The sequence below is a fragment of the Salmo trutta genome, unplaced genomic scaffold (assembly GCF_901001165.1).
Source record: "Salmo trutta unplaced genomic scaffold, fSalTru1.1, whole genome shotgun sequence".
Classification (NCBI taxonomy): Eukaryota; Metazoa; Chordata; class Actinopteri; order Salmoniformes; family Salmonidae; genus Salmo; species Salmo trutta.
Window position 1 is genome coordinate 61,354 of NW_021822662.1, and position 288,358 is coordinate 349,711.

Sequence of the window (288,358 nt, forward strand, 5' to 3'; positions counted from 1 at the left end):
AGAAGGGCAGCCCGGGCCCTTCTCCAGGTGCGATGACAACGACACATATGGTCATGGATTGAGGGAACCACCACCTCGGCCCCTTGGGCAGGGAACAAGGGGGGATGATATCCCAGAGCACACTCAAAGGCTGACATACCTGACAAGGTGTTGATGAGGGTGTTATGGGAATATTCCTCCCAGGGTACCTGAGCACTCCAGGAGGAAGGGTTAGCTGAAGTCACAGTGTAGGGCAGTCTCCATCTCCTGGTTGGTCCATTCGGTCTGGTCGTTGGTCTGGGGGTGATATCCAGATGAAGACTGACATTGATACCCAGTGCTGAACAGAAGGATCTCCATACCTGGGATGTGAACTGGGGTTCCGTATTGGAAACAATGTCAGTAGGAATGCCATGCAGACGAAACACATGGGACACCAGCAGGTCCGTAGTCTACCTGGAGGACAGAAGCTTGGAGAGGGGAATGAAGTGAGCCACTTTGGAAAATCTGTCAATAATGGTGAGGATGACTGAGTTACCATTAGATGGGGGAAGGCCTGTGACAAAGGGGCGACTGGGTATGGGAAGAGGGTGAAGCAGACTGGAAGTGGGTTTAGCAGAGGTTTTGTACAATGGGCCCACTGAAGAACTTCAGAGCGAACTGAATCTAGAACAAACACAGCCTTTCTAGGACCATTACCTGGGTCAGGCTGGTTCGTGCGAATACGGGACTCGATCTCCTAGGAGACAGCGGCACAAATGCAGGTGGATGGCAGAATGGTCTCTGGCTTGGAACTTGTGTTGTCGGCAGTGAACTGGCGGGAGAGGGCGTCAGGCTTGGTATTCCTAGATCTGGGGAGATAAATGAGTGTGATGTTGAATCTCCCAAAGAACAATGCCCATCTGGCTTGCCTGGAGTTCAGACGTTTGGCGGTCTGGATGTAGGACAGGTTTTTGTGGTCCGTCCACACAATGAAGAGGAGAACCGAGCCCTCCAGCCAGTGACACCGTACCGCAAGAGCTAGCTTCACTGCCAGGAGTTCCCGGTTACCGATGTCAAAATGTCTTTCTGCAGGTGAGAGCTTGCAGGAAAAGAATGCACATGGGTGGAGCTTCTGATCAGAGGGGGAACGTTGAGACAGAACAGCACCTACCCCGGTGTTGGAGGCGTCCACCTCCACGATGAACTGGAGTTCTGGGTCTGGCTGGGTGAGGATCGAAGTGGAAGTGAAGCGGTGCTTGAGTTCCCAGAACACTGCCTCTGCCTCAGGGGTCCAGTGGAACGGAGTGGAGGTGGAGGTGAGAGTGGTGAGAGGTGCTGCCAAACGGCTGTAGTTACGGATGAAACGTCTGTAAAAATTGGCAAACCCCAGGAAACTCTGTAGAAATGTAGCGGAGAGAAAACAGGATCTATGCATGAGCCAATGGCTAAAACACAGACTGACTGAGCAGAGAATATGATCTGGCAGCGTGGAAGTGGCAGGGCAGAGTATTTGTAGAGGTCTTTATTATGGAACAGGTGGCAGCGGTTGGGGATCTGCTCTGACTCCAGCACACCTGTCTCCACTCACACAATCACACAGAGAGAGAGAGGGAGACAGGGAGAGAGCACAGGGGGAGTGGCAGCAGGTCAAGGAGACACAGGATGAGCAATAAAGGGCGTGGCAGGAGCAGATGTAACACCGGTGAGTCCAAAAACATAAACACCTATCGTCGAAACGACATAACCTGTTTCAAAGCCGGGTGTTTGCAACCTAATGGGCCAATCTTAATTGAACTTGCAAACTTCCCAAACCTCAAAAACTCACGCTCCAATAGCTCATTGAGAATAAACAGCGGTAAATTTGAAATCGTTACCCTTGTTGACGGAGAAAAAGTGGCTTAACTTGAATAAAAATACCTTGAAGGAGTACGCCATGCTCAACCATCCAATCAACAAGATGCTCTTCTTTAAGAAAAACAACCACCTCTTTATTCATCTGCGACGCATAAGCAACATTTTCATAGACTACTTTCTCTCCAACGGCGACCAGAAACTCCTCCACAGTGATAGTAGCTTCAGTAACACACCTAAAGCCATGCCGAAGTGACAGGGACGGCGTCCCCATGTGGGTCGCCATCCCCGCCAAATCCGACAAGAAAAACAATATACTTAATTCTACCACATCAAATAAATAAAAGAAAGAAATAATCACCTTAATCATTCATAGAAAAAGGAAAACCAAGAAAAGGAAAACTAGAAAGAAAACACAGGCAATCCAACTCCAGGCAACACTCGCACTCGCTCATACAATTCCTAACATACACCAAACACTCCCAGCATTCAGAGAGAGAGAGAGAGAGAGAGAGAGAGAGGGGTAGAGAGAGAGAGAGGGGTAGAGAGAGAGAGAGGGGTAGAGAGAGAGAGAGGGGGTAGAGAGAGAGAGAGAGAGAGAGAGAGAGGGGTAGAGAGAGGGGGTAGAGAGAGAGAGAGTAGAAGAGATAGAGAGAGAGAGGATAGAGAGGAGAGAGAGAGGAGAGAGAGATAGGAGAGAGAGAGAGAGAGAAGAGAGAGGGGAGAGAGTAGAGAGAAAGAGAGAGAGAGAGGGGGTAGAGGAGAGAGAAGAGAGGTAGAGAGAGAGAGAGAGAGAGAGGGGTAGAGAGGATAGAGAGAGTAGAGAGAGAGAGAGAGGGGTAGAGATAGAGAGAGAGAGAGGGGTAGAGAGAGAGAGAGAGAGAAGGGGCAGAGAGAGAGGGGAGAGAGAGAGAGAACCAGATAGAAGGGGTAGAGAGAGAGAGAACCAGATAGAAGGGGTAGAGAGAGAGAGAAGGGGTAGAGAGAGAGAGAGGTTAAGAGAGAGAGAGAGGGGAGAGAGAGAGAGAGAGAGAGAGGGGTAGAGAGAGAGAGAAGAGAGGTGTAGAGAGAGAGAGAGGTATAGAAGAAGAGAGGGGGTAAGAGAGAGAGGAGGTAGAGAAGAGAGAGGTTAGAGAGAGAGAGAGAAAGAGAGGGGTATAGAGAAGAAGAGAGTGGTAGATATAGAGAGAGTAGGTAGAGAGAGGAGAGAGAGAAGAGGTAGAGAGAGAGAGGAGAGAGAGGTAGGAGACGATTGTAGAGAGAGAGAGAGAGAGAGATAGAGAGAGAGAGAGAGAGAGAGAGAGAGGTAGAGAGAGATGTAGAGAGAGAGAGAGAGCGAGAGAGAGAGAGACACCTACCTGGAGGGGACAGCATTCTCTCCACCATATGCCCCCCTAGGCACAACTATGACAGCATAACCAACAAAAACATGTCACAACTCCTGCAGCTCTGTCACACGCTGGGTATGTACATAGTCAATGGTAGGCTTCGAGGGGACTCCTATGGTAGATACATATATAGCTCATCTCGTGGCAGTAGTACTGTAGACTACTTTATCACTGACCTCAACCCAAAGTCTCTCAGAGCGTTCACAGTCAGTCCACTGACACCCTTATCAGATCACAGCAAAATCGCACTACTTGAACAGAGCTTTCCTCAATCATGAGGCATCAAAGCCAAAGGAGCTGAATAATATTAAGAAATGCTATAGGTGGAAGGAGAGTAGTATTGAAATCTACCAAAAAACTACTGGGCAACAACAAATTCAATCCCTTCTAGACAATTTCCCAGACAAAATGTTTCACTGTAATAGTGAAGGTGTAAACCTGGCAGTAGAAAACCTAAACAGTATATTTGACATCTCAGTTTCCCTATCAAATCTAAAAATGTCAAACAGAAAACTGAAGAAAATTAACAACAATGACAAATGGTTTGATGAAGAATGCAAAAACCTAAGAAAGAAATTGAGAAACCTGTCCGACCAAAAACATAGAGACCCAGACAACCTGAGTCTACTCCTTCACTATGGTGAATCACTAAAACGATACAGAAATACTCTATGGAAAAAGAAGGAACGAACAGCACGTCAGAAATCAGCTCAATGTAATTGAAGAATCCATCAAATCTAACCACTTCTGGGAAAATTGGAACACAATAAACAAACAACAAATCGAAGAGGTATCTATCCAAAATAGAGATGTATGGGTAAACCACTTCTCCAATCTTTTTCTCTCTAAAACAAAGAACAAACAGCAAAAACATATACATGATCAAATACAAATCTTAGAATCTACTATTAAAGACTACCAGAACCCACTGGATTCTCCAATTACATTGAATGAACTACAGGACAAAACAAAAACCCTCCAACCCAAAAAGGCCTGTGGTGTTGATGGTATCTTCAATGAAATGATAAAATATACAGACAACAAATTCCAATTGGATATACTAAAACTCTTTAACATCATCCTCAGCTCTGGCATCTTCCCCAATATTTGGAACCAAGGACTGATCACCCCAACTAGCAAAAGTGGAGACAAATTTGACCCCAATAACTACTGTGGGATATTCGTCAATAGCAACCTTGGGAAAATCTTCTGCATTATCATTAACAGCAGACTCGTACATTTCCTCAGTGAAAAAAATTTACTGAGCAAATGTCAAATTGGCTTTTTAACAAATTATTGTATGACAGACCATGTTATTCATCCTGCATACCCTAATTGACAAACAAACAAACCAAAACAAAGGCAAAGTCTTCTCATGCTTTGTTGATTTCAATAAAGATTGACTCAATTTGGCATAAGGGTCTGCTATACAAATTGATGGAAAGTGGTGTTGGGGGAAAAACATACGACATATTAATTAAAATCCATGTGCACAAACAACAAGTGTGTGGTTAAATAGGCAAAAAAAACACACATTTCTTCCCACAGGGCCATGGGGTGAGACAGAGATGCAGCTTAAGCCCCACCCTCTTCAACATATATATCAACAAATTGGTGAGGGCACTAGAACAGTCTGCAGCACCTGGCCTCACCCTACTAGAATCTGAAGTCAAATGTCTACTGATGATCTGCTGCTTCTGTCACCAATCAAAGAGGGCTACAGCAGCACCTACATAGATCTTCTGCACAGATTCTGACAGACCTGGGCCCTGACAGTAAATCTCAGTAAGACCAAAATAATTGTGTTCCAAAAAAGGTCCAGTCGCCAGGACCACAAATTCCATCTTGACAACGTTGCCCTAGAACACACAAAAAACTATACATACCTTGGCCTAAACATCAGCGCCAAAGATAACTTCTACAAAGCTGTGAACGATCTGAGAGACAAGGCAAGAAGGGCATTCTATGCCATCAAAAGGAACATAAAATTCGACATACCAATTAGGATCTGGCTAAAAATACTTGAATCAGTTAAAGAACCCATTGTCCTTTATGGTTGTGAGGTCTGGGGTCCGCTCACCAACCAAGAATTCACAAAATGGGACAAACACCAAATTGAGACTCTGCATGCAGAATTCTGCAAAAATATCCTGTGTACAGTACATCGTAAAACACCAAATAATGCATGCAGAGCAGAATTAGGCCGAAACCTGCTAAATATCAAAACCCTGAAAAGAGCCGTTAAGTTCTACAATCACCTAAAAGGAAGCGAATCCCAAATCTTCCATAACAAAGCCATCACCTACAGAGAGATGAACCTGGAGAAGAGTCCCCTAAGCAAGCTGGTCCTGGGGCTCTGTTCACAAACTCAAAGTCTCCTCAGAGCCCCAAGACAACAACACAATTAGGCCCAACCAAATCATGAGAAAACGAAAAGATAATGAATCAATCATTCAGTGAAATTTATTTGTAAACTATAATATTATGAATACATTATGTATTTTATCAACTATAAAATATTAATACATGATGTGCTTTATCAACTATAATATATTAATACATGATGTGCTTTATCAATCAATAAAATGTATTCATGAAGAACTTCTTACATCAGCTGATGTCACAAAGTGCTGTACAGAAACCCAGCCTAAAACTCCAAACAGCAAGCAACGCAGATGTAGAAGCACGGTGGCTAGGAAAAACTCCCTAGAAAGGCCAGAACCTAGGAAGAAACCTGGAAGGAACCAGGCTTCTGGCTGTGCCGGGTGGAGATTATAACAGAACATGGCCAAGATGTTGAAATATTCGTAGATGACCAGCAGGGTCAAATAATAATAATCACAGTGGTTGTCGAGGGTGCAACAGGTCAGCATTTCAGGAGTAAATGTCGATTGGCTTTTCATAGCCGAACATTCAGAGTACCTCTACCGCTCCTGCTGTCTCTAGAGAGTTGAAAACAGCAGGTCTAGGACAGGTAGCACGTCCGGTGAACAGGTCAGGGTTCCATAGCCGCAGGCAGAACAGTTGAAACTGGAGCAGCAGCACAACCAGATGGACTGGGGACAGCAAGGAGTTATCAGGCCAGGTAGTCCTGAGGCATGGTCCTAGGGCTCAGGTCCTCCAAGAGAGAGAAAGAAAGAAAGAAAGAGAAAAAGAGAGAGATTTAGAGAGAGCATACTTAAATTCACACAGGACACCGGATAAGACAGGAGAAATACTCCAGATATAACAGACTGACCCTAGCCCTCGATAAATAAACAATTGCAGCATAAATACTGGAGGCTGAGACAGGAGGGGTCGGGAGACACTGTGGCCCCGTCCAACGATACCCCCGGACAGGGCCAAACAGGCAGGATATAACCCCATCCACTTTGCCAAAGCACAGCCCCCACACCACTAGATGAATATCTTCAACCACCAACTTACCATCCTGAGACAAGGCTGAGTATAACCCACAAAGATCAAAGGTGCTAAATTACATTTTAATGTCGTCAGACCGAGGCTCTGCTTCTGCCCTCGTGCTCTTAGACCTTAGTGTTGCTTTTGATACCATCGATCACCACATTCTTTTGGAGAGATTGGAAACCCAAATTGGTCTACACGGACAAGTTCTGGCCTGGTTTAGATCTTATCTGTCGGAAAGATATCAGTTTGTCTCTGTGGATGGTTTGTCCTTTGTCAAATCAACTGTAAATTTCGGTGTTCTTCAAGATTCCGTTTTAGGACCACTATTGTATTCACTATATATTTTACCTCTTGGTGATGTCATTCGGAAACATAATGTTAACTTTCACTGCTATACGGATGACACACAGTTATACATTTCGATGAAACATGGTGAAGCCCCAGAATTGCCCTCGCAAGAAGCCTGTGTTTCAGACATAAGTAAGTGGATGGCTGCAAATGTTCTACTTTTAAACTCGGACAAAACAGAGATGCTAGTTCTAGGTCCCAAGAAACAAAGAGATCTTCTGTTGAATCTGACAATTAATCTTGATGGTTGTACAGTCGTCTCAAATAAAATTGTGAAGGACCTCGGCATTACTCTGGACCCTGATCTCTCTTTTGACGAACATATCAAGACTGTTTCAAGGACAGCTTTTTTCCAGCTATGCAACATTGCAAAAATCAGAAACTTTCTGTCCACAAATGATGCATCCTAAGACAAGGCCGAGTATAGCCCACAAAGATCTCCGCCAATGGCACAACCCAAGGGGGGGCGCCAACTCAGACAGGAAGATCACGTCAGTGACTCAACCCTCTCAAGTGACGCACCAATCATAGGGACGGCATGGAAAAGCACCAGTAAGCCAGTGACTCAGCCCCTATAATAGGGTTAGAGAGAGAATCCGGCCATGCAGAGACAGCAAGGGCGGTTTGTTCCTCCACTCCTGGGCCAGACTACAATCAATCATAGGACCTACTGAAGAGATGAGTCTTCAATAAAGACTTAAAGATTGAGAACGAGTCTGCGTCTCTCACGTGGATAGGCAGACCAATCCATAAAAATTGAGCTCTATAGTGGAGCTCTAACTTCTCTGTCCCGAAGAAATCACTAGTTAGCCTGGAGCTATCCCCGAGCTAGGCCCACTTCCCGGCTAGCTGAAGAGGTCCATCAGCCAATTTCTTGGGCTACAATACCTATTTTGCCAATTGGCCTGGACCCTTTTACTGCCTACACGGAGCCCCGCCTGTCCAACTTAAGCCGTACTCTTATCCTACTCCTCCTCTGTTCCTCTGGTGATGTAGAGGTGAATCCAGGCCCAGCAGTGCATTGCTCCACTCCCGTTCCCCAGGCGCTCTCATTTGTTGACTTCTGTAACAGTAAAAGCCTTGGTTTCATGCATGTAAACATCAGTCAGGAAAGCAAAGACTAGCTTTTTCAAACAGAAATTTGCATCCTGTAGCTCTAACTCCAAAAAGTTCTGGGACACTGTAAAGTCCATGGAGAATAAGAGCACATCCTCCCAGCTGCCCACTGCACTGAGGCTAGGTAACACTGTCACCACCGATAAATCCACGATAATCAAGAATTTCAATAAGCATTTCTCTATGGCTGGACATGCCTTCCTCCTGGCTACCCCAACCCCGGCCAACAGCCCCCCCCCCCCCGCAACTACTTGCCGAGCGTCCCCAGCTTCTCCTTCACCCAAATCCAGATAGCTGATGTTCTGAAAGAGCTGCAAAACCTGGACCCATACAAATCAGCTGGGGTAGACAATCTGGACTCTCTCTTCCTAAAATGATCCGCTGCCATTGTGGCAACCCCTATTACCAGTCTGTTCAACCTCTCTTTCATATCGTCCGAGATCCCTAAAGATTGGAAAGCTGCCGCGGTCATCCCCCTCTTCAAAGGGGTTGACACTAGACCCAAACTGTTATAGACCGATAACCATCCTGCCCTGCCTTTCTAGTCTTCGAAAGCCAAGTCAATAAACAGATCACTGACCATTTCGAATCCCACCATACCTTCTCCGCTGTGAAATTCGGTTTCCGAGCTGGTCACGGGTGCACCTCAGCCACACTCAAGGTACTAAACAATATCATAACCGCCATTGATAAAATACAGTACTGTGCAGCTGTCTTCATCAACCTGGCCAAGGCTTTCGACTCTGTCAATCACCGTATTCTTATCGGCAGACTCAATAGCCTTGGTTTCTCAAATGACTGCCTCGCCTGGTTCACCAACTACTTCTCAGACAGATTTCATTGTGTCAAATCGGAGGGCCTGTTGTCCAGACCTCTGGCAGTCTCTATGGGGTACCACACGGTTAAAATCTCGGGCCAACTCTTTTCTCTGTATATATCAACGACATCGCTCTTGCTGCGGGTGATTCCCTGATCCACCACTATGCAGACGACACCACTCTGTATACATCTGGCCCTTCCTCGGACATTGTGTTAACTAACCTCCAAACGAGCTTCAATGCCATACAACACTCCTTCCGTGGTCTCCAACTGCTCTAGTAAAACCAAATGCATGCTTTTCAACCGTTCGCTGCCAACACCCACCCGCCCGAATAGCATCACTACTCTGGACGGTTCTAACTTAGAATATGTGGACAACTACAAATACCTTGGTGTCTGACTAGACTGTAAACTCTCCTTCCAGACTCATTTTAAACATCTCCAATCACAGTGCCATCCGTTTTGTTAACAAAGCCCCTTATAATACCCTGCACTGCGACCTGTATGCTCTAGTCGGCTGGTCCTCGCTACATATTCGTCGCCAGACTCACTGGCTCCAGGTCATCTATAAGTATTTGCTTTGGGAAAGCTCCGCCTTATCTCAGCTCACTGGTCACCATAACAACACCCACCCATAGCACGCGCTCTAGCAGGTATATTTCACTGCCCATTCCCAAAGCCATCACATCCTTTGGCCATCTTTCCTTCCGTTCTCTGCTGCCAATGACTGGAACGAATTACTAAAATCGCTGAAGCTGGAGACTTATATTTCCCTCACTAACTTTAAACATCAGCTATCTGAGCAGCTAACAGATCGCTGCAGCTGTACATAGCCCGTCTGTAAATAGCCCACCCAATCTACCTACCTCATCCCCATATTGTTTTTATTTACTTTTCTGCTCTTTTGCACACCAATATTTCTACTTGAACATCATCATCTGCTCATCTATCACTCCAGTGTAAATTTGCTAAGTTGTAACTACTTCGCTACTATGGCCTATTTATTGCCTTACCTCCTCACGCCATTTGCACACACTTTATATAGACTTTTCTATTGTGTTATTGACTGTACCTTTGTTTATCCCATTTGTAACTCTGTGTTGTTGTTTTTGTCGCACTTTTTTGCTTTATCTTGGCCAGGTCACAGTTGTAAATGAGAACTTGTTCTCAACTGGCCTACCTCATTAAATAAAGGTGAAATAAAAAATAAAAACATAAATAAAAGTAAATATATACATTGCAATTATTCTCGAATGAGCAGCCGTTCATGTGCAAAGGATTAGCATTTCAAAGAGTATAACTATCCACTGTGTGTAGTGAATCCATTTGATCTTTCCTGCTCTCTCAGTCCCCACCACTTTCCTTTGTCTACCAAGCCGTCAAACAGGCTTTTCCGCTAGGGACTTTTCTTTGTATCATTGTTAGTAACCAATATCTACTGTTTGTTTGTTTGTGATGTATTTCTGTGATTATTTAGTTTGTTACTAGTCAGTGGAATAGAAGACTAACCTTCCAACATTCTGATAATCAGAGGAATTGAACCCTAACCTACCAGAAGAGTATATTCTACCAGAACACAAATATTAAAACGAATAGAACCGTAATGTACCAGTATGCTGATATTCAGCAGAATAGAAAACTAACCTACCAGTATACTGATATTTAGTGCAATAGAATCCTAACCAATCAGTAAACTGATTTTCCGAGGAATAGAACGCTAACTCACCGGTATACTGATATTCAGAGGAATAGAACGCTAACCTACCTTTGAACAGATATTTAGATGATTTGAACCCTAACATACCAGTGAACAAATTTTCAGAGGAACAGAACCATAAACAACCAGTATACTGATATTCAGAAGAATAGAACCCTAACCCACCGGTATACTGATATTCAGAGGAATAGAACCCTAACCCACCGGTATACTGATATTCAGAGGAATAGAACCCTAACCCACCGGTATACTGATATTCAGAGGAATAGAACCCTAACCCACCGGTATACTGATATTTAGAGGAATAGAACCCTAACCCACCGGTATACTGATATTCAGAGGAATAGAACCCTAACCCACCGGTATACTGATATTTAGAAGAATAGAACCCTAACCCACCGGTATACTGATATTCAGAGGAATAGAACCCTAACCCACCAGTATACTGATATTCAGAGGAATAGAACCCTAACCCACCGGTATACTGATATTCAGAGGAATAGAACCCTAACCCACCGGTATACTGATATTCAGAAGAATAGAACCCTAACCCACCGGTATACTGATATTCAGAGGAATAGAACCCTAACCCACCGGTATACTGATATTCAGAGGAATAGAACCCTAACCTACCAGTATACTGATATATTTAGAGGAATACAACTCCAACCTATCATTATTCTGATATTATCAGAGTAATAGAAGCCTAACCTACCAGAGGAGTATTTTCAGAAGAACAGAACCCTAACCTACTAGTATGTTGATATTCAGTGGAATATAACCTTAACCTACCGGAATACTGCATTTCAGAGGAATAGTACCCTAATTTACAAGGATACAGATATTCAAAAGAATAAAACCCATACCAACCAGTATACTGATTTTCAGAGTAATATAACCCTAACCTACCAATATACAAATACCAGTACACTAATATTAAGATGAATGGAACCCTAACCTACCACTATACTAATATTCAGAGGAATAGAACCCTAACATACCAGTATACAGATATTCAGAGGAATAGAACCATAAATATACCAGTGCAGAGATATTCAGAGGAATAGAACCCTAATCTAACAGTATACTGATATTCAAGGAACAGAAACCTTTGACCTCCTACCTAAATGCTATCTCATCATTGTCGATGATCAGGCCTACCACTGTTGTGTCGTCTGCAAAATGAATGATGGTATTGGAGTCGGGCTTGGCATAGCGGGACTTATAAGCTTCTGGGTTAGAGTCCCATACCGTGAAAGCAGCAGCTCTAGCCTTTAGCTCAATGTGGATGTTGCCTGTAATCCATGGCTTCTGGTTGGTGTATGTACGTACGGTCACTGTTGGGATGACGTCATCGATGCATTTATTGATGAAGCCAATGACCGATGTGGTCTACTCCTCAATGCCGTTGGAGGAATCCCGGAACATATTCCAGTCTGTGCTAGCAAAACAGTCCTGTAGCTTAGCATCTGGTTCATCTGACCACTTTTTTTATTAATCTAGTCACTGGTGCTTTCATTTTTGCTTGTAAGCAGGAATCAGGAGGATTGAATTATGGTCAGATTTGCCAAATGGAGGGCGAGGGAGAGCTTTGTATGCATCTCTGTGTGTGGATGAGAGTTTTCTTGTTTGCTTATGGCAGAATACAGCTCATTCCATGCTATCTTAGTGCCAGCCTCTGTGGTGGTATGTAAACAGCTACAAAGAATACAGAAGAAAACGCTCTAGGTAGGTAGTGGGGTCTACAGCTTATCATGAGAAACTCTACCTCAGGCGAGAAATAGCTCGAGACTTCCTTAGATATCGTGCACCAGCTGTTGTTTACAAAAATACATAGACCGTCGCCCCTTGTCTTACCAGACGCCGCTGTTCTATCCTGCCGGTACATTGTATAACCAGCCAGCTGTATGTTGATGTTCTCGTCATTCAGCCACAACTCCGTGAAGCATAAGATGTTACAGTTTTTAATGTCACGTTTAATCTTAAGCGTAACTAGTCGATTTTATTGTCCATAGACTGCATATTTGCTAGCAGAACTGAGGGAAGTGGGGGTTTAGTCGATTGCCTTTGACTTCTCAGAAGGCAGCCCGCTCTCTGGCCTCTCTTCCTCCACCTCCTCTTCACACAGATCACAAGGCTCAGGGCCTGCTCCTGAGGTAGCCGTATATCCTCCGCCTCGGGCTCCTCAGAGTCCTGAAAGAAGAAAAAGGATTCTGCTAGTCAGTGGTGAGTAATCTCAGTCATGATGTCTAGAAGTTATTTTCCGTCATAAGAGATGGTAGCGGCAACATTATGTACAAGATGAGTAAAAAAACAAGTTACAAACAACACATTGGGTTGGGGGCATGTAAAACGTCTGCCTTCTTCTCCGGCGCCATCTTATACTATCATATAGGGTGTGGATAGTGTTTGACTAACAGAGGACATACATATAGGGTGTGTATAGTGTTTGACTACCAGAGGACATACATATAGGGTGTGGATAGTGTTTGACTAACAGAGGACATACATATAGGGTGTGGATAGTGTTTGACGAACAGAGGACATACTGTATAGGCAGGATTATAAATGTGCCCTTTGTGTTCTCCACAGAGCCTGACCTGACTCCACCACACCCTCTATAACCTTTCAACCCAAGCCTCAGCCTACCGTCCATCACCTGCCACAGCTCTAACCCCCTCGGCAGAGCAGCCCTCACTGTACTGTTGTGTAATCTGCGTCCCACATGGCACCATATTCCCTATATAGTGCACTACTTTTGACCAGGGCAGATAGGGCTCTATTAGGGAATGGGTGCCATCTGGGATGCAGACTAAGTGTCTACTTGCTCCATGTCTACTTGCTCCCGGATCAGTCAAACACATCTTCCATGTCTACTTGCTCCCGGATCAGTCAAACACATCTTCCATGTCTACTTGCTCCCGGATCAGTCCTGTCGACCTGGAACATATCTTATTTCTCTGCTAGAGTTGGTAGGTTTACTACTGAGCAGTCTAAACATAGAGTGTTTTTCTGTTCTCTCTAACTATTACCCTTTCTGGAAGAAGAGCGCTGGATAATTTTCTCTAAAACCACACCACCGAGTCGCTCTATTTATCCAACCACTGATTCATTATAATTCAGCACTTTGATGCAGTCAGGCCATAGGAATGCTGCTGGGGTCAGCAAGTCAAGGAGCAAGGGAGAGGAGGGAGGGAAGGAGGTGGGGAGAGTAGGGATGGAGAGGGAGGGAGGGAGGAGAGGAAGGAGAGGAGAGGAGAGTGAGGAGGGAGAGAGGAGTGAAGGAGAGGAGGGAGGGAGGGAGAGTAGGGATGGAGAGGAAGGGAGGGAGAGGAGGGGAAGGAGAGGAGAGGAGAGTGAGGAGGGAGAGAGAGAGGAGTGAAGGAGAGGAGGGAGGGAGGGAGAGTAGGGAGGGAAGGACTGTGGTTTAACATATAGCCCATCATATCTCTGTGATTTAGGGGTTCACTTCTTTGACCCAAGCCTCTGCGTGAAACAGGTGAAGGATAGTACTGATCTAAGCACTGGAGGTTGTCTTTGTCCACAACTCATATTGTCATCATACTGTAATACAATTAGATTAATGAAAAAGGAGACAAATAAAAGGAATTAGTTTGGTATTTAATCACGTGAGAGAACAACATGTCTCTAGTCCAATGGGAGAGTGAGAGGCTCAATGATACATAGCAGATAATGTTTCACCTTCACAGAAGGAGGCTACATATTCAACAATAAATTGTGACTTATCTGAAATATAATGTACACCTTCCATATTATCACACATAGGCCTTGTATAGAAGGCTCTGGGTATACTGAAAGAGAAGGAATGTAGATTAATAGTTATTTTCTTTTACAGAAACTTAGACATTAATGCCATAGTTGCACATTTTTGGTGAAAATCACTGCAATACATGTGTTTTAGCTGTCATGGCTACACTATCAAGCTACTTCCCTCTCCTACTGTCCTGATATTGGCTCCACTATCTAGCTACTTCCCTCTCCTACTGGCCTGATACTGGCTCCACTATCTAGCTACTTCCCTCTCCTTACTGGCCTGATATTGGCTCCACTATCTAGCTACTTCCCTCGCCTTACTGGCGGACAGCAATGTACAGTAAGCGGGAGCGATTGAGCAGTGTATTAGACTGTGTTGTTGTGTTTTACTCTCCACATTGAGCAGTGTAGTAGACTGTGTTGTGTTTTACTCTCCTCATTGAGCAGTGTAGTAGACTGTGTTGTGTTTTACTCTCCTCATTGAGCAGTGTAGTAGACTGTGTTGTGTTTTACTCTCCTCATTGAGCAGTGTAGTAGACTGTGTTGTGTTTTACTCTCCTCATTGAGCAGTGTAGTAGACTGTTGTGTTTTTACTCTCCATATTGAGCAGTGTAGTAGACTGTGTTGTTGTGTTTTACTCTCAAATCAAATCAAATCAAATTTATTTATATAGCCCTTCGTACATCAGCTGAAATCTCAAAGTGCTGTACAGAAACCCAGCCTAAAACCCCAAACAGCAAGCAATGCATGTGAAAGAAGCACGGTGGCTGGGAAAAACTCCCTAGGAAAAACTCCTGAGAAAGGCCAAAAACCTAGGAAGAAACCTAGAGAGGAACCAGGCTTTGAGGGGTGGCCAGTCCTCTTCTGGCTGTGCCGGGTGGATATTATAACAGAACATGGTCAAGATGTTAAAATGTTCGTAAATGACCAGCATGGTCAAATAATAATAATCATAGTAATTGTCGAGGGTGCAACAAGCACGTCCGGTGAACAGGTCAGGGTTCCGTAGCCGCAGGCAGAACAGTTGAAACTGGAGCAGCAGCATGGCCAGGTGGACTGGGGACAGCAAGGAGTCATCATGCCAGGTAGTCCTGAGGCATGGTCCTAGGGCTAAGGTCCTCCGAGAGAAAGAAAGAGAGAAAGAGAGAATTAGAGAGAGCATATTTACATTCACACAGGACACCGGATAAGACAAGAGAATACTCCAGATGTAACAGACTGACCCTAGCCCCCCGACACATAAACTACTGCAGCATAAATACTGGAGGCTGAGACAGGAGGGATCAGAAGACACTGTGGCCCCATCCGATGATACCCCCGGACAGGGCCAAACAGGCAGGATATAACCCCACCCACTTTGCCAAAGCACAGCCCCCACACCACTAGAGGGATATCTACAACCACCAACTTACCGTCCGAAGACAAGGCCGAGTATAGCCCACAAAGATCTCCGCCACGGCACAACCCAAGGGGGGGCGCCAACCCAGACAGGAAGACCACGTCAGTGGCTCAACCTACTCGAGTGACGCACCCCTCCCATGGACGGCATGGAAGAACACCAGTAAGTCAGTGACTCAGCCCCTGTAAAAGGGTTAGAGGCAGAGAATCCCAGTGGGAAGAGGGGAACCGACAAGGCAGAGACAGCAAGGGCGGTTCGTTGCTCCAGCCTTTCCGTTCACCTTCACACTCCTGGGCCAGACTATACTTAATCATAGGACCTACTGAAGAGATAAGTCTTCAGTAAAGACTTAAAGGTTGAGACTGAGTCTGCGTCTCTCACATGGGTAGGCAGACCATTCCATAAAAATGGAGCTCTATAGGAGAAAGCCCTACCTCCAGCCGTTTGCTTAGAAATTCTAGGGACAATTAGGAGGCCTGCGTCTTGTGACCGTAGCGTACGTGTAGGTATGTACGGCAGGACCAAATCGGAAAGATGGGTAGGAGCAAGCCCATGTAATGCTTTGTAGGTTAGCAGTAAAACCTTGAAATCAGCCCTTGCCTTAACAGGAAGCCAGTGTAGGGAGGCTAGCACTGGAGTAATATGATCAAATTTTTTGGTTCTAGTCAGGATTCTAGCAGCCGTATTTAGCACTAACTGAAGTTTGTTTAGTGCTTTATCCGGGTAGCCGGAAAGTAGAGCATTGCAGTAGTCGAGCCTAGAAGTAACAAAAGCATGGATTAATTTTTCTGCGTCATTTTTGGACAGAAAGTTTCTGATTTTTGCAATGTTACGTAGATGGAAAAAAGCTGTCCTTGAAGCAGTCTTGATATGTTCTTCAAAAGAGAGATCAGGGTCCAGAGTAACGCCGAGGTCCTTCACAGTTTTATTTGAGACGACTGTACAACCATCCAGATTAATTGTCAGATTCAGCAGAAGATCTCTTTGTTTCTTGGGACCTAGGACAAGCATCTCTGTTTTGTCCGAGTTTAAAAGTAGAAAATTTGCAGCCATCCACTTCCTTATGTCTGAAACACAGGCTTCTAGCGAGGGCAATTTTGGGGCTTCACCATGTTTCATTGAAATGTACAGCTGTGTGTCGTCCGCATAGCAGTGAAATTTAACATTATGTTTTCGAATGACATCCCCAAGAGGTAAAATATATAGTGAAAACAATAGTGGTCCTAGAACGGAACCTTGAGGAACACCGACATTTACAATTGATTTGTCAGAGGACGAACCATTCACAGAGACAAACTGATATCTTTCCGACAGATAAGATCTAAACCAGGCCAGAACTTGTCCATGTAGACCAATTTGGGTTTCCAATCTCTCCAAAAGAATGTGGTGATCGATGGTATCAAAAGCGGCACTAAGATCTAGGAGCATGAGGACAGATGCAGAGCCTCGGTCTGACGTCATTAAAAGGTCATTTACCACCTTCACAAGTGCAGTCTCAGTGCTATGATGGGGTCTAAAACCAGACTGAAGCGTTTCGTATACATTGTTTGTCTTCAGGAAGGCAGTGAGTTGCTGCGCAACAACTTTTTCTAAAATTTTTGAGAGGAATGGAAGATTCGATATAGGCCGATAGTTTTTTATAATTTCTGGGGCAAGATTCGGCTTTTTCAAGAGAGGCTTTATTACTGCCACTTTTAGTGAGCTTGGTACACATCCGGTGGATAGAGAGCCGTTTCTTATGTTCAACATAGGAGGGCCAAGCACAGGAAGCAGCTCTTTCAGTAGTTTAGTTGGAATAGGGTCCAGTATGCAGCTTGAGGGTTTGGAGGCCATGATTATTTTCATCATTATGTCAAGAGATATAGTACTAAAACACTTTAGTATCTCCCTTGATCCTAGGTCCTGGCAGAGTTGTGCAGACTCAGGACAATGGAGCCCTGGAGGAATACCCAGATTTAAAGAGGAGTCCGTAATTTGCTTTCTAATGATCATGATCTTTTCCTCAAAGAAGTTCATAAATTTATTACTGCTGAAGTGAAAGCCATCCTCCATTTGCGAATGCTGCTTTTTAGTTAGCTTTGCGACAGTGTCAAAAAGAAATTTCGGATTGTTCTTATTTTCCTCAATTAAGTTGGAAAAATAGGATGATCGTGCAGCAGTGAGGGCTCTTCGATACTGCACGGTACTGTCTTTCCAAGCTAGTCGGAAGACTTCCAGTTTAGTGTGGCGCCATTTCCGTTCCAATTTTCTGGAAGCTTGCTTCAGAGCTCGTGTATTTTCTGTATACCAGGGAGCTAGTTTCTTATGACAGATGTTTTTAATTTTTAGGGGTGCAACTGCATCTAGGGTATTGCGCAAGGTTGAGCAGTGTAGTAGACTGTGTTGTTGTGTTTTATTCTCCACATTGAGCAGTGTAGTAGACTGTGTTGTGTTTTTACTCTCCTCATTGAGCAGTGTAGTAGACTGCATCAAAGTGACAGCTGCTCTCCTACTCCAAATAAAATCAAGAGGGATGGAACCAGCCACACCCACTGGGGAGCCAGGTCAACCCAATCAGATGACGCAACAACAACAACAAATATGCGTTCCAAACAGGACATTTTTTGTATTTTGCACTCAAACATAAACAGATATAATCAGATATAATTCGTAGTTAGCTATGCACTGGAATGACATTCACTCTCATGGGATGGGTGATCAAATATACCCAACTGATAGCCACACCCCCAAGTAAGCATGAATATGACTGCATTGAGGCATATGTCACTGTGCTTCTATAGCTATATGCACCATGCCACTGTGCTTCTATGGCTATATGCACCATGTCGCTGTGCTTCTATGGCTATATGCACCATGCCGCTGTGCTTCTATGGCTATATGCACCATGCCACTGTGCTTCTATGGCTATATGCACCATGCCACTGTGCTTCTATAGCTATATGCACCATGTCGCTGTGCTTCTATGGCTATATGCACCATGCCGCTGTGCTTCTATGGCTATATGCACCATGCCGCTGTGCTTTTATGGCTATATGCACCATGCCGCTGTGCTTTTATGGCTATATGCACCATGCCGCTGTGCTTTTATGGCTATATGCACCATGCCGCTGTGCTTCTATGGCTATATGCACCATGTCGCTGTGTTTCTATGGCTATATGCACCATGCCGCTGTGTTTCTATGGCTATATGCACCATGCCGCTGTGCTTCTATGGCTATATGCACCATGCCGCTGTGCTTCTATGGCTATATGCACCATGCCACTGTGCTTCTATGGCTATATGCACCATGCCACTGTGCTTCTAGGGCTATATGCACCATGCCACTGTGCTTCTATGGCTATATGCACCATGCCGCTGCCTAATTCATTTGATCATTTAGCAAACAAGACAGCTCATAATACAGTGCCTTTATCACAGTCATAATATTTTTTTGTTTTAATTAGCTTTAGAAATTAAACATTTGCTTTCAGCCTTATGTCAACATGTGTCAAATTGCAGGAAATTAGCTTTCAAACCACAAAAGATAAGTTGTAAAACTACACATTTTTCTCTTTGCCCCAAATTTTTGTTTAGTTTTTAACCACTCACATTTCTGCAGGCACACCCACTAACCAATTTCTGGCTACGCTACTGGATGGAACAAATTGGAGATGGTGACCAATACTAAAAGTTATTTCTACCCCGCCCATCATAATAAACATCACTTTCGGTGTAACAAGTGCCATGCTGGTGTTTTTGCCAGCGAGCCACAATAAAATAGCTTGGAAGGACAACTGACTGAACCGAATCCATTCGTCAGATAATACTTGCATTTCCCTTTTGACCCACTTAGACAATCAGGGGAAATTCAGAATATCGAAAGCGTCACACAAGCATGAAGATAGCGTTCTTCAAGGTAGGCCGTTCATGCAGGAACCAATGGGATGCTAGGGGGGGGGGGGGGGGGGGCGTTCCTGCCCCAAACTGCGGACCCCAATCACACACACTATTGTCAATTTGTGCACCAGGCATGTCCAAATAGTCTCTCCTGGTCCTACACTCTTAGAAAAAAGGTTCTGTATAGAATATTTTGGTTCTTTGGACACAATTAATGAACCCTTTACTAAAAAAGGTTCTATATATATATATATACATACACACACACACACACACACATACACACACACACATATATACACACACAGTTGAAGTCGGAAGTTTACATACACCTTAGCCAAATACATTTAAACTGACATTTAATCCTAGTAAAAATTCCCTGTTTTAGGTCAGTTAGGATTAACACTTTATTTTAAGAATGTGAAATGTCAGAATAATAGTTGAGAATGATTTATTTCAGCTTTTATTTCTTTCATCACATTCCCAGTGGGTCAGAAGTTTGCATACACACAATTAGTATTTGGTAGCATTGCCTTTAAATTGTTTAACTTGAGTCAAATGTTTCAGGTAGCCTTCCACAAGCTTCCACAACAAGTTGGGTGAATTTTGGCCCATTCCTCCTGACAGAGCTGGTGTAACTGAGTCAGGTTTGTAGGCCTCCTTGCTTGCACGCGCTTTTTCAGATATGCCCACAAACTTTCTACAGGATTGAGGTCAGGGCTTTGTGATGGCCACTCCAATATCTTGACTTTGTTGTCCTTAAGCCATTTTGCCACAACTTTGGAAGTATGCTTGGGGTCATTGTCCATTTGGAAGACCCATTTGCGACCAAGCTTTATCTTCCTGACTGATGTCTTTAGATGTTGCTTCAATATATCCACATCATTTTCCATCCTCATGATGCCATATATTTTGTGAAGTGCACCAGTCCCTCCTGCAGTAAAGCACCCCCACAACATGATGCTGCCACCCCCTTGCTTCATGGTTGGGATGGTGTTCAACGGCTTGCAAGCCTCCCCTTTTTTCCTCCAAATATAACGATGGTCATTATGGCCAAACAGTTCTATTTTTGTTTCATCAGACCAGAGGACATTTCTCCAAAAAGTACGATCTTTGTCCCCATGTGCGTGGTCCCATGGTGTTTATACTTGCGTACTATTGTTTGTACAGATGAACGTGGTACCTTCAGGCATTTGGAAATTGCTCCCAAGGATGAAACCGACTTGTGGAAGTCTAAAATTTTCTTTTCTGAGGTCTTGGCTGATTTCTTTTGATTTTCCCATGATGTCAAGCAAAGAGGCACTGAGTTTGAAGGTAGGCCTTGAAATACATCCACAGGTACACCTCCAATTGACTCAAATTATTTCAATTAGCCTATCAGAAGCTTCTAAAGCCATGACATCCTTTTCTGGAATTTTCCAAGCTGTTTAAAGGCACAGTTAACTTAGTGTATGTAAACTTCTGACACCCTGGAATTGTGATCTTGTGAATAATAAGTGAAATAATCTGTCTGTAAACAATTGTTGGAAAAATTACTTGTGTCATGCACAAAGTAGATGTCCTAACTGACTTGCCAAAACTATAGTTTCTTAACAAGAAATGTGTGGAGTGGTTGAAAAACGAGTTTTAATGACCCCAACCTAAGTGTACGTAAACTTCCGACTTCAACTGTACATGGGACACGACAAAGATGAGGACAAAGACGTCTGACTGCTACGCCATCTTGGTTAAAAAAATCAAGATACCTGCAGAGTTTCACTTTCCTCTATACTCTGTGTTGTGTTGAAGAGTAAACTGGAGAGGAACACTGAGAACAGACAACAGCAGATGTGGATGATCTTCCTGCTGGATTGAAGAAGCAAGAGGGTGAGTAATGGGGGAGGAATGGAAGGGTGAGTCTAGTAAGTACAGGCTGGTGTTTTGAACAGAGGTTACGGTAAGAGAGCTCTGTCCAGTTATAGCCTGTCTAACCAGAATAACATACTACACGCACACACACATAAACACACACACAGGCATTTGCACAAAAACACATAGTTTACATAAGAACACATTTAATTTACGAAGGAGGGTAGCAGACAAGTGTTTTCTTTCTCTCTTTTCTTGGGAACGGTAGAAAGTCATGGCCACACTGAGTGGTCAGGTCAGGGCTCTGTATATACTGGACAGATATAGGCTCTGTTCATACCCTTCCTTCCCCTCCACCCCCTTTCCTCCCCGTACCCTCTGGGTTTACAGCCACAGTGCAGGAGCCGATTACATAAAACATCTTAAGCACAGTTTCCCCTTATCTTTTCCCTTCAAGTTTCGTTAACTTAAGTCAGATGCACAAAACATTTTAAGTCGAATTTCCCCCTCAAATTAGGTGAAAAAGTTAAGTGCTTCATTCAGTATGGATATCACTGGAAACAGCATAACATCTTGTCAAATTTTATGGAAGTGAATGTTGCTTTCCTCTGCCCTGGTTGCAAAAGGAAAACATTAACCAGCGAGCTAGGTATATATCTAGCTAACTACATTGCTAAACAATTGAAGGTGCGAAATCCATAGCTACAACGCTAGCTAACTACCTACTCTGTAAGAGTAGCTTGACATGCTGAATCAATTTGTTTCTCCTGTCTTGAATGTAGAAGTTCTATTTTTCTATCTCCCTAAATAAATGTGATCTCTTTGATGAGACATTCAGTCAGTGGTAACCAGAGACTCATTCTGCCGTACATGCTTTTAAACTACCATAAAACAATTTAAGTATGCCCTTAACAAAGGAAAACATTTGAGTGTCTCTATTCAACGCCCTTAAACAATACCCTCAGGTAAGGGAAAATGATTCCGTAAGGTAGGGGTATTCAACCAGGGGTTAACCTTCTAGCTAATAGGCTGTTTACACATCCTCTTGTTGTTATAATGTTAGGAGGTCAAAATAATGACAACCTATAGAAAAAAATCTGTTCGTTTGAAAATGTTAATTATTTCTCCTTGCCATTATCATTCACCTGATAAGTAAAAAGAAAATCATCACCAGTTTGCCTCGGAGGGGGTCCCTGGGCAATAAAAGGTTGGAGACCCCTGCCTTAAAGTAAACAATTAAGATGTTTTACCCAACAAGGCCCAGTTATCAGGCTGGCCCTCCTATATTATAATATATAACCAGCGGTGGAAAAAGGACTCAAATGTCATACTTGAGTAAAAGTAAAGATACCTTAATATAAAACAACGCAAGTAAAACTGAAAGTAACCCAGTAAAATACTACTTGAGTAAAACTCTAAAAGTATCCGATTTTAAATGTACTTCAGTACAGTGGTGAAAAAAGTACTCCATTTTCAAACTTGAGTAAAGTACTAAGTAAAAGTAAATGCTATACATCAAATTCGTTATATTTAGGAAATCAGACGGCACAACTTTGTTTTTTATAACTTTTGACAGCCAGCGGCACACTCCAACACTCAGACATCATTTACAAAGGAAGCATTTATGTTTACTGAGTCCACCAGATGTGAGGCAGTAGGGATGAACAGGGATGTTCTCTTCATAAGTGTGCAAAGACCTTTTTCCTGTACTGCTAAGCATTCAAATTGTAACCAGTACTTTGGGTGTCAGACAAAATATATGGATTAAAAAGCATATAATTTTCTTTAGGAATGTAGTGAAGTAAAAGTTAAAGTAGTCAAAAATATAAATAGTAACGTAAAGATACCCCAAAAAATGACTTAAGTAGTACTTTAAAGTCTTTCTACTTAATTACTTTACACCACTGTATATAACTCAAGCCCTGGTCAGACTCAGGTCAGAGGACCCAGTTATCAGGCTGGCCCTCCGATATAATATATCACAAGCCCTGGTCAGACTCAGGTGTCAGTAATAGTCTCTGTCCCAAATGGCACCCTATTCCCTATATATATCACTACTTTTGACCAGGGTCAATAGAGTTCTATATCCAGAATAGGGTACCAGTGGAACAAAGCAACAGCAAAATATCTGTGTAGAGGCAGTCAGAGAAGGTGTACTTTCCAGTCTGTAGGAAGGATGTTGTCACACCCCTTTGTGTGATCATCTCACTCTGTGTGCTTGGTGCTTTCAACATGTCAATACCTCTCACAAATACAAGTCAATCGCTACTCTATTTTGAGCCAGGAGAGATTGACATGCATATTATTGTTTGCTCTCTGTGTACATCCAAGTGCCAGCCGTGCTGCACTGAGCCAATTGCAATTTTCCTAAGTCCCTCCTTGTGGCACCTGACCACACGACTGAACAGTTGTCCAGGTGCGACAAAACTAGAGCCTGTAGGACCTGCCTTGTTGATAGTTCTGTTAACTTCTTTGGGATAGGGGGCAGTATTTTCACGGCCGGATAAAAAACGTACCCAATTTAATCTGGTTTCTACTCCTGCCCAGAAATGGAATATGCATATAATTAGTAGATTTGGATATAAAACACTCTAAAGTTTCTAAAACTGTTTGAATGGTGTCTGTGAGTATAACAGAACTCATATGGCAGGCCAAAACTTGAGAGGATTTGATGCAGGAAGTGCCCTGTCTGACAATTTGTTGTCCTGGTGTTGCATCTCTATCAAAAATACAGCATCTATGCTGTAACATGACATTTTGTAAGGCTTCCATTGGCTCTCTAAAGCCACCAGAAAGTGGAATGGGGTGTCTGCTGTCTCTGGGCGAAGAACAGCAGCAGAATTTGTGAGTGGTCAGCATGGGGACAGTGACACTGGAGATGCGCGGTCACGAGACTACTCCAATTTTTTCTTTCAGCCTTTGAATGAATACAACGTTGCCCGGTTGGAATATTATCGCTATTTTACGAGAAAAATAGCATAAAAATTGATTTTAAACAGCGTTTGACATGCTTCTAAGAACGGTAATGGAATATTTTGAATTTTTTTGTCACAAAATGCGCTCGCGCGTCACCCTTCGGATAGTGACCTGAACGCACAAACAAAACGGAGCTATTTGAATATAACTATGGATTATTTGGAACCAAAACAACATTTGTTGTTGAAGTAGAAGTCCTGGGAGTGCATTCTGACGAAGAACAGCAAAGGTAATCCAATTTTTCTAATAGTAATTCTGAGTTTAGGTTGTCCCAAACTTGGTGGGTGTCAAAACAGCTAGCCGTGATGGCCGAGCTATGTACTCAGAATATTGCAAAATGTGCTTTCGCCAAAAAACTATTTTAAAATCTGACACCGCGATTGCATAAAGGAGGTCTGTATCTATAATTCTTAAAATAAAAGTTCACATTTATATCAAAAACCAGCTTTTTACATTAGCATGTAACGTTCAGAACTAGCATACCCACTGAAAACTTCCGGTGAATTTACTAAATTACTCATGAAAAACCCCTATCCCAAAGAAGTTAACAGGAAGCCAGTGTAGGGAGGCTAACACTGGAGTAATATGATCACATTTTTTTTGGTTCTAGTCAGGATTCTAGCAGCCGTATTTAGCACTGAAGTTTATTTAGTGCCTTATCCGGGTAGCCGGAGTGTAGAGCATTGCAGTAGTCCAACCTAGAAGTAACAAAAGCATGGATTAATTTTTCTGCATCATTTGTGGACAGAAAGTTTCTGATTTTTGCAATGTTACGTAGATGGAAAAAAGCTGCCCTTGAAACAGTCTTGATATGTTCTTCAAAAGAGAGATCAGGGTCCAGAGTAACGACGAGGTCCTTCACAGTTTTATTTGAGACGACTGTACAACCATCAAGATTAATTGTCAGATTTAACAGAAGATCTCTTTGTTTCTTGGAACCTAGAACAAGCATCTCTGTTTTGTCCGAGTTTAAAAGTAGAAAGTTTGTAGCCATCCACTTCCTTATGTCTGAAACACAGGCTTCTAGCGAGGGCAATTTTGGGGCTTCACCATGTTTCATTGAAATGTACAGTTGTGTCATCCGCATAGCAATGAAATTTAACATTATGTTTTCAAATGACATCACCAAGAGGTAAAATATATAGTGAAAACAATAGTGGTCCTAAAACGGAACCTTGAGGAACACCGAAATGTACAGTTGATTTGTCAGAGGACAAACCATTCACAGAGACAAACTGATATCTTTCCGACAGATAAGATCTAAACCAGGCCAGAACTTGTCTGTGTAGACCAATTTGGGTTTCCAATCTCTCCAAAAGAATGTGGTGATCGATGGTATCAAAAGCAGCACTAAGATCTAGGAGCACGAGGACAGATGCAGAGCCTCAGTCTGACATCATTAAAAGGTCATTTACCACCTTCACAAGTGCAGTATCAGTGCTATGATGGGGTCTAAAACCAGACTGAAGCGTTTCGTATACATTGTTTGTCTTCAGGAAGGCAGTGAGTTGCTGCGCAACAGCTTTTTCAAAACATTTTGAGAGGAATGGAAGATTCGATATAGGCCGACAGTTTTTTATATTTTCTGGGTCAAGGTTTGGCTTTTACAAGAGAGGCTTTATTACTGCCACTTTTAGTGAGTTTGGTACACATCCGGTGGATAGAGAGCCGTTTATTATGTTCAACATAGGAGGGCCAAGCACAGGAAGCAGCTCTTTCAGTAGTTTAGTTGGAAAAGGGTCCAGTATGCAGCTTGAAGGTTTAGAGGCCATGATTATTTTCATCATTGTGTCAAGAGATATAGTACTAAAACACTTTAGTGTCTCCCTTGATCCTAGGTCCTGGCAGAGTTGTGCAGACTCAGGACAACGGAGCTTTGGAGGAATACGCAGATTTAAAGAGGAGTCCGTAATTTGCTTTCTAATGATCATGATCTTTTCCTCAAAGAAGTTCATGAATTTATTACTGCTGAAGTGAAACCCATCTTCTCTTGGGGAATGCTGCTTTTTAGTTAGCTTTGCGACAGTATCAAAAATAAATGTTCAGTTGTTCTTATTTTCCTCAATTAAGTTGGAAAAATAGGATGATTGAGCAGCAGTGAGGGCTTTTCGATACTGCACGGTACTGTCTTTCCAAGCTAGTCGGAAGACTTCCAGTTTGGTGTGGCTCCATTTCTGTTCCAATTTTCTGGAAGCTTGCTTCAGAGCTCATGTATTTTCTGTATTCCAGGGAGCTAGTTTCTTATGACAAATGTTTTTTTGTTTTTAGGGGTATGACTGCATCTAGGGTATCGCGCAAGGTTAAATTGAGTTCCTCAGTTAGGTGGTTAACTGATTTTTGTCCTCTGACGTCCTTGGGTAGGCAGAGGGAGTCTGGAAGTGCATCAAGGAGTCTTTGGGTTGTCTGGGAATTTATAGCACGACTTTTGATGCTCCTTGGTTGGGGTCTGAGCAGATTATTTGTTGCGATTGCAAACGTAATAAAATGGTGGTCCGATAGTCCAGGATTATGAGGAAAAACATTAAGATCCAGAACATTTATTCCACGGGACAAAACTAGGTCCAGAGTATGACTGTGGCAGTGAGTAGGTTCGGAGACATGTTGGACAAAACCCACTGAGTCGATGATGGCTCCGAAAGCCTTTTGGAGTGGGTCTGTGGGCTTTCCATGTGAATATTAAAGTCACCAAAAATTTGAATATTATCTGCTATGACTACAATGTCCGATGGGAATTCAGGGAACTCAGTGAGGAACGCTGTATATGGCCCAGGAGGCCTGTAAACAGTAGCTATAAAAAGTGATTGAGTAGGCTCCATAGATTTCATGACTAGAAGCTCAAAAGACGAAAACGTCGTTGTTTTTTTTGTAAATTGAAATTTGCTATCCTAAATGTTAGCAACACCTCCGCCTTTGCGGGATGCACGGGGGATATGGTCACTAGTGTAACGAGGAGGTGAGGCCTCATTTAACACAGTAAATTCATCAGGCTTAAGCCATGTTTCAGTCAGGCCAATTGTTACATATCCCTTTTGTCCCTGCAGTCTAGGGGGGATGGATACGAGACCCGTAACATAAATCATGCAAATTATAATCGTGACAAGTAACAGTGAGAACAAAAACCACAGACAACGGAAATCTACCGTCAAACACTCAGGGTTTATTTTAAACACACGGTAAAGGGGTGTGAGAAAAGGGGCTGAGCTGGACCCAAGCAAAGAAACATTAATCCAAAACACCTCTAAGCTAGACTAGCCTACTTCAAGAACAGCTAGCAAACTAACCAAAAATACAGTGGGTGGTCTGCCCAGTTCTAACTAGGGTACTTAGACACAGTATTCCTACGGGTAATGTATGCCCATGGGCGACTTGTCTTGGTACCCCCTTTTCCCACCAAACAAACAACAAACAACAAAACAATACTCACAGGATTACCGGACATATGTGACATGTAGTTGCAAAACAAAAGAGATCAATGCCGAGATATAGAGAGCTGGGGACACAGAGAGAGAATGAGTTACAGATTGAGTTAGAGAGATTGATCTGGGGAGAAAACAACTGACTGGGTTTTTAAACCAAGGGAAAGGGGATGTGAATGGTTGAGGGAAAAGGAACAGGTGTCTTCTGATTGGGGACTGATTGGTGAGTGATGTTTGTCACCTGTGAGGAGGAGAAGGAGAGAAAAGAAATACACATACAGGATACACACTCAGGATACCTGTATCCGTAACACCAATAATATCAAGATTATGATCAGTGATTAGTTAATTCACTATAACTGACTTTGAAGTGAGGGATCTAACATTAAGTAGCCCTATTTTGAGATGTGAAGTATCATGATCTCTTTCAATAATGGCAGGAATGAAGGAGGTCTTTATTCTAGTGAGATTGCTAGGGCGAACACCGCCATGTTTAGTTTTGCCCAACCTAGGTTGAGGCACAGAAAGGTCTCAATGGGGATAGCTGAGCTGACTACACTGACTGTGCTAGTGGCAGACTTCACTAAGCTGGCAGGCTGGCTAACAGCCTGCTGCCTGGCCTGCACCCTATTTCATTGTGGAGCTAGGGGAGTTAGAGCCCTGTCTATGTTTGCAGATAAGATGAGAGCACCCCTCCAGCTAGGATGGAGTCCGTCACTCCTCAACAGGCCAGGCTTGGTCCTGTTTGTGGGCGAGTCCCAGAAAGACGGTCAATTATCTACAAATTCTATCTTTTGGGAGGGGCAGAAAACAGTTTTCAGCCAGCGATTGAGTTGTGAGACTCTGCTGTAGAGCTCATCACTCCCCCTAACTGGGAGGGGGCCAGAGACAATTAATCGATGCCGACACATCTTTCTAGCTGATTTACACGCTGAAGCTATGTTGCGCTTAGGGACCTCTGACTGTTTCATCCTAACATCATTGGTGCCGAGGTGGATAACAATATCTCTATACTCTCTACACTCGCCAGTTTTAGCTTTAGCCAGCACCATCTTCAGATTAGCCTTAATGTCGGTAGCCCTGCCCCCTGGTAAACAGTGTATGATCGCTGGATGATTTGTTTTAAGTCTAATCCTGCGGGTAATGGAGTTGCCAATGACTAGGGTTTTCAATTTGTCAGAGCTAATGGTGGGAAGCTTCGGCGTCTCAGACCCCGTAACGGGAGGAGTAGAGACCAAAGAAGGCTCGGCCTCTGACTCCAACTCCCTTAACGGGGAGAACCGGTTGAAAGTTTCTGTCGGCTGAATGAGCGATACCGGTTGAGCATTCCTACAGCATTTCCCTCCAGAAGCCATGAGAAAGTTGTCTGGTTGCGGGGACCGTGCGAGGGGATTTATACTAACGTTACTATCTGTACTTACTGGTGGCACAGATGCTGTTTCATTCTTTCCTACACTGAAATTACCCTTGATTGCGTCTGAAGCTGAGCTTGCAGCACAGCTATCCTCGCCGTAAGGCGATCGTTCTCCTGTATATTATGAGTACAACGACTGCAATTAGAAGGCATCATGTTAATGTTACTACTTAGCTTCGGCTGTTGGAAATCCTGACGAACCGTGTCCAGATAAAGCGTCCGGAGTGAAAAAGTTGAATGAAAAAAGTTGAGTGAGGGTAAAAACTAAAAATATAAACAGTAATTAAAAAGTCAAAACCGTAAAGTTGTCAGGTAGCAAAGTAAGGTTGGCAACAAAACGCCCAGTAGCACGTAAACAAGTCTGCAAGAGATAAGGTGACAAAACACAGATCGCAGAGCGAGTGACGTCACCACCAACATAGATCTTGTGGTTTGGATTCTTCTCATTCTGCTCATTTAGTCTCCTCAGGTTCCCGTGGTATTGGGATTCTCCTGGCTCCAGTGACACAATTCACTCATTGACTGGTCTGCTGGTGCCATCATGGGCTGGAGCCCGTTCTGCCACAACCATTGCCTGAAGTCAGCAGAGCCTGCCCGGGGACAACTTCCTGGGAGCTCGGAAGTTGCCCCGGACCTCTCCGCCAGTCCCACGGAGTACCAGGACCTCCGGGAGGTGTTCAGTAAGGCCCGGGCCACTTCACTTCCACCGCACCGACCTTATGACTGCGGGATTGACCTTCTCCCAGGCACCACTCTGCCCCGGGGACAACTGTACTCTCTGTCACGTCCTGAGACAAAGGATATGGAGACCTACATTGAGGACTCCTTAGCTGCTGCGTTCATCCGTCCTTCTGCTTACCCCGCCGACACAGGGTTCTTCTTTGTGGAGAAGAAGGACAAAACCCTGCGCCTGTGCATCGACTACCGAGGTCTCAACAACATCACTGTGAAGAACCGCTACCCCCTACCTCTCATCTCCTCAGCCTCTCGAGCTGCTCCAGGTCATGCCATTTGGTCTTTCCACCACCCCTGCTGTGTTCCAGGCTCTTGTAAATGATGTTCTCTGTGACATGTTGAACTGGTTCCTCTTCGTCCACCTCGATGATATCCTCGTCTTCTCCCGCTCCACCCATGAACATGTGTTCCACATCCGACAGGTTCGCCAACATCTCTTGAAGAATCAGCTTTTTGTAAAAGCAGAGAAGTGTGAATACCATTGCTCCACCATCCCATTTCTGGGTTACATCATCGCTGCAGGAAGTGTACAGATGGATCCCGGGAAGGTGAGAGCAGTGGTGGATTGGTCCCAGCCTACATCCAGAGTACAGCTGCAACGTTTCCTGGGATTCGGCAACTTTTATCGCTGCTTTAAACGGGGCTAAAGCACCCTGGCTTCCCTCCTGTCTGCACTCATCTCGCCAAGGTTCTGTTCACCTGGTCCCCAGCTGCTGACCGGGCATTCCGGGATCTCGAACACCTCTTCACCACAGCTTCCATCTTGGTTCATCCTGACCTGTCCCGCAAGTTTGTGGTGGAGGCCGATGCTTCGGATGTCAGGGTGGGGGTTGTCCTGTCCCAGTGGTGTGCCCTGGACGTCAAGTTACATCCCTGCGCCTTCTTCTACCACCGCCTCAATGCCACGGAGAGAAACTACGATGTGGGGAATCGCTGATGGCGTTGGAGGAGTGGAGGCACTTGCTAGAGGGGCGGAACATCCTTTCCTTGTGTGGACCGACCACAAGAACCTGGAAAATCTCAGCACCGCCAAACGCCTCAATTCCAGGCAAGCTAGGTGGGCCCTACTGTTCACCCGGTTCAACTTTACCCATTCATACCGGCCGGGATCCAAGAATGGCAAGCCGGATGCACTGTCACGCCGCTATAGCCCCACAGCTACTACCACGGAACCCGAGACCATCGTTTCCACCTCGTGCCTGGTGACGGCACTCAGCTGGGGAATAGGGAAGCATGTTCGTGAAGCGCAGCGTTCCCAGCCGAACCCCGGGTGGGCCCAGAAAACTGGATGTTTGTTCCTGACGCGATCCGCTCCTCGGTCCTGGAGTGGGCCCACTCCTCCAGGCTTGCCTGCCATCCGTACTTCCGTCGGACCCTGGCTTTTGTGCGACAACGCTTTTGGTGGCCTACCATGGTTCCTGACGTCTCCGCATTCGTCGCTGCTTGCACGGTCTGTGCACAGAACAAGACTCCTCGGCAAGCTCCGGCTGGTCTCCTCCAACGTCTGCCTGTCCCTCAATGTCCCTGGTCTCACATCTCCCTGGACTTTGTCACGAGTCTCCCCCATCTGATGGCAACACGGCCATCCTGACCATGGTAGATCAGTTTTCCAAAGCCGCCCACTTCATTCCTCTCCCCAAGATACCCTATGCCAAAGAGACGGCCCAGCTCATGGTGCAGCACGTCTTCCGGGTCCATGGACGACCAGTAGACATGGACGACCAGTAGACATGGACGACCAGTAGACATGGTCTCCGACCGGGATCCTCAGTTCTCGGCCTGGTTCTGGAAGGCGTTCTGCACCCTCATTTGGTCGTCAGCCAGCCTGTCCTCTGGGTTCCACCCCCAGTCCCACAGCCAGTCGAAGCGAGCCAACCAGGACCTAGAGACTATTCTGCGCGGTCTGGTCTCTGCCAACCCCACCACATGAAGCCGGTAGCTTGAATGGGTCGAATATGCCCGCAACACCCTTCCTTGCTCTGCCTCGGGTCTATCACATTTTAAGTGTTCCCTGGGGTATCAGCCCCCGCTCTTCCCTGAGCAGGAAGAAGAGGTTGGCACCTTCTGCCCAGATGTTTGTCCATCGCTGTTGTCGTACATGGAGGCGAACCCGGTCGGCCCTCGTCAAGACCACCTCCAGGTATCGACGACAAGCGTATCGCCACCGGACTCCGGCTCCCCGGTATCGTCTTGAGCAGGAGGTATGGCTATCCACACGGGACCTGCCCCCCCGGGTGGAATCCCGCAAACTCTCCCCCCGGTTTATTGGCCCTTTTCCCATCTCCAAAGTCATTAGCCCCTCTGCTGTTCATCTTCTGTTGCCCCGTACCCTCCGTATACATCCCGACTTTCATGTGTCCGGAGTTAAACCCATGTCTCACAGCCCTTTGTCTCCTGTCCTGATCCTGAGACTGTAATGGTCGTCGTATATAGTGGACCAAGGCGCAGCGGGTTGAGTGCTCATATTAACTTTTATTAGAACACTTAACGAAACAAAACAAGAAAACGAACAAACACACAGTATTACAGGCCAAACACAGCAGTGCAAAAACAACTTCCCACATGTGAAAACAGGGCTACCTAAGTATGACTCCCAATCAGCAACAACAATGTACAGCTGTTCCTGATTGCGAGCCATACCAGGCCAACACAAAGAAATACACAACATAGACAGATCATAGAAATACAAAACATAGAACATAACCAAAACCCCGGAATACTCTAAACAAACACCCCTCTACATAAACACATATCCCAACAAACCCCAAACCACATAAAACAAACACCCCCCTACCACTTCCTGACCAAACTACAATAACCAATAACCCCTTTACTGGTCAGGACGTGACAGAGACTTCTTGCCGTTCTGGACCCTTCTCTGGATTACTGACCCCTGCCTGCCTTTGACCTGTCGTTTGTCTACTCCTGTGTCAAAAATAAATGTATATTTCTTCAACACATCTGGGTCATACCTGAAACGTGATAATGAGATCATCTCCAATCTTTACAGGAATGTGGTTCTGAATATAAACAGCAGCACTTCCACCACTGGCATTTCTGTCTTTTCTGTAAATGTTATAACCTCGTATTGCTACCACTATATTATCAAAGGTATTATCTAAGTGAGTTTCAGAGATAGTCAGAATATGAATGTCATCTGTTACTAGCAAGTTATTCATTTCATGAACCTTTTTTCTGAAGCTACATATGTTAACATAGGCTATTTTGAACACTTTTCTGGGATGCTTGCTGGTTTTCATTGCTTTACTGGGAAACTTAGCAGAAGTAGATATTGTCATGTTATTTATGTTAGTGCAGGATGAGCTGCACATAGTGGACTTCCAACTAGGGCACACCGCCTCAGTGCTAACAGCATAAATCTGGTTCATAGAGCAAAGGCATTCAGGGCAGTTAGAGAGAGATACATTTGGTTACTTACATTGTGTCTACCAATGCCCCTGGTATAATGTACATTTGCTAAAACATTATGATGACTCAGCAACACAATGCTAGGAATTAACTGAGCTGGGCTTGGGTCATTGATAAGTCATTGTCTCAACACAGATGTATAATGCTGTGAAAGGATCCAGGAACCCAAATGATTTAGGTGGATACCATCCTCCTTATAATACAAGCCTTATAATACGAGCCTTGTGCAGACATTAACCAGGCGTTAGTGGTGTGTGTGACTGTGTCTATGTGCATGCGTGTGTGTGCGTGCTTGCGTGTGTGTGTGCATTTGTGTTTGTGTCAGTGGGAATTTATTGGTTTCTTCCTGGCAGTGTGTGTGAATCTCTTAGACGCCATGTTAACTGTTTAACAATAATAGGGGAGCTGTGTCATTATGCAGCCTGCCAGTCTAGGTAATAAAAGAGGAGAGGGGGTCAGCAGGAAGAAGTGGCTGAGGTGGGTCGTTAGCTGGCCTGTTAGCTGGCCTGTTAGCTGGCCTGTTAGTTGGCCTGTTAGTTGGCCTGTTAGCTGGCCTGTTAGCTGGGGTGTTAGCTGGCCTGTTAGCTGGCCTCTTAACTGGCCTGTTAGCTGGCCTCTTACCTGGCCTGTTAGCTGGCCTCTTACCTGGCCTGTTAGATGGCCTCTTTGCTGGCCTGTTAGCTGGGGTGTTAGCTGGCCTGTTAGCTGGCCTGTTAGCTGGCCTGTTAGCTGGCCTCTTAGCTGGCCTGTTATCTGGGGTGTTAGCTGGCCTGTTAGCTGGCCTCTTAGCTGGCCTCCTCTTGCCTACTCCTCACTGCAGTAAAATGACAAGTGCTACTGTTGTAACTGTAAAGACCTTCACAGATATGTTCTTTGTTACAAATGGCACTCTATTCCTCATAGGGTCCTGGTCAAAAGTAGTGCACTATATAGGGAATAGGGTGCCATTTGGGACACATCCAAGACTCTGCCTGTTATAACAGTAAAGTGCTGGGCCTGAGCTCTGCCTGCCACAGACATTTGCAAGACAATGACTGGGGCACATCCAGTACCGCACGCACGCACGCACACACGCACGCACACACACACACACACACACACACACACACAGAGAAACTCTCTCTCCCTCCAAGAAAAATAAACGAGCAACATGTTTATAGAATTGTGTTCGGGCAAGCAGACATTGTTTATTGTTTGTTTATTTTCGCAATGTGAAGAGTTCAGATGAAAATAGTTTGTATTGTTTATATCAGAACATTTAGGTCCGTCCGTATAGCTTCCTGCGTTGGGTTCAGTGTAGTCCTACCTGTAGTCTTACAGTATCTAACCCTACCTACCCATACCTACTGTTCCTAACCCCTAACCCTACCTACCCATACCTACTGTTCCTAACCCCTAACCCTACCTACCCATATCTACTGTACCTAACCCCTAACCCTACCTACCTATATCTACCTATATCTACTGTACCTAACCCCTAACCCTACCCATATCTACCTATATCTACTATACCTAACCCCTAACCCTACCTATATCTACCCATACCTACTGTTCCTAACCCCTAACCCTACCTACCCATATCTACTGTACCTAACCCCTAACCCTACCTACCTATATCTACCTATATCTACTGTACCTAACCACTAACCCTACCCATATCTACCTATATCTACTATACCTAACCCCTAACCCTACCTATATCTACCCATACCTACTGTTCCTAACCCCTAACCCTACCTACCCATATCTACTGTACCTAACCCCTAACACTACCCATATCTACTGTACCTAACCCATAACCCTACCTACCTAAATCTACTGTACCTAACCCATAACCCTACCTACCCATATCTACTGTACCTAACCCCTAACCCTACCTACCCATATCTACCTATATCTACTGTACCTAACCCCTAACCCTAACTATATCTACCTATATCTACTGTACCTAACCCCTAACCCTACCTACCTATATCTACTGTACCTAACCCCTAACCCTACCGATCCTATATCTACTGTACCTAACCCCTAATCCTATCTACCTATATCTACCTATATCTACTGTACCTAACCCCTAACCCTACCTAACTATATCTACCGATATCTACTGTACCTAACCCCTAACCCTACCTACCCATATCTACTGTACCTAACCCCTAACCCTACCTACCTATATCTACTGTACCTAACCCCCAATCCTACCTACCCATATCTACCTATATCTACTGTACCTAACCCCTAATCCTACCTATATCTACCTATATCTACTGTACCTAACCCCTAATCCTACCTATATCTACCTATATCCACTGTACCTAACCCCTAACCCTACCTACCTATATCTACTGTACCTAACCCCTAATCATACCCACCTATATCTACTGTACCTAACCCCTAATCCTACCCATATCTACCTATATCTACTGTACCTAACCCCAAATCCTACCTATATCTACCTATATCTACTGTACCTAACCCCAAATTCTACCTATATCTACTGTACCTAACCCCTAATCATACCCACCTATATCTACTGTACCTAACCCCTAATCCTACCCATATCTACCCATATCTACTGTACCCAACCCCTAACCCTACCCATATCTACCTATATCTACTGTACCTAACCCCTAACCCTACCCATATCTACCTATATCTACTGTACCTAACCCCTAATGCTACCTACCTATATCTACCTATATCTACTATACCTAACCCCTAACCCTACCTATATCTACCTATATCTACTGTACCTAACCCCTAACCCTACCTATATCTACCTATATCTACGATACCTAACCCCTAACCCTACCTACCTATATCTACCTATATCTACTGTACCTAACCCCTAATCCTACCTACCTATATCTACCTATATCTACTGTACCTAACCCCTAATCCTACCTACCTATATCTACCTATATCTACTGTACCTAACCCCTAATCCTACCTATATCTACCTATATCCACTGTACCTAACCCCTAATCCTACCTACCTATATCTACCTATATCTACTGTTTGTTTATTTTCGCAATGTGAAGAGTTCAGATGAAAATAGTTTGTATTGTTTATATCAGAACATTTAGGTCCGTCCGTATAACTTCCTGCGTTGGGTTCAGTGTAGTCCTACCTGTAGTCTTACAGTATCTAACCCTACCTACCCATACCTACTGTTCCTAACCCCTAACCCTACCTACCCATACCTACTGTTCCTAACCCCTAACCCTACCTACCCATATCTACTGTACCTAACCCCTAACCCTACCTAACCATATCTACCTATATCTACTATACCTAACCCCTAACCCTACCTATATCTACCCATACCTACTGTTCCTAACCCCTAACCCTACCTACCCATATCTACTGTACCTAACCCCTAACACTACCCATATCTACTGTACCTAACCCATAACCCTACCTACCTAAATCTACTGTACCTAACCCATAACCCTACCTACCCATATCTACTGTACCTAACCCCTAACCCTACCTACCCATATCTACCTATATCTACTGTACCTAACCCCTAACCCTAACTATATCTACCTATATCTACTGTACCTAACCCCTAACCCTACCTACCTATATCTACTGTACCTAACCCCTAACCCTACCGATCCTATATCTACTGTACCTAACCCCTAATCCTATCTACCTATATCTACCTATATCTACTGTACCTAACCCCTAACCCTACCTAACTATATCTACCGATATCTACTGTACCTAACCCCTAACCCTACCTACCCATATCTACTGTACCTAACCCCTAACCCTACCTACCTATATCTACTGTACCTAACCCCCAATCCTACCTACCCATATCTACCTATATCTACTGTACCTAACCCCTAATCCTACCTATATCTACCTATATCTACTGTACCTAACCCCTAATCCTACCTATATCTACCTATATCCACTGTACCTAACCCCTAATCCTACCCACCTATATCTACTGTACCTAACCCCTAACCCTACCTACCTATATCTACTGTACCTAACCCCTAATCATACCCACCTATATCTACTGTACCTAACCCCTAATCCTACCCATATCTACCTATATCTACTGTACCTAACCCCTAATCATACCAACCTATATCTACTGTACCTAACCCCTAATCCTACCCAAATCTACCTATATCTACTGTACCTAACCCCAAATCCTACCTATATCTACCTATATCTACTGTACCTAACCCCAAATTCTACCTATATCTACTGTACCTAACCCCTAATCATACCCACCTATATCTACTGTACCTAACCCCTAATCCTACCCATATCAACCTATATCTACTGTACCTAACCCCTAATCATAACCACCTATATCTACTGTACCTAACCCCTAATCCTACCCATATCTACCCATATCTACTGTACCCAACCCCTAACCCTACCCATATCTACCTATATCTACTGTACCTAACCCCTAGCCCTACCCATATCTACCTATATCTACTGTACCTAACCCCTAATGCTACCTACCTATATCTACCTATATCTACTGTACCTAACCCCTAATCCTACCTACCTATATCTACCTATATCTACTGTACCTAACCCCTAATCCTACCTATATCTACCTATATCCACTGTACCTAACCCCTAATCCTACCTACCTATATCTACCTATATCTACTGTTTGTTTATTTTCGCAATGTGAAGAGTTCAGATGAAAATAGTTTGTATTGTTTATATCAGAACATTTAGGTCCGTCCGTATAGCTTCCTGCGTTGGGTTCAGTGTAGTCCTACCTGTAGTCTTACAGTATCTAACCCTACCTACCCATACCTACTGTTCCTAACCCCTAACCCTACCTACCCATACCTACTGTTCCTAACCCCTAACCCTACCTACCCATATCTACTGTACCTAACCCCTAACCCTACCTACCTATATCTACCTATATCTACTGCACCTAACCCCTAACCCTACCCATATCTACCTATATCTACTATACCTAACCCCTAATACTACCCACCTATATCTACTGTACCTAACCCCTAACCCTAACTATATCTACCCATACCTACTGTTCCTAACCCCTAACCCTACCTACCCATATCTACTGTACCTAACCCCTAACACAACCCATATCTACTGAACCTAACCCATAACTCTACCCATATCTACTGTACCTAACCCATAACCCTACCTACCTATATCTACCTATATCTACTGCACCTAACCCCTAACCCTAACTATATCTACCCATACCTACTGTTCCTAACCCCTAACCCTACCTACCCATATCTACTGTACCTAACCCCTAACACAACCCATATCTACTGTACCTAACCCATAACTCTACCCATATCTACTATACCTAACCCCTAACCCTACCTATATCTACCTATATCTACTGTACCTAACCCCTAACCCTACCTATATCTACCTATATCTACTGTACCTAACCCCTAACCCTACCTACCTATATCTACCTATATCTACTGTACCTAACCCCTAATCCTACCTACCTATATCTACCAATATCTACTGTACCTAACCCCTAACCCTACCTACCTATATCTACCTATATCTACTGTACCTAACCCCTAATCCTACCTACCTATATCTACCTATATCTACTGTACCTAACCCCTAATCCTACCTATATCTACCTATATCCACTGTTCCTAACCCCTAATCCTACCTACCTATATCTACCTATATCTACTGTTTGTTTATTTTCGCAATGTGAAGAGTTCAGATGAAAATAGTTTGTATTGTTTATATCAGAACATTTAGGTCCGTCCGTATAGCTTCCTGCGTTGGGTTCAGTGTAGTCCTACCTGTAGTCTTACAGTATCTAACCCTACCTACCCATACCTACTGTTCCTAACCCCTAACCCTACCTACCCATACCTACTGTTCCTAACCCCTAACCCTACCTACCCATATCTACTGTACCTAACCCCTAACCCTACCTACCTATATCTACCTATATCTACTGCACCTAACCCCTAACCCTACCCATATCTACCTATATCTACTATACCTAACCCCTAATCCTACCCACCTATATCTACTGTACCTAACCCCTAACCCTAACTATATCTACCCATACCTACTGTTCCTAACCCCTAACCCTACCTACCCATATCTACTGTACCTAACCCCTAACACAACCCATATCTACTGTACCTAACCCATAACTCTACCCATATCTACTGTACCTAACCCATAACCCTACCTACCTATATCTACTGTACCTAACCCATAACCCTACCTACCCATATCTACTGTACCTAACCCCTAACCCTACCTACCCATATCTACCTATATCTACTGTACCTAACCCCTAACCCTACCTATATCTACCTATATCTACTGTACCTAACCCCTAACCCTACCTACCTATATCTACTGTACCTAACCCCTAACCCTACCTACCTATATCTACTGTACCTAACCCCTAATCCTATCTACCTATATCTACCTATATCTACTGTACCTAACCCCTAACCCTACCTACCTATATCTACCAATATCTACTGTACCTAACCCCTAACCCTACCTACCCATATCTACTGTACCTAACCCCTAACCCTACCTACCTATATCTACTGTACCTAACCCCCAATCCTACCTACCCATATCTACCTATATCTACTGTACCTAACCCCTAATCCTACCCATATCTACCTATATCTACTGTACCTAACCCAAATCCTACCTATATCTACCTATATCTACTGTACCTAACCCCAAATTCTACCTATATCTACTGTACCTAACCCCTAATCATACCCACCTATATCTACTGTACCTAACCCCTAATCCTACCCATATCTACCCATATCTACTGTACCCAACCCCTAACCCTACCCATATCTACCTATATCTACTGTACCTAACCCCTAACCCTACCCATATCTACCTATATCTACTGTACCTAACCCCTAATCCTACCTACCTATATCTACCTATATCTACTTTACCTAACCCCTAACCCTACCTATATCTACCTATATCTACTGTACCTAACCCCTAACCCTACCTATATCTACCTATATCTACTGTACCTAACCCCTAACCCTACCTATATCTACCTATATCTACTGTACCTAACCCCTAACCCTACCTACCTATATCTACCTATATCTACTGTACCTAACCCCTAATCCTACCTACCTATATCTACCTATATCTACTGTACCTAACCCCTAATCCTACCTATATCTACCTATATCTACTGTACCTAACCCCTAACCCTACCCATATCTACCCATATCTACTGTACCTAACCCCTAACCCTACCCATATCTACCTATATCTACTGTACCTAACCCCTAACCCTACCCATATCTACCTATATCTACTATAACTAACCCCTAATCCTACCTACCTATATCTACTGTACCTAACCCCTAACCCTACCTACCCATATCTACTGCACCTAACCCCTAATCCTACCCATATCTACCTATATCTACTATACCTAACCCTTAACCCTACCTATATCTACCTATATCTACTGTACCTAACCCCTAACCCTACCTACCTATATCTACCTATATCTACTGTACCTAACCCCTAACCCTACCCATATCTACTGTACCTAACCCATAACCCTACCTACCTATATCTACTGTACCTAACCCCTAACCCTACCTACCCATATCTACTGTACCTAACCCCTAACCTTACCTACCCATATCTACCTATATCTACTGTACCTAACCCCTAATCCTACCTATATCTACCTATATCTACTGTACCTAACCCCTAACCCTACCTATATCTACCTATATCTACTGTACCTAACCCCTAATCATACCCACCTATATCTACTGTACCTAACCCCTAATCCTACCCATATCTACCTATATCTACTGTACCTAACCCCTAATCCTACCTATATATACCTATATCTACTGTACCTAACCCCAAATTCTACCTATATCTACTGTACCTAACCCCTAATCATACCCACCTATATCTACTGTACCTAAACCCTAATCCTACCCATATCTACCCATATCTACCCATATCTACTGTACCTAACCCCTAACCCTACCCATATCTACCTATATCTACTGTACCTAACCCCTAAACATACCTACCTATATCTACCTATATCTACTGTACCTAACCCCTAACCCTACCTATATCTACCTATATCTACTGTACCTAACCCCTGACCCTACCCATATCTACCTATATCTACTGTACCTAACCCCTAACCCTACCTACCTATATCAACCTATATCTACTGTACCTAACCCCTAATCCTACCTACCTATATCTACCTATATCTACTGTACCTAACCCCTAATCCTACCTATATCTACCTATATCTACTGTACCTAACCCCTAATCCTACCTACCTATATCTACCTATATCTACTGTACCTAACCCCTAATCATACCCACCTATATCTACTGTACCTAACCCCTAACCCTACCCATATCTACCTATATCTACTGTACCTAACCCCTAATCCTACCCATATCTACCTATATCTACTGTACCTAACCCCTAATCCTACCTATATCTACCTATATCTACTGTACCTAACCCCTAATTCTACCTATATCTACTGTACCTAACCCCTAATCATACCCACCTATATCTACTGTACCTAACCCCTAATCATAACCAACTATATCTACTGTACCTAACCCCTAATCCTACCCATATCTACCCATATCTACTGTACCTAACCCCTAACCCTACCCATATCTACCTATATCTACTGTACCTAACCCTAACCCTACCTACCTATATCTACTGTACCTAACCCCTAACCCTACCCATATCTACCTATATCTACTGTACCTAACCCCGAATCCTACCTACCTATATCTACTGTACCTAACCCCTAACCCTACCCATATCTACCTATATCTACTGTACCTAACCCCTAATCCTACCTACCTATATATACCTATATCTACTGTACCTAACCCCTAACCCTACCCATATCTACCTATATCTACTGTACCTAACCCCTAATCCTACCCACCTATATCTACTGCACCTAACCCCTAACCCTACCCATATCTACCTATATCTACTGTACCTAACCCTTAATCCTACCTATATCTACTGTACCTAACCCCTAATCCTACCCACCCATATCTACCCATATCTACCCATATCTACTGTACCTAACCCCTAACCCTACCCATATCTACCTATATCTACTGTACCTAACCCCTAACCCTACCCATATCTACCTATATCTACTGTACCTAACCCTAAACATACCTACCTATATCTACCTATATCTACTGTACCTAACCCCTAACCCTACCTATATCTACCTATATCTACTGTACCTAACCCCTGACCCTACCCATATCTACCTATATCTACTGTACCTAACCCCTAACCCTACCTACCTATATCAACATATATCTACTGTACCTAACCCCTAATCCTACCTACCTATATCTACCTATATCTACTGTACCTAACCCCTAATCCTACCTATATCTACCTATATCTACTGTACCTAACCCCTAATCCTACCTACCTATATCTACCTATATCTACTGTACCTAACCCCTAATCATACCCACCTATATCTACTGTACCTAACCCCTAACCCTACCCATATCTACCTATATCTACTATACCTAACCCCTAATCCTACCCATATCTACCTATATCTACTGTACCTAACCCCTAATCCTACCTATATCTACCTATATCTACTGTACCTAACCCCTAATTCTACCTATATCTACTGTACCTAACCCCTAATCATACCCACCTATATCTACTGTACCTAACCCCTAATCATAACCACCTATATCTACTGTACCTAACCCCTAATCCTACCTATATCTACCTATATCTACTGTACCTAACCCCTAACCCTACCCATATCTACCTATATCTACTTTACCTAACCCCTAACCCTACCTATATCTACCTATATCTACTGTACCTTACCCCTAACCCTACATATATCTACCTATATCTACTGTACCTAACCCCTAACCCTACCTATATCTACCTATATCTACTGTGCCTAACCCCTAACCCTACCTACCTATATCTACTGTACATAACCCCTAATCCTACCTATATCTACCCATATCTACTGTACCTAACCCCTAATTCTACCCATATCTACCTATATCTACTGTAACTAACCCCTAATTCTACCTATATCTACCTATATCTACTGTAACTAACCCCTAACCATACCCACCTATATCTACTGTACCTAACCCCTATATCTACTGTACCTAACCCCTAACCCTACATATATCTACCTATATCTACTGTCCCTAACCCCGAATCCTACCTATATCTACCTATATCTACTATACCTAACCCCTAACCCTACACATATCACCCATTATCTACTGTACCTAACCCCTAACCCTACCCATATCTACCTATATCTACTGTACCTAACCCCTAACCCTACCCATATCTATATCTACTGTACCTAACCCCTAATCCTACCTACCTATATCTACCTATATCTACTGTACCTAACCCCTAACCCTACCCATATCTACCTATATCTACTTTACCTAACCCCTAACCCTACCTATATCTACCTATATCTACTGTACCTAACCCCTAACCCCAAATCCTACCTACCTATATCTACTGTACCTAACCCCTAATCCTACCTATATCTACCTATATCTACTGTACCTAACCCCTAACCCTACCCATATCTACCTATATCTACTTTACCTAACCCCTAACCCTACCTATATCTACCTATATCTACTGTACCTAACCCCTAACCCTACCCATATTTACCTATATCTACTGTACCTAACCCCTAATCCTACCCATATCTACCTATATCTACTGTACCTAACCCCTAATCCTACCTATATCTACTGTACCTAACCCCTAATCATACCCACCTATATCTACTGTACCTAACCCCTAATCCTACCTATATCTACCTATATCTACTGTAACTAACCCCTAATCATACCCACCTATATCTACTGTACCTAACCCCTAATCCTACCCATATATACCTATATCTACTGTACCTAACCCCTAATCCTACCCATATATACCTATATCTACTGTACCTAACCCCTAATCATACCCACCTATATCTACTGTACCTACCCCCTAATCCTACCAATATCTACCCATATCTACTGTACCTAACCCCTAACCCTACCCATATCTACCTATATCTACTGTACCTAACCCTTAATCCTACCTACCTATATCTACCTATATCTACTGTACCTAACCCCTAACCCTACCTATATCTACCTATATCTACTGTACCTAACCCCTAACCCTACCTACCCATATCTACTGTACCTAACCCCTAACACTACCCATATCTACTGTACCTAACCCCTAACACTACCCATATCTACTGTACCTAACCTATAACCCTACCTACCTTTATCTACTGTACCTAACCCATAACCCTACCTACCTATATCTACTGTACCTAACCCCTAACCCTACCTACCCATATCTACTGTACCTAACCCCTAATCCTACCTACCCATATCTACTGTACCTAACCCCTAATCCTACCTACCCATATCTACTGTACCTAACCCCTAACACTACCCATATCTACTGTACCTAACCCCTAACACTACCCATATCTACTGTACCTAACCTATAACCCTACCTACCTTTATCTACTGTACCTAACCCATAACCCTACCTACCTATATCTACTGTACCTAACCCCTAACCCTACCTACCCATATCTACTGTACCTAACCCCTAATCCTACCTACCTATTTCTACTGTACCTAACCCCTAATCCTATCTACATATATCTACCTATATCTACTGTACCTAACCCCTAACCCTACCTACCTATATCTACCGATATCTACTGTACCTAACCCCTAACCCTACCTACCCATATCTACTGTACCTAAACCCTAACCCTACCTACCTATATCTACTGTACCTAACCCCTAACCCTACCTACCTATATCTACTGTACCTAACCCCTAACCCTACCTATATCTACTGTACCTAACCACTAACCCTACCCATATTTACCTATATCTACTGTACCTAACCCCTAATCCTACCCATATCTACCTATATCTACTGTACCTAACCCTTAATCCTACCTATATCTACCTATATCTACTGTACCTAACCCCTAATCCTACCTATATCTACCTATATCTACTGTACCTAACCCCTAATCCTACCCACCTATATCTACTGTACCTATCCCCTAACCCTACCCATATCTACCTATATCTACTGTACCTAACCCCTAATCCTACCTATATCTACTGTACCTAACCCCTAATCCTACCCACCTATATCTACCTATATCTACTGTACCTAACCCCTAACCCTACCTATATCTACCTATATCTAATGTCCCTAACCCCGAATCCTACCTATATCTACCTATATCTACTATACCTAACCCCTAACCCTACACATATCACCCATTATCTACTGTACCTAACCCCTAACCCTACCCATATCTACCTATATCTACTGTACCTAACCCCTAATCCTACCTACCTATATCTACCTATATCTACTGTACCTAACCCCTAACCCTACCTATATCTACCTCTATCTACTGTACCTAACCACTAATCCTACCTACCTATATCTACTGTACCTAACCCCTAATCCTACCTATATCTACCTATATCTACTGTGCCTAACCCCTATCCCTACCCATATCTACCTATATCTACTTTACCTAACCCCTAACCCTACCTATATCTACCTAAATCTCCTGTACCTAACCCCTAACCCTACATATATCTACCTATATCTACTATACCTAACCCCTAATCCTACCTATATCTACCTATATCTACTGTACCTAACCCCTAATCCTACCTATATCTACCCATATCTACTGTAACTAACCCCTAATCATACCCACCTATATCTACTGTACCTAACCCCTAATCCTACCCATATATACCTATATCTACTGTACCTAACCCCTAATCCTACCTATATCTACATATATCTACTGTACCTAACCCCTAATTCTACCTATATCTACTGTACCTAACCCCTAATCATACCCACCTATATCTACTGTACCTAACCCCTAATCCTACCCATATATACCTATATCTACTGTACCTAACCCCTAATCATACCCACCTATATCTACTGTACCTACCCCCTAATCCTACCCATATCTACCCATATCTACTGTACCTAAACCCTAACCCTACCCATATCTACCTATATCTGCTGTACCTAACCCCTAATCCTACCTACCTATATTTACCTATATCTACTGTACCTAACCCCTAACCCTACCTACCCATATCTACTGTACCTAACCCCTAACCCTACCTACCTATTTCAACTATACCTAACCCCTAACCCTACCTACCCATATCTACCTATAAATATACTGTACCTAAACCCTAACCCTACCTACCTATATCTACCTATATCTATTATACCTAACCCCTAACCCTACCTACCCATATCTACTGTACCTAACCCCTAACCCTACCTACCCATATTTACCTATATCTGCTGTACCTAACCCTTAACCCTCCCTAACTATAACTACTGTACATAAACCATACCTACCCATATCTACCTGTATCTACTGTATACCTCCCTACCTATATCTCAATCAATCAATCAAATGTATTTATAAAGCCCTTCTTACATCAGCTGATGTCACAAAGTGCTGTACAGACACCCAGCCTAAAACCCCAAACAGCAAGCTACGCAGATGTAGAGGCACGGTGACTAGGAAAATCTCCCTAGAAAGGCCAGAACCTAGGAAGAAACTTAGAGAGGAACCAGGCTATGAGGGGTGGCCAGTCCTCTTCTGGCTGTGCCGGGTGGAGATTATAACAGAACATGGCCAAATGTTCACAGATGACCAGCAGGGTCAGATAATAATAATCACAGTAGTTGTCGAGGGTGCAACAGGTCAGCACGTCAGGAGTAAATGTCAGTTGGCTTTTCGTAGCCAATCATTCAGAGTATCTCTACCGCACCTGCTGTCTCTGAAGAGTTGAAAACAGCAGGTCTGGGACAAGGTAGCACGTCCGGTGAACAGGTCAGTGTTCCATAGCCGCAGGCAGAACAGTTGAAACTGGAGCAGTAGCACGGCCAGGTGGACTGGGGACAGCAAGGAGTCATCAGGCCAGTTAGTCCTGAGGCATGGTCCTAGGGCTCAGGTCCTCCGAGAGAGAGAAAAAAGAAAGAAAGAGTATATTTAAATTCACACAGGACACCGGATAAGACAGGAGAAATACTCCAGATATGACAGACTGACCCTAGCCCCCGACACATAAACTATTGCAGCATCAATACTGGAGGCTGAGATAGGAGGGGTCGGGAGACACTGTGGCCCCGTCCGACGTTATCCCTGGACAGGGCCAAACAGGGAGGATATAACCCCACCCACTTTGCCAAAGCACAGCCCCCACACCACTAGAAGGATATCTTCAAACCACCAACTTACTACCCTGAGACAAGGCCGAGAATAGCCCACGAAGATCTCCCCCACAGCACGAACCCGAGGGGGGCCGCCAACCCGGACAGGAAGATCACGTCAGTGACTCAACCCACTCAAGTGACGCAACCCTCCTAGGGACGACATGGAAGAGCACCAGTAAGCCAGTGACTCAGCCCCTGTAATAGGGTTTGAGGCAGAGAGTCCCAGTGGAGAGAAAGGAACTGGCCAGGCAGATGTTCGTTGCTCCAGGGCCTTTCCATTCACCTTCACACTCCTGGGCCAGGCTACACTCAATCATAGGACCTACTGAAGAGATGAGTCTTCAATAAAGACTTAAAGGTCGAGACCGAGTCTGCGTCTCTCACGTGGATAGGCAGACCATTCCATAAAAATTGAGCTCTATAGGCTAAAGCCCTGCCTCCAGTTGTTTGCTTAGAAATTGTAGGGACAGTAAGGAGGCCTGCGTATTGTGACCATAGCGTACGTGTAGGTATGTACGGCAGGACCAAATCGGAAAGATAGGTAGGAGCAAGCCCATGTAATGCTTTGTAGGTTAGCAGTAAACCTTGAAATCAGCCCTTGCCTTAACAGGAAGCCAATGTAGAGAGGCTAGCACTGGAGTAATATGATCACATTTTTTGGTTCTTGTCAAGATTCTAGCAGCCGTGTTTAGCACTAATTGAAGTTTATTTAGTGCCTTATCCGGGTAGCTGGAAAGTAGAGCTTTGCAGTAGTCTAATCTAGAAGTGACAAAAGCATGGATTAATTTTTCTGCTCATTTTTGGACAGAAAGTTTCGGATTTTGGGGAATTTTAGGGCTTCACCATGTTTCATCGAAATGTACAGCTGTGTGTCATCCGCTTAGCAGTGAAAGTTAACATTATGTTTCCAAATGACATCACCAAGAGGTAAAATATATAGTGAAAACAATAGTGGTCCTAAAACGGAGCCTTGAGGAACACCAACATTTACAGTTGATTTGTCAGAGGACAAACCATCTATAGAGACAAACTGATATCTTTCCGACAGATAAGATCTAAACCAGGCCAGAACTTTTCCGTGCAAACCAATTTGGGTTTCCAATAGCACCAAAAGAATGTGGTGATCGATGGTATCAAAAGCAGCACTAACGTCTAGGAGCACGAGGACAGATGTAGAGCCTTGGTCTGACGCCATTAAAGGGTCATTTACCACCTTCACAAGTGGTAAATGAGGATGGGGTCTAAAACCAGACTGAAGCGTTTCGTATTCGTATATATTGTTTGTCTTTAGGAAGGCAGTGAGTTGCTGCGCGACAGATTTTTCTAAATGTTTTGAGAGGAATGGGAGATTCGATATAGGCCGATAGTTCTTTATATTTTATGGGTCAAGGTTTGGCTTTTTCAAGAGAGGCTTTATTTTAGTGAGCTTGGTACACATCCGGTGGATAGAGAGCCATTTATTATGTTCAACATAGGAAGGCCAAGCACAGGAAGCAGCTCTTTCAGTAGTTTAGTTGGAAAAGGGTCCAGTATGCAGCTTGAAGGTTTAGAAGCCATTGATTATTTTCATCATTGTGTCAAGAGATATAGTACTAAAACACTTTAGTGTCTCCCTTGATCCTATGTCCTGGCAGAGTTGTGCAGACTCAGGACAACGGAGCTTTGGAGGAATACGCAGATTTAAAGAGGAGTCCGTAATTTGCTTTCTAATGATCATGATCTTTTCCTCAAAGAAGTTTATGAATTTATCACTGCTGAATTGAAACCCATCTTCTCTTGGCGAATGTTGCTTTTTAGTTAGCTTTGCGACAGTATCAAAAAGAAATGTTCAGTTGTTCTTACTTTCCTCAATTAAGTTGGAAAAATAGGATGATCGAGCAGCAGTGAGGGCTCTTCGATACTGCACGGTACTGTCTTTCCAAGCTAGTCGGAAGACTTCCAGTTTGGTGTGGCGCCATTTCCGTTCCAATTTTCAGGGCTCGGGTATTTTCTGTATACCAGGGAGCTAGTTTCTTATGACAAATGTTTTTTGTTTTTAGGGGTGCAACTGCATCTAGGGTATTACGCAAGGCTAATTTGAGTTCCTCAGTTAGGTGGTTAACTGATTTTTGTACTCTGATGTCCTTGGGTAGGTGGAGGGATTCTGGAAGGGCATCTAGGAATCTTTGGGTTGTCTGAGAATTTATAGCACAGCTTTGATGATCCTTGGTTGGGGTCTGAGCAGATTATTTGTTGCGATTGCAAATGTAATAAAATGGTGGTCTGACAGTCCAGGATTATGAGGAAAAACATTAAGATCCACAACATTTATTTCACGGGACAAAACTATGTCCAGAGTATGACTGTGGCAGTGAGTAGGTTCGGAGACATGTTGGACAAAACCCACTGAGTCGATGATGGCTCGGAAAGCCTTGGAGTGGGTCTGTGGATTTTTCCATGTGAATATTAAAGTCACCAAAAATTTGAATTTTATCTGCCATGACTACAAGATCCAATAGGAATTCAGTGAGGAACGCTGTATAAGGCCCAGGAGTTGTCACGAGCGTCTAGGACCAGTGGATATATGAAATCAGGAGCAGGAGACAGAGGGCCGGAGCAACTGAGTTTTAATAGGCAATACCAGTCGCAATAGCCGTTGGGCACAGGGCGAGTGGCGAAGTCCGCCAGGAGAAAACACTTTTCTCAAAAAAAAGGAAATCAAAGAAGCGCACAAAAAAAAAAAAACAGCGCGCGGGGCGCAGCCCGGCAATATAATGACTTCCTAAATCGGATATAACACAACTGTCCTTCATGAACAAACGAACAATCCCGCACGAGAACCCCAACTGAAAATACACATTAAATAACCCCCCACTAATGAAAAACACAAAACAGGTGCGGGATCGACAGACAAAACCAACAGACACAGAAACAACGATCGGTGGCAGCTAATAGGCCGGCGACGACGACCGGCGAGCGCCGCCCGACCGAGGAGGGGCGCCACCTTCGTTAGATACTGTGACAGGAGTCCTGTAAACAGTAGCTATAAAAAGTGGTTGAGTAGGCTGCATACATTTCATGACTAAAAGCTCAACAGATGAAAACGTAGTCGTTTTTTTTTGTAAATTGAAGTTTGCAATAGTAAATGTTAGCAACACATCCGCCTTTGCGGGAAGCGCGGGGATATGGTCACTAGTGTAACCAGGAGGTGAGGCCTCATTTAACACAATAAATTCATCAGCCTTAAGCCATGTTTCAGTCAGGCCAACCACATCAAGATTATGATCAGGGATTAATGAATTGACTAGAACTGCCTTGGAAGTGAGGGATCTATCATTAAGTAGCCCTATTTTGAGATGTGAGGTATCACGATCTCTTTCAATAATGGCAGGAATGGAGGAGGTCTTTATTCTAGTGAGATTGCTAAGGCGAACACAGCCATGTTTAGTTTTGCCCAACCTAGGTCGAGGTACAGACACGGTCTCAATGGGGAAAGCTGAGCTGACTACACTGACTGTGCTAGTGGCAGACTCCACTAAGCTGGCAGGCTGGCTAACAGCCTGCTGCCTGGCCTGCAACCTATTTCATTGTGGAGCTAGAGGTGTTAGAGCCCTGTCTATGTTCATAGATAAGATGAGAGCACCCCTCCAGCTAGGATGGAGTCCGTCACTCCTCAGCAGGCCAGGCTTGGTCCTGTTTGTTGGTGAGTCCCAGAAAGAGGGCCAATTATTTACAAATTCTATCTTTTGCTAGGGGCAGAAAACAGTTTTCAACCAGCGATTGACTTGTGTGACTTTGCTGTAGAGCTCATCACTCCCCCTGACTGGGAGGGGGCCAGAGACAATTACTCGATGGCGACACATCTTTCTAGCTGATTTACATGCTAAGTTGTGCTTGGTGACTTCTGACTGTTTCATCCTAACATCGTTGGTGCTGATGTGGATAACAATATTTCTATACTCTCTACACTCACCAGTTTTTGCCGTAGCCAGCACCATCTTCAGATTAGCCTTAACGTCAGTAGCCCTGCCCCCTGGTAAACAGTGTATGATCGCTGGATGATTGGTTTTGAGTCTAATACCACGGGTAAAGAAGTCACCAATGACTGGGTTTTCAATTTGTCAGAGCTAATGGTTGGAGGCTTCGGCGTCTTAGACCCCGTAAAGGGAGGAGGAGAGACCAGAGAAGGCTCGGCCTCTGACTCCGACTCGCTGCTTAATGGGGAGAACCGGTTGAAAGTTTCTGTCGGCTTAATGAGCAACACCGGTTGAGCATTCCTACAGCATTTCCTTCCAGAAGCCATGAGAAAGTTGTCCGACTGCGGGGACCGTGCGAGGGGATTTATACTAACGTTACTATCTGTACTTATTGGTGGCACAGACGCTGTTTCATCCTTTCCTACAGTCGTGGCAAAAAGTTTTGAGAATGACACAAATATTAATTTTCACAAAGTCTGCTGCCTCTGTTTGTATGATGCCAATTTGCATATACTCCAGAATGTTATGAAGAGTGATCAGATGAATTGCAATTAATTGCAAAGTCCCTATTTGCCATGCAAATGAACTGAATCCCCAAAAAACATTTCTACTGCATTTCAGCCCTGCCACAAAGTACCAGCTGACATCATGTCAGTGATTATCTCGTCAACACAGGTGTGAGTGTTGACGAGGACAAGGCTGGAGATCACTGTCATGCTGATTGAGTTCGAATAACAGACTGGAAGCTTCAAAAGGAGGGTGGTGCTTGGAATCATTGTTCTTCCTCTGTCAATCATGGTTACCTGCAAGGAAACACGTGCCATCATCATTGCCTTGCACAAAAAGGGCTTCACAGGCAAGGATATTGCTGCCAGTAAGATTGCACATAAATCAACCATTTATCGGATCATGAAGAGCTTCAAGGAGAGCGGTTCAATTGTTGTGAAGAAGGCTTCAGGGTGCCCAAGAAAGTCCAGCAAGCACCAGGACGTCTCCTAAAGTTGATTCAGTTGCGAGATTGGGGCACCACTAGTACAGAGCTTGCTCAGCAATGACAGCAGGCAGGTGTGAGTGCATCTGCATGCACAGTGAGGCAAAGACTTTTGGAGGATGGACTGGAGTCAAGAAGGGCAGCAAAGAAGCCACTTCTCTCCAGGAAAAACATCAGGGACAGACTGATATTCTGCAAAAGGTACAGGGATTGGACTGCTGGGGACTGGGGTAAAGTCATTTTCTCTGATGAATCCCCTTTCCGATTGTTTGGGGCATCCGGAAAAAAGCTTGCCCGGAGAAGACAAGGTGAGCGCTACCATCAGTCCTGTGTCATGCCAACAGTGAAGCATCCTGAGACCATTCATGTGTGGGGTTGCTTCTCAGCCAAGGGAGTGGGCTCACTCACAATTTTGCCTACGAACACAGTCATGAATAAAGAATGGTACCAACACATCCTCCGAGAGCAACTTCTCCCAACCCTCCAGGAACAGTTTGGTGACAAACAATGCCTTTTCCAGCATGATGGAGCACCTTGCCATAAGGAAAAAGTGATAACTAAGTGGCTCGGGGAACAAAACATCGATATTTTGTGTCCATGGCCAGGAAACTCCCCAGACCTTAATCCCATTGACAACTTGTGGTCAATCCTCAACAGGCAGGTGGACAAACAAAAACGCACAAATTCTGACTAACTCCAAGCATTGATTATGCAAGAATGGGCTGCCATCAGTCAGGATGTGGCCCAGAAGTTAATTGACAGCATGACGGGCGGTTTTGAAAAAGAACGGTCAACACTGCAAATATTGACTCTTTGCATCAACTTCATGTAAGTGTCAATAAAAGCCTTTGACACTTATGAAATGCTTGTAATTATACTTCAGTATTCCATAGTAACATCTGACAAACATATTTGAAGACACTGAGGCAGCAAACATAGTGGAAATTAATATTTGTGTCATTCTCAAAACTTTTGGCCACGACTGTACACATAAATTACCCTTGCCTGACGATTGCAGCACAGCTCTCCTCGCCATAAGGCGATCGTTCTCCTGTATATTATGAGTACAGCGACTGCAATTAGAAGGCCTAATATTAATAATGTTACTACTTAGCTTCCGCTCGTCGAGGTCCTGACAAATGACGTCCAGATAAAGCATCCGGGGTGAAAAAGTTGAATGAAAAAAGTTGAGCAAGTGGAAAAAATTTAAATATAAAACGTTTATGAAAAAATAAAAACCGTAAAGTTGGCAGGTAGCAAAGTAAGGTTAGCAAAAAACTGCACAGCAGCACGTTAACAAGTCTACAAGTTGTGACCGGAAATGAAAAACCAGTACATTACCTGTTTGATGGCTCGTCCGAGGTCGTAGCGGGATTTCTTATAATGTCCAGATTAGTATCCCACTCCTTGAAAGAGTCAGCTGTAGCCTCTAGCTCAGTGGGGATGTTGCCTGTAATCCATGGCTTCTTGTTGGGATATGTACGTACCGTCACTGTGGGGACGACGTCGTCGATGCCCTTATTACAGTTTTTCTCAATTGCTAAAACACAATTTCTGAAACCTTGCTCCATTTCCTGAAAACATTAAACACAAAACCTCATCTTCAAGCAGTATTTACAAACCTCTGACTCCTCTCCTCTCCTCTCCCCTCCTCTCCTCTCCTCTCCTCTCCTCTCCTCTCCTCTCCTCTCCTCTCCTCTCCTCATCTTCCAGCAGTATTTACATAACCTCTGACTCCTCTCGCAAAATGAAACATTCGCCTCAAAACAGTTTTACCTGTGTTCAAAATCAAACACTGCTCTCAAATCATGAACAAAGTGATCAAAATGGTATACACTCTCAAGCAGTCAGTAAACAATACACCGAAAAATAGAAAACACATTGTTCAAAACATACAATTCTCAGGGAGAAGTACATTTTAATCTAAAAAAATATTCATATTTTTCCGTCATTGTCTTTTGATGAACGAAAACATGTTCTATCGTAGTAGCTCAAAATTGATCAGAAATTACTACTCTGCTTTGCTCTTTGCAATTGTGTTTTTTGTTCTTCCTCCTCCTTGTACCCCTATTTTTACAGTACTGTACCCTGCATCTCACACACTTGTCCTTTGTCTCTGTGATACTGTAATTCTTGTTCTTTGTTGACATGAACCTGCAACCAGTCAAAATCTATTGAGCAGTCAGTACTGTTAATAAATGGAAAGCACAATGTTCAGGGCCATACAATTTGTCCATTGTACAGTATACAGCCTACAATGCACTGTACTACAGTATACAAATACTAAAAGGGACAGAAATCAAAGGAGTAAACATGTGATCAATGTGCTTGTTCTTGTCTTTGGGCTGGGTCAGGCCAGAGCACTTCGTTGACATCACAAGCAATATTGTCCCTCCTGAGGCAACAGGGGAAGAAGCCTCTTGTGTGCCGTATCCAGCCCTGACATGATTCCTCACCTATATCACCACAGGCTAAATCCATGGTTTGCAGCAGATTTACTCTGGTGTAGGGTTGTCTATCATACACTTTCCATCTCCAAGAGGAGAAAAACTCCTCAATCGGATTCAGGAAAGGCGAGTATGGAGGGAGGTAGAAGTTCATAAACTGCCCATTGATGTTAAACCATTCCCTTACCTGAGCAGCTCGGTGGAAACTGACATTATCCCACACTATCACATAGGTGGGGATGGGATTCTCATTTAGCTCTTGACCCTGCTGCTCTTGAACCTGCTGCTCAAATAAAATATCTCTTAGATTGGCAATAAATCTTAGAAGGTGCTGGGTGTTATATGGCCCGAGTGTAACATGGTGATGTAGAACACCATGGTTGCTGATAGCAGCACAGATTGTGACATTGCCACCTCGTTGACCAAGGACTTCAACAATGGCCCCGCTGTCCAATCATGTTTCGGCCTCTCCTTCTCCTCTTTGTTAGATTGAAGCCTGCTTCATCGACAAAGATGAACTCATGGGGTCTGTCCAAGGATTCCAAGTCAAATATTGTCTGTGTAGAAATACAATGTACTGTATGTAGGATTTTGTAAGTCGTACAGAGACAGTGCTATACTGTAGAGTACAATTAGGCCTACTGTATGCACTTCTGATTCACATACATTGTATGTACTGAAGAGTAATGTCATTCACATAGTATGTGTTAGTACTGTAGACAATCTAGATTACAGTAAATGTTTCTGAATGTACACTTACTTGCACAATACTGAGCTCGCAGTTCTTTCACCCTTGGTGAGTTGCGCTCAAAAGGTACTCTGTATACTTGTTTCATTCGCATCCTGTTACGATGGAGGACACGGTCAATTGTGGAAATGCTCACACTGTCGATTCCCTGGAAGTGTGTGTTGTCTTGTATCACTCGTTCCTGGATTTCTCTGAGTCGTATTGCATTATCTTGAAGGACCATGCCAACTATAATGGCCTCTTGCTCCCGAGTGAATATAGCTGTCCTTCCACCTGCATGTGGCAGCCTTGCAATTCTACAAAAAGTAGTTGTGCAGTTACAAAACATATTCATGCAGTACAATACATACAGTGATTAACTTTACAAATGTCTATTGAAACAGCTGCATATAGTGTAGTACAGTAAATTTGCAATTACAAAAATACAGTAGTTTACTGTACCTGTTCTCTTCTCTGAATGTCCTTACTATGGTGGACACAGAAAATCGGCTCAAATTGGGTTGCACTCCAAGTCCTGCTTCCCTCATTGTCAGTCCATGAACAAGAACATGGTCTATAACTGTTGCTTGAATTTCATCAGATATTTCCACTCTTTGTCTTCCTCTTCCTCCTCCTCTTCCTCTTTCTTGCCCTCCTCTTCCTCCTCATCGCCCACCTCGCATACGCACTCGTCCTCGTCCTCTCACATTGAGAGGAGGAGAGGTGAGCTGGTAGAGAGAAAGAGAGAGAGATAGAGAGAGAGAAACATTGTGTGTTTAAAACAACAGACAGCAGATTTACCTCTTTAACATCAAATCAAATCAAACTGTTGAGGAGCCTTTTGGACCTAGACTTGGCGCTCCGGTACCGCTTGCCATGCGGAAGCATGGAAAACAGTCTATAACTTGGGTGACTGGAGTCTCTGACAATTTTCTGGGCTTTCCTCTGACACCGCCTTTTACATAGGTCCTGGATGGCAGGAAGCTTTGCCCCAGTGATATACTGGGCCGTTTGCACTACCCTCTGTAGTGCCTTACAGTCAGATGCCGAGCAGTTGCCATACCAGGCGGTAATGCAACCGGTCAGGATGCTCTCGATGGTGCAGCCCTACTTGTCTGACCAATGGAACCATCAGAATCTGCTGTCTGACCAATAGGACCATCAGAATCCTGATTTCAGTTAAACTAACGTCTTATTGGCCCATCTTAACAAGTCAAGTCAGTTAAGAACAAATTCTTATTTACAATGAAGGCCTACCAAAAGGCAAAAGGCCTCCTGCGGGAACGGGGGCTGGGCTTACAAAATATAAATAAATTAAATTAAAATATAGGACAAAACACATCACGACAAGAGAGACAACACAACACTACATAAAGAGAGACCTAAGACAACAAGATAGCATGGCAGCAACACATGACAACACAGCATTGTAGCAACACAACATGACAACAACATGGTAGCAACACAACATGGCAGCAGCACAACATGATAGCAGCGCAAAACAGGGTACACACATTATTGGGCACAGACAACAGCACAAAGCGCAAGAAGGTAGAGACAACAATACATCACACAAAGAAGTCAAAACTGGCAGTAAGTGTCCATGATTGAGTCTTTGAATGAAGAGATTAAGATAAAACTGTAAAGTTTGAGTGTTTGTTAAAGCTCGTTCCAGTCGCTAATTTAGGGTGACCATATTTTCGTTTTCAAAAAAGAGGACATGTCCGGGAAAAATAGGACGTATGGTCACCCTAGTGTTGTGGAATGCATCTTCTGTTTTACCTGCTCTCACAAAATAGTCAGTTAAATTTACCTGACGAACTCTCTCCTTTAGCTGCAATTTTGTGTTTTGCGGAGCTTATCTGGGCTTCTAGGTCGCTAGCACCTTTATTTGACACTGACACGTACGTGCCAGCTTTGCAGGTCATGCATTCTGCTTCACACAGACCATGACCAAGACGAAAACACGGGAATTTTCTCTGTAAATCGTCTGTGAATTTACATTTGCGTTTGGCCATTTTTACGCTGTTCTGGAGCCATGTGCCACTGTTGACAAGCAAGCTGTTGCTCTGTCTCTTGGCTGTTGCCATGTGAGGGTAATGATTGAGATGCAGTTTGACCAATGTTTGCGTAGGCCTACATGACCCACCAATGGTGGCGTGTGAGAAGGCGGGACCTAAAGAGAAAGGTCAAAGAAATGCAAAACCCCAAAAACGCACACAATGAATGGCGACTGTAGAAAGCAAAAGCCGAATCCCGGACATTTTGGGCGATTTAGAAATCTCGGCCGGACGCATTTTTTTAGGTCCAAAAAGAGGACGTATGGTCACCCTACGCTACTTCCATACTGGCCTTATGTCTACACATTTTACAGAAACAGCATCCCTCGTCGAACTGTATTCCAGCCACTTCCATAAGAAAAAACGATTGATCACAGTAGTGGGGAACACTCACTTTTCTTGGTATTGTGTGTGATTCGTCAACTGCAGTGAAATGGGCTGACATGCTAACCTCCTCATGGCTGACATGCTAACCTCCTCATGGCTGACATGCTAACCTCCTCATGGCTGACATACTAACCTCCTCATGGCTGACATGCTAACCTCCTCATGGCTGACATGCTAACCTCCTCATGGCTGACATACTAACCTCATGGCTGACATACTGACCTCCTCATGGCTGACATACTAACCTCATGGCTGACATGCTAACCTCCTCATGGCTGACATGCTAACCTCCTCATGGCTGACATGCTAACCTCCTCATGGCTGACATACTAACCTCCTCATGGCTGACATACTAACCTCCTCATGGCTGACATGCTAACCTCCTCATGGCTGACATGCTAACCTCCTCATGGCTGGCATGCTAACCTCCTCATGGCTGACAAACTAACCTCCTCATGGCTGACATACTAACCTCCTCATGGCTGACATACTAACCTCCTCATGGCTGACATGCTAACCTCCTCATGGCTGACATGCTAACCTCCTCATGGCTGACATGCTAACCTCCTCATGGCTGACATGCTAACCTCCTCATGGCTGACATGCTAACCTCCTCATGGCTGACATGCTAACCTCCTCATGGCTGACATGCTAACCTCCTCATGGCTGACATGCTAACCTCCTCATGGCTGACATGCTAACCTCCTCATGGCTGACATGCTAACCTCCTCATGGCTGACATGCTAACCTCCTCATGGCTGACATACTAACCTCCTCATGGCTGACATGCTAACCTCCTCATGGCTGACATGCTAACCTCCTCATGGCTGACATGCTAACCTCCTCATGGCTGACATACTAACCTCCTCATGGCTGACATGCTAACCTCCTCATGGCTGACATACTAACCTCCTCATGGCTGACATGCTAACCTCCTCATGGCTGACATGCTAACCTCCTCATGGCTGACATGCTAACCTCCTCATGGCTGACATACTAACCTCCTCATGGCTGACATGCTAACCTCCTCATGGCTGACATGCTAACCTCCTCATGGCTGACCTACTAAACTCCTCATGGCTGACATATTAACCTCCTCATGGGCTGACATGCTAACCTGAAACTGAATTTTTCAACATGTCTGATTAATCAGGAGACAATAAAAACAACAAATACTTTAAAAAAATGATATTACAGTATAATCCAGCCTTATTGGGTGAGCAAGTGTTCAGTCCGGCAGGGCCTCTGCCCAGCCTGGCCTTGCCATGGCTTTGCCTCTGGAAGATTGTGTATCTAGTATGTATTCTTATTGCTATGTAGAAGGCATGTTATAAACACAAGTCAATCGTTTAATCAGTATAGAAAAGATACAACATGTTGCATTTATTCTATATTTCCTAGTTGGGTGTAGTCCATAAAACCATCTAGTGTGGGGTTTATGCTTCAGACTGTATTGGACAGACCAGTTGAATCATGTTTTGTAGAAGTGATGGTGGGAGGCGCCTTCCAGCTCCTCCTCTTCTCTCTTCCTCATCCTCCCTAGCTCTGCTTAAAGACTCCAGCCGGCTGTCATGCGACACTCGAAGCTGAAATCTGTTTCCAACTGCCTGCAGCTCGCGGCTCCACATCACGGAGAGAGGATATCGAAGCAGAGCTGCTTTTCTTTCACGCGCCAGTACGATCCCGTACACCGCGCAGCGCGGCGTGGGACTCGAGCTGTACTTCACCTCCAACCAACCAGCGCGAGTCAGCAGTTCCCGTCCGCAAGACCACGGATTACCGAACTGTCTAAGGACCAGAGAGAGGGAGAGAGAGGACATGATCACCTGGATGATATAGCCATCAACTATCTTTTTGGATGGATACAACAGCAGAACACGACGCAGTGAAAAGGGATTTAGACTCTATACCGAATAGACCGTTTTGGAGGGATCTCTCTCTGCGTTGTGGAAGAGTCGCTCAGGCAGGCGACTTGTTAGGGATTTGATTTTAGAACTACACAATATTACAACAACATACTCATACCAACTCTTCTGGATGGATTTATCAATATATAGTGTTTTTGGTCGTTTTTGTGATAATTTACTCTTATAAAGGATCGCTGTCAAAACGGGATTACAAAAACATATTACAATCCTTGGGTAAGACTGATTTGCATATAATTGTTTATGTCATTAATGGTCATTGTTATTCTATTGTTGTTACATTGAGAGAGAACGTTGGCTGATTATGAGCTGACAATGCGAGCATAGTATGGCACTTCCATGAGTCATCCAGACAGACAGACAGACAGACAGACTGTAAACCAGTTAGACTGTCCTTACAGTCGGCATCTTAATAACACCAGTTAAACTGGGTATGTGAGCAGCATAAGCAGCATGTCTCCCGATGAGCTATCTACTTTCAGAGCTTGTCTGTTCCTGGTCCCCCGTGGCCCGTACCCCGGACATGTGTTGGAGAGAGCGGGGCTGCCTATCAGTATTACTCTGCTGTCTGGACGCATATATAGCAGCGCCATGGGCACTGCGGTACATTGCGATACACTGTGCTGCTGTAAAACTGAGTAGAATCCTCAGAGCCCCATACTATTTTAGACTTATTTTAGTGTTTGATGTTACAGAACTTGGCAGGCTGTTACAGACAGGGATTGGTATACTGCAAATGTGTTGTGCTCTCCAGCTTCACAATAACTGATGTATTTCAGATTCTAATTGGTTCATTATCATCATAAAAAATCATACAAATTTGCAGAATTTATTCTGCTACAGCCATGTCTTCAGTGCTGCTTCACCAACCTTATTTTGCCATTGATGCCTTTAGCCGTGTTCATCTTCCATGCTGTGAATTAAGGTTGATGTCGCCTGGTGAACAGAGCACATCCTCCGCTACATGAGACCCCTCTCCCCCAGTCAGTAGCCCGGTGCACAGAGCACATCCTCTGCTACATGAGACCCCTCTCCCCCAGTCAGTCAGTAGCCCGGTGCACAGAGCACATCCTCCGCTACATGAGACCCCTCTCCCCCAGTCAGTCAGTAGCCCGGTGCACAGAGCACATCCTCCGCTACATGAGACCCCTCTCCCCCAGTCAGTCAGTAGCCCGGTGCACAGAGCACATCCTCCGCTACATGAGACCCCTCTCCCCCAGTCAGTAACCCGGTGCACAGAGCACATCCTCCTCTACATGAGACCCCTCTCCCCCAGTCAGTAGCCCGGTGCACAGAGCACATCCTCTGCTACATGAGACCCATCTCCCCCAGTCAGTCAGTAGCCCGGTGCACAGAGCACATCCTCCGCTACATGAGACCCCTCTCCCCCAGACAGTAGCCCGGTGCACAGAGCACATCCTCTGCTACATGAGACCCCTCTCCCCCAGTCAGTCAGTAGCCCGGTGCACAGAGCACATCCTCCGCTACATGATACCCCTCTCCCCCAGACAGTCAGTAGCCCGGTGCACAGAGCACATCCTCCGCTACATGAGACCCCTCTCCCCCAGTCAGTCAGTAGCCCGGTGCACAGAGTACATACTCCGCTACATGAGACCCCTCTCCCCCAGTCAGTCAGTAGCCCGGTCCACAGAGCACATCCTCCGCTACATGAGACCCCTCTCCCCCAGTCAGTAGCCCGGTGCACAGAGCACATCCTCCGCTACATGAGACCCCTCTCCCCCAGTCAGTCAGTAGCCCGGTGCACAGAGCACATCCTCCGCTACATGAGACCCCTCTCCCCCAGTCAGTCAGTAGCCCGGTGCACAGAGTACATCCTCCGCTACATGAGACCCCTCTCCCTCAGTCAATAGCCCGGTGCACAGAGCACATCCTCCGCTACATGAGACCCCTCTCCCTCAGTCAGTAGCCCGGTGCACAGAGCACATCCTCCGCTACATGAGACCCCTCTCCCCCAGTCAGTAGCCCGGTGCACAGAGCACATCCTCCGCTACATGAGACCCCTCTCCCCCAGTCAGTCAGTAGCCCGGTGCACAGAGTACATCCTCCGCTACATGAGACCCCTCTCCCCCAGTCAGTAGCCCGGTGCACAGAGCACATCCTCCGCTACATGAGACCCCTCTCCCTTAGTCAGTAGCCCGGTGCACAGAGCACATCCTCCGCTACATGAGACCCCTCTCCCCCAGTCAGTCAGTAGCCCGGTGCACAGAGCACATCCTCCGCTACATGAGACCCCTCTCCCCCAGTCAGTCAGTAGCCCGGTGCACAGAGCACATCCTCCGCTACATGAGACCCCTCTCCCCCAGTCAGTAGCCCGGTGCACAGAGCACATCCTCCGCTACATGAGACCCCTCTCCCCCAGTCAGTAGCCCGGTGCACAGAGCACATCCTCCGCTACATGAGACCCCTCTCCCCCAGTCAGTCAGTAGCCCGGTGCACAGAGCACATCCTCCGCTACATGAGACCCCTCTCCCCCAGTCATTAGCCCGGTGCACAGAGCACATCCTCCGCTACATGAGACCCCTCTCCCCCAGTCAGTAGCCCGGTGCACAGAGCACATCCTCCGCTACATGAGACCCCTCTCCCCCAGTCAGTCAGTAGCCCGGTGCACAGAGCACATCCTCCGCTACATGTGAGACCCCTCTCCCCCAGTCAGTAGCCCGGTGCACAGAGCACATCCTCCGCTACATGAGACCCCTCTCCCCCAGTCAGTCAGTAGCCCGGTGCACAGAGCACATCCTCCGCTACATAAGACCCCTCTCCCCCAGTCAGTCAGTAGCCCGGTGCACAGAGCACATCCTCCGCTACATGAGACCCCTCTCCCCCAGTCAGTAGCCCGGTGCACAGAGCACATCCTCCGCTACATGTGAGACCCCTCTCCCCCAGTCAGTAGCCCGGTGCACAGAGCACATCCTCTGCTACATGAGACCCCTCTCCCCCAGTCAGTCAGTAGCCCGGTGCACAGAGCACATCCTCCGCTACATGAGACCCCTCTCCCCCAGACAGTCAGTAGCCCGGTGCACAGAGCACATCCTCCGCTACATGAGACCCCTCTCCCCCAGTCAGTAGCCCGGTGCACAGAGCACATCCTCCGCTACATGAGACCCCTCTCCCCCAGTCAGTCAGTAGCCCGGTGAACAGAGCACATCCTCCACTACATGTGAGACCCCTCTCCCCCAGTCAGTCAGTCTTAGAGCCATAGTGGATATTTGGGCTACACTTCCAAACCGTCCAATAACCTCTTAAACTTTTTTTTATGATTTATTTTGACCAAATGTAATATATTTTATTAAAGCCTTTGTTAGATATGCGTGCCTATCTTTTTGGTTATGCAATATTGTCTCATTCACCGCTGAGCCGATCACTAATTGATAATGAAATCAAAGAAAGAATGTTGCCAAGTCCTAAAGGCAATAAAGGCTTTCGAGTCATGGGGAAGGCCTTGTCAGGGACCTGTAAAAATAAGAAACTTATCTTTGATTAAAAAAATCAATAATAATGTCGCTTAACTAAAGCAATAACCAATATTTATTATTTCCAATCAGTGTAACTCGGGATAGTTGACAGACACTGACAGGCGTCTTCCTATTTCAGAGCAGATGTTTGGACTCGTTCGGGAGATGTGATTATCTAATGTTTTTCAATTATTACATTTCCATGAGATAGAAACTCCTTCCATATTTTATCAGTAAGAAATAACCAGCACCATCTCAATTACATTTCTGCATTCACTCTGCTATTTTTCAGGTTAGGCCTATAGATAAGACCTACTTTAAATATGTGCTGTTTTTCCGCTTTGTTGAGACAGGTTAGGAATCAGAGGGAGAGAAACCATGGGTCTCCAGAAGGGAGTCATATAAAATGTGACAGTGCCAGGGAGTGTTACCACTGCAGCACCGTTCTGCACCAGGCCTTCTGTACATCTATATGATTTATCATGAGGGGCAACTGGAGATGGACAGACTGACAGACAGACAGACAGACAGACAGACAGACAGACAGACAGACAGACAGACAGACAGACAGACAGACAGACAGACAGACAGGATGATAGGCAGAGAGACATCAGAACCAGGCTTCAAGCAGATGACTGTACAGAGTAGTACTTACTGTTCAAAAGCTCATCTTAAGTTAGAGTTAGGGTTTGGCTGGGGTAGGCCGTCATTGTAAATGAGAATTTGTTCTTAACTGACTTGCCTAGTTAAATAAAGGTTAAATAAAAGTTGATGTGCCTCTGACAACATAGAGCTAAGTGTATTTAGTCTGAGTGAACGTCAGTCAGGTAGAGAGTTAGGGTTTGTTTTATCTCTCTGGGAGGAATACCTCCGAACCTTAACTCCAACCCTAACCTCCAGCCTGATGCTACAGTGGGGATTTTGTTCTGTCTCTCTCTCTGTCTCTCTCTGTCTCTGTCTCTCTCTGTCTCTGTCTCTCTGTCTCTGTCTCTCTCTGCCTCTCTCTGTCTCTCTCTCTGTCTCTCTGTCTCTGTCTCTCTATCTCTCTCTGTCTCTCTGTCTCTGTCTCTCTATCTCTCTCTCTCTCTGTCTCTCTCTGTCTCTCTCTCTCAAATTCAAATTCAAATCCAAATTCAAGCTGCTTTATTGGCATGAAAAACATTGTGTCAATATTGCCAAAGCAACAATGTATACAATATACATTGTAATACAATTATAAACAATAACAGATAATAATATAAAATGGCAGTGAATAATAATAATAATAATACAAAAATAATAGTAAAATAGTAGAATGTAATAAATATAAAAATCGAAATATGGAAAATGAATCTCTAACTAACTTATAACTAAATAACGGTCATCTTCACCATTACATCAGTACTACAACTACTATTATCATTACCACTACTACTACCATCACCATCACTAAACTGCTATCATTACCATTACCACCCATACCACTACTATTTGGAATGATAAACAACAATAATAATAGTAATAACAATAATAGTAATAATAAGTAAGTTACTGCTTACTATGCAGATGTTATTATTCAGTGTCCCTCAGGCTATGGCAGGCAAATACATATTTGGCTGCAAGAGGAGCCATTGCTCCTTCGCCCATGAGTATTTTTACTTTTTCCTCTGGGTTTAATAAGTTCAAATTTGGAATAAATGTAGTTATTTCTGTGAATAAGGAATCTCTTTGTGAGGAATATTTATCACAGTAAAGGAGAAAGTGCATCTCTGCCTCTACCTCCCCTGTCGTGCAGTGACCACATACACGCTCCTCTTTGGATAGCCATGTCTTTTTATGTCTGCCGGTTTCTATTGCCAATCGGTGGTCACTCAGCCTGTACTTGGTAAGGATCTGTCTCTGCTTCGTATCTCTGATCTGTCTCTCTGTCTCTCTCTCTGTCTCTGTCTCTCTCTCTCTCTCTCTCTCTCTCTCTCTCTCTCTCTCTCTCTCTCTCTGTCTCTCTCTGTCTCTCTCTGTCTCTGTCTCTCTGTCTGTGTCTCTCTCTCTGTCTCTCTCTCTCTGTCTCTCTCTGCCTCTCTCTGTCTCTCTCTCTGTCTCTCTATCTCTCTCTCTCTCTGTCTCTCTCTGTCTCTCTCTGTCTCTCTCTGTCTCTCTCTGTCTCTCTCTGTCTCTGTCTCTCTCTCTTTGTCTCTCTCTCTCTCTCTCTCTCTCTCTCTCTCTCTCTCTCTCTCAATTCAATTCAATTCAATTCGCTTTATTGGCATGACGTAACAATATACATATTGCCAAAGCTTATTTTGGATATTTACAATATAAAAATAAAAAATAAATAAAAATGAGAATCAAAATTGTCAACGGGACAACAGTAACAACAATAACCAAGGGTCAACATAACTATACATTCAACAATAACAATAGCCATACAGTTGAGGACATGTGCAGGTTGATTGGTCTGTCAGACACTGTCCCTCATCTTATGGCAGGCAGCAATGTAGTGCGCTGCCAACCCACAGCTCTCTGCATCCTCCCCCAACAGGACGGGTAGCCTATCCTCATCAGAGAGGTCTTTGAAACCTTGAAAAGGGTTTCAAATTTGGGGAAATGACACTCTCTAATTGTTTTATATTTTTTTTACATTTTGTCAGGAAATGCAGCTCTGTCTCAGGTTCTGCTGTGTTGCAGTGGTTACATAGCATTTCCTCTACAGGGAGCCAGGTTTTCCTGTGTCTACCCTTCTTAATGCCAAGGCTATGCTCACTGAGCCTGTACTTTGTCAAGGTTTTTCTAAGGTTTTGATCAGTAACCATGGTCCAATATTTAGCCATAGTGTACTGTCGATTTAGGGCCAGATAGCACTGCATTTTGCTTTGTGTTTGTGCTTGTGCTTCCCAATAAGTAATGTAGTTTATTCTGATTGATTGGATGTTCTGGTCCTGATGCTTCAGTGTGTTAGTAGAACAGGTTTGTGAACTCAGCCCCAGGACCAGCTGGATGAGGGTCCTGAGGTTTCAGTGTGTTAGTAGAACAGGTTAGTGAACTCAGCCCCAGGACCAGCTGGATGAGGGTCCTGAGGCTTCAGTGTGTTAGTAGAACAGGTTAGTGAACTCAGCCCCAGGACCAGCTGGATGAGGGTCCTGAGGCTTCAGTGTGTTAGTAGAACAGGTTTGTGAACTCAGCCCCAGGACCAGCTGGATGATGGTCCTGAGGCTTCAGTGTGTTAGTAGAACCGGTTTGTAAACTCAGCCCCAGGACCAGCTGGATGAGTGGACTCTTTTCTTTTCTCAGCTCTTGGCATTGCAGGGCTTGGTAATGATATGAAAGGGGGTCACTGTATTTGAGATGTTTCCAAAACTTAATTGCTCTTTTTTGAGGTTTTATTATTAGTGGATATTGGCCTAATTCTGCCCTGCATGCATTGTTTGTAGTTTTTCTCTGGACATGTAGGAGAATCTTACAGAACTCTGCGTGCAGGGTTTCAATGGGGTGTTTGTCCAATTTGATGAAATCTTGTTTTGCAAGTGGACCCCACACCTCGCTGCCATAAAGTGCAATTGGTTCAATGACATATTCATTTCGTTTTAGCCAAATTTTAATAGGTATTTCAATTTGAATTTGCTTTTTAATGGCGTAGAATGCCCTGCGTGCTTTCTCTCTCAGTTCATTCACTGCCTCATTAAGGTGTCCAGTTGAGCTATGTGTGAAGTAAAGGTGATCTAAAAATGTTTTGCCTCTAGTTGCACAGGTGACATGGTGGTATAAATGAGGTAAAATGGATTCAGTTTTCCTTCATTAAAATCAGCGGCCACTAGGAGGGCCAACTCTTGGTGAGCATTTTGTTGTTTGCTAATGGCCTTATAGAGCTTGTTTAGTGCGGTCTTAGTGCCAGCATCGGTTTGTGGTGGTAAATAGACTGCTACAAAAATTTACCACACTTGGTAAATAGTGTGGTCTACAGTTTATCATGAGGTATTCTAACTCAGGCGAGCAGGGATCGCGCACCAGTTGTGTTTAACAACGAGACACACACCCCCTCCTCTGAGCTTTCCCGATGCAGCCGTTCTGTCCAGCTATGCATAGAAAAAACAACTACATTTATATTATTATGTCCTTGTTCCTCCATGACTTGGAGAAACATAGGATATTACAGTTCTTCAGATCACATTGATAGGATCTTCCGAACGGAGCTCATCCAGTTTATTCTCCAGTAATTGCACGTTCGCCAATAACCTGTTAAAATTCCAACTACAACAGTATTGATAGTATTGATTCTATTCACAGTATTGATATGGTTGATAGTATTAATAGTTTTGATTGTATTGATTGTGTTAATAGTATTGATGGGTTGATAGTATTGACAGGGTTGCTAGTATTGATAGGGTTGATAGTGTTGATAGGGTTGATATTATTAATAGTATTGATGGTATTGATATGTTTGACAGTAGTGATAGGACGGATAGGGTTGATAGAATTGATAGCCTTCCCTGTAGCTCAGTTGGTAGAGCATGGTGTTTGCAACACCAGGGTTGTGGGTTCGATTCCCACGGGGGGCCAGCACAGAAAAAAAAAATGTATGAAATGAAATGTATGCATTCACTACTATAAGTCGCTCTGGATAAGAGCGTCTGCTAAATGATGTAAATGTAAATGATAGTATTGATAGTATTAATGGTATTGGCAGTATTGATAGGGTTGACAGTATTAATATGGTTGATAATATTGATAGGGTCGATAATATAGGTAGTATTGATAGGATTGATAGTATTGATATTATTGATAGTATTGAAAGTGTTGATAGTGTTGATAGTATTGATAGGGTCGATAATATAGGTAGTATTTGATATTATTGATCATATTGATAGTTGTGATATTATTGATAGGGTTGATGTTATTGATATTGTTGATAGTATTGATAGTATTGATAGTTTTAAGAGGGTTGATATTATTGATAGTATTGATAGGGTTGATAGTATTGATGGTATTGAGATAGTTGATGTTATTGATAGTATTGAGAGATTGATATTATTGATAGGTTGATATTATTGATAGTATTGATAGTATTGATAGGGTTGATATTATTGATAGTATTGATAATATTGATCAAATGTATTGTGTTGATATTATTGATAGTATTGATAGGGTTGATAATATTGATAGTATTGATAGTATTGATATGGTTGATGTTGATAGTATTGATAGGGTTGATGTTATTGATAGTATTGATAGGATTGCTGTTATTGATAGTATTGATAGGGTTGATGTTATTGATAGTATTGATAGGAATGATAGTATTGATAGTATTGATAGGGTTGATGTTATTGATAGTATTGATAGGAATGATATTATTGATAGTATTGATAGGGTTGATGTTATTGATAGTATTGATAGGGTTGATGTTATTGATAGTATTGATATGGTTGATGTTATTGATAGTATTGATAGAGTTGATGTTATTGATAGTATTGATAGGGTTGATGTTATTCATAGTATTGATAGGGTTGATATTATTGATAGTATTGATAGAGTTGATGTTATTGATAGTATTGATAGGGCTGATAGTATTGATACTATTGAAATGGTTGCCAGTATTGATAGTATTGATATGGTTGATGTTGATAGTATTGATAGGGTTGATATTATTGATAGTATTGATAGCGTTGATGTTATTGATAGGGTTGATGTTATTGATAGTATTGATAGGAATGATATTATTGATAGTATTGATAGGGTTGATGTTATTGATAGTATTGATAGGGTTGATGTTATTGATAGTATTGATAGTGTTGATGTTATTGATAGGGTTGATACTATTCATAGTATTGATAGTTTTGATATGGTTTATGTTATTGATAGTATTGATATGGTTGATAGTATTGTAGTATTAATAGTATTGGTATTATTGACATGGTTGCTATCATTGGTAGTATATATATGGTAGATAGTACTGATATTATTGGTAGTATTGATATGGTTGATAGTATTGATAGTATTTATACTGTTGAAGTCGAATGTTTATATACACATAGGTTGGGGTCATTAAAACTCGTTTTTCAACCACTCCACAAATTTCTTGTTAAGAAACTATAGTGCTGTTGTCTGTTCTCAGTGTTCCTCTCCAGTTTACTCTTCAACACAACACAGAGTATAGAGGAAAGTGAAACTCTGCAGGTATCTTGATTTTTTTTAACCAAGATGGCGTAGCAGTCAGACGTCTTTGTCCTCATCTTTGTCGTGTCCCATGTACAGTTGAAGTCGGAAGTTTACATACACTTAGCTTGGGGTCATTAAAACTCGTTTTTCAACCACTCCACAAATTTCTTGTTAACAAACTATAGTTTTGGCAAGTCGGTTCGGACATCTACTTTGTGAATGACACAAGTCAGATTATTTCACTTATAATTCACTGTATCACAATTCCAGTGGGTCAGAAGTTTACATACACTAAGTTGACTGTGCCTTTAAACAGCTTGGAAAATTCCAGAAAATTATGTCATGGCTTTAGAAGCTCCTGATGGCCCAATTGACATCATTTGAGTCAATTGGAGGTTTACCTGTGGATGTATTTCAAGGCCTACCTTCAAACTCAGTGCCTCTTTGCTTGACATCATGGGAAAATCAAAAGAAATCAGCCAAGACCTCAAAACATTTTTTGCAGACCTCCACAAGTCTGGTTCATCTTTGGGAGCAATTTCCAAATGCCTGAAGGTACCACATTCATCTCTACAAACAATAGTAAGCAAGTATAAACACCATGAGACCACACAGCCGTCATACCGCTCAGGAAGGAGACACATTCTGTCTCCTAGAGATGAACGTAATTTGATGTGAAAAGTGCAAATCAATCCCACAACAGCAAAGGACCTTGTGAAGATGCTGGAGGAAACAGGTACAAAAGTATCTATATCAACAGTAAAACGAGTTCTATATCGACATAACCTGAAAGGCTGCTCAGCAAGGAAGAAGCCACTGGTCCAAAATCACCATAAAAAAGCCAGACTATGGTTTGCAACTGCACATGGGGACAAAGATCGTACTTTTTGGAGAAATGTCCACTGGTCTGATGAAACAAAAATAGAACTGTTTGGCCATAATAACCATCGTTATGTTTGGAGGAAAAAGGGGGCGGCTTGCAGGTCGAAGAACACCATCCCAACTGTGAAGCACGGGGGTGGCAGCATCATGTTGTGGGGGTGCTTTGCTGCAGGAGGGACTGGTGCACTTCACAAAATAGATGGCATCGTGAGGAAGGACAATTATATGGGTATATTGAAGCAACAGCAAGACATCAGTCAGGAAGTTAATGCTTGGTCGCAAATGGGTCTTCCAAATGGAGAATGACCCCAAGCATACTTCCAAAGTTGTGGCAAAATGGCTTATTGACAACAAAGTCAAGGTGTTGGAGTGGCCATCACAAAGCCCTGATCTCAATCTTATAGAACATTTGTGGGCAGAACTGAAAAAGCGTGTGTGAGCAAGGAGGCCTACAAACCTGACTCAGTTACACAAGCTCTGTCAGGAGGAATTCACCCAACTTATTGTGGGAAGCTTGTGGAAGGCTACCCAAAATGTTTGACCTAAGTTAAAAAATGTAAAGGCAATGCTACCAAATACTAATTGAGTTTATGTAAACTTCTGACCCACTGGGAATGTGATGAAAGAAATAAAAGCTGAAATAAATCATTCTCTCTACTATTATTCTGACATTTCACATTCTTAAAATAAAGTGGTGATCCTAACTGAGCAAAGACAGGATGGATCACAGTAGAACTCCACTATGAGGCAGGAGGATGGATCACAGTAGTACTCCACTATGAGGCAGGAGGATGGATCACAGTAGAACTCCACTATGAGGCAGGAGGATAGATCACAGTAGAACTCCACTATGAGGCAGGAGGATAGATCACAGCAGAACTGCACTATGAGGCAGGGGGATAGATCACAGTAGAACTCCACTATGAGTTGAGGCAGGAGGATGGATCACAGTAGAACTCCACTATGAGTTGAGGCAGGAGGATAGATCACAGTAGAACTCCACTATGAAGCAGGAGGATAGATCACAGTAGAACTCCACTATGAGGCAGGAGGATAGATCACAGTAGAACTCCACTATGAGGCAGGAGGATAGATCACAGTAGAACTCCACTATGAGGCAGGAGGATGGATCACAGTAGAACTCCACTATGAGTTAAGGCAGGAGGATGGATCACAGTAGAACTCCACTATGAGGCAGGAGGATAGATCACAGTAGAACTCCCCTATGAGGCAGGAGGATGGATCACAGTAGAACTCCACTGTGAGTTAAGGCAGGAGGATGGATCACAGTAGAACTCCACTATGAGGCAGGAGGATAGATCACAGTAGAACTCCACTATGAGTTGAGGCAGGAGGATGGATCACAGTAGAACTCCACTATGAGTTAAGGCAGGAGGATGGATCACAGTAGAACTCCACTATGAGGCAGGAGGATAGATCACAGTAGAACTCCCCTATGAGGCAGGAGGATGGATCACAGTAGAACTCCACTATGAGTTAAGGCAGGAGGATGGATCACAGTAGAACTCCACTATGAGGCAGGAGGATAGATCACAGTAGAACTCCACTATGAGTTGAGGCAGGAGGATGGATCACAGTAGAACTCCATTATGAGTTAAGGCAGGAGGATGGATCACAGTAGAACTCCACTATGAGGCAGGAGGATAGATCACTGTAGAACTCCACTATGAGGCAGGAAGATGGATCACTGTATAACTCCACTAGGAGCTGAGGCAGGAGGATGGATCACAGTAGAACTCCACTATGAGGAAGGAGGATAGATCACAGTAGAACTCCACTATGAGGCAGGAGGATAGATCACAGTAGAACTCCACTATGAGGCAGGAGGATGGATCACAGTAGAACTCCACTATGAGGCAGGAGGATAGATCACAGTAGAACTCCACTATGAGCTGAGGGAGGAGGATAGATCACTGTAGAACTCCACTATGAGTTAAGTCAGGAGGATAGATCACAGTAGAACTCCACTATGAGTTGAGGCAGGAGGATAGATCACAGTAGAACTCCACTATGAGGCAGGAGGATAGATCACAGTAGAACTCCACTATGAGGCAGGAGGATAGATCACAGTAGAACTCCAATATGAGTTGAGGCAGGAGGATAGATCACAGTAGAACTCCACTATGAGGCAGGAGGATAGATCACAGTAGAACTCCACTATGAGTTGAGGAAGGAGGATAGATCACAGTAGAACTCCACTATGAAGCAGGAGGATAGATCACAGTAGAACTCCACTATGAGGCAGGAGGATAGATCACAGTAGAACTCCACTATGAGGCAGGAGGATAGATCACAGTAGAACTCCACTATGAGGCAGGAGGATAGATCACAGTAGAACTCCACTATGAGGCAGGAGGATAGATCAAAGTAGAACTCCACTATGAGGCAGGAGGATAGATCACAGTAGAACTCCACTATGAGACAGGAGGATAGATCACAGTAGAACTCCACTATGAGTTGAGGCAGGAGGATGGATCACAGTAGAACTCCACTATGAGGCAGGAGGATGGATCACAGTAGAACTCCACTATGAGTTAAGGCAGGAGGATAGATCACAGTAGAACTCCACTATGAGTTAAGGCAGGAGGATAGATCACAGTAGAACTCCACTATGAGTTGAGGCAGGAGTATAGATCACAGTAGAACTCCCCTATGTGGCATGAGGATGGATCACAGTAGAACTCCACTATGAGTTAAGGCAGGAGGATGGATCACTGTAGAACTCCACTTTGAGGCAGGAGGATAGATCACAGTAGAACTCCACTATGAGTTGAGGCAGGAGGATGGATCACAGTAGAACTCCACTATGAGTTGAGGCAGGAGGATGGATCACAGTAGAACTCCACTATGAAGCAGGAGGATAGATCATAGTAGAACTCCACTATGAGGCAGGAGGATAGATCACAGTAGAACTCCACTATGATGTAGGAGGATAGATCACAGTAGAACTCCACTATGAGGCAGGAGGATATACCACAGTAGAACTCCACTATGAGTTGAGGCAGGAGGATGGATCACAGTAGAACTCCATTATGAGTTAAGGCAGGAGGATGGATCACAGTAGAACTCCACTATGAGGCAGGAGGATAGATCACAGTAGAACTCCACTATGAAACAGGAGGATAGATCACAGTAGAACTCCACTATGAGGCAGGAAGATGGATCACAGTACAACTCCGCTATGAGGTAGGAGGATAGATCACAGTAGAACTCCACTATGAGCTGAGGCAGGAGGATAGATCACTGTAGAACTCCACTATGAGTTAAGTCAGGAGGATAGATCACAGTAGAACTCCACTATGAAGCAGGAGGATAGATCACAGTAGAACTCCACTATGAGGCAGGAGAATAGATCACAGTAGAACTCCACTATGATTTAAGGCAGGAGGATAGATCACAGTAGAACTCCACTATGAGTTAAGTCAGGAGGATAGATCACAGTAGAACTCCACTTTGAGGCAGGAGGATAGATCACAGTAGAACTCCACTATGAGTTGTGGCAGGAGGATGGATCACTGTAGAACTCCACTATGAGTTAAGGCAGGAGGATGGATCACAGTAGAACTCCACTATGAGTTGAGGCAGAAGGATAGATCACAGTAGAACTCCACAATGATTTGAGGCAGGAGGATGGATCACAGTAGAACTCCACTATGAGGCAGGAGGATAGATCGCAGTAGAACTCCACTATGAGGCAGGAGGATAGATCACAGTAGAACTCCACTATGAGTTAAGGCAGGAGGATAGATCACAGTAGAACTCCACTATGAGTTAAGGCAGGAGGATAGATCACAGTAGAACTCCACTATGAGTTGAGGCAGGAGGATGGATCACAGTAGAACTCCACTATGAGGCAGGAAGATGGATCACAGTAGGAGGATGGATCACAGTAGAACTCCACTATGAGTTAAGGCAGGAGGATAGATCACAGTAGAACTCCACTATGAGTTGAGGCAGGAGGATGGATCACAGTAGAACTCCACTATGAGGCAGGAGGATAGATCACAGTAGAACTCCACTATGAGGCATGAGGATGGATCACAGTAGAACTCCACTATGAGACAGGAGGATGGATCACAGTAGAACTCTACTTTTAGGCAGGAGGATGGATCACAGTATAACTCCACTATGAGGCAGGAAGATGGATCACAGTAGGAGGATGGATCACAGTAGAACTCCACTATGAGTTAAGGCAGGAGGATAGATCACAGTAGAACTCCACTATGAGTTGAGGCAGGAGGATGGATCACAGTAGAACTCCACTATGAGGCAGGAGGATAGATCACAGTGGAACTCCACTATGAGGCAGGAGGATGGATCACAGTAGAACTCCACTATGAGGCAGGAGGATGGATCACAGTAGAACTCCACTTTTAGGCAGGAGGATGGATCACAGTAGGATTCCACTATGAGGCAGGAGGATAGATCACAGTAGAACTCCACTATGAGGCAGGAGGATAGATCACAGTAGAACTCCACTATGAGGCAGGAGGATAGATCACAGTAGAACTCCACTATGAGGCAGGAGGATAGATCACAGTAGAACTCCACTATGAGTTAAGGCAGGAGGATAGATCACAGTAGAACTCCACTATGAGGCAGGAGGATGGATCACAGTAGAACTAAACTAGCTGACTGACTGACTATATGACTGAATTACTTAAAGACTGACTGGCTGGGACTTGCTGACTGACTTACTGACTGACTGGCTGGGACTAGCTGACTGACTGACTATATGAGTGGCTGGGACTAGCTGACTGACAGACTGGCTTGGACTAGCTGACTGACTGACTGGCTTGGACTAGCTGACTGACTGACTATATGACTGGCTGGGACTAGCTGACTGACTGACTGACTGGGACTAGCTGACTGACTGACTGACTGGCTGGGACTTGCTGACTGACTGACTATATGACTGGCTGGGACTAGCTGACTGACTATATGACTGGCTGGGACTAGCTGGCTGACTGACTTGCTGGGACTAGCTGACTGATTGACTATATGACTGGCTGGGACTAGCTGACTGACTATATGACTGGCTGGGACTAGCTGACTGACTATATGACTGGCTGGGACTAGCTGGCTGACTATATGACTGGCTGGGACTAGCTGACTGACTATATGACAGGCTGGGACTAGCTGACTGACTGACTATATGACTGGCTGGGACTAGCTGACTGACTATATGACTGGCTGGGACTAGCTGACTGACTGACTATATGACTGGCTGGGACTAGCTGACTGACTGACTATATGACTGGCTGGGACTAGCTGACTGACTGACTATATGACTGGCTGGGACTAGCTGACTGACTATATGACTGGCTGGGACTAGCTGACTGACTATATGACTGGCTGGGACTAGCTGACTGACTATATGACTGGCTGGGACTAGCTGATTGACTAAATGACAGGCTGGGACTAGCTGACTGACTATATGACTGGCTGGGCCTAGCTGACTGACTATATGACTGGCTGGGACTAGCTGACTGACTGACTGGCTGGGACAAGCTGACTGACTGACTGACTGGCTGGGACTAGCTGACTGACTGTATGACTGGCTGGGACTAGCTGACTGACTGACTGGCCGGGACTAGCTGACTGACTATATGACTGGCTGGGACTAGCTGACTGACTGACTATATGACTGGCTGGGACTTGCTGACTGACTGACTATATGACTGGCTGGGACTAGCTGACTGACTGACTATATGACTGGCTGGGACTAGCTGACTGACTGACTATATGACTGGCTGGGACAAGCTGACTGACTGACTGACTGACTGGCTGGGACTAGCTGACTGACTATATGACAGGCTGGGACTAGCTGACTGACTATATGACAGGCTGGGACTAGCTGACTGACTGACTGACTGGCTGGGACTAGCTGACTGACTGACTGACTGACTGGCTGGGACTATTTGACTGACTGACTGACTGGCTGGGACTAGCTGACTGACTGTATGACTGGCTGGGACTAGCTGACTGACTGACTGGCTGGGACTAGCTGACTGACTATATGACTGGCTGGGACTAGCTGACTGACTGACTATATGACTGGCTGGGACTAGCTGACTGACTATATGACTGGTTGGGACTAGCTGACTGACTATATGACTGGCTGGGACTAGCTGACAGACTGACTGACTGACTGGCTGGGACTAGCTGGCTGACTATATGACTGGCTGGGACTAGCTGACTGACTGACTATATGACTGGCTGGGACTAGCTGACTGACTATATGACTGGCTGGGACTAGCTGACTGACTATATGACAGGCTGGGACTACCTGACTGACTATATGACTGGCTGGGACAAGCTGACTGACTGACTGACTGGCTGGGACTAGCTGACTGACTGACTGGCTGGGACTAGCTGACTGACTATATGACTGGCTGGGACTAGCTGACTGACTGACTGACTTGCTGGGACTAGCTGACTGACTGATTGGCTGGGACTAGCTGACTGACTGACTGGCTCGGACTAGCTGACTGACTGACTATATGACTGGCTGGGACTAGCTGACTGACTGACTGGCTGGGACTAGCTGACTGACTGACTATATGACTGGCTGGGACTAGCTGACTGACTGACTGACAGGCTGGGACTAGCTGACTGACTATATGACAGGCTGGGACTAGCTGACTGACTATATGACAGGCTGGGACTAGCTGACTGACTATATGACTGGCTGGGACTAGCTGACTGACTGACTATATGACTGGCTGGGACTAGCTGACTGACTGACTGGCTGGGACTAGCTGACTGACTGACTGGCTGGGACTAGCTGACTGACTGACTGACTGGCTGGGACTAGCTGACTGACTATATGACTGGCTGGGACTAGCTGACTGACTGACTGGCTGGTACTAGCTGACTGACTGACTGACTGGCTGGGACTAGCTGACTGACTATATGACTGGCTGGGACTAGCTGACTGACTATATGACTGGCTGGGACTAGCTGACTGACTGACTATATGACTGGCTGGCACTAGCTGACTGACTGACTGGCTGGGACTAGCTGGCTAACTATATGACTGGCTGGGACTAGCTGGCTGACTATATGACTGGCTGGGACTAGCTGACTGACTGACTGACTGACTGGCTGGGACTAGCTGACTGACTATATGACTGGCTGGGACTAGCTGACTGACTATATGACTGGCTGGGACTAGCAACTACTTCTCAGACAGAGTTCAGTGTGTTAAATCGGAGGGCCTGTTGTCCAGACCTCTGGCGGTCTCTATGGGGGTGCCACAGGGATCAATTCTCGTGCCGACTCTTTTCTCTCTATACATCAAGGATGTCGCTCTTTCTGCTGGTGATTCTCTGATCCACCTCTACGCAGACAACACCATTCTGTATACTTCTGGCCCTTCTTTGGACACTGTGTTAACTAACCTCCAGACGAGCTTCAATGCCATACAACTCTCCTTCCGTGGCCTCTAACTGCTCTTAAATGCAAGTAAAACTAAATGCATGCTTTTCAACCGATCGCTGCCCGCACCTGCCCGCACTCTGGACGGTTCTGACTTAGAATATGTGGACAACTACAAGTACCTAGGTGTCTGGTTAGACTGTAAACTCTCCTTCCAGACTCACATTAAGCATCTCCAATCCAAAATTAAATCTAGAATCGGCTTCCTATTTCGCAATAAAGCCTCCTTCACTCATGCTGCCAAACGTATCCTCATAAAACTGACCATCCTACCGATCCTCGACTTCGGCGATGTTATTTACAAAATAGCCTCCAACACTCTACTCAGCAAATTGGATGTAGTCTATCACAGTGCCATCTGTTTTGTCACCAAAGCCCCATATACTACCCACTACTACCTGTACGCTCTCGTTGGCTGGCCCTCGCTTCATATTCGTCGCCAAACCCACTGGCTCCAGGTCATCTTTGCTAAGAAAAGCCCCGCCTTATCTCAGCTCACTGGTCACCAAAGCAGCACCCACCCGTAGCACGCGCTCCAGCAGGTATATCTCACTAGTCACCCCCAAAGCCAATTCCTCCTTTGTCCGCCTTTCCTTCCAGTTCTCTGCTGCCAATGACTGGAACGAATTGCAAAAATCACTGAAGCTGTAGACTTATACCTCCCTCAATAACTTTAAGCATCAGCTGTCAGAGCAGCTTACAGATCATTGCACCTGTACATAGCCCATCTGTAAATAGCCCATCCAACTACCTCATCCCCATATTGTACCCCATTATCTCTACTTGCACATTCACCTACTGCAAATCTACAATTCCAGTGTTTTTAATTGCTATATTGTATTTACTTCGTCACCGTGGCCTTTTATTGCCTTTACCTCCCTTGTCTCACCTCATTTGCTCACATTGTATATAGACTTGTTTTTGTACTGTATTATTGACTGTATGTTTGTTTTACTCCATGTGTTGTTGTATGTGTCGAACTGCTTTGCTTTATCTTGGCCAGGTCGCAGTTGTAAATGAGAACTTGTTCTCAACTTGCCTACCAGGTTAAACAAATACAAAAACACCCTGATGATTGGGTGACAATAGAGCCTCCCACTGTGCAGGCGATGATTGGTTGACCATAGAACCTCCCACAGTGCAGGCGATGATTGGCTGACGATAGAGCCTCCCACAGTGCAGGTGATGGCTGCAGAATGAAGCTGGTGAAGAGCAACTGTAGAAAGTTGCAGTCAAAATTTCATGACCTTTGATCACATCATTTTTGTTAAGTTCATGCAGTCGACATGTAGGTGCAGCAGTTGACATGTAGGTGCAGCAGTTCATATGTAGGTGCAGCAGTTGTCATGTAGGTGCAGCAGTCGTCATGTAGGTGCAGCAGTCGACATGTAGGTGCAGCAGTCGTCATGTAGGTGCAGCAGTCGTCATGTAGGTGCAGCAGTCGACATGTAGGTGCAGCAGTCGTCATGTAGGTGCAGCAGTCGTCATGTAGGTGCAGCAGTCGTCATGTAGGTGCAGCAGTCGACATGTAGGTGCAGCAGTCGTCATGTAGGTGCAGCAGTCGTCATGTAGGTGCAGCAGTCGACATGTAGGTGCAGCAGTCAACATGTAGGTGCAGCAGTCAACATGTAGGTGCAGCAGTTCATATGTAGGTGCAGCAGTTCATATGTAGGTGCAGCAATTCATATGTAGGTGCAGCAGTCCACATGTAGGTGCAGCAGTTGACATGTAGGTGCAGCAGTCGTCATGTAGGTGCAGCAGTCGACATGTAGGTGCAGCAGTCCACATGTAGGTGCAGCAGTTCATATGTAGGTGCAGCAGTTGACATGTAGGTGCAGCAGTCGTCATGTAGGTGCAGCAGTCGTCATGTAGGTGCAGCAGTTCATATGTAGGTGCAGCAGTTCATATGTAGGTGCAGCAGTTCATATGTAGGTGCAGCAGTTGACATGTAGGTGCAGCAGTTGTCATGTAGGTGCAGCAGTTGACATGTAGGTGCAGCAGTCGTCATGTAGGTGCAGCAGTCGTCATGTAGGTGCAGCAGTCGACATGTAGGTGCAGCAGTCATCATGTAGGTGCAGCAGTCGACATGTAGGTGCAGCAGTCGTCATGTAGGTGCAGCAGTCGTCATGTAGGTGCAGCAGTCGTCATGTAGGTGCAGCAGTTGTCATGTAGGTGCAGCAGTTCATATGTAGGTGCAGCAGTTGACATGTAGGTGCAGCAGCTGTCATGTAGGTGCAGCAGTCGTCATGTAGGTGCAGCAGTCGACATGTAGGTGCAGCAGTTCATATGTAGGTGCAGCAGTCGTCATGTAGGTGCAGCAGTCGACATGTAGGTGCAGCAGTCGACATGTAGGTGCAGCAGTCGACATGTAGGTGCAGCAGTCGTCATGTAGGTGCAGCAGTCGTCATGTAGGTGCAGCAGTCGTCATGTAGGTGCAGCAGTCGTCATGTAGGTGCAGCAGTCGTCATGTAGGTGCAGCAGTCGTCATGTAGGTGCAGCAGTTGACATGTAGGTGCAGCAGTTGACATGTAGGTGCAGCAGTTGACATGTAGGTGCAGCAGTTCATATTTAGGTACAAGTCCTTATCCTTATAATGCAACACACTTTGAAAGGCGGTGACCAGCGATGGTGATCAGCTTGAACTGGCCAGTATGTTCTGACTTACTGACTGACTGTTTGACTGACTGTTTTACTGACAGTCAGACTGGGACTAGCTGACTGACTGTTCTCTCTGTGTTTCAGGACAGTGAGGGGTATATCCGGGGTTGTTTCTATGGTAACGGAGGCAGTGGTTCTGTTGGATACCCATGATGCACCGGTACGATGCCTGAGTCGGAGACGGGCTTAGTAGCTCAGCGTGTTGCTACGGTGACCAGAGGAATGGTTGCTGTGTGGTGTTCTCTCTGGCTCTCCCTCCTCCTCTTCCCTCTCTCCGTCTCTACAGCCAGACTACCCACAGTACTGCCCACAGGTAAATACACTGCTCTTTATCTCTCTCTCTCTCAATTTCAATTCAATTTAAGGAGCTTTATTGCCATGGGAAACATATGTTTACTTTGCCAAAGCAAGTGAAATCGATAATAAACTAAAGTGAAATAAACAATAAAAATGTACAGTAAACATTACACTCACTAAAGTTCCAGGAGAATAAAGACATTTCAAATGTCATATTATGTCTATATAGAGTGTTGTTTTGATGTGCAAATAGTTAAAGTACAAAAGGAAAAATAAATAATCATAAATATAGGTTTTATTTACAATGGTGTTTGTTCTTCACTGGTTGCCCTTTTCTTGTGGCAACAGGTCACAAATCTTGCTGCTGTGATGGCACACTGTGGTATTTCACCCAGTAGATATGGGAGTTTATCAAAATTGGGTTTGTTTTCAAATTCTTTGTGAGTCTATGTAATCTGAGGGAAATATGTGTCTCTAATATGGTTATACATTTGGTAGGAGGTTAGGAAGTGCAACTCAGTTTCCAACTCATTTTGTGGGCAGTGTGCACATAGCCTGTCTTCTCTTGAGATGTCTGCCTACGGCGGCCTTTCTCAATAGCAAGGCTATGTTCACTGAGTCTGTACATAGTCAAAGATTTCATTAACTTTGGGTCAGTCACAGTGGTCAGGTATTCTGCCACTGTGTACTCTCTGTTTAGGGCCAAATAGCATTCTAGCTTGCTTAGGGAACTCTTCTCCAGGTTCGTCTCTCTGTAGGTGATGGCTTTGTTATGGAAGGTTTGAGAATCGCTTCCATTTTGGGTGGCTCTTTTCTGGATTTTGATAATTAGCGGGTATTGGCCTAATTCTGCTCTGCATGTGTCACGTCCTGACCATAGAAATATGTTATTTTCTATGGTAGAGTAGGTCAGGGCGTGACAGGGTTTTTTTCTCTCTATGTTTTCTATGTTTAGGTTCTAGTTTTGTACTTCTATGTTGGGGTTTTGTTTGGGATGATCTCCAATTAGAGGCAGCTGGTCCTCGTTGTCTCTAATTGGAGATCATACTTAAGTAGGGGTTTTTCCACCAGGGTTTTGTGGGTGATTAATTTTGAGTTGTGTATGTGTTCATCTCTGCGTCACGGTTTGTTTTTTCATTCAGTGTATTTATCTATTGCATAGTTTCACAGTATAAATAAAATGTGGAACGAAACACACGCTGCACTTTGGTCCGCCCATTCCTACGACAGCCGTGACAGCATGCATTATTTGGTGTTTTACGTCGTACACAGAGGATATTTTTTCCAGAATTTGTATTTGTATTGCCGCACGAAGGCGTGCAAGGCAATGGCAATCAATGTCACAACAACAAGACCACACAGGTGGTCGTAATTCTACATTCTCAGTCAGTATTGACCAAATCAAGAGATCCCAGCTGAGGGAGCTGTGAGGGAAACATGACAATCAAATAAATATTTTCAGTCTGCTTTCCACCAGACACTGGGAGATGAATTCACCTTTCAGCAGGACAACAACCAAGTGATTTACCAAGATGAGTGAATGTTCCTGACTTAAATCTACTTGAAAATCTATGGAAACACATCCAAAATGTCTGTCTCGCAATGATCAACATCCAGTTTGACAGAGCTTGAAGAATTATGAAAAGAATAATGAGCAAATGTTGCACAATCCAGGTGTGGAAAGCTCTTAGAGACTCACCCAAAAAGACTCACACCTGTAATCGTTGCCAAAGGTTCTTCTACAAAGTATTGACTCTGGGATTTGAATACTTATGTAAATGAGATATTTCTGTATTTCATCTTCAATAAATTAGCTATATTCTATAAAAACATGTTTTCACTTTGTCATTATGGGATATTGTGTGTAGATGAGTGAGAAAAAACATCTATTTAATCCATTTTGAATTCAGGCTGTAACACAGCTAAATGTGACCCATTTCAAGAAAGCAGGCTTATGTCACACGTCACTACTTCACAGGAGAGGCATTTGAACATACTTAAAATAAAATATGAAAAATTGGAACGTGAATTAATTAATTAATTACAAACTTGTATGCCATCTGTAAGTACGAATAAAATTGTTGGTTTTGCCACTGAAAAATACAGGAACCTTCCCGCTAGCCATGATTGGCTAAGATAATAGATGGGCTGCACATGCCGAGAGATGAGTTCAGATTGCGCTGCCATGTAGCATGTTTCTGTCTATAACATGAGTTGCTAAGTATGTGTGGATAATTCTGTCTAACACAGAAAGATATGAAGAACTGGAAAGGTTTTGCTACTGCTCTAAACATTTCTGCCCTGAACTTAATAGGGTTATTAACAAAACTCAGTGGGAAAACTATCTGGAGGATGATCATGCCATGTTGACTATCTCTGACTCTGAAAATGAATCAGACAATAAGGAAATCACGGATTTAGGTAAAACCCTGTAGTGAGATATACAGACCGGGGTATCCTGAGATATACAGACCGGGATATCCTGAGATATACAGACCGGGGTATCCTGAGATATACAGACCGGGGTATCCTGAGATATACAGACCGGGATATCCTGAGATATACAGACCGGGGTATCCTGAGATATACAGACCGGGGTATCCTGAGATATACAGACCGGGGTATCCTGAGATATACAGACCGGGGTATCCTGAGATATACAGACCGGGGTATCCTGAGATATACAGACCGGGGTATCCTGAGATATACAGACCGGGGTATCCTGAGATATACTGGCTGGGGTATCCTGAGATATACTGGCTGGGGTATCCTGAGATATACTGGCTGGGGTATACTGAGATATACTGGCTGGGGTATCCTGAGATATACAGACCGGGGTATCCTGAGATATACAGACTGGGGTATCCTGAGATATACTGGCCGGGGTATACTGAGATATACTGGCTGGGGTATACTGAGATATACTGGCTGGGGTATACTGAGATATACTGCTGGGGTATCCTGAGATATACAGACCGGGGTATCCTGAGATATACAGACCGGGGTATCCTGAGATATACAGACCGGGGTATCCTGAGATATACAGACCGGGGTATCCTGAGATATACAGACCGGGGTATCCTGCGATATACAGACCGGGGTATCCTGAGATATACAGACCGGGGTATCCTGAGATATACTGGCTGGGGTATACTGAGATATACTGGCTGGGGTATACTGAGATATACAGACCGGGGTATCCTGAGATATACAGACCGGGGTATCCTGAGATATACAGACCGGGGTATCCTGAGATATACTGGCCGGGGTATACTGAGATATACTGGCTGGGGTATACTGAGATATACTGGCTGGGGTATCCTGAGATATACAGACCGGGGTATCCTGAGATATACTGGCTGGGTTATACTGAGATATACTGGCTGGGTTATACTGAGATATACTGGCTGGGGTATACTGAGATATACTGGCTGGGTTATACTGAGATATACTGGCTGGGGTATACTGAGATATACTGGCTGGGGAATACTGATATATACTGGCTGGTTGGCTGACTGTCTTTCTATCTGTCTGTCAGACTGGTTGCTGACTGGTTGTCTGACTGGTTGCTGACTGGTTGTCTGACTGTCTGTCTGACTGGTTGCTGACTGGTTGTCTGACTGTCTGTCTGACTGGTTGCTGACTGGTTGTCTGACTGTCTGCCTGACTGGTTGCAGACTGGTTGTCTGTCTGTCTGCCTGTCTATCTGACTTGTTTTCTGACTGGTTGTTGACTGACTGTATGTCTTTTGTCATTCTGACTGTCTGACTTTCTTATTGGCTGTTTGACTGGCTGTCTGTCTGCCTGTCTATCTGCCTGTCTGTCTGGCTGGCTGTCTGACTGATTGCTGACTGATTGTCTCTGTCTTTATGTCTGTCTTTCTGACTGGTTGTCTGGTTTTAACCTAACATGTAGCTGTTGCATCATAGTGAGCAGTCTGAACAGTAGGACATTATTCTGAACATGATGATGTCTGCAGTAAATCAACAGGCTTTTCCCCTCAGGCAGAAAATGTATCCATCAAGTTAGCAGCAGAACAGTAGATCCACTGTTAAGTGTTTACACGCTCACCTGGAGTACAGACAACACACTCATTCACACACACACACCCACACGCTACACACAGCAGCCATGTGTCTCCTGCTGACACGACAGCAACCATGGCGACTGATCCTTCATCTGCTCCCCCATCCTTCTCTCCCTCCGTCCCTCGATCCCCCATCCTTCTCTCCCTCCATCCCTCTCTCTCCCATTCCTCGCTCCCCCATCCTTCTCTCCCTCCATTCCACTCTCTCCCATCCTCCCTAACCCTAACCTCCTGGTCCTAACCCTCCCTAACTTCCCTCCCTAACCCTAACCTCTCCTAGGCCTCCCTAACTTCCCTCCCTAACCTATACTCGGCCTTGTCTCAGGATGGTAAATTGGTGGTTGAAGGTATCCCTCTTGTGGTGTGGGGGCTGTGCTTTGGCAAAGTGGGTGGGGTTATATCCTGCCTGTTTGGCCCTGTCCGGGGGTATCATCGGATGGGGCCACAGTGTCTCCTGACCCCTCCTGTCTCAGCCTCCAGTATTTATGCCGCAGTAGTTTATGTGTCGGGCTAGGGTCAGTCTATTATATCTGGAGTATTTCTCCTGTCTTATCCGGTGTCCTGTGTGAATTTAAGTATGCTCTCTAATTCTCTCTCGGTCTTTCTTTCTTTCTCTCTTTCTAATTCTCTCTTTCTTTCTCTCTCTCTCTTGGAGGACCTGAGCCCTAGAACCATGCCTCAGGACGACCTGGCATGATGACTCCTTGCTGTCCCCAGTCCACCTGGCCGTGCTGCTGCTCCAGTTTCAACTGTTCTGCCTGCGGCTATGGAACCCTGACCTGTTACCTGTCCCAGACCTGCTGTTTTCAACTCTCTAGAGACAGCAGGAGCGGTAGAGATACTCTCAATGATCGGCTATGAAAAGCCAACTGACATTTACCCCTGAGGTGCTGACCTGTCGCACCCTCGACAACTACTGTGATTATTATTATTTGACCATGCTGGTCATTTATGAACATTTTGAACATCTTGGCCATGTTCTGTTATAATCTCCACCCGGCACAGCCAGAAGAGGACTGGCCACCCCTCATAGCCTGGTTCCTCTCTAGGTTTCTTCCTAGGTTTTGGCCTTTGTAGGGAGTTTTTCCTAGCCACCGTGCCTCTACACCTGCATTGCTTGCTGTTTGGGGTTTTAGGCTGGGTTTCTGTACAGCACTTTGAGATACCAGCTGATGTAAGAAGGGCTATATAAATACATTTTATTTGATTTGATTTAACCCTAACCTCCTGGTCCTAACCCTAACTTCCTGGTCCTAACCCTCCCTAACACTAGCCTCCTGGTCATAACCTTCCCTAACTTCCCTCCCTAACCCTAACCTCCTGGTCCTAACCCTAACTTCCTTGTCCTTGCTGCCCCTAACTCTAACCTCCTGGTCCTAGCCCTCTCTAACTTCCCTCCCTAATCTCCGGGTCATAACCCTCCCTAACCCTAACTTCTTGGTCTTAGCCCTCCCTAACACTAACCTCCTCGTCTTAACCTTCCCTAACTTCCCTCCCTAATTCTAACCTCTTGGTCCTAACCCTCCCTAACTTCCCTCCCTAACCCAAACTTCCTGGTCCTAACCCTCCCTAAACCTAACTTCCTGGACCTAACCCTCCCTAACTTCCCTCCCTAACCCAAACTTCCTGGTCCTAACGCTCCCTAAACCTAACCTCCTGGTCCTAACCCTCCCTAACTTCCCTCCCTAACCCAAACTTCCTGGTCCTAACGCTCCCTAAACCTAACCTCCTGGTCCTAAGCCTCCCTAACTTCCCTCCCTAACCCTAACCTCCTGGTCCTAACGCTCCCTAAACCTAACCTCCTGGTCCTAACCCTCCCTAACTTCCCTCCCTAACCCAAACTTCCTGGTCCTAACGCTCCCTAAACCTAACCTCCTGGTCCTAAGCCTCCCTAACTTCCCTCCCTAACCCTAACCTCCTGGTCCTAACGCTCCCTAAACCTAACCTCCTGGTCCTAACTCTCCCTAACTTCCCTCCCTAACCCAAACTTCCTGGTCCTAACGCTCCCTAAACCTAACCTCCTGGTCCTAACGCTCCCTAAACCTAACTTCCTGGTCCTAACCCTCCCTAACTTCCCTCCCTAAACCTAACCTCCTGGTCCTAACCCTCCCTAACTTCCCTCCCTAACCCTAACCTCCTGGTCCTAACCCTCCCTAACTTCCCTCCCTAACCCTAACCTCCTGGTCCTAACGCTCCCTAAACCTAACCTCCTGGTCCTAACGCTCCCTAACCCTAACCTCCTGGTCCTAACCCTCCCTAAACCTAACTTCCTGGTCCTAACGCTCCCTAAACCTAACCTCCTGGTCCTAACGCTCCCTAACCCTAACTTCCTGGTCCTAACCCTCCCTAAACCTAACCTCCTGGTCCTAACCCTCCCTAACTTCCCTCCCTAACCCTAACCTCCTGGTCCTAACGCTCCCTAAACCTAACCTCCTGGTCCTAACCCTCCCTAAACCTAACCTCCTGGTCCTAACCCTCCCTAACTTCCCTCCCTAACCCTAACCTCCTGGTCCTAACCCTCCCTAAACCTAACCTCCTGGTCCTAACCCTCCCTAACTTCCCTCCCTAAACCTAACTTCCTGGTCCTAACCCTCCCTAACTTCCCTCCCTAACCCTAACCTCCTGGTCCTAACTTTCCCTAACTTCCCTCCCTAACCCTAACCTCCTGGTCCTAACCCTCCCTAACTTCCCTCCCTAACCCTAACCTCCTGGTCCTAACTTTCCCTAACTTCCCTCCCTAACCCTAACCTCCTGGTCCTAACCCTCCCTAACCCTAACCTCCTGGTCCTAACCCTCCCTAACTTCCCTCCCTAACCCTAACCTCCTGGTCCTAACCCTCCCTAAACCTAACTTCCTGGTCCTAACCCTCCCTAACTTCCCTCCCTAACCCTAACCTCCTGGTCCTAACCCTCCCTAACTTCCCTCCCTAACCCTAACCTCCTGGTCCTAACTTTCCCTAACTCCCCTCCCTAACCCTAACCTCCTGGTCCTAACCCTCCCTAACTTCCCTCCCTAACCCTAACCTCCTGGTCCTAACTTTCCCTAACTTCCCTCCCTAACTCTAACCTGATGTCACAAAGTGCTATACAGAAACCCAGCCTAAAACCCCAAACAGCAAGCAATGCAGGTGTAGAAGCACAGTGGCTAGGAAAAACTCCCTAGAAAGGCCAAAACCTAGGAAGAAACCTAAGAGAGCAACCAGGGTCTGAGGGATGGCCAGTCCTCTTCTGTCTGTGCTGGGGGGAGATTCTAAGAGTACATGGCCATTAAGGCCAGATTGTTCTTCAAATCAAATCAATTTTTATTGGTCACGTACACATATTTAGTAGATGTTATTGTGGGTGTACCGAAATGCTTGTGTTCCCAGCTCCAACAGTGCAGTAGTAGCTAAAAATTCACAACAATATACAAATCTAAAAGTAAAATAATGGAATTAAGAAATGTATAAATATTAGGATAAGCAATGTCGGAGTGGCATTGACTAAAAATCAGTAGAATAGAATCCATCTTCAAAATGTTAAAATGTTCATAGATGACCAGCAGGGTCAAATGATAATCACAGTGGTTGTAGAGGGTGCAACAGGTCAGTACCTCAGGAGTAAAAAAAGAGGTCGAGACAGCAGGTGCGGTAGAGAGAGAGAGTCGAAAACAGCATGTCCGGGACAAGGTAGGATGTCTGGTGAACAGGTCAGGGTTCCATAGTCGCAGGCAGAACAGTTTAAACTGGAGCAGCAGCATGACCAGGTGGACTGGGGACAGCCAAGAGTGATCGGGCCAGGTAGTCCTGAGGCATGATCCTAGGGCTTATGTCGTCTGAGAGGGAGAGGGGGCGAGAAAGAGAATTAGAGGATGCATACTTAAATTCACACAGGACACCAGATAAGACCAGAGAATTACAAATCAAATCCAATTTTATTGGTCACATACACATATTTAGCAGATGTTATTGCGGGTGTAGCGAAATGCTTGTGTTCCTAGCTCCAACAGGGCAGTAATATCTAAATAAATCTAACTATTCACAACAACACACACAAATCTAAAGTAAAATAATGGAGTTAAGAAATATATAAATATTAGGATGAGCAATGTCGGAGTGGCATTGACTAAAATCCAGTAGAATAGAATACAGTATATACATATGAAGTGAGTAAAGCAGTATGAAAACATTATTAAAGTGACTAGTAATGGCGCCAGAGAAGATAGCAGACGTTTTTGTTTGTGTATTTGCGTTGTTTGTAACTTTTTTTTTTACTTATTTCGTACATAATGTTGCCGCTACTGTCTCTTATGACCGAAAATAACTTCTAGACATCAGGACTGCGATTACTCACTACGGACTAGCAGAATCTTTTTTTTCCTTTCACGACTCTGACGAGCCCGACGCGAAGGATACAATGCTTCCCCGATCCCCGTGATCTGCGTGAAGAGGAGGCGGAGAAAAAGGGGCCGAAGGGCGGGCTGCCTTCTGTGAAGCTGTAGGCGATTGAATAAACCCCACTTCCCTCCATTCTACTAGCAAACGTGCAATCTTTGGACAATAAAATCGATGAGATACGCGGAAGATTAAACTACCAACGGGACATTAAAAACTGTAACATCTTATGCTTCACGGAGTCGTGGTTGAACGACGACAACATCAACATACAGCTGGCTGGTTATACCATGTACCATCAGGACAGAAACGCAACGTCTGGTAAGACATGGGTTGCGTTCTATGTATTTTTGTAAAAAACAGCGGGTGCACAATATCTAAGGAAGTCTCAAGCTATTGCTCGCCTGAGGTAGATTATCTCATGATAAGCTGTGGACCACACTACCAACCAAGAGAGTTTTCATCTGTATTCTTTGTAGCTGTTTACATACCACCACAATCAGAGGCTGGCGCTAAGACAGCATTGAATGAGCTGTATTCCGCCATAAGCAAACAAGAAAACGCTCACCCAGAGGCGGCACTCCTAGTAGCCGGGGACTTTAATGCAGGGAAACTTAAATCTATTTTACCTCATTTCTAGCAGCATGTCACATGTGCAACCAGAGGAAAAAGTACTGTGGATCACCTATACTCCACACACAGAGACGCATACAAAGCTCTCCCTCGCCCTCCATTTGGCAAATCTGACCATAATTCTATCCTCCTGATTCCTGCTTACAAGCAACAATTTAGGCAACCCCCCCAGTAGATAGCTCACCACATAACCCCCCAGTAGATAGCTCACCACATAACCCCCCAGTAGATAGCTCACCACATAACCCCCCCAGTAGATAGCTCACCACATAACCCCCCAGTAGATAGCTCACCACATAACCCCCCCCCAGTAGATAGCTAGCCACATAACCCACCCCCTGTAGATAGCTCACCACATAACCCCCCCCAGTAGATAGCTCACCACATAATCCCCCCCAGTACATAGCTCACCACATAACCCCCCCAGTAGATAGCTCACTACATAACCCCCCCCCAGTAGATAGCTCACCACATATCTACTGGGGGGGGTTATGTGGTGAGTTATCTACTGGGGGGGGTTAACTCACCACATAACCCCCCCAGTAGAAAGCTCACTACATAACCCCCCCAGTAGATAGCTCACCACATAACCCCCCCAGTAGATAGCTCACTACATAACCCCCAGTAGATAGCTCACCACATAACCCCCGCAGTAGATAGCTCACTACAAAACCTCCCCAGTAGATAGCTCACCACATAACCCCCCAGTAGATAGCTCACCACATAATCCCCCCCAGTAGATAGCTCACCACATAACCCCCCCCAGTAGATAGCTCACCACATAACCCCCCAGTAGATAGCTCACCACATAATCCCCCCCCCAGTAGATAGCTCACCACAAAACCCCCCCAGTAGATAGCTCACCACATATCTACTGGGGGGGGGGGTTATGTGGTGAGTTATCTACTGGGGGGGTTAACTCACCACATAACCCCCCCAGTAGAAAGCTCACTACATAACCCCCCCAGTAGATAGCTCACCACATAACCCCCCCCAGTAGATAGCTCACCACATAATCCCCCCCCAGTAGATAGCTCAACACATAACCCCCCCAGTAGATAGCTCACCACATAACCCCCCCAGTAGATAGCTCACCACATAATCCCCCCCAGTAGATAGCTCACCACATAACCCCCCCAGTAGACAGCTCACTACATAACCCCCAGTAGATAGCTCACCACATAACCCCCGCAGTAGATAGCTCACCACATAATCCCCCCCAGTAGATAGCTCACCACATAACCCCCCCAGTAGATAGCTCACCACATAATCCCCCCCAGTAGATAGCTCACCACATAACCCCCCCAGTAGATAGCTCACTACATAACCCCCAGTAGATAGCTCACCACATAACCCCCGCAGTAGATAGCTCACCACATAACCTCCCCAGTAGATAGCTCACCACATAACCCCCCCAGTAGATAGCTCACCACATAATCCCCCCCAGTAGATAGCTCACTACATAACCCCCCCAGTAGATAGCTCACTACATAACCCCCGCAGTAGATAGCTCACTACATAACCCCCCCAGTAGATAGCTCACTACATACCCCCCAGTAGATAGCTCACTACATACCCCCCCAGTAGATAGCTCACTACATAACCCCCCAGTAGATAGCTCACTACATACCCCCCCAGTAGATAGCTCACTACATAACCCCCCCAGTAGATAGCTCACTACATAACCCCCAGTATATAGCTCACCACATAACCCCCGCAGTAGATAGCTCACTACAAAACCTCCCCAGTAGATAGCTCACCACATAACCCCCCCAGTAGATAGCTCACCACATAATCCCCCCCAGTAGATAGCTCACCACAAAACCCCCCTAGTAGATAGCTCACCACATAACCCCCCCAGTAGATAGCTCACCACATAATCCCCCCCAGTAGATAGCTCATCACAAAACCCCCCCAGTAGATAGCTCACCACATATCTACTGGGGGGGGTTATGTGGTGAGTTATCTACTGGGGGGGTTAACTCACCACATAACCCCCCCAGTAGAAAGCTCACTACATAACCCCCCCCAGTAGATAGCTCCCCACATAACCCCCCCCCAGTAGATAGCTCACCACATAATCCCCCCCAGTAGATAGCTCAACACATAACCCCCCCAGTAGATAGCTCACCACATAACCCCCCCAGTAGATAGCTCACCACATAATCCCCCCCCAGTAGATAGCTCACCACATAACCCCCCCAGTAGATAGCTCACTACATAACCCCCAGTAGATAGCTCACCACATAACCCCCCGCTGTAGATAGCTCACCACATAACCTCCCCAGTAGATAGCTCACCACATAACCCCCCCAGTAGATAGCTCACCACATAATCCCCCCCAGTAGATAGCTCACCACATAACCCCCCCAGTAGATAGCTCACTACATAACCCCCAGTAGATAGCTCACCACATAACCCCCGCAGTAGATAGCTCACCACATAACCTCCCCAGTAGATAGCTCACCACATAACCCCCCCAGTAGATAGCTCACCACATAATCCCCCCCAGTAGATAGCTCACTACATAACCCCCCCAGTAGATAGCTCACTACATAACCCCCCCAGTAGATAGCTCACTACATAACCCCCCCAGTAGATAGCTCACTACATACCCCCCAGTAGATAGCTCACTACATACCCCCCCAGTAGATAGCTCACTACATAACCCCCCAGTAGATAGCTCACTACATACCCCCCCAGTAGATAGCTCACTACATAACCCCCCCAGTAGATAGCTCACCACATAACCCCTAGTAGATAGCTCACCACATAACCCCCCCCCCCCAGTATATAGCTCACTACATAACCCCCCCAGTAGATAGCTCACTACATAACCCCCCCAGTAGATAGCTCACCACATAACCCCCCCAGTAGATAGCTCACCACCTAATCCCCCCCAGTAGATAGCTCACTACATAACCCCCCAGTAGATAGCTCGCTACATAACCCCCCCAGTAGATAGCTTGCTAAATAACCCCCCCAGTAGATAGCTCACCACATAACCCCCGAGTAGATAGCTCACCACATAACCCCCCCAGTAGATAGCTCACTACATAACCCCCCCCAGTAGATAGCTCACCACATAACCCCCCCAGTAGATAGCTCACTACATAACCCCCCCAGTAGATAGCTCACCACATAACCCCCCCAGTAGATAGCTCACCACATAACCCCCCAGTAGATAGCTCACCACATAACCCCCCCCCCGTAGATAGCTCACCACATAACCCCCCCAGTAGATAGCTCACCACATAACCCCCCCCCCCAGTAGATCGCTCACCACATAACCCCCCCAGTAGATAGCTCACCACATAACCCCCCCAGTAGATATCTCACCACATAACCCCCCCAGTAGATAGCTCACTACATAACCCCCCCAGTAGATAGCTCACCACATAACCCCCAAGTAGATAGCTCACCACATAACCCCCCCAGTAGATAGCTCACCACATAATCCCCCCCCAGTAGATAGCTCACCACATAACCCCCCAGTAGATAGCTCACCACATAACCCCCCCAGAAGATAGCTCACCACATAACCCCCCCAAGTATATAGCTCACCACATAATCCCCCCCAGTAGATAGCTCACTACATAACCCCCCAGTAGATAGCTCGCTACATAACCTCCCCAGTAGATAGCTTGCTACATAACCCCCCCAGTAGATAGTTCACCACATAACCCCCCAGTAGATAGCTCACCACATAACCCCCCCAGTAGATAGCTCACTACATAACCCCCCCAGTAGATAGCTCACCACATAACCCCCCAGTAGATAGCTCACTACATAACCCCCCCAGTAGATAGCTCACCACGTAACCCCCCCCAGTAGATATCTCACCACATAACCCCCCCCTCCAGTAGATCGCTCACCACAAAACCCCCCCAGTAGATAGCTCACCACATAACCCCCCCAGTAGACAGCTCACTACATAACCCCCCCAGTAGATAGCTCACCACATAACCCCCCCCCCCAGTAGATAGCTCACTACATAACCCCCCCAGTAGATAGGTCACCACATAACCCCCCAGTAGATAGCTCACCACATAACCCCCCCCCCCCCAGTAGATAGCTCACCACATAACCCCCCCAGTAGATAGCTCACCACATAACCCCCCCCAGTAGATAGCTCACCACATATCCCCCCCCCCCAGTAGATAGCTCACTACATAACCCCCCCAGTAGATAGCTCACCACATAACCCCCCCAGTAGATAGCTCACTACATAACCACCCCAGTAGATAGCTCACCACATAACCCCCCCAGTAGATAGCTCACTACATAACCCCCCCAGTAGATAGCTCACCACATAACCCCCCCAGTAGATAGCTCACTACATAACCCCCCCAGTAGATAGCTCACCACGTAACCCCCCCCCATAGATAGCTCACCACATAACCCCCCCCCCCCCCAGTAGATTGCTCTCCACATAACCCCCCCAGTAGATAGCTCACCACATAACCCCCCCAGTAGACTGCTCACCACATAACCCCCCAGTAGATAGCTCACCACATAACCCCCCCAGTAGATAGCTCACCACATAACCCCCCCCCCCCAGTAGATAGCTCACCACATATCCCCCCCCCCCCAGTAGATAGCTCACCACATAACCCCCCCAGTAGATAGCTCACCATATAACCCCCCCCCCCCAGTAGATAGCTCACCACATCAAATCAAATCAAATTTATTTATATAGCCCTTCGTATATCAGCTGAAATCTCAAAGTGCTGTACAGAAACCCAGCCTAAAACCCCAAACAGCAAGCAATGCATGTGAATAAAGCACGGTGGCTAGGAAAATCTCCCTAGGAAAAACTCCCTAGAAAGGCCAAAAACCAAGGAAGAAACCTAGAGAGGAACCTGGCTATGAGGGGTGGCCAGTCCTCTTCTGGCTGTGCCGGGTGGATATTATAACAGAACATGGTCAAGATGTTAAAATGTTCATAAATGACCAGCATGGTCAAATAATAATAATCATAGTAGTTGTCGAGGGTGCAACAAGCACGTCCGGTGAACAGGTCAGGGTTCCGTAGCCGCAGGCAGAACAGTTGAAACTGGAGCAGCAGCATGGCCAGGTGGACTGGGACAGCAAGGAGTCATAATGCCAGGTAGTCCCGAGGCATGGTCCTAGGGCTCAGGTCCTCCGAGAGAAAGAAAGAAAGAGAGAAAGAGAGAATTAGACAGAGCATATTTAAATTCACACAGGACACCGGATAAGACAAGAGAATACTCCAGATGAAACAGACTGACCCTAGCCCCCCGACACATAAACTACTGCAGCATAAATACTGGAGGCTGAGACAGGAGGGATCAGAAGACACTGTGGCCCCATCCGATGATACCCCTGGACAGGGCCAAACAGTCAGGATATAACCCCACCCACTTTGCCAAAGCACAGCCCCCACACCACTAGAGATAGCTCACCACATAACCCCCCAGTAGATAGCTCACCACATAACCCCCCCAGTAGATAGCTCACCACATAACCCCCCCCCCCCCAGTAGATAGCTCACCACATAACCCCCCCCCCAGTAGATAGCTCACCACATAACCCCCCCAGTAGATAGCTCACCACATAACCCCCCCCCCCCAGTAGATAGCTCACCACATAACCCCCCCCCCAGTAGATAGCTCACCACATAACCCCCCCAGTAGATAGCTCGCCACATAACCCCCCCAGTAGATAGCTCGCCACATAACCCCCCCAGTAGATAGCTCACCACATAACCGCCCCAGTAGATAGCTCACCACATAAGCCCCCCAGTAGATAGCTCACCACATAACCCCCCCCCAGTAGATCGCTCACCACATAACCCCCCCAGTAGATAGCTCACTACATAACCCCCCCCAGTAGATAGCTCACCACATAACCCCCCAGTAGATAGCTCACTACATACCCCCCCCAGTAGATAGCTCACCACATAACCCCCGCAGTAGATAGCTCACTACATAACCCCCCCAGTAGATAGCTCACCACATAACCCCCCCAGTAGATAGCTCACCACATACCCCCCCCCCGGTAGATAGCTCACCACATACCCCCCAGTAGATAGCTCACCACATAACCCCCCCAGTAGATAGCTCACTACATAACCCCCCCAGTAGATCGCTCACCACATAACCCCCCCAGTAGATAGCTCACTTCATAGCTCACCACATAACCCCCCCAGTAGATAGCTCACCACATAACCCCCCCAGTAGATAGCTCACCACATAACCCCCCCAGTAGATAGCTCACCACATAACCCCCCCAGTAGATAGCTCACCACATACCCCCCCCCCCCGGTAGATAGCTCACCACATACCCCCCCAGTAGATAGCTCACCACATAACCCCCCCAGTAGATAGCTCACTACATAACCCCCCCAGTAGATCGCTCACCACATAACCCCCCCAGTAGATAGCTCACTTCATAGCTCACCACATAACCCCCCAGTAAATAGCTCACTACATAACCCCCCCAGTAGATAGCTCACCACATAACCCCCCCAGTAGATAGCTCACCACATCCCCCCCAGTAGATAGCTCACCACATAACCCCCCCAGTAGATAGCCCCCAGTAGATAGCTCACTACATAACCCCCCCAGTAGATAGCTCACCACATAACCATCCCAGTAGATAGCTCACTACATAGCTCACCACATAACCCCCCAGTAGATAGCTCACCACATAACCCCCCCAGTAGATAGCTCACCACATACCCCCCCCCCAGTAGATAGCTCACCACATACCCCCCCAGTAGATAGCTCACCACATAACCCCCCCAGTAGATAGCTCACCACATAACCCCCCCAGTAGATAGCTCACCACATAGCTCACCACATAACCCCCCAGTAGATAGCTCACTACATAACCCCCCAGTAGATAGCTCACCACATAACCCCCCAGTAGATAGCTCACCACATAACCCCCCCCAGTAGATAGCTCACCACATAACCCCCCCAGTAGATAGCTCACCACATCCCCCCCGCCAGTAGATAGCTCACCACATAACCCCCCCAGTAGATAGCTCACCACATAACCCCCCCAGTAGATAGCTCACCACATAACCCCCCCCCCCCCCAGTAGATAGCTCACCACATAACCCCCCCAGTAGATAGCTCACCACATAACCCCCCCGGGACATAGCTCACCACAAGAACCCAAACATGGATGTTATGGATGGATGTTTTCCGATGGTTAGATGGATGTGATAGACAGATGATGTTTAGATGGATGAATGTTAAATGGATGATGGCTGGATTGTTGATGGATGGATGGATAATGAATGGATAATGGATGATGGATGGATGGATGGATAATGGATGGATGGATAATGGATGAATGGATGGATGGATGATGGATGGATGTGATAGATGGATGATGGAAGGATGGATGGATGATGGCTGGATTGTTGATGGATGAATGGATGGATGAATGTTAGATGGATGATGGCTGGATTGTTGGATGGATGGAAGGATGGATGGATGATGGATGGATGTGATAGATGGATGATGGATGGATGAATGTTGGATGGATGATGGCTGGATTGTTGATGATGGATGGATGGATAATGGATGGATGGATGGATGGATAATGGATGGATGGATGGATGGAAGGATGGATGGATGTTATGGATGGATGTGATAGATGGATGTTATGGATGGATGGATGTTATGGATGGATGGATGGATAATGGATGGATGGAAGGATGGATGGATGTTATGGATGGATGTGATAGATGGATGTATGGATGGATAATGGATGGATGGATGGATGGATAATGGATGGATGTTATGGATGGATGGATGATGTGTTAGATGGATGTGATAGATGGAGGGATGGATGATGGATGGATGTTATGGATTGATGGATGTTATGGATGGAGGGATTGATGGATGAATGGTGGGAGAATCATCTTCTAGTTCATACTAAACTAATGTATATTAAAATCAGCTGTTTAACCGTTTAGAAAATGTCTGAAGCAGAACGTGATATTCTCATTCTGCAAAAAAACAGAGAAAATATAGATTCTACTGGCTTCTGTCCAACCACCAGATATAGTTTTTAACGCAATAGAAGGCAAATCAATGTTTTATAAATTACAGTAGTGTGCCCTGAGGCAGAGAAAACATGACAGAGTGTGTGTGTGTGTGTGTGCGTGCGTGTGTGTGTGTGTCTGTTTCCCCAGGATCAAAGCTAACTGTACATCATATATTAATAGTGTTTTTTTTGTATCTGTCAGGAAGCATGTACAATGTGCCATTGCACCAGATTTATTGAGACAGCTCATTTTCATCTGTAGTCCCTTGGCAATAGTATTATAGCGTCCTCCTGGTATTATAGTGTTAGAACGTTACGCTCCATTTACCAGTCCTTCTGAATTTCTTTCTCTTTTTTAATTCACAAATACTTCTCAGAGTCCACGCTGTATCATCAACACTAATTCACTATCTACCTTGTCACTATAGAAACGCATATTTACAGTTTCAGGTATTTTAAGGAAAATGCCATTTTAAAATCAACACAAAGCAGGTCAATGACAGTCTCAATCCTAATGTTGGGAGGGAGTGAATGTCCCTCAGGAGGTTACTATATCTATCTCATAAAGACCCGCACCCTATGTTTCAAAAGAGCCTTCATACATAATGGGAGATCGGAGCCTTCAGTAATACATCATGGGAGATCGAAGCCTTCAGTAATACATAAAGGTAGATCAGAGCCTTCAGTAATACATAAAGGTCGAGCAGAGACTTCAGTAATACATAAAGGTAGATCAGAGCCTTCAGTAATACATAAAGGTAGATCAGAGCCTTCAGTAATACATAAAGGTAGATCAGAGCCTTCAGTAATACATAAAGGTAGAGCAGACCCTTCAGTAATAAATAAAGGTAGATCAGAGCCTTCAGTAATACATAATGGGAGATCGGAGCCTTCAGTAATATATAAAGGTAGATCAGAGCCTTCAGTAATACATAAAGGTAGATCAGAGCCTTCAGTAATATCATAAGGTGAATGCACCAATTTGTAAGTCGCTCTGGATAAGAGCGTCTGCTAAATGACTTAAATGTAAAATGTAAATGTAATACATAAAAGGTAGATCAGAGCCTTCAGTAATACATAAAGGTCGAGCAGAGCCTTCAGTAATACATAAAGGTAGATCAGAGCCTTCAGTAATACATAAAGGTAGATCAGAGCCTTCAGTAATACATAAAGGTCGAGCAGAGCCTTCGGTAATACAGCTCAGTTGGTAGAGCATGGTGTTTGCAACGCCAGGGTTGTGGGTTCGATTCCCACGGGGGGCCAGCACAGAAAAAAAAATGTATGAAATGTATGCATTCACTACTGTAAGTCGCTCTGGATAAGAGCGTCTGCTAAATGACTAAAATGTCAAATGTAAAATCAGAGCCTTCAGTAATACATAAAGGTAGATCAGAGCCTTCAGTAATACATAAAGGTCGAGCAGAGCCTTCAGTAATACATAAAGGTCGAGCAGAGCCTTCAGTAATACATAAAGGTCGAGCAGAGCCTTCAGTAATACATAAAGGTCGAGCAGAGCCTTCAGTAATACATAAAGGTCGAGCAGAGCCTTCAGTAATACATAAAGGTCGAGCAGAGCATTCAGTAATACATAATTGGTGATCCAAGATGGCGTAGCAGTTCAGACGTCCTGTCGTGTCTCGTGTATATATATATTTACATTTTTTTTTTTCCTCACTTATCTTTTTACATTTGTTTATTCAAATACTCAACCTCAAAGCACTCTCCTGCCTCCTGCCTCACCAATTTTAAAAAAGCGCGACTCAGACCAGAGCATATCGGACCTATTCTCTCTCCTTTCCCCGATTTCTACCGCAGGCTCTGGACATTTACACCTGGATCTTGCAGCTAACTAGCTGCTACCTGAGTGCCTATTGGCAACGTCGGTAACGGAATTAACACACATTATTGCGGAGCTGGCCAGCTAGCCAGCTGAGGAGTTCCGTCAGCCACTCGTGGGCTGTTCCTGAGCTAGCCAGCTGAAGTGTCTCCTGGGCTACAACTCACCTATCCTGACCCGTTTTACTGCCGATGCGGAGCCCCATCGGGTCTTCACGACTGGACCACCGACGTTATCTGCCCGAGGGAGTTATCCAACTGGCCCCTCCGTCGCGACGTAACCTGATCGCCCATCTGCGGCCGGCTATTCGTTAGCTGTCTTTTCGGCTGCGATCTGAATAGGTCTGTCGGACACTTTTCTTGGGCCACTATAACTAACTATTTTGCCAACTTGGACAGGTCCCCCCTTCCACACGGAACCCCACTAACCCACAGACGGAAACGCACGAGGTGGCTAAAAACAGACCTCCCTCCCATCTTCCACCAGCTTGCTACCTATGGCCCGGCTAGCTGTCTGAATCTCACTGGACCCTCTGATCACTCGGCTAAGCATGCCTCTCCTTAATGTCAATATGCCTTGTCCATTGCTGTTCTGGTTAGTGTTTATTGGCTTATTTCACTGTAGAGCCTCTAGCCCTGCTCATTATACCTTATCCAACCTCTCAGTTCCTCCACCCACACATGCTATGACATCTTCTGGTTTCAATGATGTTTCTAGAGACAATATCTCTCTCATAATAACTAAATGCCTAGGTTTACCTCCTCTGTACTCACATCCCACTATACCTTTGTCCGTACATTATACCTTGAAGCTATTTTATCGCCCCCAGAAACCTGCTCCTTTTTCTCTCTATTCTGGACGTCACAGACGTCCAATTCTTATAGCTTTTAGCCGTACCCTCATACTTATTCTTCTCTGCTCCTCTGGGGATGTAGAGGTGAATCCAGGCCCTGCAATGCCTGGCTCCACTCCTACTCCCCAGGCGCTCTCTTTTGATGACTTCTGTAACCGTAATAGCCTTGGTTTCATGCATGTTAACATTAGAAGCCTCCTCCCTAAGTTTGTTTTATTCACTGCTTTAGCACACTCTGCCAACCCGGATGTCCTAGCTGTGTCTGAATCTTGGCTTAGGAAGTCCACCAAAAACTGTGAAATCATCATCCCTAACTACAACGTTTTCAGACAAGATAGAACGACCAAAGGGGGCGGTGTTGCAATCTACTGCAGAGATAGCCTGCAGAGCTCTGTCCTGCTATCCAGGTCTGTACCCAAACAATTTGAACTTCTACTTCTAAAAATCCATCTCTCCAAAAACAAGTCTCTCACCGTTGCCGCCTGCTATAGACCCCCCCTCGGCCCCTAGCTGTGCTCTGGACACCATATGTGAACTGATTGCCCCCCATCTATCTTCAGAGCTCGTGCTACTAGGCGACCTAAACTGGGACATGCTTAACACCCCAGCCATTCTACAATCCAAGCTTGATGCCCTCAATCTCACACAAATTATTAATGAACCCACCAGGTACAACCCCAAAGCCGCAAACTCTGGCACCCTCATAGATATCATCCTAACCAATGTGCCCTCTAATTACACCTCTGCTGTTTTCAACCAAGATCTCAGCGATCACTGCCTCATTGCCTGCACCCGTAATGGGTCAGCGGTCAAACGACCTCCACTCATCACTGTCAAACGCTCTCTGAAACATTTCAACGAGCAAGCCTTTCTAATCGACCTGGCCCTGGTATCCTGGAAGGATATTGACCTCATCCCGTCAGTAGAGGATGCCTGGTTATATTTTAAAAATGCCTTCCTCTCCATCTTAAATAAGCATGCCCCTTTCAAGAAATTTAGAACCAGGAACAGATATAGCCCTTGGTTCTCCCCAGACCTGACTGCCCTTAACCAACACAAAAATATCCTGTGGCGTTCTGCATTAGCATCGAACTGCCCCCGCGATATGCAACTTTTTAGGGAAGTTAGAAACCAATACACACAGGCAGTTAGAAACGCCAAGGCTAGCTTTTTCAAACAAAAATTTGCTTCGTGCAACTCCAACTCTAAAAAGTTCTGGGACATTGTAAAGTCCATGGAGAATAAGAACACCTCCTCCCAACTGCCCACTGCACTGAGGATAGGAAACTCTGTCACCACCGATAAGCCCACTATAATTGAGAATTTCAATAAGCATTTTTCTACGGCTGGCCATGCTTTCCACCTAACTACCCCTACTGCATTCAACAGCACTGCACCCCCCCACAGCTACTCGCCCAAACCTCCCCCATTTCTCCTTCTCCCAAATCCATTCAGCTGATGTTCTGAAAGAGCTGCAAAATCTGGACCCCTACAAATCAGCTGGGCTTGACAATCTGGACCCTTTCTTTCTAAAATTATCTGCCGAAATTATTGCAACCCCTATTACTAGCCTGTTCAACCTCTCTTTCGTGTCGTCTGAGATTCCCATAGATTGGAAAGCAGCTGCTGTCAGGTTGAGCAGAGCCTTCAGTAATACATAAAGGTAGATCAGAGCCTTCAGAAATACATAAAGGTCGAGCAGAGCCTTCAGTAATACATAAAGGTAGATCAGAGCCTTCAGTAATACATAAAGGTAGATCAGAGCCTTCAGTAATACATAAAGGTCGAGCAGAGCCTTCAGTAATACATAAAGGTAGATCAGAGCCTTCAGTAATACATAAAGGTAGAGCGGATTATAGCAGACTAACATCAGTATATTTATCTTCATCAGACGTGTTTTACTGTTTAATGATGATAGACAGCAGACTAGCATCAGTATTTTTCCACTCGTCTGAAATATCAAACTACTGTAAAATCAAGGATGAGCGTACCCATGAAAGAAGCATTGATTTGTCAACTGGGGTTTCCTTGTTTCATACTGTGTGTGTGTTTACTGTATGTGGTCCCTGTTAACCTAGCTAGTAGCTAGACCTCCACAAAGAGAGAGAAAAAGAGACAGAGCGAAGGAGACGGAGAGACAGAGAGAGGGAGAGGGAGAAAGAGACAGATAGGGAGGGAGGGAGGGAGGGAGGGAGAGAGAGACAGACAGGGAGAGGGAGGGAGAAAGAGAGAGAGCGTTAGAGAGAGAGAGGGAGAAAGAGAGAGAGCAATAGGGAGAGAGAGAGAGAGAGAGAGAGAGAGAGAGAGAGAGAGAGAGACCCACAGAGCCCCAGGACAGGAACACAATTACACCTAACCAAATCATGAGAAAACAAAAAGATACAAGCTAGAATGCTGTTTGGCCCTAAACAGAGAGTACACAGTGGCAGAATACCTGACCACTGTGACTAACTCAAAATTAAGGAAAGCTTTGACTATGTACAGACTCAGTGAGCATAGCCATGCTATTGAGAGAGGCCACAGTAGGCAGACCTGGCTCTCAAGAGAAGGCAGGCTATGTGAACACTGCCCACAAAATGAGGTGGAAACTGAGCTGCACTTCCTAACCTCCTGCCAAATGTATGACCATATAAGAGACACATATTTCCCTCAGATTACACAGACCCACAAGGAATTTGAAAACAAATCCAATTTGGATTAACTACCATATCTACTGGGTGAAATACCACAATGTGATGTCACAGCAGCAAGATGGAACAGGCAACCAGTGAAGAACAAACAAATACAATCCATATTTATGTTTATTTACAGTTGAAGTCCGAAGATTACATACACCTTGGCCAAATACATTTAAACTCAGTTTTTCACAATTCCTGACATTTAATCCTAGTAAGAATTCCCTGTCTTAGGTCAGTTAGGATCAACACTTTATTTTAAGAATGTGAAATGTCAGAATAATAGTAGAGAGAATTATTTATTTCAGCTTTAATATCTTTCATCACATTCCCAGTGGGTCAGAAGTTTACATACACTCAATTAGTATTTGGTAGCATTGCCTTTAAATTGTTTAACTTTGGTCAAACGTTTCGGGTAGCCTTCCACAAGCTTCCCACAATAAGTTGGGTGAATTTTGGCCCATTCTTGCTGACAGAGCTGGTGTAACTGAGTCAGGTTTGTAGGCCTCCTTGCTCGCACACGCTTTTTCAGTTCTACCCACACATTTTCTATAGGATTGAGGTCAGGGCTTTGTGATGGCCACTCCAATACCTTGACTTTGTTGTCCTTAAGCCATTTTGCTACAACTTTGGAAGTATGCTTGGGGTCATTGTCCATTTGGAAGACCCATTTGTGATCAAGCTTTAACTCCCTGACTGCTATCTTGAGATGTTGCTTCAATATATCCACATCATTTCAGTCCTGTGTGGCTCAGTTGGTAGAGCATGGTGTTTGCAATGCCAGGGTTGTGGGTTCGATTCCCACGGGGGACCAGTACGGGGGGAAAAAATGTATGCATTCACTACTGTAAGTCGCTCTGGATAAGAGCGTCTGCTAAATGACTAAAATGTAAATGTAAATCATTTTCCTTCCTCATGAGGCCATCTATTTTGTGAAGTGCACCAGTCCCTCCTGCAGCAAAGCACCCCCACAACATGATGCTGCCACCCCCATGCTTCACAGTTGGGATGGTGTTCTTTGGCTTGCAAGCCTCCCCCTTTTTCCTCCAAACATAACAATGGTCTTTATGGCCAAAAAGTTATATTTTTGTTTCATCAGACCAGAGGACATTTCTCCAAAAAGTACAATCTTTGTCCCCATGTGCAGTTGCAAACCGTAGTTTGTCTTTTTTATGGCGGTTTAAGAGCAGTGGCTTCTCCCAATGCTGAGTGGCCTTTCAGGTTATGTCGATATAGGACTCGTTTTACTGTGGATATAGATACTTTTTACCTGTTTCCTCAAGCATCTTCACAAGGTCCTTTGCTGTTGTGCTGTGATTGGTTTGCACTTTTCGCACCAAAGTACGTTCATCTCTAGGAGACAGAACGCGTATCCTTCCTGAGCGGTATGACTGCTGTGTGGTCCCATGGTGTTTATACTTGCGTACTATTGTTTGTACAGATGAACGTGGTACCTTCAGGTGTTTGGAAATTGCTCCCAAGGATGAGCCTGACTTGTGGAGGTCTGCAATTTTTTTTCTGAGGTCTTAGCTGATTTCTTTTGATTTCCCCATGATGTCAAGCAAAGAGGCACTGAGTTTGAAGGTAGGCCTTGAAATACATCCACAGGTACACCTCCAATTGACTCAAATGATGTCAATTAGCCAATCGAAAGCTTCTAAAGCCATGACATAATTTTCTGGAATTTTCCAAGCTGTTTAAAGGCACAGTCAACTTAGTGTATGTAAACTTCTGACCCACTGGAATTGTGATACAGTGAATTATATGTGAAATAATCTGTCTGTAAACAATTGTTGGAAAAATGACTTGTGTCATGCACAAAATAGATGTCCTAACCGACTTGCCAAAGCTAAGAAATTTGTGGAGTGGTTGAAAAATGAGTTTTAATGACTCCAACCTAAGTGTATGTAAACTTCCAACTTCAACTGTATGTTCCCTTTTGTAATTGAACTATTTGTTCATCATTACAACACTGTATATAGTCATAATATGATATTTGAAATGTCTTTATTCTTTTGGAACTTTTGTGAGTGCAACGTTTACAGTTAATTTTTATTGTTTATTTCACTTTAGTTTATTATATCTTTCCCTTAGCTTTGGCAATGTTGATATATGTTTACCATGCCAACAAAGCCCCTTAAATTGAAATTGAAATTGAGTTGAGAGGGGAGAGAGAGAGAGAGGTTAATCTATAATTCATGTTTGATGTTATATTATGCATTCTCCTCGTAGTCTCTCAATCGTCTGGGTGTCTGGTTGCTCCTCATATCAACCTTTCCTCTCAACTTCAATATCATCCTCCTCTCTCTCTCTCTCTGTGAGAGATCTCAATGACAGAGAGAGTCTGTCTGTGGAGGACTGTCTGTTATCCAGACAGTGTTAATCCAGTGCTAATCAGAGAGCTGCTATCGTCTCAACTGGGCCTCCTCTGGTTAACATTGTCTGTGTGTCCCAATCACCACAAATTATGGTTTTATACTGTCATCTCTTAGCCCCCACAGTGGGTTCTCATGGTGTATAACGCACGATGAAAGAACACCTCAGTTTGAACCGAGGGAGAGAGAGGGAAAGAGAGAGGGGGTTAGGTAAAGGAGAGCAATGGACATAGTGACATGGAGAGTCACTGTTTAGATATTCCTACACGTCTGTGTTCTTGGTGTCTCAACAGCATCTCCTTTCCTCCTCTAACTAACCTGGCTCGACAGAATGATCTGAGGCCTGGGGATGAATTACTTAAGAAAGATGTTGCGTTTCTCACTGGTGTAGACCAAGATTCTTTCTAATAATTAGCTACAATAATCAGTTTCAACCACCCAAAAGAATGTTAGTCAGCGAGAAATTGGTTCTAAAGTAAAGAAACAGTATAAAAGCAGACATTGTGGTTTGAAACTTCTTGAAGATCAGAGAACAATGTGTACTAATGAGTTACACAAGAACGGTCCCTCAAGGATTGGTGTTGGGTCCTCTTCTCTTTAGCTGTTATATCAATTATTGTACTCATATCAAATCATATGTGACCAACCCGCTCGATTCTGTCTCGGTCTTACAGTATGTAGCAAAATTGTAATTGTATTTTAGTATTTTTTTTTTTTACATTGGATAAAAGTAGAGCTAGAAAATGGTGTATCATACACTACAGTTGGGAAAGTAATTTTGAACAATGGGAAAATAATTCTGCTTTGCTAAACTTATAACCTCACTTTTGAGAAAATGTCCCTTGAATGTTTTGGTACCTACTGGAGAGCACTTCTTTGTCAACACCTAATCATCCTGTTACCAACCCTTAGTAAACTTTTGGGAAAAATGGTGTTTGACCAGATACAACACTATGTTACAGTAAACAAATTGACAACAAACTTTCAGCATGCTTATAGGGAAGGACGTTCAACAAGCACAGAACTTACACAAATGACTGATAATTGACTGAGAGAAATTGATGATAAAAACATTGTGGGTGTTGTTTTGTTAGACTTCAGTGCGTCTTTTGACATTATAGATCATAGTCTGCTGCTGAAAAAACATATCTGTTATGGCTTTACATCGCTTGCTATGTTGTGGATAAAGAGTTACCTGTCTAACAGAACACAGAGGGTGTTCTTTAATGGAAGCCTCTCCAACATAATCCAGGTAGAATCAGGTATTCCCCAGGGCAGCTGTTTATGGCCATTACTTTTTTCAATCTTAACTAATGACATGCCACTGGCTTTGAGTAAAGCGGATGACTCAACAATATACATGTCAGCTACTACAGCGACTGAAATGACTGCAAGACTTATCAAATAATTGCAGTTAGTTTCAGAGTGGGTGGCAAGGAATAAGTTAGTCCTAAATATTTCTTAAACTAAAACGATTGTATTTGGGACAAATCATTCACTAAACCCTTAACCTCAACTAAATCTTGAAATAAATCATGAGGAATTTGAGCAAATTGAGGTGACTAAACATATTGATACAACAGTAGCTAAGATGGGGAGAAGTCTGTCCATAATAAAGCACTGCTCTGCCTTCTTAACAACACTATCAACAAGGCAGGTCCTACAGGCCCTCGTTTTGTTGCACCTGGACTACTGTTCAGTCGTGTGGTCAGGTGCCACAAAAATAGATTTAGGAAAATTGCAATTGGCTCAGAACAGGGCAGCACGGCTGGTCCTTGGATGTACACAGAGAGCTAATATTAATAATATGCATGCCAATCTCTCCTGGCTCAAAGTGGAGGAGAGATTGACTTCATCACTACTTGTATTTATGAGAGTTATTGACATGTTGAATGCACCAAGCTGTCTGTTTGAACTACTGGCGCACAGCTCAGACACCCATGCATACCCCACAAGACATGCCACCAGAGGTCTCTTCACAGTCCCCAAGTCCAGAACAGACTATGGGAGGAGCACAGTACGACATAGAGCCATGACTACAAGGAACTCTATTCCACATCAAGTGACTGATACAGCAGTAGAATTAGATTTAAAAAACAGATTTTATTTATTTAACCTTTATTTAACTAGGCAAGTCAGTTAAGAACAAATTCTTATTTACAATGACGGCCTACCAAAAGGCAAAAGGCCTCCTGCGGGGACGGGGGCTGTGATAAAAATAAAATACATTATAAATATAGGACAAAAGTAACTGCCAGATCACGGTCAAACCAGGGGCTGAACCTGTTTTTAATTCTAATTTTCTTCATGGGCACGTATTTGTTAACGATACCACTGAAAATGTCAAAAAAGAAGGTCCAAGTGTCTTCGACAGAGGGGATTAAGATGCTATACCAATTTACAGAGGCCAGGCAGAGAATCTTGATCCCCTCTTTCGAAGACGCTTGGACCTAGTTTTTTGATATTTTCATGAAGGAAGGCTTGCTCATTAACGTTTTTTTAGCAAGCGCAAATGACAAGTCCGGACAGGTCATTTCACTGAGCAGCCATTACGACACAGGCTGTAAAACAGTGATTATTTGTAAGGATAACATCAAAGATAGCCTTTTCTGGTTGTTTGGAGTCATACCTTGTGTGATTGGTAATACTCTGAGAAAGATTTAGGGAGTCCCATTGTTTGTTGGACATGGTCAGGTGGTTTCAGCATGTCCCAGTTTAGGTCAACTAGCAGGACAAATTCAGACTTAGTGTAAGGGGCCAGGAGAGAGCTTAGGGCAGGTAGGGTACAGGCCGGTGCTGATAACACACAGCAACAGTCAACAAAGAGCTATTTGAAAGTTTAATGCGTAAAACCAGCAAATCAAATTGTTTGGTGACAGACTTGGTGGAGACAACCCAGCACTGAAGGTGTTCCTTGGTAAAGATTGCCACTCCACGACCTTTGGAAGATCTGTCTTGCCGAAAAAGATTATAACTAGAAAGGTTAACATCAGTATTCAAAACAGTCTCTCTTAACAACTTCTCAGTAATGACCAACACATGGACTGGAGCTGTGAATCAACACTTTCAAATGATCAATTTTAGGTAATAAGTTTCTAGTGTTAACGGGGGTACCTGTACCAGACAGGGGGAGACAGGTCAGGGAAGACGGTGAACAGAGAGGGGGGAGTGTGGTGGAGGTACCTGTACCAGACAGGGGAGACAGGCCAGGGCAGACGGTGAACAGAGAGGGGGGAGTGTGGCAGAGGTACCTGTACCAGACAGGGGAGACAGGCCAGGGCAGACGGTGAACAGAGAGGGGGGAGTGTGGCAGAGGTATCTGTACCAGACAGGGGAGACAGGCCAGGGCAGACGGTGAACAGATCACTAGGTGGAACCAAGCAGCAGTGCAGTAGGCAACGGGAGTAGGTGTCACACCCACTTGGGAGAAGCTTTTATTTCTGGAGGCAGATTTCTTGTAGAAAACTCCAGCTAGCTAGCTAGCTAATGTAGCTAGCAAGTCTCTGTCCATCTTTTCCACTTGGAAAAGCAGGTCGTTAGCTAGCTATATCTTTTCAGTATCGGCGAATGGTCCTTTACGACGTCAAAACAAAGTTGTCCTGTGGCTGTTCTGTGGATTCTGAGGAGGATATATTCTCTGTAAAGATGGAGGGGGCTTCAAAGGCCTCTGTATTTGGGTGGGGACGGGGTGTTAAACTCTCCTGCCATTGTTAGGCTCAAGAGTTTCACATCTCTCACTTCACACTTAAGTGCTAATTTCAGTCAGATTCTTGCCTAGCAGCTTGGTAGCCTTATTTATGAAGCTTTATATAACAACATTACCTAGAGATTATTGTCTTTTACTTTTTGGCTTCAGAAAGTATGTTCAGACTGAACATTACTCACTCGGTGTTGTGTTGGATGGTATTTCCAGGATCTGCTGTGTTTCTTCTGCAGGTTTTGGCTTGTTAGACTTTTTTTTTCCTTGATAGTACTTGGTAGTAATAGTCCATTCAGGTAATTTTGTCCAAAATCAAGGTTTTAGGCATGGAAATTGTGAATTGTAACTAAGGTTTTGATGTTGAGGTTAGTACCCTCTAAGTCCTTTTGCAAAGAAATTCAAGTTTATCTACATTTATCCAACTCTAACTCTATGTTTTTGCAGAAGAAGTCAGGAGCCCAAACTCTGTCTCTATTCACTCTCTCTCTCCAGCTGGTATATAAAAAAAACAGACCTTATGGAACAGCGGGGAATATGAAGCAACACAAACATAGGCACAGACACATGCATACACACACACAAACACGATAACATACGCACTATACACACACGTACACATGGATGTTGTACTGTAGATATGTGGTAGTAGTGGAGTAGGGGCCTGAGGGCACACAGGGTGTTGTGAAATTTGTGAATGTATTGTAATGTTTTTTAAATTGTATAAACTGCCTTATTTTTTCTGGACCACAGGAAGAGTAGCTGCTGCTTTGGCAGGAACTAATGGGGATCCATAATAAATACAAATACACGGATGCCCTTAGTTTGAAGATGTAATCCGAAGACAGGTGTTTTATACAACAGCCTTCTGTGTTCTCTTTTCGACTCCCTCTACATATTTGCAATCAAACGCCAGAATTGTCTCAATCTCCTTAGCTATCATACTCTAATTCCACTGGGCATTCCACTGATTTTAAAACCCGGTCCCCAAGAAAGTGGAGAACAACACATTGATATATTTTTTTTAAAGCAGCGTTAGAAAGGATTACCTACACATACTGACCAGCTCATGTTATAGACAGAAGCGTGTTACATGGCAGACCAATCTGAGCTCATCTGTCGGCATGTCCAGCCCACTCATTATCTCAGCCAATCATGGTAGCGGGAAGGTTCGTGTCAATTTCCTTGGCTAAACCAACTAGGCTCATAATTTAACAATTTTATTCGTATTTACAGATGGCATACAAGTTTGTTATTAAGGCACATTAAAGTTCACATGTACGAGAAGGCATTTCTGCCCAAAATTGCGTTTTGATAAAAAATAAAGTTTACGTTCAAATAGTTCTGTGAAATATTAACGCGTGACGTACACCGAGTTTCCTGAAATTAGTCACATATTGTTGCTAACTCTTAAAGTGTCTCTTCACCATACTCAATCTCTATCTCTCTGTCCTCCTCCAGACTCTTTGTCCTCTGGTTGGGACAGGGGACACCCTGGATCTATCCTTTCTCTCTCCCGCTCCAGACTGTCTCCAGTGAGGCTGTCTTCCCAGAGGACTATGTGGTTGCTTTTGCTCTGTCTGTCTAACCCTGTCTCTCTGACCCTAACCCTGTCTCTCTGACCCCAACCCTGTCTCTCTGACCCCAACCCTGTCTTTCTCCCCATCCAGACTCTGTGTCTAGTGAGGTTGTGTTCCTGGAGGACTACGTGGTTCCTACAGGAGACACCCTGGATCTGTCCTGTAATACTGACGCCCCCGCCCAACCTGTCCTCTGGTTTAAGGATGGCAGTAGTGTGTTGCCTAGCAACCGGAAGTGGCTGGTCCAGAGGGATCTACACATCATCAACGTGTCGTACGAGGACTCCGGCATGTACTCCTGCCGCGTCATCCACGGCAACACACTGCTCAGCAACTACACAATCAGAGTGACAGGTGAGAGACGGACCTCTATCTCTTCTCCCCATCTCACCTCTCCATTTCCCCTCTCTCTCGCTCTCTCTTTCTCTCTCTCGCTCTCCCTCTCAATTCAGTTCAATTCATAGGGCTTTATTGGCATGGGAAAAATATGTTTCCATTGCCAAAGCAAGTGAAACAGATAATAAACAAAAGTGAAAAAAACATAAAAAAATTAACAGTAAATGTATAATGGTGTTCGTTCTTAACTGGTTGTCCTTTTCTTGTTGCAACAGGTCACAAATCTTGCTGCAGTGATGGCACACTATGGTATTTCACCTAATAGATAAGGGAGTTGATCAAAATTGGGTTTCTTTTAAAAATCTTTGTGGGTCTGTCACGACTTCCGTCGAAGTTGGTCTCTCTCCTTGTTCGGGCGGCGTTCGGCGGTCGACGTCGCCGGCCTTCTAGCCATCGCCGATTCACTTTTCATTTTCCATTTGTTTTGTCTTTGTTTTACACACCTGGTTTCAATTCCCCAATTACATGTTCATTATTTAACCCTCTGTTTTCCCTATGGTTTATGTGCGTGAATATTTTATGTATGTTCGTCCGTTATTGTGGGCTCGGTATTACGACATGTTATTGGAATATTTGAGTAAAGTTACTTGTGTTACTTATCTCTGCTGTCCTGCGCATGACTCCTCTACACCAGCTACACCCAGACCACTGCAGGGTCTGTGTAATCTGAGGGAAATATGTGTCTCTAAAATGGTTACACATTTAGCAGGAAGTTAGGAAGTGCTGCTCAGTTTCCACCTCATTTTCTGGGCAGTGTGCACATAGCCTGTCTTCTCTTGAGAGCCAGGTCTGCCTACTGTGGCCTCTCTCAATAGCAAGGCCATGCTAATTGAGTCCATACATAGTCAAAGCTTTCCTTAATTTTTGGTCAGTCACAGTGGTCAGGTATTCTGCCACTGTGTACTCTGTTTAGGGCCAAATAGTATTCAAGTTTGCTCAGTTTTTTTGTGAATTATTTCCAATGTGTCAAGTAATTATCTTTTGTTTTCTCATGATTTGGTTGGGTCTAATTGTGTTGCTGTCCTGGAGCTCTGTGGGGTCTGTTTGTGTTTGTGGACAGAGCCCCAGGACCAGTTTGCTTCTCCAGGTTCATCTCTCTGTAGGTGATGGCTTTGTCATGGAAGGTTTGGGAATCGCTTCCTTTTAGGTGGTTGTAAATTGTAATGTCTCTTTTTTGGGATTTTGATAATTAGCGGGTATCGGCCTAATCCTGCATTGCATGCATTATTTGGTGTTTAACGTTGTACCAGAGGATATTTTAGCAGAATTCTGCATGCAGAGTCTCAATTTGGTGTTTGTCCCATTTTGTGAATTCTTGGTTGGTGAGCGGACCCCAATCCTCACAACCATAAAGGGCAATGGGTTCTATAACTGGTTCTATTCTATCTATTATATTTTTTGCCAGATCCTAATTAGTATGTCTAATTTTATGTTCCTTTTGATGGCATGGAAGGCTCTTCTTGCCTTGTCTCTCAGATCATTCACAGCTTTGTGGAAGTTACCTTGGTGTCCTTTTTTGTGTGCTCTAGGGCAACAGCATCCAGATGGAATTTGTATTTATGGTCCTGGAAACTGGACCTTTCTTGGAACACCATTCTTTTTGTCCTACTGAGATTTACTGTCAGGGCCCAGGTCTGTCAGGGCCCAGGTCTGACAGAATCTGTGCAGAAGATCAACGTGCTGTAGGCCCTCCTTGGTTGGGGGCAGAAGAACCAGATCATCAGCAAACAGCAGACATTTGACTTCAGATTCTAGTATGGTGAGGCTGGGTGCTGCAAACTGTTCTAGTGCCCTCACCAATTCATTGATATATTTAAATATTTATATTTGACCTTCATTTAACTAGGCAGGTCAGTTAAGAACCAATTCATATTTTCAATGACAGCCTACCAGGGAACAGTGGGTTAACTGCCTTGTTCAGGGGCAGAACAACAGATTTTTACCTTGTCAACTCGGGGATTCAATCTAGCAACCTTTCGGTTACTGGCCCAACACTCTAACCACTAGGCTATCTGACACCCCATATATGTGTTGAAGAGGGTGGGGGGTGCATCCCTGTCTCACCCCATGGCCCTGTGGAAAGAAATGTGTTTTTTGCCAATTTTAACCGCACACTTGTTGTTTGTGTACATGTATTTGATAATTTCTTATGTTTTTCCCCAAACACCGCTTTCCATTCATTTGTATAGCAGACCATCATGCCTAATTTAGTCAAAAGCTTTTTTTGTCTGGAAGTAGCTAGATAGCAAGCTAGCCAACTTTAGCCAGTTAGCTTGGGTGCTTGTTTCAGACAGGCATGCATTGGCAGATAAGCTGCAGCAGGACGAGGAGGCTACAATTGCCCATCGTTTATCAGTGCAATTTTGACGGCCAACTAGCTAAAACATTTTTTTTTTTTTACATTTTATAATATGTTTATTATTTTAAAATAAGAAAAGACAGCGACACAAACATTGACATTCACTGTACTGTTGAATGGGATGGCCAATTTAGAGGACAAAACAAAACTTAACTCAGACATACACAAAATAAAAATAAATCCTATTAGGTGGTACATGTATAAGAAGACAGCATATAGTCAGTACAAGCAGTGTAGTTAAGCCAAAAATGAATATTGAGTGGAGTACAGCACAAGGTAGCAGCAGATCGTCAACCCAGTTATGAAGCGGGACTAGACCATTTATCCAGTATCGGCTGCCGTATTTTGTAAAACATTGGACTTTGATCATTGATCATTGATCATCAATGTATAAGTTACCAATTGTTGTGAGCCCCTTCTCCCTCCACTGTGAAAACACCATATCATCCAATGCAGGGTGGAAAACATGATTCAGGCTAATCGGGCTGTCAATGTATACAGTGGGTATGTTAAGAAACTACCTAATCTGTTTCCAGATCCTAAGAGTATGACAAATGACTGGATTAGAGTCATAAGTGGCTTTTTCTACATATGCTGGACTATTAAGAAGTGCAGGGAGTGAGGAACGTTGACAGGAGGCCTGCTCAATCAAAAGCATATCATTCTGTCGCATCCCAGGTATACTTTCCCTCCAGAAAGACACAATGTTCAGATTAGCAGCCCAATAATACAGTTTAAAGTGAGGAAGGCCAAAGCCCCCCTCTATCCTGTACTTGCATAAATGCTTCTTTGAAATTCTGGCTGCCTTGTTATCCCATAAAAAATGGAATTAGTATTGAATCCAGTTTCTTAAAATAGCTTGGTGGTATGAAATTGGGTAGACATTGGAAGCGGTAAAGAAACCTGGGTAGGACAACCATTTTAGTTGTGTTTATATGACCAACCAAGGAGATAGGCAGAGTTTTCCATAAATCTATATTTTGTTTATGCAGATAAATGTTCATGTCCCAATTCGCTTTCAATAGCTGATCAAGTTCTCTTGTCACTACAATGCCAAAGCTTGTGAATTTGTCCATCACTGTTCTAAATGGGGTAGATTGCAGAAATTGCATATCCACAGGCCGTGATAATCGGCATCAATTAGCTTTTTTGCCAGTTTATCTTGTAGCCAGAGAAGGAGCCGAATGTATTTATCAAGTTAAGTAAGGGGGGAATAGAAGTTTTAGGCTTGGATAAAAACAAAAGAACATGGTCTGCATATAGGGACATTTTGTGCTAAGTGTCTTTTATTTTAACCGGAGCTATATCGGCACATGCACGAATGAGAGTAGCAAGGGGTTCCATGGCTATAGCGAAGAGAGCAGGCGAAATAGGGCACCCCTGTCGGCAACCCTTGAACAGGCGGAATGACTGCGACATTTCCTGATTGTTTACCACAGATGTCACCGAATATGTCATACTTGTCGTTGAATATGTCGTATGGGAGATAGAAGGACCAAGGCGCAGCGGGATTGTGGACACTCATGTTTATTACTGCTAAAAACATGTAAGGTATCCACTTGAGAAAAAACAAAACAACAAACAATACTAACAAGAGCAACAGTGTGGCAGGCTCAAACAAACGCAGTGCACACAACAATTCTCCACAACCCCAAAGACAAACACACACACCTATATAGGACTTCCAATCAAAGGCAACTATACACACCTGCCTTCAATTGGAAGTCCCAATCATCAACCCAACATATACAAACACAAACCTGCCACGTCCTGACCCCAAAACTAAAACACTAGCTCCATCTGCTGGTCAGGACGTGACAGTACCCCCCCCCCCCCCCCCCCCCCTCAAGGTGCAGTCCCCGGAATGCACCTACCAACAGAAAAACACCAACAAAAAACCCATAAACAATAACCCCTAAACAATAAGGGAGGGAAGGGAGGGTGGCTGCCGTCACCGACGGCACTGTGCTACACCCTCCCTCCCCAACCCACCTATCCTGGAGGTGGCTCCGGTTCTGGCCGTTCCAGGCAGTCGGGCCACTCTGGCAGCTCGGGACAGTCTGGGCAGTCTGGCAGCTCGGGACAGTCTGGGCAGTCTGGCAGCTCGGGACAGTCTGGGCAGTCTGGCAGCTCGGGACAGTCTGGGCAGTCTGGCAGCTCGGGACAGTCTGGGCAGTCTGGCAGCTCGGGACAGTCTGGCAGCTCGGGACAGTCTGGGCAGTCTGGCCGCTCGGGACAGTCTGGGCAGTCTGGCCGCTCCGGCAGTTCAGGGCAGTCTGGCTGCTCCGGCAGTTCAGGGCAGTCTGGCCGCTCCGGCAGTTCAGGGCAGTCTGGCCGCTCCGGCAGTTCAGGGCAGTCTGGCCACTCCGGCAGTTCAGGGCAGTCTGGCCACTCCGGCAGTTCAGGGCAGTCTGGCCACTCCGGCAATTCAGCGCAGTCTGGCCACTCCGGCAGTTCAGCGCAGTCTGGCCACTCCGGCAGTTCAGCGCAGTCTGGCAGCTCCGACGACTGTTGACTGGCGGGCAGCTCTGACGACTGTTGACTGGCGGGCAGCTCCGACGACTGTTGACTGGCGGGCAGCTCCGACGACTGTTGACTGGCGGGCAGCTCCGACGACTGTTGACTGGCGGGCAGCTCCGACGACTGTTGACTGGCGGGCAGCTCCGACGGCTGTTGACTGGCGGGCAGCTCCGACGACTGTTGACTGGCGGGCAGCTCCGACGACTGTTGACTGGCGGGCAGCTCCGTCACACAGCCCTTGTGCCCCCCCCTAAAAAATTATTGGGGGTGCCTCTCGGTCTCCCAGTCCTTGCCAGCCTTCTTCCGCTGCTTGGTCCTGTGTTGGTGGGGAATTCTGTCACCGAATATGTCATACTTGTCGTTGAATATGTGGGAGATAGAAGGACCAAGGCGCAGCGGGATTGTGGACACTCATGTTTATTACTGCTAAAAACATGTAAGGTATCCACTTGAGAAAAAACAAAACAACAAACAATACTCGCAACAGTGTGGCAGGCTCAAACAAACGCAGTGCACACAACAATTCCCCACAACCCCAAAGACAAACACACACACCTATATAGGACTTCCAATCAAAGGCAACTATACACACCTGCCTTCAATTGGAAGTCCCAATCATCAACCCAACATATACAAACACAAACCTGCCACGTCCTGACCCCAAAACTAAAACACTAGCTCCATCTGCTGGTCAGGACGTGACAACAGATGCCATTGGGTGTGCAGAAATAATTCTTATCCAATTAATAAATTCCTTATCCAATTAATAAATGCTCCAGAACCGACATCATATATTTCCACTCAATCTAATCAAATGCCTTCTCTGCGTCAAGAGCAATTATCACAACTTCTCCATTGAATCTCTATCTTTTTTTCAAGATTAGTGCTATTGTACAGTGTTTGCGGGAGTTTGGCATTTTCTTTGGAATGTTTAAACCGGGCTGGGAAGAGGAATCCATATTGGATGTTGGCCACCCTGCATTTATTGCGTAACTCATCATACTCTTTCCGTTGGTTCCTCACCTCCAAAGTAAGATCTGGGTAGAAAGACACCCTGGCTCCGTTGTAGTTAAGGGGGACAAAGACATTTTAATAGTAGGTTCATTTGAACAGTGAGAGACAGAATAAAAACAAAAAAATCCAGAAAAACGCATGAAAAAAATGTTATAAAATGATATTCCAGAAATACCATTAAAATTATAGACTGATCATTTCTTTGTCAGTGGGCAAACGTACAAAATCAGCAGGGGATCAAATACTTTTTCCCCCCACTGTAGCTGATGCTTAAAGTTAGCAAGGGAGATATAAGTCTCAAACTTCAGCAATTTTTGCAATTCGTTCCAGTCATTGGCAGCAGAGAACTGGAAGGAAAGGTGTTGGCTTTGGGGATGACCATTGAGATATACCTGCTGGAGCGCGTGCTCGGTGGGTGTTGTTATGGTGACTAGTGAGCTGAGATAAGGTGGAGCTTTCCCTAGCAAGGACTTATAGCTGACCTGGAGCCAGTGGGTCTGGCGACGAATATGTAGCGAGGGCCAGCCGACAGGGGCATACAAGTCGCAGTGGTGGGTGCTATAAGGGGCTTTGGTAAAGAAACGGATGGCACTGTGATAGCAAACTGGATGCAGTCTGCTGAGTAGAGTATTGGAAGCTATTTTGTAGATGACATCGCCAAAGTCGAGGATCGGTAGGATAGTCAGTTTTACTAGGGTAAGTTTGGCGTCGTGAGTGAAGGAGGCTTTGGTGCGAAATAGAAAGCCAATTCTAGATTTGATTTTGGATTAGAGATGTTTAATATAAGTCTGGAAGGAGAGTTTACAGTCTAGCCAGACACCTAGGTATTTGTAGTTGTCCACATATTCTAAGTCAGAACCGGCCAGAGTAGTGATGCTAGACGGGCGGGCAGGTGCAGGCAGCGAACGGTTGAAAAGCATGCATTTGGTTTTACTAGCGTTTAAGAGCAGTTGAAGGCCACAGAAGGAGTGTTGTATGGCATTGAAGCTCATTTGGAGGTTAGTTAACACAGTGTCCAAAGAAGGGCCAGATGTATACAGAATGGTGTCGTCTGCGTAGAGGTGGATCAGGGAATCACCCGCAGCAAGAGCGACTGTCTGTGTCAGTGTAGTGGAGATGAGAAATAAAGTCAATCGCAGGACACCGAACTGAGTAAAATATACGTATTTAGTCTAGAAAAGCTCATCAGTCAAAATCCACGCAGGGATAAAACAATAATGACTAACACAACTAACACGACCAACAGTAAAATAATAATGCACAAAACGTCATGAGAACCAGAGGGTTTAAATAGGGAAGTAATCATAACGAGATGGGAACCAGGTGTGAACAAACAAGACATAATAAATGGACAAAGAAACATGGATCGGTGGCAGCTAGAAAGCCGGTGACGATGACCGCCAAACGCCGCCCGAACAAGGAGAGGCACCAACTTCGGCGGAAGTCGTGACAGCGACATCATTGATATACAGAGAAAAGAGTCGGCCAGAGAATTTAACCCTGTGGTACCCCCATAGAGACTGCCAGAGGTGCGGACAACAGGCCCTCCGATTTGACACACTGAACTCTGTCTGCGAAGTAGTTGGTGAACCAGGCGAGGCAGTCATTTGAGAAACCAAGGCTGTTGAGTCTGCCGATAAGAATACGGTGATTGACAGAGTCAAAAGCATTGGCCAGGTGGATGAAGACGGCTGCACAGTATTGTCTTTTATCAATGGCGGTTATGATATCGTTTAGTACCTTGAGCGTGGCTGAGGTGCACCCGTGACCAGCTCGGAAACCAGATTGCACAGCGGAGAAGGTACGGTGGTATTCGAAATGGTCAGTGGTCTGTTTATTAACTTGGCTTTCGAAGACTTTAGAGAGGCAGGGCAGGATGGATATAGGTCTATAACAGTTTGGGTCTAGAGTGTCACCCCCTTTGAAGAGGGGGATGACCGTGGCAGCTTTCCAATCTTTAGGGATCTCGGACGATACGAAAGAGAGGTTGAACAGACTAGTAATAGGGGTTGCAACAATGGCGGTGGATAGTTTTAGAAAGAGAGGGTCCAGATTGTCTGTCCCAGCTGATTTGTAGGGGTCCAGGTTTTGCAGCTCTTTCAGAACATCTGCAATCTGGATTTGGGTGAAGGAGAAGCTGGGGAGGCTCGAGCAAGTAGCTGCGAGGGGTGCGGAGCTGTTGGCCAGGGCTGGGGTAGCCAGGAGGAAAGCATGGCCAGCCGTAGAGAAATGCTTCTTGAAATTTTCGATGTATGTGGTGTAATGTGTTGTATGAATTGTAATTTAATGTAATGTGTTATTATGTAACTTAATGTAATGTGTTGTAATGTAATATGTTGTAATGTAATGTGTTGTAATGTGTTGTAATGTAATGTGTTTCAGTGTAATGTATTGTAATGTAATGTGTTGTAATGTAATGTAATGTAATGTGTTGTAATGTATTGTAATATAATGTGTTTTAATGTAATGTAATGTAATGTGTTGTAATGTATTGTAATGTAATTTGTTTTAATGTAATGTGTTGTAATGTAATGTGTTGTAATGTAATGTGTTTTAATGTAATGTGTTTTAATGTAATGTAATGTAATTTGTTGTAATGTATTGTAATGTAATTTGTTTTAATGTAATGTAATGTAATGTGTTGTAATGTAATGTCATTTCTTTGTGTGTTTCCGTGCCGACAGATTCCCTGTCTTCTGGAGATGATGAAGACTATGATGAAGACTTGGACAATACAGGTAATGTAAATACAGGTTCCATCATTCATTCAATTCTTCATTACTCTGATGTCATTACATGTTGAACTGAAAACATGGTAACAGCTTCAGGAACCTGGGGAAAGGTTTAGGCAGAATACAACACAATGTGTAACTGTTCTGAGCTATTGTGGCTTTGAAGTCTATCAGTTTGGTCCACCTATCCAACTCTCCTCCTCCCTCTCTGATGTTGCACTGAAGTCTATCAGTTTGGTCCAACTAGCCAACGCAGTTCAATTCAATTCAAGGGGCTTTATTGACATGGGAAACATATGTTAACATTTCCAAAGCAAGTGAAGTAGATAATATACAAAAGTGAAATAAACAATAAAAATTAACAGTAAACATTACTGACAGAAGTTCCAAAATAATAAAGACATTACAAATGTCATATTACGTATATATACAGTGTTGTAACGATGTGCAAATGGTTAAAGTACAAAAGGGAAAATAAATACACATAAATATGGGTTGTATTTACAATGGTGCTTGTTCTTCACTGGTTGCCCTTTTTTTGTGGCTAACAGGTCACAAATCTTGCTGCTGTGATGGCACCCTGTGGTATTTCACCCAGTAGATATGGGAGTTCATATTGCTGCTGTGATGGCACACTGAGGTATTTCACCCAGTAGATATGGGAGTTCATATTGCTGCTGTGATGGCACCCTGTAGTATTTCACCCAGTAGATATGGGAGTTCATATGGCTGCTGTGATGGCACCCTGTGGTATTTCACCCAGTAGATATGGGAGTTCATATTGCTGCTGTGATGGCACACTGAGGTATTTCACCCAGTAGATATGGGAGTTCATATTGCTGCTGTGATGGCACCCTGTAGTATTTCACCCAGTAGATATGGGAGTTAATATGGCTGCTGTGATGGCACCCTGTGGTATTTCACCCAGTAGATATGGGAGTTCATATGGCTGCTGTGATGGCACACTGAGGTATTTCACCCAGTAGATATGGGAGTTAATATGGCTGCTGTGATGGCACCCTGTGGTATTTCACCCAGTAGATATGGGAGTTCATATGGCTGCTGTGATGGCACACTGTGGTATTTCACCCAGTAGATATGGGAGTTCATCAAAATTGGGTTTGTGTCACGTCCTGGCCAGTATAAGGGTTAATTAGTATTGTAGTTTGGTCAGGACGTGACAGAGGGTATTTGTTTTATGTGGTTCAGGGTGGTGTGTTTGTTTAAAGGGTGTTTGATGTAGTATTTCCGGAGTTGTGGTTTATAGTCTATGTTTATGTATTTCTATGTGTAGTCTGGTGAGTGTGTTTCTATGTTGTGTTGATTGGGGTTGGGACTCTCAGTTGAAGGCAGGTGTTGTCTATCTGCCTCTGATTGAGAGTCCCATATATTGGGGTGTGTTTGTGTTTGTGATTCGTGGGTGATTGTTCTGTGTTGAGCTTTGCTTGGCCAGACTGTTTTTGTTGATCGTTCGTTTCTTTGTTATTGTTGTATGTTCATTTTTGGAAGTAATTAAAAATCAAGATGAGCATACACGTACCTGCTGCGTATTGGTCCTCCTTCACCGACGACAACTGTGACAGAATCACCCACCACTCAAGGACCAAGCAGCAGAGGAAGGAGCAGACGGCGTTCGAGTTGGACTGGCGGGAGAAGTGGACTTGGGAGGAAGTTCTGGACGGGGCCGGACCTTGGCACCAGGCTGGGGAGTATCGCCGCCCGCAGTGGAAAATTGAGGCAGCCAAGGCAGAGAGGCGGTGGTACGAGGCCAGAGACGCGCTGAGGGAGAAGCACGAGAGGCACCCCCAAGACATTTTTTGGGGGGGGCACACGGGTAGTTTGGCTAGGCGAAGGAAGAGCCGGAAGCCAGCTACCCGTGGTTATATGGAGGAGCGTATGGGGTGGAGAGCGCTATATTTCGCTGAGAAGCGCACTCTCACCCATACGCACGCACAGTCCGGTGCGAGTTATTCCAGCCCCTCGCAGGTGCCGTGCTAGAGCGGGCATCCAGCCTGGTAGGAGGATGCCTGCGCAGGTCATCTGGTCGCCGGTAAGCCTCCGAGGACCAGGCTACCCAACTCCCGCTCTACGCACGGCTACCATCAGGCCCCTGCACAGCCCAGTCTGCCCTGTACGAGCACTCCGCTCGTACAGGGCTACTAGTTCCATCCAGCCAAGGCGGGTTGTGCAGGAGGTAAGATCTAGACCGGCTGTGCGCCTCCATAGCCCTGGGTTTCCAGCTCCTGTCTCTCGTGCGGACCCGGAAGTTCGTCAACCCAGTCCGACTCGTCCTGTTCCCGCTCCCCGCACTAGCCTGCAAGTGCGTAAACCCAGCCTCGCCAGTCAACAGTCGTCAGAGCTTCCCGCCAGTCAACAGTCGTCGGAGCTGCCCGCCAGTCAACAGTCGTCGGAGCTGCCCGCCAGTCAACAGTCGTCGGAGCTGCCCGCCAGTCAACAGTCGTCGGAGCTGCCCGCCAGTCAACAGTCGCCAGAGCTGCCCGCCAGTCAACAGTCGCCGGAGTGGTCAGACTGCGCTGAACTGCCGGAGTGGCCAGACTGCGCTGAACTGCCGGAGTGGCCAGACTGCGCTGAACTGCCGGAGTGGCCAGACTGCGCTGAACTGCCGGAGTGGCCAGACTGCGCTGAACTGCCGGAGTGGCCAGACTGCCCTGAACTGCCGGAGTGGCCAGACTGCCCTGAACTGCCGGAGTGGCCAGACTGCCCTGAACTGCCGGAGTGGCCAGACTGCCCTGAACTGCCGGAGTGGCCAGACTGCCCTGAACTGCCGGAGTGGCCAGACTGCCCAGACTGTCCCGAGTTGCCAGACTGCCCAGACTGTCCCGAGTTGCCAGACTGCCCAGACTGTCCCGAGTTGCCAGACTGCCCAGACTGTCCCGAGTTGCCAGACTGCCCAGACTGTCCCGAGTTGCCAGACTGCCCAGACTGCCCCGAGTTGCCAGACTGCCCAGAGCTGCCTGACTGGCCATACTGCCCCGAACTGCCAGAGTGGCCCGACTGCCGGGAAAGGCCTGAACCGGAGCCACCTCCTGATATAGGTGGGTTGGGGAGGGGGGGATGTAGCACAGTGCCGTCGTTGACGGCAGCCACCCTCCCTTCCCTCCCTTTAGTAGAGGGGAATTTTTGTTTTGTTGTTTGGGGTTGTTGTTTTTGTTTTGTTTTTTGTTTTAAAGGTGCTTCCGGGGTTAGCACCTTTAAGGGGGGGGTACTGTCACGTCCTGGCCAGTATAAGGGTTAATTAGTATTGTAGTTTGGTCAGGACGTGACAGAGGGTATTTGTTTTATGTGGTTCAGGGTGGTGTGTTTGTTTAAAGGGTGTTTGATGTAGTATTTCCGGGGTTGTGGTTTATAGTCTATGTTTATGTATTTCTATGTGTAGTCTGGTGAGTGTGTTTCTATGTTGTGTTGATTGGGGTTGGGACTCTCAGTTGAAGGCAGGTGTTGTCTATCTGCCTTTGATTGAGAGTCCCATATATTGGGGTGTGTTTGTGTTTGTGATTCGTGGGTGATTGTTCTGTGTTGAGCTTTGCTTGGCCAGACTGTTTTTGTTGATCGTTCGTTTCTTTGTTATTGTTGTATGTTCATTTTTGGAAGTAATTAAAAATCAAGATGAGCATACACGTACCTGCTGCGTATTGGTCCTCCTTCACCGACGACAACCGTGACAGTTTGTTTGTACTAAGATGGCGCCGGAGAAGAAGTCAGACGTTTTACATGCCCCCAACCGATTGTGTTTTTTTGTTTGTGTATTTGCAACTTATTTTTTTACTTATTTTGTACATAATGTTGCCGCTACCGTCTCTTATGACTGAAAATAACTTCTGGACATCAGGACTGTGATTACTCACCACGGACTGGCAGAATGCTTTTTCTCCTTTAATGAGTCTGACGAGCCCGACGCGAACGATGTACTGCTTTCTAAGGAACAGGCCCAGATCCCCGTGATTTGCGTGAAGAGGAGGTGTAGAAAAAGGGGCCGGAGGGCGGGCTGCCTTCTGAGAATTTGTAGGCGATCGAATAAACCTCCACTTCCTTCCATTCTGCTAGCAAATGTGCAATCTTTGGAGAATAAAATCGATGACCTACGCGGAAGATTAAACTACCAACGGGACATTCAAAACTGTAATATCTTATGCTTCACGGAGACGTGGCTGAACGACGACACTATCAACATACAGCTGGCTGGTTATACGCTGCAACGGCAGGATAGAACAAAGCCGTCAGTGGCTCACCCAGACGCGGCTCTCCTAATAGCCGGGGACTTTAATGCAGGGAAACTTAAATCCGTTTTACCAAATTTTTATCAGCATGTTAAATGTGCAACCAGAGGGGGAAAAAAAATCTGGACCACCTTTACCCCACACACAGAGACGCTTACAAAGCTCTCCCTCGCCCTCCATTTGGCAAATCTGACCATAATTCTATCCTCATGATTCCTGCTTACAAGCAAAAATTAGAGCAGGAATCACCAGTGACTAGATCAATAAAAACAGTGGTCAGATGAAGCAGATGCTAAGCTACAGGACTGTTTTGCTAGCACAGACTGGAATATGTTCCGGGATTCCTCTGATGGCATTGAGGAGTACACCACATCAGTCATTATCTTCATCAATAAGTGCATCGATGACATCGTCCCCACAGTGACCGTACGTACATACCCCAACCAGAAGCCATGGATTACAGGCAACATCCTCACTGAGCTAAAGGCTAGAGCTGCCGCTTTCAAGGAGCGGGACTCTAACCCGGAAGCTTATAAGAAATCCCGATATGTCCTCTGACGAACCATCAAACAGGCAAAGCATCAAGACAGGACTAAGATCGAATCGTACTACACCGACTCTGACTCTCGTTGGATGTGGCAGGGCTTGCAAACCATTACAGACTACAAAGGGAAGCACAGCCGAGAGCTGCCCAGTGACACGAGCCTACCAGACGAGCTAAACTACTTCTATGCTCGCTTCGAGGCAAATAACACTAAAACATGCATGAGAGCACCAGCTGTTCTGGAAGACTGTGTGATTACGCTCTGCACAGCCGATGTGAGTAAGACCTTTAAACAAGTCAACATTTACAAGGCCGCAGGGCCAAACGGATTACCAGAATATGTACTGCGAGCATGCGCTGACCAAGTGGCAAGTGTCTTCTATCAAGGCAAAAGGTGAGACCCAGATGCAGACACAGGAGGCAGATGGTTGGAGTCTTACAATATTTAATAATCTAAAGGGGTAAGCAAGAGAATGGTCATGGACAGGAAAAAATATCAAAACCAGTTCAGAGTCCAGGAGATACAGAGTGGCAGACAGGCTAGTGGTAAAGGCAGGCAGAATGGTCAGGTAGGCGGGTACAGAGTCCAGAAACAGGCAAGGGTCAAAACCGGGAGGACTAGAAAAAGGAGAATAGCAAAAGGTGTACGGGAAAAACACGCTGGTTGACTTGACTAAACATAAACATACAAGACGAACTGGCACAGAGAGACAGGAAACACAGGGATAAATACACTGGGGAAAATAAGTGACACCTGGAGAGGGTGGAGACAATCACAGGAACAGGTGTAACAGATCAGGATGTGACAGTACCCCCCCACCCTAGGGACTCCACCTGACGTCCTACCTGGGCGCATACCTGGTTGACCGGGGTGTCGGCAGTGGAAATCGGTGATGAGGGCTGGTTCCAAAATGTCTTTAGCCGGGACGCAGCACCTCTCCTCCGGGCCATAACCGTCCCAGTCAACCAGGTACTGGAAACCCCTGCCCCGTGGTTGAACCTTCAGGAGGCGTCTCACCCTATACGCTGGCTGGCCACCGATAACCCGGGGGGAGGTATGGGCCTGGAGACAGAAGACAAAGGACAATGAGACACGTGCTTAATCCTAGACATATGGAAGGTAGGGTGAATATAGAGGGTACGGGGTAACACAAGACGGACAGCAGTGGATCTCAGGACTCTGGAGATGGAAAACGGACCAATGAACTGGGGAGACAGCTTGCGGGACTCTACCCGAAGGGGCAGATCCCGAGTGGAAAGCCATACCCTCTGCCCAATGCGGAAGCGGGGAGCTGGGGTCCGGCGACGGTCCGCTTGTCGACGATACCTGGAGTTGGTCTTGAGAATAGCCGCCCTGGCTCTTCTCCAGGTACGTTGACAGCGGCGGACAAACATCTGGGCCGAGGGTACGCTGACCTTCTCTTGTTCCGGGAAGAGTGGAGGCTGATACCCCATGGAGCACTCGAAAGGGCAGAGTCCCGTGGCAGGACTGGGAAGGGTGTTCCAGGCATACTCCACCCAGACCAGTTGACGGGTCCAGGTAGTGGGGTTAGTTGAGACCAGGCATCTTAAGGTGGTCTCCAGGTCTTGGTTGGCTCACTCTGACTGACGGTTAGTTTGGGGATGGAATTCGGGTGACAGACTGGCCGATGACCCAATAAGGGTGCAGAATGCCTTCCAGAACTGAGACGAGAACTGAGGACCCCGATCGGAGACCATGTCTACCGGGATTCCATTGATCCGGATGACATGCTGCACCGTAAGTTGGGCCGTAGTTTGGGGAGAGGGATGAAATGGGTGGCCTTGGAGAACCGATCGACTACCGTCAGAATGACAGTGTTGCCATCAGACGGCGGGAGCCCAGTGACAAAGTTCAGAGATATATGAAACCAGGGACGATGAGGGACCGGTAGTGACTGAAGGAGGCCAGAAGGAGCTTGCCGTGGAGGCTTGTTCTGAGCAGACACTGTGCATGCAGTGACGATGGCAGAGACGTCAGGGACCATTGTGGGCCACCAGAAACATTGTCGGAGGAAGGCTAGTGTATGACGGGACCCTGGATGACAGGTCAGCCTGGAAGAATGAGCCCATTCCAGGACCCGGGACCGGACTGGATTAGGGACAAACAGTCGGTTAGCCGGGCCCCCTTCAGGTCCAGGTTGGGAGCATTGCGACCTCGCGGACCAGGTTCTCAATACCCCAATCCACAGTGGCAGCAAGGCATGAGGTAGGGAGAATGGTTTCAGAGGTCGAGGGTGTGGCAGAGGAACTGTATAGGCGGGAGAGGGCGTCAGGCTTCACATTATTTGAACCTGGGCAGTAAGAGATGGTGAAGTTAAATCTGGTGAACAAGAGGGCCCACCGGGCCTGCCTGGAGTTGAGGCGCTATCGTGGCATCCATAGGCGCTATCGTGGCATCCATAAAACTTTCATCAGCCCCAGAGTCAATGAGCACTTAGAATGGTCTCCCCACAGCACAAGAGCAAAAAGGGGTGTACAGGTTATGGGAATTAGGGAACTCCCAGTCTGACTCACCATAGTGCTAGTACCCACTAGAGACAAGGGTTTCCTAATAAGGCAGGTAGCTATAAAATGTCCTGCCCCTCCACAGTACAGACAACAGTTATTATTCATCCTTCGTGAGCATTCTCCAACTGATAACCTAGCTCTTCCCAACTGCATAGGCTCAGGAGTATCCAACTCACCCATCGTAGATTCCTGAGAGAGCTTGGATGGCTCGATTCCTCTCGGAAGAGCTGGCTTCGGAAACTTCCAGATTTCCTTTTAGGTGAACGTGCCATATCGGGTGCACGAGACCCGACCTCATCTCACTCTTGCCTTCCCATAGGCATCCATCAATTTTAATGGTTAAGGTGATAAGGGAGTCGAGGTCCACCGGCAGTTCCCGAGCAGCTAGCTCATCCTTTACCTCCTCAGAGCAGCTAGCTCATCCTTTACCTCCTCAGAGCAGCTAGCTCATCCTTTACCTCCTCAGATAATCCGTGCAAAAAAGTATTGAAAAGAGACTCCGGATTCCAGGCACTCTCGGCGGCCAACATGTGAAAATCAACCGCGTAGTCTGCCACACTATAGGAGTTTTGACATTAGTCAAGCAGTTTACTGGCCGCCTTTCTCCCGGAATCCGGAGACTCAAATACCTCTCTCACTTCTGCCTCCAGATGCCCACAAATGGCAGATTGTTGCTCCCAAACTGCCGTAGCCCAGTAGAGCACCCTTCCCGACATTAGCGTAATTATATACGCTATCTTCGATCGGTCTGAAGAAAACGAAGATGGCTGTAGCTCAAAGGAGAGTGCCCTTCTCGACATTAGCGTTATAATATTTTTTTATTTTTTTATTTCACCTTTATTTACCCAGGTAGGCAAGTTGAGAACAAGTTCTCATTTACAATTGCGACCTGGCCAAGATAAAGCAAAGCAGTTCGACACATACAACAACACAGAGTTACACATGAAGTAAAACAAAGATACAGTCAATAATACGGTAGAAAAATAAGTCTATATACAATGTGAGCAAATGAGGTGAGATAAGGGAGGTAAAGGCAAAAAAAGGCAAGTAGAAATATAAATAATGGGGTGCAAAGGAGCAAAATAAATAAATACAGTAGGGGAAGGGGTAGTTGTTTGGGCTAAGTTATAGATGGGCTATGTACAGGTGCAGTAATCTGTGAGCTGCTCTGACAGCTGGTGCTTAAAGCTAGTGAGGGAGATACGTGTTTCCAGTTTCAGAGATTTTTGGAGTTCATTCCAGCCATTGGCAGCAGAGAACTGGAAGGAAAGGCGGCCAAAGTAGGAATTGGCTTTGGGGGTGACCAGTGAAACATACCTGCTGGAGCAAGTGCTGCGGGTAGGTGCTGCTATGGTGACGAGTGAGCTGAGATAAGGCAGGGCTTTACCTAGCAAAGACTTGTAGATGACCTGGACCCAGTGGGTTTGGCGACGAATATGAAGCGAGGGCCAACGAGAGTGTACAGCTTGCAGTGGTGGGTAGTGTATGGGGCGTTGGTGACAAAACGGATGGCACTGTGATAGACTGCATCCAATTTGTTGAGTAGAGTGTTGAAGGCTATTTTGTAAATCACATCGCCGAAGTCGAGGATCGGTAGGATAGTCAGTTTTACGAGGGTATGTTTGGCAGTGTGAGTGAAGGAGTCTTTGTTGCGGAATAGGAAGCCGATTCTAGATTTAATTTTGGATTGGAGATGCTTAATATGAATCTGGAAGGAGAGTTTACAGTCTAACCAGACACCTAGGTATTTGTAGATGTCCACATATTTTAAGTCAGAACCATCCAGATTAGTGATGCTAGTCAGGCGGGCGGGTGCGGGTGCGGGCAACGATCGGTTGAAGAGCATGCATTTAGTTTTACTAGCGTTTAAGAGCAGTTGGAGGCCACGGAAGGAGTGTTGTATGGCATTGAAGCTTGTTTGTAGGTTTGTTCACACAATGTCCAAAGAAAGGCCAGATGTATATAGAATGGTGTCATCTGTGTAGAGGTGGATCAAGTTATCACCCGCAGCAAGAGCGACATCATTGATATATACAGAGAAAAGAGTCGACCCGAGAATTGAACCCTGTGGCACTCCCATAGAGACTGCCACAGGTCCGGACAACAGGCTCTCAGATTTGTCACACTGGACTCTGAGAAGTAGTTGGTGAACCAGGCGAGGCAGTCATTTGAGAAACCAAGGCTGTTGAGTGTGCCGATAAGAAAACAATGATTGACAGAGTCAAAAGCCTTGGCCAGGTCGATGAAGACGGCACTGTCTTTTATCGATGGCGGTTATGATATCGTTTAGTACCTTGAGCGTGGCTGAGGTGCACCCGTGACCAGCTCGGAAACGGGATTGCACAGCGAAGAAGGTACGGTGGTATTCGAAATGGTCAGTAATTTGTTTGTTAACTTGGCTTTTGAAGACTTTCGAAAGGCAGAGCAGGATGGATATAGGTCTGTAACAGTTTGGGTCTAGTGTCACCCTCTTTGAAGAGGGGGATGACCGCAGCAGCTTTCCAATCTTTAGGACTGTGGGGACTGATGTAGTTTTGTTATTCCTTGTATTTGTTACATGTCTGAAACTTCTTATGGTTCTCTTCGCGCGCCAATCCCTTTAGTGGGATCGATTTGACAACACCCAGTGAAATTGCAGCGTGCCAAATTCAAAAACAGAAATACTCATAACAAGAATTCATAAAACATACTAGTGTTATACATCGGTTTAAAGATGAACTTCTTGTTAATCCAGCCACAGTGTCAGATTTTAAAAAGGCTTTACGGCGAAAGCAGACCATGCGATTATCTTAGGACAGCGCCCAGCATACCAACACATGAAAATCAGATTTCAACCAGGCAGGTGCTACACAAAAGTCAGAAATAACGATATAATTCATGCCTTACCTTTGAAGATCTTCTTGTTAGCACTCCAATATGTCCCATAAACATCACAAATTGTCCTTTTGTTCGATAAATTCCGTCGTTATATCCCCAAAATGTCCATTTATTTGACGCATTTGATTTTGAAAATACACCGGTTCCAACTCGCCCAACACGACTACAAAGTATCTAATAAATTACCTGTAAACTTGATCCAAACATTTCAAACAACATTCCTAATCCAACTTTAGGTATTTTAAAATGTAAATAATCGATCAAATTTAATGTGTTCAATAGCGGATAAAATTAAAGTGGAGCGAGTTTCAGGTCGTGTGCACCAAACACTACAGTCCACTTGGTTCTACACTCAGAAAGGAAAGGGCTACTTCTTCATTTCTCAAAGGAAAAACATCAACCAATTTCTAAAGACTGTTGACATCTAGTGGAAGCCATAGGAACTGCAACCAGGTCCCTCATAAATCTAGTTCCCCATAGAAACCAATTGAAAAGACAGTGACCTCAATTTTTTTTTTCCTGGATGGTTTGTCCTCGGGGTTTCGCCTGCCAAATAAGTTCTGTTATACTCACAGACATAATTTTAACAGTTTTAGAAACTTTAGAGTGTTTTCTATCCAATACTACCAATTATATGCATATCCTAGCTTCTGGGCACGACCAGGTGGAACCCTAACCCTCTCTCTCTCCTGTCCAATCAGAACCCTGACCTTCTCTTTCCTGTCCAATCAGAACCCTGACCCTCTCTCTCTCCTGTCCAATCAGAACCCTGACCCTCTCTCTCTCTCCTGTCCAATCAGAAACCTGACCCTCTCTCTCTCTCTCTCTCTCTCTCTCTCTCTCTCTCTCTCTCTCTCTCTCTCTCTCTCCTGTCCAATCCGAACCCTGACCCTCTCTTTCTCCTGTCCAATCAGAACCCTGACCCTCTCTCTCTCTCCTGTCCAATCAGAACCCTGACCCTCTCTCTCTCTCCTGTCCAATCAGAACCCTGACCCTCTCTCTCTCTCCTGTCCAATCAGAACCCTGACCCTCTCTCTCTCTCTCCTGTCCAATCAGAATCCTAACTATCTTTCTCTCTCTCTCCTGTCCAATCAGAATCATAACCTTGCTCTCTCTCCTGTCCAATCAAAACCCTAACCCCCTCTCTCTCTCTCCTGTCCAATCAAAACCCTAACCCTCTCTCTCTCTCCTGTCCAATCAAAACCCTAACCCTCTCTCTCTCTCCTGTCCAATCAAAACCCTAACCCTCTCTCTCTCTTTCTCTCTTGTCGAATCAGAACCCTAACCCTCTCTCTCTCTCTTCCTCTCCTTTCCAATCAGAACCCTAATCCTCTCTCCTGTCCAATCAGAACCCTAACCCTCTCTCTCTCTCCTGTCCAATCAGAACCCTAACCCCTCTCTCTCTCTCTCTCTCTCTCTCTTGTCCAATCAGAACCCTAACCCCTTCTCTCTCCTGTCCATTCAGAACCCTAACACTCTCTCTCTCTTCCGTCCAATCAGAAACACCGTACTGGACCAGACCGGACCGCATGGAGAAGAAGCTCCTCGCCATCCCAGCAGCCAATACCGTCAAGTTCCGCTGCGCTTCTGCCGGCAAACCCACACCCTCCATCCATTGGTTGAAGAACGGGAAGGAGTTTAAGGGCGAGCAGAGGATGGGTGGGATCAAGGTGAGTCAGACAGCCAATTAGAAGTTAGTAGTCAGCAGAAGGTAAAACCAGAGTAGTCTCCTGTTTTAGAGTACTAACATAGTCAGCATCCAAAATGGCACCCTATTCCCTATAGTGCACTACTTTTGACCAGAGCACTACATAGAGCACTACATAGACTACTACTTTTAAGTCCTATTGGTCAAAAGTGATACACTATATAAGGAATAAATAGGGTGCCAAGTTACCATCCTACTGTGTTGAGAAAGAGCCCCTGGTTGCTGACTGTGTGTTTGAAGGCGTAAATGTAAAAGGCATGGGAAACATATGTCAACATTGCCAAAGCAAGTGAAGTAGATAATTAACTAAAGTTAAATATACAATAAAATCAACATTACACTCATAAAAGTTCCAAAAGAATATTAAAAAAATTCTCTCTCTCTCTGTGTGTATCGCTCTCTCTTTTTCTCAATTAAATTTTATTCAATTTAAGGACTTTATTGGCATGGGAAACATTTTTACTTTGCAAACGCAGGTGAAAAAGATAAGCAAAAGTGAAATAAACAATAAAAATTAACAGTAAACATTATACTCACAAAAGTTCCTAAAAAATTAAGATGTAATAAATGTCATGTTATGTATATAAACAATTTTGTAATGATGTGCAAATAGTTAAAGTACAAAAGGGATAATAAATATACATAAATATAGGTTGTGTTTACAATTGTAACGGGCGTCGTAAGGATCAGACCAAGGTGCAGCGGGAATGTGTATACTCATCTTCTTTAATTGGTTAAAAGAAGGAAAAACAAATAAAACACGTATACAAACACAACGAACGACACTAACAGTCCTGTCAAGTGCTCAGACGCTAAACAAGGAGACAACTACCCACAATACCCATACAAACACACCCAAATCAAATCAAATCAAATTTATTTATATAGCCCTTCGTATATCAGCTGAAATCTCAAAGTGCTGTACAGAAACCCAGCCTAAAACCCCAAACAGCAAGCAATGCATGTGAAAGAGGCACGGTGGCTAGGAAAAACTCCCTAGGAAAAACTCCCTAGAAAGGCCAAAAACCTAGGAAGAAACCTAGAGAGGAACCAGGCTATGAGGAGTGGCCAGTCCTCTTCTGGCTGTGCCGGGTGGATATTATAACAGAACATGGTCAAGATGTTAAAATGTTCATAAATGACCAGCATGGTCAAATAATAATAATCATTGTAGTTGTCGAGGGTGCAACAAGCACGTCTGGTGAACAGGTCAGGGTTCCGTAGCCGCAGGCAGAACAGTTGAAACTGGAGCAGCAGCATGGCCAGGTGGACTGGGGACAGCAAGGAGTCATCATGCCAGGTAGTCCCGAGGCATGGTCCTAGGGCTCAGGTCCTCCGAGAGAAAGAAAGAAAGAGAGAAAGAGAGAATTAGAGAGAGCGTATTTAAATTCACACAGGACACCGGATAAGACAAGAGAATACTCCAGATGAAACAGACTGACCCTAGCCCCCCGGCACATAAACTACTGCAGCATAAATACTGGAGGCTGAGACAGGAGGGATCAGAAGACACTGTGGCCCCATCCGATGATACCCCCGGACAGGGCCAAACAGGCAGGATAAAACCCCTATACACCCCTATACATAGGACCTTCAATCAGAGACAACGAGGAACAGCTGCCTCCAATTGAAGGCCAATCCCAATTAACTAAACATAGAACTAAACAATCTAGATCTAACATAGAAATAAACTAACCTAGAACATAACCCAAAAACCCCGGAACACTCTAAACAAACACCCCTCTACATAACACATAGCCCAACAAACCCCGAAACGCTCTAAACAAACACCCCCCTCTTACATAATAACATAACCCAACAAACCCCAAACCACATAAAACAAACACCCCCTGCCACGTCCTGACCAAACTACAATAACAAATAACCCCTTTACTGGTCAGAACGTGACACTGGTTCTTCACTGGTTGCCCTTTTCTTGTGGCAGCAGGTCACAAATATTGCTGCAGTGAGTGCACAGTGTGGTATTTCACCCAATAGATATGGGAGTTTATCCAAATTTGATTTATTTTCAAATTCTTTGTAATCTGAGGGAAATATTTGTCTCTAATATGGTCATACATTTGGCAGGAGGTTAAGAAGTGCAGCTTAGTTTCCACCTCATTTTGTGGGCAGTGTGCACATAGCCTTTCTTCTCTTGAGAGCCAGGTCTGCCTACAGTGACCTTTCTCAATAGCAAGGCTATACTCACTGAGTTTGTACATAGTCAATGCTTTCCTTAATTTTGGGTCAGTCACAGTGGTCAGGTATTATTCTTTTATTTTTTTTGAAGTTATTTAACTAGGCAAGTCAGTTAAGAACAAATACTTATTTTCAATGACGGCCTAGGAACAGTGGGTTAACTGCCTTGTTCAGGGGCAGAACGGCAGATTTTTACCTTGTCAGCTCAGGGATTCGATCTTGCAACCTTTCGGTTACAAGTTCAACACTCTAACCACTAGGCTACCTGCCGCCCCGTATTCTCTGTTTATGGCCAAATAGCATTCTAGTTTGCTCAGTTCTTTTTTTCAATTATTTCCACTGTGTCAAGTAATCATGATTTGGTTGGGTCTAATTGTGTTGCTGTCCTGTGGCTCTGTGGGTCTGTTTGTGTTTTTGAGCAGAGCCCCAGGACCAGCTTGCTTAGGGGACTCTTCTCCAGGTCTGTTTCTCTGTAGGTGATTCCTTTGTTATGGAAGTTTTGGGAATTGATTCCTTGTAGGTGGTTGTAGAATTTAACGTCTCTTTTCTGGATTTTGATAATTAGCGGGTATCGGCCTAATTCTGCTCTGCATGCATTATTTGGTGTTTTACGATGTACTGTACACGGAAGATAGTTTTTGCAGAATTCTGCATGCAGTCTCAATTTGGTGTTCGTCCCATTTTGTGAATTCTGGTTGGTGAGCGGACCCCAGTCCTCACAACCATAAAGGGCAATGGGTTATATAACTGATTTAAGTATTTTTTGCCAGATCCTTATTGGTATGCCAAATTTTATGTTCCTTTTGATGGCATAAAACTTTCACAGCTTTGTGGAAGTTACCTGTGGCGCTGATATTTAGGCCAAGGTATGTTTAGTTTTTTTGTGTGCCCTAGGGCATTTGTATTTGTGGTCTTGGCAACTGGACATTTTTTGGAACACCATTATTTTTGTCTTACTGAGATTTACTGTCAGGGCCCAGGTCTGGCAGAATCTGTGCAGAAGATCTAGCTGCTGTTGGGGACAGAAGCACCTGATCATCAGCAAACAGCAGACCTTTGACTTCTAGCAGGTTGAGGCTGGGTGCGGCAGACTGTTCTAGTGCCCCCACCAATTTATTGATATATATGTTGAAGATGGTGGGGCTTAAGCTTCATCTCTGTCTCACCCCACAGCCCTGTGGAAAGAAATGGGTGTTTTTTGCCCATTTTTTTTACATGGATTTTATAATGTCGTATGTCTTTCCCCCAACAACACTTTCTATCAATTTGTATAGCGGACCCTCATGCCAAATTGAGTCAAATGCTTTTTTGAAGTCAACAAAGCATGAGAAGAATTTGCCTATGTTTTAGTTTGTTTGCTTGTCAATTAGGGTGTGCAGGTTGAATACATGGTCTGTCGTACGGTAATTTGGTAAAAAGCCAAGTTGATATTTGCTCAGTACATTGTTTTCACTGAGGAAATGTATGAGTCTGCTGTTAATGATAATGCAGAAGATTTTCCCAAGGTTGCTGTTGACGAATATCCCACAGTAGTTATTGGGGTCAAATTTGTCTCCAGTTTTGTGGATTGGGGTGATCAGTCCTTGGTTCCAAATATTGGGGAAGATGCCAGAGCTGAGGATGATTTCAAAGAGTTTAAGTTCAGCCAATTGGAATTTGTGACCTGTGTATTTTATAATTTTATATAGGATGCCATCAACACCACAGGCCTTTTTGGGTTGGAGGGTTTGTATTTTGTCCTGTAGTTCATTCAATGTAATTGGAGAATCCAGTGGGTTCTGGTAGTCTTTAATAGTTGATTCTAAGATTTGTATTTGATCATGTATATGTTTTTTTGTGTGTCTTTGTTATAGAGCCAAAAAGATCCTCACATCTTAGTTTTGGATAGATACCTCTTCGTGTTGTTGTTTGTTTATTGTGTTCCAATTTTCCCAGAAATGGTTCAATTCTTTGGATTCCTCAATTACATTGAGCTGATTTCTGACGTGCTGTTCCTGCTTTTTCCATAGAGTATTTCTGTATCGTTTTAGTGATTCACCATAGTGAAGGAGTTGGATCAGGTTTTCTGGGTCTCTATGTTTTTGGTTGGATAGGTTTCTCAATTTCTTTCTAAGGTTTTTGCATCCTTCATCAAACCATTTGTCATTGTTGTTAATTTTCTTATGTTGTCTGCTTAAAATTTTTAGATTTGATATTGAAGCTGAGCGGCCAAATATACTGTTTAGGTTTCCTACTGCCAAGTTTACACCTTCACTATTACAGTGAAACATTTTGTCCAGTAGTTGTCTGAAAGGGATTGAATTTGTTGTGGCCTAATTGTTTTTTGGTAGGTTTCCACACTACTTTCCTTCCATCTATAGCATTTCTTAATATTATTCAGTTCCGTTGGGTTTGATGCCTCATGATTGAGTACTGCTCTGTTCAAGTAGACTGTGATTTTGCTGTGATCGGATAGGCGTGTCAGAGGACTGATTGTGAACGCTCTGTGAGATTCTGGGTTGAGGTCAGTGATAAAGTAGTCTACAGTCCTACTGCCAAGAGATGAGCTATAGGTCTACCTACCGTAGGAGTCCCCTCGAAACCTACCATCAACTATGTACATACCCAGCGTGCGACAGAGCTGCAGGAGTTGTGACCCGTTTTTGTTGGTTATATAGTCGTAGTTGTGTGTAGGGGGGCATATGGGGGATGGAATGCTGTCACCTCCAGGAAGCTGTTTGTCCCCCTGTGTGCTGAGGGAATGCTGTCACCTCCAGGTAGGTGTTTGTCCCCCTGTGTGCTGAGTTTGTCAGGTTCTTGTCCAGTTCTGGCATTTAGGTCGCCACGGACTATTACTTGTCCCTGGGCCTGGAAATGATTGATTTCCCCCTCTAAGATGGAGAAGCTGTCTTCTTTAAATTATGGGGATTCTAGTGGGGGGATATAGGTAGGATGGAGAAGCTGTCTTCATTAAAATATGGGGATTCTAGTGGGGGGATATAGGTAGGATGGAGAAGCTGTCTTCATTAAATTATGGGGATTCTAGTGGGGGGATATAGATAGCACACAGGAGGACATTTTTCTCTGTTGAGACAAATTTGAATTTCTGTTGAGATCATTTCCTTTTTAATTTCTAGCCAAATGTAAAATGTTCCTGTTTTGATTGTGGTTTAGGTCTGCTCTATATCAAATGAGCATACCCCCTGAGTCTTTTTCCTGTTTCACACCTGGTAGTTTGGTGGATGGGACTACCAGCTCCCTGTAACCTACAAGGGCAACCAGTGGGTCTATCTCCTCTATACCATTTTTCGTGTAGGTTGACAATGTCTGTATTTCCAATTTCTTTGATGAAGTCCAGGTTCCTGCTCTTTATGCCAAAGGCAGATGACCTCAGACCTTGGATATTCCAGGATGAGATAGTGAAGGCTTTGTGTTTCATAAAGTGTCCAATGTTGTTGGTCGTGTGGTTTGGCCTCAGGCCAGTAAGTGTGAGCAGAGCCTGCTGAGCATCTGGTACATGCCATTGGCTTGGGCTAGTGTAAGAGTGGGGGTTGGGCCTGTTTGCCCGCTCATGGCATGGGCATATGTGTGTCTTCCATGTTGAGGCCCTTTTTTTCGGGGGTGCATGGGGTGGGAAGGAGGGGCATAGGTCTGATCTGAAGGGGCCTAAATTGTGTGTGGGCATGGTTGACTTGGGGGGGGTGTTGATTGGTTGGGGTGGGGGTGTGTATGTGGCTGGTGGTGTTGTGCTCTGTGTAGGTCCGGGGGGGGGGGGGGGTCCCAGAGGTCTGGGAGAGTGTCTCGCTGGTCTGGGCGGGGTGTCTATTGATCAGTTGCTCCTGTGTGAAGTGTTGGGGCTCCGTTTAAGAGCGATGTCCTTTAGAGTCCGGGCGAAGGTGGGCACTGCTGCCTTGTATAGGTGGACCTGGTCATAGAGGCTGTCCAAGTCCAGGGTGGAGTGGTGGGCCAGGAAAACATTTGGTTTTGAGGCACAGTCACAGGAAATACTAGCGTTTACCCACTGTATGGTAGCAGGGTGGAAGTATTTTTGTGGTAGCAGGGTGGAGATAACCACTGGTGCATTGGGGAAAGTAGAAGAAGCTTTTTCAATCTCTCCCTTCAGTGCTGTGGCCACCCTTTCCTGCTGTGCTCTCAGGTCGTTTGTGCCTGTGTACATTATTATGTGGCTGGTGTCGAAACACGTTGGGTGTTTGGACACCAGAATTTAGACACACTGTTGTTTTGGAAAAAGTTTTTTTATTGTATATATTTCCCATTTGACTTCATGAGGAGTACAATCTGTGTCTTGTGTATGTCCTCAGTTAGTGTGGGGGGGTTGTCAGGAGGACTAACAGTGTGGCTAAAAGGGGGGGGGTTGTCAGGAGGACTAACAGGGTGGCTAACAGGGGGGGTTATCAGGAGGACTAACAAGTCGGCTAACGGGGGGGTTGTCAGGAGGACTAACAGGGTGGCTAACGGGGGGGGTTGTCAGGAGGACTAACAGGGTGGCTAACAGGGGGGGTTGTCAGGAGGACTAACAGGGTGGCTAACGGGGGGGGTTGTCAGGAGGACTAACAGGGTGGCTAACGGGGGGGTTGTCAGGAGGACTAACAGGGTGGCTAACGGGGGGGGGTTGTCAGGAGGACTAACAGGGTGGCTAACGGGGGGGGTTGTCAGGAGGACTAACAGGGTGGCTAACAGGGGGGTTGTCAGGAGGACTAACAGGGTGGCTAACAGGGGGGTTGTCAGGAGGACTAACAGGGTGGCTAACAGGGGGGGTTGTCAGGAGGACTAACAGGGTGGCTAACAGGGGGGTTGTCAGGAGGACTAACAGGGTGGCTAACAGGGGGGGTTGTCAGGAGGACTAACAGGGTGACTAACAGGGGGAGGGGGGCTCAGAGGGGGTGAGATCCCCTGAGCTTGGGGTTTTTCATTTGTCTGTTCTGCTGTGGTGTCGATGCATTGGTCAGGGTCTGGGGTGGACTGTTCTGCTGTGGTGTCGATGCATTGGTCAGGGTCTGGGGTGGACTTTTCTGCTGTGGTGTCGAGACTTTTGTCGGGAGCTGAGTTGCTGGCTGTTCTGCTGGCTTCTCTGCGGGGGGGCACCTGTCTAGTGGGTTGTTCTCTGTCACACGCCATCCCCCTCTCCCTCTCCTCCATCCCCCTCACCTTCTCCTCCATCCCCCCTCACCCTCTCCTCCATCCCCCTCTCCCTCTCCTCCATCCCCCTCACCCTCTCCTCCATCCCCCTCACCCTCTCCTCCATCCCCCTCACCCCCTCCTCCATCCCCCCTCACCCTCTCCTCCATCCCCCCTCACCCTCTCCTCCATCCCCCTCACCCTCTCCTCCATCCCCCTCACCCTCTCCTCCATCCCCCTCACCCTCTCCTCCATCCCCCTCACCCCCTCCTCCATCCCCCCTCACCCTCTCCTCCATCCCCCCTCACCCTCTCCTCCATCCCCCTCTCCCTCTCCTCCATCCCTCTGATCCTCTCCTCTAGTGCTCTGTTCTTCTCCTGCTCTTGCTTTTTATATTGTTGAAGTTGTCTCACCACAGTCCAGAGTGCAGATATGTCTCTTTCCACCTCCAGCTCTCCGTGTCTGGTTGAGGGGGTGTTGTTGTGTTGTCTGGGTCTGGTTAAGGGGTGTTGTTGTGTTGTCTGGGTCTGGTTAAGGGGTGTTGTTGTGTTGTCTGGGTCTGGTTGAGGGGGTGTTGTTGTGTTGTCTGGGTCTGGTTAAGGGGTGTTGTTGTGTTGTCTGGGTCTGGTTAAGGGGGTGTTGTTGTGTTGTTGTGTTGTCTGGGTCTGGTTAAGGGGGTGTTGTTGTGCTGGACTGTTGTCTGGGTCTGGTTAAAGGGGTGTTGTTGTGCTGGACTGTTGTCTGGGTCTGGTTGAGGGGGTGTTGTTGTGCTGGCCTGTTGTCTGGGTCTGTAATTCCATCCAAAAATCAGGTTGTATGTTTTGAGTTTTGATTTGGAGTGAAGGTTATGTTGTAGAGGGTAGTATCCTGTATATGTCCTGGTGACATAGTGTTGTGGAGGGTAGCATCCTGTATATGTCCTGGTGACATAGTGTTGTGGAGGGTAGCATCCTGTATATGTCCTGGTGACATAGTGTTGTGGAGGGTAGTATCCTGTATATGTCCTGGTGACATAGTGAAGGTTATGTTGTGGAGGGTAGTATCCTGTATATGTCCTGGTGACATAGTGTTGTGGAGGGTAGTATCCTGTATATGTCCTGGTGACATAGTGTTGTGGAGGGTAGTATCCTGTATATGTCCTGGTGACATAGTGTTGTGGAGGGTAGCATCCTGTATATGTCCTGGTGACATAGTGTTGTGGAGGGTAGCATCCTGTATATGTCCTGGTGGGGGGCTGGGGTGGGGAATAGGGTAGAGGGGGGCTGGGGTAGAGGGGGGCTGGGGTGGGGAATAGGGTAGAGGGGGGCTGGGGTAGAGGGGGGGCTGGGGAAGGGGGTGGGGAAGGAGGTGGGGAATGAGGTGGGGAAGGGGGTGGAGAAGGGGGTGGGGTAGAGGGGGGCTGGAGGGGAAGGGTACAAAAACCATTTGCCATTCTGTGCTATTCCTGCCCTCTGTTACCATGCAACTTAACAAACAAATACAGTCATAATATTTACACTGGTTCATTATTTTCCACATTGGCCTCCAAGAGAGAGAGAAGAGAGAAACAGAGTAAGACAGAAGGGGTAGAAAGAGAGGGAGAGGAGAGATGAAGAGAGAGGAGTGCGAAGAGAGATAGTTCTCCACAATGACAGCACTATATGAGCAACTGAGGTGACCTCCCCCAGCTTTACCCAGGGTAGGGGGTAAATTGTTCTACCCAGGGTAGGGGGAAAATGGTTCTACCCAGGGTAGGGGGTAAATTGTTCTACCCAGGGTAGGGGTTAAATGGTTCTACCCAGGGTAGGGGGTAAATGGTTCTACCCAGGGTAGGGTCTAAATGGTTCTACCAAGTGTAGGGAGTAAATGGTTCTACCCAGGGTAGGGTTTAAATGGTTCTACCCAGGGTAGGGGGAAATGGTTCTACCAAGTGTAGGGAGTAAATGGTTCTACCCAGGGTAGGGGGTAAATGGTTCTACCCAGGGTAGGGTGTAAATGGTTCTACCAAGTGTAGGGAGTAAATGGTTCTACCCAGGGTAGGGTTTAAATGGTTCTACCCAGGGTAGGGGGCAATGGTTCTACCCAGGGTAGGGGTTAAATGGTTCTACCCAGGGTAGGGGATAAATGGTTCTACCCAGGGTAGGGGTTAAATGGTTCTACCCAGGGTAGGGTTAAATGGTTCTATCCAGGGTAGGGAGTAAATAGTTCTACCCAGGGTAGGGGTTAAATGGTTCTACCCAGGGTAGGGTCTAATGGTTCTACCCAGGGTAGGGAGTAAATGGTTCTACCCAGGATAGGGGTTAAATGGTTCTACCCAGGGTAGGGGTTAAATGGTTCTACCCAGGGTAGGGGTTAAATGGTTCTACCCAGGGTAGGGAGTAAATGGTTCTACCCAGGGTAGGGATTAAATGGTTCTACCCAGGGTAGTGAGTAAATGGTTCTACCCAGGGTAGGGTTAAATGGTTCTACCCAGGGTAGGGGTTAAATGGTTCTATACAGGGTCAGGGTTAAATGGTTATACCCAGGGTCGGGGTTAATTGGTTCTACCCAGGGTCGGGGTTAATTGGTTCTACCCAGGGTAGGGCTTAAATGGTTATACCCAGAGTAAGGAGTAAATGGTTATACCCAGGGTAGGGTTAAATGGTTCTACCCAGGGTAGGGGTTAAATGGATCTACCCAGGGTCGGGGTTAAATGGTTCTATACAGGGTCAGGGTTAAATGGTTATACCCAGGGTCGGGGTTAAATGGTTCTACCTAGGGTAGGAGTTAAATGGTTATACCCAGGGTCGGGGTTAAATGGTTATACCCAGGGTAGGAGTTAAATGGTTATACCCAGGGTCGGGGTTAAATGGTTATACCCAGGGTAGGAGTTAAATGGTTATACCCAGGATAGGGGTTAAATGGTTCTACCCAGGGTAGGGGTTAAATGGTTCTACCCAGGGTAGGGAGTAAATGGTTCTACCCAGGGTAGGGAGTAAATGGTTCTACCCAGGATAGGGGTTAAATGGTTCTACCCAGGGTAGGGGTTAAATGGTTCTACCCAGGGTAGGGAGTAAATGGTTCTACCCAGGGTAGGGATTAAATGGTTCTACCCAGGGTAGTGAGTAAATGGTTCTACCCAGGGTAGGGTTAAATGGTTCTACCCAGGGTAGGGGTTAAATGGTTCTATACAGGGTCAGGGTTAAATGGTTATACCCAGGGTCGGGGTTAATTGGTTCTACCCAGGGTCGGGGTTAATTGGTTCTACCCAGGGTAGGGCTTAAATGGTTATACCCAGAGTAAGGAGTAAATGGTTATACCCAGGGTAGGGTTAAATGGTTCTACCCAGGGTAGGGGTTAAATGGATCTACCCAGGGTCGGGGTTAAATGGTTCTATACAGGGTCAGGGTTAAATGGTTATACCCAGGGTCGGGGTTAAATGGTTCTACCTAGGGTAGGAGTTAAATGGTTATACCCAGGGTCGGGGTTAAATGGTTATACCCAGGGTAGGAGTTAAATGGTTATACCCAGGGTCGGGGTTTTATGGTTATACCCAGGGTAGGAGTTAAATGGTTATACCCAGGGTAGGGTTTAAATGGTTCTACCTAGGGTAGGGGTTAAATGGTTATACCCAGGGTAGGAGTTAAATGATTCTACCCAGGGTCGGGGTTAAATGGTTATACCCAGGGTAGGAGTTAAATGGTTATACCCACGGTCGGGGTTAAAAGTGGCATTTGTCCTGCCACTTTTAAAAGGGGGAGATCCAACTCTTTTAAATAATTATAGGCCAATCTCAAAGCTGTCACCCCTGTTGAAAATACTTGAAACCCTTGTGAGTGACCAGCTAAAAGAGTTTTTATATACTAACTCTATTTTATCAATGTACCAATCGGGTTTCAGGAAGAAGCACAGCACAATTACAGCAGCCATGAAGGTTTTAAATGATATCACTGAAGCTCTTGACAAGAAACAGCATTGTGTCTCACTTTTTATTGATCTCTCTAAGGCTTTTGATACAGTTGATCATGCTATACTAAGGCAGAGATTGTCGAGTGTAGGTCTTTCAGAGCATGCAGTTGCATGGTTTGTTAACTATCTGTCTGATAGAACTCAGTGCACTCAATTTGATGGGCTTAGGTCTGTTAAATTGTCTGTCTTAAATGGTGTGCCCCAAGGCTCTGAACTTGGTCCTCTCTTATTCACTATTTATATAAATAATTTAGATAAAAATGTCCAAAATGCACAACTTCATTTTTATGCTGATGATACTGTTATTTACTGTTCTGCTTCATCTCTTACAAAAGCTTTCCAGAACTTGCAAACTGCTTTTAATACTGTTCAACATACCTTGTCTCAATTGAAGCTTATCCTCAATACTGCCAAAACAAAACTACTGGTGTTTTCTAAAGCAAGAAATAGACCTCTGAACCTTTCACCTATTACTACCTGTCAGGGCAAGGAGATTGAGGTTGTAACCTCATATAAATATCTTGGAATTTTGATTGATGATGGCCTCTCTTTTAAAATGCATATTCAACAACTTACAAAAAAATTGAAGCTGAAATTAGGATTTTATTTTAGGAATAAGGCTTGTTTTTCTTTTGAAGCAAGGAGGAAGCTAGTATCAGCTACATTTATGCCTTTACTAGACTATGGGGATATTTTATATATGAATGCTTCCGCTCAGTGTTTGAGATCAATTGACACCCTTTACCATGGCACTCTGAGATTTATTTTTAACTGCAAAACCCTTACGCACCACTGCACTTTGTATACCAGGGTTGGCTGGCCTTCTCTAGTCACTCGTAGGCTCAGTCACTGGTATACTTTTATTTACAAAGCCATTTTGGGTTTACTACCTTTTTATTTGGGCATTTTTATTGTTCAGAAATGTGGTGGGTAATCTCTTCGTTCGCGGGACTTTATCCTGCTAACTGTTCCAAATGTCCGAACTGAATTTGGTAAAAGGGCTTTTATGTACTCTGCGCCATCGTCTTGGAATGCCTTACAAAATACTTTTAAACTGGATGAACTTGTCCCGATTGGTATTTTTAAATCACGGATGAATGATCTGGAGACTGATTCCCTGACCTGTCAATGTTTTTAATTTGCTGTTTTTGATTTTGTTATATTCTATGGTTTTTACTAGATTACTTGTAGTTTTTCATGTTGTTTGTCTGTAATTTTTGTAATGACTTGGCGCTGCCTATCTTGGCCAGGACGCTCTTGAAAAAGAGATTTTAAATCTCAATGAGCCCTTCCTGGTTAAATAAAGGTTAAATAAATAATTAAAAAATCGTTCTACCCAGTGTAGGGGTTAAATGGTTCTACCCAGTGTAGGGGTTAAATGGTTCTACCCAGGGTCGGGGTTAAATGGTTCTACCCAGTGTAGGGGTTAAATGGTTCTACCCAGGGTCGGGGTTAAATGGTTCTACCCAGGGTAGGGGTTAAATGGTTCTACCCAGGGTAGGGTTAAATGGTTCTACCCAGGGTAGGGTGTAAATGGTGCTACCCAGGATAGGGGGTAAATGGTTCTACCCAGGGTAGGGGTTAAATGGTTCTACCCAGGGTAGGGAGTAAATGGGGTAGGGGGTAATGGTTCTACCCAGGGTAGGGAGTAAATGGTTCTACCCAGGGTCGGGAGTAAATGGTTCTACCCAGGGTAGGGTATGAATGGTTCTACCCAGGGTAGGGTCTAATGGTTCTACCCAGGGTAGGGATTAAATGGTTATACTCAGAGTAAGGAGTAAATGGTTATACCCAGGGTCAGGGTTAAATGGTTCTACCCAGGGTAGGAGTTAAATGGCTCTACCCACAGTCAGGGTTAAATGGTTCTACACAGTGTAGGGGTTAAATGGTTCTACCCAGGGTAGGGAGTAAATGGTTCTACCCAGGGTCAGGGTTAAATGGTTCTACCCAGGGTAGAGGGTAAATGGTTCTACCCAGGGTAGGGTTTAAATGGTTCTACCCAGGGTAGGGGTTAAATGGTTCTACCCAGGGTAGGGTTTAAATGGTTCTACCCAGGGTAGGGTGTAAATGGTTCTACCCAGTGTAGGGGTTAAATGGTTCTAACCAGGCTAGGGCTTACATGGCTCTACCCAGGGAGGGGTTAAATGGTTCTACCTAGGGTAGGGAGTAAATGGTGCTACCCAGGGTCAGGGTTAAATGGTTCTACCCAGGGTAGGGTGTAAATGGTTCTACCTAGGCTAGTGGTTAAATGGTTCTACCCAGGGTCAGGGTTAAATGGTTCTACCCAGTGTAGGGGTTAAATGGTTCTAACCAGGGTAGGGCTTACATGGTTCTACCCAGGGTAGGGATAAATGGTTATACCCAGGGTCAGGGTTAAATGGTTCTACCCAGGGTAGGATTAAATGGTTCTACCCAGGGTAGGGAGTAAATGGTTCTAACCAGGGTAGGGAGTAAATGGTTCTACCCAGGGTAGGATTTAATGGTTCTACCCAGGGTAAGGGGAAATGGTTCTACCCAGGGTAGGGTTTAAATGGTTCTACCCAGGGTAGGGGTTAAATGGTTCTACCCAGGGTAGGGGGTAAATGGTTCTACCCAGGATAGGGCGTTAATGGTTCTACCGAGGGTAGGGAGTAAATGGTTCTACCCAGGGTAGGGCATAAATGGTTCTACCCAGGGTAGGGAGTAAATGGTTCTACCCAGGATAGGGGTTAAATGGTTCTACCCAGGGTAGTGGAAAAAATGGTTCTACCCAGGGTAGGGGATAAATGGTTCTACCCAGGGTAGGGGTTGAATGGTTCTACCCAGGGTAGGGAGTAAATGGTGCTACCCAGGGTAGGGGTTAAATGGTTCTACCCAGGGTCGGGGTTAAATGGTTCTATACAAGGTCGGGGTTAAATGGTTATACCCAGGGTAGGGGTTAAATGGTTATACCCAGAGTAAGGAGTAAATGGTTAAACCCAGGGTCGGGGTTAAATGGTTCTACCTAGGGTAGGAGTTAAATGGTTCTACCCACGGTCAGGGTTAAATGGTTCTACCCAGTGTAGGGTTTAAATGGTTCTACCCAATGTAGGGGTTAAATGGTTCTACCCAGGGTCGGGGTTAAATGGTTCCCCCAGGGTAGGGCTTAAATGGTTCTACCCAGGGTCGGGGTTATATGGTTCTACCCAGTGTAAGGGTTAAATGGTTCTACCCAGGGTAGGGGTTACATGGTTCTACCCAGGGTAGGGAGTACATGGTTCTACCCAGGGTAGGGGTGAAATGGTTCTACCCAGGGTAGGGTTAAATGGTTCTACCCAGGGTAGGGAGTAAATGGTTCTACCCAGGGTAGGGGTTAAATGGTTCTACCCAGGGTAGGGGTAAATATTTCTACCCAGGGTAGGGGTTAAATGGTTCTACCCAGTGTAGAGAGTAAATGGTTCTACCGTGGGTCGGGAGTAAATGGTTCTACCCAGGGTCGGGAGTAAATGGTTCTACCCAGGGTAGGGTAAAATGGTTCTACCCAGGGTAGTGGATAAATGGTTCTACCCAGGGTCGGGGTTAAATGGTTCTATACAGGGTCGGGGTTAAATGGTTCTACCCAGGGTCGGGGTTAAATGGTTCTACCCAGGGTCGGGGTTAAATGGTTCTACCCAGGGTAGGGGGTAAATGGTTCTACCCAGGGTCGGGGTTAAATGGTTCCCCCAGGGTAGGGGTTAAATGGTTCTACCCAGGGTCAGGGTTAAATGGTTCTACCCAGGGTAGGGAGTACATGGTTCTACCCAGGGTAGGGGTTAAATGGTTCTACTCAGGGTAGGGTTAAATGGTTCTACCCAGGGTAGGGAGTAAATGGTTCTACCCAGGGTAGCGGGTAAATGGTTCTACCCAGGGTAGAGGTAAATAGTTCTACCCAGGGTAGGGGTAAATAGTTCTACCCAGTGTAGGGAGTAAATGGGGTAGGGAGTAAATGGTTCTACCGTGGGTCGGGAGTAAATGGTTCTACCCAGGGTCGGGAGTAAATGGTTCTACCCAGGGTAGGGTAAATGGTTCTACCCAGGGTAGTGGCTAAATGGTTCTACCCAGGGTCGGGGTTAAATGGTTCTATACAGGGTCGGGGTTAAATGGTTCTACCCAGGGTCGGGGTTAAATGTTTCTACCCAGCGTCGGGGTTAAATGGTTCTACCCAGGGTCAGGGTTAAATGGTTCTACCCAGGGTCAGGGTTAAATGGTTCTACCCAGGGTAGGGAGTAAATGGTTCTACCTAGGGTAGTGGTTAAATGGTTCTACCCAGGGTAGAGTTTAAATGGTTCTACCCAGGGTAGGGGTTAAATGGTTCTACCCAGTGTAGGGAAATGGTTCTAACCAGGGTAGGGCTTACATGGTTCTACCCAGGGAGGGGTTAAATGGTTCTACCTAGGGTAGGGAGTAAATGGTTCTACCCAGGGTAGGGGTTAAATGGTTATACCCAGGGTCAGGGTTAAATGGTTCTACCTAGGGTCGGGATTAAATGGTTCTACCCAGTGTTGGGGTTAAATGGTTCTAACCAGGGTAGGGTTTACATGGTTCTACCCAGGGTAGGGGTTAAATGGTTTTACCCAGGGTAGGGGATAAATGGTTCTACCTAGGGTCGGGATTAAATGGTTCTACCCAGTGTAGGGGTTAAATGGTTCTAACCAGGGTAGGGCTTACATGGTTCTACCCAGGGTAGGGGTTAAATGGTTCTACCTAGGGTAGAGGTAATTGGTTATACCCAGGGTCAGTGTTAAATGGTTCTACCCAGTGTAGGGGTTAAATGGTTCTACCCAGGGTAGACTGGTACAGTGTAGTAACCCTGTGTAGTGTAGTATAGACTGGTACAGTGTAGTAACCCTGTGTAGTGTACAGTGTTAAATAGATTCCCCTCTCTCTGTTCTCTATTCCTCTCTCTGTTCTCTATTCCTCTCTCTGTTCTCTATTCTTCTCTCTGTTCTCTATTCCTCTCTCTGTTCTCTATTCCTCTCTCTGTTCTCTATTCTTCTCTCTGTTCTCTATTCCTCTCTCTGTTCTCTATTCCTCTCTCTGTTCTCTATTCCTCTCTCTGTTCTCTATTCTTCTCTCTGTTCTCTATTCCTCTCTCTGTTCTCTATTCCTCTCTCTGTTCTCTATTCCTCTCTCTGTTCTCTATTCCTCTCTCTGTTCTCTATTCTTCTCTCTGTTCTCTATTCCTCTCTCTGTTCTCTATTCCTCTCTCTGTTCTTTATATTCTGTAAAATGTTGGTCTAACTGTCTGGTTCTGTATAGTTATAATCTGCTCTAACAGCCATCTCCTCTCTCTTTTCTCCTTGCCATGTTTGCCAACCCTCTGTCTCTCCTCTTTGTCACTCGGCCCCAGTCTTATGTTGAACTCTCATGCTAAACCTGTCTCTACCCCTCCCTACTTCTCTCCTTGTCTCTCCCTGCCCATCTAACCCTCCTGCTTTCCCCTCTCTCCAACCATGTCTTACCCCCTCCCTGCTTCTCTCCTTGTCTCTATCTGCCCATCTCCCCCTCCTGCTTCCCCCTCTCTCCTCCCTCCCTGCCTTACCCCCTCTATGCTTCTCCCTCTATCCCCCTCAGCTAAGGCACCAGCAGTGGAGTCTGGTGATGGAGAGTGCTGTCCCCTCAGACCGTGGAAACTACACCTGTGTTGTACAGAACAAGTACGGCACCATCAACCACACCTACCAGCTAGACGTGCTAGGTAAGACACCACCACAGCTACCAGCTAGACGTGCTGGGTAAGACACCACCACAGTTACCAGCTAGACGTGCTGGGTAAGACACCACCACAGCTACCAGCTAGACGTGCTGGGTAAGACACCACCACAGCTACCAGCTAGACATGCTAGGTAAGACACCACCACACCTACCAGCTAGACGTGCTGTGTAAGACACCACCACAGTTACCAGCTAGACGTGCTGGGTAAGACACCACCACAGCTACCAGCTAGACATGCTAGGTAAGACACCACCACAGCTACCAGCTAGACGTGCTGGGTAAGACACCACCACACTTACCAGCTAGACGTGCTAGGTAAGATACCACCACAGCTAGACGTGCTGGGTAAGACACCACCACACCTACCAGCTAGACATGCTGGGTAAGACACCATCAACCTACCAGCTAGACGTGCTGGGTAAGACACCACCACACCTACCAGCTAGACGTGCTGGGTAAGACAACACCACACCTACCAGCTAGACGTGCTGGGTAAGATACCACCACAGCTAGACGTGCTGGGTAAGACACCACCACAGCTACCAGCTAGACGTGCTAGGTAAGACACCACCACAGCTAGACGTGCTGGGTAAGACACCACCACAGCTACTAGCTAGACGTGCTGGGTAAGACACCACCACAGCTACCAGCTAGACGTGCTAGGTAAGACACCACCACAGCTAGACGTGCTGGGTAAGACACCACCACAGCTACCAGCTAGACGTGCTAGGTAAGACACCACCACAGCTAGACGTGCTGGGTAAGACACCACCACAGCTACCAGCTAGACGTGCTGGGTAAGACACCACCACAGCTACCAGCTAGACGTGCTAGGTAAGACACCACCACAGCTAGACGTGCTGGGTAAGACACCACCACAGCTACCAGCTAGACGTGCTGGGTAAGACACCACCACAGCTACCAGCTAGAAGTGCTGGGTAAGACACCACCACAGCTACCAGCTAGACGTGCTGGGTAAGACACCATCACAGCTACCAGCTAGACGTGCTAGGTAAGATACCACCACAGCTACCAGCTAGACGTGCTAGGTAAGACACCACCACAGCTAGACGTGCTGGGTAAGACACCACCACAGCTGCTAGCTAGACGTGCTGGGTAAGACACCACCACAGCTACCAGCTAGACGTGCTAGGTAAGACACCACCACAGCTAGACGTGCTGGGTAAGACACCACCACAGCTACCAGCTAGACGTGCTAGGTAAGACACCACCACAGCTAGACGTGCTGGGTAAGACACCACCACAGCTACCAGCTAGACGTGCTGGGTAAGACACCACCACAGCTACCAGCTAGACGTGCTGGGTAAGACACCATCACAGCTACCAGCTAGACGTGCTAGGTAAGATACCACCACAGCTACCAGCTAGACGTGCTAGGTAAGACACCACCACATCTAGACGTGCTGGGTAAGACACCACCACAGCTGCTAGCTAGACGTGCTGGGTAAGACACCACCACAGCTACCAGCTAGACGTGCTAGGTAAGACACCACCACAGCTAGACGTGCTGGGTAAGACACCACCACAGCTACCAGCTAGACGTGCTAGGTAAGACACCACCACAGCTAGACGTGCTGGGTAAGACACCACCACAGCTACCAGCTAGACGTGCTGGGTAAGACACCACCACAGCTACCAGCTAGACGTGCTAGGTAAGACACCACCACAGCTAGACGTGCTGGGTAAGACACCACCACAGCTACCAGCTAGACGTGCTGGGTAAGACACCACCACAGCTACCAGCTAGACGTGCTGGGTAAGACACCACCACAGCTACCAGCTAGACGTGCTGGGTAAGATACCACCACAGCTACCAGCTAGACTAGCTGGGTAAGATACCACCATAGCTACTAGCTAGACGTGCTAGGTAAGATACCACCACAGCTACCAGCTAGACGTGCTGGGTAAGACACCACCACAGCTACCAGCTAGACGTGCTGGGTAAGACACCACCACAGCTACCAGCTAGACGTGCTAGGTAAGACACCACCACAGCTACCAGCTAGACGTGCTGGGTAAGACACCACCACAGCTAGACGTGCTGGGTAAGACACCACCACAGCTACCAGCTAGACGTGCTGGGTAAGATACCACCACAGCTAGACATGCTAGGTAAGACACCACCAACCTACCAGCTAGACGTGCTGGGTAAGACACCACAACAGCTACCAGCTAGACGTGCTGGGTAAGACACCACCACAGCTACCAGTTAGACGTGCTGGGTAAGACACCACCACACCTACCAGCTAGACGTGCTGGGTAAGACACCACCACAGCTACCAGCTAGTTGTGCTGGGTAAGACACCACCACAGCTACCAGCTAGACGTGCTAGGTAAGATACCACCACAGCTAGACGTGCTGGGTAAGACACCACCACAGCTACCAGCTAGACGTGCTAGGTAAGATACCACCACAGCTAGACGTGCTAGGTAAGACACCACCACAGCTAGACGTGCTAGGTAAGACACCACCACAGCTACCAGCTAGACGTGCTGGGTAAGACACCACCACAGCTACCAGCTAGACGTGCTGGGTAAGACACCACCACAGCTACCAGCTAGACGTGCTAGGTAAGACACCACCACAGCTACCAGTTAGACGTGCTAGGTAAGACACCACCACAGCTACTAGCTAGACGTGCTGGGTAAGATACCACCACAGCTACCATCTAGACGTGCTGGGTAAGATACCACCACAGCAACTAGCTAGACCGGCTGGGTAAGACACCACCACAGCTACCAGCTAGACGTGCTAGGTAAGATACCACCACAGCTAGACATGCTAGGTAAGACACCACCACAGCTAGACATGCTAGGTAAGATACTACCACAGCTACTAGCTAGACGTGCTGGTAAGACACCACCACAGCTAGACGTGCTGGGTAAGACACCACCACAGCTACCAGCTAGACGTGCTAGGTAAGACACCACCACAGCTACCAGCTAGACGTGCTAGGTAAGACACCACCACAGCTACCAGCTAGACGTGCTAGGTAAGACACCACCACAGCTACCAGTTAGACGTGCTGGGTAAGATACCACCACAGCTACTAGCTAGAAGTGCTGGGTAAGACACCACCACAGCTACCAGCTAGACGTGCTGGGTAAGACACCACCACAGCTACCAGCTAGACGAGCCAGTTTAGACACCACCAACCTACCAGCTAGATGAGCTAGTTTAGACACCACCAACCTACCAGCTAGATGAGCCAGTTTAGACACCACCAACCTACCAGCTAGACGAGCCAGTTTAGACACCACCAACCTACCAGCTAGACGAGCCAGTTTAGACACCACTAACCTACCAGCTAGACGAGCCAGTTTAGACACCACCAACCTACCAGCTAGACGAGCCAGTTTAGACACCACTAACCTACCAGCTAGACGAGCCAGTTTAGACACCACCATACCTACCAGCTAGACATACCAGTTTAGACACCACCATACCTACCAGCTAGACGAGCCAGTTTAGACACCACTAACCTACCAGCTAGACGAGCCAGTTTAGACACCACCAACCTACCATCTAGACGAGTCAGTTTAGACACCACTAACCTACCAGCTAGACGAGCCAGTTTAGACACCACCAACCTACCATCTAGACGAGTCAGTTTAGACACCACTAACCTACCAGCTAGATGTGGCAGTTTAGACACCACTAACCTACCAGCTAGACGAGCCAGTTTAGACACCACCAACCTACCATCGAGACGAGTCAGTTTAGACACCACCAACCTACCATCTAGACGAGTCAGTTTAGACACCACTAACCTACCAGCTAGACGTGCTGGGTAAGACACCACCAACCTACCATCTAGACGAGTCAGTTTAGACACCACCAACCTACCATCTAGACGAGTCAGTTTAGACACCACTAACCTACCAGCTAGACGTGCTGGGTAAGACACCACCAACCTACCAGCTAGACGAGTCAGTTTAGACACCACTAACCTACCAGCTAGACGAGCCAGTTTAGACACCACCAACCTACCAGCTAGACGAGCTGGGTGAGATGGTCTGAGAGCACTACATGACGGACAACTGGATTGAATGAATTTACATGATTTTATATTGTCACATGCTGTCAATCATCAATGTGATTGTGGTGACTTCATCATACTCTGTGTGTTTTGTTTACCAATAAACCTCCTGCCGCTTTCCCTTCCCTGGCCCAACCAGAGCGCTCCCCTCACAGGCCCATCCTCCAGGCAGGTCTTCCAGCCAATCAGACAGTGGTATTGGGCAGTGATGTGGAGTTCCACTGTAAAGTGTACAGCGATGCCCAGCCTCACATCCAGTGGCTTAAACATATCGAGGTGAACGGCTCTCGATACGGCCCCGACGGAGTCCCATACGTCAACATACTCAAGGTGGGTGGGGCTTAACGGTCTGCTGGACCAATCATATATTTTTCTTGGTTACCTAGACCAATAAGGAAAGAGGCTCTACCACTATCCACAGCAGGAGTCCAGTCAGTATTAGCAGTGAGGAAACAATGGAAACATGGAGTTCTCCTAGTCCTGTATGTAGACACCCCTAGACCTGCCCTTCAGCCTCATCCTAGACCTCCCCTTCAGCCTCACCCTAGACCTCCCCTTCAGCCTCATCCTAGACCTCCCCTTCAGACTCACCCTTCAGCCTCATCCTAGGAGAACTCCATGTTTCTATGATGAGGCTAAAGGGGAGGTCTAGGATGAGGCTGAGTGGTGGGTCTAGGATGAGTCTGAATGGTGGGTCTATGATGAGTCTGAAGGGGAGGTCTAGGATGAGGCTGAGTGGTGGGTCTAGGATGAGTCTGAAGGGGAGGTCTAGGATGAGGCTGAAGGGGAGGTCTAGGGTGAGCCTGAATGAGAGGTCTAGGGTGAGGCTCAAGGGGAGGTCTATGGTGAGGCTGAAGGGGAGGTCTAGGGTGACGCGGAGGGGAGGTCTAGGATGAGGCTGAAGGGGAGGTCTATGGTGAGGCTGAAGGGGAGGTCTAGGGTGACGCGGAGGGGGGGTCTAGGATGAGGCTGAAGGGGAGGTCTAGGGTGAGGCTGAAGGGGAGGTCTAGGATGAGGCTGAAGGGGAGGTCTAGGGTGACGCGGAGGGGGGGTCTAGGATGAGGCTGAAGGGGAGGTCTAGGGTGAGGCTGAAGGGGAGGTCTAGGATGAGGCTGAAGGGGAGGTCTAGGGTGAGCCTGAAGGGGAGGTCTAGGATGAGACTGAGTGGTGGGTCTAGGATGAGTCTGAATGAGAGTTCTAGGATGAGGCTGAAGGGGAGGTCTAGGGTCAGGCTGAATGGGAGGTCTAGGATGAGGCTGAAAGGGAGGTCTAGGGTGAGGCTGAAGGGGAGGTCTAGGGTGAGGCTGAAGGGGAGGTCTAGGGTGAGGCTGAAGGGGAGGTCTAGGATGAGGCTGAAGGGGAGGTCTAGGGTGAGGCTGAAGGGGAGGTCTAGGGTGAGTATGAAGGGGAGGTCTAGGATGAGGCTGAAGGGGAGGTCTAGGGTGAGGCTGAAGGGGAGGTCTAGGGTGAGTATGAAGGGGAGGTCTAGGGTGAGGCTGAAGGGGAGGTCTAGGATGAGTCTGAATGAGAGGTCTAGGATGAGGCTGAAGGGGAGGTCTAGGGTGAGGCTGAATGAGAGGTCTAGGATGAGACTGAAGGGGAGGTCTAGGGTGAGGCTGAAGGGGAGGTCTAGGATGAGGCTGAAGGGGAGGTCTACATACAGGACTAAGATGAGGCTAGGTTCAGAATGTTAGAGACTAGTTGGGTGTTCTCTCTCCAGTCTTCTAGATAGTTTGGTGTTAATATTATTATAACAGAGAAGTCATTTGGTGTTTGTATCAGAGTTCCATAACTGTAGTGTTCCTCAACAGAGCAGTCTCGAGGGACAACACCCTTCCTTCTCACCAGAGAGTTTTAAAAACGATTTTATTTGAGCTCAGAGAAAGAGACTTCCAGAGAAATCAAGAATCTTGCTTTCTCATTCTTGTCTTTTTCTGCATCGAAGGAATAAAACAAACATCTGGTTTGGACTAAAGGGAACTGGTGTGGTGGTGGCAGGCAAGCAGAGAGACGGAAGAAAGTAGAGAGAGAGAGAGAAAGAGAGAGAGAGGGAGAGAGAGAGATGGAAGAGAGGAGAGAAAAAGAGGGAGAGACCGAGAGGGAGGAGAGAGAGAGATGGAGAGATAGAGGAGAGAGTGAGAGTGAGGAGAGAGAGATGGAGAGCGATAGAGAGAATAAGAGAGAGAGAGAGAGAGAGTGAGAGTGAGGAGAGAGAGATGGAGAGCGATAGAGAGAATAAGAGAGAGAGAGAGAGAGGAGAGAGTGAGAGTGTTAACTGATGTGGTGGCGGCAGACAGGCAGAGGGAGACAGCGTTTAACCACCCAGACTCTGATGTGCTGCGTCGCCTCGTCTGAGAGAGGGAGGAGAGAGGGAAGAGGCACCCGAAAAAGCTACCATGGAAAAACTGAGCTAAATAATGAGGGGAAGGGCAGAGTCAGCAGAGAGAGAGAGAGAGAGGGAGAGAGGAGAGAAAGAGAGAAGGAGAGAGAGGGAGGAGGAGAGAGAGAGAGAGGGGAGAGGAGAGAAAGAGAGCAGGAGAGGGGAGGAGAGAGAGAGAGAGAGAGAGAGAGAGAGGGAGAGAGGAGAGAAAGAGAGAAGGAGAGAGAGGGAGGAGGAGAGAGAGAGAGAGGGAGAGGAGAGAAAGAGAGCAGGAGAGAGGAGGAGAGAGAGAGAGCAGGAGAGAGGAGAGAAAGAGAGAAGGAGAGAGAGGAGGAGGAGAGAGAGGGAGAGGAGAGAAAGAGAGAAGGAGAGAGAGGGAGAGAGGGAGAGGCGAGAAGAGAGGTAGAGGGAGGAGAGAAAGAGAGCAGGAGAGAGAGGGAGGAGGAGAGAGAGAGAGGGAGAGGAGAGAAAGAGAGCAGGAGAGAGGGAGGAGAGAGAGAGAGAGGAGAGAGGAGCAAAAGAGAAGGAGAGAGAGGGAGGAGGAGAGAGAGAGAGAGAGAGGAGAGAAAGAGAGCAGGAGAGAGGGAGGAGAGAGAGAGAGAGAGAGAGAGAGAGAGAGAGAGCAGGAGAGAGGGAGGAGAGAGGGAGAGGAGAGAACGAGAGAAGGAGAGAGGGAGGAGGAGGAGGAGAGGGAGAGGAGAGAAAGAGAGCAGGAGAGAGGGAGGAGAGAGAGAGCAGGAGAGAGGAGAGAAGAGAGGAGAGAGAGGGAGGAGGAGAGAGAGAGGGAGAGAGGAGAGAAAGAGAGCAGGAGAGAGAGGGAGGAGGAGGAGAGAGAGAGAGTGAGAGGAGAGAAAGAGAGCAGGAGAGAGAGGGAGGAGGAGAGAGAGAGAGAGGATGTGGTTAGGGAGAGGGGAGGAGGGGGAGTGGGGAGGAGGGGGAGTGGTGGTGGCAGAGCAGCTTTCAATTTTAAAAAAAGTGGGGTGTTTTTAAGAAATGAAAAAAATGAAACTTATGTGAAAGGCTGTCTATATGAAAGCCTAAAATGCTGATGTCTGACTCATGAATAGGTTGGAAGCAGCCATGGTTTTAATGAATTAGCTATACTATTATGAATACATTATATGTTTTAACTAACTATAATCTATTAATACATGATGTATTTAATCAACTATAATATTCTGAATACATGGTGTATTTTAATCAACTATAATATTCTGAATACATGGTGTATTTTAATCAACTATAATCTATTAATACATGATATATTTTATCAGCTATAATATCATGAATACATGTGTTTTATCAACTATGATCTATTAATACATAATATATTTTATCAACTATTGTAACGTTCGGCGTCAGGTAACGAGGAAGCGGACCAAAACGCAGCTGGGAGCGAACACGTTTATTCTTTTACACCGAAATAAACACGTACAAAACAAAGAAAGTACCGATACGTTAGCTGCTCAAAATCAAAGAGACAACAACCCACAAACATCGTGGGGGGAAAAAGAACTTAAATATGATTCCCCAATCAGAGGCAACTAGCGACAGCTGTCTCTGATTGGGAATCGACAGAACCCAACATAGAAATACGCCCCAAAGCAAGGCTATACCAAAAACATAGAAAATAAACTATAGAAATGCCACACCCTGACCAAAATAGAAGAGTTCACCTGGTCAGGGCGTGACAGTACCCCCCCTCCAACGGTGCGTACTCCCGGCGCACCAACCTAAAGTCTATTAGGGGGGGGACCCGGGTGGGCGCCTCACCCTCGGTGGAGGCTCTGGCCCCGGGCGTGTTTCTCCCCCTGCGTCCACCCTAGCCCTACCCCTCTGGCCCGGACTGGACCACGGTGGAGCGGCATGCTCAGGCTCCGGAGCGGAGCCGCCGACCGGAACAGGACTGGTCACCGGTGGACCGGACACAGGCCGTGCCGGACTGTGGACACGCGCCGTGGGCCTGGTGCGGGGAACAGGGACGGGCCGGACAGGACCGGGGACACGCACCACCAACCTGGTGCGGGGAGCAGGGACGGGCCGGACTGGCCTGGGGACACGCACCACCAACCTGGTGCGGGGAGCAGGGACGGGCCGGACTGGACTGGGGACACGCACCACTGGCTTGGTGCGGGGAGCAGGGACGGGCCGGACTGGACTGGGGACACGCACCACTAACCTGGTGCGGGGAGCAGGGACGGGCCGGACTGGACTGGGGACGTCTGGCAGCTCGGGACAGTCTGGGCAGTCTGGCCACTCCGGCAGTTCAGGGCAGTCTGGCCACTCCGGCAGTTCAGGGCAGTCTGGCCACTCCGGCAGTTCAGGGCAGTCTGGCCACTCCGGCAGTTCAGCGCAGTCTGGCCACTCCGGCAGTTCAGCGCAGTCTGGCCACTCCGGCAGTTCAGGGCAGTCTGGCCACTCCGGCAGTTCAGCGCAGTCTGGCCACTCCGGCAGTTCAGCGCAGTCTGGCCACTCCGGCAGTTCAGCGCAGTCTGACCACTCCGGCGACTGTTGACTGGCGGGCAGCTCCGACGACTGTTGACTGACGGGCAGCTCCGACGACTGTTGACTGACGGGCAGCTCCGACGACTGTTGACTGACGGGCAGCTCCGACGACTGTTGACTGGCGGGCAGCTCCGACGACTGTTGACTGGCGGGCAGCTCCGACGACTGTTGACTGGCGGGCAGCTCCGACGACTGTTGACTGGCGGGCAGCTCTGGTGACTGTTGACTGGCGGGCAGCTCCTGCCCCGTCAAACAGCCCTTGTGCCCCCCCCTAAAAAATTATTGGGGATACCTCTCGGTCTCCCTAAACTCTTCCATCGCCCTGGAAATGCTCCTCCTTAACTCGGCCCATGTCCATCCTTCCTCTTCGTTCCTCTGCTGCTTGGTCCTGGTTTGGTGGGTTGTTCTGTAACGTTCGGCGTTAGGTAACGAGGAAGCGGACCAAAACGCAGCTGGGAGCGAACATGTTTATTCTTTTACACCGAAATAAACACGTACAAAACAAAGAAAGTACCGATACGTTAGCTGCTCAAAATCAAAGAGACAACAACCCACAAACATCGTGGGGGGAAAAAGAACTTAAATATGATTCCCCAATCAGAGGCAACTAGCGACAGCTGTCTCTGATTGGGAATCGACAGAACCCAACATAGAAATACGCCCCAAAGCAAGGCTATACCAAAAACATAGAAAATAAACTATAGAAATGCCACACCCTGACCAAAATAGAAGAGTTCACCTGGTCAGGGCGTGACAACTATAATATCATGAATACATGTGTTTTATCAACTATAATCTATTAATACATTATATATTTTATCAACTATAATATCATGAATACATGTGTTTTATCAACTATAATATTATTAATACATGATGTATTTTAATCAACTATAATCTATTAATACATGATGTCGTTTATCAATCAATCAAATTTATTCATGAATCAAATCAAATCAAATCAAATTTATTTATATAGCCCTTCTTACATCAGCTGATCTCACAAAGTGCTGTACAGAAACCCAGCCTAAAACCCCAAACAGCAAGCAATGCAGGTGTAGAAGCACGGTGGCTAGGAAAAACTCCCTATAAATGCCAAAACCTAGGAAGAAACCTAGAGAGGAACCAGGCTATGAGGGGTGGCCAGTCCTCTTCTGGCTGTGCCGGGTGGAGATTATAACAGCACATGGCCTAGATGTTCAAATGTTCATAAATGACCAGCATTGTCAAATAATAATAATCACAGTAGTTGTCGAGGGTGCGACAGGTCAGCACCTCAGGGGTAAATGTCAGTTGGCTTTTTCATAGCCGATCTTTGAGAGTATCTCTACCGCTCCTGCTGTCTCTAGAGAGTTGAAAACAGCAGGTCTGGGACAGGTTGCACGTCCGGTGAATAGGTCAGGGTTCCAGCAGGTCTGGGACAACAGGTCTGGGACAGGTAGCACGTCCGGTGAACAGGTCAGGGTTCCATAGCTGCAGGCAGAACAGTTGGAACTGGAGCAGCAGCAGGGCCAGGTGAACTGGGGACAGCAAGGAGTCATCAAGCCAGGTAGTCCTGAGGCATGGTCCTAGGGCTCAGGTCCTCCGAGAGAGAGAAAGAAAGAAAGAGAAAGAGAGAATTAGAGAGAGCATATTTAAATTCACACAGGACACCGGAAAAGACATTTACATTTTACATTTAAGTAATTTAGCAGACAAGAGAAATACTCCAGATGTGACAGACTGACCCTAGCCCCCCGACACATAAACTACTGCAGCATAAATACTGGAGGCTGAGACAGGAGGGGTCAGGAGACACTTCTTACATCAGCTGGTATCTCAAAGTGCTGTACAGAAACCCAGCCTAAAACCCCAAACAGCAAGCAATGCAGGTGTAGAAGCACGGTGGCTAAGAAAAACTCCCTAGAAAGGCCAAAACCTAGGAAGAAACCTAGAGAGGAACCAGGCTATGAGGGGTGGCCAGTCCTCTTCTGGCTGTGCCGGGTGGAGATTATAACAGAACATGGTCAAGATGTTCAAATGTTCATAGATGACCAGCATGGTCAAATAATAATAATCACAGTGGTTGTCGAGGGTGCAACAGGTCAGCACCTCAGGAGTAAATGTCAGTTGGCTTTTCATAGCCGATCATTGAGAGTATCTCTACCGCTCCTGCTGTCTCTAGAGAGTTGAAAACAGCAGGTCTGGGACAGGTAGCATGTCCGGTGAACAGGTTATCAATTATAATCTATTAATACGTGATGTGTTTTATCAACTATAATATTATGAATACATTAAATGTTTTAGTTGTTGGCCTAGTAACCGAAAGTTTGCAAGATCGAACCCCCGAGCTGACAAGGTGAAAATCTGTCGTTCTGCCCATGAACAAGGCAGTTAACCCACTGTTCCCTGGTAGGTCGTCATTGAAAATAAGAATTGGTTCTTAACTGTCCTGCCTAGTTAAATAAATGATTATGAATACATGATGTGATTTAGTCAAGTATAATCTATAATCCATTTTCTCATGTACTATGTGTTAAATTATTCATCAACAATTTATTTTGTCACCAGTATTGCTGGGGTGTGTGTGTGTGTGTGTGTGTGTTTGTGTGTGTGCATATACGTGTAATTTCCATTGTGTTTTAACCACAGAGATCCTATTAAATCTATGTAACTTCATGGTTTTAACTCCTTCTATCCAGAGTCTAGTCAGCAGGAGGACAGAGGTTGATGTTAAACTGAATGTGTTGAATGTGAGAGAAGCTGATGCCGGGAAGTACTGGTGTCGAGCATCTAACTTTGTAGGAAAGTCAGAAAACGCCTTCTCGCTCTCAGTACACAGACCAGGTAAACCAGGTAAACCCACTACCACTATGACCACCTGGTGCTCCAAGCTGTCTACTGTTGTAACAACCCTCCCTGTCACCCCTTTCTTTCCCTGTCTCCCTGTCTCCTTCTGTCTCCCTCTGTCTCCCTCTGTCTCCTTCTGTCTCTCCCTGTCTCCCTCTGTCTTTCCCTGTCTCCTTCTGTCTCCTTCTGTCTCTCCCTGTCTCCCTCTGTCTCCCTGTCTCCTTCTGTCTCTCCCTGTCTCCTTCTGTCTCTCCCTGTCTCCCTGTCTCCCTCTGTCTCCCTGTCTCCCTCTGTCTCCCTCTGTCTGCTTCTGTCTCTCCCTGTCTCCCTCTGTCTCCCTGTCTCCCTCTGTCTCCCTGTCTCCTTCTGTCTCTCCCTGTCTCCTTCTGTCTCTCCCTGTCTCCCTCTGTCTCCCTCTGTCTCCCTCTGTCTCCCTCTGTCTCCCCCTGTCTCCCTGTCTCCCTGTCTCCTTCTGTCTCTCCCTGTCTTTCCCCGTCTCCCTCTGTCTCCCCCTGTCTCCCTCTGTCTCCCTCTGTCTCCTTGTCTCCTTCTGTCTCCCTGTCTCCTTCTGTCTCCCCCTGTCTCTCCCCGTCTCCCTAACCCTCCCTAGCAATGTTTACGCTGTGTCTTTTTTTACAATATTCATCCTGTGCCCACACACTAATTCTGAAAAGTGAAAGTATACCTGTGAGAGTGGTCGCCCTGGTAGTAGTTGTAGGTTTTTATACATTACCCAAAACCAATCTGAGAGTTAATTTGAACATTGGAAAAAAAGCTACTGTGTAAATACTGCAATGCGGGTTTGATTGAATTAGCCCTGTTACACTGAAATAGTTAGTGTCTCATCCATTTACCTCCCCCTCCTTCCCTATCCCTCTCTCTTCTCCCTTCTCCATCTCCCTCCTCCCCTTCTCCCTCCTCTCCCTCCTCCCCCTCTCCCCCTCTCCCCCTCCGTCCTCTCTTCTCTTCTTCCTTCTCTCCTCTCCCTCCTTTCGTTCTCCCTCCTGTCCTCCCCCTCGTTGACTTCTCCCTCTCCCTACTCTCCTCCCTCATCTCCTCTCCCTCCTCCCCCGTCCCCTCCTCTCCCTCCTGCCCCTCTCCCTCCTCCCCCTCATCTCCTCCCCTCTCTTCTTCCTTCTCTCCTCTCCCTCCTTTCGTTCTCCCTCCTCTCCTCTCCTCCCCCTCCTCTCATTCTCCCTCCTGTCCTCCCCCTTGTTGACTTCTCCCTCCTCTCCTCCCTCCTCTCCCTCCTCTCCTCTACTCTCCTCCCCTCTCCTCTTCCTCCTCTCGCTCCTCTCGCTCCTCTCCTCCTCCTGCTCCCCTTCTACCTCTCCCTCCTTTCCTCCCTTCTCCTTGTCCCTCCTCTCCTCTCCCTCCTCTCCTCCCTCCTCTCCTCTCCCTCCTCTCCTCCTCTCCCTCTCCCTCCTCTCCCTCTCCCTCCTCTCCCTCCTTCCCTTCTCGCTCCTTCTCTTTCCTATCCTCTATTGAAATACACCCATGGGGTTTCCAATCCTCTATTGAAATACACCCATGGTGTTTCCTATCCTCTATTGAAATACACCCATGGTGTTTCCTATCCTCTATTGAAATACACCCATGGTGTTTCCTATCCTCTATTGAAATACACCCATGGGGTTTCCTATCCTCTATTGAAATACACCCATGGGGTTTCCTATCCTCTATTGAAATACACCCATGGGGTTTCCTATCCTCTATTGAAATACACCCATGGGGTTTCCTATCCTCTATTGAAATACACCCATGGTGTTTCCTATCCTCGACTTTACAGCAGTGTGTTTTTGCAGATACCATGGTGCTGATCATATGGCCTTGGGTCCTAGTTCAAAAAGCATGTAGTCAAAAGCAAAAATGTGTTCAGCCCATCTCCTCCCATCTCCTCCTCCTCCCCTCCCCTCTCCTCCTCCCCTCTCCTCCTCCTTCTCCCTTCCTCTCCCACCTCCTCCCATCTCCTCCCCTCCCCTCTCCCGTCTCCTCCCATCTCCTCTCCTCCCCTCCCTTCTCCCCTCTCCTCCTCCCATCTCCTCCTCCCCTCTCCCCTCTCTCCTCCTCCTTCTCCCTTCCTCCCCTCCTCCTCCCCTCCCCTCTCCCCTCTCCTCCTCCCCTCTCCTCCTCCTCCTCCCTTCTCCTCTCTCCTCCTCCTCTCCCCTCACCTCCTCCCTCTCCCTTCCTCCCCTCCTCCTCTCTCCTCCTCCTCCCCTCACCTCCTCCCTCTCCCTTCCTCCCCTCCTTCTCAGCTTGGTTCAGTATGTGGTGTGGTGGTGTGGTTCTCTACTGCTCCTCTGTGTGTCAGCTGTTTTCAGGTTGAGGTAACGACCGTCCCATCAAGCAGCCTGGAACCCTGTAGAATGAGGTCTTCAGTACTGCTTCCTGTGACCCCTGACCTATAACCCTCTGTTCCCATGGTGACTGGTGTCTCTTTGTACTCTGTGTATTTGGTGTTTGGTGAATTTTCTCTTGGAGCGTTTGGTTTATGAAATTTCTCTGTTCCTTTTTCTCCACCTCTCTCTCCCCTCCACCCCTCCCCTCCTCTCCTCCTCCCCTCCTCTCCAGACGGCTGGTATAAACACTACGGATAAGGAACTAGAGAGCCTCTTCCTTACCAATGTGTCTTTAGAAGATGCAGGAGAGTATACTTGTCTAGCAGGGAACTCTATTGGGTATGCTTACCACTCTGCTTGGCTCACCGTGCTCCCAGGTATACCCGCCCCTCTCTCTCTCCTCTCCTCCCCTCTAAATACATGTCATTCATAACTATTTACTATTGAATCTCAGAACTGCTGCTTGCTGTTTGTTGAATGCAAGCATATCTGTGTCTGAAACTGTCCACAAATGTAACCTCGAAATAAGATAAAGCAATTTAAACCGGTCATGGAGATGATTTTGTAATTTAGTACGTACCAAACATTATTCTGAAGCAACACCTCAGAGATGATTCCAGAGCAGAAACTTCAGTGGGTGTTGATGATTACTGCTTGTAAAAGGTTATTGCCCTTTTATTTAGAAACTAAACTGTCCCTCAGACTCCTAGAGACTAAACTATGACCCCCAGCCTCCTAGAGACTGAACTATGACCCCCAGCCTCCTAGAGACTGAACTATGACCCCCAGCCTCCTAGAGACTAAACTATGACCCCCAGCCTCCTAGAGACTAAACTATGACCCCCAGCCTCCTAGAGACTGAACTATGACCCCCAGCCTCCTAGAGACTGAACTATGTCCCCCAGCCTCCTAGACTGAACTATGTCCCCCAGCCTCCTAGAGACTGAACTATGTCCACCAGCCTCCTAGACTGAACTATGACCCCCAGCCTCCTAGACTGAACTATGACCCCCAGCCTCCTAGAGACTGAACTATGACCCCCAGCCTCCTAGAGACTGAACTATGACCCCCAGCCTCCTAGAGACTGAACTATGACCCCCAGCCTCCTAGAGACTGAACTATGACCCCCAGCCTCCTAGAGACTGAACTATGACCCCCAGCCTCCTAGAGACTGAACTATGTCCCCCAGCCTCCTAGACTGAACTATGTCCCCCAGCCTCCTAGAGTCTGAACTATGTCCACCAGCCTCCTAGATTGAACTATGACCCCCAGCCTCCTAGACTGAACTATGACCCCCAGCCTCCTAGACTGAACTATGACCCCCAGCCTCCTAGACTGAAACTATGACCCCCAGCCTCCTAGACTGAACTATGACCCCCAGCCTCCTAGACTGAACTATGACCCCCAGCCTCCTAGAGACTGAACTATGTCCCCCAGCCTCCTAGACTGAACTATTAGCCCCAGCCTCTTAGAAGATCCCTTTTAATCTAAGCAACTCATCTGTGTTATGGTATAATTACTCTATCTGCAGGAATAGGTGGTTTATGGTTGATTACATTGTTATAACATGACACCTTTAAACTCTCAAAACTCCTGAAAACGTTTTAGCTGTCATCACATATCTCAACACGCTGGTTGTTTTCTTTAGGGTTAGGGTTAGGGTTAGGGTTTAGGGTTAGGGTTTAGGGTTATGGTTAGGGTTAGGGTTTAGGGTTAGGGTTAGGGTTTAGGGTTAGGTTTAGGGTTAGGGTTTAGGGTTATGGTTAGGGTTAGGGTTAGGGTTTAGGGTTAGGGTTTAGGGTTAGGGTTTAATCAAAATCAAATCAAATTTATTTATATAGCCCTTCTTATATCAGCTGATATCTCAAAGTGCTGTACAGAAACCCAGCCTAAAACCCCAAACAGCAAGCAATGCAGGTGTAGAAGCACGGTGGCTAAGAAAAACTCTCTAGAAATGCCAGAACCTAGTAAGAAACCTAGAGAGGAACCAGGCTATGAGGGGTGGCCAGTCCTCTTCTGGCTGTGCCGGGTGGAGATTATAACAGCACCGGGTTTAGGTTTAGGTTTAGGTTTAGGGTTAGGGTTTAGGGTTTAGGGTTAGGGTTTAGGGTTAGGGATTAGAGTTAGGGTTAGGGTTTAGGGTTAGGGTTTAGGGTTAGGGTTGGGGTTTAGGGTTAGGGTTTAGGGTTAGGGTTAGGGTTTAGGGTTAGTGAGCTCATTAAAAATATTTCAGTTTCAGTACAGTACAATGCAGTCACCTTTTCTCCCACTTCTGGAAGAGTTGTTCTGTTCAAACCTCAGGGGCTGTTATTCCAGTGTGTTACTGAGTAAAGACATGTTTAGGATGGTATTAATCAGGTGCTGTTATTCCAGTGTGTTACTGAGTAGACATGTTTAGGATGGTATTAATCAGGTGCTGTTATTCCAGTGTGTTACTGAGTAAAGACATGTTTAGGATGGTATTAATCAGGTGCTGTTATTCCAGTGTGTTACTGAGTAAAGACATGTTTAGGATGGTATTAATCAGGTGCTGTTATTCCAGTGTGTTACTGAGTAAAGACATGTTTAGGATGGTATTAATCAGGTGCTGTTATTCCAGTGTGTTACTGAGTAAAGACATGTTTAGGATGGTATTAATCAACACATTTAAACAACACAATGGTTATAGCCTGGGTGGCAGTCTGTTTCTGCTCTTTTGCCAAGTTGCCAACTCCTTATTACACGTTGCCATGCCAAACATGTTGAGGTATAAGCCGTTGTCATGATAGCACAAACAGATCTGGGACCCGGCTGCAATGGTTGTAGTGACCTGACCTCTAACCCCTGACCCCTAACCCCTAACCTCTAACCCCTAACATCTAACCCCTAACATCTAACCTCTAACCCCTAACATCTAACCCCTAACATCTAACCCCTGACCTCTGACCCTTAACATCTAACCCCTGACCCCTGACCTCTGACCCCTAACATCTAACCCCTGACCTCTAACCCCTGACATCTAACCCCTAACATCTAACCTCTAACCCCTGACATCTAACCCCTGACCTCTAACCCCTGACCTCTAACCCCTGACCTCTAACCCCTGACCTCTAACCCCTGACCTCTAACCCCTAACCCCTAACATCTAATCTTTAACCCCTAACATCTAACCCCTAACATCTAACCCCTGACATCTAACCCCTAACATCTAACCTCTAACCCCTAACATCTAACCCCTGACATCTAACCCCTGATCTCTTCCAGCGCTGGAGGATGGTGACAAGGAGGATGACTATGCTGACATCCTGATCTACGTGACGGGCTGCGTGCTCTTCATCCTGGCCGTCGTCATCATCATCCTCTGTCGTATGAGGACGTCTACCCAGAATTCCCTGCCCTCCCCGCCCATCCAGAAACTGTCTAAGTTCCCCTTAAAGAGACAGGTAACAGAAAGTAGATACAAGATTTCCAGCAAACCTTTAAACCTTCAAACCTTCAACCTTCCTCTCTGTCTCTATTACTATATACATAATGGCTGTGTCCGTAATGCATTTACATTTACATTTAAGTCATTTAGCAGACGCTCTTATCCAGAGCGACTTACAAATTGGTGCATTCACCTTATGATATCCAGTGGAACAACCACTTTACAATAGTGCATCTAAATCTTTTAAGGGGGGGGGGGGTTAGAAGGATTACTTTATCCTATCCTAGGTATTCCTTAAAGAGGTGGGGTTTCAGGTGTCTCCGGAAGGTGGTGATTGACTCCGCTGTCCTGGCGTCGTGAGGGAGCTTGTTCCACCATTGGGGTGCCAGAGCAGCGAACAGTTTTGACTGGGCTGAGCGGGAACTGTACTTCCTCAGAGGTAGGGAGGCGAGCAGGCCAGAGGTGGATGAACGCAGTGCCCTTGTTTGGGTGTAGGGCCTGATCAGAGCCTGAAGGTACGGTGGTGCCGTTCCCCTCACAGCTCCGTAGGCAAGCACCATGGTCTTGTAGCGGATGCGAGCTTCAACTGGAAGCCAGTGGAGAGAGCGGAGGAGCGGGGTGACGTGAGAGAACTTGGGAAGGTTGAACACCAGACGGGCTGCGGCGTTCTGGATGAGTTGTAGGGGTTTAATGGCACAGGCAGGGAGCCCAGCCAACAGCGAGTTGCAGTAATCCAGACGGGAGATGACAAGTGCCTGGATTAGGACCTGCGCCGCTTCCTGTGTGAGGCAGGGTCGTACTCTGCGAATGTTGTAGAGCATGAACCTACAGGATCGGGTCACCGCCTTGATGTTAGTTGAGAACGACAGGGTGTTGTCCAGGATCACGCCAAGGTTCTTAGCACTCTGGGAGGAGGACACAATGGAGTTGTCAACCGTGATGGCGAGATCATGGAGCGGGCAGTCCTTCCCCGGGAGGAAGAGCAGCTCCGTCTTGCCGAGGTTCAGCTTGAGGTGGTGATCCGTCATCCACACTGATATGTCTGCCAGACATGCAGAGATGCGATTCGCCACCTGGTTATCAGAAGGGGGAAAGGAGAAGATTAATTGTGTGTCGTCTGCATAGCAATGATAGGAGAGACCAAGTGAGGATATGACAGAGCCAAGTGACTTGGTGTATAGCGAGAATAGGAGAGGGCCTAGAACAGAGCCCTGGGGGACACCAGTGGCGAGAGCACGTGGTGCGGAGACAGATTCTCGCCATGCCACCTGGTAGGAGCGACCTGTCAGGTAGGACGCAATCCAAGCGTGGGCCGCGCCGGAGATGCCCAACTCGGAGAGGGTGGAGAGGAGGATCTGATGGTTCACAGTATCAAAGGCAGCCGATAGGTCTAGAAGGATGAGAGCAGAGGAGAGAGAGTTAGCTTTAGCAGCGCGGAGCGCCTCCGTGACACAGAGAAGAGCAGTCTCAGTTGAATGACTAGTCTTGAAACCTGACTGCATCATGTTCCCTATATAGTGCACAACTTTTGAGCAGAGCCCTATGAACAGCCATATTCCCTATATAGTGCACTACTTTGGAGCAGAGCCTTATGGACAGCCATATTTACATTTTACATTTTAGTCATTTAGCAGACGCTCTTATCCAGAGCGACTTACAGTAGTGAATGCATACATTTCATACATTTATTTTCCGTACTGGTCCCCCGTGGGAATTCCCTTCTGGTCCCCCGTATTCCCTATATAGTGACACAGGGTTGGAGCAGAGCCTTATGGACAGCCGTATTCCCTACATAGTGACACAGGGTCGGAGCAGAGCCTTATGGACAGCCGTATTCCCTACATAGTGACACAGGGTCGGAGCAGAGCCTTATGGACAGCCGTATTCCCTACATAGTGACACAGGGTCGGAGCAGAGCCTTATGGACAGCCGTATTCCCTACATAGTGACACAGGGTCGGAGCAGAGCCTTATGGACAGCCGTATTCCCTTCATAGTGACACAGGGTCGGAGCAGAGCCTTATGGACAGCCGTATTCCCTACATAGTGACACAGGGTCGGAGCAGAGCCTTATGGACAGCCGTATTCCCTACATAGTGACACAGGGTCGGAGCAGAGCCTTATGGACAGCCGTATTCCCTACATAGTGACACAGGGTCGGAGCAGAGCCTTATGGACAGCCGTATTCCCTACATAGTGACACAGGGTCGGAGCAGAGCCTTATGGACAGCCGTATTCCCTACATAGTGACACAGGGTAGGAGCAGAGCCTTATGGACAGCCGTATTCCCTACATAGTGACACAGGGTCGGAGCAGAGCCTTATGGACAGCCGTATTCCCTACATAGTGACACAGGGTCGGAGCAGAGCCTTATGGACAGCCGTATTCCCTACATAGTGACACAGGGTCGGAGCAGAGCCTTATGGACAGCCGTATTCCCTACATAGTGACACAGGGTCGGAGCAGAGCCTTATGGACAGCCGTATTCCCTACATAGTGACACAGCGTCGGAGCAGAGCCTTATGGACCGCCGTATTCCCTACATAGTGACACAGGGTCGGAGCAGAGCCTTATGGACAGCCGTATTCCCTACATAGTGACACAGGGTCGGAGCAGAGCCTTATGGACAGCCGTATTCCCTACATAGTGACACAGGGTCGGAGCAGAGCCTTATGGACAGCCGTATTCCCTACATAGTGACACAGGGTCGGAGCAGAGCCTTATGGACAGCCGTATTCCCTACATAGTGACACAGGGTTGGATTAGAGCCTTATGGACAGCCGTATTCCCTACATAGTGACACAGGGTTGGAGCAGAGCCTTATGGACAGCCGTATTCCCTATATAGTGACACAGGGTTGGAGCAGAGCCTTATGGACAGCCGTATTCCCTACATAGTGACACAGGGTTGGAGCAGAGCCTTATGGACAGCCATATTCCCTATATAGTGACACAGGGTTGGGGAGTAACTGTTACGGTAATCCGTTACCAGCAAAAATATTGTAATCAGATTACAGATACTTTTGAAAAACTAGATGATTACTTTGAGGATTACTTTTAAATTCAGAAAGGATGTTTGTGAAAAGAGTCTTTGACACCTTTCTCTTTTCTCAATGACATTCAAATCAGCATTGAAAAAAGGCCAAGTTTAAGTTTGTTCCACCTGAGCGAGTCTGACGACCAATCAGAGACCACTATGACGACACACCAAATGTGTTTAATGGATTGTGTGAAAAGAGCAGGAATAGTCTTTAGTATGCTACAGTCCAAGCTATTTCTTCCAATGGTGCGACTACTGTCGGCAGATGATCCAACTTGAATAAACACTTGGAGGTAAGGACGACAGCAGTGGTGCAGTCTACGGGCTAAATGGATATCATGTATTTTTACCTTCTACATAGCGCATTGATGTGACTCAGACTGCTGCTCTCTCATTTAGCTATTTGCTCCTTACAGATTGTGTTTGTTCAGGATGGCTGTTCACAAATGTATACAGTATGTGTATTTTAACCCAATAATGGTTGAATTGAATAAGTTTAAGCTGCCTATCAATCATTGTTTTTGCGAACCAAATGGAAACAAACAGAGCAAAAGGAGGGTTTCTGTTGGACACATTCAGGTAGGTCCCTCTCTGTTTCGTTCTGTTTGCTTCCGAAACTTAAGAAACGTTTCGCAACAGAATCAGCGTAATGAATACGCCCCAGTGGACAGCCAGAGATAAATGTGCTCTTCCAACAGCTGCATAGTGTGGATCCCAGCCTATAGAATAACAGCTGCATGGTGTGGATCCCAGCCTATAGAATAACAGCTGCATAGTGTGGATCCCAGCCTATAGAATAACAGCTGCATAGTGTGGATCCCAGCCTATAGAATAACAGCTGCATAGTGTGGATCCCAGCCTATAGAATAACAGCTGCATGGTGTGGATCCCAGCTTATAGAATAACAGCTGCATAGTGTGGATCCCAGCCTATGGAATAACAGTTTGAGTTTCTCCCTTCTAAACTCCTCGATGGTATTGTGTTCCATACTGTCAACAACCAGTTGAATTTAATAAGACCACAAGTTTTTAATGTAAAGATATAACCTAATCGTGTTATTATCTGTTGTAGAAAGCAATGGGTTAGAAGAAACCTACATATAGGGAACATGGCTGTCCATAGGGCTCTGGTCAAAAGCTCCGGGTTTGTCCCTTGCACATTACCCGATGGTTTCAAAGAAACGTTCCCGTCCACCCAATAAAACATTTTACCCAGGGCTCACTAGTTTCATTACACATCACCCCTTGTTACTGTTGCCAAGCCCTTCAATGCCCTGATTGGTGAACCACTGATCCAGTCACAGCTCTTTGTCTTTTGGCACTGCTAGGGACACACACACACACACACAATGCTCTTAACATAAAGTATTTTCAACTGCATTTTTGAGATACATGATTACATTGTGTATTCATACAGTAATTTCATTCATCATGTCCTCACCTGGGATTTGAACTCACAACCTCTTGGTTCACAGTGTTCTAATCTTCCTGCTACGTCACCATGTTTGTATCAATGACTGATTTCACCTGTCTATCCCTACACTTTGCACTTCAAAGTGTATCTCAGCTTTAGTAAAAATATACAGAAGAAAAACTATTATATTTATCATAGTGATTCAGCAGTAACATTAAAACAGAATAATATGTCCCGCCATCATTAGAAAACTATACTGAAAACCCAAACTCAAATAGCTGAAATAAGTAAATGAAATCAATGAGAGAATAGTTAGATAACTAAAAAAACAGTGTAGATGGCGCTCTGTTGCTAAGTGCAAAAATATATTGTAGGTTATGAATGCGTAGGGGACGAAATCCTACAGACTGTGGCGCAGCAAAACCCACATAAAAAAATACTACCGTTTACTATAGAATACTACAGAACTTACTATAGAATTCTATAGTAAACTGTAGTATACTGTATAATACTATACTACACACTGTAGTATCCCTTGATTATGTGTCGTACTTAATATTCAACAAAGTACTGAGTAAAGGATCTGAATACTTATGTAAATGTGATATTTCATTTTATTTTTGTATTATTATTTACAGAAATTTCTAAAAACCTGTTTTCGCTTTGTCATTATGGGGTATTATGTGTATATTGATGAGTAAAAAAACATTTTAATACATTTTAGAATATGGCTGTAGCGTAAAAAATGTGGAAAAAGTCAAGGGGTCTGAATACTTTTCGAATGTACTGTAGACTGACCAGGTCAAATCAAATCAAATCAAATCAAATTTATTTATATAGCCCTTCGTACATCAGCTGAAATCTCAAAGTGCTGTACAGAAACCCAGCCTAAAACCCCAAACAGCAAGCAATGCATGTGAAAGAAGCACGGTGGCTGGGAAAAACTCCCTAGGAAAAACTCCTGAATGGCAGACATGCACAATCCATGTCTCAATTGTCACAAAAATATGGCTTAAAAATCCTTCTTTAACCTGTCTCCTCCCCTTCATCCATACTGATTGAAGTGGATTTGACAAGAGACATCAATAATGGATGAATCCAGGTGAAAGCTATGATCCATTATTGATGTCTCTTGTCAAATCCACTTCAATCAGTATGGATGAAGGGGAGGAGACAGGTTAAAGAAGGATTTTTAAGCCATATTTTTGTGACAATTGAGACATGGATTGTGCATGTCTGCCATTCAGAGGTTGAACGAGCAAGACAGAAAATGTAAGTGCCTTTGAAAGGGGTATGGAAGTGTTGGGGTTCGTTCCTTATTCCTTGTCAATCATTGGCTCATTGGTGAAATTAGCATTCAGACAATATCTTTAAGTAAATCATTCATTCATTTATTAATGAAATTGCAGACAGAAGTTGACAACAGGAACATAGCACGCATGGGAAAGGGTCCAAGTTATTTTATTAAGCCCGAAGTCCAGCCTTAGTGATGTCACTGCCTACATCATTACCTTCTACTCATGAGACCAAGCCCATGCCTACACAGCTATACAAACAAGAGTTTCAGTGTTATCTAAAGGCTCAGCAGTAAATGTTGCCAAGTTGATTTATAGTGGAATGTATGACAAGTCTCATATCTCTTTCACCCCCTGCAGAGTTCTGTGTCTCTGCATCTCTTTTATCTTTGACACACTTCTCAGACCATTTTTATATAAGAAGCAGAGACTAGAAAATAACTGTGGAACAATATTAAACCTTATAATGCATATACATATTGTTAATCTGTAGTCTAGGACCCTATAAATGTAAGGGGGAAGGGTGTTATAACCCTTCCCCTTCTATTAATACAACAAAAGCATAATCAGTTATTATAATACATCAAACATTTGGTACAGCCCCTATCATGACCCCAAGGTGAACCCAACAGTAGTAGGTGCCAGACGCATCAGTTGGTGTCAAGAACTGCAACGCTGCTGGGTTTTTTACGCTCAGTTTTCTGTGTGTACCAAGAATGGTCCACCACCCAAAGGACATCCAGCCAACTTGACACAACTGTGGGAAGCATTGGAGTCAACATGGGCCAGCATCCCTGTGGAATGCTTTCGACACGTGTCATGGAAATATTGAATCAAATATTTCTCAGATTCCGGAACTTGTAAATTCAAAAATACTTTATTACAAAAGTAACATTAGTCAAGCAATTCCATGGAACAACTGAATTTTCTTGTTACAGACTTCAGGCTTTATAGGTTTCCACCTTCAAATAACACACATGGTCACTCCCCTCTATGTAGATGAGTAACACCCCTTGGCCTCTCGCCACCATTGTCTTTCTTTCTCAATTCTTGCTTGATAACCTGTTGAGGACAGACGTTCTGCCTGCGGAACCCCTAGCCAACAGCCAATGGCATCGCACGGCGCGAAATACAAAACCAACTAAAATACCACAATTCAATTTCTCAAACAATCAACTATTTTACACCATTTTAAAGATAAGACTCTCGTTAATCTAACCACATTGTCCGATTTCAAAAAGGCTTTACAGCGAAAGCAAAACATTAGATTATGTTAGGAGAGTTCATATTTATATCAAAAACCAGCTTTTTACATTAGCATGTGATGTTCAGAACTAGCATACCCACCGAACACTTCCGGTGAATTTACTAAATTACTCATGATAAACGTTTACAAAATACATAACAATTATTTTAAGAATTATAGATACAGAACTCCTTTATGCAATCGCTATGTCCGATTTTAAAATAGCTTTTCGGCGAAAGCACATTTTGCAATATTCTAAGTACATAGCTTGGCCATCATGGCTAGCTATTTTGACATCCGCCAAATTCGGGGTCACCTAAACTCAGAATTACTATTAGAAAAATTGGATTACCTTTGCTGTTCTTCATCAGAATGCACTCCCAGGACTTCTACTTCAACAACAAATGTTGTTTTGGTTCCAAATAATCCATAGTTATATCCAAATACCTCCGTTTTGTTCGTGCGTTCAGGTCACTATCCGAAGGATGACGCGCGAGCGCATTTCGTGACAAAAAAAATCAAAATATTCCATTACCGTACTTAGAAGCATGTCAAACGCTGTTTAAAATCAATTTTTATGCTATTTTTCTCAGAAAATAGCAGTAATATTCCAACCGGCCAACATTGTATTCATTCAAAGGCTGAAATAAAAAAATTGAGAAGTCTCGTGACCGCGCATCTCCAGTCTCACTGTCCCCAGGCAGACCACTCACAAACAGAGCTGCTATACTTTACCCAGAGACAGCAGACACCCCATTCCACTTTCTGGCGGCTTTAGAGAGCCAATGGAAGCCTTAGAAAGTGTCACGTTACAGCACATATGCTGTAATGTCGATAGAGATGCAACAGAAGGACAACAAATTGTCAGACAGGGCACTTCTTGTATGGAATCTTCTCAGGTTTTGGCCTGCCATATGAGTTCTGTTATACTCACAGACACCATTCAAACAGTTTTAGAAACTTTAGAATGTTTTCAGTCCAAATCTACTAATTATATGCATATTCTAGTTTCTGGGCAGGAGTAGTAACCAGATTAACCTGTCTGGGAAACGTGGGACGTTTGCGTCCCACCCTAGTCAACAGCCAGTGGAATCACGTCGCGCGAAATACAAATATCTCATAAATGCTATAACTTCAATTTCTCAAACATATGACTATTTTACACCATTTTATAGATACACCTCTCCTGAATCAAACCACGTTGTCCGATTTCAAAAAGGCTTTACAGCAAAAGCAAAACATTAGATTATGTTAGGAGAGTACCCTGCCAAATATAATCACACTGCCATTTTCAAAGCAACTAGCATGCATCACAAATACCCAAAACACAGCTAAATGCAGCACTAACCTTTGACAATCTTCATCAGATGACACTCCTAGGACATCATGTTACACAATACATGCATTTTTTGTTCGATAAAGTTCATATTTATATATAAAAACAGCATTTTACATCGGCGCGTGACGTTCAGAAAATATTTTCCCTCAAATGCTTCCGGTGAAGCAGCGCTACAATTTACAAAATTACTATTCGAAAACATTGGTAAAATATAATATTGTCATTCAAAGAATTATAGATTAACATCTCGTGAATGCAACCGCATTGCCAGATTTAAAAATAACTTTACTGGGAAATCACACTTTGCAATAAACGAGGTGCTATGCTCAGAAAAATTGTCTAGGCGATACAGGTTAGCACCATCTTGGACTCATCTAAAATCAAATATACTATTGTAAATATTCACTTACCTTTGATTATCTTCATCCAAAGGCACTTCCAGGAATCCCAGGTCCACAACAAATGTAGTTTTGTTTGAAAAAGTTAATAATTTATGTCCCAATAGCTCCTTCTTGTTAGCGCGTTGTGAAGGCTACTCATAATGTACGAAGCGTGCGGGACTTGTCCTCACAAATGTGCAAAAAAAATGTATTTACGTTTGTTCAAACATGTCAAACGTTGTATAACATAAATCTTTAGGGCCTTTTTCAATCAGAACTTCAATAATATTCAAGGCGGACGATTGCATTGTCTTACTAAACGTTTCGGAACGAGAGAGTACCCACGGGCACACGCGTCATTGTAGTAAAAGGGTTGAAAGTGATTCCACAAATCAGATTTCCACTTCCTGTTAGGATTTGTCTCAGGGTTTTGACTGCCATATGAGTTCTGTTATACTCACAGACACCATTCAAACAGTTTTAGAAACTTCAGAGTGTTTTCTATCCAAATCTACTAATTATATGCATATTCTGGGTAAGAGTAGTAACCAGTTTAAATCGGGTACGTTTTTTATCCGGCCGTGAAAATACTGCCCCCTATCCCCAACAAGTTAAATCGGGTACGTTTTTGATCCGGCCGTGAAAATACTGCCCCCTAGCTCAGTTTAAATTATATTGGTGGTGACGCCGTAGTGTTAATACAAAAAATAATACATTTATTGCATATATACTTTCCTAACATAAGTGCTCTTCTAATAATACTTTATTAGTACAAACATATGTTCTTATTACAGATACATGTTAATTAACTAAAGTACACATTTTCTGCTTACGTTCTGTTTTTACATGTCTAGTGATTAACACCATGTTGACCCAGTCTGTACACTCCTGTGGATTCTGCTTACGTTCTGTTTTTATATGTCCAATGGTTAACTCTTTGTTTATCCAGCTCTGTTCATTCACCTGAGTTCTGCCTTTATTCTGCTTACACGTCTATCAATTAACCCTATGTTTTCTGTCTCAATACTTTTGGGAATACAGTCTAGATACTGGAAAATCACCATAGTCATGCATTTTCACCTACACACCTAGAGTCCTAGAGTCCTGAATGTCACTTGGCTTTTCTTAGCTGAGCATCCAGAGATCGAGACAGCAGGTGTGGAAGAGAGAGAAAGTGAGAGGGAGAGCCGAAAACAGAAGGTCCAGGTCAAAGTAGCACGTCCAGTGAACAGGTCAGGATCGGACCCTATAGTCGCAGGCAGAACAGTTGAAACTGGAGCAGCAGCACAACTAGGTAGACTGAGGACACCCAGGAGTCATCTGGCCAGGTAGTCAGGGAGAGAGAGAGAATTAAACGGAGCATACTTAAATTCACACAGGACACCAGATAAGACAGGAGGATTTCACCAGATTCAGATAGGACAGACTGATCCTAGCCCCCCGGCACATAAACTATTGCAGCATAGATACTGGAGGCTGAGACAGGGGGCGTCGGGGTACACTGTGGCCCTGTCCGACGATACCCCCGGACAGGGCCAACCAGGCAGGATATAACCCAACCCACTTTGCCAAAGCGCAGCCCAAACACCACTTGAGGGATATCAACAGACCTCAGTGCCTTTCTGTTCACCTTCACACCCCTGGGCCAGACTACACTCAATCATAGGACCTACTGAAGAGATGAGTCTTCAAAAAAGACTAAAATGTCGAGACCGAGTCTGCGTCTCTCACATGGGTAGGCAGACCATTCCATAAAAATGGAGCTCTGTAGGAGAAAGCCCTGCCTCCAGCTGTTTGCTTAGGAATTCTAGGGACAGTAAGGAGGCCTGCGTCTTGTGACCGTAGCGTACATGTAAGTATGTACAGTTAGACCAAATCGGAGATATAGGTAGGAGAAAGTCCATGTAATGCTTTGTACTTTAGCAGTAAAACCTTGAAATCAGCCCTAGCCTTAACATGAAACCACTGTAGAGAGGCTAGCACTGGAGTAATATGATTACATTTGTTGGTTCTAGTCAAGATTCTAGTGTTAAGCACTAAATTAAGTATATTTAGTGGTTTATCCTGGTAGCCGGAGAGTAGAGTATTGCAGTAGACTAATCTAGAAGTGACAAAAGCATGGATTAGCTTTTCTGCATAATTCTTGGACTAAAGGTTTCTGATTTTTGCAATGTTACGAAGATGGAAAAAAGCTGCCCTTGAAATATTCTTGATAGGTTTGGTTAAAGAGAGATCAGGGTCCAGAGTAATGCTGAGGTCCTTTACAGTTTTATTTGCGATGACTGTACTACCATCAAGATTAATTGTCAGATCCAACAGAAGATCTCTTTGTTTCTTGGGACCTAGAACTAGCATCTCTGTTTTGTCTGAGTTTAAAAGTAAAACATTTGATGCCATCCACTTCCTTATATCTGAAACACAGGCTTCCAGGGTTGGCTTCACCATGTTTCATCTAAATGTACTGCTGTGTGTCGTCCACATAGCAATGAAAGTTGACATTGTGTTTCCGAATAACATCACCAAGAGGTAGAATATACTGTATATTGAAAACAATAGTGGTCCTAAAATAGAACCTTGAGGATCACCGAAATTTGCAATTACATAAATGAGTGCAGTCTCAGTACTATGATGGGATCTAAAACCAGACTGAAGCATTTTGTATACATTATTTGTCTTCAGGAAGACAGTGTGTTGCTGCGCAACAGCTTTTTCACAAAATAATGTGAGGAATGGGATATCCGATATAGTTCAATTGTTTTTTATATTTTCCAGGTCAAGGTTGTGTTTTTTCAAAATAGGCTTTAGAACTGCCACTTTTAGTGAGTTTGGTACACATCTGGTGGATAGGGAGCCGTTTATTGTGATCAACATAGGAGGGCCAAGCACAGGAAGTGACTGTTTCAGTAGTTTATTTGGAATAGGGTCCAGTATGCAGCTGGAAGGTTAAGAGGCCATGACTATTTTTGTGAATTTGTAAAGAGATGCAGGATTAAAAAACTTGAGTGTCTCCATTGATCCTAGGTCCTGGCACTTCTGTGCAGACTCAGGACATCTGAGCTTTGGCGAAATACGCAGATTCAAAGAGGAGTATATAATTTGCTTGCTAATGATAATCAAATCAAATGTATTTATATAGCCCTTCTTACATCAGCTGATATCTCAAAGTGCTGCACAGAAACCCAGCCTAAAACCCCAAACAGCAAGCAATGCAGGTGTAGAAGCACGAAGCATCATGATCTTTTTGTCAAAGATCACTGCTGAAGTGAAAGCCATACTCTCCTGGGGAATACTGCTTTTCAGTTAGCTTTGCGACAATATCAAAAATACATTTTGGAAAAAACACTTCAGCAAGCAGGCCTTTCTAATCAACTTGGCCCGGGTATCCTGGAAGGATATTGACATCATCCCGTCAGTAGAGGATGCCTGGTTGTTCTTTAAAAGTAATTTCCTCACCATCTTAAATAAGCATGCCCCTTTCAAAAATGTAGAACTAAGAACAGATATAGCCCTTGGTTCTCTCCAGACCTGACTGCCCTGACCAGCACAAAAACATCCTGTGGCGTACTGCACTAGCATCGAATAGTCCCCGCGATATGCAAGTTTTCAGGGAAGTCAGGAACCAATACACACAGTCAGTTAGGAAAGCAAAGGCTAGCTTTTTCAAACAGTAATTTGCATCCTATAGCTCTAACTCCAAAAAGTTCTGGGATGCTGTAAAGTCCATGGAGAATAAGAGCACCTCCTCCCAGCTGCCCACTGCACTGAGGCTAGGAAACACTGTCACCACCGATACATCCACGAGAATTTCAATAAGCATTTCTCAACGGCTGGCCACGCTTTCCTCCTGGCTACCCCAGCCCCGGCCAACAGCTCCGCACCCCCCACAGCTACTTGCCCGAGCCTCCCCAGCTTCTCCTTCATCCAAATCCAGATGGCAGAAGTTCTGAAAGAGCTGCAAAACCTGGACCTGTACAAATCAGCTGGGCTAGACAATCTGGACCCTCTCTTTCTAAAATTATCCGGCGCCATTTTTGCAACCCCTATTACTAGTCTGTTCAACCTCTCTTTCGTATCGTCCGAGATTCCTGCCTTGGTCATCCCCCTCTTCAAAAGGGGGTGACACTCTAGACCCAAACTGTTACAGACCTATATCCATCCTGCCCTGCCTTTCTAAAGTCTTCGAATTCCAAGTTAACAAACAGATCACTGACCATTTCGAATCTCATCGTACCTTCTCCGCTGTGAAATCCGGTTTCCGAGCTGGTCACAGGTGCACCTCGGCCACACTCAAGGTACTAAACCATATCATAACCGCCATTGATAAAAGACAGTACTGTGCAGCTGTCTTCATCGACCTGGCCAAGGCTTTCGACTCTGTCAATCACCGTATTCGGCAGACTCAACAGCCTTGGTTTCTCAATTGACTGCCTCGCCTGGTTCACCAACTACTTCTCAAATAGAGTTCAGTTTGTCAAATCGGAGGGCCTGTTGTCCAGACCTTTGGCAGTCTTTATGGGGGTACAACAGGGTTCAATCCTCGGGCCGACTCTTTTCTCTGAATATATCAATGATGTCGCAGTTGCTGCGAGTGATTCCTTGATCCACCTCTACGCAGACGACTCCATTCTGTACACATCTTGCCCTTCTTTGGACACTGTGTTAATAAATCTCCAAATGAGCTTCAATGCCACACAACACTCCTTCCGTGGCCTCCAACTGCTCTTAAACGCTAGTAAAACTAAATGCATGCTCTTCAACCGATTGCTGCCCGCACCAGCCCGCCCGACTAGCATCACTACTTTGGACGGTTCTGACTTAGAATATGTGGACAACTACAAATACTTAGGTGTCTGGCTAGACTGTAAACTCTCTTTCCAGACTCATTTTAAGCATCTGCAATCCAAAATTAAATCTAGAATTGGCTTCCTATTTCGCAACAATTCCTTCCTATTCCTTCACTGCCAAACATACCCTCGTAAAACTGACTATCCTACCGATCCTCGACTTCGGCACTGTCATTTACAAAATAGCCTCCAGCACTCTACTCAGCAAATTGGATGCAGTCTATCACAGTGCCACCCATTTTACAGTGCCACCCACAGTGCCACCCATTTTCCCATGTGGCTCAGTTGGTAGAGCATGGTAGAGCCTGATAGGTAAAGCCTATCAGAAGCTTATAAAGCCATGACATCATTTTCTGGAATTTGCCAAGCCGTTTAAAGGCACAGTGTATGTAAACTTCTGACCCACTGGAATTGTGATCTTGTGAAATAATCTGTCTGTAAACAATTGTTGGAAAAATTACTTGTGTCATGCACAAAGTAGATGTCCTAACCGACTTGCCAAAACTATAGTTTGTTAACAAGAAATGTGTGGAGTGGTTGATAAACGAGTTCTAATGACTCCAACCTAAGTGTATGTAAACTTCCAACTTCAACTGTAGGTGGTTAACCGATTATTGTTCTCCAACGTTCTTGGAGTGGAGGGATTCTGGAAGGTCATCTAGGAATCTTTGGGTTGTCCGAGAATTTATAGTGCGACTTTTGATAATCCTTGGTTGGTTTCTAAGAAGATTATTTTGCGATTGCAAACGTAATAAGATGGTGGTCCGATAGTCCAGGATTATGAGAAAAACATTTAGTTCCACAATATTTATTCCACGGGACAAAACTAGATCCAGGGTATGACTGTAGCAAAACGTAGGTCCGGAAACATGTTGGACAAAACCCACTGAGTCGATGATGGCTCCTAAGCCTTTTGGAGTGGGTCTGTGGACTTTTCTATGTGAATATTGAAGTCACCAAAATATTTAAATATTATCTGTCTGGACTATGAGGTCCAAAAGGAATTCAGGGAACTCAGTGAGGAATGCTGTATACGGCCCAGGAGGACTGTAAACAGTAGCTATAGAAAGTGATTGAGTAGGCTGCATAGATTTCATTACTAAAAGCTCAAAAGACGAAAACACTGTCTTTTTTCATTTTATTATTATTTGCTGTCAGAAATGTTAACAAAACCTCCGCCTTAGCCAGATGCACGGGGATATGGTCACTAGTGTAACCAGGAGGAGAGGCCTCATTTAATGTAGTAAATTCATCAGGCTTGAGCCTTGTTTCATTCAGGCCAATCACATCATGGTTATAATCAGTGATTTGTTCATTGACTATCTGTCTAGAAGTGAGGGATCTAACATTAAGTAGTCCTATTTTAAGATGTGATGTATAATCACAATCTCTTTCAATAATGACAGGAATGGAGGAGGTCTTTATTCTAGTGAGATTGCTAAGGCGAACACCGCCATGTTTAGTTTTGCCCAACCTAGATCGAGGCACAGACACGGTCTCAATGGGGATAGCTGAGCTGACTACACTGACTGTGCAAGTGGCAGACACCACTAAGCTGGCAGGCTGACTAACAGCCTGCTGCATGACCTGCACCCTATCTCATTGTGGAGCTAGGGGAGTTAGAGCCCTGTCTATGTTCGTAGATAAGATGAGAGGACCCCTCCAGTTAGGATGAAGTTGGTCACTTCTCAGCAGACCAGGCTTGGTCCTGTTTGTGGGTGAGTCCCAGAAAGAGGGACAATTATCTACAAATTCTATCTTTTGGGAAGGGCAAAAATCAGTTTTCAACAAGCGATTGAGTTGTGAGACTGCTGTAGAGCTCATCACTCCCCCTAACTAGGAGGGGGCCAGAGACAATTACTCGATGCTGACAGATCTTTCTAGCTGATTTACACGCTGAAGCTATGTTGTCCTTGGTGACCTCTGACTGTTTCATCCTAACATCGTTGGTGCCGACTTGGATAACAATATCCCTATACTCTCTACACTCGCCAGTTTTAACCTTTACGTCGGTATTCCTGCCCCCTGGTAATCAGTGTATGATCAATTTGTCAGAGCTAGTGGTGGGAGGCTTCAGCGGCTCAGACCCCGTAACGGGTGGAGGAGAGACCTGAGAAGGCTCGGGGAGAACCAGTTGCTTAATGGGGAGAATCGGTTGAATGAGTGACACCGGTTGAGCATACTGACAGCATTTCTTTCCAGAAGCCTTGAGAAAATTGTCCGGCTGCAGGGACTGTGTAGGGGGGATTTAAACTGCTATCTGTACTTACTGGTGGCACAGACGCTGTTTCATCCTTTCCTACACTGAAATTACCCTTGCCTAACGATTGCGTCTGAAGCTGGGCTTGCAACTCGGCTATCCTCGCCATAAGGCGATAGTTCTCCTGTATATTATGAGTACAGTGACTGCAATTAGATGGCATAGTCTTAATGTTACTACCTAACCTTTTTCCAGATAAAGCGTCCGAAGCGAAAAAGTTGAATGAAAAAAGTTGAGCCAGGAAAAAATAAGACGTTGGTAAATGTGTTAAATGCAGAGTTTTGATTAAACTGTTATTAAAATACTTTGTAACAAATTAAATTTAACACCATAGACAGTAGACTGGAACAAGGCAGGGTTACATGTAACACTATAGACAGTAGACTGTAACAAGACAGGGTTACATGTAACACTATAGACAGTAGACTGTAACAAGACAGGGTTACATGTAACACTATAGACAGTAGACTGTAACAAGACAGGGTTACATGTAACACCATAGACAGTAGACTGGAACAAGGCAGGGTTACATTAAACACTATAGACAGTAGACTGTAACAAGGCAGGGATACATTAAACACTATAGACAGTAGACTGTAACAAGGCAGGGTTACATGTAACACTATAGACAGTAGACTGGAACAAGGACTGTAACAAGACAGGGTTACATGTAACACTATAGACAGTAGACTGTAACAAGGCAGGGTTACATTAAACACTATAGACAGTAGACTGTAACAAGACAGGGTTACATTAAACACTATAGACAGTAGACTGGAACAAGACAGGGTTACATTAAACACTATAGACAGTAGACTGAAACAAGGCAGGGTTACATGTAACACTATAGACAGTAGACTGTAACAAGACAGGGTTACATGTAACACTATAGGCTGTAGACTGGAACAAGACAGGGTTACATTAGACACTATAGACAGTAGACTGGAACAAGACAGGGTTACATGTAACACTATAGACAGTAGACTGTAACAAGGCAGGGTTACATGTAACACTATAGACAGTAGACTGTAACAAGGCAGGGTTACATGTAACACTATAGACAGTAGACTGGAACAAGACAGGGTTACATGTAACACTATAGACTGTAGACTGGAACAAGGACTGTAACAAGGCAGGGTTACATGTTACACTATAGACAGTAGACTGTAACAAGGCAGGGTTACATGTAACACTATAGACAGTAGACTGTAACAAGACAGGGTTACATGTAACACTATAGACAGTAGACTGGAACAAGACAGGGTTACATTAAACACTATAGACAGTAGACTCCAACAAGGCAGGGTTACATTAAACACTATAGACAGAAGACTGGAACAAGGCAGGGTTACATTAAACACTATAGACAGTAGACTGGAACAAGGCAGGGTTATATTTAACACTATAGACAGTAGACTGGAACAAGACAGGGTTACATGTAACACTATAGACAGTAGACTGTAACAAGACAGGGTTACATGTAACACTATAGACAGTAGACTGTAACAAGACAGGGTTACATGTAACACCATAGACAGTAGACTGGAACAAGGCAGGGTTACATTAAACACTATAGACAGTAGACTGTAACAAGGCAGGGTTACATTAAACACTATAGACAGTAGACTGTAACAAGGCAGGGTTACATGTAACACTATAGACAGTAGACTGGAACAAGGACTGTAACAAGACAGGGTTACATGTAACACTATAGACAGTAGACTGTAACAAGGCAGGGTTACATTAAACACTATAGACAGTAGACTGTAACAAGACAGGGTTACATTAAACACTATAGACAGTAGACTGGAACAAGACAGGGTTACATTAAACACTATAGACAGTAGACTGAAACAAGGCAGGGTTACATGTAACACTATAGACAGTAGACTGTAACAAGACAGGGTTACATGTAACACTATAGGCTGTAGACTGGAACAAGACAGGGTTACATTAGACACTATAGACAGTAGACTGGAACAAGACAGGGTTACATGTAACACTATAGACAGTAGACTGTAACAAGGCAGGGTTACATGTAACACTATAGACAGTAGACTGTAACAAGGCAGGGTTACATTTAACACTATAGACAGTAGACTGGAACAAGACAGGGTTACATGTAACACTATAGACAGTAGACTGGAACAAGGACTGTAACAAGGCAGGGTTACATGTTACACTATAGACAGTAGACTGTAACAAGGCAGGGTTACATGTAACACTATAGACAGTAGACTGTAACAAGACAGGGTTACATGTAACACTATAGACAGTAGACTGGAACAAGACAGGGTTACATTAAACACTATAGACAGTAGACTCCAACAAGGCAGGGTTACATGTAACACTATAGACAGTAGACTGGAACAAGGACTGTAACAAGGCAGGGTTACATGTTACACTATAGACAGTAGACTGGAACAAGACAGGGTTACATTAAACACTATAGACAGAAGACTGGAACAAGGCAGGGTTACATTAAACACTATAGACAGTAGACTGGAACAAGGCAGGGTTATATTTAACACTATAGACAGTAGACTGGAACAAGACAGGGTTACATGTAACACTATAGACAGTAGACTGTAACAAGACAGGGTTACATGTAACACTATAGACAGTAGACTGTAACAAGACAGGGTTACATGTAACACCATAGACAGTAGACTGGAACAAGGCAGGGTTACATTAAACACTATAGACAGTAGACTGTAACAAGGCAGGGTTACATTAAACACTATAGACAGTAGACTGTAACAAGGCAGGGTTACATGTAACACTATAGACAGTAGACTGGAACAAGGACTGTAACAAGACAGGGTTACATGTAACACTATAGACAGTAGACTGTAACAAGGCAGGGTTACATTAAACACTATAGACAGTAGACTGTAACAAGACAGGGTTACATTAAACACTATAGACAGTAGACTGGAACAAGACAGGGTTACATTAAACACTATAGACAGTAGACTGAAACAAGGCAGGGTTACATGTAACACTATAGACAGTAGACTGTAACAAGACAGGGTTACATGTAACACTATAGGCTGTAGACTGGAACAAGACAGGGTTACATTAGACACTATAGACAGTAGACTGGAACAAGACAGGGTTACATGTAACACTATAGACAGTAGACTGTAACAAGGCAGGGTTACATGTAACACTATAGACAGTAGACTGTAACAAGGCAGGGTTACATGTAACACTATAGACAGTAGACTGTAACAAGACAGGGTTACATGTAACACTATAGACAGTAGACTGGAACAAGACAGGGTTACATTAAACACTATAGACAGTAGACTCCAACAAGGCAGGGTTACATGTAACACTATAGACAGTAGACTGGAACAAGGACTGTAACAAGGCAGGGTTACATGTAACACTATAGACAGTAGACTGGAACAAGACAGGGTTACATTAAACACTATAGACAGAAGACTGGAACAAGGCAGGGTTACATTAAACACTATAGACAGTAGACTGGAACAAGGCAGGGTTATATTTAACACTATAGACAGTAGACTGGAACAAGACAGGGTTACATGTAACACTATAGACAGTAGACTGTAACAAGACAGGGTTACATTAAACACTATAGACAGTAGACTGGAACAAGACAGGGTTACATGTAACACTATAGACAGTAGACTGGAACAAGGACTGGAACAAGGCAGGGTTACATGTAACACTATAGACAGTAGACTGGAACAAGGCAGGGTTACATGTAACACTATAGACAGTAGACTGGAACAAGGCAGGGTTACATTAAACACTATAGACAGTAGACTGTAACAAGACAGGGTTACATTAAACACTATAGACAGTAGACTGTAACAAGACAGGGTTACATTAAACACTATAGACAGTAGACTGGAACAAGACAGGGTTACATTAAACACTATAGACAGTAGACTGGAACAAGGACTGGAACAAGACAGGGTTACATGTAACACTATAGACAGTAGACTGGAACAAGGCAGGGTTACATGTAACACTATAGACAGTAGACTGGAACAAGACAGGGTTACATGTAACACTATAGACAGTAGACTCCGTAACATAGTTTGTTTCACGTGTAAGTCATAAAACCAGTAAGCTTGTGTTGTTGTCCTGGTCTCCATCTGGCCCACCATAGATTGGCTCCCTTGCGCTTAATGTAGGAACTGATTGTCTGTAAAATCCCGATAATTCAATCATTAACTAAACTAATTTGACATTTTTCATAAAAAATAATATCCCCATTTTCATGATATTGATTTTATTGAATTTCACTCATTCCATTGCACTCTATTCTAACCAAACCTGCAATACCAGTTCATATCAGTAGGTGTCGCTATGCACTAGCTAGTCGAAAAAGACTGATGCCATGATGGCTGCCTGTCTCTGTATTTGATAAAAGTTATGGTGGTGCTGGAATCCATCAATTCTCTCTTTCTAGTGTGCACTGTCCCTGTAAAATAAAATAAACTCAAACTCAAACTACATTTGCCATCCATCTGTTATGGTTGGACAAATGTGTTCATATTGTCTGTGTAGACTGCTCTGTGGCAGAATTTGTAGGTTGTTTACTTTTAAGACATTGAAATTTGTGCCACAAACATTTGTGAATAATCACCAGCAGTGAAAATAAAATAATATGCCAACGAACATTACTGGACTAACAAACTGTCTGACTAATCTTTTAAGGAGCTTCTGTATCCCTTCTGTAGCAGCAGATCGTTTCATCGTCTTTATCCTGTGCCAAACATATTAATTCAGTACGTCTAAATTATTAACGTTAGCTGCTGGCTGCATGATTGCATCAACCTAACTAGCTAATGTTAGCTAGCTATCTAGCTAGGCTACTCTAAAGCTAATGTTCGTAGTTTTGTTAGCTAGCAATAGATTGGGTCATTCTATATAGTTTTAGGTGACAACTAAACTACATAACTTATTTTATTAATACATACCTTGTTTTCAATTAAAATGTGTGTTCTTTCTCTCATAAAGCAGGCTGCCAGGCAGGCAGGAGAGGAGCGTGAGCGAAGAAAGCAACTAAGTGCAGAGTGCAGAGTCAAACATCGAGGTGCTGGTGCAACCAAACTTAGTTGTTGACAGGCATGGTGCAACCAAACACAGTTGTTGAGAGGCATGGTTGTGAAATGTTTTTCTATGATGTGTACTAATGAATATGTCTGGTAAACGCATTAGGTGCTGCTGCTTTGAAAGTGGTGTGGCAGCGCCACCAGATTGAAAAGTACTGGGGCAAAGGCTTTCTCGCCACTCTTTTTCCAGCGGCTCTGCTTGTATAACTCTGACAGAGTTAAATGTCCGAAATTGTTTCGCATGGAATAATCTGACATTTGCAGTTCTGACTATGCTCTTCAAGAGGTGCTGATATTAAAATAGTTAACATTTATTTAACAATCCCTTGAAAACGGCATACAATTGTCAATGGTTTTAGCGGGGATACCCTTCAGCATCAAAATAAAACGCTCTGCACCCCATTGTTGCATTTTATAGATAATTACCTCTACAGTACACCTGCAAAAGGCTCTGGAGGTTTCAGAGAGGAGCCCATTTTTCAAAGGAACGACTCAGTTCCTGCCTGTTGTAACAGCTCATATCCACTCCTCTCTCCTCTTCAGAGACGATAACAGTCTGTCTTTATCACCCAGTGGAGTGAACCAACCAGATGCACCCAGCCTGTTGTAACATCTCATATCCACTCCTCTCCTCTCTCCTCTCCTCTTTCTAACTACTCTCTCTCGCTCATCCCTATAACAGTCTCTTTATCACCCAGCAGGTTTCCTTGGAGTCTAACTCCTCCATGAACTCCAACACACCATTAGTCAGGATCGCCCGCCTGTCATCCAGCGATGGACCAATGCTGGCCAACGTCTCCGAGCTGGAGCTGCCCTCAGATCCCAAATGGGAGTTCTCTAGGAACAGGTGAGACAGAGGAATACCTTAACATACCTTAGGCAAGGTGAGACAGAGATACCTTAGACCAGGTGAGACAGAGATACCTTAACATGCCTTAGACCAGGTGAGACAGAGGGATACCTTAACATACCTTAGACCAGGTGAGACAGAGGAATACCTTAACATACCTTAGACCAGGTGAGACAGAGGAATACCTTAACATACCTTAGACCAGGTGAGACAGAGATACCTTAGACCAGGTGAGACAGAGATACCTTAACATACCTTAGACCAGGTGAGACAGAGGAATACCTTAACATACCTTAGACCAGGTGAGACAGAGGGATACTTAACATACCTTAGACCAGGTGAGACAGAGGGATACCTTAACATACCTTAGACCAGGTGAGACAGAGGAATACCTTAACATACCTTAGACCAGGTGAGACAGAGGAATACCTTAACATACCTTAGACCAGGTGAGACAGAGGGATACCTTAACATACCTTAGACCAGGTGAGACAGAGGGATACCTTAACATACCTTAGACCAGGTGAGACAGAAATACCTTAACATACCTTAGACCAGGTGAGACAGAGGGATACCTTAACATACCTTAGACCAGGTGAGACAGAGGAATACCTTAACATACCTTAGACCAGGTGAGACAGAGGGATACCTTAACATACCTTAGACCAGGTGAGACAGAGGGATACCTTAACATACCTTAGACCAGGTGAGACAGAGATACCTTAACATACCTTAGACAAGGTGAGACAGAGGGATACCTTAACATACCTTAGACCAGGTGAGACAGAGGAATACCTTAACATACCTTAGACCAGGTGAGACAGAGGGATACCTTAACATACCTTAGACCAGGTGAGACAGAGGGATACCTTAACATACCTTAGACCAGGTGAGACAGAGATACCTTAACATACCTTAGACCAGGTGAGACAGAGGGATACCTTAACATACCTTAGACCAGGTGAGACAGAGGGATACCTTAACATACCTTAGACCAGGTGAGACAGAGCGATACCTTAACATACCTTAGACCAGGTGAGACAGAGGGATACCTTAACATACCTTAGACCAGGTGAGAGAGGGATACCTTAACATACCTTAGACCAGGTGAGACAGAGGAATACCTTAACGTACCTTAGACCAGGTGAGACAGAGGGATACCTTAACATACCTTAGACAAGGTGAGACAGAGATACCTTAGACCAGGTGAGACAGAGATACCTTAACATACCTTAGACCAGGTGAGACAGAGGGATACCTTAACATACCTTAGAGAAGGTGAGACAGAGATACCTTAGACCAGGTGAGACAGAGATACCTTAACATACCTTAGACCAGGTGAGAGAGGGATACCTTAACATACCTTAGACCAGGTGAGACAGAGATACCTTAGACCAGGTGAGACAGAGATACCTTAACATACCTTAGACCAGGTGAGAGAGGAATACCTTAACATACCTTAGACCAGGTGAGACAGAGGGATACCTTAACATACCTTAGACAAGGTGAGACAGAGATACCTTAGACCAGGTGAGACAGAGATACCTTAACATACCTTAGACCAGGTGAGAGAGGAATACCTTAACATACCTTAGACCAGGTGAGACTGAGGGATACCTTAACATACCTTAGACAAGGTGAGACAGAGATACCTTAGACCAGGTGAGACAGAGATACCTTAACATACCTTAGACCAGGTGAGACAGAGGGATACCTTAACGTACCTTAGACCAGGTGAGACAGAGGGATACCTTAACATACCTTAGACCAGGTGAGACAGAGGGATACCTTAACATACCTTAGACCAGGTGAGACAGAGATACCTTAACATACCTTAGACAAGGTGAGACAGAGCTACCTTAGACCAGGTGAGACAGAGATACCTTAACATACCTTAGACCAGGTGAGAGAGGGATACCTTAACATACCTTAGACCAGGTGAGACAGAGGAATACCTTAACATACCTTAGACCAGGTGAGACAGAGCGATACCTTAACATACCTTAGACCAGGTGAGACAGAGGGATACCTTAACATACCTTAGACCAGGTGAGACAGAGGGATACCTTTACATACCTTAGACCAGGTGAGACAGAGATACATTAGACCAGGTGAGACAGAGATACCTTAACATACCTTAGACCAGGTGAGAGAGGGATACCTTAACATACCTTAGACCAGGTGAGACAGAGCGATACCTTAACATACCTTAGACCAGGTGAGACAGAGGGATACCTTAACATACCTTAGACCAGGTGAGACAGAGGGATACCTTAACATACCTTAGACCAGGTGAGACAGAGGGATACCTTAACATACCTTAGACCAGGTGAGACAGAGCGATACCTTAACATACCTTAGACCAGGTGAGACAGAGATACCTTAGACCAGGTGAGACAGTGATACCTTAACATACCTTAGACCAGGTGAGAGAGGGATACCTTAACATACCTTAGACCAGGTGAGACAGAGGGATACCTTAACATACCTTAGACCAGGTGAGACAGAGGGATACCTTAACATACCTTAGACCAGGTGAGACAGAGCGATACCTTAACATACCTTAGACCAGGTGAGACAGAGATACCTTAGACCAGGTGAGACAGTGATACCTTAACATACCTTAGACCAGGTGAGAGAGGGATACCTTAACATACCTTAGACCAGGTGAGACAGGGGGTGATATCTTGGAGAAATACTGTTAACATAAATACGTAAACTAACACTAACAATCACTATCAGTCCTGTCTGTTACAAAAAGACAGAGCTGGGTGGCTTCAGACACGTTGTTTAAATGCTGCAGGAGCAGCCAGATAACATCTTGGATCATTTCCTTGGACTTCCCAGATAAAACACAGTGTATACCTTCACAAAAGATTGTCCCAGATCAGATTAAAACATTTCTCTGGTAGTTTTTTACACTTTAAGTTGTGTGTCATTGTTGTTGTTGCAGGCTAACTGGTTGTGGTTGTTGTTGTTGTTTCAGGCTAACTGGTTGTGTTTCAGGCTAGCTGGTTGTGTTTCAGGCTAACTGGTTGTGTTTCAAGCTAACTGGTTGTGGTTGTGTTTCAGGCTAACTGGTTGTGTTTCAAGCTAACTGGTTGTGTTTCAGGCTAACTGGTTGTGGTTGTGTTTCAGGCTAACTGGTTGTGTTTCAAGCTAACTGGTTGTGTTTGTGTTTCAGGCTAACTGGTTGTGTTTCAGGCTAACTGGTTGTGGTTGTGTTTCAGGCTAACTGGTTGTGTTTCAGGCTAACTGGTTGTGTTTGTGTTTCAGGCTAACTGGTTGTGTTTCAGGCTAACTGGTTGTGGTTGTGTTTCAGGCTAACTGGTTGTGTTTGTGTTTCAGGCTAACTGGGTGTGTTTCAGGCTAACTGGTTGTGTTTCAAGCTAACTGGTTGTGTTTCAGACTAAGTGGTTGTGGTTGTGTTTCAGGCTAACTGGTTGTGGTTGTGTTTCAGGCTAACTGGTTGTGTTTCAGGCTAACTGGTTGTGGTTGTGTTTCAGGCTAACTGGTTGTGTTTCAGGCTAACTGGTTGTGTTTCAAGCTAACTGGTTGTGGTTGTGTTTCAGGCTAACTGGTTGTGGTTGTGTTTCAGGCTAACTGGTTGTGTTTCAGGCTAACTGGTTGTGTTTCAAGCTAACTGGTTGTGGTTGTGTTTCAGGCTAACTGGTTGTGGTTGTGTTTCAAGCTAACTGGTTGTGGTTGTGTTTCAGGCTAACTGGTTGTGTTTCAAGCTAACTGGTTGTGGTTGTGTTTCAGGCTAACTGGTTGTGGTTGTGTTTCAGGCTAACTGGTTGTGTTTCAGGCTAACTGGTTGTGGTTGTGTTTCAGGTTAACTGGTTGTGGTTGTGTTTCAGGCTAACTGGTTGTGTTTCAGGCTAACTGGTTGTGTTTCAGGCTAACTGGTTGTGGTTGTGTTTCAGGTTAACTGGTTGTGGTTGTGTTTCAGGCTAACTGGTTGTGTTTCAGGCTAACTGGTTGTGGTTGTGTTTCAGGTTAACTGGTTGTGTTTCAGGCTAACTGGTTGTGTTTCAGGCTGACTGGTTGTGTTTCAGGCTGACTGGTTGTGTTTCAGGCTAACTGGTTGTGTTTCAGGCTAACTGGTTGGGGTTGTGTTTAAAGCTAACTGGTTGTGGTTGTGTTTAAAGCTAACTGGTTGTGTTTCAGACTAACTGGTTGTGTTTCAGGCTAACTGGTTGTGTTTGTGTTTCAGGCTAACTGGTTGTGGTTGTGTTTCAGGCTAACTGGTTGTGTTTCAAGCTAACTGGTTGTGTTTCAAGCTAACTGGTTGTGTTTCAGGCTAACTGGTTGTGGTTGTGTTTCAGGTTAACTGGTTGTGGTTGTGTTTCAGGCTAACTGGTTGTGTTTCAGGCTAACTGTTTGTGGTTGTGTTTCAGGCTAACTGGTTGTGTTTCAAGCTAACTGGTTGTGTTTCAGGCTAACTGGTTGTGTTTCAGGCTAACTGGTTGTGTTTCAAGCTAACTGGTTGTGTTTCAGGCTAACTGGTTGTGTTTCAAGCTAACTGGTTGTGTTTCAGGCTAACTGGTTGTGGTTGTGTTTCAGGCTAACTGGTTGTGGTTGTGTTTCAGGCTAACTGGTTGTGTTTCAGGCTAACTGGTTGTGGCTGTCTTGCAGGCTAACTGGTTGTGTTTCAGACTAACTGGTTGTGGTTTTTGTTTCAGGCTAGCTGGTTGTGGTTGTGTTTCAGGCTAACTGGTTGTGGCTGTCTTGCAGGCTAACTGGTTGTGTTTCAGGCTAACTGGTTGTGGTTGTGTTTCAGGCTAACTGGTTGTGGTTGTGTTTCAGGCTAACTGGTTTGGGTTGTGTTTTAGGCTAACGTTGGGTAAACCTCTGGGAGAAGGCTGCTTCGGTCAGGTGGTAATGGCGGAGGCCATCGGGATCGAAAAGGAGAAACCCAACACACCACTCAACGTTGCTGTGAAGATGCTGAAAGGTTGGTATTAGTACAAGACCACTGTTCATACCTCCCAGTCTAGAATACTGTTGCCTTGTAAACCCCCTGCCAGTCTAGAATACTGTTACCTTGTAAACCCCCTCCCAGTCTAGAATACTGTTACCTTTCAAACCCCCTCCCAGTCTAGAATACTGTTACCTTGTAAACCCCCTGCCAGTCTAGAATACTGTTACCTTTCAAACCCCCTCCCAGTCTAGAATAATGTTACCTTGTAAACCCCCTCCCAGTCGACAATACTGTTACCTTGTAAACCCCCTCCCAGTCTAGAATACTGTTGCCTTGTAAACCCCCTGCCAGTCTAGAATACTGTTACCTTTCAAACCCCCTGCCAGTCTAGAATACTGTTACCTTTCAAACCCCCTCCCAGTCTAGAATACTGTTACCTTGTAAACCCCCTCCCAATCTAGAATACTGTTAGCTTTCAAACCCCCTCTCAATCTAGAATACTGCAGGTAGGCTTGTTGAGAACAAGTTCTCATTTACAACTGTGACCTGGCCAAGATAAAGCAAAGCAGTGCGACACAAACAACAACACAGAGTTACACATGGAATAAACAAACATACAGTCAAAAATATAGCAGAAAAGATCTATATACAGTGTGTGCAAATGAGGTAGGATAAGGGAGGTAAGGCAATAAATAGGTCATAGTGGCGAAATCATTACAATACAGCAATTAAACACTGGAGTGATAGATGTGCAGCAGATGAGTGTGCAAGTAGAGATACTGGTGTGCAAAGGAGCAAGATAAATAATAGTATGGGGATGAGGTAGTTGGTTGGGCTATTTACAGATGGGCTATGTACAGGTGCAGTGATCTGTGAGCTGCTTTGACAGCTGGTGCTTAAAGTTAGTGAGGGAGATATGAGTCTCCAGCTTCAGTGATTTTTGCAGTTCGTTCCAGTCATTGTCAATAGAGAACTGGAAGGAAAGGCGGCCAAAGGAGGAATTGGCTTTGGGGGTGACCAGTGAAATATACCTGCTGGAGCGCGTGCTACGGGTGAGTGCTGCTATGGTGACCAGTGAGCTGAGAAAAGGCGGGGCTTTAGCTAGCAAAGACTTATAGATGACCTGGAGCCAGTGGGTTTGGCGACGAATATGAAGCGAGGGCCAGCCAACGAGAGCATACACGTCACAGTGGTGGGTAGTATATGGGGCTTTGGTGACAAAACAGATGGCACTGTGATAGACTGCATCCAATTTGCTGAGTAGAGTGTTGGAGGCTGTTTTGTAAATGATATCGCCGAAGTCAAGGATCGGTAGGATAGTCAGTTTTACGAGGGTATGTTTGGCAGCATGAGTGAAGGATGCTTTGTTGCGGAATAGGAAGCCAATTCTAGATTGAATTTTGGATTGGAGATGCTTAATGTGAGTCTGGAAGGAGAGTTTACAGTCTAACCAGACACCTAGGTATTTGTAGTTGTCCACATATTCTAAGTCAGAGCCGTCCAGAGTAGTGATGCTGGACGGGCAGGCAGGTGTGGGCAGCGATCGGTTGAAGAGCATGCATTTAGTTTTACTTGCATTTAAGAACAGTTGGAGGCCACGGAAGGAGAGTTGTATGGCATTGAAGCTCGTCTGGAGGTTAGTTAGCACAGTGCCTAAAGAAGGCCCAGAAGTATACAGAATGGTGTCGTCTGCGTAGAGGTGGATCAAAGAATCACCAGCAGCAAGAGCAACATCATTGATGTACACAGAGAAAAGAGTCGGCACGAGAATTGAACCCTGTGGCACCCCCATAGAGACTGCCAGAGGTCCGGACAACAGGCCCTCCGATTTGACACACTGAAATCTGTCTGAGACGTAGTTGGTGAACCAGGCGAGGCAGTCATTAGAGAAGCAAGTGGGGACAGCAGACTGGGAATGGGAGAGATTGAATATGTCCGTAAACACTCCAGCCAGCTGGTCTGAGCATGCTCTGAAGACGCGGCTAGGGATGCCGTCTGGGCCGGCAGCCTTGCGAGGGTTAACAGATTTAAATGTCTTACTCACATGGGCCACGGAGAACAAGAGCCCACAGTCCTTGGGAGCGGGCCGCATCGGTAGCACTGTTTTATCCTCAAAGCGGGCAAAGTAGGTATTTAGCTTGTCCAGGAGCAAGACGTCGGTGTCCGCTACGTGGCTGGTTTTCCCCTGTAATCCATGATTGTCTGTAGACCCTGCCACATACAGCTCATGTCTGAGCCGTTGAATTATCAGTGTCAGTGGATGGTGTGCACGCCTAATGAGTCGGACTAGAAGTCCACTCCAAAAACCTCTTCTCCGCCGGTGTGATCTTGGAGCAGCCTCTGGGATAAGTTACATTGCCCTGGGGGGGTACAAACAACGGATCCAATTCGGGAAAGTCATATTCCTGATTGTAATGCTGGTGAGTTGCCGCCGTTCTGATATCCAAAGGCTTTTGGCTTGATGGTGGTCACACCCTACCAGTCCACAATATTGTAACATTTAAAACCCCCTACCAGTCCACATTACTGTTACCTTTCAAACCCCCCCTATCTTTGACTGTCCATTCTCCTCTGACAGTGACTGACTATCTCTGACTGTCCATTCTCCTCTGACAGTGACTGACTATCTCTGACTGTCCATTCTCCTTTGACAGTGACTGACTATCTCTGACTGTCCGTTTTCCTCTTAGTGACATTCTAGTTTGCTCAGTTTTTTTGTACATTCGTTCCAATGTGTCAAGTAATTATATTTTTGTTTTCGCATTATTTGGTTGTGTCTAATTGTGTTGCTGTCCTGGGGCTCTGTGGGGTCTGTTTGTGTTAGTGAACAGAGCCCCAGGACCAGCTTGCTTAGGGGCCTCTTCTCCAAGTTCATTTATCTGTAAGTGATGGCTTTGTTATGGAAGGTTTGAGAATCGCTTCCTTTTAGGTGGTTGTAGAATTTAACGGCTCTTTTCTGGATTTTGATAATTAGCAGGCATTGACCTAATACTGCTCTGCATGCATTATTTGGTGTTTTACATTGTACGCTGAGGATATTGTTTGCAATTCTGCATGCGGAGTCTCAATTTGGTGTTTGTCCCATTTTGTGAATTCTTGGTTGGTGAGCGGACCCCAATCCTCACAACCATAAAGGGCAATGGGTTCTATAGCTGATTCAAAATGTATGTTCCTTTTGAAGGTATAGAAGGTCCTTCTTGCTTTGTCTCTCAGATCATTCACAGCTTTGTGGAAGTTAACTGTGGCGCTGATATTTAGGCCAAGGTATGTATAGTTTTTTTGTGTGCTGTAGGGTAACGGTGTCAAGAATTTGTATTTGTGGTCCTGGCAACTGGACCTTTTTTGGAACACCATTATTTTTGTCTTAGTGAGATTTACTGTCAGGGCCCAGGTCTGACAGAATCTGTGCAGAAGATCTAGGTGCTGCTGTAGGCCCTCCTTGGTTGAGGACAGAAGAACCAGATCATCAGCAAACAGTTGACATTTGACTTCAGATTCTAGTAGGGTGAGGCTGGGTGCTGCAGACTGTTCTAGTGCCCTCGCCAATTCGTTGATATATATGTTGTAGAGGGTGGGGCTTAAGCTGCATCCCTGCCTCACCCCCCCCCCCCCCCCCCCGGCCCCGTGGAAAGAAATGTGTGTGTTTCTTGCCAATTTTAACCAATGTTTGTGTACATTCATTTTATTATGTCCTATGTTTTTTCCCCAACACCACTTTCCATCAATTCGTATAGCAGACCCTCATGCCAAATTTAGTCGAAAGCTTTTTTGAAATCAACAAAGCATGAGAAGACTACCTTTGTTTTGGTTTGTTTGTTTGTCAGTTAGGGTGTGCAGGGTGAGTACGTGGTCTGTCGTACGGTAATTTGGTAAAAAGATCATTTGACATTTGCTTAGTACATTGTTTTCGCTGAGGAAATGTGCGAGTCTGCTGTTAATGATAATGCAGAGGATTTCCCCAAGGCTGCTGTTGACTTATATCCTCCGGTAGTTATTGGGATCGAATTTGTCTCCACTTCTGTGGATTGGGGTGATCAGTCCTTGGTTCCAAATATTGGGGAAGATGCCAGAACTAAGGATGGTGTTAACGATTTTAAGTATAGCCAATTGGAATTTGTGGTGTGTATATTTGATCATTTCAGTACAAAAAAGAAAAAAAGAAAAAGCAAAAGAAAAATGCAGATAAGAGCGTCTGCTAAATGACTAAAATGTGAAATGTAAAATTTCATTTAGGATACCATCAACACCACAGGCCTTTTTGGGTTGGAGGGTTTGTGCTGTCTCTGACTGTCCATTCTCCTCTGACAGTGACTGACTATCTCTGACTGTCCATTCTCCTCTGAGAGTAATTGACTGTCGCTGACTGTCCATTCTCCTCTGACAGTGACTGACTATCTCTGACTGTCCATTCTCCTCTGATAGTGACTGACTATCTCTGACTGTCCATTCTCCTCTGAGAGTAATTGACTGTCTCTGGCTGTCCATTCTCCTATGAGATAGGCAGACTGACTATCTCCTCTGTGAATACATTCTGGTAATGTATCTCTCCCTCTCTCTCTCCCCCTCCCTCCCTCCCTCCCTCCCTCCCTCCCTCTCTCTCCCTCTCTCCCTCCCTCCCCCCATCAGACGACGCCACAGATAAGGACCTGTCAGACCTGGTCTCAGAGATGGAGATGATGAAGATGATTGGAAAACACAAAAACATCCTCAACCTGCTGGGAGCTTGTACACAGGATGGTAAGTTACAGCATAACCTGCTGGGAGCTTGTACACAGGATGGTAAGTTACAGCATAACCTGCTGGGAGCTTGTACACAGGATGGTAAGTTACAGCATAACCTGCATGTACACAGGATGGTAAGTTACAGCATAACCTGCTGGGAGCTTGTACACAGGATGGTAAGTTACAGCATAACCTGCTTGTACACAGGATGGTAAGTTACAATTTGACACACTGAACTCTGTCTGAGAAGTAGTTGGTAAACCAGGCGAGACAGTCATTAGCTTCTATGGGCTATGTGGGCGCACCTGCGGGACACAGCCAGTGAAATATCAGGTCAAATTCAAAACAACAAAATGTCATAATTCAACTTTCTCAAGCATACAACTATTTTACACCATTTTAAAGATACACTTCTCGTTGATGTAAACGCATTGTCCGATTTCAAAAAGGCTTTACAGCGAAAGCAAAACATTAGATTATTTTAGGAGAGTACATAGACAAAAATAATCACACAGCCATTTTCCAAGCAAGGACATGTGTCAATAAAACCCAAAACACAGCTAAATGAAGCACTAACCTTTGACGATCTTCATCAGATGACTCTCCTAGGACATTATGTTACACAATACATGTATATTTTGTTCGATAAAGTTCATATTTATATCCAAAAACAGCATTTTACATTGGCGCGTGATGTTCAGAAAATGTATTCCCACCAAAAACCTTCGGTGAATGTGCACATCAATTTACAAAAATACTCCTCATAAATGTTGACAAAATATATAACAATTATTTAAAGAATTATAGATAGACTACTCCTGGATGCAACCGCTGTGTCAGATTTTAAAATATCTTTATGGAGAAAGCACATTTTTCAATATTCTGAGTACATAGCTCGCCATCACAGAAAGCTATACAGACACCCGCCATGTTCGGGGTCACCTAAACTCAGAATTAGTATTGTAAATATTCTCTTACCTTTGCTGATCTTCGCCAGAATGCACTCCCAGGACTGCTACTTCCACAATAAATGTTGTTTTTGTTCGAAATAATCCATATTTATGTCCAAATACCTCATTTTTAGACATAAATACCTCATGTTCGTGCGTTCAGAGCACTATCCAAAGGCATAACGCGCGAGCGCGTTACCAGAGACGAAAAGTCAAAATGTTCCATTACCGTACTTAGAAGCATGTCAAACGCTGTTTAAAATCAATCTTTAGGGTATTTTTAATGTAAAATTGCGATAATATTCCAACCGGACAATAGCATATTCATTCAAGAAGAAAAAGAAGGAACGGTTTGCTCGCAGGATCGCGCATATCCAATCCCTTTGTCCACAGGCAGTCCACTGATTGACTGAGCTCCTATTATCTGCCCAGTGACAGGAGAATGCTGAAAGAACTTTCTGAAGGCTGTTGACAGCCAATGGAAGCCTTAGGAAGTGCAACGTGACCCCACAGAAACTGTAGTTTCGATAGAGAATCAAAAGAAGAACTACAATTCTCAGACTTTCCACTTCCTGGTTGGATTTTTCTCAAGTTTTTGCCTGCCATATGAGTTCTGTTATACTCACAGACACCATTCAAACAGTTTTAGAAACTTCAGAGTGTTTTCTATCCAAATCTACTAATAATATGCATATTCTGGGCCAGAGTAGTAACCAGTTTAATTTGGGTACGTTTTTTTCATCAGGCCGTGAAAATACTGCCCCCTACACCTCAACAGGTTAGAGAAACCAAGGCTATTGAGTCTGCCGATAAGAATGTGGTGAATCACAGAGTCAAAAGCCATGGCCAGGTCGATGAATCCAGCTGCACATTGTTGTCTCTTATCGATGGCGGTTATGATATCGTTTAGGACCTTGAGCGTGGTTGAGGTGCACCCATGACCAGCTCGGGAACCAGATTGCATAGCAGAAAAGGTTACGGTGGGATTCGAAATGGTCAGTGATCTGTGTGTTAACATTTTCTTGACCTGCACAACGGTCAGGAGGAATTTTGGACCATTCCTCTTTACAAAACTGTTTCAGTTCAGCAATATTATTGGGATGTCTGGTGTGAACTGCTCTCTTGAGGTCATGCCACAGCATCTCAATCGGGTTGAGGTCAGGACTCTGACTGAGCCACTCCAGAAGGCGTATTTTCTTCTGTTGAAGCCTTTCTGTTGTTGATTTACTTCTGTGTTTTGGGTCGTTGTCCTGTTCCATCACCCAACTTCGGTTGAGTTTCAATTGGCGGACAGATAGCCTAACATTCTCCTGCAAAATGTCTCGATAAACTTGGGAATACATTTTTCTGTCAATTATAGCAAGCTGTCCAGGCCCTGAGGCAGCAAAGCAGCCCCAAACCATGCTCCCTCCACCATACTTTACAGTAGGGATGAGGTTTTGATGTTGGTGAGCTGTGCCTTTTTTTCTCCACACATAGTGTTGTGTGTTCCTTCCAAACAACTCAACTGTAGTTTCCTCTGTCCAGAGAATATTTTGCCAGTAGCGCTGTGGAACATCCAGGTGAACTTTTACAAACTTCAGATGTGCAGCAATGTTTTTTTTTGGACAGCAGTGGCTTTTTCCGTGGTGTCCTCACATGAACACCATTCTTGTTTAGTGTTTTACGTATCGTAGACTCGCCAACAGAGATGTTAGCATGTTACAGAGATTTCTGTCAGTCTTTAGCTGACACTCTAGGAAATGCTGCAAAGAAACCACTACTAATGGACACCAGTAAGAAGAAGAGACTTGCTTGGGCCAAGAAACACGAGCAATGGACATTAGACCGGTGTAAATCTGTCCTTTGGTCTGATGAGTCCAAATTTGAGATTTTTGGTTCCAACCGCCATGTCTTTGTGAGAAGCAGAGTAGGTGAATGGATGATTTCTGCATGTGTGGTTCCCATCGTGAAGCATGGAGGAGGAGGTGTGATGGTGTGGGGGTGCTTTGCTGGTGACACTGTCTGTGATTTATTTAGAATTCAAGGCACACTTTGTTTAACACTTTTTTTGGTTACTACATCATTCCATATGTGTTTCATAGTTTTGATTTATTCGCTATTACTTCTACAATCGAGAAAATATATATTTTTTAAAACTTGAATGAGTAGGTGTGTCCACTTTTGACTGGTACTGTATATTATTTAAATATACTGCTCAAAAAAATAAAGGGAACACTTAAACAACACATCCTAGAACTGAATGAAAGAAATAATCTTATTAAATACTTTTTTCTTTACATAGTTGAATGTGCTGACAACAAAATCACACAAAAATAATCAATGGAAATCCAATTTATCAACCCGTATATTTGCCTTTATTATTTTCCCCTAACCCTACCACCCCTCACATAACTAGAGTAAACTAATGAACAACAACACTTAGGCTTCTACTTCCAGCTTATCCATACTATATGCATTTTACGGACACAGTATTTTTTACAATAGTTATCGTTTGTTTGTTTTTAGTCCTTCAGGGGACTTGTTTCCATTCAGCCACAAGAGCATTAGTGAGGTTGGGCACTGGAGTGATAGATGTGCAGATGATGATGTGCAAGTAGAGATACTGGGGTGCAAAAGAGCAACAACAAAAAATAATAACAATATGGGGATGAAGTAGTTGGGTGTGCTATTTACAGATGGGCTGTGTACAGGTACAGTGATCGGTCAGCTGCCCTGACAGCTGATGCTTAAAGTTAGAGATTCATCCCTATAATTCATCCCAAAGGTGTTTGATGGGGTTGGGGTCAGGGCTCTGTGCAGGCCAGTCAAGTTCTTCCACACCGATCTTGACAAAACATTTCTGTATGGACCTCGCTTTGTGCATGGGGGCATTGTCATGCTGAATCAGGAAATGGCCTTTACCAAACTGTTGCCACAAAGTTGGAAGCACAGAATCGTCAAGAATGTCATTGTATGCTGTAGTGTTAAGATTTCCCTTTACTGGAACTAAGGGCCCAAGCCCAAACCATGAAAACCTGCGCCAGACCATTATTCCTCCTCCACCAAACTTTACATTTGGCACTATGCATTCGGGCAGGTATCCGCCAAACCCAGATTTGTGAAGCGTGATTCATCACTCTAGAGAATGCGTTTCCACTGCTCCAGAGCCCAATGGCAGCAAGCTTTACACCACTCCAGCCAACGCTTGGCATTGAGAATGGTGATCTTAGGCTTGTGTGCGGCTGCTCAGCCATGGAAACCCATTTCATGACACTACCGACAGCACTCACAGTTGCAGGTCAGAAATTTTACGAACTGACTTGTTGGAAACGTGGCATCCTATGACGGTACCACGTTGAAAGTCACTGAGCACTTCAGTAAGGCCATTCTACTTCTAATGTTTGTCTATGGAGATTGCATGGCGGTGTGCTTGTTTTTATACACCTGTTAGCAGTGGTGTAAAGTACTTAAGTAGTTTTTGGGGGTATCTGTACTGTACTTTAATATTTATATTTTAGCCAACTTTTACTTCACCACATTCCTACAGAAAATAATGTAAGCCATACTTTTCACCCAAAAGTTCAATTTTGACAGAACATGGTCCAATTCAAACACTTATCATCCCTACTGCCTAATGCTTTGTTTGTAAATGATGTCTGAGTGTTGGAGCGTGCCCCTGGCTATCCGTCAATAAATAAAAACAAGAAAATGTTGCCATCTGGATTGCTTTACAGTGCCTTCGGAAAGTATTGTCTTTTTCCACATTTTGTTACGTTACAGCCTTATTCCAAAATATATATATTTTTGAAATTGTCATCAATCAACATACAAATACTGATCTGAATACCGAATACTAGACTCTGAATACTTTCCGAAGACACTGTATATAAGGAATTTGAAATATTCATACTTTTACTCTCTATACTTAAGTATATTTTAGGAATTACATTTACTTTTGATAATTAAGTATATTTAAAACTAAATACTTTTAGACTTTTACTCAAGTAGTATTTTACTGGGTGAATTTCACTTTTACTTGAGTCATTTTCTATTAAGGTATCTTTACTTTTACTCACATATGACAATTGAGTACTTTTTCCACCACTGCCTGTCAGCAACGGGTGTGGCTGAAATATCCGAATCCACTAATTTGAAGGGGTGTCCACATACTTTTGTATATATATTGTATCTGTATTATATATTCTCCAGGTCCCCTGTACGTGCTGGTGGAGTACGCTTCCAAAGGGAACCTGAGGGAGTACCTGAGAGCCCGTCGGCCCCCGGGGACGGACTACTCCTTCGACACCTGTAAGATCCCTGATGAGCAGCTCACCTTTAAAGACCTGGTGTCCTGTGCCTACCAGGTGGCGCGTGGCATGGAGTATCTGGCCTCACAGAAGGTGGGTGGCATACTGGTCATAGTAGGGTTGCAAAAATACTTTTCCCAAATTCCTGGGTTTTCCAGAAATCATGGTAGGAGGATTCCAGAATTCCTGTTTATTCCCTCCTGATTCCGTGAATCTTCCAACCAGGATTTCTGGAAAACCTTGGAATTCTTTTACAGTTTGTGGTTTTTTGCAACCCATTCCATCATTGGTTACTCTGAGAGTACCTCATTTTGATATTGGCTGCAGCCTCAGGCCCTATGGTGCTAACCTTGGAAAAGTCATTCCAATGTATTCTCCTTCCTCTTACTAATAGATAGACCAAATGTTACTCATTTCAGGAAACTAGGCCTATTTCACAGGAGCTTCATTTGAACTTCAACTTTTCAACTAATCACACAATTGTACAAAATGGTAAGAGAACTGGTGAAGAAAGGTACCCCTCTACATACACATTTCTTGTATTTACATATAAAAATAGCAACAGGAATATTATAAAAGTGAAATAAGTATTTAAGTATGTGGAGCAGCAGTTGGCCTAGGGGTTAGAGCGTTGTGCCAGTAACCGAAAAGTTGCTAGATCGAATCCCCGAGCTGCCAAGGTAAAAATCTGTCCTTCTACCCCTGAACAAGGCAGTTAATCCACTGTACCTCGGCCATCATTGTAAATAAGAATTTGTTCTTAACTGACTTGCCTGGTTAAATACATTTGTTCTGACTTACATTGGGTCAAAAACGCACAAATGTGACCCGATTCAGGAAACCAGGCGTATGTCGCAAGTCACAACATCACAGTAGAGCCGTTTGAACGAAACCATTTTTTTAATCAAAATGCTTTTTTTGGCAGAAATGCCGTCTGGAACATGTGAACATTCATGTGCCTTAATAATAAACTTGTATGACATCTGTAAATACAAATAAACTTGTTAAATTATGAGCCTAGTTGGTTTAGCCATGGAAAAAGTGAGAGCAACCTTCCCGCTAGCCATGATTGGCTGAGATAATGAATGGGCTGGACATGTAGAGAGATGAGTTCAGATTGGTCTGCCATGTAGCATGCCTCTGTCTATAATAGGAGCTGGTCAGTATGTGTAGGTAATCCTTTCTAACGCAGCTTTTTATAAAGACATCACAAAGAAGTGTTTCTCCACTTTCTGGAGGACTGAGTTTTGAAATCAGTGGAATTATAGTATGCTAGCTAAGGAGATGGAGAAAATTCTGGCGTTTGATTGCAAATATGCAGACGGAGTCGAAAATGGAACGCAGAAGGCTCTGGATTACATCTTCAAACTAAGGGCAGCCATGGCATCCGTGACAGAGAGGGATAAGTGTCCATCCATGTATATGGGTAAGAGAGTCTAGCTAGCTACATTTTCAGATATTATGCATTTCTAATTTTGTCAGAAAGTTGTTTTTCATTTGAATTCTGGAAGTAGCTGGCAAGCTAGCCAACACTAGCGAGTTAGCTTGGGTGGTTGACTGCTGCTGTTAGGTCAGCCAGAGTGTCCAGTGTGTGCTCCAAGAGCAAAACGCTCTGAATTTACGAACGGCCAATCTGACAATGCTCTGAGTTTACAAGCTCCCAGAGCACACTCTGGCACTCCAGATTACATTTACAAACACACCCGTAGTATAAACCAGCCTTTAGACTTGAAATCTTTGGTTGTTTAGTACATAGCCTCATGTGAATCCTTAACAAACTATAGTTTGTATAGTAAAGTTGGTTAGGACATCTACTTTGTGCATGACACAAGTAATTTTTCCAACAATTGTTTACAGACAGATAATTTCACATATAATTCACTGTATCACAATTCCAGTGGGTCAGAAGTTTACATACACTAAGTTGACTGTGCCTTTAAACAGCTTGGAAAATTCCAGAAAATGATGTCATGGCTTTAGAAGTTTCTGATAGGCTAATTTAATATCCATTGTGGACCATCCAGCTCTGGCTCCTCTCTCCCCTTGTTTGCCACAAATTCATGGATTTGAGGGAGGAGAGAGAGAAATCTTTTTTCGTTTGGGGTGCCATCAGGGCACACAGATGCCAGATTGGACCAGTCAAGGTATCAAGGGCTTTCAGAATATCCTACCCTCGTGTTGGTCCCTGAAGGGGCAGTAAACATAGAAGTTCCTCTCTGAACGACTCGTTTTGAGGGAAGCGGACCCAAACACATAATTGGGCAATGTCACATCTGTGCTTTCGTCAAGCGCAATACTAAAACACGGCGCCACGGATATGTCAGTAATCAGTTGCTTAGCGATGTCCTCGTCGATGTCTTCTATGTGTCCTGTTATGGTCGAGTCTGAGAGTTACAGTCCCTTAATTTGCTTTAAAATAGCTTCCTTGTTTGGCTGAGGACCAAAAATATTATTTGACAGTCTCAGCATCTGTGAATGCCTTCTTGTTTCTAACGAGTATCCAAGCTATGTTGTTTTCTCTGCAACAGTGCGAGATCTGCCCATCATTTGTTGTTGTCCTTTGAGATGCGCTATTTTGTTGTTTCTGAGGTTGCTTTGTGGCGGATATGTTTTGTCAAAGTGGGCATGGTGTGACTGGAAATGTCACTCTAAATTTGCTTGTTTTAAACAATTGACTTATTTCTGGCAAATAAAACACAGTGAAATAGTCCCATCATGCAATACAACAAAATACTTGTCTGTCCATTTCTCTTGGAACTTTGTGTTCTTCCTGAATCGAGCCTATCCTTCTCTTAGCCACGTTAGCCACGTTAGCCGCGTTAGCCACGTTAGCTTGCTGCATATCCCCACCGCCATCTTCCTGATTTTCCTGGTTCTCCTGTTCGTTCATAGCTGTCACGTTGTTCTCCAGCTCTTTCTCCTCAATTTCGTTGTCAATAGATGTACGTTTCTTTTTTACAATAAATCAATCCATGTCGACCAGGCTACAACATTAGCTAGTAGCAAAGTGATATGTCAGTCGCTGTAGTTGAGCAGTTGCGTTCTATTTACACAAATTTCAATTTTGGCCTTTCTGTTAAACAGCTGCGCTATACTTCCATCTATCTGACATCCAGGGAACAATAGATATATTCAATGAAGTGATTCGGGCCTGCATTAAACACATTGAATTTCAATTGTATCATTGTTATGTATTATGAAAAGAAATTGGAAAATCACTGCGAGCCACAAATTAATGCAGCCTGCTGGCCGCGCAATGAGTGCCACTGATCTATACAGTATAATACAGCCAAGTGTGTTGGTCTATACAGTATAATACAGCCCAGTGTGTTGGTCTATACAGTATAATACAGTCCAGTGTGTTGGTCTATACAGTATAATACAGTCCAGTGTGTTGGTCTATACAGTATAATACAGCCCAGTGTGTTGGTCTATACAGTATAATACAGTCCAGTGTGTTGGTCTATACAGTATAATACAGCCCAGTGTGTTGGTCTATACAGTATAATACAGCCCAGTGTGTTGGTCTATACAGTATAATACAGCCCAGTGTGTTGGTCTATACAGTATAATACAGTCCAGTGTGTTGGTCTATACAGTATAATACAGCCCAGTGTGTTGGTCTATACAGTATAATACAGTCCAGTGTGTTGGTCTATACAGTATAATTCAGCCCAGTGTGTTGGTCTATACAGTATAATTCAGCCCAGTGTGTTGGTCAATACAGTATAATACAGTCCAGTGTGTTGGTCTATACAGTATAATACAGCCCAGTACAGCCTAGTGTGTTGGTCTATACAGTATAATACAGCCCAGTGTGTTGGTCTATACAGTATAATACAGTCCAGTGTGTTGGTCTATACAGTATAATACAGTATAATACAGCCCAGTGTGTTGGTCTATACAGTATAATACAGTAGAATACAGTCCAGTGTGTTGGTCTATACAGTATAATACAGCCCAGTGTGTTGGTCTATACAGTATAATACAGCCCAGTGTGTTGGTCTATACAGTATAATACAGCCCAGTGTGTTGGTCTATACAGTATAATACAGTTTATTTTTTTATTTTATTTATTTAACCTTTATTTAACCAGGAAGGGCTCATTGAGATTTAAAATCTCTTTTTCAAGAGCGTCCTGGCCAAGATAGGCAGCGCCAAGTCATTACAAAAATTACAGACAAACAACATGAAAAACTACAAGTAATCTAGTAAAAACCATAGAATTAACAAAGAATAGAACAAAATCAAAAACAGCAAATTAAAAACATTGACATGTCAGGGAATCAGTCTCCAGATCATTCATCCGTGATTTAAAAATACCAATCGGGACAAGTTCATCCAGTTTAAAAGTATTTTGTAAGGCATTCCAAGACGATGGCGCAGAGTACATAAAAGCCCTTTTACCAAATTCAGTACGGACATTTGGAACAGTTAGCAGGATAAAGTCCCGCGAACGAAGAGAGTACCCACCCCATTTCTGAACAATAAAAATGCCCAAATAAAAAAGGTAGTAAACCCAAAATGGCTTTGTAAATAAAAGTATACCAGTGACTGAGCCTACGAGTGACTAGAGAAGGCCAGCCAACCCTGGTATACAAAGTGCAATGGTGCGTAAGGGTTTTGCAATTTAAAATAAATCTCAGAGTGCCATGGTAAAGGGTGTCAATTGATCTCAAACACTGAGCGGAAGCATTCATATATAAAATATCCCCATAGTGTCACGGTTGTCGTCGGTGAAGGAGGACCAAAACGCAGCAGGTATGTGTATGCTCATCTTAAATGATTATTTTTTTTTTTTTTAAATGAATACAAAAATAACAAAAACACGAGAACTAACAAACGAACAACAAACAGTTTGGCAAAGCCTAAGGCTCAACACAGAACAATCACCCACAAATACCAAACACAAACACACCCTACTATATGGGACTCTCAATCAAAGGCAGATAGACAACACCTGCCTTCAACTGAGAGTCCCAACCCCAATTAACCAAACATAGACATACACTCACTAGACTCCACATAGAAATACCTAAACATAAACCAACACCCGGAATTACTAAATCAATCAACCTTTTAACAAAACACACCACCCTGAACCACATAAAACAAATACCCTCTGCCACGTCCTGACCAAACTACAAAAAAATTAACCTTATACTGGCCAGGACGTGACAGTACCCCCCCCCCCTTAAAGGTGCTACCCCGGAAGCACCTTAACAAAAAATAACCCCAAGCAACACCAAAAGAAAAATTCCCCTTTTCTAAAGGGAGGGAAGGGAGGGTGGCTGCCGTCAACGACGGCACTGTGCTACCCCCCCTCCCCAACCCACCTATTTCTGGAGGTGGCTCCGGCTCAGGCCGTTCCAGGCTGTCTGGGCAGTCTGGCAGCTCGGGACAGTCTGGGCAGTCTGCCAGCTCGGGACCGTCTGGGCAGTCTGGCAGCTCGGGACCGTCTGGGCAGTCTGGCAGCTCGGGACAGTCTGGGCAGTCTGGCAGCTCGGGACCGTCTGGGCAGTCTGGCAGCTCGGGACAGTCTGGGCAGTCTGGCAGCTCGGGGCAGTCTGGCAGCTCGGGACAGTCTGGGCAGTCTGGCAGCTCGGGACAGTCTGGGCAGTCTGGCAGCTCGGGACAGTCTGGGCAGTCTGGCAGCTCGGGACAGTCTGGGCAGTCTGGCAGCTCGGGACAGTCTGGGCAGTCTCGCAACTCGTGACAGTCTGGGCAGTCTGGCAACTCGGGACAGTCTGGGCAGTCTGGCAACTCGGGGCAGTTCAGGGCAGTCTGGCCACTCCGGCAGTTCAGGGCAGTCTGGCCACTCCGGCAGTTCAGGGCAGTCTGGCCACTCCGGCAGTTCAGGGCAGTCTGGCCACTCCGGCAGTTCAGCGCAGTCTGGCCACTCCGGCAGTTCAGCGCAGTCTGGCCACTCCGGCAGTTCAGCGCAGTCTGGCCACTCCGGCGACTGTTGACTGGCGGGCAGCTCCGACGACTGTTGACTGGCGGGCAGCTCCGACGACTGTTGACTGGCGGGCAGCTCCGACGACTGTTGACTGGCGGGCAGCTCCGACGACTGTTGACTGGCGGGCAGCTCCGACGACTGTTGACTGGCGGGCAGCTCCGACGACTGTTGACTGGCGGGCAACTCTGACGACTGTTGACTGGCGGTGCTGGGTTTACGCACTTGAAGGCTAGTGCGGGGAGCAGGAACAGGACGAGTCAGACTGGGTTGACGCACTTCCGGGTCCGCACGAGAGACAGGAGTTGGAAACCCAGGGCTATGGAGGCGCACAGCCGGTCTAGATCTTACCTCCTGCACAACCCGCCTTGGCTGGATGGAACTAGTAGCCCTGTATGAGCGGGGTGCTCGTACAGGGCAGACTGGGCTGTGCAGGGGCCTGATGGTAGCCGTGCGTAGAGCGGGAGTTGGGTAGCCTGATCCTCGGAGGCGTACCGGCGACCAGATGCGCTGCGCAGGCATCCTCCTACCAGGCTGGATGCCCGCTCTAGCACGGCACCTGCGAGGGGCTGGAATAACTCGCACCGGACTGTGCGTGCGTATGGGTGAGATAGTGCGCTTCTCAGCGAAACATAGCGCTCTCCACCCCATACGCTCCTCCATATAACCACGGGTAGTTGGCTTCCGGCTCTTCCTTCGCCTAGCCAAACTACCCGTGTGCCCCCCAAAAAAAAATTATTGGGGGTGCCTCTCGTGCTTCTCCCTCAGCGCGTCCATGGCCTCGTACCTCCGCCTCTCCGCCTTGGCTGACTCAATTTCCCACTGCGGGCGGCGATACTCCCCAGCCTGGTGCCAAGGTCCGGCCCCGTCCAGAACTTCCTCCCAAGTCCACTTCTCCCGCCAGTCCAACTCGAATTCCTTCTGCTCCTTCCTCTGCTGCTTGGTCCTTGAGTGGTGGGTGATTCTGTCACGGTTGTCGTCGGTGAAGGAGGACCAAAACGCAGCAGGTATGTGTATGCTCATCTTAAATGATTATTTATTTTCAAAAAAATGAATACAAAAATAACAAAAACACGAGAACTAACAAACGAACAACAAACAGTCTGGCAAAGCCTAAGGCTCAACACAGAACAATCACCCACAAATACCAAACACAAACACACCCTACTATATGGGACTCTCAATCAAAGGCAGATAGACAACACCTGCCTTCAACTGAGAGTCCCAACCCCAATTAACCAAACATAGACATACACTCACTAGACTCCACATAGAAATACCTAAACATAAACCAACACCCGGAATTACTAATTCAATCAACCTTTTAACAAAACACACCACCCTGAACCACATTAAACAAATACCCTCTGCCACGTCCTGACCAAACTACAAAACAATTAACCTTATACTGGCCAGGACGTGACACATAGTCTAGTAAAGGCATAAATGTAGCTGATACTAGCCTCCTTCTGGCTTCAAAAGAAAAACAAGCCTTATTCCTAAAATAAAATCCTAATTTCAGCTTAAATTTTTTTGTAAGTTGTTGAATATGCATTTTAAAATAGAGGCCATCATCAATCAAAATTCCAAGATATTTATATGAGGTTACAACCTCAATCTCCTTGCCCTGACAGGTAGTAATAGGTGAAAGGTTCAGAGGTCTATTTCTTGCTTTAGAAAACACCAGTAGTTTTGTTTTGGCAGTATTGAGGATAAGCTTCAATTGAGACAAGGTATGTTGAATAGTATTAAAAGCAGTTTGCAAGATCTGGAAAGCTTTTGTAAGAGATGAAGCACAACGGTAAATAACAGTATCATCAGCATATAAATGAAGTTGTGCATTTTGGACATTTTTGAGTTTGTTTGAGTTTATTTTATTTTTACAGGGACAGTGCACATTAATCAACGTTTCAGTAAAAGTGACGGTTTTAGCCAGCCGGCTAATTTTCAACCGCAGCCCCTAAATTATTTATATAAATAGTGAATAAGAGAGGACCAAGTACAGAGCCTTGGGGCACACCATTTAAGACAGACAATTTAACAGACCTAAGCCCATCAAATTGAGTGCACTGAGTTCTATCAGACAGATAGTTAACAAACCATGCAACTGCATGCTCTGAAAGACCTACACTCGACAATCTCTGCCTTAGTATAGCATGATCAACTGTATCAAAAGCCTTAGAGAGATCAATAAAAAGTGAGACACAATGCTGTTTTTTGTCAAGAGCTTCAGTGATATCATTTAAAACCTTCATGGCTGCTGTAATTGTGCTGTGCTTCTTCCTGAAACCCGATTGGTACATTGATAAAATAGATTTAGTATATAAAAACTATTTTAGCTGGTCACTCACAAGGGTTTCAAGTATTTTCACCAGGGGTGACAGCTTTGAGATTGGCCTATAATTATTTAAAATAGTTGGATCTCCACCTTTTTAAAAGTGGCAGGACAAATGCTGATTTCCAGATCTTTGGAATTTCATTACATTCCAGGGTTAGATTAAACATATATGTAAGTGGTTCAGCTATGAAATCAGCTGCCAGATTTAAAAAGCAGGGATCCAAAAGATCAGGACCTGCAGGCTTTCTCTGGTCTAAATATTTCAGGGCCTTATGTACCACCTGCACTGAGAATGGCAAAAAGCTAAAAGTTTGACCAGCTCTCACTTGTTCATCCACACAAGGTTGTACAGAGACAGAGGACACTGAATCAAACAGTCTACCAGATGATACAAAGTGCTCATTGAAACAATTCAGCATTTCAGTTTTGTCATATATAGCAACAGAGTCCTTCAATACACATGACGGTAATTCATTAACATTACTGTTACCAGACATAGACTTAATAGCCTTCCAAAACTTTCTAGGGTCATTTCTAGGGACAGTATAATACAGTCCAGTGTGTTGGTCTATACAGTATAATACAGTCCAGTGTGTTGGTCTATACAGTATAATACAGTCCAGTGTGTTGGTCTATACAGTATAATACAGCCAAGTGTGTTGGTCAATACAGTATAATACAGTATAATACAGTCCAGTGTGTTGGTCTATACAGTATAAAACAGCCCAGTGTGTTGGTCTATACAGTATAATACAGGCCAGTGTGTTGGTCTATACAGTATAATACAGTATAATACAGCCCAGTGTGTTGGTCTATACAGTATAATACAGTATAATACAGTCCAGTGTGTTGGTCTATACAGTATAATACAGTCCAGTGTGTTGGTCTATACAGTATAATACAGCCCAGTGTGTTGGTCTATACAGTATAATACAGTCCAGTGTGTTGGTCTATACAGTATAATACAGTCCAGTGTGTTGGTCTATACAGTATAATACAGTATAATACAGTCCAATGTGTTGGTCTATACAGTATAATACAGTATAATACAGTCCAGTGTGTTGGTCTATACAGTATAATACAGCCCGTTAGAGTCCAGTGTGTTGGTCTATACAGTATAATACAGCCCAGTACAGCCTAGTGTGTTGGTCTATACAGTATAATACAGCCCAGTGTGTTGGTCTATACAGTATAATGCAGTCCAGTGTGTTGGTCTATACAGTATAATACAGTCCAGTGTGTTGGTCTATACAGTATAATACAGTCCAGTGTGTTGGTCTATACAGTATAATACAGCCCAGTGTGTTGGTCTATACAGTATAATACAGTATAATACAGTCCAGTGTGTTGGTCTATACAGTATAATACAGTCCAGTGTGTTGGTCTATACAGTATAATACAGTCCAGTGTGTTGGTCTATACAGTATAATACAGCCCAGTGTGTTGGTCTATACAGTATAATACAGTCCAGTGTGTTGGTCTATACAGTATAATACAGTCCAGTGTGTTGGTCTATACAGTATAATACAGCCCAGTACAGCCTAGTGTGTTGGTCTATACAGTATAATACAGTATAATACAGCCCAGTGTGTTGGTCTATACAGTATAATACAGTATAATACAGCCCAGTGTGTTGGTCTATACAGTATAATACAGTCCAGTGTGTTGGTCTATACAGTATAATACAGTATAATACAGTCCAGTGTGTTGGTCTATACAGTATAATACAGCCCGTTAGAGTCCAGTGTGTTGGTCTATACAGTATAATACAGCCCAGTGTGTTGGTCTATACAGTATAATACAGCCCAATGTGTTGGTCTATACAGTATAATACAGCCCAGTGTGTTGGTCTATACAGTATAATACAGTATAATACAGTCAAGTGTGTTGGTCTATACAGTATAATACAGCCCAGTGTGTTGGTCTATACAGTATAATACAGTCCAGTGTGTTGGTCTATACAGTATAATACAGTCCAGTGTGTTGGTCTATACAGTATAATACAGCCCAGTGTATTGGTCTATACAGTATAATACAGTCCAGTGTGTTGGTCTATACAGTATAATACAGTCCAGTGTGTTGGTCTATACAGTATAATACAGTCCAGTGTGTTGGTCTATACAGTATAATACAGTCCAGTGTGTTGGTCTATACAGTATAATACAGTCCAGTGTGTTGGTCTATACAGTATAATACAGTCCAGTGTGTTGGTCTATACAGTATAATACAGCCCAGTACAGCCTAGTGTGTTGGTCTATACAGTATAATACAGCCCAGTGTGTTGGTCTATACAGTATAATACAGTCCAGTGTGTTGGTCTATACAGTATAATACAGCCCAGTGTGTTGGTCTATACAGTATAATACAGTCCAGTGTGTTGGTCTATACAGTATAATACAGTCCAGTGTGTTGGTCTATACAGTATAATACAGCCCAGTGTGTTGGTCTATACAGTATAATACAGTATAATACAGTCAAGTGTGTTGGTCTATACAGTATAATACAGCCCAGTGTGTTGGTCTATACAGTATAATACAGTCCAGTGTGTTGGTCTATACAGTATAATACAGTCCAGTGTGTTGGTCTATACAGTATAATACAGCCCAGTGTATTGGTCTATACAGTATAATACAGTCCAGTGTGTTGGTCTATACAGTATAATACAGTCCAGTGTGTTGGTCTATACAGTATAATACAGTCCAGTGTGTTGGTCTATACAGTATAATACAGTCCAGTGTGTTGGTCTATACAGTATAATACAGTCCAGTGTGTTGGTCTATACAGTATAATACAGTCCAGTGTGTTGGTCTATACAGTATAATACAGTCCAGTGTGTTGGTCTATACAGTATAATACAGCCCAGTACAGCCTAGTGTGTTGGTCTATACAGTATAATACAGCCCAGTGTGTTGGTCTATACAGTATAATACAGTCCAGTGTGTTGGTCTATACAGTATAATACAGCCCAGTGTGTTGGTCTATACAGTATAATACAGTCCAGTGTGTTGGTCTATACAGTATAATACAGTCCAGTGTGTTGGTCTATACAGTATAATACAGTCCAGTGTGTTGGTCTATACAGTATAATACAGTCCAGTGTGTTGGTCTATACAGTATAATACAGTCCAGTGTGTTGGTCTATACAGTATAATACAGCCCAGTACAGCCCAGTGTGTTGGTCTATACAGTATAATACAGTCCAGTGTGTTGGTCTATACAGTATAATACAGCCCAGTGTGTTGGTCTATACAGTATAATACAGCCCGTTAGAGTCCAGTGTGTTTTAACCTGAGGTGTTGTTCCTCTTCCTCCTCAGTGTATCCATAGAGACCTGGCAGCCAGGAACGTCCTGGTAACCGAAGACAGCGTGATGAAGATCGCAGACTTCGGTCTGGCTAGAGATGTGCACAACATAGACTACTACAAGAAGACTACCAACGTGAGTAATAATATATAATAATACAATATAATAACAACATAGACTACTACAAGGAGACTACCAATGTGAGTTTAAGGTGTTATATCTGTTTTGGAAAATACGGTGATTGGGAGTGAGGGTGGGCGTGGTATCTGTACTGGGTAAGACAGTATTTGGGGGTGAGGGTGGGCAGGATATATCTGTTCTGGGTAAGACAGTATTTGGGGAGTGAGGGTGGGCGTGGTATCTGTTCTGGGTAAGACAGTATTTGGGGAGTGAGGGTAGGCGTGGTATCTGATCTGGGTAAGACAGTATTTGGGGGTGAGGGTGGGCGTGGTATCTGTTCTGGGTAAGACAGTATTTGGGAGTGAGGGTGGGCGTGGTATCTGTTCTGGGTAAGACAGTATTTGGGGAGTGAGGGTGGGCGTGGTATCTGTTCTGGGTAAGACAGTATTTGGGGGTGAGGGTGGGCGTGGTATCTGTTCTGGGTAAGACAGTATTTGGGAGTGAGGGTGGGCGTGGTATCTGATCTGGGTAAGACAGTATTTGGGGAGTGAGGGTGGGCAGGATATATCTGTTTTGGGTAAGACAGTATTTGGGGAGTGTGGGTGGGCAGGATATTCTTTATGGGTAAGACAGTATTTGGGGGTGAGGGTGGGCGTGGTATCTGTTCTGGGTAAGACAGTATTTGGGGGTGAGGGTGGGCGTGGTATCTGTTCTGGGTAAGACAGTATTTGGGAGTGAGGGTGGGCGTGGTATCTGTTCTGGGTAAGACAGTATTTGGGGGTGAGGGTGGGCGTGGTATCTGTTCTGGGTAAGACAGTATTTGGGAGTGAGGGTGGGTGTGGTATCTGTTCTGGGTAAGACAGTATTTCGGAGTGAGGGTGGGCAGGATATATCTGTTCTGGGTAAGACAGTATTTGGGGAGTGAGGGTGGGCGTGGTATCTGTTCTGGGTAAGACAGTATTTGGGGAGTGAGGGGGGGCGTGGTATCTGTTCTGGGTAAGACAGTATTTGGGGAGTGAGGGTGGGCGTGGTATCTGTTCTGGGTAAGACAGTATTTGGGGAGTGAGGGTGGGCAGGATATATCTGTTCTGGGTAAGACCGTATTTGGGGAGTGAGGGTGGGCAGGATATATCTGTTCTGGGTAAGACAGTATTTGGGGAGTGAGGGTGGGCAGGATATATCTGTTCTGGGTCAGACAATATTTGGGGAGTGAGGGTGGGCAGGATATATCTGTTCTGGGTAAGACAGTATTTGGGGGGTGAGGGTGGGCAGGATATATCTGTTCTGGGTAAGACAGTATTTGGGAGGTGAGGGTGGGCAGGATATATCTGTTCTGGGTAAGACAGTATTTGGGAGGTGAGGGTGGGCAGGATATATCTGATCTGGGTAAGACAGTATTTGGGGAGTGAGGGTGGGCGTGGTATCTGTTCTGGGTAAGACAGTATTTGGGGAGTGAGGGTGGGCGTGGTATCTGTTCTGGGTAAGACAGTATTTAGGGGGTGAGGGTAGGCGTGGTATCTGTTCTGGGTAAGACAGTATTTAGGGGGTGAGGGTGGGCGTGGTATCTGTTCTGGGTAAGACAGTATTTGGGGGTGAGGGTGGGCGTGGTATCTGTTCTGGGTAAGACAGTATTTGGGGGTGAGGGTGGGCGTGGTATCTGTTCTGGGTAAGACAGTATTTGGGGGTGAGGGTGGGCGTGGTATCTGTTCTGGGTAAGACAGTATTTGGGGAGTGAGGGTGGGCGTGGTATCTGTTCTGGGTAAGACAGTATTTTCGGGAGTGAGGGTGGGCGTGGTATCTGTTCTGGGTAAGACAGTATTTGGGAGGCCTAGTGGGTTGGTCTGGGTATGTCTGTTAGTGTGGCTGCTAGTTTAATCCATTGTGCTGAGGTTATTGTTCTGTTGTCTGTGTGTTGTTGCAGGGTCGTCTGCCCGTGAAATGGATGGCACCAGAGGCTCTGTTCGACCGCGTCTACACGAACCAGAGTGATGTGTGAGTGGAGACAGCTGGCCGCGCAGCATGCCTCTGCTCTTTCCATGTAGAGAGATATGCAGGACAGGAATCTATTTTGTAATATCATGACTTAGTGAATTAGCATCAAACCTAACGTCCTCTGTGTCAATATGGATTCATTAGCTTCCCTCCCTCTTGCAATATGTTTCTCTCTCTCTCCCTCCGTCTGTCCCCCCGTCTCTCGCTCTCCCTCTCTCTCGCTCTCCCTCCCTCTCGCTCTCCCTCCGTCTCTCGCTCTCCCTCTCTCTCGCTCTCCCTCTCTCTCGCTCTCCCTCTCTCTCGCTCTCCCTCAGTCTTTCGCTCTCCCTCTCTCTCGCTCTCCCTCCGTTTCTCGCTCTCCCTCTCTCTCGCTCTCCCTCCGTCTCTATCTCTGTCTCTCTCTCGTATGTCTCTCTCTCTCCCTCTCTCCCTCCGTCTGTCCCTCTGTCTCTCTCTCTCCCTCCCTCTTTTCCTCAGTATCCGTCTCTATCTCTATCTCTCTGCCTCTCTCTCTCTCTCCCTCCGTCTGTCCCTCTGTCTCTCTCTCTCCCTCTCTTCCTCTCCCTCCCTCCATCTTTTCCTCAGTATCCGTCTCTCTCTCCCTCGGTATCTGTAACTCTCTCTCTCCCTTGTATCTCCCTCTCTCTCTCTCCCTCGGTATCTCCCTCTCTCCCTGTCATCTGTGCTGTGTGATACTCCAGCTCCATTTTATCAGACCACCACATTCCATCCACTGTTTTTACTTTCATCTCTAAACCAGGCATCAGAGAGGTGTCACACAGCCCTGTAATCCACCATCTCTTATAGAAGATAGCCACTTCGGCACATTTTTCAGATGTAAGGGGTATGTTTGAAAAACTCTTGAGTACAAGACTGTAAACTGATAACACTTGCAATGCCCCCTATCTTATGTTCAACATTTTTCACATCTTTCACCCCAGACTCATTCATGCAATACATTTTCCATGACATACCTTGAGACCATTTAGTTAAGTCCCCAATACATCAGATAATAACACTCACCATTTAGTCATTTAAATACCATTTAATCCTACAGCAAAACATACAAGATAAACATATCAAAAATGTTCTTTTTCAAGTGTTGAATAGAAACAATTGTAGATGGTAAATATAATTTTCCATATAGTATTTGACTATAACTTGACATGCACAATTTTAAATAATTTGTATTCAATGGCAGGTTGAGAACATGTTTATGAAATGGCAGTCTTAGTTTCATTATCCTTATACAGTACATACGGTGCATTCGGAAAGTATTCAGACCCCTTGACTTTTTCCACATTTTGTTACGTTACAGCTTTATTCTGAAATGGATTGAATAAAAAATATATAATCATCAATCTACACACAATACCCCATAATGACAAAGCAAAAACAGGTTTTTAGAAATGTTTGTTATTTAAATAAGTATTTATACACATTTAATAATTAAACGATACAAATGAACAAACATGCGCCGAGTACAGAAGGTGAGAGAAAACAATACGACCTGACGACTGAGGCTACTGAGGGCTAAATAAAGGGAGAGTAATCAGGGTGGTGATGAAGTCCAGGTGTGTGTAACGATGGGGAGAAGGTGTGAGCGATGATGGTTGCCAGGTGTGCATAATGTGGGTTGCCAGGACCGATGGTTAGTAGTCCTGTTTCCATTGATCATCCTTGAGATGTAAAGGTTCTGGGTTCTGAATACTTTCTGAATGCACTGTATGTAGGACAAATGATCAGAAATAGGGGCGTTGTAAAGCAGTTGGCTACTGTAAAAATGTAGCACAGTGTTTCTGCAACATTATACAATATCACCTTTTCTACAGGACTTTCTACGTCAACTGATACCGTATCGCCTGTTTTTCTGCTTGAAATTCATCAGTTTAAAGCGTATCAATGAAATTCAGATAATGAGTGGAATATATTATGTACAACCCAGGTATTTCAGCAGTGCATTGCACACTACACTATAATTCCAAGTGGCAGCACATACTGACTCTTTCTACGTTGTCCTATTGAAGCACATTGGCTGATGGAGAATGATGATGTAGTAGGTGAAGACTTTCATTCCAAAACGCTATATATCAATTTTCAGAAATGTTGGTAAATGAGCTTCTATTGTTTAAAGAAAGATCGATGTTGTGTCACATTTTAAATGCTTAGGAGTAATTATTGACTCTAGCCTTTCTTTCAAAAAACAAATACAAAGTATATGGAACAGTCAACCCCAACCTGGTAATTCCAGATTGATCAGAAACCAAACTAAACTGTATATGCTCTCAATGATTTTGTCCCATCTCTCGTACTGTATCACAACCTGGTCACAAACTAGTATCACAGCAATGAAACCACTCCAAAAGCTTTAGAAACAAACTCTGAAAGAAACCAAACACCTGTTACCAATATCATTAAGAAATACAACCTACTGAGCTTTGATAGCTTCGTATGCCTTGCCAACGCCACCTCTATGCTGTTTAAGATCACACTTTCCCCACCACCTCTTAAACAGTGTTTTACATATTATGAGGACAGTACAAGAAGATGGCAGGAAGAAATGGCAGCCGTTTCACGGGCGACTAACCAATTGTGCTATTATGTGTGGGGTTTTCGCGATACTTGTAACTTATTTTGTACATAATGTTTCTGCCACCGTATCTTACGGCAGAAAATACCTTCTGGGTATCAGGACAGCGATCACTCACCTCGGATTAGACCCAAAAAATTATTCAATAAGCAGGAAGCACAGGATGTACTTCAGACACCCGACAAAGCCGAAATTCCCGTAATTGGCAGGAGGAAGAGACGCAGGTATAGAGGACACAGGGCGGGGTGCCTCGTAAGGATCCACCGACAGCGAGTGGAAAATCTTCCCTTACCATCAATATTACTTGCCAACATACAAACATTGGACAAAAAATTAGATGAGGTACAATCACGAATATCCTCCCAACGGGACATCAAAAACTGTAACATCTTATGTTTCACCAAATTGTGGCTGAATGAAGACATGGAAAAAATTCAGCTAGCGTGATATACGCTGCACCAGCTAGACAGAACACTCCAGTAAGGCGAGGGGGGTTGTCTGTGTATATTTGTAAACAGCCTCTAGATTTTGCTCGCCTGAAGTAGAGTATCTCATGATAAGCTGTAGACCACACTATTTGCCAAGAGAGTTTTCATCTATTTTTTTCGAGGCTGTTTATTTACCACCACAGATGGACGCTGGCACAAAGACCGCACTGAGTCAGCTGTATAAGGAAATAAGCATATAGGAAACCGCTCACCCAGAGGCGGCGCTCCTAGTGGGCGGGGACTTTAATGCATGGAAACTTAAATCAGTTTTACCTGATTTCTATCAGCATGTTAAATGCGCAACCAGAGGGAAAACAATTCTAGATCCCCTTTACTCCACACACAGAGACGCGTACAAAGCTCTCCCTCGCCCTCCATTTGGCAAATCTGTCCATAACTATATAATTTTACATTTTACATTTTAGTCATTTAGCAGACACTCTTATCCAGAGCGATTTACAGTAGTGAATGCATACATTTCATTTCATGCATTTTTTTTTTTTTAAATGTATTTTTTTTTGTACTGGCCCCCCGTGGGAATCGAACCCACAACCCTGGCGTTGCACACACCATGCTGGCGTTGCAAACACCATGCTCTACCAACTGAGCCTACTGATTCCTGCTTACAAGCAAAATTAAAGCAGGAAGCACCAGTGACAAATGCTAAGCTACAGGACTGTTTTGCTAGCACAGACTGGAATATGTTCCGGGATTCTTCCGATGGCATTGAGGAGTACACCACATCAGTCACTGGCTTTATCAATAAGTGCATCGAGGACGTCGTCCCCACAGTGACTGTACGTACATACCCCAACCAGAAGCCAGGGATTACAGGCAGCATTCGCACTGAGCTAAAGGTTAGAGCTGCCGCTTTCAAGGTGCGGGACTCTCACCAGAGGCTTATAAGAAATCCTGCTATGTCCTCAGACGAACCATCAAACAGGCAAAGCGCCAATACAGGACTAAGATTGAATCATACTACAGCGGCTCTGCTGCTCGTCGGATGTGGCAGGGCCTGCAAACTATTACAGACTACAAAGAGAAGCACAGCCGAGAGCTGCCCAGTGACACGAGCCTACCAGACGAGCTAACTCACTTCTATGCTCGCTTCGAGGCAAGCAACACTGAGGCATGCATGAGAGCATCAGCTGTTCCAGACAACTGTGTGATCACGCTCTCCAATAGCCGACGTGAGTAAGACCTTTAAACAGGTCAACATTCACAAGGCCACTGTGCCAGATGGATTACCAGGACGTGTGCTCCGGGTATATGCTGACAAATTGGCAGGTGTCTTCACTGACATTTTCAACATGTCCCTGACTGAGTCTGTAATACCAACATGCTTCAAGCAGACCACCATAGTCCCTGTGCCCAAGAGCACTAAGGTAACCTGCCTAAATGACTACAGACCAGTAGCACTCACGTTCGTAGCCATGAAGTGCTTTGAAAGGCTGGAAATGACTTACATTAACACAAATATCCCAGAAACCCTAGACCCACTCCAATTTGCATAGCGCTCAAACAGATTTCTATTGCACTCCACACTGCCCTTTCCCACCTGGACATACACCTATGTGAGAATGCTATTCATTGACTACAGCTCAGCGTTCAACACCATAGAGCCCTCAAAGCTCATCACTAAGCTAAGGATCCTGGGACTAAACACCTCCCTCTGCAACTGGATCCTGGACTTCCTGACGGACTGCCCCCAGGTGGTGAGGGTAGGTAGCAACACATCTGCCACGTTGATCCTCAACACTGGAGCCCCTCAGGGGTGCGTGCTCAGTCCCCTCCCGTACTCCCTGTTCACCCACGACTGCATGGCCAGGCACAACTCCAACACCATCATTAAGTTTGCAGACGACACAACAGTGGTAGGCCTGATCACCGGCAACGACGAGACAGCCTATAGGGAGGAGGTCAGAGACCTGGCCGTGTGGTGCCAGAATAACAACCTCTCCCTCAACGTGATCAAGACAAAAGAGATGATTGTGAACTACAAGAAAAGAAGGACCGAGCATGCCCCCATTCTCATCGACGGGGCTGTAGTGAAGCAGGTTGAGAGCTTCAAGTTCCTTGATGTCCACATCACCAACAAACTAGAATGGTCCAAACACACCAAGACATTCGTGAAGAGGGCACGACAAAACCTATTCCCCCTCAGGAGACTGAAAAGATTTGGCATGGGTCCTCAGATCCTCAAAAGGTTCTACCGCTGTAACATCGAGAGCATCCTGACTGGTTGCATCACTACCTGTTATGGCAACTGCTCGGCCTCCGACCGCAAGGCACTACAGAGGGTAGTGTATACGGCCCAGTACATCACTGGGGCTAAGCTGCCTGCCATCCAGGACCTCTACACCAGGCGGTGTCAGAGGAAGGCCCTAAAAATTGTCAAAGACCCCAGCCACCCCAGTCATAGACTGTTCTCTCTGCTACCGCACGGCAAGTGGTACCGGAACGCCAAGCCTAGGACCAAAAGGCTTCTCAACAGCTTTTACCCCCAAGCAATAAGACTCCCCCCGCCAACCCCTCTTTTACTCTGCTGCTACTCTTTGTTTATCATCTATGCATAGTCACGTTAACTATACATTCACGTACATATTACCTCAATTAGCCCGACTCACCAGTGCCCCCGCACATTGACTCTGTACCGGTACCACCTGTATATAGCCTCACTTCTGTTATTTTCACTGTCATTTTAATGTTTTCTTTTTCTTTTGTATTTCTTGACTTATCTATTGTTTACCTAATGCCTATTTTTTCTTTAAAAATTGCACTGTTGGTTAGGGCTTGTAATTAAGCATATCACTGTAAGGTCTACAACTGTTGTATTCAGCGCACATGACAAATAAACTTTGATTTGATTTGACTACCAGGATGACAAGAGCTGAAACCAGAGCTGACTGCTCAACTCAGTTTAGGTCCACACAATTTGGCCAGACATCTTTTTCAGTCAGAGCATCTAGGTTGTGTGTGAGAGTGAGCCGCGCCGGAGATGCCCAACTTGGAGAGGGTGGACCTTATATAGGACCTTATATAGACAGGTGTGTGCCTTTCCAAATCATAACCAAACAATTGGATTTACCACAGGTGAACTCCAATCAAGTTGTAGAAACATCTCAAGGCTGATCAATGGAAACAGGATGCACCTGAGCTCAATTTTGAGTCTCATAGCAAAGGGTCTGAATACTTATGTAAATAAGGCTGTAACGCAATGTTCAAAAGGAAAAGGCTATTGCAACCTCTTTGCAATAAGGAATTGAGACCAAAAGCTCAAGAGAAGTTTAAAGTGTTTAATACCAGCTGAGTGCATGTATTTAGAAAGTTCATAACACATTTTAAACTCTTCCCTCCTTTTGGTGACCCCCCTCTTATATGTATCACCTCCCCAGCTATACATTTTATGACCCCAATGAGTTTCCCTCTGGCTCCCCTGTGGAAAGTCCATGGTCCTCTCTTTGTTTAGCTAGATGTCATAATCACACCCCGTCCATCTTCTGTTCTGGGCCTGAAGAGGGGGAGAGGGAGAAAGAGGTGGGGGGAGAAGGAAGAGGAGGGGGAGGATGAGGAAGAGGAGGAGGCTGAACAATAGATCTCTGGGTTAATAGACTATCCCCTCAACTCATCACTTTTATTCTGAGCAAGAGTAACCAGCCACATATCAGACTTTCTAAGAGCAGTGGAACTGGAAAGAAAAAACGTACAACTGTACTGTGTTCCTAACCTTTGACCTATGTTCCCTCTCTCCAGGTGGTCCTATGGGGTGCTGCTCTGGGAGATCTTTACTCTGGGAGGGTCCCCGTACCCCGGCATCCCTGTAGAGGAGCTGTTCAAACTGCTAAAGGAAGGCCACCGCATGGACAAGCCTGCCAACTGCACACATGAACAGTGCGTAATGTTAATACACTATCATATAGACATGAACTCTGTAGGGGTTTAATGCATGGTGTCTGTATGAAGATATCAGTTGGATGGTATGTAATACACACTATCATATAGACATGGATCATGAGGGAGTGTTATATTGTAACTGTTGTGTGTCTCTGTATATATATAATCATGAGGGAGTGTTGTATTGAAACTGTTGTATCTCTAGGTATATGATCATGAGGGAGTGTTGTGTTGTAACTGTTGTATCTCTGTAGGTATATGATCATGAGGGAGTTTTGTATTGTGCCTCCCGAGTGGCGCAGTGGTCAAAGGCACTGCATCTCAGTGCTAGAGGTGTCACTACAGACACCCTGGTTTGAATCCAGGCTGTATCACATCTGGCCATGATTGGGTGTCCCATAGGGCGGCGCACAATTGGCCCGGGTTTGGCCGGTGTAGGCCGTCATTGTAAATAAGAATGTGTTCTTAACTGACTTGCCTAGCTAAATAAAAAATGTAATATTGTAACTGTTGTGTGTCTCTGTAGATATATAATCATGAGGGAGTGCTGGCTTCCTGTTCCATCTCAGAGACCTACATTCAGGCAGCTGGTGGAAGACCATGACAGGGTTCTATCCATGACCTCCATGGATGTAAGTCACAACAATTACTGTAACACTAAACCCTGATTACTGTAACTCTAAACCCTGATTACTGTAACTCTAAACCCTGATTACTGTAACCCTAACCCCAGATTACTGTAACCTTAACCCCAGATTACTGTAACCCTAACCCCAGATTACTGTAACCTTAACCCCAGATTACTATTACCCTAACCCCAGATTAATGTCTTGAACTTTCTTTGACCCTCCTTAGGGGTCTCTCAGTTTACTTTCTTGGAATTGCAGATAACTTTTTGGACCCCAGTATCCAAATAACCCTCTTTGACCCCAGTATCCAAATAACCCTGTGTTGGTTCCTTCAGGAATACCTGGACCTGTCTGTTCTAACGCTGTGTGCTGTGTTGGTTCCTTCAGGAATACCTGGACCTGTCTGTCCCTTTTGAGCAGTACTCACCAGCCTGCCAGGACTCCAGCAGTACTTGTTCCTCAGGAGACGACTCAGTGTTCGCCCACGACCCCCTCCCAGACGAACCCTGCTTCCCCAAACTGATCCAGGGGAATGAAGCCTGTCTCCCAAACCCTGTCAAACTGCTGCAGACCAATGGGGTGATCAGGACATAGATCACCCTGTGACATCTTTGAACCTTGAACCTGTTCTGTTTCTATGGAAACAGAACAGCGCAGGCACTACTTCCACAGTGCTTCAGATATGTTTCTGTTCCTACTCTTGATAGAAATTAAATGCTGTACAAACTGACACGTTTTTAAAAGACTCTTTGCATTGAAGGATGGATTTGTATTTTCCTTCTTCAAAATGAACATTTCTATTTTTGTACTTGGCCAGTCTTTAGTTATTGACAATCCAATGGGTCCCACCATTCCCAGTCAGCCCCTTCAGTCAACTCCTTCAGCAGGAGATAAATATAGATGGGGTCGTTTCTATGCATCCTTAAAAAGTTGTTATTGTAAATATATAAACTCAAATGTATCATATTGTTGCCTTGTACAATTTCCTAAAATATTGTTTTTGAGTCAAAGCATTGCAATCTAAAATACACTGTCATGATTATATAATCATTTAAAGTGATACAAAATGTCAATTTTAATAATTAACGTGTATATTTGTAAAGATATTTATAGACTTAACATGTGCTTCATCTAGTTTAGAATTTTAGTACTGTCAGCAAAGATTTTTTTATTTCTTTTTTTGTAACTTATTTGACAACAGAACAACATTATTTTCACAACTGGCAGATTTTATTTCTCTCGTTTTTTTATCCATCTTTTTTCATTTACAGTAAAAAAAAAAATAAAGAATGTATGAAAGATTTAAAGCAATTTTAATGAGCAGAGCAGGACAAGGAAATTTAGCTCGATTGAAATTTAAATCTAGGATGTGAAACATTATTGAGTGTTAACTTGGTTACCTTGGTTGTAAAGTTGACTTTTGCAACATCAAAGCAAAAAGTAACTATTGCTGGGCAAGAAGAAGAAGAAGAAGACGAAGCTGAGTCTCTAAACTCACTAGAGAGGATTTTAGTAAATTTTTTGCTAAAAGTCACATTTATTTTTGTACATTTTAAGTATGTTTTACCATGCTAGTTTACCATGCTAGTTCTAGAAGTAGTTACCATGCTAGTTTCCCATGCTAGTTCTAGAAGTAGTTACCATGCTAGCTTCCCATGCTAGTTCTAGAAGTAGTTACCATGCTAGCTTCCCATGCTAGTTCTAGAAGTAGTTACCAAGCTAGCTTCCCATGCTAGTTCTAGAAGTAGTTACCATGCTAGCTTCCCATGCTAGTTCTAGAAGTGTTTCCAAGATGGCGTAGCAGTCGGACGTCTGTGTTTTGTCTTGTTCCGTCCCGTGTATATATCGTTTTCTTCGTATAGATTTTTAATCCCAATATCCATCTACAGACTAAACATACTCTCCTGCAACCCGCCTCACCCAATGTGGTATGGATCTGCTATTTTTACACTTTAGAACCGGAACCCCCATCAGAAGCTAGCCAGCTAACTAGCTAGTAGTCAGTTAGCCACTGCTAGTGGTTTTCACCGTTAACTCGGACATAAACCAGCCTCAGCCCGGTCAATTCCTGCTAGTCTGCACAGCGCGATGTCAACATAGAGCATATCGGACTGCTTTTTCTCTACCACATCTCCTGGATTCCTACCGCAAGCTCTGAACCTTTACACCGGATCATCGCAGAAAGCTAGCTGCTATCCGAGTGGCACCCCTGGCTAACGTCTCTGTCCCGAAGCAAGCACCTGTTAGCCTGGAGCTAGCCTGGAGCTAGGCCCATCTCCCGGCTAGCCAAAGAGATCGATCAGACAATTCCTGGGCTTCAATAAATCTTTTGCCAATTGGCCTGGACCCTTTGCTGCAGACACGGAGCCCTGCCGATCCATCACGACTGGTCTGCCAACGTAACCGTCCGAGGGGGTTTCAACAGGCTCTTCCGTTGCGACGTCCCCCTGAGGCCCATCTGCTAGCCCCGGCCTGCTGGTTGTCTGAATCACTGTAGAGCCTCCAGCCCTGCTCAATATTCCTTAGATAGCCCTTTTGTTCCACCACCCACACATGCAGTGACCTCACCGGGCTTAAAATGGTGCCACTAGAGACGTAACCTCTCTCATCGTCACTCAATGCCTAGGTTTACCTCCACTGTACTCACATCCTACCATACCCTTGTCTGTACATTATGCCTTGTATCTATTCTTCCGTGCCCAGAAATCTGCTCCTTTTACTCTCTGTTCCGAGACGACCAGCTCTTATAGCCTTTAGCCGTACCCTTATCCTACTCCTCCTCTGTTCCTCTGGTGATGTAGAGGTTAATCCAGGCCCTGCAGCCCCCAGCATCACTCCCATTCCCCAGGCGCTCTCATTTGTTGTCTTCTGTAACCGTAAAAGCCTTTGTTTCATGCATGATAACATTAGAAGCCTCCCTAAGTTTGTTTCATTCACTGCTTTAGCACACTCCGCCAACCCGGATGTCCTAGCCGTGTCTGAATCCTGGCTTAGGAAGGCCACCAAAAATCCTGACATTTCCATCCCTAACTATAACATTTTCCGACAAGATAGAACTACCAAAGGGGGCAGAGTTGCAATCTACTCCAGCGATAGCCTGCAGAGTTCTGTCATACTATCCAGGTCTGTGCCCAAACAATTCAAGCTTCTACTTTTAAAAATCCACCTTTCCAGAAAGAAGTCTCTCACCGTTGCCGCTTGTTATAGACCCCCTTCAGCCCCCAGCTGTGCCCTGGACACCATATGTGAATTGATCGCCCCCGATCTATCTTCAGAGTTTGTACTGTTAGGTGACCTAAACTGGGACATGCTTACTCCCCGGCCGTCCAACAATCTAAGCTAGATGCCTAGAACCTACCAGGTATAACCCTAAATCTGTAACCATGGGCACCCTCATAGATATTATCCTGACCAACTTGCCATCTAAATACACCTCTGCTGTCTTCAACCAGGATCTCAGCGATCACTAACTCATTGCCTGCGTGCGTAATGGGTCCACGGTCAAATGACTACCCCTCATCACTGAAACACTTCAGCGAGCAGGCCTTTCTAATCGACCTGGCCCGGGTATCCTGGAATGACATTGACCTCATCCCGTCAGTAGAGGATGCCTGGTTGCTCTTCAAAAGTGCTTTCCTCACCATCTTAAATAAGTATGCTCCGTTCAAAAAATGTAGAACTAAGAACAAATATGGCCCTTGGTTCACCCCAGACTTGACTGCACTTGACCAGCACAAAAACTTCCTGTGCCGTACTGCATTAGCATCGAATAGCCCCTGTCATATGCAACTTTTCAGGGAAGTCAGGAACCAATATACTCAGTCAGTTAGGAAAGCTCAGGCTAGCTTTTTCAAACAGACTGTAAAGTCCATGGATAATAAGAGCACCTCCTCTCAGCTGCCCACTGCACTGAAGATAGGAAACACTGTCACCACCGATAAATCTACAATAATCGATCATTTCAATAAGCATTTTTCTATGGCTGGCCTTACTTTCCACCTGGCTACCCCTACCCCAGCCAACATCTCAGCATCCCCTGCAGAAACTTGCCCAAGCACCCCCCACCCCCCGCTTCTCCTTCTCCCAAATCCAGATAGCTGATGTCTGAAAGAGCTGCAAAATATGGATCCCTACAAATCATCTGAGCTAGACATTCTGGACCCTCTCTTTCTAAAATTATCAGCCGAAATTGCTGCAACCCCTATTACTAGCCTATTCAACCTCTCTTTCGTATCGCCTGAGATCCCCAAAGATTGGAAAGCTGCCGCAGTCATCCCCCTCTTCAAGGGGGAGACACTCTAGACCCAAACTGTTATACACCAATATCCATCCTGCCCTGCCTTTCTAAAATCTTCGAAAGCCAAGTTAATAAAGAGATCACCGACCATTTCGAATGCCACTGTAGCTTCTCCACTATGCAATCTGGTTTCAGAGCTGGTCATGGGTGCACCTCAGCCATGCTCAAGGTCCTAAACGATATCATATCGCAATCGATAAAAGACAGTACTGTGCAGCCGTCTTCTTCGACCTGGTCAAGGCTTTTGACTCTGTCGATCCCCTCGTTCTAATCGACAGACTCAATAGCCTTGGCTTCTCAAATGACTGCCTCGCCTGGTTCACCAACTACTTCTCTGATAGAGTTCAGTGTGTCAAATTGGAGGGCCTGTTGTCTGGACCTCTGGCAGTCTCTATGGGGGTGCCACAGGGTTCAATTCTCGGGCCGACTCTCTTCTCTGTATATATCAATGCTGCTGGTGATTCTCTGATCCATCTCTACGCAGACGAACCATTGTGTATACATCTGGCCCTTCTTTGGACACTGTGTTAACAAACAGGGCTCCGGGGCGGGCGGAAATGGAGGAAAACTCGCCTCCCTGCGGACCTGGCATCCTTTCACTCCCTCCTCTCTACATTTTCCTCTTCTGTCTCTGCTGCTAAAGCCACTTTCTACCACTCTAAATTCCAAGCATCTGCCTCTAACCCTAGGAAGCTCTTTGCCACCTTCTCCTCCCTCCTGAATCCTCCTCCCCCTCCCCCCCTCCTCCTTCTCTGCGGATGACTTCGTCAACCATTTTGAAAAGAAGATCGACGACATCTGATCCTCGTTTGCTAAGTCAAACGACACCGCTGGTCCTGCTCACACTGCCCTACCCTGTGCTTTGACCTCTTTCTCCCCTCTCTCTCCAGATGAAATCTCGCGTCTTGTGACGGCCGGCCGCCCAACAACCTGCCCGCTTGACCCTATCCCCTCCTCTCTTCTCCAGACCATTTCTGGAGACCTTCTCCCTTACCTCACCTCGCTCATCAACTCATCCTTGACCGCTGGCTACGTCCCTTCCGTCTTCAAGAGAGCGAGAGTTGCACCCCTTCTGAAAAAACCTACACTCGATCCCTCCGATGTCAACAACTACAGACCAGTATCCCTTCTTTCTTTTCTCTCCAAAACTCTTGAATGTGCCGTCCTTGGCCAGCTCTCCTGCTATCTCTCTCAGAATGACCTTCTTGATCCTAATCAGTCAGGTTTCAAGACTGGGCATTCAACTGAGACTGCTCTTCTCTGTGTCACGGAGGCTCTCCGCACTGCTAAAGCTAACTCTCTCTCCTCTGCTCCCATCCTTCTAGACCTATCTGCTGCCTTTGATACTGTGAACCATCAGATCCTCCTCTCCACCCTCTCCGAGCTGGGCATCTCCGGCGCGGCCCACGCTTGGATTGCGTCCTACCTGACAGGTCGCTCCTACCAGGTGGCGTGGCGAGAATCTGTCTCCGCACCACGTGCTCTCACCACTGGTGTCCCCCAGGGCTCTGTTCTAGGCCCTCTCCTATTCTCGCTTTACACCAAGTCACTTGGCTCTGTCATATCCTCACATGGTCTCTCCTATCATTGCTATGCAGACGACACACAATTAATCTTCTCCTTTCCCCCTTCTGATAACCAGGTGGCGAATCGCATCTCTGCATGTCTGGCAGACATATCAGTGTGGATGACGGATCACCACCTCAAGCTGAACCTCGGCAAGACGGAGCTGCTCTTCCTCCCGGGGAAGGACTGCCCGTTCCATGATCTCGCCATCACGGTTGACAACTCCCTTGTGTCCTCCTCCCAGAGTGCTAAGAACCTTGGCGTGACCCTGGACAACACCCTGTCGTTCTCCACTAACATCAAGGCGGTGACCCGATCCTGTAGGTTCATGCTCTACAACATTCGCAGAGTACGACCCTACCTCACACAGGAAGCGGCGCAGGTCCTAATCCAGGCACTTGTCATCTCCCGTCTGGATTACTGCAACTCGCTGTTGGCTGGGCTCCCTGCCTGTGCCATTAAACCCCTACAACTCATCCAGAACGCCGCAGCCCGTCTGGTGTTCAACCTTCCCAAGTTCTCTCACGTCACCCCGCTCCTCCGCTCCCTCCGCTACAAGACCATGGTGTTTGCCTACGGAGCTGTGAGGGGAACGGCACCTCCGTACCTTCAGGTTCTGATCAGGCCCTACACCCAAACAAGGGCACTGCGTTCATCCACCTCTGGCCTGCTCGCCTCCCTACCTCTGAGGAAGCACAGTTCCCGCTCAGCCCAGTCAAAACTGTTCGCTGCTCTGGCACCCTAATGGTGGAACAAGCTCCCTCACGACGCCAGGACAGCGGAGTCAATCACCACCTTCCGGAGACACCTGAAACCCCACCTGGGATAGGATAAAGTAATCCTTCTAACCCCCCCCCCCCTTAATAGATTTAGATGCACTATTGTAAAGTGGTTGTTCCACTGGATATCATAAGGTGAATGCACCAATTTGTAAGTCGCTCTGGATAAGAGCGTCTGCTAAATGACTTAAATGTAAACCTCTAAACGAGCTTCAACGCCATACAACACTCCTTCCGTGGCCTCCATCTGCTTTTAAATGCTAGTAAAACTAAGTGCATGCTCTTCAACCGATCGCTGCTCGCACCCTCCCGCCCGACTAGCATCACTACTCTGGACGGTTCTGACTTAGAATATGTGGACAACTACAAATACCTAGGTATCTGGTTAAACTGTAAACTCTCCTTCCAGACTCACATTAAGCATCTCCAATCCAAAATTAAATCTAGAATCAGCTTCCTATTTCACAACAATGCCTTCTTCACTCATGCAGCCAAACATACCCTCGTAAAACGGACTATCCTACCGATCCTTGACTTCGGCAATGTAATTTAGAAAATAGCCTCCAAAACTCTACTCAGCAATCTGAATGCAGTCTATCACAGTGCTGGCCATTTTGTCACCAAAGCCCCATATAATACCCACCACTGCGACCTGTATGCTCTCGTTGGCTGGCCCTCACTACATATTCGTCACCAAACCCACTGGCTCCAGGTCATCTATAAGTCTTTGCTAGCTAAAGCCCCGCCTTATCTCAGCTCACTGGTCACCATAGTAACACCCACCCGTAGCATGTGCTCCAGCAGGTATATCTCACGGGTCATCCCCAAAGCCACACTTCCTTTTGCCGCCTTTCCTTCCAGTTCTCTGCTGCCAATGACTGGAACGAATTGCAAAAATCACTGAAGCTGGAGTCTTATATCTCCCTCTCTAACTTTAAGCATCAGCTGTCAGAGCAGCTTACCGATCACTGTACCTGCACACAGCCAATCTGTAAATAGCCCACCCAACTACCTCATCCCCATATTGTTATCTATCCTCTTGCTCTTTTGCACCCCAGTATCTCTATTTGCACATCATCATCTGCACATCTACCACTCCAGTGTTAATGCTAAATTGTAATCCTTTCGCCTCCATGGCCTATTTATTGCCTTACCTCCATACTCTTCTACATTTGCACACACTGTACATCGATTTTTCTATTGTGTAATTGAATGTACATTTGTTTATGTGTCATTCTGTGTTGTTGTTTTTTTCGCACTGCTTTGCTTTATCTTGGCCAGGTCGCAGTTGTAAATGAGAACTTGTTCTCAACTGGCCTACCAGGTTAAATAAAGGTGAAATAAAATAAATACATTTAAAAAAAACTAGTTACCAAGCTAGTTTCAAATCAAATCAAAGTTTATTTGTCACGTGCGCCAAATACAACAGGTGTAGACCTTACAGTGAAATGCTTACTTACAGGCTTTAACCAATAGTGCAAAAAAAGGGTGTTAGGTGAACAATAGGTAGGTAAAGAAATAAAACAACAGTAAAAAGACAGGCTATATACAGTAGCGAGGCTATAAAAGTAGCGAGGCTACATACAGACACCGGTTAGTCAGGCTTATTGAGGTAGTATGTACATGTAGATATGGTTAAAGTGACTATGCATATATGATGAACAGAGAGTAGCAGTAGCGTAAAGAGGGGTTGGTGGGTGGGTGGTGGGTGGGACACAATGCAGATAGCCCGGTTAGCCAATGTGCGGGAGCACTGGTTGGTCGGCCCAATTGAGGTAGTATGTACATGAATGTATAGTTAAAGTGACTATGCATATATGATAAACAGAGAGCAGCAGCAGCAGCGTAAAAGAGGGGTTGGGGGGGGACACATTGCAAATGGTCTGGGTGGCCATTTGATTACCTGTTCAGGAGTCTTATGGCTTGGGGGTAAAAATTGTTGAGAAGCCTTTTTGTCCTAGACTTGGCACTCCGGTTCTGCTCGCCATGCGGTAGTAGAGAGAACAGTCTATGACTGAGGTGGCTGGGATCTTTGACAACTTTTAGGGCCTTCCTCTGACACCCCTTGGTATATAATTCCTGGATGGCAGGCAGCTTAGCCCCAGTGATGTACTGGGCCGTACGCACTACCCTCTGTAGTGCCTTGCAGTCGGAGGCCGAGCAGTTGCCGTACCAGGCAGTAATGCAACAAGTCAGGATGCTCTCGATGTTGCAGCTGTAGAACCTTTTGAGGATCTCAGGACCCATGCCAAATCTTTTTAGTTTCCTGAGGGGGAATAGGCTTTGTTGAGACTGGGGACAACAAGGAGTCATCAGGCCAGGTATTCCTGAGGCATGGTCCTTGGGATCAGGTCCTCCAAGAGAGAGAGAGAGAAAGAGAAAGGAGAAAATTTGAGAAAGCATACTTAAATTCACACAGGACAATGGTTAAGACAGGAGAAATACTCCAGATAAAACAGACTGACCCTAGTCCCCCGACACATAAACTACTGCAGCATAAATACTGGAGGCTGAGACAGGAGGGATCAGGAGACACTGTGGCCCTGTCCGACGATACCCCTGGACAGGGCCAAACAGGCAGGATATAACCCCACTCACTTTGCCAAAGCACAGCCCCCACACCACTAGAGGGATACCTTCAACCACCAACGTACCATCCCGAGACAAGGCCGAGTATAGCCCACAAAGATTTCCGCCACGGTACAAGCCAAGGGGGGCGCCAACCCGGACAGGAAGACCACGTCAGTGACGCAACCCACTCAAGTGACGCACCCCTCCTAGGGACGGCATGGAAGAGCACCAGTAAGCCAGTGACTCAGCCCCCGAAATAGGGTTGGAGGCAGAGAATCCCAGTGGAGAGAGGGGAACCGGCCAGACAGAGACAGCAAGGGTGGTTCATTGCTCCAGTGCCTTTCCGTTCACCTTCACACTCCTGGGCCAGACTACACTCAATCATAGGACCTACTGAAGAGATGAGTCTTCAATAAAGACTTAAAGGTTGAGACCGAGTCTGCGTCTCTCACATGGGTTAGGCCAGTCCTTCTCAAATAGTGGGGTGCGCCCCCCTGGGGGGGCTCGGAGCGATGCCAGGGGGGGCGCGTGACCCCCGGGAACATGCTTTTTCTTGCCGCGGGGAGTAGGTTTCTTTTTTTAACCGAACAAGAGCACACAGCACAGAGCAGGAGATATGAAGTGCAGATAACAAACCCTTAAGAGACACCATGGGAACATATTTAACAGGGATGAAAAGAAAGGCGGAGAGAGATGGAGATAATGAGACAAACGTAAGTCTCCCGAAAGCTAAGACGAGGAAATATGACGAAGCGTATGTAGCGCTTGGCTTCACTGTGACTACGGTGGGAGACGAGGAAAGACCGGTATGTTTACTGTGTCTAAAAATGTTGGCAGCGGACAGCATGAAGCCAAATAAATTAAGGCGTCACTTAAAGACATTACACCCCAATCACGCTGATAAGCCGCTTGAGTTTTTTCAGCGAAAACGTGCCGAATATTGTCAACAATCGTCCCGCTTTGTGAATGCTTCTTCAGTAAACCAGCGAGCACTGTTAGCATCATATAAGGTGGCGTACCAAATTGCTCAGTGCAAAAAGACCCACTCCATAGCAGAGGAGCTGATACTGCCTGCAGCATTAGACATGGTCTCTGTCATGCTGGATGACGCAAGTGCTGCAAAAATAAAAACTATCCCTCTGTCCAATGACACTGTCGCCAGACGTATAAATGACATTGCTAACGATCTTAAAGAACAGCTGGTAGATAAACTCAAAGACAAACGTTTTGCCTTACAGTTCGATGAAGCAACTGACAGCAACAAAGACTGTTTGTTTATCGCTTATGTACGTTTTGACATGACAAACTCCCTGTGTGAGGATCTACTTTTTTGTAAATATGACAGAGACAGAGCCACAGCTGAAGAGCTATTCAAAATGCTGGACTGCTTCCTGACTGAGAATGGGCTAAAGTGGGAGAACTGCATTGGTGTTTGCAGTGATGGTGCACAGACCATGGCAGGGATGAGAAAAGGACTTCGGGCACTCATCAAGAAGGCCTCACCTAATGCTGAGTGGACACACTGTGTTATACACAGAGAAGCACTGGCATCAAGGCACCTTTCCTCTGAATTAAGTGAGGTTATGACTGACATTGTAGGTGTAGTCAATTGTATAAAGACCAGACCAAAACAAGAGTCTTCTCTGCTATCTGTGAGGAGATGGGAGCTGAACATCAAGCTGCGCTGTTTCACAGTGAAGCAAGGTGGCTGTCACGAGGAAAAGTCTTGTCCCGAGTTTTTGAGCACAGAGAGCAGATAAGAATGTTTTTGGAGCAGGAGCACAAGTATGACATCACAGAAAAATGTAGTGATGAGAACTTCCTGGCAAAACTGGCCTACCTGAGTGACATATTTGGAAAGCTAAATGAACTAAATCTACAGCTTCAAGGGAAAGATAAACACCTCCCTCAGGTCACAGACAAGATCAGCTCTTTCACTCGAAAGCTTGCAATGTGGGGCAGGCGACTTGATGAAGGAAATACTGATTCATTCGAGAACCTGCATGAATTTGTTGACACTACTGACTATGATGCCACCTCAGTGATTCCATATATTAAGGAGCATATTTCATCACTGATGGGATTCTTTAAAAAGTACTTCCCTGAAAACAGTTCCCAATATGACTGGGTGAGAGATCCTTTCAATGCACCAGCTCCAACTGGTTTCAGCTCTGCAGAGGAGGACCAGTTCATTGATATGACGTCTGACTCCACATTGAGACTGAGGTTCACATCACAGACACTGAGTGAATTCTGGCTGACTGTAGAGAGGCAGTATCCACTCTTAGGGCAGAGGGCCATGGGCATTCTTCTTCCTTTTGCAACATCTTATCTTTGTGAGACTGGCTTCTCTGCTGTTGCTGCACTGAAGACCAAGTACAGGTCCCAGCTAAACATTGAGCAGGAGCTGAGAGTTGCAGTATCATGCTTCAAACCCCGCTTCGAAAAGCTGTGCTCTGCAAAACGTGCTCATTGTAGCCATTAATCCTGACTTCCTCATTTTGATTTAAAAAAAAATCAGCACATTGTTTTATTCATTTTTGTTTTATAGGTCAAAATGTTTCATATATTGTGCTCCTGAGTTAATGCTGCTGATCAATTTGAATTTATTATTATTTATTGATTATATTGAATTTTATTTTTCAGTATCAAATGGTCAAAAAATGTTTACAGTTTAAATAAGGGTTGAATTTTTTTTTTACATTTCAGGCAAATTGATGCACTTGAAGTCTTTTCTGTTACAAACAAAAAAAAACAATGTTAATAAAGTTATTCTTTGTTGTAAGTTGATCTATATTTCTTTATTTTTTATTTTTCTTTAATATTAATAAGGATACAATGTTATGCAGAGGTGTACTTATAACAATTTTATAGACAAATGATACTATTTACAGTCGCGGCGGAGAGTTGGGGGGGATCGAAATGTTTACTTCTTCCTAGGGGGGGGCGTAACAGAAAATAATTGAGAAGCACTGGGTTAGGCAGACCATTCCATAAAAATGGAGCTCTATAAGAGAAAGCCCTGCCTCCAGCTGTTTGCTTAGAAATTCTAGGGACAATAAGGAGGCCTGCGTCTTGTGACCGTAGCGTACGTGTAGGTATGTACGGCAGGACCAAATCGGAAAAATAGGTAGGAGCAAGCCCATGTAATGCTTTGTAGGTTAGCAGTAAAGCCTTGAAATCAGTCCTTGCCTTAACAGGAAGCCAGTGTAGAGAGGCTAGCACTGAAGTAATATGATCACATTTTTTGGTTCTAGTCAAGATTCTAGCAGCCGTGTTTAGCACTAACTGAAGTTTATTTAGTGCTTTTACGCAGGTAGCCGGAAAGTAGAGCATTGCAGTAGTCTAATCTAGAAGTGACAAAAGCATGAATAAATGTTTCAGCATAATTTTTGGACAGAAAGTTTCAGACTTTTGCAATGTTACGTAGATGGAAGAAAGCTGTCCTTGAAACAGTCTTGATATGTTCGTCAAAAGAGAGATCAGGGTCCAGAGTAAAGCCCAGGTCCTTCACAGTTTTATTTGAGACGACTGTACAACCATCAAGATTAATTGTCTACTGGGTTGAATTGTTAATGGATTAAAAGTCCTGGAATTAATTGAGAGATTAATTTATTTAATACATTTAATTGTATTTTAATGTATGATTGATAAATAACCGGTTGTTGCAGGTGATTGTAATAATAATAATAATTATAATAATAAGACCTGTATGGTAGTGAACCAGAGAAAAGGCATTTCTTCTAGTTGGATCTGGTAATGCTGATGAGCTGTTGTCTACCGGTATATATTCTTCCAAACTGGGTAAATAAGAGCTTGACCTATCGTGAGAGGATTATACTGTATACACTCTGCTGATGTTGTTGTTATGAGGAGGATACACACCCAGATGTATAATAGACCTGTCTCTCCATCATGTCTCTGTTTCGGAGGGGCCGCTGATTCCTTTCTCCTGGATATGGAGACGTTCTCCTGCCTCCTGGATATGGAGACGTTCTCCTGGATATGGAGACGTTCTCCTGTCTCCTGGATATGGAGACGTTCTCCTGGAAATGGAGACGTTCTCCTGGATATGGAGACGTTCTCCTGTCTCCTGGATATGGAGACGTTCTCCTGCCTCCTGGATATGGAGACGTTCTCCTGGATATGGAGACGTCCTCCTGCCTCCTGGATGTGGAGACGTCCTCCTGCCTCCTGGATATGGAGACGTTCTCCTGTCTCCTGGATATGGAGACGTTCTCCTGTCTCCTGGATATGGAGACGTTCTCCTGTCTCCTGGATATGGTTACCTTCTGACGTTCTCTTGTCTCCTGCATATGGAGACGTACTCCTGCCTCCTGGATGAGGAGGCGTTCTCCTGTCTCCTGAATATGGAAACGTTCTGACGTTCTCCTGTCTCCTGAATATGGAGACTTTCTCCTGGATACGGAGACGTACTCCTGTCTCCTGGATACGGAGACGTTCTCCTGGATACGGAGATGTTCTCCTGTCTCCTGGATACGGAGACGTTCTCCTGGATACGGAGATGTTCTCCTTTCTCCTGGATATGGAGATGTTCTCCTGTCTCCTGGATACGGAGACGTTCTCCTGTCTCCTGGATACGGAGACGTTCTCCTGTCTCCTGGAATACGGAGACGTTCTCCTGTCTCCTGGATACGGAGAAGTTCTTCTGTGTCCTGGATATGTAGACGTTCTCCTGTCTACTGGATATGGAGACGTTCTGCTGTCTCCTGGATATGGAGACATTCTCCTGTCCCCTGGATATGGAGACGTTCTCCTGGATATGGAGACGTTCTGCTGTCTCCTGGATATGGAGACGTTCTCCTGGATATGGAGACGTTCTCCTGCCTCCTGGATATGGAGACGTTCTCCTGTCTCCTGGATATGGAGACGTTCTCCTTGATATGGAGACGTTCTCCTGTCTCCTGGATATGGAGACGTTCTCCTGGATATGGAGACGTTCTCCTGTCTCCTGGATATGGAGACGTTCTTCTGTCTTCTGGATATGGAGACGTTCTCCTGTCTCCTGGATATGGTTACCTTCTGACGTTCTTCTGACGTTCTCCTGCCTCCTGGATATGTGGATGTGCTCCTGCCTCCTGGATATGGAGATGTTCTCTTGTCTCCTGAATATGGAGACTTTCTGGATACGGAGACGCTCTCCTGTCTCCTGTCTCCTGGATACGGAGTCGTTCTCCTGTCTCCTGGATACGGAGAAGTTCTACTGTGTCCTGGATACGGAGAAGTTCTCCTGTGTCCTGGATACGGAGATGTTCTCCTGTCTCCTGGATATGGAAACGTTCTCCTGGATATGGAGACGTTCTCCTGTCTCCTGGATATGGAGACGTTCTCCTGGATATGGAGACGTTCTCCTGGATATGGAGACGTTCTCCTGCCTACTGGATATGGAGACGTTCTCCTGGATATGGAGACGTTCTCCTGGATATGGAGACGTTCTCCTGGATATGGAGACGTTCTCCTGGATATGGAGACGTTCTCCTGCCTCCTGGATATGGAGATGTTCTCCTGCCTCCTGGATATGGAGACGTTCTCCTGCCTCCTGGATATGGAGACATTCTCCTGTCTCCTGGATATGGAGACGTTCTCCTGGATATGGAGACGTTCTCCTGGAAATGGAGACGTTCTCCTGGAAATGGAGACGTTCTCCTGGATATGGAGACGTTCTCCTGGAAATGGAGACGTTCTCCTGGAAATGGAGACGTTCTCCTGGATATGGAGACGTTCTCCTGTCTCCTGGATATGGAGACGTTCTTCTGTCTCCTGGATATAGAGACGTTCTCCTGTCTCCTGGATATGGTTACCTTCTGACGTTCTTCTGACGTTCTCCTGCCTCCTGGATATGGGGATGTGCTCCTGGATATGGAGAAGTTCTCCTGTCTCCTGGATATGGAGACGTTCTCCTGGATATGGAGACGTTCTCCTGTCTCCTGGATATGGAGACGTTCTCCTGTCTCCTGGATATGGAGACGTTCTCCTGTCTCCTGGATATGGAGACGTTCTCCTGGATATGGAGACGTTCTCCTGTCTCCTGGATATAGAGACGTTCTTCTGTCTTCTGGATATGGAGACGTTCTCTTGTCTCCTGGATATGGTTACCTTCTGACATTCTTCTGACGTTCTCCTGCCTCCTGGATATGGGGATGTGCTCCTGCCTCCTGGATATGGAGATGTTCTCTTGTCTCATGCATATGTAGACGTTCTCCTGTCTCCTGGATATGGAGACGTTCTCCTGTCTCCTGGATATGGAGACGTTCTCCTGTTTCCTGGATACGGAGAAGTTCTCCTGTGTCCTGGATACGGAGAAGTTCTCCTGTGTCCTGGATACGGAGACGTTCTCCTGGATATGGAGACGTTCTCCTGTCTCCTGGATATGGAGACGTTCTCCTGTCTCCTGAATATGGAGACTTTCTGGATACGGAGACGCTCTCCTGTCTCCTGGATACGGAGTCGTTCTCCTGTTTCCTGGATACGGAGAAGTTCTCCTGTGTCCTGGATACGGAGAAGTTCTCCTGTGTCCTGGATACGGAGACGTTCTCCTGTCTCCTGGATATGGAGACGTTCTCCTGGATATGGAGACGTTCTCCTGCCTCCTGGATATGGAGACGTTCTCCTGGATATGGAGACGTTCTCCTGGAAATGGAGACGTTCTCCTGGATATGGAGACGTTCTCCTGGAAATGGAGACGTTCTCCTGGATATGGAGACGTTCTCCTGTCTCCTGGATATGGAGACGTTCTCCTGTCTCCTGGATATGGAGACGTTCTCCTAGATATGGAGACGTTCTCCTGCCTCCTGGATATGGAGACGTTCTCCTGGAAATGGAGACGTTCTCCTGGATATGGAGACATTCTCCTGTCTCCTGGATATGGAGACGTTCTCCTGTCTCCTGGATATGGAGACGTTCTTCTGTCTCCTGGATATAGAGACGTTCTCCTGTCTCCTGGATATGGTTACCTTCTGACGTTCTTCTGACGTTCTCCTGCCTCCTGGATATGGGGATGTGCTCCTGGATATGGAGACGTTCTCCTGTCTCCTGGATATGGAGACGTTCTCCTGGATATGGAGACGTTCTCCTGTCTCCTGGATATGGAGACGTTCTTCTGTCTTCTGGATATGGAGACGTTCTCCTGTCTCCTGGATATGGTTACCTTCTGACATTCTTCTGACGTTCTCCTGCCTCCTGGATATGAGGATGTGCCTCTGCCTCCTGGATATGGAGATGTTCTCTTGTCTCCTGCATATGTAGACGTTCTCCTGTCTCCTGGATATGGAGACGTTCTCCTGTCTCCTGGATATGGAGACGTTCTCCTGTCTCCTGAATATGGAGACTTTCTGGATATGGAGACGCTCTGCTGTCTCCTGTCTCCTGGATACGGAGTCGTTCTCCTGTCTCCTGGATACGGAGAAGTTCTCCTGTGTCCTGGATACGGAGAAGTTCTCCTGTGTCCTGGATACGGAGACGTTCTCCTGTCTCCTGGATATGGAGATGTTCTCCTGGATATGGAGACGTTCTCCTGTCTCCTGGATATGGAGACGTTCTCCTGGATATGGAGACGTTCTCCTGTCTCCTGGATATGGAGACGTTCTTCTGGATATGGAGACGTTCTCCTGTCTCCTGGATATGGTTACCTTCTGACATTCTTCTGACGTTCTCCTGCCTCCTGAATATGGGGATGTGCTCCTGCCTCCTGGATATGGAGATGTTCTCCTGTCTCCTGGATATGGAGACGTTCTCCTGCCTCCTGGATGTGGAGACGTCCTCCTGCCTCCTGGATATGGAGACGTTCTCCTGTCTCCTGGATATGGAGACGTTCTCCTGTCTCCTGGATATGGAGACGTTCTCCTGTCTCCTGGATATGGTTACCTTCTGACGTTCTCTTGTCTCCTGCATATGGAGACGTACTCCTGCCTCCTGGATGAGGAGGCGTTCTCCTGTCTCCTGAATATGGAAACGTTCTGACGTTCTCCTGTCTCCTGAATATGGAGACTTTCTCCTGGATACGGAGACGTACTCCTGTCTCCTGGATATGGAGACGTTCTGCTGTCTCCTGGATACGGAGACGTTCTCCTGGATACGGAGATGTTCTCCTGTCTCCTGGATACGGAGACGTTCTCCTGGATACGGAGATGTTCTCCTTTCTCCTGGATATGGAGATGTTCTCCTGTCTCCTGGATACGGAGACGTTCTCCTGTCTCCTGGATACGGAGACGTTCTCCTGTCTCCTGGAATACGGAGACGTTCTCCTGTCTCCTGGATACGGAGAAGTTCTTCTGTGTCCTGGATATGTAGACGTTCTCCTGTCTCCTGGATATGGAGACGTTCTGCTGTCTCCTGGATATGGAGACATTCTCCTGTCCTCTGGATATGGAGACGTTCTCCTGGATATGGAGACGTTCTGCTGTCTCCTGGATATGGAGACGTTCTCCTGGATATGGAGACGTTCTCCTGTCTCCTGGATATGGAGACGTTCTCCTGGATATGGAGACGTTCTCCTGTCTCCTGGATATGGAGACGTTCTTCTGTCTTCTGGATATGGAGACGTTCTCCTGTCTCCTGGATATGGTTACCTTCTGACGTTCTTCTGACGTTCTCCTGCCTCCTGGATATGTGGATGTGCTCCTGCCTCCTGGATATGGAGATGTTCTCTTGTCTCCTGAATATGGAGACTTTCTGGATACGGAGACGCTCTCCTGTCTCCTGTCTCCTGGATACGGAGTCGTTCTCCTGTCTCCTGGATACGGAGAAGTTCTCCTGTGTCCTGGATACGGAGAAGTTCTCCTGTGTCCTGGATACGGAGATGTTCTCCTGTCTCCTGGATATGGAAACGTTCTCCTGGATATGGAGACGTTCTCCTGTCTCCTGGATATGGAGACGTTCTCCTGGATATGGAGACGTTCTCCTGGATATGGAGACGTTCTCCTGCCTACTGGATATGGAGACGTTCTCCTGGATATGGAGACGTTCTCCTGGATATGGAGACGTTCTCCTGGATATGGAGACGTTCTCCTGCCTCCTGGATATGGAGATGTTCTCCTGCCTCCTGGATATGGAGACGTTCTCCTGCCTCCTGGATATGGAGACATTCTCCTGTCTCCTGGATATGGAGACGTTCTCCTGGATATGGAGACGTTCTCCTGGAAATGGAGACGTTCTCCTGGAAATGGAGACGTTCTCCTGGAAATGGAGACGTTCTCCTGGATATGGAGACGTTCTCCTGGAAATGGAGACGTTCTCCTGGAAATGGAGACGTTCTCCTGGATATGGAGACGTTCTCCTGTCTCCTGGATATGGAGACGTTCTTCTGTCTCCTGGATATAGAGACGTTCTCCTGTCTCCTGGATATGGTTACCTTCTGACGTTCTTCTGACGTTCTCCTGCCTCCTGGATATGGGGATGTGCTCCTGGATATGGAGACGTTCTCCTGTCTCCTGGATATGGAGACGTTCTCCTGGATATGGAGACGTTCTCCTGTCTCCTGGATATGGAGACGTTCTCCTGTCTCCTGGATATGGAGACGTTCTCCTGTCTCCTGGATATGGAGACGTTCTCCTGGATATGGAGACGTTCTCCTGTCTCCTGGATATAGAGACGTTCTTCTGTCTTCTGGATATGGAGACGTTCTCTTGTCTCCTGGATATGGTTACCTTCTGACATTCTTCTGACGTTCTCCTGCCTCCTGGATATGGGGATGTGCTCCTGCCTCCTGGATATGGAGATGTTCTCTTGTCTCATGCATATGTAGACGTTCTCCTGTCTACTGGAGACGTTCTCCTGTCTCCTGGATATGGAGACGTTCTCCTGTCTCCTGAATATGGAGACTTTCTGGATACGGAGACGCTCTCCTGTCTCCTGGATACGGAGTCGTTCTCCTGTCTCCTGGATACGGAGAAGTTCTCCTGTGTCCTGGATACGGAGAAGTTCTCCTGTGTCCTGGATACGGAGACGTTCTCCTGTCTCCTGGATATGGAGACGTTCTCCTGGATATGGAGACGTTCTCCTGCCTCCTGGATATGGAGACGTTCTCCTGGATATGGAGACGTTCTCCTGGAAATGGAGACGTTCTCCTGGATATGGAGACGTTCTCCTGGAAATGGAGACGTTCTCCTGGATATGGAGACGTTCTCCTGTCTCCTGGATATGGACACGTTCTCCTGTCTCCTGGATATGGAGACGTTCTCCTAGATATGGAGACGTTCTCCTGCCTCCTGGATATGGAGACGTTCTCCTGGAAATGGAGACGTTCTCCTGGATATGGAGACATTCTCCTGTCTCCTGGATATGGAGACGTTCTCCTGTCTCCTGGATATGGAGACGTTCTTCTGTCTCCTGGATATAGAGACGTTCTCCTGTCTCCTGGATATGGTTACCTTCTGACGTTCTTCTGACGTTCTCCTGCCTCCTGGATATGGGGATGTGCTCCTGGATATGTAGACGTTCTCCTGTCTCCTGGATATGGAGACGTTCTCCTGGATATGGAGACGTTCTCCTGTCTCCTGGATATGGAGACGTTCTTCTGTCTTCTGGATATGGAGACGTTCTCCTGTCTCCTGGATATGGTTACCTTCTGACATTCTTCTGACGTTCTCCTGCCTCCTGGATATGGGGATGTGCTCCTGCCTCCTGGATATGGAGATGTTCTCTTGTCTCCTGCATATGTAGACGTTCTCCTGTCTCCTGGATATGGAGACGTTCTCCTGTCTCCTGGATATGGAGACGTTCTCCTGTCTCCTGAATATGGAGACTTTCTGGATATGGAGACGCTCTGCTGTCTCCTGTCTCCTGGATACGGAGTCGTTCTCCTGTCTCCTGGATACGGAGAAGTTCTCCTGTGTCCTGGATACGGAGAAGTTCTCCTGTGTCCTGGATACGGAGACGTTCTCCTGTCTCCTGGATATGGAGATGTTCTCCTGGATATGGAGACGTTCTCCTGTCTCCTGGATATGGAGACGTTCTCCTGGATATGGAGACGTTCTCCTGTCTCCTGGATATGGAGACGTTCTTCTGGATTTGGAGACGTTCTCCTGTCTCCTGGATATGGTTACCTTCTGACATTCTTCTGACGTTCTCCTGCCTCCTGAATATGGGGATGTGCTCCTGCCTCCTGGATATGGAGATGTTCTCTTGTCTCCTGCATATGTAGACGTTCTCCTGTCTCCTGGATATGGAGACGTTCTCCTGTCTCCTGGATATGGAGACGTTCTCCTGTCTCCTGAATATGGAGACTTTCTGGATACGGAGACGCTCTCCTGTCTCCTGGATACGGAGTCGTTCTCCTGTCTCCTGGATACGGAGAAGTTCTCCTGTGTCCTGGATACGGAGAAGTTCTCCTGTGTCCTGGATATGGAGACGTTCTCCTGGATATGGAGACGTTCTCCTGCCTCCTGGATATGGAGACGTTCTCCTGGATATGGAGACGTTCTCCTGCCTACTGGATATGGAGACGTTCTCCTGCCTCCTGGATATGGAGACGTTCTCCTGTATATGGAGACGTTCTCCTGAATATGGAGACGTTCTCCTGCCTCCTGGATATGGAGACGTTCTCCTGCCTCCTGGATATGGAGACGTTCTCCTGCCTCCTGGATATGGAGACGTTCTCCTGTCTCCTGGATATGGAGACGTTCTCTTGGATATGGAGACGTTCTCCTGGATATGGAGACGTTCTCCTGGAAATGGAGACGTTCTCCTGGAAATGGAGACGTTCTCCTTGATATGGAGACGTTCTCCTGTCTCCTGGATATGGAGACGTTCTCCTGGATATGGAGACGTTCTCCTGGATATGGAGACGTTCTCCTGGATATGGACCTGGATATGGAGACGTTCTCCTGGATATGGAGACGTTCTCCTGCCTCCTGGATATGGAGACGTTCTCCTGCCTGCTGGATATGGAGACGTTCTCCTGTCTCCTGGATATGGAGACGTTCTCCTGGATATGGAGACGTTCTCCTGGAAATGGAGACGTTTTCCTGGAAATGGAGACGTTCTCCTGGAAATGGAGACGTTCTCCTTGATATGGAGACGTTCTCCTGTCTCCTGGATATGGAGACGTTCTCCTGGATATGGAGACGTTCTCCTGCCTCCTGGATATGGAGACGTTCTCCTGCCTCCTGGATATGGAGACGTTATCCTGCCTCCTGGATATGGAGACGTTCTCTTGTCTCCTGCATATGTAGACGTTCTCCTGTCTCCTGGATATGGAGACGTTCTCCTGGAAATGGAGACGTTCTCCTGGAAATGGAGATGTTCTCCTGGATATGGAGACGTTCTCCTGGATATGGAGACGTTCTCCTGGAAATGGAGACGTTCTCCTGGAAATGGAGACGTTCTCCTTGATATGGAGACGTTCTCCTGTCTCCTGGATATGGAGACGTTCTCCTGGATATGGAGACGTTCTCCTGCCTCCTGGATATGGAGACGTTCTCCTGCCTCCTGGATATGGAGACATTCTCCTGCCTCCTGGATATGGAGACGTTCTCTTGTCTCCTGCATATGTAGACGTTCTCCTGTCTCCTGGATATGGAGACGTTCTCCTGTCTCCTGGATATGTAGACTTTCTGACGTTCTCCTGTCTCCTGAATATGGAGACTTTCTGGATACGGAGACGTTCTGCTGTCTCCTGGATACGGAGTCGTTCTCCTGTCTCCTGGATACGGAGACGTTCTCCTGGATACGGAGTCGTTCTCCTGGATACGGCGAAGTTCTCCTGTGTCCTGGAGACGTTCTCCTGTCTCCTGGATACGGAGACGTTCTCCTGTCTCCTGGATACGGAGACGTTCTCCTGTCTCCTGGATACGGAGACGTTCTCCTGGATATGGAGACGTTCTCCTGGATATGGAGACGTTCTCCTGTCTCCTGGATATGGAGACGTTCTCCTGTCTCCTTGATATGGAGACGTCCTCCTGTCTCCTGGATATGGAGACGTCCTCCTGTCTCCTGGATATGGAGACGTTCTCCTGTCTCCTGCATATGTAGACGTTCTCCTGTCTCCTGGATATGGAGACGTTCTCCTGCCTCCTGGATATGGAGACGTTCTCCTGGATATGGAGACGTTCTCCTGCCTCCTGGATATGGAGACGTTCTCCTGGATATGGAGACGTTCTCCTGGATATGGAGACGTTCTCCTGGATATGGAGATGTTCTCCTGGATATGGAGACGTTCTCCTGCCTCCTGGATATGGAGACGTTCTCCTGGATATGGAGACGTTCTCCTGTCTCCTGGAAATCTGTTAGTTTTGCAACCAGCTTGGTCACCTCTGACTTGTCGTATTTATACAAAAAGGTAGCTCTCCAAGCAGACTTTATTCTGCATCTGAATTTATGTGAGACTGAGTCAGGGTGTGATTGTTTCAGCAGGGGTGTTGTTGAGGTTACGCTCGGATATTGTTCCTTACAAGTAAACCATCTTCCTCATGTCTTTATCCAGGATGAATGATTAGTGATCAGGTATTTATTAAGGATCCAAGCAGAAACTACTCTTCCAGGGGTCCAGCAACATTACGGCAGTTATACACAATAAAAAAATATGACATGACATTACATTTCATAACACTTTTCACAACACATTACATTTATTCCCCTCAGGACGCTACTCTACTATCACATATCTACAATTCAAAATCCATGTGTACGTGTGTGTTAGCATGTGTTAGCATCCTACACACCCTGAAAACAAATAGGCTTCTTGATAAAGATATGTTCAACAAATCTACATGCCTTGCATTATGTATGTTGCTTTACTGTAGCGTACTGAACACATGACCTCTCTTAACAGCTCTTTCATTTGTTTTTTTGTTTTCTGAGTGGAGTTGCTATTCATCCCTTCTGCCTCTCTGGATGGATGGAGAGCGATGTGGAGGGGCTAAAGGCCTGTATGTTTAAAGGGCAGCTAGCCCATAAGGCGGCTGGAGAGAGAGAGATGGTGGGGGGTATTTGAGAGGGGGGTGGGGGGGGTGGGGGGGGGCAGGCAGAGAAATGGCTGATGTCCCCTTTTGTATTGAGGTGGGGCTGAGGGTCTAGGCTACAGTACATTCGGAAAGAATTCAGACCCCTTGACTTTTTCCACATTTTGTTACGTTAAAGCCTTATTCTAAAATACAAATAAATCAATTCCTCATCAATCTACACAAAATACCCATAATGAACAAGCATGCATCCTGTTTCCATTGATCATCTTTGAGATGTTTCTACAACTTGATTGGAGTCCACCTGTGGTAAATTCAATTGATTGGACATGATTTGGAAAGGCACACACCTTCCCTAGACAGGATTGTGTCGAGGGAAGGTGTGTGGCCCAGCCAGAGCCCGGACTTGAACCCGATCTAACATATTTTGTATTTATTGAACCTTTATTTAACTAGGCAAGTCAGTTCAGAACAAATTCTTATTTACAATGACTGCCTACCAAAAGGCAAAAGGCCTCCTGCGGGACCTTGGGCTGGGATTAAAAATATTAATAAATTGAATACAATTTTAGGACAAAACACACATCACTACAAGAGAGACAACACTACATAAACAGAGACCTAAGACAGCACAGCATGGTAGCAATACAACATGACAACAACATGGTAGCAATACATCGTGGCAGCATCACAGGGTACAAACATCATCGGACACAAACAAAGGGCAAAACGGTAGAGACAACAATACATCACACAAAGCAGCCACAACTGTCAGTAAGTGTCCATGATTGAGTCTTTGAATGAAGAGATGGAGATAAAACTGTCCAGTTTGAGTCTTTGAATGAAGACATTGAGATAAAACTGTCCAGTTTGAGTGTTTGTTGCAGCTCGTTCCAGTCGCTAGCTGCAGCGAACTGAAGAGACGAGCAACCCAGGGATGTATATAGGAGGGACCTCAAAATAGCTGTGCAGCAACACTCCCCATCCAACCTGATGTCAAGGGGTCTGAAGGCTTTCTGAATGCACTGTATGTACTGATGCTACAGGCTGCACTTGTACTTGCTCGGCTGTTGAGGTCTGTACTGAGGCTGCTGCTCGGCCGTTGGCCCAGGTCCCGTCCCATCTGAAGTGCGTCCTGAAGGGAACTTCTTGCCCCTCAGTGGAACTTCCTGCTGCTGCTGGAGATTTCTATAGCTCTATTCACACTCTACTGTGGGGGCTTGTTTGCTACTCAATGGATAGTTCTGGTTGCACATTGCTGCTGCTGGGGAGGATTTCCATCCATCCCTCCTCCTTCTCTCCCCCTCCTCCTTCTCTCCTCCTACTTCTCTCCTCCCCCACCTCCTTCTCTCCTCCCTTTCTCTCCTCCCCCTTCTCTCCACCCCTCTCCTCCTCTTTATTCCTCCCCCTCATTATCTTTGCTCCCCCTCCTCCTCTCCTCCTCTCCTCCGTCCCTCCCCCTTCTCTCCTCTCCTCCTTCTCTTTGCTCCTCCCCCTCTCCTTCTCTTTGCTCCCTCTCCTTCTCTCCTCCCCCTCCTTGCTCCTCCTCTTTACTCCTCCCTCTCCTTCTCTTTGCTCCTCCCCTTCTCCTTCCCTTTGCTCTTCCTCCTTCTCTTTGCTCCTCCTTCTCTCCTCCCCTCCTCCTTGCTCCTCCTCCTTCCCCTCCTCTTTGTTCCTCCCACTCTCTCCCCATCACTTTTTTTTCCCACCGGTCCCAACCCCCATCTGGACCCAACCTCTAAATCACCCCTCAACCCTAAAGGGAGATGAGAAGGAGGGAGAGGAGAGGAGTAGTCATTGATACATAAACATTTGACTATTTCAATTGTGTATTAAAATGTGTTGAGGTAAAAGCAGAGTATTTTTTGCAGTAGTCCAGACGGGAGATGACAAGTGCCTGAATTAGGACCTGTGCCGCTTCCTGTGTGAGGTAGGGTCGTACTCTATGGACGTTCCTCTTCCTGTGTGAGGTAGGGTCGTACTCTATGGATGTTGTAGAGCATGAACCTGCAGGAGTGGGTCACTGCTTTGATATTTGCAGAGAACGACAGGGTGTTGTCCAGGGTCACGCCAAGGTTCTTTGGGAGGGTCGACACTGGAATTGTCAACTGTGATGGAGAGGTCTTTAAGCGGGAAGGCCTTCCCCGGGAGGATGAGCAGTTCTGTCTTGTCGAGGTTGACCTTGAGGGGGTGGGCCGACATCCAAGTTGAGATATTTGCCAGGCATGCAGAGATGCGTGTCGCCATCTGGGTGTCAGAAGGGGGGAGGAGAAAAGTAGTTGAGTGTCATCCTCATAGCAGTGATAGGAGAGACCATGAGAGGATATGATGGAGCTGAGTGACTTGGTGTATAGAGAGAAGAGGAGAGGACCATCCTCATAGCAGTGATAGGAGAGACCATGTGAGGATATGACAGAGCCGAGTGACTTGGTGTATGGAGAGAAGAGGAGAGGACCTAGAACCGAGCCCTGGGGGACACCAGTAGTGAGAGCATGTGGTACAGACACAGATTCTCTCCACATCACTTGGTCAGAGTGACCTGCCAGGTAGGATGCAATCCAAGAGTGTGCAGAGTCTGAAACCCCCAGCCCTGAGAGGGTGGAGAGGAGGATCTGATGGTTCAGCAGATAGATCTATGAGGATGAGAACAGAGGAGAGAGAGTCAGCTTTGACAGTGCGGAGAGCCTCCGTGACACAGAGAAGAGCAGTCTAAGTTGAGTAACCCTTCTTGAAGCCTGATTGGTTAGGGTCAAAAAGATCGCTTTGAGAGCGATAACGAGAAAGTTGATCAGAGACAACACACTCAAGTGTTTTGGAAAGAAAAGAAAGAAGGTACACAGGTCTGTAGGTTTTGACGTCAGATGAGTCGAGTGTTGGTTTCTTGAGGAGGGGAGCAACTCAGGCCAAGTCGGAGGGAATGCAGCCAGTGGTCAGGGATGAGTTGATGAGGGAAGTGAGAAGGTCTCCAGAGATGGTCTGGAGAAGAGAGGAAGGATGGGGTTGAACGGGCAGGTTGTTGGGTGGCCAGACCATACTAGTTGCAGGATGGGAGAAAGATGTCAAGGCGTAGGGTAGTTCTGTGTGAGTGAGACCAGTGGACGCAATAGGGTGAGTGAATTAGTAACAGATGTCATCAACCTTTTTTTGTGGTTGACAAAGTCGTCCACAGAGGGAGGAATGGAGGATTAAGGAGGGTGGAAAAAAGTTTCATAGGGTTAACCTGTTGAGGACCCCTTCGAGACAGGATCCCGTTAACGGGATTGATTTTGACAACAGCCAGTGAAAAATCAGAGCGCCAAATTCAAAACAACAAAAATGTCATAATTCAAATTTCTTACACATACAAGTATTATACACCATTTTAAAGCTAAGATTCTCCTTAATCTAACCACATTGTCCGATTTCAAAAAGGCTTTACGGCGAAAGCAAAACATTAGATTATGTTAGGACACCACCTAAACAAGAAAAGCCACACAGCCATTTTCCAAGCAAGAAGAGGCGTCACAAAAACCAGAAATACAGCTAAAATTAAGCACTAACCTTTGATGATCTTCATCAGATGGCACTCATAGGACTTCATGTTACACAATACATGTATGTTTTGCTCAATAAAGTTCATATTTATTTCCAAAAACCCCATATTACATTGGCGCGTAATGTTCAGAAATGTTTTCCGTCCAAACCTTTCGGTGAATGAGCAATGAGCACACATATTACAGAAATACTCATCATAAACTTTGATCAATATACAAGTGTTATGCACAGAATTATAGATAGACTTCTCCTAAATGCTACCGCTTTGTCAGATTTCAAAAAAGGTTCACAGCGAAAGCACAATTTGCAATAATCTGAGTACAGCCCAGAAGACACCAACAACTAGCAAACAGAAACCCGCCATCTTGGAGTCAATAAAACTAAGAAATTACATTATAAATATTCACTTACCTTTGATTATCTTCATCAGAAGGCACTCCCAGGAACCCCAGCTCCACAATAAATGTTCGATAAAGTTCATATTTATGTCCAAATACATCCATTTTGTTCGCGCATTTGGTTCACTAAATCCACAACGCGCGTGCTTACTTAGTCCAGACGAAAAGTCCAAAAAGTTATACTACAGTTTGTAGAAACATGTCAAAAGATGTATAGAATCAATCTTTAGGTTGTTTTTAACATATATCTTTAATAAAATTCCAACCGGACCTATCCGTTCTCTTTAGGAGTGAATATGAACTCAGCTCGCTCCCAAGTCCTTGCGCGTGACTGAGCCCATGCCTTATAATGGGACACCTACTTCCTTGGGCTGTTATTCCCATCAAATTCACCATAGAATCATCAAACAAGGTTCTAAAGACTGTTGACATCTACTGGAAGCTTTAGGAAGTGCAAAATGAACCCATAGTCACTGTATACTGTAAAGGCAATCACTTGAAAAAACTACAACCTCAGATTTCCCACTTCCTGGTTGGATTTTTCTCAGGTTTTTGCCTGCCATATGAGTTCTGTTATACTCACAGACATCATTCAAACAGTTTTAGAAACTTCAGAGTGTTTTCTACTAATAATATGCATATCCTACCTCCTAGGCCCGAGTTGCAGGCAGTTTAATTTGGGCATGTTTTTCATCCGGCCGTGAAAATACTGCCCCCATCCCGAAGAGGTTTTAAAAGCAGAAGCTAGAAATTTAGAGTGCTAGAAAGTGGCTCCAGAGGAATAGAAGGTCGAGAGGAGGGAGTGAAAGGATGATAGGTCCCCCGGAAGTTTAGTTTTCCTCCATTTCTGCTCAGCTGCCCACAGCCCTGTTCTGTAAGATCGCAATGAGTCACTCAGCCACGGAGCAGGAGGAGAGATTAGAGCCAGCCGGGAGGAAAGGGGACAGAGCGAGTCATAGGATACGGAAAGGGAGGAGAGATTAGAGCCGGCCAGGAGGAAAGGGGACAGAGCGAGTCATAGGATGCGGAAAGGGAGGAGAGGTTAGAGCTGGCCGGGAGGAAAGGGGACAGAGTGAGTCATAGGATGCGGAAAGGGAGGAGAGGGTAGAGACGGCCGGGAGGAAAGGGGACAGAGCGAGTCATAGGATGCGGAAAGGGAGGAGAGATTAGAGCCAGCCGGGAGGAAAGGGGACAGAGTGAGTCATAGGATACGGAAAGGGAGGAGAGGGTAGAGCCAGCCGGGAGGAATGGGGACAGAGCAAGTCATAGGATGTGGAAAGGGAGGAGAGATTAGAGCCGGCCGGGAGGAAAGGGGACAGAGTGAGTCATAGGATACGGAAAGGGAGGAGAGGGTAGAGCCAGCCGGGAGGAAAGGGGACAGAGCGAGTCATAGGATGTGGAAAGGGAGGAGAGATTAGAGCCGGCCGGGAGGAAAGGGGACAGAGCGAGTCATAGGATGTGGAAAGGGAGGAGAGATTAGAGCCGGCCGGGAGGAAAGGGGACAGAGCGAGTCATAGGATGCGGAAAGGGAGGAGAGGGCAGAGCAGGCCGGGAGGACAGAGGGGACAGAGCGAGTCATAGGATGTGGAAAGGGAGGAGAATTGGGTTGAAGAGGGAGAATCAGGAGACAGGAGGGAGAAGGATTTAGCAGAAGGGAGAGACAATGGGATAGAAGAGGAGAGAGTAGTGGGAGAGAAAGAGCAATGATTGTGATGGCGCATGACCATCTGTGTAGGGGCTGAGTGGTTAGGGTTGGAGGAGAGGGAGACAGGAAAGGAAAAAAGTAGTGATCAGAGACCTCCAGTATTTATGCTGCAGTAGTTTATGTGTCGGGGGGCTAGGGTCAGTCTGTTACATCTGGAGTATTTATCTTGTCTTATCCGGTGTTCTGTGTGAATTTAAATATGCTCTCTCTAATTCTCTTTCTCTCTTTCTTTCTTTCTTTCTCTCGGAGGACCTGAGCCCTAGGACCATGCCTCAGGACTACCTGGCATGATGACTCCTTGCTGTCCCCAGTCCACCTGGCCATGCTGCTGCTCCAGTTTCAACTGTTCTGCCTGCGGCTATGGAACCCTGACCTGTTCACCGGACGTGCTTGTTGCACCCTCGACAACTACTGTGATTATTATTATTTGACCATGCTGGTCATTTATGAACATTTTAACATCTTGACCATGTTCTGTTATAATATCCACCCGGCACAGCCAGAAGAGGACTGGCCACCCCTCATAGCCTGGTTCCTCTCTAGGTTTCTTCCTAGGTTTTTGGCCTTTCTAGGGAGTTTTTCCTAGGGAGTTTTTCCTAGCCACCGTGCTTCTTTCACATGCATTGCTTGCTGTTTGGGGTTTTAGGCTGGGTTTCTGTACAGCACTTTGAGATATCAGCTGATGTACGAAGGGCTATATAAATACATTTGATTTGATTTGGAGGGGGGTTACAGTGAGATTAGTAGGAGAACAGAGACCTGGAGGGGGGTTACAGGGAGATTAGTAGGAGAACAGAGACCTGGAGGGGGGTTACAGTGAGATTAGTAGGAGAACAGAGACCTGGAGGGGGGTTACAGTGAGATAAGTAGGAGAACAGAGACCTGGAGGGGGGTTACAGTGAGATTAGTAGGAGAACAGAGACCTGGAGGGGGTTACAGTGAGATTAGTAGGAGAACAGAGACCTGGAGGGGGGTTACAGTGAGATTAGTAGGAGAACAGAGACCTGGAGGGGGGTTGCAGTGAGAATAGTAGGCGAACAGCCTCTAGTAAAGATGAGGTCAAGCGTATTGCCTGTCTTGTGAGTTGGAGGGGATTGGGAAAGGGTGAGGTCAAAAGAGGCAGGGAGGGGAAAGAGCGAGTTGGAAAGAAATGAATCAAAAGTAGATGTCGGGAGGTTGAAGTCGGAAAGTACAAAGAGCAGTGAGCCATCGTCAGAAAATTAACTTATCAAGGTGTCAAGCTCATTGATTAACGCTCTAAGGGCACCTGGGGGGAGATAGATGACAATAATGTTAAGCTTGATTAGACAAGTGACAGTGACAGCATGGAATTCAAATGAGGAGATGGACAGGTGAGAGGGAGAAAAGAGAAAATCTCCACTTAAGAGAAATGAGTAGCCCTGTTCAACCACGAGACAACCAGATGCTCTCGGACTATGAGAGAAAATGCAGTCAGATGAAGAAAGAGCAGCTGGAGTAGCAGGGTTCTCTGGGGTGATCCATGACTCCGTCAGGGCCAATAAGTCCAGGACTGAAGGGCAGCTGGGATGAACTCAACGTTCTTGACCGCAGATCGGCAGTTCCAAATGCTGCCAGAGTCCCGGGTTGTGTACACTAAATTAGAAAGGTTGCAGCCAAGGGGTGTGGGGTGTCTAAAGTCTACAGGGAGAGGTGCGAACAGGTATAGAAAACACACGAGGGGACAAAATGGCGCCGTAGAGAGAACACTGTTTCAGCGAGCTCCCGTGGCATTCGTACATTTTTCTTTTAACATTAATTTTCTAGCTTGAAAAAGTGGTAGAATTTGCTAAATAAGTTATCCTACAATGAGTCTTAGTGGCTATTTCTCAAAAATGTCCAACAACATGCCCAGCAGAACTACTAAGACCTCGACCAAAACCGCCATCCTTGTAGATGTGCAGGAGGAGCTAGCTAACGTTAGCGAAGCTAACACCACTGCTGATCCAGGCACAATGGACCTGGTGATTCAAAGGATGACGGATAACATTACTAAAGTGATCGATGTTAAGAAAGGAACGGTCCTGGAAGCAATAGCAGGCCATTCAGCTGAACTACAGAGGGTTGTCAAACGTGTTGATGAGGCGGAAGGAAGAATTGCTACTGTGGAAACTTCAACTACATCTATGGACACTAAGATAAAGGCACTTGAGGAACAGGTGCGCGAAATGGTGGAGCACATTGATGACTTGGATAATTTAGGACGCAGACGCAATATCCGTGTTGTGGGACTCCCAGAAAATTCTGAAGGGCACGTTCAGTAAAATCTTTTGAGGAATGGATCCCTGGTTAGCTACAAATGGACACTAAGGCTGGTCGTGTGAAGCTGGACAGAGCCCATCGCTCTCAAGCACCGATACCTGGTCCCAATCAGCGCCCACGGCCAGTGGTTATAAAGTTCCACAACTTCACTGACAAGCAGCGCGTCATGGATGCGGCCAGAAGCATCGGTTCTGACGGTAGTCAACGTAAAGGTCCAAAGGTCTCATTCTTCAATGATTATGCCACAGCGGTTGTACGAAGATGCAAAGCGTTTGATGAGGTGAAAGCTCGACTCTAGAGAATGAAGATGGACTACGCACTGCTGTACCCGGCCACATTGAAGATTATGGTCAACGGATCGCCTAAATAACTCTACACACTTGAAGAGGCTGCTGCGTTTATTGACTCTCTCAGGTAAATAACTTTAAGCTGCACCTCCGCAGCATTGGGTAACTTTTTATTTTATTTGAATCTGATCATGAAGCAGTGGGGTGAGTTCTCACGTGCTCCTGTTCAGTAATATTCGTATCGGTATTATTTTTCTTGCTAAAGTAACTGCCGCCGTAGCTCAGACTGAGATATGTGTGAATCTGTATTGATGCCCAGGCTTGGTTTTATGTGGAAGAGACTCCATATTGTTCTATTGATTTTCATTTCCACATATATAAAGGATGAGGCTATTGAGTGGCAATGCGGACTTAAGAGTCTACATTGGAGAGTTGAAATCCCCTGCATGTTAACTAGTGGGAAAACCCCTTTTGGATCTTTCCACGTTTAATTTTTGGGTTTAGTATGGTTCAGGGTTCATATCGCTTGTTTATGCTCGGTGAGACTGATGAGAGTTCAACACATGGGAGAAGGTAACACCCCATCTTTACAGTAGGATTCAGTCTGGATATTGATTGGTCAAAGTGCAATGGCAGGTAACAGACTGCATGTATGTACATGGAACATTAGAGGGAGCCATAACTCCATTAAATGGAAAAAGGTACTGTATTTTTTGAAAAAGAAAATATTGATATTGCTCTGTTGCAAGAAACTCATTTGGAAGATAAGGAGCATCTGAAATTGCAACAAGGGGGGTTTGGTCAAGTGTTTTTCTCATCATTTACATCCAGAAGTAGAGGTGTAGCAATTCTTTCTTGCTCGCACGTACTTTTTCTGTTCTGCCCATACATTTTCTATAGGATTGAGGTCAGGGCTTTGTGATGGCCACTCCAAAACCTTGACTTTGTTGTCCTTAAGCCATTTTGCCACAACTTTGGAAGTATGCTTGGGGTCATTGTCCATTTGGAAGACCCATTTGCGACCAAGCTTTAACTTCCTGACTGATGTCTTGAGATGTTGCTTCAATATATCCACATAATTTTCCTCCCTCATGATGCCATCTATTTTGTGAAGTGCACCAGTCCTTCCTGCAGCAAAGCACCCCCACAACATGATGCTGCCACCCCCGTGCTTCACGGTTGGGATGGTGTTCTTCGGTTTGCAAGCCTCACCCTTTTCCCTCCAAATATAACAATGGTCATTATGGCCAAACAGTTCTATTTTTGTTTCATCAGACCAGAGGACATTTCTCCAAAAAGTACAATCTTTGTCCCCATGTGCAGTTGCAAACCGTAGTCTGGCCTTTTTATGCCGGTTTTAGAGCAGTGGCTTCTTCCTTGCTGATCGGCCTTTCAGGTTATGTCGATATAGGACTCGTTTTACTGTGGATATAGATGTCCTAACCGACTTGCCAAAACTATAGTTTGTTAACAAGAAATTTGTGGAGCGGCTGAAAAATGAGTTTTAATGATTCCAACCTAAGTGTATGTAAACTTCCGACTTCAATTGTATGTATGTATGTATGTATGTATGTATGTATGTATGTATGTATGTATGTATGTATGTATGTATGTATGTATGTATGTATGTATGTATGTATGTATGTATGTATGTATGTATGTATGTATGTATGTGTAAGTGAGTGCTGATTTTTGCTTTGTCTCTCTTAATATGGGTGAAAATTGTGAAATTCCAATAAAAATCCTGTTACAAAAGAAAACACACACATAGTTGACAAAGCTACAAAAGAGCAAAATTAGATCATCTGTAAATAACTAGGTAAGATACTCGAGAGGGGTGTGGAGCCTTCTTTGAAGGCAGAACTGTCTTGTTTCGGCGACAGTCTTAGTTTTACGACAAGACCGCCACTTACAGCTGCCGCTGAGAAAACCAGGGGAGACTGAAGTACTAACACTAATTGCTAAATGCCTAGCAGAGGTGAAAACCTCCCTGTACTAATTGCTGATTGCATAGTAGAAGTGAAAGTACACCTACAATCATTCCATTCATAAAAGTAGAAATCCAGTGGGTTGGAAAACCAAATTATAACAGAAATGCTCCTGAAGCGTGACAAAAAAATGTCTCAAATAAAACATCTATAAAATAAACTACCCACTGGGCAAAAACTGGTTGAATCAACATTGTTTCCACATCGTCACCGATGCTCATTTAATATGAGCGGGTCAGACGCGCAATCTAAGGAATACCAATCTCGTCTTTGAGCAGTCCCAGACACAATCTGCAATACTCTTGTAGTGTGATATGTGCAACGACAGGTTTTGAGAACGGTGTTCAGCGATAGCCAATGAGAGCTCACCAGAGAAGAAGCCAGTGGGATGATGTTGTTTCCCAGAATGTGTCGACTCTCCAGCAGGAGCCATGACTACCACTAGTATGCATTTGTACTTTCCAAAGCCAACGTGTCAAATTGTTATAGCTCTGACATTAACAAGCTATGTTATTCAATTAAAAATGTTGGCTAGATATCTCAACTCTGTATGGCGACCGTGAATGTCTGACTGAAAATGTTTATGAGGCTGCTTTGAGCCACAGCTCTTTGTAGCTACGTTAAATCTAATCACAAACTCAAATAGCTGAAATAAGTACACAAAACAAAAATAAAACGCAACATGCAACAATTTGAGTTTGAGATTATTTATATTTTAACAGAGACAGTGCACATTAATCAACGTTTCAGTAAAAGTGCCGGTTTTAGCCAGCCGGCTAATTTTCAACTGCAGTCCCTGGGCAGGTTATTAAAAACAATTACAATACAGACAATCAATGAACAGTGAGCACACGCAGAGCAACATAGGACAAAAAGCAACAAGACAAAATCCATAAAAGCAACAGTGTTTCCACAGTGAAGGAGAGCCAGCAGATTTTGGTAGCGGGCCGTGTCAGTGGCACTGTGTTGTCCTCAAAGCGAGCAAAGAAGTTGTTTAGTCTGTCTTGGGAGCAAGACATCCTGGTCCGCGACTGGGCTGGTTTTCTATTTGTAATCCGTGATTGACTGTAAACCCTGCCACATACCTCTCGTGTCTGAGCCGTTGAATTGCGACTCCACTTTGTCTCTATACTGACGGTTAGCTTGTTTGATTGCCTTGTGGAGGGAATAGCTACACTGTCTGTATTCGGTCATGTTTCCGGTCACCTTGCCCTGATTAAAAGCAGTGGTTCGCACTTTCAGTTTTGCGCGAATGCTGCCATCAATCCACGGTTTCTGGTTGGGGAATGTTTTAATAGACGCTGTGGGTACAACATCACCGATGCACTTGCTAATAAACTCGCTCACCGAATTAGCGTATTCATCAATGTTGTTGTTCAATGTTATGCGGAACATATCCCAGTCCACGTGATCGAAGCAATCTTGAAGCGTGGAATCAGATTGGTCGGACCAGCATTGAACAGACCTGAGCACGGGTGCTTCCTGTTTTAGTCTCTGTCTATAGACTGGGAGAAACAAAATGGAGTCGTGGTCAGCTTTTCCGAAAGAAGGGCGGGGGAGGGCCTTATATGCATCGCGGAAGTTAGAATAACAATGATCCAGGATTTTGCCAGCCCGGGTCGTGCAATTGATATGCTGATAAAATTTAAGGAGCCTTGTTTTCAGATTAGCCTTGTTAAAATCCCCAGCTACAATAAATGCAGCCTCAGTATATGTGGTTTCCAGTTTACATAGTCAAATTAAGTTCGTTCAGGGCCGTCGATGTGTCTGCTTGGGGGGGAATATACACGACTGTGATTATGATCGAAGAGAATTCTCTTGGTAGATAATGCGGTCGGCATTTGATTGTGAGGAATTCTAGGTCAGGTGAACAAAGGGACTTGAGTTCCTGTATGTTGTTATGATCACACCACGTCTCGTTAATCATAAGGCATACACCCCGGCCCTTCTTCTTAACAGAGAGATGCTTGTACGTGAAGAAACCAAGTGGCTGTACCGACTCAGATAGCGTGTCTCGAGTGAGCCATGTTTCCGTGAAACAAAGAACGTTACAGTCTCTGTGGAAGGCAACCCTTGCTCGGATTTCGTCTACCTTGTCAAGAGACTGGACATTGGCGAGTAGTAAACTCGGGAGCGGTGCGCGATGTGCCCGTCTACGGAGCCTGACCAGAAGACCGCTCTGTCTGCCCCTTCTGCGGCGCCGTTGTTTTGGGTCGCCGGCTGGGATCCGATCCATTGTTCTGGGTGGTGGACCAAACAGAGGATCCGCTTCGGGAAAGTCGTATTCCTGGTCGTAATGTTGGTGAGTTGACGTTGCTCTTATATCCAATAGTTCCTCCCGGCTGTATGTAATAAAACCTAAGATTTCCTGGGGTAACAATGTAAGAAATAACACATAAAAAAAAAAAATACTGCATAGTTTCCTAGGAACGCGAAGCGAGGCGGCCATCTCTGTCGGCCATCTCTGTCGGCGTCGGATGCTATTTCATCAGATTATTGATATGCCACACCTGTCAGGTGGCAGGATTATCTTGGTAGAGGAGAAATCACTAACAGGGATGTTAACAAATTTGGGCACAACATTTTAGAGAAATAAACTTCTCGTGCGTATGGACAATTTCTGGGATCGTTTATTTCAGCTCATGAAACATGGTGCCAACACTTTACATGTTGCATTCATATTTTTGTTCAGTATAAATGAAATCAATAAGCGAATAGTAAAATAGTCAGATTAAAAACTAAAATAGCAGTGCAGACTGCACTATTTTGCTAAGTGCAGAGGTTTTTTATTATTTTTATTTGACCAGGTAGGCTAGTTGAGAACAATTTCTCATTTACAACTGCGACCTGCCCAAGATAAAGCAAAGCGGTGCGACACAAACAACAGAGTTACACATAGGATAAACAAACATACAATCAATAATACAGGAGAAAAAAAGTGTATATATACAGTGTGTGCAAATGAGGTAAGATAAGGGAGGTAAGGCAATAAAATAGGCCCTAGTGGCGAGGTAATTACGATATAGCAATTCAACACTGGAGTGGTAGATGTGCAGAAGATGAATGTGCAAGTAGAGATATTGCGGTGCAAAGGAGCAAGATAAATAAATACAGTATGGGGATGAGGTAGTTGGATGGGCTGTTTAGAGATGGGCTATGTACAGGTGCAGTGATCTGTGAGCTGCTCTGAAGTTAGTGAGGGAGATATGAGTCTCCAGCTTCAGCGATTTTTGCAATTCGTTCCAGTCATTGGCAGCAGAGAACAGGAAGGAAAGGCAGTAAATAAATTTGTTGAGTAGAAATTGGCTTTGGGGGTGACCAGTGAAATATACCTGCTGGAACGCGTGCTATGGGTGGGTGCTGCAATGGTGACCAGTGAACAGAGATAAGGCGGGGCTTTACCTAGCAAAGACTTGTAGATGACCTGGAGCCAGTGGGTTTGACGACGAGTATGAAGCGAGGGCCAGCCAACAAGAGCATACAGGTCGCAGTGGTGGGTAGTATATGGGGCTTTGGTGACAAAACGGATGGCACTGTGATAGACTGCATCCAATTTGTTGAGTAGAGTGTTGGAGGCTATTTTGTAAATGACATCGCCGAAGTAAAGGATCGGTAGGATAGTCAGTTTTACGAGGGTGTTTGGCAGCATGAGTGAAGGATGCTTTGTTGCGAAATAGGAAGCCGATTATAGATTTAATTTTGGATTGGAGATGCTTAATGTGAGTCTGGAAGGAGAGTTTACAGTCTAACCAGACACCTAGGTATTTGTAGTTGTCCACATTTTCTAAGTCAGAACCGTCCACAGTGTCCAAAGAAGCCAGAAGTATACAGAATGGTGTCGTCTGCGTAGAGGTGGATCAGAGAATCACCAGCAGCAAGAACGACATCATTGATGTATATAGAGAAGAGAGTCGGGCCGAGAATTGAACCCTGTGGTATCCCCATAGAGACTGCCAGAGGTCCAGAAAAAAGGCCCTCTGATTTGACACACTGAACTCTAACAGAGAAGTAGTTGGTGAACCAGGCGAGGCAGTCATTTGAGAAACCAAGGCTGTTTAGTATGCTGAAAAGAATGTGGTGATTGACAAAGTCGAAAGCCTTGGCCAGGTCGATGAATAGAGCTGCACAGTACGGTCTTTTATCTGTGGCGGTTATGATATTGTTTAGGACCTTGAGCGTGGCTGAGTTGCACCCATGACCAGCTCTGAAACCAGATTGCATAGCGGCGAAGGTACGGTGGGATTCGAAATGTTTGGTAATCTGTTTGTTAACTTGGCTTTCGAAGACCTTAGAAAGGCAGGGAAGGATAGATATAGGTCTGTAGCAGTTTGGGTCTAGAGTGTCTCCCCATTTGAAGAGGGGGATGATCGCGGCAGCTTTCCAATCTTTTGGAATCTCAGACGATACAAAAGAGAGGTTGAACAGGCAAGTAATAGGGGTTGCAACAATTTCGGCAGATAATTTTAGAAAGAGAGGTTCCAGATTGTCTAGCCCGGCTGATTTGTAGGGGTCCAGATTTTGCAGCTCTTTCAGAACATCAGCTGTCTGGATTTGGGTGAAGGAGAAATGGGGAGGCTTGGACAAGTTGCTGCAGGGGGTGCCGGGCAGTTGACCGGGGTAGGGGTAGCCAGGTGGAAAGCATGGCCAGCCGTAGAAAAATGCTTATTGAAATTCTCAATTATTGTGGATTTATCAGTGGTGACAGTGTTTCCTAGCCTCAGTGCCGTGGGCAGCTGGGAGGAGGTGCTCTTATTCTCCATGGACTTTACAGTTTGTCAGAACTTTTTAGAGTTTGTGCGACAGGATGCAAATTTCTGTTTGAAAAAGCTAGCCTTAGCTTTCCTAACTGCCTGTGTATATTGGTTCCTACCTTCCCTGAAAAGTTGCATATCACAGGGGCTATTCGATGCTAATCCAGTACGCCACAGGATGTTTTTGTGCTGGTCAAGGGCAGTCGGGTCTGGAGTGAACCAAGGGCTATATCTGTTCCTGGTTCTAAATTCTTTGAATGGAGCATGCTTATTTAAGATGGTGAGGAAGGCACTTTTAAAGAATAACCAGACATCCTCTACTGACGGGATGAGGTCAATATCATTCCAGGATACCCCGGCCAGGTCGATTAGAAAGGCCTGCACGCTGAAGTGATTTAGGGAGCATTTGACAGTGATGATGGGTGGTCGTTTGACCGCAGACTCATTATGGATGCAGGCAATGAGGCAGTGATCGCTGAGATCTTGGTTGAAAACAGCAGAGGTGTATTTCGAGGGCAAATTGGTAAGGATGATATCTATGAGGGTGCCTGTGTTTACGGATTTGGGGTTGTACCTGGTAGGTTCATTGATAATTTGTGTGAGATTGAGGGCATCAAGGTTAGATTGTAGGATGGCCGGGGTGTTAAGCATGTCCCAGTTTAGGTCACCTAACAGTACGAGCTCTGAAGATAGATGGGGGGCGGTCTATTCACATATGGTGTCCAGGGCGCAAATGGAGTCTGAAGGGGGTCTATAACAAGCTGCAACGGTGAGACTTGTTTCTTGAAAGGTAGATTTTTGAAAGTAGAAGCTTGAATTGTTTGGGCACAGACCTGGATGGTATGACAGAACTCTGCAGGCTATCTCTGCAGTAGATTGCAACTCCGCCCCCTTTGGCAGTTCTATCTTGTCGGAAAATGTAATAGTTAGGAATGGAAATTTCAGGATTTTTGGTGGCCTTCCAAAGCCAGGATTCAGACATGGCCAGGACATGCAGGTTGGCGGAGTGTGCTAAAGCAGTGAATAAAACAAACTTAGGGAGGAGGCTTCTAATGTTAACATGCATGAAACCAAGGCTTTTACGGTTACAGAAGTCAACAAATGAGAGTGCCTGGGGAATGGGAGTGGTGCAGGGGGCTACAGGGCCTGGGTTAACCTCTACATCACCAGAAGAACAGAGGAGGAGAAGGATAAGAGTACGGCTAAAGGCTGTAAGAACTGGTCGTCTAGTGCGTTCGGAACAGAGAGTAAAAGGAGCAGATTTCTGGGCACGGAAGAATAGATACAAGGCATAATGTACAGACAAGGGTATGGTAGGATGTGAGTACAGTGGACGTAAACCTAGGCATTGAGTGACGATGAGAAAGGTTTTGTCTCTAGAGTAGAGGTCGACCGATTAATCGGAATGGCCGATTAATTAGGGCCGATTTCAAGTTTTCATAACAATCGGTATTTTTGGCCACCGATTTGCCAATTTTTTTTTGTAATTTTTTTTTACACCTTTATTTAACTAGGCAAGTCAGATTAAGAACACATTCTTATTTTCAATGACGGCCTAGGAACGGGGGTTAACTGCCTTGTTCAGGGGGGATTCGGGGATTCGTTTTTGCAACCTTCCGGTTACTAATCCAATCCAACGCACGAGGAGCCTGCATGGCAGGCTGACTACCTGTTACGCGAGGACAGCAAGAAGCCAAGGTAAGTTGCTAGCTAGCATTAAACTTATCTTATCAAAAACTATCAATCTTAACATAATCACTAGTTAACTACACATGGTTGATGATATTACTAGTTTATCTAACATGTCCTGCGTTGCATATGATCGATGCGGTGCCTGTTAATTTATCATTGAATCACAGCCTACTTCGCCAAACGGTTGATGATTTAACAAGCGCATTTGCGAAAAAAGCACTGTCGTTGCAACAATGTACCTAACCATAAACATCAATGCCTTTCATTAAAATCAATAAACAAGTATATATTTTTAAACCTGCATATTTAGTTAATATTGCCTGCTAACACGAAATTGTGTCACATCTCTAGTGTTCATTGCACGCAGAGTCAGGGTATATGCAACAGTTTGGGCCGCCTGGCTCGTTGCGAACTAATTTGCCAACATTTTACGTAATTATGACATAACGTTGACATAACATTGACATAACATAACTCGTAAGCATTCATTCTGACAGCACTTTCGTGCGTTTTGCCAGCAGCTCTTCGCTGTGTTTCAAGCTATTTATGACTTCAAACCGGGTGGGTATAATTTGTGGAACGTTCCAACAGGAATCTATTCCAAAAACTTCGTAAATAACAAGGTTGCCAAAAAACAATGCATACAAAGTTGTATAGCGGCAGAATAAGATACCGGGTAGTGAGTGGTCTATTTCATAGCGTTTTTCACTGATCACGTTTATTCCGAAAAATGTCTGTCCTCATTCTGGTTGACTATGGACAAACATTAAGAATAAGCTACGTGGTGAGTTGATGCCTATTCGGCAGCTAGTTAGCTAGGTTTGTATGCGTTGCTACTTTGTATGCGTTGTTGGTTGGCAACCTTTTACTTTATGTTTTTTGGAACAGATTCCTGTTGGAACGTTCCACAAATTATGCCCACCCCTTCAAGCCCAAGATTAGGCTGGTGTAACCGATGTGAAATGGCTAGCTAGTTAGCGGGGTGCGCGCTAATAGCGTTTCAAACGTCACTCGCTCTGAGACTTGGAGTAGTTGTTTCCCTTGCTCTGCATGGGTAATGCTGCTTCGAGGGTGGCTGTTGTCGATGTGTTCCTGGTTCAAGCCCAGGTAGGAGCGAGGAGAGGGACGGAAGTTATACTGTTACAGTGGCAATACTAAAGTGCCTATAAGAACATCCAATAGTCAAAGGTATATGAAATACAAATCGTATAGAAAGAAATAGTCCTATAATTCCTATAATAACTACAACCTAAAACTTACCTGGGAATATTGAAGACTCATGTTAAAAGGAACCACCAGCTTTCATATGTTCTCATGTTCTGAGCAAGGAACTTAAACGTTAGCTTTCTTACATGGCACATATTGCACTTTTACATTCTTCTCCATCACTTTGTTTTGCATTATTTAAACCAAATTGAACATGTTCCAATATTTATTTGAGGCTAAATTGATTTTATTGATGTATTATATTAAGTTAAAATAAGTGTTCATCCAGTATTGTTGTAATTATCATTATTATAAATAAATAAGCAAAAAACAAATCGGCCGATTAATCGGCACCGGCCTTTTTTGGGCCACCAATAATCGGTATCGGTGTTGAGAAATCATAATCGGTCAACCTCTACTCTAGAGGCACCATTTAAGCCAGGTGAGGTCACTCCATTTGTGAGGGGTGGAACACAAGGGCTAGCTAAGGCATATTGAGCAGCGCTGGAGACTCTACGATGATTCAGACAAACAGCAGGCCAGGGTTAGCAGGCTAGTAGATGGGCCTCAGGGGGACATTGCAACGGAAGAGCCTGTTGAAACCCCCTTGGACGGATTACGTCGGCAGACAAGTCGTGATGGATCGGCAGGGCTCCGTGTCTGCAGCAAAGGGTCCAGGCCAATTGGCAAAATAGGTATTGAAACCCAGGAATTGTCTGAGGGATCTCGTCGGCTAGCCGGGAGATAGGCCTAGCTCGAGGCTAGTTCCAGGCTAACTGGTGCTTGCTTCGGGACAGAGACGTTAGCCAGGAGGTGCCACTCAAATAGCAACTAGCTAGCTGCGATGATCTGGCGTAAAGGTTCAGAGCTTGCGGTAGGAATCTGGAGATTTGGTAGAGAAAAAGCAGTCCAATATGCTCTGGGTTGATATCGCGCTGTGCAGACTGGCAGGAATTGACCGGGCTGAGGCTGGCTGATGTCCGAGTTAACGGTGATGACCGCTAGCAGTGGCTAACTGACTACTAGCTAGTTAGCTAGTTAGCTGGGCAGCTTCTGATCCGTACCACATTGGGTGAGGCGGGTTGCAGGAGAGTATGTTCAGTCTATAGATGGAAATTGAGATTCAAAATATGTACGAAATATATAGGAAGAAAACGATATATACACGGGATGGGACAAGACAAACAAAACAGACACCTGACTGCTACGCCATCTTGGAATTGAAAGTAATTGAATTATAGCGTGCATTATAGGGAAATAATGCACGCTCTAGAATGGCCTTCAGGCCAATCAGAAATTAATATTCAACAATGCCATGGAGTCAAAATAATTATTTTGATATTCTTCAGAGAACCCATGAAGATAACTAACAAAGGTCGGTTTTTGAACAGGGCAATGCTATCTGGGATTCTTGGGGCATCCCTACCTTTTCCATCATTTCCAGGACCATCCCAACTTCAACAAATGTGAAAATGGGCGTTTCTATGTTTTGTGGTAAAATAGATAGAGGAAGATAAGTGTTTCCAATGACATCACAAACCAATTAGTAGACAATTACTTGGTAATTAGTATGCAACACATACTAAAAATGTGTTAAAATCACGATGCACACCGATGATGTTATTGGAAACAGTTCGCACACATATATTTAGCGTGTGTTCCACGGGGACTCAGGTGGCATAAAGAACCATCCTTGGGACAGCGCACAGGTGATTTCTGTCAGTGCTGGTGTGGGCCGATGGAAGGGCGGATGTGGCCGCGGGCACCGACGAGATGCCGCACCCGACGGGGTAAGAAGAAACGACTACCAGAGGCAGAGGAGACCGTTCACACGGTCCCAGAACCCACGGGACTGAGTGTTTTTAATTTATCAAGCAAGATATTGAGCCCTGTCCATATCTCCTTGTTTAATAAAGGGTTATATTTTGTGCCTACAACTCAGTGCAACGATTTTGATGTTAAAGTAGACATGTTTAAGTTTTTTAGAAACATTGTAAAGGACACCACTAGCATGATCTCTATTATTGAATCTCTTGATCCTCTCCCTGAGAATGAATACTTTGTTAGTTACGTTTGATGTTGAGTCACTATACAGAAATATTCCACACGAGGGCAGTATTGAAGCTATGGAACATTTTCTTCTGCAACATGACCCTGATGAACTACCTTCCAGTGCTGCATTATAACATTGGCTGAAATAGTACTCACACATAACTATTTCATGTTTCTAAATGACTTCTTTATTCAGAAGAAGGGTACTGCTATGGGATTCCTCATGACTCCCAACTATGCTAATTTGTATGTGGGTTACATGGAGAAACAGTCTATTTTCAATCCTCTTAAAAATGTTTTCTTGCCTAACATCGTTATTTGGAAACGGTATATTGATTATATTTTTGTTCTATTGAGGGGGGATGCAAAACAGCTCCAAGCTTTCCATGCTTTTCTTAACTCCTGTTCTGAGCATCTGAGATTTACTGTGCAATCTGACACCCTTCAAATCAGTTTCTTGATATTCTGATCTTGTGTGAAGATAATGTTCTATACACTGATCTTTACAGGAAACCGACTGATCTTTACAGGAAACCCACTGATCTTTACAGGAAACCCACTGATCTTTACAGGAAACCCACTGATCTTTACAGGAAACCTACTGATCGTAACAGGAAACCTACTGATTGTAACAGGAAACCTACTGATCTTTACAGGAAACCTAATGATCTTTACAGGAAACCTACTGATCGTAACAGGAAACCTACTGATCTTTACAGGAAACCTACTGATCTTTACAGGAAACCCACTGATCTTTACAGGAAACCCACTGATCTTTACAGGAAACCCACTGATCTTTACAGGAAACCTACTGATCGTAACAGTTTGTTGAGGGCTGATAGTTGTCACCCACTTCCCTTGAAAACAGTTTGCCCTACAGCCAATTCTGTAGAATCAAAAGAATTTGTAAAAAACAATCCGACTTCGTTCAGAAATATAGCTGAGACTCAAAGAAAATTCAAGGAGAGGGGGTACAAAAATGGTCAGATTAATATTGCCATTGAAGCATTCTTGCGTTGTAACTACCCGCTATTCAAAGCGCTCTGAACAAATGAAGGGAATCGTTCACAGAGGCACGCTGTAAGATCCGACGATAGTATCGGTAATGTGTTTTCAGACCTTCCCTTGGTCGTATTCTCTCGTGGCAGAAACCTCAGAGGATTTACCACCCCAAGATATCCCTGAACAACGTCTATTTGCGCTCCTACTGGATGGAAACTACAAATGTAACGACTGTGCTCAATGCAATGGCACTTATAAATGTAGATCCTTCAAACACCCCCAAACAGGGACACAGATCCCAATCAAAGGTGTTATCACCTGCTCCACTAAGGCAGTTATTTATCTTATAACTTGTCCTTGTGGTAAATGATGTGGGTAAAACAATTGAAAGTACGTATCTCGGAGCATCGTAGCACCATTAGGTGGTAAAACTCGACTTACCCAGTCGCAGCCCACCTTTTGGAAGAAAACCACTCGCTTTCGTCTCTGCGTTATATCAGCATCGACCATGTCACCCTCCCTAGGAGACCGGGTGACCTCGTCTCTACGTTATATCAGCATCGACCATGTCACCCTCCCTAGGAGACCGGGTGACCTCGACAATTTATTGTTAAAACGGCAGGCTGCCTGGATCTGTAATTTTGGTCTCAACGTAGACTTTGATCTGAAGCCGTTCTTGTGATTATTGTTATTTTGCTATTGTAAATGTTTGTAGGCTTATGTAGCCAAATTGTATCTAATTTCGTACGCTATCCATTTATGTTTTTTGTATGCTATTTTAATATATGATATCAGGCCACACCTGGCCATGATTACAGACCCCTGTGTGTGTCTTCTGACACTATATAAATGAGTCATCTCGCAGTGTTTGTCATTATACCCTGATGAAGACAGCTTGTCTGTCCAAACGTTGGACAAATGTTTTTGCATCTGAGCTCCTGGAGAATGCGGCTCTCCTTTATTCTAATAGGTGCGCGTTTCTTTCGCCTCTAGATTATTGCGGGTGTATGGAAATGCTTTTTCCCCTAGCTCCAACAGTGCAGTAGTATCTAACAATTCACAACAATACACACAAATCTAAAGTAAAATAACGGAGTTAAGAAACATAAATATTAGGACGAGCAATGTCGGAGTCCAGATTATAAATATATTTAAATGTATTTATCTAACCTTTATTTTCTCAAGGAGTCATACATATGTGATGGGATGTATTGACAATATGGACAGTATATGGATAGAATATGTATTATATGTGAAGAATAGTATATTACAGCAATATGAAGTGGGTATAAACACTATGTAAACATTATTAAAGCGACCAGTGAGGGGCGGCAGGATCGAATCCCCGAGCTGATAAGGTAAAAAACTGTCGTTCTGCCCCTGAACAAGGCAGTTAACCCACTGTTCCCTGGTAGGCTGTCATTGTAAATAAGAATTTGTTCTTAACTGACTTGCCTAGTTAAATTTCAACAACAAAAATCCCTGACTATGTACATTGGGCAGCAGTCTCTAAGGTGCATGGTAAAGTAACCCGGTGGTAGCCGGCTAGTGACAGTGACTAGTGACAGCTAGTGGTGGCTATTTTGGCCTTGAGATAGAAGTGGCTCGGGTGGCTGTGGTCTTTGATGATCTTGTTGGCCTTCCTGTGACACCGGGTGCTATAGATGTTCTGTGCTCCCGGTAATGTGTTGGGCCGCACCACCCTCTGGAGAGCCCTGTAGTTGCGAAAGGTGCCGTTGCAGTACCAGGCGGTGACACAGCCCGACAGGATGCTCTCAAGGTGCCGTTGTCGTATCAGGCGGTGATACAGCCCGACAGTATGTTCTCAAGGTGCCGTTGCCGTCCCTACCAGGCGGTGATACAGCCCGACAGGATGCTCTCAAGGTGCCGTTGCCGTACCAGGCGGTGATACAGCCCGACAGGATGCTCTCAATGGTGCATCTGTAAAAGTTGTATCTCCTTCTATCTTTTTACGACAAAACACAGAAAAGCACAATATATATATATTTTTTCTTTAACTCCGACCCCTACCTTTACTATAACCCTTACCTGACCGTCACCATTTAAAATGTAAACGTCCTAAGGATCTCAAATAGCGCAGACATTTTTGAAAGGACCGGTTAAACTCGTCGCTCCTCCCAACCAATCGGAAGTGAGTATTTTTCGCGCTGATTGGGTTGAGTTTCCCGCAAGCTTTGATTCAAGTTGAATGAAATCGGCGTTTTCAAGATGATTCAAACAGACTATTTTCAAATTTGATAACTATTCGAGAAATTCAACAGGTAATTTAACACATTACTACAATTATGGGAGGACAAGGCGAGCGTGGTCATCTTTGAATAAACTTGTCTCTTCTAACATAGCGAGTTAGCTAGCAATGTAACGTTAGCTAGCTAGCTGTAGCTGCGCATGTCAGGCAAGTTGGCACGTCGCTAGCTAACTTTGAATGGTGGCTAGCTAGCCAGTTAGCTCCTCTAGCTAACTAACTTAACTCGGGAGCTAGTGTCATTGAGCGTCGGTTAATTTAAATCATTTTCGGACTCATTTCATTATGTGAAGTAGCTAACAGAACATTGCCATTCTGTATTTTTCATATGACACGGTTTAGTTGACGCTACGTTAGCTATCTGCAACTAACCTTGGCCATTAACGTAACCCAGTCCTAGCCAAGTTAAACCAGTTAGCTAACTAATTCGTTATTGTTGTCGTGTCAGTATCTCAAAATGGGAAATATGTTACCATATTCCTAAAGAGTGAGACTTAGAGAAAAAAAAGTGTATTGACTTTTATTTATTCGTAATTTGTGATTGACAATGTCTACATTTTTCTGTTGGTGAAGTATGTTAACTAGCTAGACTGTCTCAAGTTTCCGCGGCTTTTCACGGTCGGCGATGCTGGCTGCGTTACTGTTAGCTTGTTACACATTGCATGTGGTTAGCGAGCTAGCTAGCTGTTCCTTGCCTGTACTAGCCATTCATTCAATGTTGGGACATTGCAGTAGTAAGCAGGCCAACTACTATAGAGTGCTTAGCGAGCTAATTTTTCTGACTGCTACATTTGACATCATTTACTGTAACAAAGTGTCCACTCAGTGCGTATCAGATACTACAGCTAGTAGTTGGTCAGCATGTTATCAAAGTAGCTAACTGTACTACTAGCTAATTTGCACTGTTCAGATTTGAATGTGGAGCCATCTTAGTGCGTTAATGACGCGGCTTTATCAGCTTTCAGTCCAGTGTTTGATATATCCGCCTGTGCATTTTCACTGACTATTTGTTTGCACTATTGTTTTGTTATATTGGAGTGTTGAGTTAGACTTTCTGCATCACCCTTGCTCCAACATGCATTGCTAAACCACTCAGAACAGGTGCAGTTGTGAATGTTGTTTTTCACCTGTAGATCAAGCTTGTTTGAATGCTCAGTATTGTCATTCTCGACTCTTAGGAAAAAGTCCTGACTCTTCCATTAGTCTGACAATACACACTTTAAAAAATTAATGGCTGCCATAAAATATGCAATGTGAAATCTAGAATGCCTTATATATTTCCATTAAATTAAGAGTTAGTGTAAGTATGATTTTGATTGTCAAGTTACTTGACAACAACATGATGAGTAATGTAATAATCAGATTGATGCCTATTGAATCAGACTTTAAAGTGGAAGTGTGTTTGGAAGATGCGAGGGCTTTGGACCATAAAGTGTAATTCATTATTTATCTCCTTCCCCCTCTGTGCTGTAGCTGAGTGAGGCTGGAGTTAGATGGGATGGACAGTAAGGGACGGTCTGGGATGGACAGTACCAGTAAGGGGAGGTCTCTGCCCTCGATGCCAGAGGCCCTCAACCCAGTCAGCATGAAGCAGCCGTCTGAGCCCCTGGGGGGGAGGAAGGGTCGGGGTGGGGGGGACCTGGGGGCGGACCCGGCCCTGCTGATGGACAAGGCAGCTGCCCAGTTGGCCGTGACGCTCCAGGACAGTGTTCTAAACAATATGGCCTCCCATGGTCATAGTCATGAGAGGCTGAAGGACCTGACGTCCCGCATGCTGAACGGAGACCAGGACAAGCTGCCCAAGCTGTGCCCCCCCGAGCCCCCCATCCTGAAGGGTGCTGAGGCCCCCTCCTCCCACCCCAGCCCCCAGAGGAAGGCCGCCTCCCCCGAGATTAAACTGAAGATCACCAAGATGGTGTCCAAGGGGAAGCCGGCGCGCTTCGAGGCGTTCTGTGGAGAGGGGCCCAACCTGCCTACTGAGGGCCTCCTGGTTCCAGCCAGTAGGGCAGGGAGGAAGAGAAGACTCATCAAACCCAAACCTCTGCACAAACTTTCCTCTAACCATGACCCAGTTCCTGTGGAGGTGTCAGCTGCCAGCCAGTCAGAGGAAGGCACTGCTGCACCACAACAGGTGGGGCTGGGTTCTATAGTTCAATACACAGAAGGCCAGATCATTGACATAAAACAACTGTTGTATCTCTATGGGCTGGACCCTGACCAAATGAATGGTTGACCATAGAGTGTCACTTGTGCCTGTCAGTCTTTGTGATTCAATAGAACTTTATTATACACTCCTTGTGAGTCCTTGTTTCTGAGAGTCCTCCTGATCCTCAGTGTTAATATTGAGGTTTCTGACAGCATGCTGTTCCTCTCAGATACAGCAGGCCAGTCCTCTGGTGGATCAGAGCCAGGAGGAGGAGCTCCCTGTCCATACAGTGTTCTCTGTGGGTGATGTGGTGTGGACCAAGGTGTCAGGATACCCATGGTGGCCCTGCATGGTCTCTACCGACCCAGAACTCAACACACACCTCAAACGCAAAGGTAAAAACACATAACAGAACAGACTACCTGCCAAGTCCTTATACACACAGTTTGGTTAGATTGAAAAGAGACATTAGAAAGCATGTTTTAGATGGTAATAGTGACCAGTGGAATATTTTTGCACAGAAGTTCTAATTTAACTTTTTTTTAGCAATTAACAGCCATACGTCTGGCATCCTGTACCACGTCCAGTATTTTGGGAACACCCCGGAGAGGGGCTACATCTTTGAGAAGAACATGGCCTCCTTCAGTAGGGAGGAGCAATATGTTGAGCTCTGCCATGGCAACAAACGACCATCTTCCCGGGTCGTCCACAGAAAGGTACAGTAACCTTAAACCCCCACTCAATTACTCAAGTTTTCTTCAGGAAATGTACCTTTTCTAGCAATGTCATCACTGTCGGCCTGAGCTCTGCTGTCGGCCTGAGCTCTGCTGTCGGCCTGAGCTCTGCTGTCGGCCTGAGCTCTGCTGTCGGCCTGAGCTCTGCTGTCGGCCTGAGCTCTGCTGTCGGCCTGAGCTCTGCTGTCGGCCTGAGCTCTGCTGTCGGCCTGAGCTCTGCTGTCGGCCTGAGCTCTGCTGTCGGCCTGAGCTCTGCTGTCGGCCTGAGCTCTGCTGTCGGCCTGAGCTCTGCTGTCGGCCTGAGCTCTGCTGTCCTTTACTAGTAGTTCTGAGTTTTACTGTCCTCTGTCCCCAGAGTTCCACTTCTTCCATACCCAGGAAGCTCCATGCCCAGTGGGTGGTGGGCATCACTCAGGCCAAGGAAGCTGCCAGCCTGGCCCTGGAGGAACGCCTGGCCAGGTATACCTTTACCTACGATACTGATGGACCACACCTCAACCCCCGCCTGCTGGCTGAGCCCGGCCCCGCTGAGCCCGGCCCCGCTGAGCCCGGCCCCGCTGAGCCCGGCCCCGCTGAGCCTGGCCCCGGCCCTGACCCCTACACTGCTGAGCCTGGCCCCGACCCTGGACCAGAGCAGACAAAGGCCCAAACACCGGACCAGGAGCCATCCAGGCTGACTCTCCTGTCTCCCAGTCCAACCAGTCCCCCGGTCCAGCCCACCCCCACAGACTGCAGCACTTCACTGGAGAAAAAGAAGAGCGGCGGCCCCAGAACAACAGATGAAACTGAGAAACAAGGGAAACGGAAGCAGACCACTTCAACACTGAAAAAGAAAACGACTACGAAGACTAAAGTCCTGGTCTCCCATAAAGGACAAACACAGATGCCTTCTCAGGTCTGGATAAACTATAATCATTTTCATGGTCTATATACCTGTCCCTCCAGGATTTCGCAACACTTTTGTGATTTCTGCGGCAAAAAAATGCTTGATTTTTGCGGCAGCTTTTCTGAAATCCTGCCATACATTTTGCTATGTTTTTTCCCACGTTAATTTTATATAAATTAATAAAAAGTCATGTGTGCTCTGTTTTAGGATGATTTCAAGCAGAAAACAACAACAACAATTAGAAACATCTAAAGTGCTCAATTGTGTTTATTTTCCTGAACAAACAGCTCCGTCATAATCCACTCACACCTCTCTTCTCCATCAGGCTTGGGGCTTGCTATCAACACGGGATGACCCTCCCCTTCCCACTCTCACACACCTCTCCTCTCCATCAGGCTTGGGGCTTGCTATCAGCACGGGATGACCCTCCCCTTCCCACTCTCACACACCTCTCCATCAGGCTTGGGGCTTGCTATCAGCATGGGATGACCCTCCCCTTCCCACTCTCACACACCTCTCCTCTCCATCAGGCTTGGGGCTTGCTATCAGCATGGGATGACCCTCCCACTCTCACACACCTCTCTTCTCCATCAGGCTTGGGGCTTGCTATCAACACGGCATGACCCTCCCCTTCCCACTCTCACACACCTCTCCTCTCCATCAGGCTTGGGGCTTGCTATCAGCATGGGATGACCCTCCCACTCTCACACACCTCTCCTCTCCATCAGGCTTGGGGCTTGCTATCAACACGGCATGACCCTCCCCTTCCCACTCTCACACACCTCTCCTCTCCATCAGGCTTGGGGCTTGCTATCAACACGGGATGACCCTCCCCTTCCCACTCTCACACACCTCTCCTCTCCATCAGGCTTGGGGCTTGCTATCAGCACGGGATGACCCTCCCCTTCCCACTCTCACACACCTCTCCATCAGGCTTGGGGCTTGCTATCAGCATGGGATGACCCTCCCCTTCCCACTCTCACACACCTCTCCTCTCCATCAGGCTTGGGGCTTGCTATCAGCATGGGATGACCCTCCCACTCTCACACACCTCTCTTCTCCATCAGGCTTGGGGCTTGCTATCAACACGGCATGACCCTCCCCTTCCCACTCTCACACACCTCTCCTCTCCATCAGGCTTGGGACTTGCTATCAGCATGGGATGACCCTCCCACTCTCACACACCTCTCCTCTCCATCAGGCTTGGGGCTTGCTATCAACACGGCATGACCCTCCCCTTCCCACTCTCACACACCTCTCCTCTCCATCAGGCTTGGGGCTTGCTATCAACACGGGATGACCCTCCCCTTCCCACTCTCACACACCTCTCCTCTCCATCAGGCTTGGGGCTTGCTATCAACACGGGATGACCCTCCCCTTCCCACTCTCACACACCTCTCTTCTCCATCAGGCTTGGGGCTTGCTATCAGCATGGGATGACCCTCCCACTCTCACACACCTCTCCTCTCCATCAGGCTTGGGGCTTGCTATCAGCATGGGATGACCCTCCCACTCTCTCACACCTCTCCTCTCCATCAGGCTTGGGGCTTGCTATCAGCACGGGATTGTGATTTATTTTTTTTCTTTCTGAAAGAGTCATAAGGGAAAGATTGTTCTTTCGTGATCCGTGTTAAGTTTTAGAGTTTAACTAGTATGGGCTATGTAGGACGCTAGCGTCCCACCCGCGGTACAGCTAGTGAAATAGCAGGGCGGCAAATTCAAAACAACAAAAATCTCATAATTAAAATGTCTTAAACATACAAGTATTATACACCATTTTAAAGATAATATTCTCCTTAATCTAACCACAGTGTCCGATTTCAAAAAGGCTTTACGGCGAAAGCAAAACATTAGATTATGTTAGGACATCACCTTGACAAGAAAAACCACACAGCCATTTTCCAAGCAAGGAGAGGCATCACAAAAAACAGAAATACGGCTAAAATGAATCACTAACCTTTGATGATCTTCATCAGATGACACTCCCAGGACTCAATGTTACAAAATACATGTATGTTTTGTTCGATAAAGTTCATATTTATATCCATAAACCCCATTTTACATTGGCGCATGATGTTAAGAAAATGTATTCCCACCAAATACTTCCGGTGAATGAGCACATCAATTTACAAAAATACTCATCATAAACATTGATAAACTTTACAACAGTTATTGAAAGAATTATAGATATACTAGTTAATGCAACCGCTGTGTCAGATTTCAAAATAGCTTTTCTGCGAAAGCACATTTTTCAATATTCTGAGTACAGAGCTCAGCCATCAAAGCAAGCTATACAGACACCCGCCAAGTTCTGGAGTCAACTAAACTCAGAATTAGTATAATAAATCTTACCTTTGCTGATCTTCGTTGGAATGCACTCCCAGGACTCCCACTTCCACAAGAAATTTTCTTTTTGTTCGAAATACTCCATATTTATGTCCAAATACCTCCCTTTTGTTCAGGTCACTAATCCAAAGGCATAACGCGAGAGCGCAGAACCAAAGACGAAAGTCAAATAGTTCCATTACCGTTCATAGAAACATGTCAAACGATGTTTACAATCAATCCTTAGGGTCTTTTTAACATAAAACGTCGATAATATTCCAACCGGACAATAGCGTATTCATTACAGAGCAAAAAGGAGAGGCGTGCCAACGTGCCCGCGCAGTAAACAACTCACTGGTCCCAGGCAGTCCACTGATTGACTGTGCTCCTATTCTCTGCCCAGTAACAGTAGACGGATGAAACAAGTTTCTAAAGGCTGTTGACAGCCAATGGAAGTGCAAAATGACCCCACAGACACTGTAGTTTGAATAGGGATTAGATAGAACTACAAGTCACTTCCTGGTTGGATTTTTTTTCTCTGGTTTTTGCCTGCCATATGAGTTCTGTTATACTCACAGACATCATTCAAACAGTTTTAGAAACGTCAGTGTTTTCTATCCAAATCGACTAATAATATGCATATCCTTCGTTCTGAGCCCGAGTAGTAGGCAGTTTAATTTGGGCACGTCAGTTTAATTTGCCCCCTGTCACTAAAAAGTTAAAACGGCAATGCTGGCAAATAGCACTCCGTGCTTTGAGCAGCGCTCTCCATAGACACTGGGGAGAACAGAGTGCCGACCACCCTAGTAAAGCCAAGATTAGCGGAGTAAAAGTTTGATCAAAATGCCACTCACCTTGATTCTTTCAGCGGGGATTGGTAATATATTAATATGCGCTGATTGGTTGATTTTTGCATTGAATTATGCGATCGCACAATCATGGGAATCCTGGAAGGGACTGATATACTGTTATTTACAGGCCAAATGTATTGTTTAGAAAGTGACTGTTTTCACTCTTTTGTGTTCTTATTTTGAGGAAGTTGTTGTTTGTAGGATCTTGTCTCCCCTAGCTCAGAGACTGAACTACTTGAACCGCAGAAACAGAAGTCCAAACTGAAACCTCAACTACCTGCCAAGACAGGGAGGAAAAGGTCCAAAGGGGTTGCCTTGACTACCAACATGCTAGAAACCCTGTCACATGCACCTATAGGTAAGTTAGGGTCATATCAACATATCGTCAGTTATAGATAGGGTATTATTTAGTTTTGTAAAAATGTCAGCTAACATGTCGGTTTTCCTCCTAGCTAAGAAAGGTACCAAGACCTGTCCCGTTAAAGAACAGCTAAAGGCAGAACCTAAAGGTGAAAAGTTGTTGTTGATACTTGCCGTTAGTTCCACTGAGTCTCTACTGATCAGGTGAATGTTTCCCATGAGGGTCCGTCAGTTGTAGTTTCATCACAATCTGGCCTCTAACTTGTTTCCAGGTAAGAAGGATCCTCAGAAGAAGCAGCTGCCTGGTAAACAAGCTCTAGAGATCGATGAGGACAAGGACCAACAACCCAAGAAGATACGTGGAGTTGGTGCCAAACAGAAGGTGAGTTATTATACGGTATGAAATGTTGGTGTATCCAGTATGATCGCTGTTTTCCATTCGTACTGGTTGAAGATACGTGGAGTTGGTGCCAAACAGAAGGTGAGTTATTATACGGTATGAAACGTGTATCCAGTATGATCGCTGTTTTCCATTCGTACTGGTTGTCGGCTAAACAGCCGGTAATACTTTTTCCACTTCATATTAACCAGGCTACTTTTCATTTAAAAGTTTAAATTCGGTAGTCAGAAAATTTAAGTTGAGCCCTCTCCTGCTAGAATGAACGATATGCATCTCCTAGCGATCTATTGAGAGGAAAGTCACCTGTCGGTCACAAAGCGAGCAATGACAGGGGACACGGCCGGTTTGACAGTCTGTTCCACCTCCTGGTACCTGTGGGGGTCCTTCATCAAGTGAATTTGCGCATACATTACAATGGTAAGTGGTAACGAATGATGTGTCAATCAACAGCCTAGTTTTCTGGCAAATTCATTTATTTTCTTTGAGTCGTGGTGCGTAGGCCATTTTAATCAAATTTGATTTGTCACATGCTTTGTAGACAACGGGTGTAGACTAACAGTAAAATGCTTAGTTACGGGTCTGTTTCCAACAACGCAGAGTTAAAGATATTATTAAATAGAAATAATGACATGAGGAATAAAAATAACTTGGCTACACACACACAGTAATTAGAAAATAACATGGCTGTTTATAATAGGGAGCATGAACAGAACGTGGCTGTGTATAATAGGGAGCATGAACAGAACGTGGCTGTGTATAATAGGGAGCATGAACAGAACGTGGCTGTGTATAATAGGGAGCATGAACAGAACGTGGCTGTGTATAATAGGGAGCATGAACAGAACGTGGCTGTGTATAATAGGGAGCATGAACAGAACGTGGCTGTGTGTAGGGAGCATGAACAGAACGTGGCTGTGTGTAGGGAGCATGAACAGAACGTGGCTGGGTGTAGGGAGCATGAACAGAACGTGGCTGGGTGTAGGGAGCATGAACAGAACGTGGCTGTGTATACACTCCCGGTTTGGGGTCACGTAGAAATTCTTGTTTTGAAAGAAAAGCAAAAAAATTAAATATTCCTTTAAAATAACATCAAATTGATCAGAAATACAGTGTAGACATTAATGTTGTAAATTACTATTGTAGCTAGAAACGATTTTTTTTTTAAATCTAAGGGAATATCTACATAGGCGTACAGAGGTCCATTATCAGCAACCATCACTCCTGTGTTCCAATGGCACGTTGTGTTAGCTAATCCAAGTTTATCATTTTAAAAGGCTAATTGATCATTAAAAAAAAACTTTTGCAATTATGTTAGCACAGCTGAAAACTGTTATCTGCTTAAAGCAATAAAACTGTCCTTTAGACTAGTTGAGTATCTGGACCATCAGCATTTTTCATGGGTTCGATTACAGGCTCAAAATGGCCAGAAACAAAACTTTTTCTTCTGAAACTCGTCAGTATTCTTGTTATGAGAAATTATGGCTATTCCATGTGAGAAATTGCCAAGAAAGATCTTGTACAACGCTGTGTACTATTCCCTTCACAGAACAGCGCAAACTGTCTCGAACCGGAATAGAAAGAGTAGGAGGCCCCGGTGCACAACTGAGCAAGAGGACAAGTACATTAGTGTCTAGATTGAGAAACACGCCTCACAAGTCCTCAACTGGCAGCTTCATTAAATAGTACCCACAAAACACCAGTCTCAACGTCAACAGTGAAGAGGCGACTCCAGGATGCTGGCCTTCTAGGCAGAGTTCCTCTGTCCAGTGTCTGTGTTATTTTGCCCATCTTAATCTTTTCTTTTTATTGGCCAGTCTGAGATGTGGCTTTTTCTATTCAACTCTGCCTAGAAGGCCAGCAGTGTCGGCTCTTCACTGTTTTAATCAAATACGTAATTTGAACAACAAACATTGTGACAATTCATATCTTTCAGTAAAACTTCAAATAATACTTTAATCTCGAAGACAGGTTAGAAAATAGTCTTCATGATATAGGCCTAGACCACATGGGGGCGGCAGGTAGCCTAGTGGTTAGTGTTGGGCCAGTAACCAGCAGGCAGCCTAGTGGTTAGAGGCAGGCGGCCTAGTGGTTAGAGGCAGGCGGCCTAGTGGTTAGAGGCAGGCGGCCTAGTGGTTAGAGGCAGGCGGCCTAGTGGTTAGAGGCAGGCGGCCTAGTGGTTAGAGGCAGGCGGCCTAGTGGTTAGAGGCAGGCGGCCTAGTGGTTAGTGTTGGGCCAGTAACCTTAAGGTTGCTGGATTGAATCCCAGAGCTGACAAGGTAAACAGAGCAAGGCAGTTAACCCACTGTTCCCCGGGCCCTGAGCAAGGCAGTTAACCCACTGTTCCCCGGGCCCTGAGCAAGGCAGTTAACCCACTGTTCCCCAGGCTCCGAAGACGTGGATGTTGATTAAGGCAGCCCCCCAGCACCTCTCTGATTCAGAGGGGTTGGGTTAAATGTGGAAGACACATTTCAGTTGAAGGTATTCAACTGACTAGGTATAATGAACAATGCACTGAATTCCTAAATATTCTGTAATTTAAATTGTAAAGTCATGTATTTCTACTCAATACCACGCATTGTTCCAATCTGGTCTTTGAGGTATTTTATTAGGATGCCCATTAACTGTTGATAAAGCAGCAGCTACTCTTCCTGGGGTCCACATGAAACATGACGTACTACAAAACACTAATAGACAAGAACTACATCAATTAAAAAAGGCACGAGCAGACTACACATCAATACACACACACACACGAGCAGACTACACATCAATACACACACACACACACGAGCAGACTACACATCAATACACACACACACACACGAGCAGACTACACATCAATACACACACACACACGAGCAGACTACACATCAATACACACACACACACGAGCAGACTATACATCAATACACACACACACACGAGCAGACTACACATCAATACACACAGACACACGAGCAGACTACACATCAATACACACAGACACACGAGCAGACTACACATCAATACACACACACACACACACGAGCAGACTACACATCAATACACACACACACACACACACGAGCAGACTACACATCAATACACACACACACACACACACGAGCAGACTACACATCAATACACACACACACACACACACGAGCAGACTACACATCAATACACACACACACACACACGAGCAGACTACACATCAATACACACACACACACACACGAGCAGACTACACATCAATACACACACACACACACACGAGCAGACTACACATCAATACACACACACACACACACACGAGCAGACTACACATCAATACACACACACACACACGAGCAGACTACACATCAATACACACACACACAAGAACAGACTACACATCAATACACACACACACGAGCAGACTACACATCAATACACACACACACACACACACGAGCAGACTACACATCAATACACACACGATACACACACACACAGCCCATCAGCTGCAGCTTAACCAGGTCTATCCTTGCAGCACTTGACCACAGGACTGGAAAATAATCAAGATAAGACAAAATTAGACCCTGCAGGATTAGCTTTTTTTCTGGGAAGTAAACTCAGTTAAAGCATTAAATAATTTAGCTGTGTATTTTGGATGGAATCAAGGTATTAGAATGTACTGGAGGCCACCAAAACCAAGCTGGCCCCCGCGGTTCTTGTCTATTAGTGTTAGTGTTAACCTGTCTGGACCCTTTTTCTAGCTGGCTACTCCATGTACTTGTGGAAAACACTGCCAGTCTGTTGCCTTTTTAGATGTTCATGATGACGAGTCGAATCTTCCTCTCCTAACTCTAACCTCAGGCTGTGGCAGCAGACTCCTCCGCCCCCACGAAGAAGAGAAACAGGAAGATAACGGAGACAGAAGTTAAAGGATTCATTAGTTCTAAATCACCAGAGAAGGAACCAGAGAAGACAAAGCCAATCATGAAGAGGAGGCTGGACTCAGCCAGCCAATTAGCAGCCTCCCAGACCAAGAAGAGGAAGCGAGCAGCAGCCAGTCCTGAGCCAGAGGGTTCTGGCATTGAGGAGCGTCCAGAGTCCCCCAGTGACAGCATAGACCAGACCAACGGGGCCAAGAAGACCAACGGAGGAGCCCCCAAGAAGGAATCTGTCTGTCAGGTGAGAACAGCTCATCTCCTAGGGTTGGGGGAGGAGTTCCAGTGTGTTCTGTTGTCGGTGTGGGGTTCACTATGTTGCTGCTGGCTGTTGTCGGTGTGGGGTTCACTATGTTGCTGTTGTCGGTGTGGGGTTCACTATGTTGCTGCTGGCTGTTGTCGGTGTGGGGTTCACTATGCTGCTGGCTGGCTGTTGTCGGTGTGGGCTTCACTATGTTGCTGGCTGGCTGTTGTCGGTGTGGGCTTCACTATGTTGCTGGCTGGCTGTTGTCGGTGTGGGCTTCACTATGTTGCTGGCTGGCTGTTGTCGGTGTGGGCTTCACTATGTTGCTGGCTGGCTGTTGTCGGTGTGGGCTTCACTATGTTGCTGCTGGCTGTTGTCGGTGTGGGCTTCACTATGTTGCTGGCTGGCTGTTGTCGGTGTGGGCTTCACTATGTTGCTGGCTGGCTGTTGTCGGTGTGGGCTTCACTATGTTGCTGGCTGGCTGTTGTCGGTGTGGGCTTCACTATGTTGCTGGCTGGCTGTTGTCGGTGTGGGCTTCACTATGTTGCTGGCTGGCTGTTGTCGGTGTGGGCTTCACTATGTTGCTGGCTGGCTGTTGTCGGTGTGGGCTTCACTATGTTGCTGGCTGGCTGTTGTCGGTGTGGGGTTCACTATGTTGCTGTTGTCGGTGTGGGCTTCACTATGTTGCTGGCTGGCTGTTGTCGGTGTGGGCTTCACTATGTTGCTGGCTGGCTGTTGTCGGTGTGGGCTTCACTATGTTGCTGGCTGGCTGTTGTCGGTGTGGGCTTCACTATGTTGCTGGCTGGCTGTTGTCGGTGTGGGCTTCACTATGTTGCTGGCTGGCTGTTGTCGGTGTGGGCTTCACTATGTTGCTGGCTGGCTGTTGTCGGTGTGGGCTTCACTATGTTGCTGGCTGGCTGTTGTCGGTGTGGGCTTCACTATGTTGCTGGCTGGCTGTTGTCGGTGTGGGCTTCACTATGTTGCTGGCTGGCTGTTGTCGGTGTGGGCTTCACTATGTTGCTGGCTGGCTGTTGTCGGTGTGGGCTTCACTATGTTGCTGGCTGGCTGTTGTCGGTGTGGGCTTCACTATGTTGCTGGCTGGCTGTTGTCGGTGTGGGCTTCACTATGTTGCTGGCTGGCTGTTGTCGGTGTGGGCTTCACTATGTTGCTGGCTGGCTGTTGTCGGTGTGGGCTTCACTATGTTGCTGGCTGGCTGTTGTCGGTGTGGGCTTCACTATGTTGCTGGCTGGCTGTTGTCGGTGTGGGCTTCACTATGTTGCTGGCTGGCTGTTGTCGGTGTGGGCTTCACTATGTTGCTGGCTGGCTGTTGTCGGTGTGGGCTTCACTATGTTGCTGGCTGGCTGTTGTCGGTGTGGGCTTCACTATGTTGCTGGCTGGCTGTTGTCGGTGTGGGCTTCACTATGTTGCTGGCTGGCTGTTGTCGGTGTGGGCTTCACTATGTTGCTGGCTGGCTGTTGTCGGTGTGGGCTTCACTATGTTGCTGGCTGGCTGTTGTCGGTGTGGGCTTCACTATGTTGCTGGCTGGCTGTTGTCGGTGTGGGCTTCACTATGTTGCTGGCTGGCTGTTGTCGGTGTGGGCTTCACTATGTTGCTGGCTGGCTGTTGTCGGTGTGGGCTTCACTATGTTGCTGGCTGGCTGTTGTCGGTGTGGGCTTCACTATGTTGCTGGCTGGCTGTTGTCGGTGTGGGCTTCACTATGTTGCTGGCTGGCTGTTGTCGGTGTGGGCTTCACTATGTTGCTGGCTGGCTGTGTCGGTGTGGGCTTCACTATGTTGCTGGCTGGGTGTGGGCTTCACTATGTTGCTGGCTGGCTGTTGTCGGTGTGGGCTTCACTATGTTGCTGGCTGGCTGTTGTCGGTGTGGGCTTCACTATGTTGCTGGCTGGCTGTTGTCGGTGTGGGCTTCACTATGTTGCTGGCTGGCTGTTGTCGGTGTGGGCTTCACTATGTTGCTGGCTGGCTGTTGTCGGTGTGGGCTTCACTATGTTGCTGGCTGGCTGTTGTCGGTGTGGGCTTCACTATGTTGCTGGCTGGCTGTTGTCGGTGTGGGCTTCACTATGTTGCTGGCTGGCTGTTGTCGGTGTGGGCTTCACTATGTTGCTGGCTGCTGTTGTCGGTGTGGGCTTCACTATGTTGCTGGCTGGCTGTTGTCGGTGTGTGGCTTCACTATGTTGCTGGCTGGCTTTGTCGTGTGGGCTTCACTATGTGCTGCTGGCTGTTGTCGGTGTGGGCTTCACTATGTTGCTGCTGGCTGTTGTCGGTGTGGGGTTCACGATGCTGCTGCTGGCTGTTGTCGGTGTGGGGTTCACGATGCTGCTGCTGGCTGTTGTCGGTGTGGGGTTCACTATGTTGCTGGCTGGCTGTTGTCGGTGTGGGCTTCACTATGTTGCTGGCTGGCTGTTGTCGGTGTGGGCTTCACTATGTTGCTGGCTGGCTGTTGTCGGTGTGGGCTTCACTATGTTGCTGCTGGCTGTTGTCGGTGTGGGCTTCACTATGTTGCTGCTGGCTGTTGTCGGTGTGGGCTTCACTATGTTGCTGCTGGCTGTTGTCGGTGTGGGGTTCACTATGTTGCTGCTGGCTGTTGTCGGTGTGGGGTTCACTATGTTGCTGCTGGCTGTTGTCGGTGTGGGGTTCACGATGCTGCTGCTGGCTGTTGTCGGTGTGGGGTTCACGATGCTGCTGCTGGCTGTTGTCGGTGTGGGGTTCACGATGCTGCTGCTGGCTGTTGTCGGTGTTGGGTTCACTATGTTGCTGCTGGCTGTTGTCGGTGTGGGGTTCACTATGTTGCTGCTGGCTGTTGTCGGTGTGGGGTTTCACTATGTTGCTGTTGTCGGTGTGGGCTTCACTATGTTGCTGCTGGCTGTTGTCGGTGTGGGGTTCACTATGCTGCTGCTGGCTGTTGTCGGTGTGGGGTTCACTATGTTGCTGTTGTCGGTGTGGGGTTCACTATGTTGCTGCTGGCTGTTGTCGGTGTGGGTTTCACTATGTTGCTGCTGGCTGTTGTCGGTGTGGGCTTCACTATGCTGCTGCTGGCTGTTGTCGGTGTGGGGTTCACTATGTTGCTGTTGTCGGTGTGGGGTTCACTATGTTGCTGCTGGCTGTTGTCGGTGTGGGGTTCACTATGCTGCTGCTGGCTGTTGTCGGTGTGGGTTTCACTATGTTGCTGCTGGCTGTTGTCGGTGTGGGCTTCACTATGTTGCTGCTGGCTGTTGTCGGTGTGGGGTTCACTATGCTGCTGCTGGCTGTTGTCGGTGTGGGGTTCACTATGTTGCTGTTGTCGGTGTGGGGTTCACTATGTTGCTGTTGTCGGTGTGGGGTTCACTATGTTGCTGCTGGCTGTTGTCGGTGTGGGGTTCACTATGTTGCTGCTGGCTGTTGTCGGTGTGGGGTTCACTATGTTGCTGTTGTCGGTGTGGGGTTCACTATGTTGCTGCTGGCTGTTGTCGGTGTGGGGTTCACTATGTTGCTGCTGGCTGTTGTCGGTGTGGGGTTCACTATGTTGCTGCTGGCTGTTGTCGGTGTGGGGTTTCACTATGTTGCTGTTGTCGGTGTGGGCTTCACTATGTTGCTGCTGGCTGTTGTCGGTGTGGGGTTCACTATGCTGCTGCTGGCTGTTGTCGGTGTGGGGTTCACTATGTTGCTGTTGTCGGTGTGGGGTTCACTATGTTGCTGCTGGCTGTTGTCGGTGTGGGTTTCACTATGTTGCTGCTGGCTGTTGTCGGTGTGGGCTTCACTATGCTGCTGCTGGCTGTTGTCGGTGTGGGGTTCACTATGTTGCTGTTGTCGGTGTGGGGTTCACTATGTTGCTGCTGGCTGTTGTCGGTGTGGGGTTCACTATGTTGCTGCTGGCTGTTGTCGGTGTGGGTTTCACTATGTTGCTGCTGGCTGTTGTCGGTGTGGGCTTCACTATGTTGCTGCTGGCTGTTGTCGGTGTGGGGTTCACTATGCTGCTGCTGGCTGTTGTCGGTGTGGGGTTCACTATGTTGCTGTTGTCGGTGTGGGGTTCACTATGTTGCTGTTGTCGGTGTGGGGTTCACTATGTTGCTGTTGTCGGTGTGGGGTTCACTATGTTGCTGCTGGCTGTTGTCGGTGTGGGGTTCACTATGTTGCTGCTGGCTGTTGTCGGTGTGGGGTTCACTATGTTGCTGCTGGCTGTTGTCGGTGTGGGGTTCACTATGTTGCTGCTGGCTGTTGTCGGTGTGGGGTTCACGATGCTGCTGCTGGCTGTTGTCGGTGTGGGGTTCACGATGCTGCTGCTGGCTGTTGTCGGTGTGGGGTTCACGATGCTGCTGTTGTCGGTGTGGGGTTCACTATGTTGCTGCTGGCTGTTGTCGGTGTGGGTTTCACTATGTTGCTGCTGGCTGTTGTCGGTGTGGGCTTCACTATGTTGCTGCTGGCTGTTGTCGGTGTGGGGTTCACTATGCTGCTGCTGGCTGTTGTCGGTGTGGGGTTCACTATGTTGCTGTTGTCGGTGTGGGGTTCACTATGTTGCTGTTGTCGGTGTGGGGTTCACTATGTTGCTGTTGTCGGTGTGGGGTTCACTATGTTGCTGTTGTCGGTGTGGGGTTCACTATGTTGCTGCTGGCTGTTGTCGGTGTGGGGTTCACTATGTTGCTGTTGTCGGTGTGGGGTTCACTATGCTGCTGGCTGTTGTCGGTGTGGGGTTCACTATGTTGCTGCTGGCTGTTGTCGGTGTGGGGTTCACTATGTTGCTGCTGGCTGTTGTCGGTGTGGGGTTCACTATGTTGCTGCTGGCTGTTGTCGGTGTGGGGTTCACTATGTTGCTGCTGGCTGTTGTCGGTGTGGGGTTCACTATGTTGCTGCTGGCTGTTGTCGGTGTGGGGTTCACTATGTTGCTGCTGGCTGTTGTCGGTGTGGGGTTCACTATGTTGCTGGCTGGCTGTTGTGTGTGTGTGTGTGTTGTAGGTGTGGGGTTCACTATGTTGCTGACGGTGTGTGTGTGTTGTAGGTGTGTGAGCAGGCTGGAGAGGACGTGGTGCCATGTGAGGGTCCGTGTTGTGGGTCCTTTCACCTCTCCTGTCTAGGCTCCTCCCTCAAACCACAGGACAGGCTGCTCTGTCCAGACTGCACCTCAGGTAAGATACCTATCCTGTCTAGGATCCTCCCTCAAACCACAGGACAGGCTGCTTGTCTGTAGCAGCTCAGGTAAGATGCCTATCCTGGTAAGATCATCAGTCAGGCTGCTTGTCTGTAGCAGCTCAGGTAATGACTGGTGGCATGTAAACCCCATCTGTCTGTCCTCTCTCTCTCCTCTCCAGTGTTAACCCTGACTCCCCCTCTCTCTCTTTTTCTCTCTCTCTCTCTCCTCTCCAGGGGTGCACCAGTGTTTCAGCTGTAAGCTGTCGGAGGGGCAGGTGCATCGCTGTAACGTGCAGCATTGTGGGAAGTTCTACCATGAAGCCTGCGTCCGCCCCAACGCCCTCACGGTG

At 45.5% G+C, this 288,358-nt stretch overlaps 2 protein-coding genes and 1 long non-coding RNA gene across 12 annotated transcripts in view; all 3 read left to right on the forward strand.

The window, feature by feature from the left end:
• The first annotated feature begins 59,995 nt into the window (after positions 1-59,995).
• Positions 59,996-226,192, forward strand: LOC115183113 (fibroblast growth factor receptor 3). 9 transcript variants are annotated; one of them, XM_029744452.1, is made up of 18 exons: positions 59,996-60,569; positions 81,041-81,269; positions 111,478-111,741; positions 120,361-120,414; positions 132,097-132,266; positions 149,120-149,243; positions 153,462-153,652; positions 160,889-161,042; positions 166,619-166,803; positions 188,394-188,539; positions 193,378-193,499; positions 198,093-198,203; positions 203,330-203,520; positions 215,038-215,160; positions 217,067-217,137; positions 223,969-224,106; positions 224,636-224,741; positions 225,126-226,192. In XM_029744452.1, exons 2-18 carry the CDS (start codon positions 81,122-81,124, stop codon positions 225,330-225,332), a joined length of 2,505 nt encoding a protein of 834 aa, XP_029600312.1. In that variant the 5' UTR covers positions 59,996-60,569; positions 81,041-81,121; the 3' UTR covers positions 225,333-226,192. The 9 variants fall into 9 exon arrangements, with proteins under 9 accessions (XP_029600312.1, XP_029600313.1, XP_029600314.1 ...); XM_029744453.1 differs by having other exon boundaries at positions 81,046-81,269; XM_029744454.1 differs by having other exon boundaries at positions 59,997-60,569; positions 166,619-166,797; positions 188,391-188,539.
• LOC115183114 (uncharacterized) lies at positions 102,701-103,172 on the forward strand. Its single transcript, XR_003873959.1, has 2 exons — positions 102,701-102,813; positions 102,904-103,172. It is a non-coding gene; the product is annotated as an uncharacterized LOC115183114 (long non-coding RNA).
• A 44,726-nt stretch (positions 226,193-270,918) lies between the features above and the next one.
• The window catches only part of LOC115183110 (histone-lysine N-methyltransferase NSD2), a 54,565-nt gene continuing 37,125 nt past the window's right edge, over positions 270,919-288,358 (forward strand). Inside the window, exons 1-11 of one of the 2 annotated variants that reach the window (XM_029744447.1) lie at positions 270,919-271,047; positions 272,505-273,162; positions 273,407-273,572; positions 273,724-273,893; positions 274,267-274,806; positions 278,175-278,331; positions 278,426-278,482; positions 278,606-278,715; positions 282,571-282,888; positions 287,878-288,004; positions 288,243-288,358. The exon at positions 288,243-288,358 is cut by the window's right edge and continues 73 nt beyond it. In XM_029744447.1, the coding sequence (XP_029600307.1) occupies positions 272,530-273,162; positions 273,407-273,572; positions 273,724-273,893; positions 274,267-274,806; positions 278,175-278,331; positions 278,426-278,482; positions 278,606-278,715; positions 282,571-282,888; positions 287,878-288,004; positions 288,243-288,358 (2,394 nt within the window). In that variant the 5' untranslated portion in view covers positions 270,919-271,047; positions 272,505-272,529. Of the gene's footprint in view, positions 271,048-271,635; positions 272,133-272,504; positions 273,163-273,406; positions 273,573-273,723; positions 273,894-274,266; positions 274,807-278,174; positions 278,332-278,425; positions 278,483-278,605; positions 278,716-282,570; positions 282,889-287,877; positions 288,005-288,242 lie in introns of those variants that run through there. The other variant, XM_029744448.1, reaches the window with a different exon arrangement.

Coding starts and splice junctions, on each gene's coding strand:
- LOC115183113 (XM_029744452.1), top strand. CDS start 81,122: ATGCCTGAGTCGGAGACGGGCTTAGTAGCTCAGCGTGTTGCTACGGTG. Junction 193,500..198,092: donor TGCTGTGAAGATGCTGAAAG/GTTGGTATTAGT, acceptor TCCCCCCATCAG/ACGACGCCACAGATAAGGAC. Junction 198,204..203,329: donor GGGAGCTTGTACACAGGATG/GTAAGTTACAGC, acceptor TATATTCTCCAG/GTCCCCTGTACGTGCTGGTG.